This window comes from Haliotis rubra, unplaced genomic scaffold (genome assembly GCF_003918875.1).
Source record: "Haliotis rubra isolate DU_JTF1 unplaced genomic scaffold, ASM391887v1 Scf541, whole genome shotgun sequence".
NCBI lineage: Eukaryota > Metazoa > Mollusca > Gastropoda > Lepetellida > Haliotidae > Haliotis > Haliotis rubra.
This window is the reverse complement of record NW_025767237.1, coordinates 117,914-406,271: the sequence shown is the minus strand read 5'-3', so window position 1 is coordinate 406,271 and position 288,358 is coordinate 117,914. Positions and strand designations below refer to the sequence as shown.

General features: G+C 40.2%; 13 protein-coding genes and 1 pseudogene across 24 annotated transcripts in view; 8 read left to right on the top strand and 6 right to left on the bottom strand.

Annotated features, from left to right (window-relative positions):
- Positions 1-93,605, top strand: part of LOC124253472 (integrin alpha pat-2-like) — a 111,405-nt gene extending 17,800 nt beyond the window's left edge. Inside the window, exons 4-31 of the mRNA XM_046687257.1 lie at positions 30,430-30,550; positions 43,690-43,754; positions 55,284-55,332; positions 61,616-61,744; positions 62,221-62,264; positions 62,641-62,694; positions 69,603-69,655; positions 70,058-70,157; positions 70,951-71,059; positions 71,901-71,998; positions 72,566-72,656; positions 73,066-73,111; positions 73,747-73,851; positions 74,977-75,032; positions 75,244-75,404; positions 76,081-76,224; positions 76,888-76,955; positions 80,705-80,861; positions 81,755-81,844; positions 82,035-82,114; positions 82,381-82,470; positions 83,285-83,378; positions 83,605-83,769; positions 84,261-84,362; positions 84,968-85,063; positions 85,940-86,050; positions 87,091-87,216; positions 87,504-93,605. Coding sequence (XP_046543213.1) covers positions 30,430-30,550; positions 43,690-43,754; positions 55,284-55,332; positions 61,616-61,744; positions 62,221-62,264; positions 62,641-62,694; positions 69,603-69,655; positions 70,058-70,157; positions 70,951-71,059; positions 71,901-71,998; positions 72,566-72,656; positions 73,066-73,111; positions 73,747-73,851; positions 74,977-75,032; positions 75,244-75,404; positions 76,081-76,224; positions 76,888-76,955; positions 80,705-80,861; positions 81,755-81,844; positions 82,035-82,114; positions 82,381-82,470; positions 83,285-83,378; positions 83,605-83,769; positions 84,261-84,362; positions 84,968-85,063; positions 85,940-86,050; positions 87,091-87,216; positions 87,504-87,596 — 2,697 coding nt within the window. The 3' untranslated portion in view covers positions 87,597-93,605. The remainder of the gene's footprint in view (positions 1-30,429; positions 30,551-43,689; positions 43,755-55,283; positions 55,333-61,615; positions 61,745-62,220; positions 62,265-62,640; positions 62,695-69,602; positions 69,656-70,057; positions 70,158-70,950; positions 71,060-71,900; positions 71,999-72,565; positions 72,657-73,065; positions 73,112-73,746; positions 73,852-74,976; positions 75,033-75,243; positions 75,405-76,080; positions 76,225-76,887; positions 76,956-80,704; positions 80,862-81,754; positions 81,845-82,034; positions 82,115-82,380; positions 82,471-83,284; positions 83,379-83,604; positions 83,770-84,260; positions 84,363-84,967; positions 85,064-85,939; positions 86,051-87,090; positions 87,217-87,503) is intronic.
- A 6,580-nt stretch (positions 93,606-100,185) lies between these two features.
- On the top strand, positions 100,186-105,624 carry LOC124253480 (ATP synthase subunit beta, mitochondrial-like). The gene is given in 11 exon segments (XM_046687271.1): positions 100,186-100,340; positions 101,333-101,518; positions 101,654-101,828; positions 102,168-102,289; positions 102,506-102,690; positions 102,814-102,972; positions 103,259-103,381; positions 104,032-104,244; positions 104,601-104,740; positions 104,742-104,800; positions 105,322-105,624. Coding segments are annotated over 11 exon segments (1,575 nt in total). The 5' UTR covers positions 100,186-100,225; the 3' UTR covers positions 105,420-105,624.
- A 3,315-nt stretch (positions 105,625-108,939) lies between these two features.
- On the bottom strand, positions 108,940-116,131 carry LOC124253483 (coiled-coil domain-containing protein 89-like). Its single transcript, XM_046687276.1, has 7 exons — positions 115,963-116,131; positions 114,786-115,258; positions 113,626-113,756; positions 113,136-113,272; positions 111,929-112,011; positions 111,711-111,804; positions 108,940-109,554 (listed from the first exon to the last, which is right to left on the bottom strand). The coding sequence occupies exons 1-7, from the start codon at positions 116,023-116,025 to the stop codon at positions 109,468-109,470; spliced, it is 1,068 nt and encodes a 355-aa protein (XP_046543232.1). The 5' UTR covers positions 116,026-116,131; the 3' UTR covers positions 108,940-109,467.
- A 52-nt stretch (positions 116,132-116,183) lies between these two features.
- On the top strand, positions 116,184-146,080 carry LOC124253486 (GATOR complex protein MIOS-like). The gene is given in 30 exon segments (XM_046687280.1): positions 116,184-116,271; positions 117,351-117,482; positions 117,690-117,757; positions 118,166-118,245; positions 118,848-118,888; positions 119,062-119,126; positions 119,417-119,663; positions 119,840-119,947; positions 120,568-120,662; positions 121,497-121,538; positions 121,921-121,976; positions 122,670-122,743; positions 123,388-123,432; positions 124,062-124,180; positions 124,387-124,530; positions 124,968-125,043; positions 125,479-125,599; positions 125,601-125,663; positions 127,363-127,437; positions 128,717-128,823; positions 128,948-129,117; positions 129,398-129,439; positions 129,441-129,460; positions 130,072-130,145; positions 137,713-137,851; positions 138,758-138,799; positions 139,348-139,519; positions 140,207-140,315; positions 142,803-142,896; positions 145,738-146,080. Coding segments are annotated over 29 exon segments (2,724 nt in total). The 5' UTR covers positions 116,184-116,271; positions 117,351-117,361; the 3' UTR covers positions 145,853-146,080.
- Positions 146,081-150,075: 3,995 nt separating this feature from the next.
- Positions 150,076-152,379, bottom strand: LOC124253485 (replication protein A 14 kDa subunit-like). Its single transcript, XM_046687278.1, has 4 exons — positions 152,222-152,379; positions 151,317-151,391; positions 150,924-151,038; positions 150,076-150,572 (listed from the first exon to the last, which is right to left on the bottom strand). Exons 1-4 carry the CDS (start codon positions 152,312-152,314, stop codon positions 150,496-150,498), a joined length of 360 nt encoding a protein of 119 aa, XP_046543234.1. The 5' UTR covers positions 152,315-152,379; the 3' UTR covers positions 150,076-150,495.
- A 225-nt stretch (positions 152,380-152,604) lies between these two features.
- Positions 152,605-156,627, top strand: LOC124253484. The gene is made up of 3 exons (XM_046687277.1): positions 152,605-152,776; positions 155,190-155,428; positions 155,973-156,627. The coding sequence occupies exons 2-3, from the start codon at positions 155,216-155,218 to the stop codon at positions 156,234-156,236; spliced, it is 477 nt and encodes a 158-aa protein (XP_046543233.1). The 5' UTR covers positions 152,605-152,776; positions 155,190-155,215; the 3' UTR covers positions 156,237-156,627.
- Positions 156,628-164,088: 7,461 nt separating this feature from the next.
- Positions 164,089-178,750, top strand: LOC124253481 (protein FAM117B-like). Of its 4 annotated transcripts, none has more exons than XM_046687275.1 (8): positions 164,089-164,489; positions 168,708-168,859; positions 169,632-169,727; positions 170,253-170,468; positions 171,032-171,100; positions 171,693-171,933; positions 173,106-173,232; positions 174,373-178,750. In XM_046687275.1, the coding sequence occupies exons 1-8, from the start codon at positions 164,273-164,275 to the stop codon at positions 174,557-174,559; spliced, it is 1,305 nt and encodes a 434-aa protein (XP_046543231.1). In that variant the 5' UTR covers positions 164,089-164,272; the 3' UTR covers positions 174,560-178,750. The 4 variants fall into 4 exon arrangements, with proteins under 4 accessions (XP_046543231.1, XP_046543229.1, XP_046543230.1 ...); XM_046687273.1 differs by having other exon boundaries at positions 173,103-173,232; XM_046687274.1 differs by having other exon boundaries at positions 169,632-169,730.
- Positions 178,751-181,166: 2,416 nt separating this feature from the next.
- Positions 181,167-189,940, bottom strand: LOC124253498. 2 transcript variants are annotated; one of them, XM_046687297.1, is made up of 7 exons: positions 189,802-189,940; positions 186,840-187,681; positions 185,869-186,056; positions 184,661-184,855; positions 183,764-183,877; positions 182,046-182,184; positions 181,167-181,576 (listed from the first exon to the last, which is right to left on the bottom strand). In XM_046687297.1, the coding sequence occupies exons 2-7, from the start codon at positions 187,658-187,660 to the stop codon at positions 181,393-181,395; spliced, it is 1,641 nt and encodes a 546-aa protein (XP_046543253.1). In that variant the 5' UTR covers positions 187,661-187,681; positions 189,802-189,940; the 3' UTR covers positions 181,167-181,392. The 2 variants fall into 2 exon arrangements, with proteins under 2 accessions (XP_046543253.1, XP_046543252.1); XM_046687296.1 differs by lacking the exon at positions 189,802-189,940 and adding an exon at positions 187,852-187,999.
- Positions 189,941-190,574: 634 nt separating this feature from the next.
- LOC124253471 (ankyrin and armadillo repeat-containing protein-like) lies at positions 190,575-217,910 on the top strand. The gene is given in 22 exon segments (XM_046687256.1): positions 190,575-190,708; positions 191,779-192,434; positions 193,090-193,524; positions 193,941-193,973; positions 193,976-194,044; positions 197,205-197,376; positions 198,209-198,392; positions 198,524-198,743; positions 199,908-200,107; positions 205,302-205,516; positions 206,056-206,264; positions 207,724-207,828; positions 208,528-208,941; positions 209,275-209,368; positions 210,285-210,351; positions 210,353-210,436; positions 211,245-211,398; positions 212,566-212,727; positions 214,778-215,007; positions 215,409-215,567; positions 215,856-216,280; positions 216,815-217,910. Coding segments are annotated over 21 exon segments (4,524 nt in total). The 5' UTR covers positions 190,575-190,708; positions 191,779-191,821; the 3' UTR covers positions 217,095-217,910.
- On the bottom strand, positions 197,351-197,487 carry LOC124253499 (annotated as a pseudogene).
- A 6,324-nt stretch (positions 217,911-224,234) lies between the features above and the next one.
- On the bottom strand, positions 224,235-238,581 carry LOC124253474 (glycine--tRNA ligase-like). The gene is made up of 17 exons (XM_046687259.1): positions 238,282-238,581; positions 234,891-234,992; positions 234,079-234,178; positions 233,464-233,605; positions 231,327-231,415; positions 230,940-231,016; positions 230,424-230,569; positions 229,802-229,951; positions 229,196-229,358; positions 228,604-228,768; positions 228,150-228,257; positions 227,685-227,830; positions 227,056-227,141; positions 226,687-226,796; positions 226,424-226,517; positions 225,643-225,830; positions 224,235-225,052 (listed from the first exon to the last, which is right to left on the bottom strand). The coding sequence occupies exons 1-17, from the start codon at positions 238,525-238,527 to the stop codon at positions 224,942-224,944; spliced, it is 2,223 nt and encodes a 740-aa protein (XP_046543215.1). The 5' UTR covers positions 238,528-238,581; the 3' UTR covers positions 224,235-224,941.
- A 40-nt stretch (positions 238,582-238,621) lies between these two features.
- On the top strand, positions 238,622-255,519 carry LOC124253477 (probable tRNA N6-adenosine threonylcarbamoyltransferase, mitochondrial). Of its 2 annotated transcripts, none has more exons than XM_046687264.1 (11): positions 238,622-238,986; positions 239,710-239,811; positions 240,517-240,611; positions 241,370-241,432; positions 241,891-242,020; positions 242,998-243,202; positions 244,315-244,460; positions 246,485-246,615; positions 247,897-247,971; positions 248,492-248,614; positions 254,815-255,519. In XM_046687264.1, exons 1-10 carry the CDS (start codon positions 238,870-238,872, stop codon positions 248,565-248,567), a joined length of 1,140 nt encoding a protein of 379 aa, XP_046543220.1. In that variant the 5' UTR covers positions 238,622-238,869; the 3' UTR covers positions 248,568-248,614; positions 254,815-255,519. The 2 variants fall into 2 exon arrangements, with proteins under 2 accessions (XP_046543220.1, XP_046543221.1); XM_046687265.1 differs by having other exon boundaries at positions 238,629-239,035.
- LOC124253475 (sodium-dependent glucose transporter 1A-like) lies at positions 252,001-265,905 on the bottom strand. 4 transcript variants are annotated; one of them, XM_046687263.1, is made up of 4 exons: positions 265,824-265,905; positions 261,608-261,811; positions 260,145-260,430; positions 252,001-255,782 (listed from the first exon to the last, which is right to left on the bottom strand). In XM_046687263.1, exons 2-4 carry the CDS (start codon positions 261,773-261,775, stop codon positions 254,728-254,730), a joined length of 1,509 nt encoding a protein of 502 aa, XP_046543219.1. In that variant the 5' UTR covers positions 261,776-261,811; positions 265,824-265,905; the 3' UTR covers positions 252,001-254,727. The 4 variants fall into 4 exon arrangements, with proteins under 4 accessions (XP_046543219.1, XP_046543216.1, XP_046543218.1 ...); XM_046687260.1 differs by lacking the exon at positions 265,824-265,905 and adding an exon at positions 263,947-264,074; XM_046687262.1 differs by lacking the exon at positions 265,824-265,905 and adding an exon at positions 263,952-264,074.
- Positions 263,714-269,685, top strand: LOC124253478 (tRNA N(3)-methylcytidine methyltransferase METTL6-like). 4 transcript variants are annotated; one of them, XM_046687270.1, is made up of 6 exons: positions 263,714-263,732; positions 266,071-266,410; positions 266,773-266,904; positions 267,560-267,730; positions 268,208-268,349; positions 269,342-269,685. In XM_046687270.1, the coding sequence occupies exons 2-6, from the start codon at positions 266,144-266,146 to the stop codon at positions 269,641-269,643; spliced, it is 1,014 nt and encodes a 337-aa protein (XP_046543226.1). In that variant the 5' UTR covers positions 263,714-263,732; positions 266,071-266,143; the 3' UTR covers positions 269,644-269,685. The 4 variants fall into 4 exon arrangements, with proteins under 4 accessions (XP_046543226.1, XP_046543225.1, XP_046543223.1 ...); XM_046687269.1 differs by lacking the exon at positions 263,714-263,732 and adding an exon at positions 265,836-265,926; XM_046687267.1 differs by lacking the exon at positions 263,714-263,732 and adding an exon at positions 265,845-265,940.
- The last annotated feature ends 18,673 nt before the right edge of the window (positions 269,686-288,358 follow it).

The following is a 288,358-nucleotide window of genomic DNA, read 5'->3' as shown; positions in this document are numbered from 1 at the left end:
TGACGAGACAACCCATGGTTGACTTTGATCTGTGTTATATGACGAGACAACCCATGGTTGACTTTTGATCTGTGTTATATGACAACCCATGGTTGACTTTGATCTGTGTTATATGACGAGACAACCCATGGTTGACTTTGATCTGTGTTATATGACGAGACAACCCATGGTTGACTTTGATCTGTGTTATATGACGAGACAACCCATGGTTGACTTTGATCTGTGTTATATGACGAGACAACCCATGGTTGACTTTGATCTGTGTTATATGGTTGACTTTGAGACAACAACCCATGGTTGACTTTGATCTGTGTGTTATATGACGACACAACCCATGGTTGACTTTGATCTGTGTAATATATGACGAGACAACCCATGGTTGAGACAACCCAACCCATGGTTGACTTTGATCTGTGTTATATGACGGTTGACAACCCATGGTTGACTTTGATCTGTGTTATATGACTAGACAACCCATGGTTGACTTTGATCTGTGTTATATGACGAGACAACCCATGGTTGACTTTGATCTGTGTTATATGACGAGACAACCCATGGTTGACTTTGATCTGTGTAATATGTGAGACAACCCATGGTTGACTTTGATCTGTGTAATATGACCAACCCACGGTTGACTTTGATCTGTGTTATCTGTGTTATATGACGAGACAACCCATGGTTGACTTTGATCTGTGTAATATATGACGAGACAACCCATGGTTGACTTTGATCTGTGTAATATGATGAGACAACCCATGGTTGACTTTGATCTGTGTAATATGACGAGACAACCCATGGTTGACTTTGATCTGTGTAAGTCACTGAAGTGTTTACTGTAGTATTGTGACTGTACTATTGATAAAAGCAGTCCCGTTTTCTTCAGCTGATAAACCCGGCTAGTGACTATGTCTCTTCAACTAATTCGTCCACATAACTGACCCGTGTTGTCAACAACCGGACCTTTTTCTACACTCAATTGATTTCTTGTGATCACTGGACTTATTTTAGAGACTTGGTCAGATTGATAAAATATGCAAAAGTATTCATAAAGTTAACAATATTTATTTTTGATAACACCTTACAATGTTGATTGTTTTGTTGGGTGGAAAATTGGAAGTTGAGTATTTTTCACAGAGGGAAAGAATCCAGATTTATGTATTAAAGTTGACATTATTTAGAAGATATACGGTACACTGTCATCCTCTAGGGCGTCTTCTATTTCTGTAGCCAGGGTGGGGTTCTACAACTTCCCGATTTTACTTCTGGTTTAAACGTGGTTGTGAAAACTGGTTGAGCACTGACTCCAGTTACATCTGTGTGTAGTTGTCCCTATGAGGAATCTCCGATTGCAGGTCCGCTGGGCTGCCATGTGTCTTTAGCCTCAAAAACAAGGGCCAAATCACGGCCAGTGTCATAACTGTTGTAGAAAATTCAGCAAATGTAAAATATCTGAGTGTAAGAATCCAGTCCAGTTACATCGTGTGGAGTGTTGGGATCACAATAGCCTTGCTCCAAGGCTGTACTGAGGGCTAAGCCCATGGATGTATACTAATTCTGTCCTTGAAAGAGTGAGTGAGTGAGTGAATATTTAATGTCACATCAGCAATATTTCAGCCATATCGTGATGAGAACATTTGATATTGAAATGAATTATATGTATGTTATAAAAAACTGCCGACGAAGGACAGTAAAACAACTAGAATATCACAGATATAAATGTAAAACTAGTAACTGAATCTAGAACATTTTAACTATAGGGGACAACACAATATAAAAATGGGCTATAGATCGCCAACAACTGAAGGTAGATCACCATTCTAGGAGCCATGGACGGGGGTGAAGAGCCATTGGCGTCACCCAGCACCCACCACGAGGAGGTTGCTCTTCAAGGGTGCCTGTCCTGGAAAGAGGCAAGTCTAGATAAGCAGACAGGGTGACAGTCTGTTAGAGGAATATTTATATTTTATAGAAATTATTTTTTTAAACTATTAATTATTACCATAAAGACTTGTGCAAGTCTAGGATCAGAACGATGTAATCATGTTGTTGTTTCATCAGTTTGTTGTACTTTGTATTCCCGGAGATCAGATTGTAGTAAAACACTGATCTGATTACACATTGTTACCCTCCATTGCTACTGTGTCATACCGTTAGTAATATGTATAGTGGCCCCAATACATTGTATACCTGTGTTTGAGAGAGCATATATAACAATAGATGAGAAATAATGTAAGATACTGTGAACCAGTAGATATCACATTGTGTTACAGTGTATTAGATAAGCATGATGTAACATTCTATGACAGAGTATATATAGAACAGGTTATATACATGTGACACATTTCACCAGACTTTCACCAAATATTTGGTGTAACACTGTGTAATATGGTTGACTGTGATCAGCACTGTCAGCACTGCTCATCCACTGGACCCAAGTTCTGCTTGAAGCTCTTATATGACTTCATCGGTATATTAGACACTCATGGTATGACACTATCACAGTATAAGACCTGTGGTATAACACTGTATCGCAGTATAAGACCTGTGGTATAACACTGTATCGCAGTATAAGACCTGTGGTATAACACTGTATCACAGTATAAGAGACACAAGGTATAACACTGTATCGCAGTATAAGAGACACAAGGTATACCACTGTATATCAGTATATATAGACACAAGGTATACCACTGTATATCAGTATATATATGACATAAGGTATATATAGGTATATGACACATATAAGTATACCACTATACCGTATATCAGTACCACATGGTATATATCAGTATATATATGACACAAGGTATACCACTGTATATCAGTATATATATGACACAAAGGTATATATCAGTATATATAGTATATATATGACACACACTGTATATCAGTATATATACCACATACTGTATACCACTGTATAGGACACAAGGTATACCACTGTATATATCAGTATATATATGACACATGGTATATATCCACACAAGGTATATCAGTATATATACACACAAGGTATACCACCACACAGGTATATGTATATCAGTATATATACCACATACACTGTATCAGTATATATACCACAGTATATCAGTATATATACCTAAGGTATACCACTGTATATCAGACACATACCACTGTATATCAGTATATATATGACACAAGATATCACACAAGGTATACCACTGTATATCAGTATATATACCACACAAGGTATACCACTGTATATCAGTATATATACCACACAAGGTATACCACTGTATATCAGTATATATATGACACATGGTATACCACTGTATATCAGTATATATATGACACAAGGTATACCACTGTATATCAGTATATATACATGGTACACAAGGTATACCACTGTATATCAGTATATATATGACACATGGTATACCACTGTATATCAGTATATATACCACAATGTATATCAGTATATATACCACTGTATACCACTGTATATCAGTATATATATGACACAAGGTATACCACTGTATATCATATGACACATAGCTTATACCACTGTATATCAGTATATATATATATCAGACACATATGTATACCACTGTATATCAGTATATATATGACACAAGGTATACCACTGTATATCAGTATATATATGACACAAGGTATACCACTGTATATCAGTATATATATGACACAAGGTATACCACTGTATATCAGTATATATATGACACACCACTGTATCAGGTATACCACTGTATATCAGTATATCAGTATATATGACACATGGTATACCACTGTATATCAGTATATATATGACACAAGGTATACCACTGTATATCAGTATATATATATATACGACACATGGCACGACATGTGAAGCAGTGTGTTAATGCTTTCCCCACAAGCAACTGTATGTAATAATGTGTCCCCCGTCTGGGTGCTGTTATGATACGGCTGTTATCACGCCCCGATGGCCTATTACCTTCCCTGTGTATGTACCTTTGACATATACACCACGCTCATGGCAGATCACCTCAACTGCATGCAGCATTTAGAGAGTCACTTTCAAACTTTGACATTTCAAGTATTTTTTTATTTCTTAAATATGTTGAACAAATATGTGTATTTTTTTTAAAACATCAAAGATCAATTTTGAAATATGATAAATGTTCTTTACTTCCTATATATTTATTTTGTTCATTTTGTTTGTTTAGAAGTGAGTTGCAGTTCTAGCAAGTTTGTGTTCACTGTGTGTTGTAACACAAACAAAGTCAGCAATATTCCAGGTATATATGTGTAGAGCAAGTAGGAATCTCAGCCAGTTGGTGCACAGAGCAAATAGTCATCTCTGGTTTCTAATACAAGGAAAGAGGTGGAGGGGGAAAACAAGGTCAACATGGACAACTTGCAGATATGTTTTACACCAGATCTTTTTGCACTTATAGTTGCGCTGTTTCCTTCATAGTTGGGTTTTATGTAACAGGAAGAGATATATATGTCAAGTTAATTGTGTGGTAGGTAGGTATGTAAGTGATTAGGTATCTCTCTCTCTCTCTCTCTCTCTCTCTCTCTCTCTCTCTCTCTCTCTCTCTCTCTCTCTCTCTCTCTCCTTCCTCTCTCTCTCTCTCCTCTCTCTCTCTCCCTCCCTCCTCCCCTCCCTCCTCTCCTCTCCTCCTCTCTCTCTCTCTCTCTCTCTCTCTCTCTCTCTCTCTCTCTCTCTCTCTCTCTCTCTCTCTCTCTCTCTCTCTCTCTCTCTCTCTCTCTCTCTCTCTCTCTCTCTCTCTCTCTCTCTCTCTCTCTCTCTCTCTTTGAGTGCATGTTGTGGGTGTAAGGTTTCTGAATGTAAAGAGAGACTATATGCATGTTTGCCTGTGTTGCTTCTATCTGTAACTTTAAAATTGTGGCAGAGGTGTTATATGACCATGAGAGGAAGATGGCTCCGACTACTATTCCTAGACCAGGTATCAGATATCGTTACACCCTGCTGATGGCAGAGGAACTCAAGTCCGAGGGGAACCAGAACTGGTAACCATGGTGATATGTAGCCCTCTCTTTAGTGCATTCTTGACAAGTAGGTAATGTCAAATAAAACCCAGTTGTTGTAAACAACACAGAAAGGTCAGTTCTTAGAACTGCAGTGTGTAATCACGACCACTGGGTCTTCGGAATGCAGTTGAACCAGATCCGACTTAATCAAGGTCAGACCGATTCATGGATATTACTGCAGCACCAGGGGGCTCTGTTTCACAGAAAACAATACATAATTATCATACATACATTAGGCAATCGGAATGTTACATAATATGAAGTCAGATGTTAATAAAAGGAAGATTTCTTTCTGAAACAGTTTCAGCATTCCTACAAACTTTAGTTTGTAATATTTGTTGTGTAAAATGTTGGAAGAACTTGCTTAAGTATTGGATCTTTAACACTGACTGGTGAACTTGTAAATAACCTGTAGTGGAAAGGTGTTAGAGACTGTGAGGGCATATGTTGGTGGTACAAGCACATGGCTTCAGTCGTGTAAGCATCGACCTGAGTCAGGGGGAAGTGTGGCTATATTTGTAGCTAAATACTTGACAGCATGTGGCAGCCCACAGGAAGGGGGAAGGGGGAGGGGGGACGAGTGCACCATGGAAGCCAGGATATAACACACATATGTCAGAGCCAGATAATAAACTGTATATACTACTGGTCAGGATATATATCCTGTGTGGAATATACTGTATATCCCTGGATATATGTCCTGGTCAGAGTATATCCTGTATATCCCTGGATATATGTCCTGTGTGGAATATACTGTATATCCCTGGATATATGTCCTGTGTGGAATATACTGTATATCCCTGGATATATGTTGGTTCAGAGTATATCCTGGGTGTAACTAGATAGGTGTCTGTCCATGTGTAACCCAGGTGTAGCTAGATAGGTGTCCATTTGTAACCTGGGTGTAGCTAGACAGGTGTCCATGTGTAACCTGGGTGTAGCTAGACAGGTGTCCATCTGTAACCTGGATGTAGCTAGATAGGTGTCCATGTGTAACCTGGGTGTAGCTAGACAGGTGTCCATGTGTAAACTGGGTGTAGCTAGACAGGTGTCCATATGTAACCTGGGTGTAGCTAGATAGGTGTCCATCTGTAACCTTGGTGTAGCTAGATAGGTGTCCGTGTGTAACATGGTTGTAGCTAGATAGGTGTCCATGTGTAACCTGGGTATAGCTAGATAGGTGTCCATGTGTGACCTGGGTGTAGCTAGACAGGTGTCCATATGTAACCTGAGTGTAGCTAGATAGGTGTCCATGTGTGACCTGGGTGTAGCTAGACAGGTGTCCATATGTGTAACCTGAACCTGAGTGTAGCTAGACAGGTGTCCATGTGTAACCTGGGTGTAGCTAGACAGGTGTCCATATGTAACCTGAGTGTAGCTAGATAGGTGTCCATGTGTAACCTTGGTGTAGCTAGATAGGTGTCCATAGGTGTCCATGTGTAACCTGGGTGTAGCTAGATAGGTGTCCATGTGTAACCTGTCCAGCTAGATAGGTGTCCATGTGTAACCTTGGTGTAGCTAGATAGGTGTCCATCTGTAAGATAGGTGTCCTTGGGTGTAGCTAGATAGGTGTCCATGTGTAAGCTAGACAGGTGTCCATGTGTAACCTTGGTGTAGCTAGATAGGTGTCCATGTGTAACCTGGGTGTGGGTGTAGCTAGATAGGTGTCCATGTGTAACCTGGGTGTAGCTAGATAGGTGTCCATGTGTGACCTTGGTGTAGCTAGATAGGTGTCCATGTGTAACCTGGGTGTAGCTAGATAGGTGTCCATGTGTAACCTGGGTGTAGCTAGATAGGTGTCCATGTGTAACCTTGGTGTAGCTAGATAGGTGTCCATGTGTGACCTTGGTGTAGCTAGATAGGTGTGTGTAACCTGGGTGTAGCTAGATAGGTGTCCATGTGTAACCTGGTGTCCATGTGTGACCTGGGTGTAGCTAGATAGGTGTCCATGTGTGACCTGGGTGTAGCTAGATAGGTGTCCATGTGTGACCTTGGTGTAGCTAGATAGGTGTCCATGTGTGACCTTGGTGTAGCTAGATAGGTGTCCATGTGTGACCTTGGTGTAGCTAGATAGGTGTCCATGTGTGACCTGGGTGTAGCTAGATAGGTGTGTGACCATGTGTGTGACCTGGGTGTAGCCTGTCCATGTGGTGTAGCTAGATAGGTGTCCATGTGTGACCTGGGTGTAGCTAGATAGGTGTCCATGTGTGACCTTGGTGTAGCTAGATAGGTGTCCGTGTGTGACCTTGGTGTAGCTAGATAGGTGTCCATGTGTGACCTTGGTGTAGCTAGATTGGTGTCCTGGGTTTTATCCCATGTGTATTTTCAGGTTATTTCTGAGTAAGTGTCCTTGGCATTGATTCAGACTAGTTTCAGTTCCATTATCTCAGTGTTGACATCCAGAAAATCATCTGAAGGATATGTCAGAGTTATCTGGTTCTGTGTATCACCAGCCACAGCGCTGGCACTTCCTGTATTCAGCCATGGCTTGGGTCTGGCTGTGTAACATATTCACCTGCTGAGACTAGAAATGTCATGATATGAAGAATATCTGTAATATTGTGTCATAAACATGTAAATGAAGTTTAATGGTAGTTACATCACCTACTGAGAAAACCTCTTTTACAGCACAAGTGAGGTGATATGAGGTATAACGTCACATAGAGATTATTGACTTATATAGCGGGGCACATAAACACGAACATGGCTGCTTAGTGGGGACTTCGGCTGGCTTATAGTGCTAGTCTACTGACACACCATACCACAGTTTAACAAGCCCACTCTCCCACTCTAAGACGATACTGACTCGGAGGCAACCAATCCTTGTCTTATTTCCTTAATGCCAAGCACCAGGAGGGTTACAACCAGTTCCTTCTTGTGTATATGTTGGTACAACACAGACTGCACTGACCTGCACGCAGGGCAGATCTCAGTATGTTTTCACCCCAAAATATATTTGGTGAAGTCTTGTATCTACCCTAATGAAAGGATGTATACAGTTAAAAAAGTTAACTAACAGATTTTGTTCTTATCACTGTTCAAGGTAGTATATAATTATTTGAGGCGAGGTGAGGTGAAACTGGGTTTAACGTCGTGCTTGAGAATATTTCGCTCATATGACGACGTGCATGCGTGTGTATGTGTATGTGCAGCTGCTTGTACTAGCCCAGACTTAAGCTGGTTTTATAGTGCTAGCCCACTGAGATACCATGCCGCAGTGAAGCATGAATACCCCACTCAGACACATTATACTGGCTCCGAGCCGACCAGTCCTTGTTGTACCCATTAATGCTGAGCACCAGGCAGGGACCAACAAGTACCATATTTTAACATCTTTTTGGTATTACGCAGTCAGGGATCAAACCTGTGACCTTCCGCTCTCCGGGCGGGTGCTCTAACCACTACACCACGGAGGCCGTCATATAATAATTTGATTCATTAAGAAGTTTCCATGAATATTTTGTGAAAATATTTACCTGTCAACATGTTATATTGGGACTGGGATAGAACATTTGTCAGAAAATCGCCATCGAGATTTTGTCCCAGTGATAAAATGATAAATCAGAAAAATGAAATTTGAATAAACAGTGTGTATTGGTAAACATGGTATATCTACAGAAGTGTTTCGAATTGTTACCTTGTATCATCAGCCTTTATGCCATGACTGGGACTGTAATTAGAGGAAGATATTGTCATTTCATTGATATTTTACATTCTAGGCTGATCATGTAATCTGCTGAATTGCAGTTTTACTGTTCTGTTTAATCTCTTAACGAGTAACACATGGGTCATCGGTAATCTGGTTTGGGATCCCTGTGTGGAGCGCGCCATGGTAGGGGTCGGTGGTAGGGGTCAGTCGAGGGGCTCAATCAGTTAATGTGATCCCCTTTTTCTGGCTGTAAAGTGATCACTGCAAATCAAGGTCAACAATCAAGGTCAACATGGAGTCATTGGGAAATGGTTAGAGCAGCCGCTATCTTGATCTTGAATTACCTCCCTTGGGACCTTGTATACACCATCACAGCATTTCCAGGGGTCAATAGAGGGGTAGGAAGGGGCACCTGGTGGCTTATTGGGGAGGGATTGATTGCAGGGCCAGAACTTTTGGTTTGGAGGGTCTCTCAAGTCTGTCATACAGACCCTGAAGCAATTATATCCAAGAAAGCCCATGCAAGTCTAGAAAATGTGGCAAGTCTAAATGAAGAAAGTCTCTGGACTCATTTTTATTGTATTTATGATTTTAATGTAAAAACTTTTATTTTCTGTAAAAAATGTTCATTTCAGTGACTAGCTGTTAGTCTAAGGGTCTCTCATGTGAAGGTGCGAGCGTTGGGGGGTGGGGGTGGAGGTTGTGTTGTAAGTGGGAGGAGCACAGGGAGTTCTGTGGGGAGGGGAGGTGAGGGTGGGGTTTTAGAGGTGGATCATAGTAGGTAGTAGTATGTTTGGTCGGTGGTTGGGATGGGTGGTTGGGATGGTTGGGGGTAAATTGAGATGTGTGGTAGAGAAATCTGGATCTGAACGAGAGGGCATGGGACTTAGGGAGGGGGCAGTAGAGGAATATTCTGGTAGTGGCAGTGGTGGACATTCGGTTGGCCACATTTAGGACTTTAGCATTGCAGGGAGGGCTTGGCAGTAGGGAAAATAATGTCGGTCAGGGACTGTGAGAAAGACTGTTCTTTCTTAAACAGGGCAATATGATTGTAGTAACTCAGTTACTTTCACACAGACTATGCTAAGCCTGGACTAACATAAAGTCACTGAAATGTATTTTAAGTTAAATAAATGTCATTCTACAACTGAACCCTCAGGTGTGTGAGGAATCTACAAGCCTCTATATTTAAATCTAAATAGAGGGAGAGGTTGCTAGAGTTGAGGAGGGGATGAGAATAGGTTGCTAGAGTTGAGGATCGGATGAGAATAGGCGGCTAGATTAGATTCAAATACACGACAACAAAATCAACTGGCAGCATCAAGGAACTGATCTGTCCCCGCTATGCAACATGCAATAACATTATACTAGAATATACAAGGATTTCAAAGAGTTAGAAGAGGAAGATTCTTTTGTAGGATTCATTTTTGTTGCCGTGCAACAGGCAGTAATGTTACAAGACAACTGTAGACTGAAGCTGAAAGGGATTAGTACCGGTCAAGAAGGCAGCCCTTTTATCATTAGGCTGTCCAGACAATGATGGACAGATGGCCTGCTGCTGGTGAACACTGTACGGCTGTGAGGTAGTCTAGCGGCAACTTCAGAGACGACAGTTATCTTCACAGCCAGGTGGTCATTGAGGCAGCTGATTGGTCAGATCGGGTTCAGTGTTGGGGTAGATTGGTTGGTCAGTTTCCTGGTTTGATGGTGTTTCCATATATAGAGATAGTTGTAGGAAGAAAGTACAACTAGAGGTCGCAATAGGGTGAGATACTGTGTCACTGCAGGTATACCTGGAATACTGGTCAAAGTGGTTTCTAAACCCAAGTCCCTCACTAACAGTATGGTCTGCTGGTTGTCAAACAAGAATGTTTGGTTTCTGAAATGATATTTTCGCTACCCAAAATTCAACAAATGTAGAATAGAATTACAATATTTTAGCAGTCTTTTTCTCTTCTTACCATGTCAGTGTTGCTTCTGTTTTTAAAAAAGTGGTATTTGACAATCTGCACAAGTCATCACAACCTTCCCTTTGGTTTTTAGAATCAAATATCTGAAACACAGCTAATCTTTGACTTCTTGTTAATAAAACACACAGTTTCGTTAATTATCTCCTACTGATGATTCCTTAAACAAATCATTTGCAAATCTTGTTTAGTGACAAGAAGGGTTTGGAAAAGAAAATCTTTTTAACAAGCAAAACTGACCTAGAGGCCAGATGTACCAATTACAGCCCAGAGATGAAGGCTCATGTTAGGACAACTCAGCCTAATGAATAGAATATGGTGGATAATAATGAAGATTTATTATCTTTGAGATGGTCCCTGAAATCTGTTTGTGAGGAGCACCTGCAAACGTTCCTGCTAGAAGACCAGAACCGTATCTGCAGGATGCCTGCATTGTCACTGCAACTCATGAACAGAAGTGCCACATTTCCTGCATTTAGTCAAGTAGAATCTAAAATATCTCAGCTTGGTTACAAGAATACCTTCAGACAATTTGTTTAATATAGAATATAATTATACTCTAATATATTTATTGTTACAATCAGTAATGCATAATGATCGTGTGAAAACATTATTTGAATGTTAAGTCAGTTTAAGTGATGGATGTAACAATTTGTGAAAGTGCTTTGTCTCTTGTTCCTCGACCAGTGTACTGAGATACATATTTCATTGTGACCAGTGTACCGAGATACATATTTCATTGTGACCAGTGTACCGAGATACATATTTCATTGTGACCAGTGTACCGAGATACATATTTCATTGTGACCAGTGTACTGAGATACATATTTCATTGTGACCAGTGTACCGAGATACATATTTCATTGTGACCAGTGTACCGAGATACATATTTCATTGTGACCAGTGTACCGAGATACATATTTCATTGTGACCAGTGTACCGAGATACATATTTCATTGTGACCAGTGTACCGAGATACATATTTCATTGTGACCAGTGTACCGAGATACATATTTCATTGTGACCAGTGTACCGAGATACATATTTCATTGTGACCAGTGTACTGAGATACATATTTCATTGTGACCAGTGTACCGAGATACATGTGCATCAAATCCTGAATGGTATATCGAGAAATAGAGATATCTATCATTTCAAAGACACTCAGTGCATGAATGAACACAGGAGTGAGTGAGTGAGTTTAGTTTTACGCCACACTCAGCAATATTCCAGCTATATGACGGCAGTCTGTAAATAATCGAGTCTGGACCAGACAATCCAGTATCAACAGCATGAGCAATTGGGAACCGATGACATGTGTCAACCAAGTCAGCGAGCCTGACCACCCGATCCCGTTAGTCGCCTCAAGCATGGGTTACTGAAGATCAATATTCTAACCCGGACCTTCACTGGTATGGAGCACAGGAGTGAGTGAGTGAGTGAGTGAGTGAGTGAGTGAGTGAAATAATGAAGTGTATGTTTTGTGGTACTTTACAACAGAACAGACTCTGATAAGTACTATACTTGCACATTTCATGAGAAACTGTTGTTTGGCTTTTGTCTAGTAAGCCTTGTACCATTTTCCATCCCTCACCATCAATAACACTGTTGTCTTTCTTTCCTGAAGATATATATGTGTGTGACAAATTGCTTGTTTATAAATTTTGTGTTATGATTATTTAATTGTGAATAAATACTGTAATGAAGAAATATCTATTTTAGGAAACTCCTTCAAACTGTGTTATTAAAATGGACTTGTGTATGTGCCCAGACTTGGTGACATCGCTGTGAGCTGAAATAATGCTGATGTGACGTAAAACACTCACTCGCTCAGCGACACTCTTCTTTCATGAAGAAAAATACTCCTTTACTCAGCTCTCACATTGGGAATGTACCACCCATGTCAATACCAGACCAACTGGGACATGTTTTCCATATCAGGTTCTTATTTGTTGTCTGACATGTTGATCACGTGTATGACATGTTGATCACGTGATACACTGTTAAGGCTGCACATGCTGAAGGCAGATAAATGTGCCTAATGACCAAACAAGATGTTTAGAATGTCTTATAAATGATATATTTCCGTGATTGTCGTGAACTTCAGCACAGTTTTACCAGACTGAACACACCGGTTTAACATTAAGTGATGATTCAATTTTCCTTACGACAAATATTTCGTTGTGATGGAAACTTAGATTTCCTATTGATGTTGATTTTACCATGGATGGTTCCCAGCGTGAGTAAGATAAGAAGTAGTTAAATTCCACAAACGCTTGAAGCTATTTTTGGTCATGAACGTTATCAAAAGAACACATTTAACTTTTCATATTCTGAACTATTACACTGTGTAAAGTTGAAGTTTTAAAGGTTTAAATTACTCCATCAGATGACGTGATTTCCAAGTGAAATTGAAACTTGAGATCACATACTGGTTTGATTGTAAGATTGACTAATGGGCTTTGAAATGTATTTCAATTTGATTTTTTATTTATTTCAGCATTATGACATTTTGGATGTGAAATAGCAAGAATTCTTCATTGGAAACTAGATACAAGGCACATGAAACAATTAGTTTGCTTCATAGTATTGTTTCATGATAATAGTTGATATTGTGTCAGTGTAATATGTTATAGCATTGTTTTATAATCATATATTATGGTACTGATTCATAAGCATATGTTGTTTCACATTAATATTCAGCAGTATTCTGTCATAAACATTTTTCACAATATTGTGCCAAAATAATATTTTATGCTATGGCGTCAAAAATATTTGTCAGTACTGTTGCATAACATCTCTCAATATAGTTTCATAATATTAGAATACATCCTTATATGGTCTGTGAATGATACTACACATAAAGGCATGTTACATTAAGATCTGTGATCCCCTAGTGGGTCTGTCACCCATTCTCTTGGCTGTACACGTATCTTGTTTATGGATTCCACCTGCTGTGACAGACACATTAATTACCTGAGTTAATTAGCATCTGTGGGCTTGGAGACAATTAATGCTTGTTAGGGGACTGAAATGTACAGCTTCAGAGAGCAGCGACAAACAGGGGACATAACTCTCACAATGGACAGATGAATCTTCAAAGGGTTTTAGCTGCATCTGCAGGGAGTTGACATTTCTCCCAACTGTCAGACGATATAAACGACTGTTAATGTTTGAAATGAACCAACAGGAACTCTATGTAATGTTGTATAATTTGTATCTGGAACCTACCGAAACATAATGAAATATGCAAACACTGATTACCTTGGTGCCAGTGTTCCAACTTCTGATCTCTTCTACCTTCATCGTGATCAGCCAATATGGACAGGCACTGTAAACCCCACTATAAAGTTCTGATCACTTCTACCTTCATCTTGATCAGCCAATATGGACAGGCGCTGTAAACCCCACTATAAAGTTCTGATCACTTCTAAAGTTCATGATCAGCCAATATGGACAGGCTACCTTAAAGTTCATCTTTCTACCTTCATCTTGATCAGCCAATATGGACAGGCGCTGTAAACCCCACTATAAAGTTCTGATCACTTCTACCTTCATCTTGATCAGCCAATATGGACAGGCACTGTAAACCCCACTATAAAGTTCTGATCACTTCTACCTTCATCTTGATCAGCCAATATGGACAGGCGCTGTAAACCCCACTATAAAGTTCTGATCACTTCTACCTTCATCTTGATCAGCCAATATGGACAGGCGCTGTAAACCCCACTATAAAGTTCTGATCACTTCTACCTTCATCTTGATCAGCCAATATGGACAGGCGCTGTAAACCCCACTATAAAGTTCTGATCACTTCTACCTTCATCTTGATCAGCCAATATGGACAGGCACTGTAAACCCCACTATAAAGTTCCACCAAAGTTCTCTGTTGTAGACATTCATTGTAGACATAACAAGAATTATTATCACTTACGATCTCCCAATGAAATTACCACTGCTGACTTTTGGCCATTTGAAGACAATAACTGAAAACCTTTACCACAACAATCCAAAATGTTAAATTTAGTTTAGTTGCCATGACATCCATTAACATGCCAAACGAAGACCGCCAGTGGCCAGTAAATGCATGTACAAACAAATGTCTGACGAAGCTGTGGCCAGGAGTAATTAAGTTAAGACAGTTTGAAGAGGTGGAGTCTGGTGTTAATCAGCCACTGCCCCTGTACAATCAGGGTTATGCCCAACTGCATGTCCACAAGGGGCTCTGATGTTGTTCTGTCTAATTAGCAGTTGTTTGGTTAGTAGTGTTTGATAAGGTTCCCATATCGCTGGTATCTGATAAAGCTTGTATCATACCCCTGATATATTTAGTGGTTGAATCATAACATTGTTGCCATGTTGGAGAATTTGTTGAGGATGACACAAGAAAGAGATACACTTCATCTGATGGACGCTGTGGTTAGGAGAGGGCATACTGTCTGCTTAGTCCTTGGATGTTGGACTGCATTTACTACAGTCTCTATTACTGGGGCAAGGTGACCCAGATGGTCCAGTACTGATTACCAGAATCCTGTGATCATGGGTTCGAATCCCATGCTCACTCCGGTTATGGTATGTCTGCACCATACCTATGCTTGTTGGCATCACTGAAGTAGTGGACATCAAACACCTGTAAAATAATCAAAAGATTGAAACGATCGTATATATAGCACCCACTATCATATATATAGTTCTTGAAAGGCTTTTAGAAGTTGGGTGTTTTATGGATAATAAGTTTTTGTATTCTTTATACGACGTTTCAGAGCTAATTCTTGCTGTTCATCAGGTAATCATATAATAGTATATACAATAAATGGATTGTAGAAAATAATAGGTATGATAATAGATCATACATACATACATATATACTACTCACACTTTGCTAAGGATCACAAAAATTTGCAACGTTACTTAACCGTAGATTTATAATTTGAAATTGTATCCATTTAAAACAGGATAAATAACCAACCATTTTGCAAATCATGGCACGGGTCATTGACAAGTACACCTGTCAATAGCAGGGAGGGGATCCACCAGATGAAATGACTTACTGAAAACTTGGATCCAAGCTTACAATAGGCTTAGATATTTAAACCAAATTTGACCCCACATCATAGTTTTCTGTTGAATCAATGATTTGATCCTTAACAAAGTGTGAATAGTATATATAGAAACTGCACACTACAGAAAATGCTGGGAGCACTCACAGCAACGTCAGTCATACAATGTATCATCCGTTTTGATTTCCGTCCACACTGCCAATACTGAGAGATGTGAGCTGACGTTACTGGAGTTGTACAAGTTTGTGATATTATTGCATTAAGATGCTGGCACATGTGTCTCGTAATAGGCTAGATCTTCTCGCTTTCACTGCCTAATGAATCGGATCAACCTTTCCTTTCATTCTGCTCAACGTTTTGTTTGGATTATTCAAGTTTTCTACCCAGACAGACAAGTTCTTGGTGTATTTCTGACTTAATTTCATTTTTGAATTACATAAACGTTTTGTCGCTTTATCCTCAGTGGAGAAATTATTGATTCCACGACAACGAGATCAATACAGATATGTGTAATGGTGCCGGACTTTCGCCATTTACAAATTATCTCTGTTGAAATTGTCCTAGGGAATTAAGGATATATTCCAGGCATCATGTAAGGAGAGTCTCTGCACAACGTCGTGGCTTGGCATCGGTATAGTTTTTTAATTGGGTATATGTTGCGAGTGTGATGTTTTGAAATATTTGAGTAAAACTGCCCGTTTTGTCATGGTACTTGTAACATATGTTATATTTGAGATTACGCTTTCTCAGTAAAGTGCAGATTCTAGTACTTTTATTGGGTTGAGTCCTATCCAAGATTCGAACCCACACTCTCAGAGTCAGGCACCAAATCGCCAACACACAAAGTCAGACGCCTAACCCGCTCAGCCACAGTGGCTTCCACAAAAATGGAAGTCGGACAATTGATAGTCTAATTCAGAAACTTCGGAAATATATGCTAAAACACCAAATTTAACTGGCAAGGTTTCAGAGACAGAAATGTAGACAAAGTTAGTCTTTGAATATTTATAATTTTGTTATAATAATTCCATTAAATTAAGTAGGAGACCTATGTGAGTCAGGAGGTTCTAAATCTGAGGATATCTAGACTTGCTTTATTACAGGGAGTCTGGGTGGAAGGGAAATAATGTGGTTCAGGAATTGTAAAACAAACTAACAGAAATGGTGTGTTTGAACTGGGAGAAAGGCCTGGAACACTCATTGGGCTCCGCTAGCAGTCCATGCCTTCACCATGATTGTCAGCACAGTACGTGAGTGAGTGGGTATGGTGTTACACTGCTTTTAGCAATATTCCAGCAATATTCCAGCAATATCACGGCAAGGGACACCAGAAATGCTCTTTACTCATTGCAACCATGTGGGAATCAAACCTGGGTCTTCAGCGTGACGAGGGAACACTTTATCCACAAGGCTACCCCATCGCCTCTTAGCTCAGTTTGTGAATACCTTGAATACTTCTGTAGAGGTTTGTCTGCCAGTTGGCAAACACTTAAAGGATGCAAGAAACAAATATACTTTCAGTTAGATAGTAAAGCAGTAAAGACTATCTTTATTAATTAAAACACTTTTGATCTATGAATGTGCTATTAAGTGAACATTTTTATTTCTTATACGAAAAACTTAATGGCTTTATAATTAGATTTCTCAGTAGATAGATTCCAAAGTCTATATTTGAAAAAGATCAATCAAAGCTTTCTTTGATGTGAATTAGCTGTCTCTGAGCTCATCTTATTGGCCTTAATGTCTTTCAACAAGTTTAGATATCAGCTTTTCTGTTAATGGACTCTACACCTGGGAATACGAAACAATATTCCCCAGCAAGAGATACGTCTTGGAACTGTTGCCACATGGTGATGATACTGTGTGATGATTGGTTGTGTGGCAGTAGGTCTCCTGGCACAACTTGTTTGACCAGTCTATGAATATGTTAGAAAAGTAACTACATAGATAGATCATCAGTCAATGGCAATATGTTGATGATGATTTGTTTAGTCTTGACACCACATATGTTCTAAACAAAAGCCTTGTTCCACTTATGAACCTTCCAGAAAATTAATTTAAGATTCAGGAAGATATTGAAATCTTTGAGTTTGCAGTTTCTTGGTATTACTCAAATCATCTTCGTAGACACATCAACCTCACATCAACGCAGACAGCAGAAATTGGAATTTCCATTCTGTTGATCATGAAACCCTGTATAGCAAGACAGAGAACTGTTCTGGTGGCACCATTGAGAATGTCCACATGTATAAACTGGAAGGTGAACTAGAATAAGGAATATCATGGACACATCTATTCTTTAAATCTTAGATTAATTTTGTTTTGATCAAGTTATCATGCTACAGGAATCAGAGTCGGCCATTGTCTACACTCCATGCTGTCTGCATTCCTGGTTGTGTTGTCTGCTCTCCCCATGTGTCGTCTGCTTCTCTGACTGCTGTTCAGACATTTATAGCCAGGTCCCCGGGATGACATGTTCCCAGCTTTGATCTTCCCGTTCTGTAGCTGGTTCTTGGTACACACAAGGGGAAGTGTTCAGTCAACTGGTTTCACATGTTTAGTCAGTCTCGTTATGACATGGAAGAGGGAAGGGGGGATGTGTTTGTGATTTGAGACATTTTGGGGGGATACTTTTTAATGCATCATTATCTACTGCATCTTTCTCCATTGATGATATGAAAATATCTTCTTTTGCTGTCAATTTATATTTCTAATCTTAATATTTTCATAAAATATTTGGGTCTTTTTAGTAGTACAATTCTGCAAAAAAATATGTCAGTTCTATATCAGTTATACCATGTCATTTATACCATGTTAATTATACCACGTTAGTTATACCATGTCAGATATACCACATTAGTTATACCACGTTAGTTATACCATGGTAGTGATACCATGGCAGATATACCACATTAGTTATACCACGTTAGTAATGGCATGGAGGTAATATCATGTTGGTGCTGCCAAAGCTGTTGAATGAAAACAGACAAGGTGGAAATTGAGTTTTATCATGACATATTGTTGTTCTGAAGCGATAGAAAGTTCAAGGACACTTTCAACAATGATTAAAACCTATTGATTACCATTTTGACTCCCTTTCATGAAATTGTTTTTTATATTTCTGTGTGATAACTCCTCTTCATCGGGATCAAATCATTCTCATAAAATTGATGAAACGATGAACACGCATGTAATGAAGTAAACTCAAAGTTGGCGTCTGCTCCAAACTTTCCACATAAATTGTATCAGGGTAGGGTCTGTTATATGTCAAATTGTACAGCAGTCAACAATGTTCTAACTCTGTGCATGTTTTCACTTACAGAATCTCTAGTTTTGTTAGACCACAAAAGCAGTAGGTTTTCTGTTCATGATAACAAGATTTCAGTATCGTCAAGCATCCATGAATCCTCCAACCAGACACACTCAGTAAGCAAATGCTGCAGTGGCAGATGTGAATGCCTCCTATCTTCCTGGATCATCCCAGCAATAATCTGCCAGGCCTGGAAGCTGCCAGTGTGATGGTTTATGGGTTTTTCTATATCTCAGATAGCAGGATTAATTTATCCATGTCTGGTCCAGGGTTTATCAGATATAGTTCATCTAGCCACAAGTATTTCCTTCATATTCGTCTGCTCTGCGGTTATGGGACTTCTTCACCGAGCAGTCTAAATGCCACCATAACTATGTGACTCCCATGCTTCAACGTAGACTTGTTTATGATCATTGGGTGCCTGGGTAACATGGCAGGACAGGTTTGGGAACTCTGGACCAAGGTATCTAACATAACTACAAACTTTAATGTAGCAGGACATTTACTAGTATTGAATACTGCTAAAGACATCATGAATCTATACTGTCTCACTCACTCTATGCCAGTCATTGTGAGTTGAATAAAATTCTTGTTTCATGTCCAGATAAGTTGTATACAGTTGTCCTCACAACTGGTTATGGTTCTAATCACAGTCAACTGCTAATGAAGGGCCTACTGATATTAGTCTGCAGTATTAAGTTCATTAAGACATTTTGACAAATATGTACAGTAGCAAGCTGTGTGTCCATCAGTTTGTTTTTATCGTTATAAACATAGTTTATTGTACAGACATATCAAGATGATCTAAATAATACATTTGCTGTTTTGCTATTCAAGCAATGGACTGCATTACAGATATGGCTGAATAGTAAAAAGTTAAGTATTTGTGGTGTATGGTTGCTCATGTCTGGCTAATCACTATTTTTATTCTTCCCAATACCCATAGGCGAGAGGTTATTTCTTTCATCTAGTGCCGATATGGCTGAAATATTGCTGATGTGACTTAAAATCTTAACTCACTCACTCACTCACTCACTTTCATCATTTTCTTGAATGACCTTTAAATTCTGAATTCTGTTCTCAAATGCTGAAGTTTCAAAAAGTGGTGAAAAGTTTATACAGTATGTGTTAGATGTTAACTAGGTATAAATGAAGTTTGTGAGCAGTCTACAATTAGATTATTGCAAGCCACAGAATCCATCAGTTTGAAGAAGTGATTGATTTTGACCATTAAATACTTTCTCCTTATCTTCTGGTACATTTGCAGAAACATTTGATGTGATTATATGTATGAAATATTTCTGGAGTGAGTCCAGTCAGCAAGATGTGCTTTTGTCCAATCCAGACGAAATGTTAATAAGATATGTTTTAAAGCAATATAAATAATAGCAAAGAAAAAAAGACAAGAAGATAATTTCCTCTGATTTTACTTGATGCCGTACACTGTACATGTACAGCTACCAAACAACCATGCTAGATGTGAATCCATCTAGTAACTGTAAGTGTTCACAGATACTTGAAGTAGATAACTGCAGGGAATAAATGATAACATTTTTAATAGAAATGAATGAAAATCTTTTAATGAATTTATTACGGCCTAACTGTAGAATTCCTGTGAGTTTATGTACCTTTTCCATGATATAGTCAATACTACAGCAACATGTTGTCGCTACAGTGAACTATGGCGGCAGTAAATGCCGATTGATGGAATGTGTTTGAAATAGCGGGTATCTGTTGATGGACGTTCACAGAAGATGAGACGACCAGTGACTGGTGTAGTGTTCAGGACTGACCCAGTAAGTACTGCACAAATCAGGCATACAAGCTCCGCTACTGAAAACTCTGTGGTTATTGATTCACCACTGATTGTAATTGACACCAATTGAGGTTCAATAACCTTTTTTTAAAATGAGATAATTACATTTTGTGTTTGATTCACTGCTAATGAAAACTGACGCCAATTGAGATTGACCAGTTTGTTTCACTTGTTAGAAAATACTGGTTTTTCTGTTTCCTTTGGGTGAAATGTCTGTTTATTATAGCAGTTAATTTGTTATTCAGAACTGTGTGTGGATTTCATGTGGTAAGATATGATAAAGCAGCATGTTATATTTGGGATTATAACAGATTCCAGGTTGTACTTTTACGTTAAGTGCTGGCAGTTAGGTGTCTGACTTGAGATTCTGGGTTTGAATCTCAGATGGGATGCAACCTAATAAAAGTATTTAATTTCATGTGATAAGATTTGATAAATAAGTTAGGAAGTCAGTTCAGCAGAGAGCAGCTGTCCAACTGACGGACACAATCATCATCAGAGGTGGTACTGCAGCTATGTGTGGGATTCTGACAACTATGTTGTCAACATACTCCTTCAATGACTAAAGTCGAATGAGACGTTAGCTCTGAGTATTGGTCACGTCATGTAACCTAAGCGTTTTATTATATTTTGCGGGTCTCCATCACTCTCTGTGATGGTTTTCTCGTATCGGTATTTAGGTACCCATTGTGCGGACATCTACACAGCAGTACAATCTGCCTTCAGCTCAGCTGTTTCATTTTTGGGTTGCTTCTTGATATCTAGCTTTACTGCTGCAGCCCATCCGATGGTTAGGATGGTACATATTTACTTATACCACTTAGGAGCACTGCAGCCCATCCGATGGTTAGGATGGTATATATTTACTTATACCACTTAGGAGCACTGTATCCATTGGTTTGTTGGGTTGGTATCTTTGTTGTTACCCTGGAGAACAATGTGCAGGTGGAAGTTGCGGTGGCTGAGTGGGTTAGATGGCTGACTTTGTGTGCTGGCGATTAGGTGCCTGACTCTGAATTGTGGGTTCGAATCCCGGATGGGACTCAATCCAAAAAGTACTAGAATTTGTACTTTACTAAGAAAGTGAAATCCCAAATATAGCATATTTTACATTTGACCATTTTCTAAATGGCACCATGTAATCAATATGCTGCAGGACAGAGACAGGAAAGCCTTGGTCCTCGGTTTTGGATTGTCTTGTAACGTGCAGTGATGGCCAACGTGTAATCAGTCATGGGCTCCCTCTCCCGGGCACTATGGACTAACGTTCTCACCTGGAGTGTTTAAGTCTGTATCGCCCTGGATGAGGGTGATAACTGTTTTATTACATGTGTGTTCTTCCCATGCTGTCATCAGACTTTCAGTCCGCCACAGATCTCAGGATTAACCACAGTCTTCACCCTTGGCGAGTTACATATTTCTGTGACCATCTTCTATTCACATTGTTTAATTGTCAGGTAGGCATCACTGATGCATGATGGGAGGCAGAGAATCACACATGGTTGCCATGTGTCAGCTGGGGGTCACATGTCTTCCAGCTGCTCTGGGGCAGATGGCAAACAGCTGGTCATGTGGTAAACGACTTTAACGTTCCCAAATATGCCCTTTTAAAAATTTTTTTATTTTGCTAAAATTTAAAACATATGTTTTATTCACTTGAGTAACTTGATGTGTTTTTTAATCAGCATGGTTGTGGCTGCTATTATATAATGGTTACCACCTCACCTGTCCTGCCGACTCACAAGTTGGGATCATCACTTTGAAAGTGATGACATCCAGATTTCTTCTTTTTATTTTTATTAGTGCAAACAATCCTTCTGTTGGCCCTCCTCACTCTTAAACTATTACATCATCACAACAACCAGATTCCAAAATATTGTGATGCTTGTAGTGTTTATGTTTAGAGATTATGTTTGTAATGCAGTTTGAAGGGAGATAACTTAGGGTCTTGCAGCAGGATGTTTAAATGTCACTATCTTTTTATCACCCCAAAAATCAGGCATTATAACATTTTATACCCAGTCATTGCCAGTCTCTTTTGTTTGTATTGCAGAGTTTGACATATATTTGTATACTGACCATGTGACTTTCAGCATCATCAGTTTACACTGAGGAAGGTCAAGGTCTCTTCTAGACAGCAAAGTAGAATTATTAGCATCATTTATACAGGTCACATGTTTAGTTTTGGAGACATAGTAATCACTGTGGCCATTATGCTTGGATCTTTCTAAACACGAAAACCCAACCTCATGTTAAAAGGTTAAGTTTGGAACAAACTGCTTTGTTTTCATTTCTTTGAAATAATGTTTGACAGTCATTTAGGAAGGATTGCCTGTATGAAATATGAGACAAGAACCCTGTGTTCTGTCCCGGCTGTGCGTGTTCTAATTACTGTAGCATGTGCAAGTGGAGGGCTCTGAGCCTCCTTCAGGAAACTGATTCAGATGGCATTGAACTCTGGGTACAGCCAGTTGCAATATTGATCATAGTGCATGCATTCCCAGACATAAAGACATTCAGCCCAATGTTGGGCCTCATTTTGACAGGTTTCAAAACACATCTTCCCTGACTTGATGAAGAGTGGGTGAGTGAGTGGGTATTGGGTGGATGGGTGAGTTAGTGAGCGGGTGGGTGAATGAGTGAGTGAGTGAACGAGCGAGTAGGTTTTGTGTGGGTGGGTGAGTTAGTGTGTGAGTGAGTGGGTTTTGGGTGGGTGAGTGAGTGAGTGAGCGAGTGAGTGGGTTTTTGGTCGGTGGGTGAGTTAGTGAGTTGGAAAGCTCCTATACTATAGCAGCATCACTCAATGATATATCACCCCAACCCAGAGCTATGAGTGTGGCTAAAAGTCTCCAGCAGTTCTAATAATAGCATTCAGTTGAATTTCCGCATTCAACACTTTCATAAATATGTGGTCACATATATTTCTCTAGAAATCTGGTCATAGTCAGGTCAATATTCTTATGTTTCTGTAAAATCAACAAACCTGGACATCCTCCTCGGTACAAGGAACAGATGACAAATTTCATCCTTCTATGTATATATACATCAGCTGACATTCCCGGAATATCCTGGAGTTTATCTTTAGTCATCGTTGGCTTGCATGTTCTGTATTATTTCAGGAAATCTTGAATAGATGTTAAATTTATCTGGGAAGTACAGGACAAGTCGTGTTGTCTGTTGTCATTTACTGGCAAAAATAGATGGATGGGGGAGGATTTTAAAGATTACTCATTTGATTATGTGAGATGTGAACATGAGATAAAAAACGCGGTACCCCAACACCTGACACAGGAAGTAGACAGCCACAGAGTATTGTGAACGGGTCGTCTGTGCTGCATGTGTACATCAGTCTGGTCATGGAGAATAAATGTTTTGTTCACCTATTCTTATCCCTTGCAATAATCTGAATTTATCACTACAAACTCAAACTTGATGCTTGTTAAGGTATGCCATGTGACCAAGGATTGGTTTCACAAAGTGATCTTAGCACTAAGATGGTGGACGCCTGCGTTGAAATAGGACACTAATGATAGACCTTATGTTAGCACTATGATTTCTGTATGGAACTAAACCATGGCTGCCTGTGTCATCATGACCTGCTGCTGTTGATTGGTGCTCACACTATCAACCGAGATGGTGGGGTAGCATAGTGGTTAAAGCGTTCGCTCATCACTCCAAAGACCCCGGGTTCGATTTCCCACATGGACACAATGTGTGAAGATCATCTGTGGTGTCTCGTGATGATATTGCTGGAATATTGCTAAAAAGTAGAGTAAAATTTAACTCACTCATTCATTCATACCATCAACCATTAGTTTGTCTGGGCCAGAGTCAGACTGTGATGTTACTGGCTCCCTGCTACTTGTTGTATGACTGGTGCTGATTGTAATGCATTCTGCAGCAAACATTTGGTGGTAAGAAATCTAACACGGTAATATGATAGCAAAACAGGAAGAGATACTTGCAACAGGACAATGACACAAATATGAGGAAATAAGAGTGTTTAAAGTGTTGTCACGACCATTATCATGTCACCATTACTCTAGATGTGTTCAAGTAGTCTGTGGAATGGAGGCATAGGACACAGGTCATCTGAAGTACCACAATTTGTTGTATAGAGTTGAGTTACTTAGCCAGAATCCGACCTGTGAAGATTTGGGTTAGAATTGGTTCAGCAACTCATGCTTGTTGTAAAAGGTGGCTAACGGGATTGGGTTGTCAGGCTCACTGACTTGGTCGACACATGTCATCGTATCCCAATCGCAAAGATCAATGCTCATGCTGTTGATCACTGGATTATCTGGTCCAGACTCAATTATTTACAGACCAGAGCCATAAAACTGGAATATTGCTGAGTGTGGCGTAAAACTAAACTCTGTCACACAAACACGCGCGTGCGCACACACACACACACACACAGTTCAGCCCCGAGAGACAGTGAGGTAGCCTTGTGGGTAAAGCGTTCACTCGTCAAGCCGAAAACCTTGGTCACTGGATTATCTGGTCGAGACTGGATTATTTACAGACCATGGACATGAAACTGGTATATTGCTGAGTGTAGCTTTAAACAACAAACCAACCAATGCCAGAATCCTGTGATAGTTGCTGGAGACCTGGTTAGGCTGTCTCACAATCCCTGAACCACATTATTTCCCCTACCACCTAGCACTCCCTGCAAGGATAACGCCTTAAATGAAGCAAGTGTAGATTTCCTCAGGTTCAGGTTTGTTTGTTACTATTAAAATTATATATATTCAGAGACTAAGCATTTGTCTAGAGACCTGGTATGATTTGGTTTCTGGTTTTGTCAAATCTTGACACATGCTCATGGGTTTTTCCACAGTGGTAACCTTCCTGGACCTGCACCACGTGAGACTATTGTTGTATACCGATAACTGAAATACTCCCACATCAAGCTGACACACCAGGATATAACTGAAATACTGCTACATCAAGCTGACACACTGTGATTTAACATAAAAACTGCTCAATGTGTCACTGCGATGTATGTTTTAAGCTTGAAATGGCGTTTAAAGAGAAGCATTTGTAATCCTCTAAGGCATTCCATGAAAACTGTTTTGTCCTCTTCTTGGAATATCCTATCCAGACACTACAAAGGGAGATAAACCATTCAAAACTCCATCACTGCTTCAACATTGAAGTTTTAATTTGGGTCACAGTTGGCAACACCCCTATTTTCTCAGTGGACTGATCCACAAATGAAGTGCACCTCCTTCAAGGTTCTCTCTATACTTCCGGGGCATTTGTGAATGGCAGGTCTAAGGGTTGCCTATGATGGTTGAAAAGTATGTGTGGTTATAAGATTTATACCATATTTGTGTGATTTATTACATGCCCTTTACTGCGGTCTGATATTATTCCCAAATGCCTGCACCTGTGCTTCTGGATGGAAACATGGAATGTCTTCGTTATTTTTCCTTTCATTCATCCGACAACCTAAAAGCATTTTCATTTATGTTGAAGACATTTTCATTAAAACTATTTACCATCACACGACACATTTCAAAGACTTTTAAAGAATGCTTTACCAGGCTGTTGACCAATTACATAGCTTTTTACATTCAGATTTCAAAGAATTTTCTTTTAATGTTTCAATAACTGGGAGTAAATGATGATGGCTTCTGCAAAAGGTAGTTAATTTGGTCAGGTCTGTGTGTTTGATGCTGGTGAAAGCTTCTCCCTTGTTACCAGGTTATCTCTCTCATCAACAACACCAGACTGCTGCGAGCAGTGGGGAGTGGCCAATATGGCCGATGTGATGAGTTTTTATTACAAGATTCTCCCACGTCGTTACTGCTAGTTATTACCTAATATTTTATATTCTGCAGCTAACACCAAAGTTTGAGTGACAATGGAGCCTACATATGCCAGCCTGGCTATGGTGGGCAAATATCAGGAAAGAATTTCTCTCAATTAGAAATAATGACCTGTCTGTTTCTCTCTCTGTTGGGTTTAAGGTTGAAGAATCTCTGTAGGATTAAACCTTCTTCCTCCAAGGTTTCAGGATAGACACTAAGTAATGCAATATTCCATAGAATCATCACTAGGATTAATGATAGAATCTTTCACTAAGGATTTAGAACAGACACTCTGTAATACTATATGCCACAGAATCTATCTAAGATGATGACAGAATCTTCTCTAAACTTTGAAAACACACCCTTGAAGGCCGAGATTCTCCATTGGATTAGACTAAAGCTTAGTCTCTGAATATGTATAATATTGATAGTAAAAAATAAACCCATCTAAATTGAAAAGGAGCCCCAGTCAGATGGGAAATTACGATGTAAACTGGACTTAGTTCATTTAGGGCGTTAGTATTACAGGGAGAGCTAGGCAGTAGAGAAAAGAATGTGGTTCTGGGACTGTGAGACAGACTACCATTGGGTTTGAAGATGAGTCTATTTCAACAGTTCTAGGACAGACACTCGGTAAGGCTATCGACTTGAGAATCTCTTCAGGATTAAACACAATATCTTGAAGATTCTGCAGTGCAAAAGGATGGAGTCTGATCAAGCTTCTCACTGCCATGAAAGGCTTGAGGTCATTCTGCTTGAAGCTCCTTCCAACATGAGTTGCAAGTAAATAAATAGAGCCCTGATTATGAATAATACACCCCTTTCATGTCCAGTTGTGACCCAGGCTTAGACCAGACTTCAACCAGAGTCAGATGTGCCAAGGTAGGGGAGGGTTCAGCACCAGATACGAGGGACTTTCTCAACAGTTTTGGAGTGTCTTTATTTCCGGAGTCAGTTCCATGTGAACTAGTCCAGTCATCAGTATCATCATGACAGGTGGTTGTTGTCAGGACGTGTCACTTATAGATCTCTGTCTTTTCAAGGAATCCATATCTGAAGATGAAGCTGAGAACTGTGTCATCACAAACAGGGAATCTGGGATACAAAACACTTGAAGCACTATCACTCCTGCCAATATATGTATATCTTCAAGTGCAGATCTAGTCACTTATGATAGTCATCATGCTTTCAGTAATGTACAGCTGTTTGGACATTGTGACTGGGTTGTGATCGGCTTGTGTTATCAACACTCACTCACTCACTCACTCACAGTACAGTGATATCTTATGGTCATTGAACATTTGTGCAGTGCTTAAGTAACATTATAAAATGGGAAAGAAGTGAGTTTGAAGTTTGCTTTGGTATATGTTTTGAGGAGTAATTTGTTTTCTGATGAAAATATCGCCCAGTCTTTTATTCAATTATTGGCTCATTAAGAATACCACATTAGCCATGCTATACTGTAGAGTAGTGTCAGACAAAATACCATTCTTGTTTTCATTGGAGATTTTCAAATGAAACCCATGAGTTTATTCAGCAAACTCCCAGCCAGTTACAGATGCACTAAATTGGATTACAGCCCAAGTAAACACTTCTCCTGCATGGCAGGTGCTTGGGCCATACTCATTCCTACAGAGGGGTGCAGGGTGGCCAGCTGAACCTTAGTGCCTTCTAGATAACCAAAATCCAGGTGAAATATGTTAGTGGTTCAGTCCTGACTCAAAAACATTTCTTGTATGTAACAAGAAATCACACCATAATTTGGGCAAGTAAAACTCAGAACTATTTGTGTTTGAGTCTCGCCACCAAATATAGATATGTATGTATGTTTGCCCTTGCTGTAGGTCACAGGGACCCAGTGAGTATTTGTTGACGTAATTCCATAGCTGTAAAGCTACATAATATACAGAGAGTCTAGGATTGCTGAAGTAATCCTCTGTAATGATATAATTTACATTCTCCCTAAACCAATATTATACTGAGGAATGAGTGCATGAGTTTGGTTCAATGCGGCGTGGAACAGTACTCCAGTTATACCACAACGTGTCTGTTTATTGGGGGAGCAACACCCAAAGTAACGCAGTTCTCTGATGTTTATCACTTTGGTAAAAGCCACCAACAGAGATATGGTGCTGACAAACATAGAGACATAATAGGGGAAAGTCTGGATTGAAAACTACCCCAGGGATCCTTCTATGTACAACAAGCTGCAGTATCTTCGAATCATCACCCACAAGTCACAATAGTGCATTCATTGCATGTACTAGTTTGAAGAAAATATGTTCTGAAATTAAGTGAGTCAGGATTTATTGTACCGTTCCGGTAACATTTTGGGGTATACAAAGAATAGAACCTGCATGTTGGGCTACATCTGCTGGGCCACCTAACCAGCCTTAATACTGTAGTATAGTATGACCAGAAATTATTGAGAATTTTAGGAATATGTTTAATTGGATTTCTAGTATAAACAACCTTGACCAGCTATCAAGTGCTTGGTTTCATTCAAGAGAGACAACTGCGTTAATCCTTTTCATTAGTTTGTGAAGAGTTATCCCCCTTTGTTTACTTTGACATTTTCAGTGATCCTCAGTATGGATGATTTAGAGAAGAGGAAGTTGATTTTAGAGTATTATAACAAGGACATCAGATCAGCTAAAGTGATTTCAAGTAGAACAGGCATCTTTTTGTCCACTGTTTATCGTGTTTTGAAAAATATTGCAAATGGATATGGCATTGAGCACCAGATGGCGCAGGTAGGCCCAGAAAATTGACTGTAGGTGACAGGAGGCGGCTTGGTATTTTTGTTTCTAAAAACAAACAAAGGAGTTTAGAAAACTTAAGGCTGGATATGATTGAAAGAGGAACTGTGGCTGTCTGTAAGGAGACAATTAGAACTGAGCTGCATGCAATGGGTTGGCAGAAAAGTCGAGGAATTCCATCCCCGATCATGAAACCTGAACAAAAGGAGCAAAGGTTGAACTGGTGCTTACAGCATAGAAATTTTAACTGGGACAATGTGATTTTCTCAGATGAAAGTTCTGTGTGGCTGTTTCCTAATACACTGAAATTCTGGACCAAACAAACTGAAAAACCTTTGTATCAGCACCCAAGGTACAGTCCGAAATTTAACGTGTGGGGTGGCATATCTGTGTTAGGGGCAACGCCCCTCTGTGTATTTGAAGGGAATATGAACAGTGAGCGCTACACAGATATTCTCGAGGGACATTTACTTCCATCTGCTCACGTGTTCTATGGACATTTTTGGATTTTCCAGCAGGACACGACCCAAAACATTGTCCAAAGCATTCACAGGCCTGGTTTCGGACCCAAAATATGACATTATTAGATTGGCCAAGCTATTGCCCTGACCTAAATCCAATAGAAAATGTTTGGGGACTTATGAAGGAAAGTGTCAATAAGAAAAATCTGACAAATATTGCTGAAATGAAAGAAGAGGTGGTCCGATATTGGGACAGCATGGACCACGACTTTCTAACTTCTTTGATCAGTAGTATGCCCCGCCTCATTGCAGCCTGCATTGCTGCCTATGGTGACTTGACAAAATACTAACTGTTCACCTTGAATCTGGAGTTATGTTCTGCTAATATTCACATTTAATACGTGAGTAATGAGTGAAATTTTTTAAAGATATTACAATCTTTAAATTCTCAATAATTTCTGGTTGTACTGTATATATGTACCATATATTATATGTGAGATAACACACGTATCTTCCATTCCAGGTGACATTATGTGCCAAATTTTCTCAGACTATTTCTCTCTATGTTTCAGGCCTGTGCCCCAAGATATGTTTATCTTTCGAAAGATTATAACAAGAGGGAGCCTGTTGGAACATGTTACATTTCAAAACCCTCCACAACACGAACAGAGGAGTTCTCACCATGCAGAAGAGGTAATATGCATAGTTATAACCAACGTGGAATATGACTGGTTATAAACTACATGTGTGCTACAAGTATTTATAACCTAAATTTATGTTGGGAAAGGGTTTGTCTCAAACACTGAACATGTGTTTTTGAACATAGATCAGCCATTGTGAAACTTTTTTCCATAATGTTCCCCAGTATGTCATGCTGAATTCATTAAATGTAAAATACTGCTTTGATTTTAAATACAAAATAGTTTTGAGACAATCCCTGCTCATATGTGGCTGCATTATCAAAGAAGTGATGACAGCGTATAGCAATTTCAGATATTTCTGTAAAAAATATTTTTCAAATTTAGTGAAACTCCCAGTTAGGCAGTGGTGGGGTTTTCTCTTCTATAATTCACATGTTTTCTGTTTATTCCTGACTCTGTCACCCGAGTGCCATCACTTGCTTGTTACTGCTTACATAATTATTACATGCATATAATATATTGATAATGTGTATTTTATTGAATAATGTGTCATTTTTGGCAAGTTTTGTTACTATAGAAATTCACATTTCTCTTTAATTGATCATATTCTAATTGTTAAAATAAAAGTCTTTTGAAACATAAAATGGTGCAATTAGATTGATTTATGTCTCAATATCGTACAAATTGTACAGGTTAACAATTAGAATATGACAGTATTGGGACATAATTATAATATCACATGGTTTCATGAGGTTTATATATTTGGAAGCAAGAACTAGAAAACTTTATTAAATGTTTCAAAATATTTCTTGACATTGATCTCAAGGTTATGATTGTTGTTCAGATGTAGTAGTCAATCATGAACAGTGTGATATTGTAGTTGGTCTACTATCATTGTGAGGCAAGAACCATTGTCTTACATAAGAATCACATTTTCATGGTTCTGCATTGTTTCATAGCATTCCATAACCAAGGATGTTTATTTTAGGAAATCTTTTTTCCATATTATCATAAATTCTTGCTTTTGTGTATACTGGCAGGAAGTCATGTGATCCTACATGTGACAGTATGTTACCCTGTATGTTACTCTGTCTTATAATGAGGCATTCGTCCCCCAGGACTGGGAAGGGTGACTGGACTTAGAATACAGACATGGCAATGTCAGAACTAACATCCACAAAGATTCAAGTGCACGTGTTCTGTTCTATTTGAGGGAAATATTCAGTAGGTCTGGGATGAAATGACTAGAGTAGGCAAAAGTAAATTGCTAGTAAAATTTATGATGTCAAATATCACTTTTTTGGCCTGAGTGTCATTTCACAATGGACGTTAGTTGTTAATGGCCACTTTTAAAGTGATGTTTGTATGGCAATTTTTACTACATTTTAGAACTAGGTTGCATAATTATGTCAAGTTTAACCTTTTGTCTCTTATAGACCATACATTGATTCAAATTTCCAAATCTCATCCCAGTGGAATTTCTGGAGATGAAGGGCTGTAATGATTGACAAACATGTAGTATGATTCCGGCTCAATGAGATTCCGGATCAGAACATTACCCCAGCAAGCAATACTTGACCATGACCTGAATAGATTGGAAGGTCAGGGTCAGTGACTTTGTTGAGGTCACTGATGTTGCTCATTATATCAATCACTGGATTGTGTGGTCCAGAATTGCCTGTTTACATGCCACCATCATAGAGCAGGGGTACTGCTCAGTCTGGCATGAAACTAGAAACAAAGGCCTGAAATGTTATCTGCCATTTCTGAATACCCAGTGAACAGAACACTTGCACTTTAATCATGGTGTAAAGTAATTAGAAGATAAACATGTGGGTCCCCTGCCCGGTTCCGCCTGTGTATCCTGGTGGTCAGCCATTACACATCTTCTGCAGCCAGCAACACCAGCAACCCATGCACACATTATACAGTAGAAGGGTTTTCTGGTATATATGAGGGTTGGGTTTTTTCCTAGATGTTTTCTTTACTACTATATTCCCCTTTCAGTTTTAAAATTCCCCATGGTTTGTAGAAAGTGTCTGAAATTCCTTGTTTTAAGTTTCTGTCGTCAATTGGAATTTGGATATTTTAGGAACTTTGGATGACAAATGTCACTCTGATGGACTTCTAGAACATGGAAAATGTTCATTTGAATTGATTGGCTGAAATTGAGTTTTAACATTGATTATCTTTCCTTGGCTGAACAAGGAGTACTGAAATTTTTCTGCTGGGATTTCAGACACATCAGTTAAATTCCGTTTGATAATTTTTCATAACTTTGTTGGCTTATATTTCCTTTAATTTTAACCACTCACCAAAATTTGGCCAAGTGTTTATTTGGCATGTTTGAAGTAATATTAAGTTTTACTAGAATTATAGAACTTCCCTCAATGTAGATTAGTAATTGCTTTTTATAATTGTTAATATAACATTAAAGATGCTAATTTTTTATCAGTAAGTACTGTCTAGTGGAATGAAACAAAAATATTTTATTAATTAATGTAACTTTTATCAACATTTTGCCTAGTAATACAAGTATCCAAAATGAAAGTATAACTGTAGTGTTAAAGTAAAGAACATCTGGCTTGTCCAGCTGGGTTTGGGCTTACAACAATGGCAGTTCAAAATGGTTCAAACAGATGACAGTGACCAGGCTGTGCCACCATACCCAGACAATGTGGATGGTGTTGCTGTCACCCACCTGTTGAGATCCAAACCCTGACCTGCCATGTGGTTGTAGTGTTGCTGTGTAGGGCAGTACCCGCACACCTACTTGTAGCCTTCTTGGCATCTGCTGGGATGTGGCCGTTCTTGTTCTTCTTTGCCATCTTCATGTATAAGCACAGTTTTACTTAATAGTGTTATATAATCATGTCCTATATTTGTGGAAGGATGCTGCCTCTCAACAAGTACAAGTGCTAAACATTTAAAATTACTAACTTTTTCTGATTGCACTCTTGTATTTAAAAGTACTTAAAAAAGCCAGCTAATCTCTCAAGTTAAGTGAGTTGCCAAGTCATACAGTCCAGGGCCTAGAGTTTTGAAGCTCTCTTAGCACTAAGATAGTCATAAGTTAATGTTCATGAATGGTACTTATGACTATCTTAGCGATAAGAGAGCTTCGAAAATCTAGGCCTGGATATTGTGGGTTGCTGTGGAACAACATGATGCAATCTTTGTAGTTGTTATTATATCAATTAATTTCATATTTCAAAACATAATATGTTGCAATACACAGTCAGATTCAGACATGAGGTTAAACTATGCTGAGAATAAAAGTAACCATTCTTGTTTTAAGTTGTTTTCACCATCTTTCTCGACAGTAATTCTTCTTTTCAACTCTTCTCTCAACTGGGTTTTTAGTAGTTTAATGGTATATACATTTTAGTATTCATATATTATGCAATATTCACATTCAGATTCACGAGGAGTGAATGGACCCCCTTTTTAGAAACTTTCTAAATATTTTTTCTTGTTGAAAGTGCTTAATTGATTGGTTATAGTAAGATTACAACAGTAAAACTTGCTTAACTGGCAATATTTCCTCACACAGAGAACCTGGCTAAAGTGATTTTTGATATTAAATATATCAACACAAGCTGATAATAATATAAAACTCAAAGACTTGACAAGGAACTTATAACATTTATCGACCCGTGAAGATCCGGGGTAGAATAGGTCTTCAGCAACCCATGTGCTTGCCATAAAAAGGCAACTATCTTGTCGTAAGAGGCGACTAACGGGATCGGGTGGTCAGTTTCGCTGACTTGGTTGACACATGTCATCGGTTCCCAATTGCGCAGATCGATGCTCATGCTGTTGATCACTGGATTGTCTGGTCCAGACTCGATTATTTACAGACCGCCGCCATATAGCTGGAATATTGCTGAGTGCGGCGTAAAACTAAACTCACTCACACTATAACATTTATCGATGGTTTTTATTTCAAAACACAAGGTTAAATTCTGTTTATCATTAAATATCAGGCCTTCTACTTTGAAGCTATTTATGTTACCAAGGTGCAGATGATAAAGATGAAAATAGATTTTGAATGACTTGATATTTTGATTAAATAAGTATGATATTAGATCTTCTAAATCTCTTCTTACAATCTGTTTCTTAAGTCTGTTTTATGTTCTGTATCTTTGATCAGTAACTAACGTCTGTTAAGGTCAGTAACCCCCAACTGAGATTCCCTCCTATATCATCACAGGAAATTGATGGCACTATAAGAACTCAAAATATCTGGTACTTTTTACATGTCTTTATGAAACTTGTCCACATTTAGCCTAATTCTGTTTAAAGTTCCAATGTTACCACCGAACCAACATCAACATCAAGAGTTGAACATGGAGCGAGGATGTTATTTCCTGAAAGTGAGCAGAAAATTAATACCAGCTCATTATTGGCTGCAGATTTGCTTTCATTCCTCACGTCGGTGGTGGATGTAAGCCATTGATCAGCACTGATCTGCGTTGAGGAGGACGTTGGCATCGCCTCTCACATAGCTGGGGGCAGACTTTCCCTTAAGAGTGACTCGAGACTTTAACTATCAAATCTGAAACTGTCAGTTTGTTGACAGAAATCTCATAAATGTATGGCAAAGAAATCTATATCTGATAGCTGTTGGAAGTCGTTAAGTGAGAAATATTGGAATGAGACATTGTAATAAAGTGTCAGTCAATTGGATTCTTGGCTGACAGACTTTATTCATTGTGAGACGATTCTGTGTAAATGTTTACAGCAATTAATTAACCTAATGAAAATATGGATTTATATTTAATCATTGAAATTGTTAGCCATGAAATAATTATTCTTAGTAAACTGTTTCTCCCTTAGAGTAATAATTATATATATTTATTCATTAACATGAAATATAACATTTATTAGTGAATAAAGTATATATTAGATACATGTATTTAAGACTAAATCAGGAAATAATTTCACTTTGAAATAACCTATCTTTTAATAGTTGAATCTTGTGGTGTTTTAATTCCTAAGTAATTTCTAAGAATGTTATCTGTTTTTTGTGTTATGTCTTGGCTAATATACCAAAAGACAGTGGCTAAATGTATATATGAATAATATAAGCACTGAGTATAGATTAATTTCCCATAGATTAATAAAATCTTAAAATAACACACAAAAATTATAAAGAACATTCTTTAGATACATGTTTTTAATATGTTAAAAAAGTTTCTTATTTTGTCAAATATATAACATGTAATTTGTTTGCTAAAAAGATCTTGCAGGATGACATTTTTATTATTTTGTTACCAGCACTGTAATAGCAGAGGCAGCAACCTTCCACCCCTCTCTGTGACTGACATGAGAATGGGATCCGCCGTTTCACTGCTTCACAGCTGACAAACTTGGAAACTCTTCGCAATGTGTTATGTAAACATGCAAACAACATGAATTACAATACAATCATGTGGCAGAAAAATGATGAGTTTTAAGGATAACAGCACATGATGCTTTTCGTGTAATTCAACTTGGGAGAGGGTAGGAACTGTTTTGTGACATTGCCAGTTTTACTTACATACTTATGTAGTTATTTCCAACATATTTCTTATTAACAGACAGGACTATGAAAAGTACAAAAATATCCTGTACACCAAAAGTAGTTGTTACCAAGCCAAGCTATGTTATGTTTGGGGGTGAACTGCGACCGTGACGTCATGTGAAGAGTTTCCAAGTGTGTCGTGTTTACTTTGCCTTTTTGTCGTGTGCTGCACTAACAACTCAATGATCACATGGTTTTTGCATGGGGTTTTTCTAGAGGTAGACCGGAGGTACGTAGCTGACCAATACCACAAGCAAGGATACTGCCAGTCAGGCTTCTCAGCCACCATAACTTCAGTAAGTCACTCCTGTTTCCATGGTGATGCCTCTCTCAGGTTACCATGACAACAGTTTCAACTTTTTGACTATAAATGAGAAAGGCAGGAGTTAGATTCGCCAGAAGGTGAAGTATAGGGATGCAGATGCACAATCCAGTTTCACAAACAAACTCAAACTTCATCATCAGAACATATATTTCCAATTTAGCAACTTTTGACAATGCAACAAAAACAATGCAACACAGTTAGGTTGTTGGTGACTGTTGAGCTGATTCTGGTTCCACCACAGTTCCGTGCTGTGTCATAGGGTGGGGCATGAGGCTGTTATGACATGAAATATTTATCATCTATACACTGTAGACAATATCTGTCGTATATCCCTTTATGAGATATAGATCGTATCTATCCTTGCACAGTTTGAATATGAGCTGTCAATCTGTTCCTGCTTACAACATCCACCAATTATATCCTTCATCAACCACATGTATAGTACAATGCACAATCCTCTCATAACATCAATCATCATCATCATCATCATCATCATCATCATCATCATTGTTGACATTGTCATCATCATCAGGTTTTGGGGTTGTGGAAACTGGCTTGTGCATGTATTTTCAAAGGAGTTATCGCCCCTTTAATACCTTTTTCCCTCCTCCTCTGCCGTCAGCGGTGGATCGACTTCCTGTCTCCGACCAGTTTCACAAACACGGCTATTGCCAGGCGGGACTTTCCGCCTCGCTATCAGAAGTAAGTGACAGGAAACCTGCTTTATCACAGTCTCTCCTTTTCTGTACTTTTTGTTTCTTGTCTTCATGGTATTAATACCTTCTCTTTTATTTTGTGTTGTTATTGAGACGTATCCGTCGGTAGAACTGATTTAGGTAAGCGCTTTTCTGAGTTCATACTGTGTTTGACTTTTGCTGCGTCTATCTATCATTAAGACTTCACAGCTGTAGCTTGGTAGAACCTGGTAGAAACTGCAAAGTTTTTTTCTGCTTTCACCAACTCTAGATTTGTAGGTGAATATATAGAAAATGAAGTAATCGATAAGTTGGAAAACACGAAATGACTTAATTGTGTGTAACAATGTGGCAAGAAATTACCAAGAAACATGTCTTTAAGACAATGGGTTCAGGTTGATAGATGTAGACGGGGCACAGCTGTCACAGTCAACTGAGGACTGAGGCACTGCAGTTTGCTGTGCAGAGTTACTTCCCTTGGGCATGCCAGAATCCAGTGACCATGTATTTGAATACCTGTTAGCCCCCTGTGTTTCAAGGTTTGTCGGCATTGTTTCTCATAGGTTTCCTCTTGGTGGTATATTCAGACACCTGCATCAGGTCAGTTGTTCTTCCACATCATGCTGCCACTGAGAGATACAACTGATATACTATCCTGGGTGGCGTTAAACCCAACTCACTCACTCACTCACTCACTGTTGTATCTATGTACCAAGTGATGTGGCTGACAGACAGGGTAAGGGTTAAGTTTGTTCCCTGTACAATGGGTGAAGGTTATTTCCTGTCAGGTGAAAGAGCAGAATAAAACCTCTATCACTCACTTACAATGTGATAAGTTTCAAGTGGGTACAAATTACTGAGGCCGGAAGTGTTGATTCCAGTTACTTAATGACGGGACACTGCTGCTGCAGATCGCCTTTCATGTTCCAGTTTTTGAGGAACAAACAGACATACTGGAGAATCAGGCTGCCAACTGTTTCTGGTCGTGTAGCAGCAATTGGTCTCTTAGTGGCTGCTAAACAAGCAGAATGATGTACTTTCACTAGATAACCTTTGACACCAAATTATCTCCCCCTGTCAACAAACAATAGCCTGGTCAGGCCTATCTTGTCAGTCAGTCCCTGGTCCAATCAGCAGGTTGATAAGATGTCTTTGGAATGAATGGTTGGATTTATCCAATAGGCATTGTGTACCTTGTGGTGGTGGTGTATCAATGGTATATAATGAGTTGTATACAACACAGGTGGTTAAGACAGTTTATTGTTCAATAGTAAAGTTTTGTGTATTGGTTTAGTAGGGAGTTATGCAAGAAAGACGTTTGCTTAAACTAAAACTTCTCATTAGAAGTCGTCACGCTGAAGACCTGGGTTGATTCCTCACATGGGTACAATGTGTGAAGCCCATTTTTGGTGTCCCTTGCCATGATATTGCTAGAATATATTTAAAAGGGGCGTAAAACTAAACTCACTCACTCTGATCAGTAGCTGAAGTAGTAAAACAGTTATTTATGAAGGCTACCTGGCCACAAGACACCTGTCAAACTACATGCCTGTAATGAATAGTGCATCATCCAAATCTAATACATCAGTCATAGTGCAAACTCCATCTTCCAGTGAAGCTGACTCGGACAACTAGCTTGAACGATATATCAGTTATATCCCGGTGTGTCAGCTTGATGTTGGAGCAAAGTATCAAGTCACACAGGTCATCGACTTCTGGATCATACTGAGACACATAAGCACAAATTTTATGTGACATCAAAGGATCTTATTGGGGCAAATGTAGGATTAAAACCCATGACAAGCATATCCTTGCATAGCTAAGGGAGGTAACCCTGAGCAATAAATTGATTCACCTTAGACATTTGTGCCCTTCATCCTTCAGTCAGACATTATTTACACGACATTCATCGCATTCATCATCTTGATACATTCTGTGTTGTGGTACACTGTTGTTGTGGCCTCGTCACTGGTGCCACTCCGCCGACTTTGTTTACAGTCATTACTGCTGTTGTAGGCAGGCTTATCTCAACGGGGAGTTCAGCTGTTTACCTGGGTCATTAAGCGTCTCTCTCAATTGGTAGACATTCTTCCTGTCCGTTTTCTGTGTACCTCATATAGATATCTTCGTTTGAGGAGGCAACTAAAAAGGTGTGAGATAATCTGATAAATATTCTTACTGGAATGTAACTGCTATTTTGATACACAGGCTAAAACAATACCACCTGTACTTCTCACTACATGACAAGCTCATCATTTTGTATTTCATCTGTTCTGTATCATTAAGTTTACTGTTTCTAAGATATGTAGTTTAAGAACTGGTATATTTTTCACAGTTTAGGTATGTGGTTTCACAGGTTATTTAATGAATTACCTTCAGAAAAGATATTCTTTTGTTACACCGGGAACTACAATGCATTAGGACAAAGCAGATAATGAGGCTATGGTTGTTTGCACTACAGGAAACATAAATTATTGGTTGAGTGCTGCACATATGTTGAATGAAGTCGGTGCATGGCTCCGTAATGTTACCCAGCTCCTGTCCCACATCACAGAGCTGTACCTATTGTCCTCATATGAACCATAAAAATACCTCCCGTCATCGAGTTTCAAAACTGATCTTAGCCAGAGATTGTGCCAATCAGATGATGTTTTAATCTCCGCTAATTACAGACATTTTGCTGATCACATTTCTATCAAGCCTATGATTAGACATGCTGGCTTGTCAGTGCATAAAAAAGTTGCAAATTACAAAAACTGTTCAACCCCGTCATTGGCTCATACCGTAAATCACAGAGAGCATCAATCTGGGGTTTTGTATGGAAGCAGCTGACAGGTTTACCTGGGATAGGGAGCCGTACACTGAAGGGTTACTTTGTTCAGTATCAGGCTGCTATGTTAGGTGCTGTCTTCCCACAACCTGCAGGTCTTGATGAGGCCGAACAGGACCAGCAACTGTTATCTGTTTCACGAATATTGAAACATGCCCGATATTTTACTATACAGATTCTAAAGATACTTTATCATCTAAGTGCTCCCACAAAAGGCTCTTTGCTTTGTTTTTCCTTTGAATTTTTTTGGAAAGTGAATCTAGATTGTGTGTTTTCATTGAAAAACATATTGATCATATGTCTTGATTTCAAGATGATAAATATTGCGTTGGCATTGTAATTTTTAATTGGAAATATTGTGGACAAGTTGAAGGTCTGTCTTGCACTGTGTCAATTCATCAGCGGAAGTCATATTCACCTGGGTATTGTAAGAAGGAAAAGACAAAAGTGAATTTTTGTGTTATGAAGAGGAAAGAATCATTTGTGAGACCTAGCCATTATTTTTGTTTAAGATGTGATCTACATTTTGTATATAAAATAATGTTTGTAAATTTTTGTTTGTGTAAATTTTCTTTTGAACATTTTTGGGGTTTCTTGTTTATTCATGGTGAGAGGTTTTTCACCAAATATATAATAGTAAGTAGTAATTGTATTCAAATAACCCTTGAATGTATCATGTTCACCACCTTACACCTGGCATGTGGACCACAGAACCTACACAAGGAAATACATCAGCCTGGCCTCAGCATGGAAGAAAAGGGTGAAATAGATAAGAAAATTGAAAGAAAAAGGCAGGGGGAATAAAACAGAAGTGTTTTGTGAGGAAAGTTGTAAGGAGAGACAATTCTGATTGAGTTGTGTGAGTGGTGGTGTATACGTGCCGTATATCCCACTCTTGATCCATGAGAAACAAAGGGCTTGCAGTGACAGTGCTGGTTAATTGGCCATGTGTCAGGGAGTAATCCAATACAGACAGTATATCTATCTGGTGTCCACTGGTGTATAAAGAAGCTTACTGTATCTCATTGGTTGAGACACATGCTGATAGCTGCGTCATATCACACAATGTACTACCTCGTGCTGGCCGATAACGTATCTATATTGCCCCTGCACCAACATGGCGCTGTTGGAATGGACCTCCTTCCAGCCATGAAGAATATTGAACCAGGGATGAAAAGTACTGGAAGTAGACCTGTAGGAAACATTTCAGATGAAGTTTTGGAAAATGGTTATTCCTTTGGTCTTTCAGAAAATCTCAGGAAGCACCTGACGTTGAATTGTAAGTTTGGAGGATGTGGAACCACCCAGAAACAACTGCTGACATAGAGGAATAAAATTCCTCTTAATAATGATAACATACTACTATATCAGCTAAATTTAGATAGAAAAATAATTTTTTAAAATATTTCTTTTCATTTGAAAAGAAGTTCAATTGAGATTGGAGTTTCGGAACCTTTTGAAAATGTAGACTTGCTTCATTTAGAGCTATAGGATGACAGGGTGGTTGGAAAGGAATATAATATGGTTCATGGACTGTAGACAGACTTGATGTTGACTGTACAGGGATGATGGCTAAAGAACACATGGTGGGATTGTGCCGCAGTTCCTCCCAATATTTCCTTCCATTAATTTACAGCCAATCAGGCCTTGGAGGAGGAAACAGGTGTGTCTGGGGGGCGCAGTACATCCTATACTGCAAATACTGCCCTCTGGTGGCAGATGAGGGGAAGATAATAGGGTTGTTGAAATTGGTAGAGAAGATTGTATCTATAGACTCTGGCAGACAGGAAACTGTATAGTTCTAACTGTTGTCTTTGGTCTTGATCATCATGGAGTGTGGTCAAGCACCAGGAATGTTTGTGTTGCTTGTTGGATCCTTGTTTTGATGGAAGTTAAACTACCTTTGCTGTCATTACATCATCATTTTACATCATGAATTTATTAAGAAAGCTTCAACTCATTAATGCTAAATACGTCTCTTACATGTAAATATATTCTCTGTAGTACATGTAGTCGTTCTTACATGTAGTCGTTAAAGGGATTGTTCTGGTGTGTTGTTGGAGGGATTGTATTACATTCCTATACTTCTGTTGGAATCTAGACAATAGTGTGGTTAGAATGAGAAACAGGTTGTGATCAGGTCTGTTGATGACATTACATGATGTTCTTGCTATCAAGCACTGGTTTGTCAGGAATGTGATTATTTAAGGGCTGCTGTGATCTAGCTGGACTATTACTGACTGTGCTGTCTCTCATGCTCATTTTCCGATACAACGATCTATACGATCTTTCCTCACATCTTATACAACATACAGTTGATAATATGTATATGGTTCACACTTGTAACTAATATGTACCTTACTGCACACTGATCAAGCTGTGAAAAGAGTCCTACATGGTTTACAATGTTGCACAATTCTTGCCCATGTCATGTCTGTATGCATTGTCTTCATGTGCAATGTTTCACATTGTGTAAGTGTTGTTCTGTCTGCCAATGGGTGAGAGATTACGTGCAGTGTTGCACATTGTGTAAGTGTTGTTCTTCCACCCTTGTCTGCCAATGGGTGAGAGATTACGTGCAGTGTTGCACATTGTGTAAGTGTTGTTCTGCCACCCTTGTCTGCCAATGGGTGAGAGATTACGTGCAGTGTTGCACATTGTGTAAGTGTTGTGTCTGTACACCTGTCTGCAAACTGAGAATGTTGCACAATGTCTGACGATGTAAGTGTTGTCACTATGTGATAAGTATTGTATTCCAGTGCATTTGACAGAAACTAAAACTAATTAGATTTTTACTTTCAGGTGTCCTTTGCATTTTCTCAGAATGACTTGATGTTGTACTGGACTATCAGCAGATTACTTCTCTTATTTTTATTTTGTGCACAAAATTGTTTATTTGGTTTTATTTTGATATTGTATTCCTTTACAGTTTCCATAGATCATCTTTCTTCCTTTAGTTTCAGTTAGTTTACTTTCTGCATGACTAGGTTCACAGTGAAGAGTTAGCATTTGATGTTTTAGGCCAGACCAAAATATGTCCTTGTTTTTCACTGATTATATTACTACTTATGCTAAAAGTATTTTGAATTAGTTTTAACAAGTATAGTATCACAAATATGTTTTCAAGAACATAATTTCATTAAAGAAGAACTTCTTTTGTTTTTAAAAATACTTAAAATAATTGAAACAAGGCAACTGGTCTGGTCTGGATTTAGGCCAAATCAATTTTCTACATGTCTGCTAGACACAGGCATGTGATCTGCTGTAGTCGATGAGCGGATAAAAGGAATGGTAAGTGATGGTAGAGATAGACAGGACATCTACAACCTGGTCATGACACTGTATCCAAATACAGGAATCTCAAAATCACAATTCCCCAACCTAATCCCCATCTCTACCATAGACTCTTCCACCCTAAACCCCATATCTACCATAGACTCTTCCACCCTAATCCCCATCTCTCCATAGACTCTTCCATCCTAATCCCCATCTCTCCATAGACTCTTCCACCCTAATCCCCATCTCTAAGTAGACTCTTCAACTCAAAACGACCCTCACCCACCATCACATCAGCTAGATCTGTCCACTTCCCATTTCTCTTATTTTGAAAATGAAAGTGAGATAAAATTCTATTTAGTTTCTATGAGTATGTCAAATGAAAAGTTTTAGGTTTGTGAAAGTTTAAGTTTGTATTGGTCCCAGTGTCATGACGGGTGTCGCTGTGAGCGCCCTCTGTAGGTGAATGTACTTCACGTGTGTCTCTCTCTAACGACAGATGGGACGTGGGGCTTCCACAAACAAGGCTTCTGTCAGTCAGGCTTGAGCGTTGCCCTGTCGCAAGTGAGTCCGTTGGACATGCGCGTGTCATGCTGTGAACATGCATGACGTTTTCGCACTAACCAAAAGAATCCATACCAACCCTGAACATAATATTGAAAATGGTGTTGTGAATTTCAGTTTTTGTTGTGCCTTTAGATCTGTTGTGTTGACCAGTCTTTCCTGGTCACGCCAGTGTTTGCAGTGTTTGCATGTTGGACATTTGTGTGGGCGTGCATTTGGAATGATGTTTGAATAATGTTTCAAAGGCTTCTGGGAAATGCTGTTGTTGTGTTGTTTTATGTATCTATGCCTGTATTGTTGTGCTGTGCTGTGTAATGATTTCTATCCTGTCTTCTATGATGACTTCTACAGTGCAGAAATGTAAGTAATCAAAGTTGTGACAAATCACATCGTTATTTATGATTTCTGTTGGTTTGTAATTGGTCTTGATGAGGGAGCTGCTGGATGAAGCAGTGGACATATCCATGGTCAAGAACAGCAGAATATTACAAGTTAGAGGTGAAATGGGGTTGAATGTTGCATTCAGAATGATTGCAGTTATAAAGCAGTGTGCATACATGTGTGTATCAAAGCTTGTACTAATTGAGACTAACGTCGGCTTACCATGGAAGCCCTCTCAGACACAATACACCGATTCCCAGACAGACCCTGTTGTATTCGTTGTGAATACACAATGCCATTTAGAAAGTGGTCAAATGGAACATATGTTGTATTTACTTACTTAGTAAAGTACAAATTCTCGTACTTTTGTTGGGTTGTGTCCCATCCGGGATTCATACCCGCACCCTCAGAGTCAGTGTTCTATTCCCTAAATGCCAAGCACCAGGAAGGGAAACATCAAGTATCTTGTAACATCTTTCAGTATCATGTGACTAGGATATTAAGCCACTAACCGTAATTTCACTGGGCATATGTTCTATCCACCACATCAACTATCTTCTATGACATATTCACATTTGTATACTCACTGAACTCCCTTACAAATCTTATTTAAACATACCATGACTAGTTCTTTCTTTTAATTTAAAATAATTAATTTGACATCCGAACATTGAAGGTTGTTGCCATTGCAGCAAGTTAGTCACTTTATGTCTATTTCATGTTAGGGAATTGTATAGAGTCACATGATATGTTAGGTCTGGAAGCCCATCAGTACACCTTGATGATGACCTTCTGTGGCAGCAGGCTACTGACAAGTGGCATATCGTCTTGCTGACTGAGTATTACCCACCTGTGAGTTCAGGTGTTTGGTGTTACAGGGTAATTAACACACGACGTGATCAGTTGGATCATCTCCTTGCAGATAACACTGTGGAGACAAGAGTAATTTGTTGCCATCACTGAATGAGATGGGAGGTCTAAAGATTTCTACCTGATGTAGGTTTGATTTCAGATTAGTTCCTTGGAAACTTTTTGTAATTGAAATTTCAAGAAAAATAAGTAATAAGAATCTTTAAAAAAGCACTTTTTCAGTCAAATATATAATTTACATCTTTCCACAAAAAAATTCACATTTGTAATATGCATTATATAATAAATACTAGTATAGTGTGCGTAAAAATTCCCATGAAGGGTTGTCATAGATACTGTATATTTTATATTTAACTGGTAATCAGGTTGCCATAATTGGTGGAATGAGAACAAAGGCAAACATTATGACCCCTCTAATCTTTTTGTAAAGTTTAAAGTGTCTGGTTTTGTGATTAAATTTGGGCCCTTTACTGGGTTTGAACAAGACTATATCATCTAAACAACACTGGTAAAAACTGTTATACAGTGAGGCAAATAAGTGAAAATTTGAGTGTAATTCAACCATCAAAAACATTACTGGAAGTGAATCACTGGGCTGCATTGTAGTATAAACTCTAATTAGACGACCCATCAGTTAGCCTGTGTCGACCACACTGAAAACATTCAGAGATTTAAGTGTCAAGAATATTTGTCAATTTGGCAATAACAGGACAAAAAGATGATCACAAATCCATATTTCCTGGATATTTTGACAAGTAATAATTTTCAAGTAGCAATTTGGGCTGCTGCCACAAATCATCTGCAGCGTGCTGACGCATTGATTCAGATCACAAGATCCATTGAAATATTTCAATCATAATTCTAATAATTCATAAATCTTTGAAGTATAACGGTTGTGATTGATGTTGATTATAGACAATTCAGAGGGTTACATTGATATCCCCATAGGATATCATGATATCTGATGGTATGATTACTGGCTTCGTGAAGTGGCCCCTCTGTCATCAGCTCCATCACAATAATAAGATGGGGAAGCTCTGGGTGGCCGTCTGGTTAAAGCATTTGCTTATCATGTCTGTGACCTGGGTTTGATCCCTATCATTGAAGTGGTAGCCAACTCTTGGTGAGTTATTCTGAGCATTCGCCGGGGAAACTCTGTAGCAGTGTAACAATGAGACAGTAAACAAACTGAAAGCTAATTTGTAACATAAATAAACTGAATTAAAAATTGTAAAATACAATTTAAAAAGTGTGGAACTGAAATGCAGGTATAAGAAACTGAAAAATGGCAGCATTAGACAAAGTGATTAAACTGCGTGGAAGCCAGATAGAGCAGTGTTGACCTGAATGTCAGTAGGGAAATTAAATAGAAATTGAACATGATGACACTTACATGCAATATTATAAAACACACTGTGAGGCTGATGTGCAGTATTATGCTGGAGCAGTGCTCTGTTGCCACTCAGTAGGAGAGAGTCCTCAATCACTGGAGATGACCTTTACGGAATATCAATGTTTCATGGCCAAACTCAATTTTCCAAACTGAAATCTGAAAATGAGGGAGGGATACTGACATGTACAGTAGGGTTTGGTGTAGACATGAATGTAGCACTGTTGAGGTGAACTCTTGGCCCAATGTCTCTGACAGAAATCAAAAGCCAAAGACCCAGTTCCAGAAACAACCATGGGTGTCTGATTGGCTCAGAAGGTATTATCTTCCAGAGACCAAAGGTCTATAATGGATTATACAAGCCAGGTATATGACCCGGTACAATAACACCTATATCTCCACCACAGGTATATACAGTGTAGGTATTGCTCTTATGTCCATGCATGGGGGTCAGTCTCACACCTTGTAATGGAAGAATGTGACACCGTCAATGAGATCCTTCTGTCTGTCTACACACATGTTGCAGGCTTGTTCCGATATCTGTACCAATGCTTTCCACACTTCTCTGATCTTCCTGGCACAGTATTCTCATCGTCCTTATGTATGGTTCAGACCATGTCATGAAATACACCAGAGTTTTCAACACATTTCACAAACTGCATTAGAATGTTGCCTTGTTTTCATCCCCAAGGCAGTTACTTGGATAAAACAGCCAAACTTCCTCTTTCACTTCTTCTGTGCTGTATGCTGCACTTAAAGAAAACTGAAATGATGAATTTAGAATTTGTTTTTGTGTGCTTTTGGTGTTGATGGTTTGACCATATTGTTTATGGGTGTTTGATGTTGTGTTTCGCCTAACTGCATGGTGTTAAATATTTGAGTGATGTTTGAACTTGATTGTCATGGCAACAAGCGAATTGCTGACCAGTCAGGCATGCATGAACAGTTTCCACTTGTAACAGCTTTGTCAGAAAATGGCTGCTCCTTGAGTGAGTTAGTGAGTTAGATTTAGTGCCTCTTCAGCATTAGTTCAGCGCTGTCAACAGGGAAGGAGATCACAGACATTTGCAAGGTGATGAAGTCCACTGGCACAGGTAATGACAACCACAGATAGACCCATACTTGATGTAGGAGCAAACTTAGGATCAACATTGAAGACAACATCTGCAGAACTCTGCATATCTACTTTGGCAGCTCATTCTCTTCCCACAGAGGTTACTTGTCATATCTTCCTACGAACCTCTGTTCTAACACGGCCATATTTCCCGGTTCTCGTAAAATCAAGACATTTAATGTCAAGCTTGTCAGTTGTCAACGAGGGCGATGGTGACGCCATTGATCCGCCATTACATGACTGAGTTCTGTCTAGAAGTAAACGTTTGCGTATCGCGCAGGGGAAGAGGTTCCAGTTTTTCCGAAGCATTCAGAAATTACCGAGTCCTTGCGAATGATCACTTTTGAAACAATGTCGCTGATTGCACAACTAAATCTGATTGCAACCAATCAGGAATTCTGAACACTTGCACCATGAAAGGGCCATATTAGAACAGATGTTCGTAGGAAGATATGACAAGTAACCTCTGTGGGAAGAGAATGTTGGCAGCTATGATCACTGAGCCTCCTTGTCCCTAACAGCGGATTTAATGGTTGCAAATGATGAAAATCCTTTTACCCCTGACCGTCATTGGAAGAACAATATTTTCATTTTAGATGTTGTAGAGATAGGTTCTCTTTTAGGGAAAGCTACGTGTATACTTCATATTGCAGGCATGGAACATCAATGTTGTATATAGTCCAATCCAAATGTGTGCTGTGTAGGTCATAGTTAAATGTTGTACACATATACAGTCAAACCTTGTTAATGCAGACTCTTGCCTATTCCCAAATACTGACTAGTTTCCAGATAACGGTGTCCCCTGCTGCTGGCGGTAAGTGAACGTCCCTGTGGGGATGTGAGAACCAGATTTACAGATACAGGAGTCTTCTATGTTGTGTATGTTTCATTTCACATAAATATCATCACGTTCTGTGTATGTGGGATCACGATAACCCGGGTTACACTGTAACTAAACATTGGACTTAAAAACTGGAGATCCAATCAACATTGCGATAGGGTAAGAGCAGATAAGGTCATCGCTCCCACAGCATCTACACAGCATCTGCTTATCTGAACCTCAGCTTACCATGTGTCTTCTTAATGCTTGGTTTAGGAAATGTGAAAAAAAGCATCAGGACTATTTGTTTAACTTATTTGATTGGCATTCTAGAAGTTGAGGAAATGAAGAAAGAGGACTTCTATATTCTGTATAGGCGATGTTTTGATATAGATTCTATTGACTGAACGACATCAGATTCTATGTCAAAATGTCGCCTATACAGAATATAGAAGTACGTTGTATGTCCATAGAATTGTTCTCATTCTTCACTGTTTAATGTGTGAAGCCCATTTCTGGTGTCCCCCGCCGTGATATTGCTGGAATATTGCTAAAAGCGGCGTAAAACTAAACACACTCACTCACTATTTGTTTGTGTCACCAATCTGTTGACATATATAATTTTAATGTTCTCTACACTGTAGGTTTTCTGTTTATTTACTAAATTTATTGAACTGTGTTCTTAAATTAAACAGAATTAATGTTTTTTTCTTTTTTTATATCTGTGATCAAAGTTAGGTTTACAAATTACTTCTGAGTATTGTAATATATACTGCCTAACTTTTGGCAGGTATCCCCACATGTGACATTCTATTCATATATACTGACATATGAGAATCAATGTTGTGTATCATAGAAAGATAATATCCCCCTCAAAAGTTGAGCAGTATATATGGGAAGTGAATTATGTTTTGGTCTTCAAATAAAATTTCCAAATATTGTTTTAATGGAGCATCTGTTTTTGCTGAAATATATTATCTCTAAAGTGCTTTTAATGTAAATGTTTGGGTTATTTACAATTACAGACCCTGTATGTTTCTGAATAATATTTGTAGAAGAAGTATTTTAAACACGGAGGTCTAACAAGCACCTGTACAGGTGAATCCCACAATAAACAACAATCCAGACGTTGTTGAGTGTTGTTCGGTTTCTATGAACAGCTGTTTTAGGACTTGTTCGCAAACTGAGAATAACTAAAAACAATGGGTAATGCTCGGAGTGAAATCCATTTGATGAAACTCCACTGCATCACATTTTGGCAGACATAATTTTGTTTTAAATATTTTGTTAAAGATATGGTAATTCCTGTGACAGACAGGATACCTCAGCTGTTGGAATGTGTGTATTATATATCAGTACACCAGACACCTCAAGAGAGGTGTGTTATTCTGAATCAAATACCTTTTGAGAGTGGAAGACTGGTTGAAAGACTTCAGAATAGATATGTTACATGTAACATATGTTTATACAGATGAGAAAAGTGTTACCACCAGACATGTAAATATTGGTGTGAGTTACAACACGTATACCACACTGGGGGGCCATCTCAAAATCTACAAAAACATCACACTACATTAACAGTACATCACGCTGGCTGTACTCCCTGAGTGATGAGTTTGTGTTAGATATAGCTATGAATAGATACCAGGTCTATACTTGTGTTGGATAGCCACGTTAACTTTGTACATGAACACTTTTGAGATGCTCTAGGATGCCACCGATATGTTGTAGCTTAAGGAACCGGGACATGAAGACAGGTCATCTAAGAAGAACAACTGTGATCTTCATGTACTTGGTTCGGATTCATCGTATTGATTGGTTGAGCTGCGTGCCACTTAGGGTATTGGGTTTATGTGATTAACGAAAATCAGAGTGTTTAAGTTACAAGGGGTCTATTCCAGAGCAATGAGTGTTTTGTGGTATTTGATATATTGATCATATCTTGTTCTGTTCTCTTTCTGCAAAAACTAGGTCAGATGCTAATTTTGTTCTCTGACTGGAGACCCAACAGTCTTGATCACTCTACACATTGTAACTGATTCGGTTACTGAATTGATGACTTGTTTCCTTGTCTTGCATAATCTCCTTGTACCATTTAAAAATTCCTTTGTTATTTTTAATTTTATAAAATATTTTGGCTTCATTGTAGCTTGAATGTGTTTTGGTAACTTTTAGAATAAGTTCTTTGAGATTTTATCCTGAAATTATTTTGAGAAGTTCCTCTGTCTTCAGTTTATTGTTGCCAAGAGAATGGTTGTGTTCAAGTACCTGTCCAGGGCTCACATGCACAAAGCGATCTTAGCGCAACAATGATTGTAACTCCCATTCTCCAACATAAGCTAAGATAGTCGTAGCACTTAGATCGCTTTGTGCAAGTGGGCCCAGGTTTCAAGCAAAGGTCCCCAACTACCTACAGTTGTCATAAGAGCTCACAATGTGAATCAGGTGGTCAGACTCGGTGATTTGCCTAACTGTCTGACGTCATATCACAAATGTATGGATGCTCATGTGGTTGGTCACTGGGTGATCTGTCCCAGACTTCATTATTTACATGCCACGTTCATGCATCTGGACTTTTACTGGAGTTCACTGCTCAGATTTCTGGGTTCAGCTGAGTAAGAGTGCTATATGTGAAGATCAATCTTTATGTCCCTTTCTGTTACATAACTAGATGTACTTATAATTAATTTTGAAAATTAATTAACATTTCCACATGTTCTGATCTCAGGGAAATCATTTCCATCACTATGACCACAATGATTGGTAACTTAATCCAAAGTTTGTAATGGAAGTCTTCGTCTCATGTTTCAAGTTTGTGGGCGTTTAACCAGAATTCAGCTCCCACTAATTTCATTTACTTTTGCTTTTATTCATCAGTCATTGAGAATGAGGAAATGGGCAAGTGGATGGCAGCATTCGTATGATACGCAGAAACATTTCTTTCACAAGATATTTCAAATTGGAAATCCCCATGCTATATTTTTATCTGTTATGGTCGCATCTTCAGTCAGAAATATAACCTCAGTTTTGAATAATCATATCGCAGACAATTCATCACAGGAAAGTGCAAGTTTTTGATATGGGGTTCCCTTGATAGGCCATCCCAGCAGACTGGAGCGATATTGATCAGGATGCTCTGTTGCCTTAGTCCGCCTTTTGTGCCATGCACAATGATTCTAGACTGGGCCTCGTCTGTTGAAGGATATTACATGGCCTCTTGCTCAAAGATTAAGTCTTCTCTTGAGGTAATGCCTCTCGTCATCTTGAATATTATGTCATCGCCCTAGGTAGTTGATCACATGTCCGCAGACTAAGTCTTCTCTTGAGGTAAATGATCCCTTGTTCAAAGACTAAGTGTTCTCTGGAGGTAGTGCCTGTTATTTAAATATTAAGTAATCTCTTCAGGTAGATGATCACTTGTCCAAAGATTAAGATAAAGCCTTCTTTGAGGTAGTGCCCCCTGTCCTAAGATTAAGTTTCCTTGTGAAGTATTTTGCCACGTATTTGAAGATTATGGATTATATTTTATACTCATGGAACACATGAATGCGTATAGATATTACAATGTGAAGACATCTGTTGTGTTGGTGTGTTTCCACAGAGTCTATCTAGCCAGTCTACCATCAGACCGAGTCCACTAGTCCAAGTCTGGAGACAAACTGAATCAATAACTGTGGAAATCAACACAGCAAACGTTTTTTGATAAACTTTCCATTTAATAGAATCAATATCTAGAAACTGCAGTTCCAGGAATTTGGAATATCTTGTTCATGTTTGAATGGAGTCATCCGAGTGTTTTGATGCCCAATTTAGCCACTCCAATCAGGTTCATTGAGCACATATCTCTGGCGTTGTATACAATCATTTATACCCCAAGCTGGAAGTATCACCCCAGCTAATAACAGGCCTTCCTGATTATATTAGTGATAATACCCTACAAATGTTACTAAATTTTGTGTATGGTGCTCTAATCAGGTCATCCCAGATTGGCAAATTATCACATTTCTTTGATCAAGGACAATTAGTTCTGTTTATAAGTATTGATACCCTGGAGAAACGGATTCTTATACAGAGAGTATTTTTTGAGAGAGAATATATTCTCAAAAATAGCTTTATATCTGTTCACATTAAGAGATTGTTATTGTGAGATAGTATTCTCGCAGGAAGTTTGTGAATGGACATAGACAGTAGCTATAAAAACGTAAAGCTGCACATGTTTCTTTGTATGAGGTGTAGTGGTGTGGCCTTATGGTTAAAGTCTTCACCAGGTTTTAATACCCACATGTGTTCTGGCCCACTCTGGAGCCCCATGCCATTATACTGCTGGGACGTTGCTAAAAGTACTCACTCACTTGCTCATATGCATTAAAGTATTCTATAAATTGACATTTTCTTGAAGCAATCTCTTCAGATTCAATGAATGATATATTGGAGCTCAGATGCGGTGGAATTGCTTGAATATTGCTAAAAGCTGGGTAAAACCACCCACTTCTTTTCAAAGAACATTATTCCTTGAATAAAGATGCTTTCAGGAAATTTAAATATTTATGTCTTTGAAATAAACAATGTCTTCCCAAATTGCTGGTGTGATTGCAGCTTATTGTGGAGTATTGGAGCCGATGGAACAGCTTCCAGATGGGATCTCTCTCCATCACTAACAAATCTGCCATGTTTATCATATCTCAGACAGGGAGACATATTGACACAGGGATTATTATGACAGCGGTAGTTGATTATCAGAAGATGAGAAGTTTATTTAACAAAGATGTTCCAGTTAAAAATGTTGAAGGATTTATTTGTTTCTCCCATGAAGTGTTTAGGAAAGAGATGGTCTGTTTTAGTTGGTTCTGTCATGGCAATATCCACTGCTATTTCCTGTTGGTAAAGACAAATGGGAGGATGGCTTATGGCTACTGGGGAAATATGAGTGATATCAGCATGATCAGTGACTAATGGTGATATATTTACCTTATCTGTGTCATTTTTTTAAGGGAGGAGCACTGAAATGAATGAATATTGTTTTATGCCTCAGCAGCAGATTTCTCCATGTGTTATTTTGTACAGCCACAAAAAGCTGTTATGAGATTATCACATTTTTAAAGATACGTGAGTTGCACTCTGGTAAACACCCTGTCCACTGGGTCACAGAGTAGGCAGTTCAACTCCAATGATCTGTTTACACAAAGAGTAAAGAATGAAACAAGTTGGAGAAAAAGGCATTCTGTTTATATTTATCTATCTGATATTTAAGACTGAACACCTGTACTATTTTGGACATTTTATATATAAAGGAATGCTGATTCTTTTGTGGTGCTATAGTTAATGCTAGTCATGATGTAGTATGGCAAATATATCATGTCTTCCTTAACATCCTTTGAACAGTATATAAAAATTCCTATAGTATATTTGCAGCTTGGGTAGAGGAAAACATAGCATACTCATGATTTTCTTCATCCTTTCTTCTGGATGGAAATATGTATGGTAAGGCAGGGTGTTAGGTACTGATTAGTCTGTCGTACAGACCCTGAAATAAATATACCCAAGAAAGCCCACGCAAATCTAGAAAATGTGGCAAGTCTAGATTTCCTCAAGAAAGTCTCAGGGCTCCTTTTCATTATATTTCTTTTTTTTTTACTATGAACTTTTTTTCAGTAAAATATGTTCATTTCAGTGACTAGTTGTTAGTCTAGGTACTGATGTACATGGTGGTCTAATTATTTCAAGTATTACATTGCACTTCATGTTTGTTTGGGTTCTATTCTCCTTTTCTTGTCATGTTCACCATTTTGATTATGTGGTATTTTAACAAAACTGACTTTTTGTCATACTGTAAACACATATTGACATCCAATAATGGATTATTCAGATTTTTTTTTTTAAAACAACTAAAGCATAACTACTTGTATTTCAGTATTTACTCAAATAAAACAGAAGATTGCCTGTTGTATTGTTTAACAGTTGGAGACGGTAAAACATTATGGGATGTAGAGACTGTTATAGAAATCAGATGTCTAATGCTGAGTTTCACAGTTAGTGCTTGAGAGTTTTATACCGTAAGCCAAGGCGTGTCTGTTTATCCCCAATCTGGGGTTACTTTGGATGTTTGGGGGGCACTGTTCAAGAAGTCAACTCTGAGAATGTAAGAAACAACTACAAGTCTTCCAGTGTGTTTTGAAGTGTATATATTGGAGAACAGCCTCTAGTCTAGAAGCCCACATGTGGAACTGCCTACCTAAGTTTGGAATTTCTTTCTGCTGGAGAACCAATCTGTCAACAAATCTTCAAAAGTGTATTTATAGGATTATTGGAACTGTGACGTTTCTATGATGTGTTGAAGCAATTTATTTCAGTGTATCGTGTTTCATTTTAGTCTGCACTGATTGAGTACTGTGTGCTGTGTTGTGGCTGTCAACTCGGAGCTTGAGACTCGAAACTTCAAAGCTTCGTTTTATTCTCATGGGCAGTTTGTTCATGCAAAATGGGAATGTCCTTACTCTAGCTTTCACCTCATAGAGGGCTGCATTTATTTTCAGGAAAAATAGTTAATGTAGCGTTTACAACTTTACAACATAACTTATGAAAATATTGAAAGTTTGAGTCGTTCTTTCCTTTAGTTTTCACCTCATAGAGGGCTGCATTTATTTTCAGGCAAAAATAGTTAATGTAACGTTTACAACTTTACAACATAACTTATGAAAAAGTTGAAAGTTTGAGTCGTTCTGCCGGAGTACCTAATATTAAATGTCTCGATTATCTTTTTGTCTGTTCATATGTTTATATACATATCCATTTTGTCATTAATGCTTGACCTGAAAGTTAAACATTCACAAGGAATATAATAATAGTATTTCAATTTCCACAAGTCTATAACCACATTTTGCTGTAAGGTGTTTTGTGTAAGCTTGTACTGTTTTACTATGTGACCAGGATCATGGGGATGTGTCTGTGTTGCAGGATGGACAGAAGATGATGGTAGCAGCCGTGGGAAGCTGGTACTGGCAAGGTGAGTGGTGGACAACATCTATTGGCATTATTTTCACATTACACACGACGCTGGCACAATAACATTTGTATTACACACTACCCTGGCACAATATAACATGTATTACACAGTAAAGCACACCACTGGCACAGTATGACATGTATTACACAGTAAAGCACACCACTGGCACAGTATGACATGTATTACACAGTAAAGCACACCACTGGCACAGTATGACATGTATTACACAGTAAAGCACATCACTGGCACAATATGACATGTATTACACAGTAAAGCACACCACTGGCACAGTATGACATGTATTACACAGTAAAGCACACCACTGGCACACTATGACATGTATTACACAGTAAAGTGCATAACTGGCACAGTATGACATGTATTACACAGTAAAGTGCATCCACTGGCACAGTATGACATGTATTACACAGTAAAGTGCATAACTGGCACAGTATGACATGTATTACACAGTAAAGTGCATAACTGGCACAGTATGACATGTATTACACAGTAAAGTGCATAACTGGCACAGTATGACATGTATTACACAGTAAAGCACACCACTGGCACAGTATGACATGTATTACATTAAAGTGCACAACTGGCACAGTGCATGTATTACACTGTAAAGCACACCACTGGCATGTATTGTATTACACAGTAAAGTGCATAACTGGCACACTATGACATGTACACAGTGACATGTACTGGCACACTATGACATGTATTACACAGTAAAGTGCATAACTGGCACAGTATGACATGTATTACACAGTAAAGCACACCACTGGCACAGTATGACATGTATTACACAGTAAAGTGCATCACTGGCACACTATGACATGTATTACACAGTAAAGCACACCACTGGCACACTATGACATGTATTACACAGTAAAGTGCATCACTGGCACAATATGACATGTATTACAGTAAAGTAATAACTGGCATCAGTATGACATGGCACAGTATGACATGTATTACACACAGTAAAGTGCATAACTGGCACAATATGACATGTATTACACAGTAAAGTGCATCACTGGCACAGTATGACATGTATTACACAGTAAAGTGCATAACTGGCACAGTAGCATGTATTACACACTAAAGCACACCACTATGACATGTATTACACAGTAAAGCACACCACTGGCACAGTATGACATGTATTACACAGTAAAGCACACCACTGGCACACTATGACATGTATTACACAGTAAAGTGCATCACTGGCACAATATGACATGTATTACACAGTAAAGTGCATCACTGGCACAGTATGACATGTATTACACAGTAAAGCACACCACTGGCACACTATGACATGTATTACACAGTAAAGTGCATCACTGGCACAATATGACATGTATTACACAGTAAAGTGCATCACTGGCACAGTATGACATGTATTACACAGTAAAGCACACCACTGGCACAGTATGACATGTATTACACAGTAAAGCACACCACTGGCACACTATGACATGTATTACACAGTAAAGTGCATCACTGGCACAATATGACATGTATTACACAGTAAAGTGCATAACTGGCACAATATGACATGTATTACACAGTAAAGTGCATCGACTGGCACACTATGACATGTATTACACAGTAAAGCACACCACTGGCACAGTATGACATGTATTACACAGTAAAGTGCATCACTGGCACAATATGACATGTATTACACAGTAAAGCGCACCACTGGCACAGTATGACACAGTAAAGCACACCACTGTATGACATGTATTACACAGTAAAGCACACCACTGGCACACTATGACATGTATTACACAGTAAAGTGCATCACACCACTGGCACACTATGACATGTATTACACAGTAAAGTGCATCACTGGCACAGTATGACATGTATTACACAGTAAAGCGCACATGGCACTGGCACAATATGACATGTATTACACAGTAAAGTGCATCACTGGCACAATATGACATGTATTACACAGTAAAGTGCATAACTGGCACAATATGACATGTATTACACAGTAAAGTGCATCACTGGCACAGTATGACATGTATTACACAGTAAAGCACACCACTGGCACACTATGACATGTATTACACAGTAAAGTGCATCACTGGCACAATATGACATGTATTACACAGTAAAGTGCATCCACTGGCACACTATGACATGTATTACACAGTAAAGCACACCACTGGCACACTATGACATGTATTACACAGTAAAGCACACCACTGGCACACTATGACATGTATTACACAGTAAAGTGCATCACTGGCACAATATGACATGTATTACACAGTAAAGTGCATCACTGGCACACTATGACATGTATTACACAGTAAAGTGCACCACTGGCACACTATGACATGTATTACACAGTAAAGTGCATCCACTGGCACAATATGACATGTATTACACAGTAAAGTGCATCACTGGCACACTATGACATGTATTACACAGTAAAGTGCATCACTGGCACAGTATGACATGTATTACACAGTAAAGTGCATCACTGGCACACTATGACATGTATTACACAGTAAAGCACACCACTGGCACACTATGACATGTATTACACAGTACAGTAAAGCACACCACTGGCACACTATGACATGTATTACACAGTAAAGTGCATCACTGGCACACTATGACATGTATTACACAGTAAAGTGCATCACTGGCACACTATGACATGTATTACACAGTAAAGTGCATCACTGGCACAGTATGACATGTATTACACAGTAAAGTGCATAACTGGCACACTATGACATGTATTACACAGTAAAGTGCATCACTGGCACAATATGACATGTATTACACAGTAAAGTGCATCACTGGCACACTATGACATGTATTACACAGTAAAGTGCATAACTGGCACACTATGACATGTATTACACAGTAAAGTGCATCACTGGCACAATATGACATGTATTACACAGTAAAGCACACATAACTGGCACACTATGACATGTATTACACAGTAAAGTGCATCACTGGCACAATATGACATGTATTACACAGTAAAGCACATCACTGGCACAATATGACATGTATTACACAGTAAAGTGCATAACTGGCACACTATGACATGTATTACACAGTAAAGTGCATAACTGGCACACTATGACATGTATTACACAGTAAAGCACATCACTGGCACAGTATGACATGTATTACACAGTAAAGTGCATCACTGGCACAATATGACATGTATTACACAGTAAAGTGCATAACTGGCACACTATGACATGTATTACACAGTAAAGTGCATCACTGGCACAGTATGACATGTATTACACAGTAAAGTGCATCACTGGCACAATATGACATGTATTACACAGTAAAGTGCATCACTGGCACAATATGACATGTATTACACAGTAAAGTGCATAACTGGCACACTATGACATGTATTACACAGTAAAGTGCATCACTGGCACAATATGACATGTATTACACAGTAAAGTGCATCACTGGCACAATATGACATGTATTACACAGTAAAGTGCATAACTGGCACACTATGACATGTATTACACAGTAAAGTGCACCACTGGCACAGTATGACATGTATTACACAGTAAAGTGCATCACTGGCACAATATGACATGTATTACACAGTAAAGCACACAACTGGCACACTATGACATGTATTACACAGTAAAGTGCATACTGGCACACTATGACATGTATTACACAGTAAAGTGCATAACTGGCACAGTATGACATGTATTACACAGTAAAGTGCATCACTGGCACAATATGACATGTATTACACAGTAAAGTGCATAACTGGCACACTATGACATGTATTACACAGTAAAGCACACCACTGGCACAGTATGACATGTATTACACAGTAAAGCACCCACTGGCACAATATGACATGTATTACACAGTAAAGCACACCACTGGCACACTATGACATGTATTACACAGTAAAGTGCATCACTGGCACAATATGACATGTATTACACAGTAAAGTGCATCACTGGCACAATATGACATGTATTACACAGTAAAGCACACCACTGGCACAATATGACATGTATTACACAGTAAAGTGCATCGCTGGCACAATATGACATGTATTACACAGTAAAGTGCATCACTGGCACAATATGACATGTATTACACAGTAAAGTGCATCACTGGCACAGTATGACATGTATTGCACAGTAAAGTGCATCACTGGCACAATATGACATGTATTACACAGTAAAGTGCATCACTGGCATAATATGACATGTATTACACAGTAAAGTGCATCACTGGCATGATACATTATGTAAGAAACTTGCACTTGGCCACCTGAAGTAGAAGGTTCATATTTAGTGCCAGCTTCAGCACCAGTGATCAGTGCTATGCATTCAGGGCTAAATATACCAATATTGTGTGTGAGTGAGCTTTGTCGGCATCACAGGGGCATGGAGGTATTTATGGAGCCACTGCTTTTGTCTCAGAATAGAAGCTATGCAGGAGGAGTGTAACATGATGCCAGAAAAAGGTTGCAGGTCACATGGTTTGTTCTATTTATAGAGCCAATGGGGGAAAGGATGTAGCATATTTGTACATCTGGTAATGTTTTGTGTTTTAGCTCACATGATTGGTATTCCATGACGCAGTCCATCTTGTTCAACATTTTCACATATTTCTGATAATATTTTTGTAAAATATTGTGAATTGTTTTTAAATTGCTTTATGATTCCTGAATACACTAAAGTAAAAATATAATTATAAGTAAATAAAGATGAAGCTCATCTAACAATGTGATTTTTTAAGAATGGTAAAGTTTTAAGAATGAAACAGATAGTACACGGATAGTACAATACAACCGAGTTGTAGCGAGTGAGCTCTAACAACCTGTCTAACCCAGTGTAAATGGGTATTACCTTCACTTGAAGCCATATGTGTCAGTAAGATCGGCACCCAACCTAAATGTTAGCTTTACATTCACGCTGGGAAGGTTAAAGGTTGCACATGGGTGGGGCAAAGGTCAAGACCAACTTGGACTCTTGAGCATGTTTATTCACACTGGAGCTCTCACCTGTATCATCTGCCCAAACATGGGAGGTTTCTCAGGTACTCGAAAAAATCTTGTCACACTTTGAGGGTTGCCTAAAAATTTGCATACATACAGGAGCATTCTCCTGGTGCTGGGCGCTAAGAGCAGTTGTGTGTGGCGCTTGAAACAAGAAACGTTTATATCACAAGGTGGGTGTTTAAGGCAGGTAACTCTAGTGCACCTTTAGTGTAGAAGATGTTCATACAGATCCTTAAACATGACATATGCACCTATGTTCATACACCTGTCAGTACATTTACTTCAGACAATGATATTTACATTTCAACTAGCATTGATCTCCTCTCTCCAAAAACAGGACATCAATTACAAAAGAAAACTACTATTAAAAAAGCACCAGTTTTGTTTTGGGATGGCCCCTCCTGTTGACAGTGGACTGTTAGGGCTACTATGTATACACTGCTGTCACACAGTCACACATTCAGCCATACACTCACACCAACTGTTGATAGCAGTGTATTGACCATAGACTACATCATGTCTGTATGATCGGTCTGTAGGTGTGTTACGGGTCGTATCACCATGGGCTTTTGAACCTTTCAAATGAGAGATGAATAGTGTTTGGTTGTAGGTATAACGTTGTTACATTGTGTCCTGGCGGAGGTCAGAGTGGCTGAGAGTGTAAGTGTTGAGTTCCTGCAGGAAGGTTGTAATGTACACCACAGAGAGGAAGTATTGGCCGTATCATTTATGTCATACCAGCCGAGCTATATCCAGGTTGATATGCACTCAGTAGGTAACAAACAAAACTGTTTAAAGAATACCAAGAGAGGTCTATTCAGGAAAAACTTTTCCTCAGAGTAAACTGCGTGAATGACGTTTCAAACAGTTTTACATAGACAATAGCTCCCACTTAGGTTATTCTGACTTGTAGGTGGAGGATTGTCCAATGAGTTATATCTAGGTATAACAGGGGATGTCATGATAGAATAGGTCCCCAGCTGCCAGTGCTGGTTGTAAGAGTCGGCCAAATGTATTAGGTGGTCAGATGATTTAAATGTCACCAAACCCAGACAGCATGGATTAGTGTTCACAATATCAATCACTGGATTGGCAGGTCCACTTTGCTGATTTACAGGCCAGTGTCGAGGCTTTAAACAACTAACAAACAACACAGTTAAGAGTGACCTTGTGCGTATCTCCCGGTACCCTGTGTATGTGACAGTGTTTGATTGCTCTGTTCCTCCTGCCCCACAGGTCAGCTGTACAACTACGAAGTGAAGAACAAGGAGTATGTGTCGACACGGGAGGGGCCACCAGAGGATGATGACAGCTACATGGGATACGCCAGTGCCGTTGGGGACTTTGACGGTGATAACATGGAAGGTATGAACCATGATGGTTGACATCATAAAGAATGAGAGAGAGTTTGTAAGTTTAGCTTGGGCAATTTTTACAGTCATTGCGGTTGACACAAACCATTATGACCCGTGTGGAAAATCAAACCTAGGAATTCAGAGTAACAAGCAAATGCTTTAACCCTTTCAGCTACCCCACTGCCCTTCTCATGGCTCTCATGGAAGTGGTAGTCAGACTCGATGTCACCGCACAGGTGGTTCTAATATCAACGACTGGTTTATCGGGTCCTGAATGCAGCCACTCAGCAAAGATTGTTCATTCCATTTCGCGCCAATCACACATACAAAAACCTTCTTGAAAGTGATAGTAATTTAATCCTTTTAAAGATTTATATCAAACACACATTTCACAGCATTGATAAAGTGTCAAGAGTTTTCTACAGATATACATGAAGGTATCATATCAGAGATTCTTGCCAATGACTATTTATGTAATTGTTACAGATTACGTGGTCAGCGTTCCCAAAGGTGACCTTCACCTTGGCAGGGTAAGTTGACATGTTGTGTACAGATGGATATCATCCCGACCTGCATCTTGGTGACATCCTACAAGTGGTAGATTAAAGCAGATGTTGAGAGTAGCTTGTTTTGACTGAGGCTGTGTTTTGTCAGTGAGCAGGTTCCTGTATGTAGGTAAAAACACAGAAACATAATGTGAGCGTGTTGGTATTACAAAAATGAAGGTATTCAAAGAAAATTATTCAAATATTTTGAAAATATTGACAGACCTTATCTGTATCAAAACTTTGCATCAAAGAAATAAAACATGTTTTTAATCCATAAGGTTTTTCAATGTTGTACTTGCCAACTTCTAAAATGCTGACCAAAGAAGTTATTTTTGAATATTTCTGACTTTGCTTGTAGGTTGCGATGTTCACACAGAACCTGACGAACATCCAGAACATCACAGGAGAACAGGTAGGTGGCACCACTGTCAGGTAATACCAACACAAAGACTAGTGCCATGTACATGGTTCATACTGGCTTGGGAACACTTTGATCTTGGCTAACTTATGTTTAAAATGTAGAGCTGTGATGGCTCTCAGTTGTATTTGAAAATCAGCCAAGCAGAAAAGTTACATCAAAATATTTGCAGCAAATTGCAAACGTTTCTCAAAAACAAAACTTAAATGTGTTCTGTTTAGCCTTGTAAACATTTATTTTGACTGTGTGATTGAATTAAATTATGTTTTACATGAGCTGGTATTAACCCCATATTTCATTATGAACCATATCTATACATTATGTTTCATTATGAACCATATCTATACATTATATTATTATCTATACATTATGTTTCAGTATGAGCCATGTATTAACCCCATCAGTAGGAACAATGTTTTAACCCTTCTTAAGTAAGAACTGTTATGAAGCCCATGATAATGTATAAACTATGATCATATATTTTAACCTAATTTGGGGTTTGAACCATGAATGATGTTGGCATAACATCCTCTGAATTTCATGAGAGAAATGCAATGATATACAACGTTTGTTACATTTAAAAGAAATAACTTCAAATTCCATAGTGCTATTGCCCAGTGTTATGTGTGATACTATATTTGAGGGGTAGAGGCATGATGTAGACTCATTAATGACTGTCTTATTATGCCAGTACACCAAATTGTGCTTATTACCCAGTGGAAAAGTAACCCTTCATGTTGATAGTATAGAAATTGTCCCTTATTGCTGTGTGCTGGAGGAGACAAGTGGAGCATCCATCATGCTGTCCGAGGCGTTATATACCATCGTATTGACCGGCATTAACGGGAAATATTGCCCCTCTTCACATCAGAAGTGCAAAATGTGTTGTATTTGCAGCTATCTTGAATCTCGTCTGTATTGATTCAGCACAAAGCTGAATTTTTGTGAATCATTTCTTAAACATGAAATCATCACTATCAGGCTTGAATCTAGAATTTGACAACATTTGACAAATGTGGCATTGATGGAATAGAGAGTCTTTCTCTTCTCCCAGACACTTTTTGATGAAATTAACATTGATGGGTGGGTTTGAATTTAGTACTATTGTCAAACAGAGGCTCTGGAATCAAAGCCAAAATGTAATCTCAGAGATCTGGAATCCTTAACATACTCTAATCAATGTAGTTATTACCATTGCCTTGAAGGTGAGTCAGGAATTAAAGAGTTCACATTTTTATACATCTCTAAAGATGGGGATCTTACTTCCATTTCACTTGTTTGTTAATCACTCAAACAAACTCAAATGAAACAGGTACTTTGTCTGTGACTCACGGAAGTGACACGTAACTCAAATATACTGTGTAGCCAATATGTAACTCACACATATCATGCAACTGACATTCATGTGTATCTCACACGTAACTCAAACATGCTGTGGGTCTGATATGTAACTCACACATATCATGCAACTGACATTCATGTGTATCTCACACGTAACTCAAACATGCTGTGGGTCTGATATGTAACTCACACATATCATGCAACTGACAGTCATGTATCTCTCACAACTCAAACATGCTGTGGGTCTGATATGTAACTCACACATATGATACAACTGACAGTCATGTGTATCTCATGAGTATCTCACGTAACTCAAACATGCATATGTAACTCACACATATGATACAACTGACAGTCATGAGTATCTCACACGTAACTCAAACATGCTGTGGGTCTGATATGTAACTCACACATATGATACAACTGACAGTCATGTGTATCTCACACGTAACTCAAACATGCTGTGGGTCTGATATGTAACTCACACATATGATACAACTGACAGTCATGTGTATCTCACACGTAACTCAAACATGCTGTTGGTCAAACTCATGCTGTGTCATGCCTATCTCACACTGCTGTGGGTCTGATATGTAACTCACACATATGATACAACTGACAGTCATGAGTATCTCTACACACTTAACTCAAACATGCTGTGGGTCTGATATGTAACTCAACTGACATCACACGTAACTCACACATATGATACAACCACATGTCAACACGCAACTGACAGTCATGAGTATCTCACACGTACTCACACTGATGTAATGTTCAAGTAACTCACACACTTCTCATGTAACTGACTTGTAACTCACACAATCGTGAGTAAACGAGAATCAGATAACATCTGATGAGAGAATGTAAACATGGCTGTCTCCACAGTGACAGGTGTCTGTTGTTTACAACACAGAGTACAATATGAGGAGGTTGAAATTCCTCCTTGCACGATGTGTGAGAGGTATTATATCCTCAACATGGAGCAGTCGGAGTTTAACCAGACAGGGTGCATTCCTATTAAGTTCACTTCACATACAGAATGTCTTGGCTTCTTGAGACAACTGATGTAATGCATCCTGTTAATAGTTATGTGTCTCAGCCAATCAGAGGGCCAGATTGTTGTGTCAAGCTCAGCCGTTTTGCTCCTCCATCTGGGAGAGTTTATCTTTATTGTACTCATGATGCAGTGTCACTCTGGAAATGTATCTTGTAACTAGATGTTGGAATAAGCTGCAAATGTAATAAAAGCTATTATTGTTCAGGGATGAAATTACGTGAGATTGAATTACAACTGAAAGATGGCAGTGTGAATTTTTTCATCTGTGTGGGCGCTGGGACACTGTGATGCATGGGAACATGCACTAGAATACTGGATCTTTTGTCGGGATTGTCAGTATAAATTTAAAATTTCATGTCCCATCGCATTATTTCTGCTGTGTAATGAATCATCATTATGAAACTCAGATATTTGATCATAGTTAGCATGTCAGTGTGGCAATATATGTCTAGTTGCATGTGTTTCTATCACCCAAAGGAAATATAGTGATGATGATGATGATGATGATGGTGATGATGGTGATGATGATGATGATGATGATGATGATTGAGCAATAAAAAGCTTCAACATCAACAACAAAAACAATAATAACATAATAGCAATAATGATACAAAATTTGTAATGCAAAATCAATATTTATCAGATTGTGTACTGTAAACATCAATACAAAATTTGTGTTTATTGTATATATCATTTTAAGAAAAGTCACATTTTCACAGACAAGAAAACCATGTTTCACATAAAGTCAGTTGTTCAGTTTTCTTGTCTCTTCATAAGTTTGTTGAGTGAGTGAGTGAGTTTAATTTATGCCACTGTTAGCGATATTTAGCAATATCACGACGGGGGACACCAGAAATGGGCTTCACACATTGTGCCCATGTGGGGATCGAACCTGGGTCTTCAGCATGACGAGCTAACACTTTAACCACTAGGCTACCCCACCACCCCCATCAGTTTGTTGATATCATAGTGGCCATGTCTTCCATCTCAGACAAGTACACAGCCAATAGATGATAATACTATAATAATAATTCCCTCATATAGCGCCTAGTATCCATCTGACTAGTAGCTCACTGGACGCTGTAATCAGAATCTGATTATTATTACCCCGGATAACCCAAGCTGCCTGTGAGGCGCTAGAAGGTTATAGTCACATGACTTTATCCAACCGGGTACCCATTTTCTGCTGGATGAACAGAGGCAATTTTGAACAAACTCACTTGCCTAAGGTGAGACCACATGTATCACATGTGCTTCGATGTAGGGCAGGACCGAAGTCCTAGAAACTCTCAGGAGTCAAGCTGCCAAACACGGTCACCCATCCAAGGACTGTCCGAGCTCGACGTTGCTTAACTTCAACTGATTCGTGACCTGAGCTCTACACACAGGACCACAAACCACCATAAATACTCAACTAATGTAATCCACTGGCAGTCAGCCACTAACACGGTACTTACTCTGACAGCAAGATTCGGTAATCAGAACAACCATCATTCAATAATTGACCCTTGATTGACCTATTGTGATTTAATCCAATCAGTTGGCTCTAATGAGTCAGTACCATCACACAGCAGAGATCCTGCTACAGATGGCCCCAGTTCCTCCTCAATGATTGGTTGGTAGGCGCTGGTGTGATATACAGTAATATTCCTGCCTGTACTGTATACAATAGTCAGTACCATCACACAGCAGAGATCCTGCTACAGATGGCCCCAGTTCTTCCTCAATGATTGTCTGGTAGGCGCTGGTGTGATATACAGTAATATTCCCTGCCTGTACTGTATACAATAGTCAGTACCATCACACAGCAGAGATCCTGCTACAGATGGCCCCAGTTCTTTCTCAATGATTGTCTGGTAGGTCACTGGTGTGATATTGTCTGGTACAGTAATATTCCCTGCCTGTACTGTATACAATAGTCAGTACCATCACACAGCAGAGATCCTGCTACAGATGGCCCCAGTTCCCAGTTCTTCCTCAATGATTGTCTGGTAGGCTGGTGTGATATACAGTAATATTCCCTGCCTGTACTGTATACAATAGTCAGTACCATCACACAGCAGAGATCCTGCTACAGATGGCCCCAGTTCTTCCTCAATGATTGTCTGGTAGGCTGGTGTGATATACAGTAATATTCCCTGCCTGTACTGTATACAATAGTCAGTACCATCACACAGCAGAGATCCTGCTACAGATGGCCCCAGTTCTTCCTCAATGATTGTCTGGTAGGCGCTGGTGTGATATACAGTAATATTCCCTGCCTGTACTGTATACAATAGTCAGTACCATCACACAGCAGAGATCCTGCTACAGATGGCCCCAGTTCTTCCTCAATGATTGTCTGGTAGGCGCTGGTGTGATATACAGTAATATTCCCTGCCTGTACTGTATACAATAGTCAGTACCATCACACAGCAGAGATCCTGCTACAGATGGCCCCAGTTCTTCCTCAATGATTGTCTGGTAGGCTGGTGTGATATACAGTAATATTCCCTGCCTGTACTGTATACATCACACAGCAGAGATCCTGTCAGTACCATCACACAGCAGAGATCCTGCTACAGATGGCCCCAGTTCTTCCTCAATGATTGTCTGGTAGGCTGGTGTGATATACAGTAATATTCCCTGCCTGTACTGTATACAATAGTCAGTACCATCACACAGCAGAGATCCTGCTACAGATGGCCCCAGTTCTTCCTCAATGATTGTCTGGTAGGCGCTGGTGTGATATACAGTAATATTCCCTGCCTGTACTGTATACAATAGTCAGTACCATCACACAGCAGAGATCCTGCTACAGATGGCCCCAGTTCTTCCTCAATGATTGTCTGGTAGGTGCTGGTGTGATATACAGTAATATTCCCTGCCTGTACTGTATACAATAGTCAGTACCATCACACAGCAGAGATCCTGCTACAGATGGCCCCAGTTCTTCCTCAATGATTGTCTGGTAGGCGCTGGTGTGATATACAGTAATATTCCCTGCCTGTACTGTATACAATAGTCAGTACCATCACACAGCAGAGATCCTGCTACAGATGGCCCCAGTTCTTCCTCAATGATTGTCTGGTAGGCGCTGGTGTGATATACAGTAATATTCCCTGCCTGTACTGTATATAATAGTCAGCACCATCACAGAGCAGAGATAACATTATATTGGCGACTACTTGTTAGTCTAGCAGTTGAGGAATCACTAAAACAGTCTTGTAATTTCTATTCTGTGCCCTTTATATCTTACATTGGTAGACACCTACCTGACCCAGTCAGTGGTGCATGTAATAAAGAATCCTGTATTACGCAATATTGCATGAGGAACAGTGGTTTGTTTGATCATCATGCCAAAGGTCCAGGTTTGACTCCCCACATGGGTACAATATATGAAGCCTATTTATGGTTACCCCCACATTGTATTGCTGGAATCTTGCTGAAAGTGGCCTTAAACCAAACTCACTCACTCACTCAACATTGCATAAAACCAGAGTAGGAGACTAGTACCCAGCGTGTGATATGTCTCTGGTCAGTCAGCCTGTTCAATGTTGTTTACCATAACCCTCCACTAGATTAAGTGGCCGTCTACATGTGATGATGGGGTGGAGATATGTGGAGCAGGGTTCCACATTTACAGGCACCTTAATTTCCCTGATAATCTCCGCAGGTTCTGACCTCACGCCCCATTTAATACCTTAATATCGTCCGACAATAACTTGATATTCATATATTCCTACTCTGAGTCTCATTATTAGACTATATGGATAAATATGTCATCGTATTCCCTCTCAATCATGATTTTTCCATTTGTGATCATACGATATGAGATCGTATTTGCCAACCAGGACAAAACAATCATCATTTATGGAATAATTGGTCGACCCTGTGTACACTCCAGATTCCAGGCTGCCTGGAAATGTCATGTTAATTAAGAGAGAAATTATTTTGATTATTTGTGTAAACTTCATCTACTTACATGTTGCTATTATCAGCAATTGATAATGTTGAATACTGTATTTTTTTATTGTTGCTGAATTTTGCAATCACCAACAGGCAAAGAAAGTAATTTACAAGAGCTGGAGTTAGAGTTGGGAACCAGTGTTATGATTCCACTTTATGTATCATACTCACAATCTGCTTGATCTTAAACAGTTGGTTGTTAAAGTCCTGAATGAAATAGTGTTTCAACCATGAGGTAGCTGAGATCTGACAAACCATCTTGTAATGGTAGACATAAATTAAATCAGTTGGTCAGATTAACATGAACAAATATATCCTACATTATAATATCTTTTAAAATGTCCCATTACTGTTATCTGATGACATAAGTGTGAGGTAATAAGACAGGTATCTGTAGTCTGTTTTGTGTAGCACTACTGTGAAAGTATTACAGGTAACCCATCACCTGTCTGCTTGATGGTCTAAGTTGACGAACCAATCTGTCCCTAGTTTACTTTTGAAGTCTCTGACTGCACTGACCTATTGTATGAACAATGTGCTGTCTTGTTCACAGGTTGGTGCCTATTTTGGATACTCCCTGGCAGTGACAGACTTGGATGGAGATGAGTGAGTCTAGTTATAATATTCTTCTTTATGTTTGGTGGTTAAATTTATCTTCTACAAATTTGTGATATACATGTTTATCTCCTAGGCTAGTGTGATATTATCCTGCAGATGCTGCAGATTTATGTTTTACATACATTTATTGTGTAAGAGTAGTATATATGTACATGTATATAGTATATAGAGCTTGCACTATAATGGTATTATGTTGTTGTCAATTATTCATTATGAATAGTCCATTGCTGCAACCAAATTTATGTTGATAATATTGTCTAATCATTGAATAAAAGATCTTCATTATATTTTTCTCTCGACTACATGTTTTGAAGATAAGTGTAAAGGACTTGTCAAGGATGTTGTTTAAGCAACTTGAACCATTAGAAATAATTGTATGATATGTTTCAGATTGGATGATATCATAGTTGGAGCACCGTTCTATGCAGTGTTGAAGACCTCCAAAACCTATGAGACAGGAAGAGTCTACATATTCTACCAGACTGAGAAGGTGAGCTACAGTAGAAAGTGAAAAACGCATAAGTCCAGTGTTTTTACTGTTATAATGCAGATTGCTAGTGCTCACCCACAGTTCAGTTGTGGTCAATCTTTGTGAAGACATTATGACGCTGACATATTGCCTGTGTAACCTTCAGAGGTGAAAACAATATGTAAGAGCGTGACATTGTATGCATGAATTGTCAGGAAACATCAATCTTTATATTAATATCAAAGACATTGACCAGTTTTATGTGACATCACCCTTAAACTCCATGAGCTGATATCCCAACTGCATGGAAATTACAAAATCCCATTTACTTGGGACAGATAATCCATTATTCTGTGTGGTTTAATCTCTAAGTGTGATTTGGTCTAGTGTGTGTTAAATCAGAATTGGAGAACATTCAAGCTCCAAATGTGGATGGTAGTGTTGGTAGGTAGCAGGTTTAACCCTTACAGGTGTAAGGCAGTCACAGTTCACCCTTAGTAACTCAGCTCGAGATAAAGTTTCATCCAATTTAGTAAATTCAGCTGGAGTAATCATAATATTTTGAACCAAATGTCAGCTAAGCAATTATATGTAACTTTTTTTTTTAAATAACCTCCCAGTATTTTGGATGATAAGTTGCCGTGCTAAAGGTGATTGGTTAATATAATGCCTGTGGTTTATCATGTTGATTATGATTATCATTGTTTTTACAAATATATTTGAGACCCTAATTATCCCATATATTCCTGATGGCCTCGAGTGTTGGTGTGGCTGTTCCGTGACCTGTAATCCCCTTATTTGTCTCTTGTCACAGCACAAGTTCAAACCCAGCAAGAAAGATATCCTGGATGGCAAGGAGAGCATGTCGAGATTCGGACACGCCCTCACCAGACTTGGCGACATCAACTATGACGGATACAATGGTGAGCTGGCCTGCTGGAGTTATCTACCTTCGTTGAAATGGTTACATTGTAGTGTATTACACAATCTATAAAAGAAACTTTAATTTATCCCTCCATATAATTTGTTGCTTTTTTTGCATTCAGTATGTTTTGACTTTAGAGGTTACAGATTTAGGACAATTACTATCCTCCTTAAGTTACAATTTCTATCTCTGTAGACCGCCTCCATGGTGTAGTGGTTAGAGCATCCGCCCGGAGAGCGGAAGGGCGCGGGTTCGATCCCCGACCGCGTCATACCAAAAGACGTTAAAATATGGTACTTGTTGGTCCCTGCCTGGCGCTCGGCATTAATGGGTACAACAAGGACTGGTCGGCTCGGAGTCAGTATAATGTGTCTGAATAGGGTATTCATGCTTCACTGCGGCATGGTATCTCAGTGGGCTATCACTATAAAACCAGCTTCAGTCTGGGCTAGTACAAGCAGCCGCACATACACATACACACGCATGCACGTCGTCATATGAGCGAAATATTCTCAAGCACAACGTTAAACCCAATTTCACCTCACCTCACTATCTCTGTAGTCTTGGTGAAATCTATTATCAATATGTGGTTGGTTAAGCTGAAGACAGCAATATTCCACCTCTATCACTCTCACTTGTAAATATTCAGATCTGGGTCAGACAAACCAGTGATTGATATTTTGAACAACACTGGGATACAATATGCAGTCAGTCAGGTCTCCGAGCTGACCACTGGATCAATTGAGGCCCCTCATGAAACAGGCGACCTGGAAGGTATTTGAACCCAGGGTAGGTCTGGTATCACCGGATAACTGAAACAACTTTGCCTGTGTCCCCAGATCTGGCTGTCGGAGCTCCATATGCAGGGGAGGATCACAAGGGGGCTGTCTACATCTACCACGGCTCCAAGAAGGGCATCATCACTCAGGTATCTCAGGTAGGCAGTCTCGTTTCATGAATCTGACACTTGAGAATTAGATTGTATAAATCTTCTTCATTCTGTTGAGATAAAGGAACAACTTTGATTTCTTTATTGTATGTGTGAATTTCACAAATAAACGTTACTTGACTTACCTGCTGGATTATATTTCAGCCTTTTAGTACAGTGATGAACATATTCACTGTGCAGAGATCATATTTGCTGTGTGGAGTTGTGGCCCTTTGCTGGGCCAGATCATGGGTTGATTTGTCCTGATTTTGACCCTTGATTTGTGAAGCTTATTCATGAATTTTACCCTCATGATCCTCTTTGGGATGTCCTCCATGTTAATCCCAAGTCCCACTACCAAAGTACAGTCTAACTATGGTCTTTAATCAGATACTGTTGATAATTGAGATGGATTACTTACTCACTAGTATCATTTGTTGCCTTAATGTTGGATCATTTGATGGAACTGATATTCTGTTCAAAGAAACTCTAAACTCAGCCACCTCACTCGTTCACTCCTGACTTGTGGACCTTTAACTTCAAAGAGGAGAGTTTAGTATTAGAGTTGTGTTTCAGATCATCTATCCCAAGGACCTTGACCCAGGACTGACAACGTTCGGCTACTCCCTCTCAGGAGGCATTGACCAGGATGGCAATACATACCCAGGTCAGTTATCTCCCTTGTACACCCCCTGTCAGGTACCTTCTGTGCATGCCACAGTCAGTGATCTCCCTTGTGTATGTTACTCGTTGTTTCCTTGAACTATCACTGGAGTAGGAGACCAGGAGGTTAGAGAGGTGCACATAATACTCAGGTCACGACTTTGCTGAAGGTGCAGTGATCAATTAAGTCCTCTGTGAAAGTGGAAATTGCAACCCCACCTAGATCCCCCAGTGCAGGATGATCAAATATATATATATATATATCAAAGATAAGAGTAAGAAGTACGGCCAATATCCCCACTCAGTAGGTATAACAGTCTACAAAGCTTAGGTAAATGGGATCTGTTTGCCTACCTGGCAAAATGAATTTTCGTGAGTTCACATTTTGTTATGAAAGCTTTGATTGTTTCCAGATCTCCTGGTTGGCGCCTACGGTGCTGACAAAGCTGTTTTCCTGAGGTAATATGTCAACTCATTTCACTATATTTTCAGCTGCGAGGCATAACATTTTTCTCTGAGTTGAAATATTTGAGGTTTAAAATATTAAAGCTGGATTGTTGAATGCGATTGAGGCAGAAGTATGTGTGTTTGTTTGTTGTTTGTTCAACACAGCACCCAGCAATATTACAGCTATATAATGGCAGCTTAAAAACATTTCAGTCTGGATCAGACAATCCAGTGATTGACATCATGAGCATCAAACCATGGAATAAAGTGGAACACTTTTATGGGTAGACAACTTCTTCGTTGCAGTAGTAGTTGTGACGTTTTGGTGTAGATCCTAACACCGTTATCAAGCCAATGATCATTGTGTTAGGATCTACACTGGAACATCGCAGCTACTACTGCAACAAAGAAGTTGTCTATCCATAAAAGTGCTCCACTTCATCATACCAGCTTCTAAATGCCACTTAAGGAAGAAATCCATGGAATATGGAAACAATGACATGCATCAGCGAGTCTGACTACACGGTGCCGTTAGTCAACTTTTACAACAAGCATAGACTGCTGAAGGTCAGTTCTAACTCGAATCCTCCCAGATTGACAAGAGTATGTAATGTACAGACGGGCTTATATTGCTTGGTATTTTACAGAACCCGTCCAGTGGTGCGTGTTTACGCCAGTCTCAAGATCGATCCTGTCATCATCAACCTGGACCATCAGAGCTGCTCTCTCATTAATGACAAGAGAGTCACATGGTAAGATGACACCCCTTACCAGTGGCGGATCCAGAGGGGGGTTTCAGGGGGTTCGAAACCACCACCAGAGTTCCACTGACATTTAAACCTCTTGTCAGCAGATCCTCTGGTCTCTAACCTAGACCCCAGAGAAAAGTTAAAAAATAATCTAACCCAAGTCTAGAATGATTTCTCAAGTCTGTATTTTTTTAATGTAACTTTTTTTCTGGGACTACAGAGCTACAGATAACTTTTTGGGTCATTGAGTTATGTACTCCCTTGTGTTCATCTCAATTGGGTATCCTAATTTTCCTTTGAGTAACCAAATATATTGCACCCACCTCAATCAAACTCATTTGGGTATTTTGCCATTTTCCATTAATTTTAAAAATATAATATAGCTTAAATAATAGTGTTTGTGATTTACCTTTGATATCTAATATGAGAAACGATAAGAAAGACTGCAATATGTCAAGCTCATGTCCTAAAATAGAGCCTCTCAATATGCCAGCTATTTTATCTATCCACCGGTACGCAAGCTACGACTTGACATTTTTGTGTGTACGCATGTAAGATCACATTTATTGAGTATTTACAAAACTTCAAGCGTACTTGTACGCAATAGACTTAATGGGAATTGGGTTTTCACATAAATGTTTGCGTAATTTACGCAGATACACAGCTTATCTGTACCTCTGGACTAAATGTTGGTCCATGGATCCTCACACTGTCAAATGTTGGTCCATGGATCCTCACACTGTCAAATGTTGGTCCATGGATCCTCACACTGTCAAATGTTGGTCCATGGATCCTCACACTGTCAAATGTTGGTCCATGGATCCTCACACTGTCAAATGTTGGTCCATGGATCCTCACACTGTCAAATGTTGGGGGAACTGGTGTGGAGGAGGCAGCGACGGGAGATAGTGTACAGAAAATAGTTTTGGTTCACGTTACATTATTGCAACAATGTTTGAGACCTTTGACCCTGTTCATCCAGGTTTTGTGTCTGGAGTTGATATACCAAAAACAATTACCGCATCACAGCTTAAATGTATTTTGTTTCATTTTGGGTGAGTGACTTGTCACCCTCTTCAACCTTCTCTGATGGGTTCCCTGTGTCATATTTGAATCTTCGTGTTTCAGTCTGACGGTGTACACGTGTCTGGAGTACACAGGCCAGGGCGTGGCAGAGGAGCTGTGTGAGTACCCTATGTCCGAGTCGTTAGTCACCAATAGGGCTCTGTTAGTTGTTCTGTACAGTTATTATACTTTGTTTAAAGTTTTGAAACAACTTGTATAGTTGTGAGACACTGTGTACAGCTGTATTACATTGTGTAATGTGATGATATAATGTAAGTTTACATACTTGTGACACATTGTACAGCAATAATATGTGATACACTGTTGTAGTCTTTGACTTGACCTGGGAGCTGGACACACTGCAGCGGAATCGGTCAAGGGAGGAGCAGCGAACCTACTATCTGACCACCGAGAAGGACGTCGTAGAGAAGAACACAGTAAAACTGACCAAGAAGGCCACGTGGTGCACCTCCTCCTTCGCATATGTCCTGGTACGTTGCTCTGATTTCAACATTGGTTTATAGTTGTATGAATAAACTGCAAGTCATTACATGGTGTTTAAATAGCCAACTGAGCATATTTTCCTATCATAAATAAATAGATAATAAGGAACTAAAGGCAGTGTCCACAAATGGACTAATGTTGTCTGATTGGCTGATAATAAACTCATCAGGACTTTAGTTCTGCTATTGTGCTGAATTTAGTCCCTCATTTCCTATTGTTGTCTACAGTATTTAATTAATGGGTGAAAAAGCAGTCTTATTTTTTATGTATTTCTTTACAGAATTTACCTCAATGTTTTTATGAATATGTTTTTACTCTAAATGTAATAACGATGCCCTTTTGTGTAAATGTTCTTCAGTGTTTAGTAAAAGCCTGTTAGGCCAGTAACCCTGCATCCAGGTACAACACAAGATCTCGATGATCCTGAAACATTGTATATGTTCTGCAGTTATATTATATATATTGGATTATTATTATTCTTAATAATGTCTTGATGTGTCCTGCAGCAGCGATAAATACAGTGAATATCTATAAACAAAGTAACTTTTATTTTAGAAAATTTGTGGATTGGGGCAACCATACAGGTGAAGTTTGTTGTTTAAAGTAGAAATGTTCAGCTGTCAATGTGCAGTTGTTTGTAACTGTCATTGGTCAACTTCGCAGGCTGACATCTCAGACAAGCTGACGCCAATCGCTGTTGACTTCAAGTTTGCACTGAGAACGTTGAAGTCCGGAAGCAACAGTCGAAAGAGGAGGTCGCTGGAACCCATCCTTGATCAGTACATCAGGACATCGGTTCGGACAGAGGTACACACACTCGTATATCCCATCCAGATGATAATGACAATGATAATATAAACAATAACTAGGATTAACTCCCGTTTACACGTCCTGTGAGCAGTAGGTGGATTTGTCATACTACTACAAATGTCTTTTGACCCGTGAAGATCCGGGGTAGAATAGGTCTTCAGCAACCCATGTGCTTGCCATATTATCTTGTCGTGAAGAGGCTGTTTTCGTTCTTCCCTGTTCTAAATATTGCTGGTCCAGACTTCGATTATTTACAGACAGACATATAACTGAGTCGCGGCGTACTCAACTCACTCACTCACTGTCTTTTAGTTGTTCTTCCCTGAACAATATTGCTAAAACAGACATAAAACTCCACTCACTCACTCACTCTTAGCATTCTTCTTCTTTATGTTATAAATAATCCCCATATAATTATGATACAAGCAACAGAGATTATGTGTGTAATGGAAAAATAACATCAATAAGTGAATTGGGTTTTTCAAGCAATATTACGGCGGGGGACACCAGAAATGGTCACCACATAATGTACCCATGTGAGGAATCGAACCCAGGTCTTCTGCATGACGAGTGAACTCTGTAACCACTAGGCCACCCCACCGCCCCTAGCACATCTGAAATAATGTCAGTTCTTAATATTATACTATTGTCTCTTTACAGGCTCAGATCTTGAAGAACTGTGGCCGCGATAATGTGTGTTACCCAGACCTCCGGGTGCACTCCATCCGGTGAGTTGAGCTCATCAGGAACACCATGGATATGTGTACTGAACAATTTCCTATGACTAAACTGAGCTGTTGTTGTAACTTTTGTCCCTATCTTAACTGGATGTATGTAGCAACTTTTCAGAAACATCTGTTGCCATGATATTGAAAGTGTTGGTTGTTTGTAAGAGTTATTTGTAAGACAAAATGGTGAACAATTCGATCCAGTTTTTTTTTATTCTGATAGGGTGAGAGAGTACATGTCACTTGTAATAAATGAAAACTGAAAGCTCAAAGAGCAAAAAAATTCTTCTATCATGATTACCTAGAGTTTCCAACGCTTTAGGGGCCACAAATGGGTACAATTATGCCCCTTAGTCAGGGGCAGGATTCTCTGGACACAAGTTTGAATTTGAGCCTCTCTTTAACTATTGGTTTGTCACCAACATACAAATGTTTGTGTTTGTCATAAAAGCGGGTAAAATCAAACTTTCTACCCATAGAAAAAAATAAGGTGACATTAATGGCAACTCTCATGTTGTTTACACAGTGTGTCCCGCTCTCGTGACATTAATGGCAACTCTCATGTTGTTTACACAGTGTGTCCCGCGCTCGTGACATTAATGGCAACTCTCATGTTGTTTACACAGTGTGTCCCGCGCTCACGTCATTAATGGCAACTCTCATGTTGTTTACACAGTGTGTCCCGCGCTCACGTCATTAATGGCAACTCTCATGTTGTTTACACAGTGTGTCCCGCCATTAATGGCAACTCTCATGTTGTTTACACAGTGTGTCCCGCTACCACGCCATTAATGGCAACTCTCATGTTGTTTACACAGTGTTGTTTTACAACAGTGTCCCGCTCAGCAATGGCCATTAATGGCAACTCTCATGTTGTTTATTACAGTGTGTCCCGCTACCACGACATTAATGGCAACTCTCATGTTGTTTACAGTGTGTCCAGCTACTGCCATTAATGGCAACTCTCATGTTGTTTACACAGTGTGTCCCGCGCTCACGACATTAATGGCAACTCTCATGTTGTTTACACAGTGTGTCCCGCGCTCACGTCATTAATGGCAACTCTCATGTTGTTTACACAGTGTGTCCCGCGCTCACGTCATTAATGGCAACTCTCATGTTGTTTACACAGTGTGTCCCGCGCTCACGTCATTAATGGCAACTCTCATGTTGTTTACACAGTGTGTCCCGCGCTCACGTCATTAATGGCAACTCTCATGTTGTTTACACAGTGTCCCGTCACTCGCTACATTAATGGCAACTCTCATGTTGTTTACACAGTGTGTCCCGCTACGTGACATTAATGGCAACTCTCATGTTGTTTACACAGTGTGTCCCGCTACCACGCCATTAATGGCAACTCTCATGTTGTTTACACAGTGTGTCCGCCGGCAACTCCGCCATTAATGGCAACTCTCATGTTGTTTACACAGTGTGTCCCGGCTACCATTGTCATTAATGGCAACTCTCATGTTGTTTACACAGTGTGTCCCGCGCTCTTAATGGCAACTCTCATGTTGTTTACACAGTGTGTCCCGCTCCGCCATTAATGGCAACTCTCATGTTGTTTACACAGTGTGTCCCGCTCCACGCCATTAATGGCAACTCTCATGTTGTTTACACAGTGTGTCCCGCTACCACGCCATTAATGGCATGTTGTTTACAGTCAGCAACGTGTCCCAAGCTCTCACGCCATTAATGGCAACTCTCATGTTGTTTACACAGTGTGTCCCGCGCTCGCGTCATTAATGGCAACTCTCATGTTGTTTACACAGTGTGTCCCGCGCTCGTGACATTAATGGCAACTCTCATGTTGTTTACACAGTGTGTCCCGCGCTCACGTCATTAATGGCAACTCTCATGTTGTTTACACAGTGTGTCCCGCGCTCGTGACATTAATGGCAACTCTCATGTTGTTTACACAGTGTGTCCCGCTCTCGTGACATTAATGGCAACTCTCATGTTGTTTACACAGTGTGTCCCGCGCCGTCGACATTAATGGCAACTCTCATGTTGTTTACACAGTGTGTCCCACGCTCACGTCATTAATGGCAACTCTCATGTTGTTTACACAGTGTGTCCCGCGCTCACGTCATTAATGGCAACTCTCATGTTGTTTACACAGTGTGTCCCGCGCTCACGTCATTAATGGCAACTCTCATGTTGTTTACACAGTGTGTCCCGCGCTCACGTCATTAATGGCAACTCTCATGTTGTTTACACAGTGTGTCCCACGCTCGTGACATTAATGGCAACTCTCATGTTGTTTACACAGTGTGTCCCGCGCTCGTGACATTAATGGCAACTCTCATGTTGTTTACACAGTGTGTCCCGCGCTCACGACATTAATGGCAACTCTCATGTTGTTTACACAGTGTGTCCCGCTCCACGTCATTAATGGCAACTCTCATGTTGTTTACACAGTGTGTTTACACAGTGTGCGGCTCAGCGCCATTAATGGCAACTCTCATGTTGTTTACACAGTGTAATGGCAACTCTCATGTTGTTTACACAGTGTGTCCCGCTCTCATTAATGGCAACTCTCATGTTGTTTACACAGTCCGCGTCACGCCATTGTGGCAACTCTCACAGTGTGTCCCATGTTTACACAGTGTGTCCCGCTCCGCTCTCATGTCATTAATGGCAACTCTCATGTTGTTTACACAGTGTGTCCAGCTGCGTGACATTAATGGCAACTCTCATGTTGTTTACACAGTGTGTCCCATTAATAGCTCCGTCATTAATGGCAACTCTCATGTTGTTGTTTACACAGTGTGTCCCGCTCCGCGCCATTAATGGCAACTCTCATGTTGTTTACACAGTGTGTCCCGCTCACGTCATTAATGGCAACTCTCATTTGTTTACACAGTGTGTCAACCGTCATTAATGGCAACTCTCATGTTGTTTTACACATTAATTAATGGCAACTCTCATGTTGTTTTATACACTCTCATGTTGTTTACAATGTGTCCCGCCTCACTTCGTGACATTAATGGCAACTCTCATGTTGTTTACACAGTGTGTCCCTACTGACGCCATTAATGGCAACTCTCATGTTGTTTACACAGTGTGTGTCCCGCTCACGCCATTAATGGCAACTCTCATGTTGTTTACACAGTGTGTCCAGCTCCCGCTACCACGCCATTAATGGCAACTCTCATGTTGTTTACACAGTGTGTCCCAAGTTAATGGCAGCTACATGTTGTTTGTTAATGTCTCATGTTGTTTACACAGTGTTCCACGCTCATTTAATGGCAACTCATATTTGTTTACACAGTGTGTCAGCAGCTTCGTCCATTAATGGCAACTCTCATGTTGTTTACACAGTGTCCAGGCAACTCTCATGTTGTTTACACAGTCCGCTCACATTAATGGCAACTCTCATGTTGTTTACACAGTGTGTCCAGCTCCACGACATTAATGGCAACTCTCATGTTGTTTACACAGTGTGTCCAGCTCCGTGACATTAATGGCAACTCTCATGTTGTTTACACAGTGTGTCCCACGCTCACGTCATTAATGGCAACTCTCATGTTGTTTACACAGTGTGTCCCGCGCTCGTGACATTAATGTCAACTGTCATGTTGTTTACACAGTGTGTCCCGCGCTCGTGACATTAATGTCAACTCTCATGTTGTTTACACAGTGTGTCCCACGCGCTCGTGACATTAATGTCAACTCTCATGTTGTTTACACAGTGTGTCCCGCGCCACGTGACATTAATGTCAACTGTCATGTTGTTTACACAGTGTGTCCCGCGCTCACGTCATTGGCACGACGACCGAGCTGGAGATCCTCATCATGGTGGAGAACCGCGGGGAAGATGCCTTCAACACCCAGCTGTTCATCAACCTCCCACAAGGAGTTTCCATCAAGGGCATCCAGGGCGTGCAGAGTGTGCAGGGGGTCAGTCAGTCATTGTCTGTCTGGAGAATCTCACTCTAGGGTGGCATGATAGCAAACATATTAACATGGTAGAAACCTGGCCAAGGAGTCTTATGTTGACACATATTGATGTATTTAATATCAAGAGACATTAGAGTGAGATTCTGTTTTTGATCTGATATTAGTTTGTAATCAGTAATAACCAGTGTTATCAGTGTAGACAGTACAGCATACCAGCTCCAGTGGCAATAAGGCTAGTGATGTCATTTGATTGTGGCATCATGGTAACCCATGACATCACAATGGGGTGCCAAGTATTGTGATGTAATTCATGTTAAGTGATATCTCCTGGTGAAGACAGTATACAATTATAGACTCTTGTAGAGGTCGATATCGGTTTTTATTGACCTGAGTAAAACAATATCGATATTGTTTTTCTCAGGTCAATAAAAACCGATATCGACCTCTACAAGAGTCTATAATTGTTTTATTATATAATGAAAGAGAAACGGGTTTTAACATAAACTTTTAATGCACACACTGTGCCATCTATCCGAGTGATCTGATTGGCTGAAAAGCGGGGAAGCCCCTTCGTACGGGATTCCTTGTCTATTTTTAGTAACCCAAGTCAATATCGTAATTTATCAGAAAACTCAAGTCAATATCGTGTTTTGTAGTCAATCATGTGATGATCTTTTGACCAATCGTGGTACAAGAAAAATGCTACCTATATAATAATCTGGGATAGATCTGATAGTGCTGGGATATATGCAGGCCTGTCTTGTGGCACGTCTGCTCTCACGCCACTGGTGCATCAAGTGACAGTTCTCTTCTGATTCCTAAAGTTTGGACGTTATTTGTTTATACATTTGTATTGGTTTACATGTTTGTCATGGTGTGAATATATTTCCCAGGTGGCGCCAGTGAGCTGTGACCGAAAGAGAATAAACAACGAGGACGTGGTTAACTGTGACCTTGGAAACCCCCTTCCAGCACAAGCTAAGGTGAGATTATAGACGAAGCATTATCACTGGGAGGATTTTCAAATACTGTATAACACATATACCGTACATGGGTAAATATTGAAAACATTCAAAAAGAGAACATAGAAGGTTTGTACCTGTACTGAACATTACAAATATTCTGTTCTCCTCAATATCAAGTTTGCTAATAACTAATAATGTTTGTTTCCAGACAAACTTCACCCTCAAAGCCTCGCCAAAAGATTTCAATGAAACCAAAGACCTGTTGGTGTTTGCACTTGAGGTCAACAGGTGAGATGCACTGGAGTACTACAAAATCAAATCATGGTATCAAGCACAGTTTGTCACTTGTATCTGCCTATTTTGAATTTAAATACTTGATCATTGCTGATGACTTCTGCTACATGGAGAATAGAACTATAGCAAACTCTCTACTCAGTCGTGAAGGAAAGAGCAATACAGTATTATCTTGATTGAAACCGAGAGGTGATTCAAGACGATGTCATCACCGTGGTTACCGTGGTTATATGTACATCATGTCTTGTTATTTGTTCCAGTTCCAACCCCGAGAACCTGACCGACACCGTCAACAACTACGCCAGTGTGTCCATCCCCGTCACTGCCTCTGCTGAAATCCTCATCAATGGGTAGGTTAAGGGACTGTGTCTGCTGTTTGTTAAAGGGACTTTGTTTGTAGATTGTTAAAGGGACTCTGTCTGTAGATTGTTAAGGGGAACGTATCAAAATATTTGTTTGCAATCCTTTGGCCTGTGTACAGCCTCATGAACTGAAATAAATCCTGCAGGTTTAAAGACACTGTTTCTGCAATCTGTTAATAGGACTTTGTCTGCAGATTGTCAAAGGACTTTGTAGATTGTTAAAGGACTTTGTCTGCAGATTGTCAAAGGACTTTGTAGATTGTTAAAGGACTTTGTCTGCAGATTGTCAAAGGACTTTGTAGATTGTTAAAGGACTTTGTCTGCAGATTGTCAAAGGACTTTGTAGATTGTTAAAGGACTTTGTCTGCAGATTGTCAAAGGACTTTGTAGATTGTTAAAGGACTTTGTCTGCAGATTGTTAAAGGACTTTGTAGATTGTTAAAGGACTTTGTCTGCAGATTGTCAAAGGACTTTGTAGATTGTTAAAGGACTTTGTCTGCAGATTGTTAAAGGACTTTGTAGATTGTTAAAGGAACTGTATCAAAATATTTGTTTGTTGGAAATCCTTCAGTGTATGTACAGCCTCTTGAACTGAAATAAGTCCAGCAGGTTTATTAAGGAACTTCAGTTTAGATCATTAAGTGACCTATATTTATTGTTAGACTTTATAAACTCTTACATTTCAAAAACTCTGTGACATTGATTTAGAGTCTGTGTTTCTTTGAGCATATATACATATCTATTTAATATCTGTTTACTTCTATGTTCCGTTGTATAAAACTGATCTTTGTGTTGATTGCAGAAAATCTACTCCAGAACAGATTATTGTAAACACAACTAGAGTGCGACTGAATGGCGACAGATTCCGAACAAGACCAGTTGAACATCTTTATCAGGTGAGCTACAGCATGTGTTCTGGACAGGTGACACATGATACCTGTATTCCAACTACAAGTGTCGGGAACTTTGATGCTGCATTTTTCGGTTTCAGTTCTCAACTTTGGAAATTCTGTTTTGTTTTGTTGTGGTTACTTATATGTGGCCTTACTTGTATGTATGTAAATAACACTCTAGTCTCGTCACTTTTGTCAGCTGTATGAACCTTACATTTGGTAATTTCAGGTACAAAATCTTGGACCAAGTTCGACTGAGACGATAGATCTACAGATATATTGGCCAAGCCATGACAACGATGGGGAGCCGATTTTACCCCTCTCTGCAGCCCCTGAGATTACCAAGGGCAACGGCCAGTGTCAGATAATATTCGTAACACCTGCTAATAGTTCAGTGAGTACCTCATGCAGAAAATGAAGAGAGTGGAGATAAGTGTTCAATACACAGTGTTACATACTTATTCTTTAGAAAATTGGGATGGCCACTTGTTACACTATGTGTTATTTAGTTAACCTATAGGGAATCAAGATTGGCACTCGATACACAGTGTGTTATGTACTTATTCGCTAGTTAGATATATCGCTAGTTAGATATATCGCTAGTTATGTCGCTATTATTTACAGAATTGTGGAATACAGATTGTGTGTGTCCATGTCTCAGGGTGTATCTGTTGCATGTGTTATGCACTTATTCGCTAGTTAGATATATCGCTAGTTAGATATATCGCTAGTTAGATATATCGCTAGTTATGTAGCTATTATTTACAGAATTGTGGAATACAGATTGTGTGTGTCCATGTCACAGGGTGTATCTGTTGCATGTGTTATGTATGTGCAGCTTCTCAAAAAGCACCATGTGAATATCTTATTACTGACTGGTTCCAGGATATTCTGAGATACAGTCTGACGGACCCGAACGATGTTGTCGTGGTACTCCAGGAGCAGAGATCTGGAGATAGACCTAAAAGGGCAAACAAAGGCCGAGTGGTGGGTACAACTGCATAGATTGGACATATACATGTTGGTTGTATCGTCCAGGCTCAAGTGCAGGATTTCTGGTGTCCTCGCCCGTGATTTTGCTGGAATATTGCTTAAAGCATGATAACTCACTCACTAACTCACTCAAGTGCAAGCATTGGCTCCCATCATGCATCAATTGGTGACAATAAATGTTTATCAAAGATGTGAAGGAGGATGTGTCTTGTGTCAGAGATGTCTTGTGTTAGAGTGAGGATGTGTCTTGTCTTAGAGGTGTCTTCAGGTGCAAACTTTAGGTTGGTTTGTTTGTTGTTTAATGTTGCATTCAGCCAGTTTTCCAGCTGGTCTGTTAAAACACAGAATCCGGACCAGACAATCAAGTGATTGACATCATGAGCATTGATGTACACAATTGGGATACAATTATATGTATCAACCAAGTCAGCAATCCCCTTGGTCACCTGTTATGACAAGCAGTGGTTCCTGAAGAGCAATTTTAACCCAGATCATCACAGTTTTACAATTTTAGAATCAATTTACTAATTAATCTTACATTGCAGTGATGTTTGGGTGAAGTAAAATGCTAAACGTTCATTGACCACTTCCTGTTTCAGACTTGCACAGATTGGTGCACAGTCATCAAGTGCACTGTGGGATACCTGAAGCCAGAAGACAACTTCCTGCTCAAGATTAAAGCCAACCTGATGGTTGGATGAATTTATACGGGTAAGAAGTCAGCCAATGAAGTAATTCTTTTCTGGTTTTCCTGTCATTTGATGGTGTATGTGTGTGTTGTTGTGTCTGAAAATGTGAATACAATAGACAGAGTGTTCTGTAGAGATCCGTCAACTGGTGCTATATTGTCTGGACGAGTACAGAAACACACCACACACATGCACACCCCAAACCAGGGCTTGCATTCAATATAAATCATAAAGATCTATAATCGTAATGAAAATATCGATTGATTGTTGATAAATGTTGGAGGAGTATCTTTGAGCAAAAATGCCCCAAAAGTCAACATATTTAACATTGTGTTGTGAGACATTTATGCAAAGAATACCTACTAAAACAGCATTCTCACCTTTTTCTAAAAGCGGCCCATGAGTAAAGACCTAACTTTGTTTATTGTGTGAGTAGATTAAAACTTTATTCATCACAAAAGTTTATGTACGATATTATCGATGATACAGTTTTCATATCAATAATGATATGTAATAGTTATGATCAATCTTTTTAGCTAGCCCTACACCACACACAATCAGAAGTTTCAAATCACAGTAATGACATCGGATTGAAACAGTTGATTTGACAACTGTGTTACTGCAAAAAAATAACTGTACCTTGAAAAGGGACATTGGGGTAGCCTGGTGGTTGAAGTGTTTGCTTGCCACACCGAGGGCCCAGTTTCACTTCCCCACATGGGTGCAATGTGTGATACCCATTTCCGCCCCCTGCCGTGATATTGCTGGAATATTGCTAAAAGCGGCGTAAAACCATATTCACTCTACTTTGAACAACATATCCCTCTAGTGGCTTACTACGCTAGTGAACTACACAGTATATAACGTCTGATACTTCCCCAGAACCAGATGCCACATGCACTCCTGACGTCAACAGCGTTTGCTCGTGTTGTCTCCATGCCATACAAACTCAAGGCTGTGGACCCAACACTATTTGCTACAGCCAAGCAGTCTGTGAGTACTTCCTGTCATCTCAGCTGATGCCAATATGTCTCCATGTTGTCAGCAAATATTAAATCTTTTCTGTATTAAGCACCCAATAAATGTCTGTCAACAACGTACTGACGAGTCTGTAAGTGCTCCTACGTAAACTAGGTATTTACACAAAAGTCTGTAAGTAATCTTTACTAGTGCTCCTACGTAAACTAGGTATTTACACAAAAATCTGTAAGTAATCTTTACTAGTGCTCCTACGTTAACTAGGTATTTACACAAAAGTCTATTTCCTTCTTTGTATTACACATGTAGTTGCCCAGTAGCAATTATTAAAAAAACGTTTGGTCACATGCATTGATGTTAGAACACATGTTTGTAATCACACAAAAATGTTGAAGTGAGGCATTTATGATGATATGAACTGTTGTAGAAATAAAAATAAAATTTGAATATTTTTGTATCATGGAACATGCAAATGAAAATGCCACACAAAAGGATCTGCCATCTATGGGGAGAGACACCAAACGATGGCAATTACCAGGGGCGGATCCAGAAGGGGGGGGGCGGGGGTGAGCACACACGCCCTCCCCTGAAAATATTTTCCCTGACGAGCATTTTCCCCCTAAGCTTTGGACTTCGTGGTTTATGTTTATGTGCACACCCACCCCCACACACACCCTTCTCCAAAATCCTGGATCTGCTCCTGACTTACTCAGGCAAGGCCATTATGTGTTTGCAGCCTGATAACAAGATTTATGCCCTCTATATCAAATGTGATAATGAAACATTGTACCTACCATGTGTTTAGCTATTTTACTGAAGATGTCATATGACTAGTTTGTAATTAGTTTTTAAATAAATAATTGATTGATTGATTCATTCATTCACTAGTTTGTAATTAATTGCAGAAAGTTAAATGCCAAATGTAACATATGATGTATTCATGATTGAGTATTTTGTTATGTATATTATCAGAGACGATATGATATCTATTATATGGTCTCTGGTATTATGTATCAGGGTAATAACAACCCTAACCTGTGACCTCTCGCACCCAGATTGTGACAGACGTGAACATTGACAAACCAGACATTGGTGGCCGGCCCATCGAGATCTGGATCATAGCCGTGGCAGTGTCGGCAGGGCTGCTGGTTCTGCTCTTGATCATTATTCTTCTGTGGTGGGTGAGTATCTGAACAACAGACTTGGGTTGATTCCCGGCCCCACCAATCCAAAAGACTTGTTAAAGACTGTTCAGCTGAAACTCAGTTTGGGGGATCCGAGTTATGCTGAGACCAGGTATCTCACAGCGCTAGAACTGTAAACCCAGCATAGGTCCAGACAACTGCAGACAGCCACACACTTGTGCATGCTTAACAATATGAGTGCAATAATCTTAGCCCAGCTGGTTTTGCTAGGTACTGAACTACATATCCCATCATTCTGAAATATCTCCCTCTCTCTGTTCCAGTGTGGATTCTTCAAGAGGAGGAAGCCCGAAGATGATGGATACCTGGTTGCCAATGGCAACCCACGAAACATTGAGGACAAAACATTTGAATGAGGAAAAGTTCACATACAAACAAGTTTGGGAAGAAGTGGTAAACTCTATGTGGCATCAAGGGTGATTTCCAGCAACCCTGAACTAGGCACTTAACTATCAACATCGGATGTTGGGATTCCAGAGTCAATTGTAAAGTCCAAGCTGCAGTGTGATAAAATGTTGACATCACGAAACTCTACATGTGATATCCACAATATCAACTCCCTATGTGATATCTATGATATCAACATATGGTTGATAACAATCTTGATGCCTATTTCACAGTATGCCACCACCGGTGCCTTATTTCAGGGAATAAGAGATAGTAACACACCAGAAATTGTGATTCTGAAACAATGTTTCCAACAGAAGAGGAACAAGCATGTGATTAGTTACCATGGAGACAGTATGACATTGGAGTCATTCCATCACACTGCCGATCACATGATCAGTTGAAATCCAGGCTTCCATTGTCTAAGAATTCATTGCCTTATATGGTCATCTGAAGATGAACACCAGCAGAAAGTAACAATAATAGCAGAAGGTTGGTAATGAGGTTCATGGTAGTGTGAATATGTGAAAAACCTTTATTGTACCTCAATAATATCCTTTCAGTCCAAGTTCTGTAATGATGAAATACTGGTATAACGCCAGTAATGACCTATCAATGGAAGACGTCTGATCTAAGTATCAGAAATCTTTCAATGATTCCAAATCATAATTCACACCAAGTTAAATATGCTTTTGACATAATAGTGCAATATATATATATATAATAGTGAACATGACTAACCATGGATGGACTGATTGGTTGAACTACAGTGAAATATACAGTCATAGATATCATGTATGCATTCATTCACATATTCACATATGTTATAAAGATATATTCAATGTGCCATAATAGTCAACAATACTGGGTGCTTGTGTACCCATGGTGCTATCAACAAATACCGCTTTCAGTACAACTATTCAAAAGACCATTGAGCAGTGTGTATCCTAATCGTAGGACAACTAGTTATTGTTTCATTGTGAGTGGCGCCAAAGATTTGAGTGAGATTATTGTGATGTGTTCAGCTGGCCAGAGGAAAGGGGGAATAACTAGGATACCGTCTCTTGTAATGAAAAGTTCCAAACAGCTAGAATCCATAGTATCTTCCTGACGACAAGCGGTGAGGAAAAGTGACAGTGTTGTTAGTATTTATTTAAGGTTAATGTTTAAATCAAATCTTGGAAGTAGAAATTTGAACAGAAGAGGCATCGACATATTTTTAAAACAAAGATATTTTGAATATGATTTTGTATTAGCTAAATTAAGGGTAGGTTATTCCACAAATAAAGTAAAAATAAGTTAGACAGAATTAGCATCTTTATGATGGCCATATATTTTTCCTCTGAGGAATTCCGCATTTTGTGTTTATTTCAAGAAAAACTGCACTCTTGTGAAGCTGAGAATACAAGAGTGTTCCAGTTGCTTTCTTTTCATAAAAGTACTTTATTTGATTTTGATAATAAGTTTCAAATCTTATCTCCCTTTCTTCTGTCCTCTCGATGAATCTGTGATTGTTTTCCACAATCATTGTCTTAGGTTTCAAAGAAGATTCCGTTATGAATATTTTGTTTTCTGTGTAAAGAGTTAAGGTTTAATTTGGTTAGTTTTTGTATTTAGAGAGCGTTTGAATCTTAATTTATATCTGCATGCATGGTTAGAGGCACGCCTGTATATTTGTAACTTCAATTGTATTATATCAGTTTTAAACAAGCAGCACTGTTTTATCTTGGTGAGTAGACTGTTGTTTTACATCATGTTCAGGAATAGTGAGTCACGGTGAATGTTATCCATGACAGAGGCATTTCTCATTTCATTGGTCTATGTTTTGCCTTACTTTGAAATGTTCGCCATAAGCCATGTGTACGTGTTTTCATACAGGAAGTCCAGTGAACCACTGACAACCAACCATACCATAGATAGTTTGTGTTGAGTAGGGTGAAGAGTCCTCTGCTGGATTCCATTTTCAAATATGAGTATTGTAGTTTAGGTTGTCAGTGACTTAATTTCAGATAAAACCTGATAATGTTAATCTGGAATTAACAGTTCATTTTGACACACATTGGCCCATTTATATTGTCCCATTTGGAAAATTGTTAAGAAATGGATAAGAAATGTTTTCTTAATCAGTCTCTGTATAAATTATCCTATCATTATAATTGTTTTTGTTAATAATTTTTGCATTTGTTTCTGTAACAAATGATAAGTTAACTTTATTTTCCAGTATCCATGATACTCAAAATGTTCTGCTTTCTCTAAAATGATGCCAAATTAAAAATATCATAATTTTAGTTATCTGGTGATTAACAACTCATGCTTTCTTCATTGTTTCACCCTAACTGTTAAGTGTATTTCAAAAGGACGTCAACGAATCATTCTTTATAATGGTTCCTCTCCCTTTGGTTGTCATATGAAATGTTCTGAGGCCAAGTTGTGGTCTACTGTTCATGCCGTCCATTCATGCCTTCTGAGTAGTCTCCCCTTGTTAGCAGAGTAGTCTCCCCTGTTGGGTAATCGACATTCCATCATTATGGAAACACTTCCTGTCGTAGTTTGGGGATATAAGCTGAAATTGATATTAAGGAAATAAGTCTTCTTGTGCCTGTATCATGTGTAGGGAACAAACTGAATTGCTTAGTGTTGTATTTGGTTTGTTTAACGCTTCGAAAGAAATGTCACTGGTCTCAGCTTTTACTCAGACTGATATTAAATGGCAACATTAATACTTCTGGAATGTTTTACAAATTTAAGTCCTGTGAAGTATGTTGCATTCTCCTCAAAACTGAACGTTTCTCGACAGAATTAATTTAATTGTAACATGAACACATGAATATGGGTGCAGTAGCCTGTCAAAATACTTATGGATGGAACCGCAGCCATATTAAGAAATGTTTTGGCGTTGAGAAAGATCCTATATCAACTGCCTAGCTTCCACTGACGGCCTGGTATAGTTGATGTGTTTTGTATTAAGATATTTTATTTTATTTATTTAAATGTCTATAGTTGTCAGATGGTGTTTTTGTATATATCGGGTATGTTTCATTGTAGAAATATTTCATTCTATAATAAGAAGGTGTTATTATGTATGCTTGTGTTTTAATCTGTTAAATATTGCATCTCCAAAATATAATGCTTCTATTAATAAAGTAAGTTCTATTTAACCTTCATGTTTTCTCAATTTAACACAAGTATTTATAATATACTATTCAAAGCAAGTCACAGGACACCCAGGTCTTTCCTATTTTATTGTTTATCTTTCATGATATGACATGTAGGTGAACTGTAGTAATACGAAAGAATCTGGTGTTCTTCTGAGCAGAGTATGTGGAAATATTAACTTGGTTTGAACTGGAAATCAGGAAGTGTATGTATATGAACTACTAGCATAATACTCTCCATGGCTACCTCATGCTAGAGGCCACGTGCCATGACACGTATCATCACTTTGATTATCTCCAGTGGCAAGGAAACTAGTATGTTGGACAACGATCATTTGAATTGAAGAGATAATACTTTGCGTTATTTTTTCTGCCAGTATAGTGTTTAATCAGATGTTAGTTTGAAATAAACTTATTTGATAAACACAAATACACAGGTTTTCTTAGATTTGATCTGAAAATAATTGTGACAGTGGCATAAATATAAGCAAATTAACAATTTCCTCTTTTATTTTTAACTTGTTTGAAATGTCTCAGAGAACATCGGACCCGAAATAATCCAAAGGCCATGAATATATGAGGTCATAATTCATAATGCATAACTCACTGTCTACTCAACAAAAGCTGGTTTGTCTACAAAGGGAGGTCACCCATAACATTCAGTTTCCTGCCGCTGGAGTAGTCTCCCTTCCCTACTACAGCCTGCCTGCATATATGAACTACAGTGGTGCTTTGACAAGTGAACACAGAAGTGTATATACATGTAGAGCTGTGTTGTCATCATGGCAGTTGTATAATGTAGAGCTACTTGAACAAGTTGTGTTTGGATGTTTTATATTGTTGAAAGTTATCATGTTATATATATTGTATTATATACATCATGTCTTTGTGAATGTTGGCCTCCGAACTACTAAACAGTGTTTACTTATAAAGTAGATCAGCATATTTACATTAACTGAACTTTCGTACAAGATCGTCACTTAAAATATGATTCACATTCTAGTATAAATAATTCTTTGCATATTTTTTTATCTATTAATTTTGTTATCTTACTGAATTCTAGTGAGGAAAAAAGCAATAATATGTTTGTGTATGTGTAAAATAAATGTTGAAGTGGTCTTTCTGTTCTTTTGTTTTGATTTTAAATATTTTAGAAGTTGTCAAGTAGTAACCTTTCTGGAAGTAAATTTATGCTGTGAAATATTATTTCAAGAAGAAACAAATACTTCATTGTGAAAATTTTAATTTAATGTATTTGTGAAAAACATCTTTTACTCCTTCAGTGAAATACATGTGTGTGTGGATGTGTGTACCAGGATGCCAGTTTCCCTGTTGTACAGAGAGTTGGTCTGTTGTTGTTTAAATGATTACTTCAAACACGGCATTGCCTTGTGCATGTTTTCTTGCCACACATTTCAAGGGCTCTTCAGCTGGTATCGTTTCTGGAATTTATTCGGGAACCAAACAAATATTTACTTAAATCCATACAAGCTCAACCCCTTCACATCCCACCTCAACTCAATCCTAGCTTAGCATAACCTAACTCTACCCAGTTAAACCTTAACCCAATCCCATCTTACCATAGCCTAAACCTCAACCCAATCTAAACCTGTTCTGCAGCACTGCAACACACTGCAAACCACAACCCAATCCTGTAATGCCCCCACCGCAACCCCACTCCACACAACCCCATCCTGTAATGCCCCCATCACAACCCCACTACACACAACCCCATCCTGTAATGCCCCCATTGCAACCCCACTCCACACAACCCCATCCTGTAATGCCCCCATTGCAACCCCACTCCACACAACCCCATCCTGTAATGCCCCCATCACAACCCCACTCCACACAACCCCATCCTGTACTACCCCACCCTACCTTTTCACATCTAACTCCTCCAAGCTCCGCCCCGGGCAGTGGGGTAGCCTATTGATTAAAGCGTTCGCTCATCATGCTGAAAACCCGGGTTCGATTCCCTACATGGGTACAATGTGTGAAACCCATTTCTTGTGTCCCCCACAGTGATATTGTGCTAAAAGCAGCGTAAAAACTAACTCACTCACCCAAGCTCAGCCCAACCCTACCTTGACCTAGTTCAACCCCACTTAAGCTCAACACCACCCTTTCTTGCCACATGTCAACCCCACCTTTGCTCCACTCTACTTGACCCCACCCATTACTCATGTCAACCCCACCTTTACTCCACCCAACTTGACCCCACCCTTTACTCATGTCAACCCCACCTTTACTCCACCCTACTTGACCCCACCCTTGACTCATGTCAACCCCACCTTTACTCCACTCTACTTGACCCCACCCTTTACTCATGTCAACCCCACCTTTGCTCCACCCTACTTAACCGCACAGGGGAGACAGTGAATGTTAACATGTTCAATATAATGAGTGTATCTCTGATGGTTTGTGGAACGTACCATGTGATAATACTTTACCTGAAAAAAGACATCATTAAACTCATTCAATGATTAGTTAATTACACTCTGGAGCATGTCATTCACTCTATTGAGCTTGATCCCTAGTTTATATACCCTGTATTACAATTACATCCTGCTATTTCCTCAATGCTCTTATATAAAGTTAAACATAATTGCTAAATCCTCCACATACTCTCTGTCCCAGCTGTCATCCAGGGTATATAGATATATGGTATAACTACCAGTGGACTATAAGCCAGTTAGCCCATATCTGTCACTGATCTATATATGGTAATGCTTCTGCACCCCAGGACTATCTCAAGTAGAGATCTCACTGCGAATGTTGTGATGTACTTAGATATTTTGTAATAAAACATGATTCACCATTTGACATTGTCTTTCTGATTTTATGTAGGTGAATGAACAGAAAGAGAACCTGCAAAATACCATCTCTGTGGATGTATGTATTGAGTGGGTGGTAACAGCCACTTACATATGTTAATGATGTTTTTGGGTTGTTTAAGGCTACACTCATCAGTATTAAAGCTGAAAAGAGTGGTCTGTAAATAATCAGGTCTGGACCACACAGTCCAGTGATTGACATCATGAGCATCAATCGTCACATTTGGGATACAGTGACATCCAGCTTCCATGTTAGCGAATCCCATAACAGGTTCCTGTGTATGTATGAAACATACCATTTTGACACTGATTTAAGGGTCAAGTTAGGGTGTTGGATTATCTACAGTAATATAGAAAAAGATTTCTTCCCAATTTGACAAGGATGTCTTCCCATTCTGTATGGGAAGTTAAAGAAGATGTCTGCCTTAGCCATGTAGTATTCATATACACAGGGCGGAAGTGTGGCCTTGTGGTTAAGCATTTGCTGCCATTCTAAAGCCTGGCTATGATTTCCTTCCTATAGCTACAATGACTGGGGTTCATTCATGGTATGTCCCAGAGTGAGTGAGTGAGTTTAGTTTTACCCCGCACTCAGCAATATTCCAGCTATATGGTGGTGGTCTGTAAATAATCTAGTCTGGACCAAACAATCCAGTGATCAACAGCATGAGCATCGATCTGCGCAGTTGGGAACCGATGACATGTGTCAACCAAGCCAGCGAGCCTGACCACCCGATCCCGTTAGTCGCCTCGTATGACAAGCATGGGATACTGAAGATCAATATTCTAACCCGGATCTTCAGGGGTTGAGACAAGCTTGGGTTACTGAAGATCAATATTCTAACCCGGACCTTCACGGGCCATGGTATGTCCCTGAGTGACATGAGCATCTTATAACCTCACTCACACCACACACACACAGTCCTCCTACAAACAAATTCTATATATAACTTTTATAATTATTGTCCTAAACGTTCCCTCATAGTTATCTTTAGTGGTATACTCTGCACACATAAAATAGGATCAATAATATTTTTTACATATTTTGTTACGAGGATCGAGCACACAATTTCTTAAATATATCTGAAAAAAAACGCATTCATAGTCTTTTTTTAGTTCAGCACATGTTCAGTGTTTCAGCATGGCTGTACACTCCAACTAAAGCCGATTTCTGGTGTCTCCCGCCGTGACTTGGAATATTGATAACAGCTGCGTAAAACCATACTCACTCACTCACCCACACTTTCGACAGTCCCTCAGTCGAGATATTGCACGTTTTGATTTGTCGGGCGATTTGGAACACACGCATGCACGTACGCACTCACGAACACACTACCACACACACACCCTTCTCTGAAATACCGTCTTCTGGACATATTTAAATGCGTACTTAGTTCAGCTTTATCTGTGACTGGAGGTCCCCTACTCCCCTACCGGCTCACGCTTCTGTGGCCAGGAACTGTTAATGTATGATGTATACCATGTGTTTACCAATGTAACTCCACTCTCGTAACACAGTACCAAGCAATAACTCAGGTATATGGCCACGGCAGACAAACCACTGGCTGATATGTACGACCAATGTTCCGTGCCGACGGACAAAAACGATCTGATATCCAGTCACGTCACCGAGCCGGACCACCCGACCTTACAACAAGCATAAGTTGCTAGGATCAGTTCATGGTATAAAACCATACTCACTCACTCGTGGTATACAGTACACTGGATAAACGAGGGTGATACGGCAATTTAACTGTTTACCCTGCTAACGCAGACATTTCGGTGCCACGCAAGCCTAGATATTGGTCAGTCGTCTATTTGTTTGTGGTATAGCGCTTTAGTCAGCAATATCCCAGCCAGCTATAGGACATCAAGTCTGGACCAGATAATCCAGTGGCTGATGTGATGACAGTGATGCACGATCTCAGAATTACGATGATGACTTGCTCGAAATAGTACCGTCTGGCACACTGGCACCCACAAACCTATTTCCCGGGCCCTGTACACGCTGGTCCAACGGACCACTCACCCACAAACCTAGTCCAGGGCCCTGTACACGCTGGTCCAGCGGTCCACTCACCCAAACACGCTGGTCCACCTCCACTCTCTCCCACAAACCTAGGGACCCTGTACACGCTGCGGTCCACTCACCCACAAACCTCCACCCTGTACACGCTGGTCCACGGTCCACCCACACAACCCTAGCCCCGGGCCGCTGTACACGCTGGTCCACCGGTCCACTCCACCCCCACAAACCTAGCCCCGGACCCTGTACACGCTGGTCCACTCGCCCCGGCCACTCTCCCACCCACAAACCTAGCCCCGCTGGGCCACTGTACAAACCTAGCTGGCTGGTCCACCGGTCCACTCACCCACAAACCTAGCCCCGGGACCCTGTACACGCTGGAGTCCACCAGTCCACCCAGTACCACCCCATATATGGCACCACCTGCTGCTTCAGAACACTGGTCTCTGCGCATCCAAAGAGGAGCTGAACATATTTTTAAAGTTCCCAGTTGTCCCAACAACTCTACCGACCCGTGAAGGTCCGGGTTGGAATGTAGATCTCCAGTAACCCATGCTTGTCGTAAGAGGCGACCAACGGGATCGGGTGGTCAGGCTCGCTGACTTGATTGCCACATGTCATCGGTTCCCAATTGCGCAGATCGATGCTCATGTTGTTCATCACTGGATTGTTTGGTCCAGACTCGATTATTTACAGACCGCCGCCACATAGCTGGAATATTGTTGAGTGCGGCGCAAAACTAAACTCACTCACTCACTCACAACTCTGCCCTCTCAAATGAGAATCTAACAAGTAAAATCACTGTTACTTTTCTATGTGAAATGACTTAGAGTCCAGCAATATTAAACCAAATATTATAATATTTAAATATGTTTCATGTGTTATTCATTTTTGTAAGGAAGAATCTATATTTTATGAATGCTTCGCTCATTTCTGCATTTTCTTCACAAGTCGAGGTTGTTTTTCACTGGTCAGACTCTGTCGTGCATCTTCGACATATTCAAACGAGTACACAAAAGCAGCGACCACTTAAGCATTGGCATTGTCATATCGCAGCTCAAAATGCCCTCCGATAATTCGAAAGAATGGACCAGTGACATTTCCGTCAACACATCCCTGGCCAGCAAAACGTCCACTCACAAATGTTAGTTCACCTGGCATGTGATATCAGTCCACACCATGACAATCTCTGACGCCGATGGTAAGCTGTTGGGATCACACCCTTCACAGGACGCCATGCTTTTTAACAGTGCAAAACTGACGATGAAATTCACCTTTACAGAATTCTCTGTCCATAACAGCAGATTGGAATTTAATGCGTATTGCAATTATGTGACTGGAGACGATCTTGTTTAGGTGTTGTGTTTTCAAGCCTGCCACTCCCAGGTAGCCTAGTGGTTAAAGCGTTCGCTCGTCACGCCGAAGACCCGGGTTCGATTCCCCCACAATATGTGATGCTAATTTCTGGTGTCTCCCGCCGTGACCTTGCTGGAATATTGATAACAGCTGCGTAAAACCACACTCACTCACTCACCCACACTTTCGACAGTCCCTCAGTCGAGATATTACACGTTTTGATTTGTCGGGCGATTTGGAACACACGCATGCACGCACTCACGAATGCTCTAAACACACACCCTTCTCTGAAACACTGTCTTCTCGACATATTTAAATGTGTACTTAGTTCAGCTGCATCTCTGACTGGAGGTCCCCTACTCCCCTACAGGCTCGCGCCATTTGGCTTCTGTGGCAATGGACTGTTCATGTACGATGAGAAAGCTGTTTGTGATAAGATGCTGCGTTCAGATGCAACGTCCCCTTATTGTCAAGATACACCTCAACGATAGCTACACACATATGATACTAATACATAATTTAGGCATATAAATACATAGTAGGGATAAATGATCAAGGGGAACCTTGGGAATAGGAGTTCTCTGTGTGTTGTCCCAACCAGTCACCTTTGCCTTTAATGCATCGTCATGCATAAAGAACGGGACCTCTTGATGATTGAGGTCAAGGTTTTCAAGAAAGTTGTCTCCTGCCATAAGATCAGACTACGCTTAGTCTCTGAATATATATATTTAGATTTGATGAAAAGAACTACCTCCATTTAAATTGAAAAGGAGACCCAGTTAGATGGAATTTTCAGAATATAACATCTGCATTGATATTTAATGGCCTCTTTCTCCATGGGGTCTGTCCATGGTGCCGTTGTCTTCAGGTGGCCGAGTCCAGCGCTCCCGTTCCCTAATAGCATATACTACCCCACAAAAGAAACGCATAGGCGTTTTGTATTTTAAAAAATCTATTAATTACCTATTGTGTTCAAACAATCGTCAAAATATGTAACAAAAGTGTTGATAACATGATTTTACACAATTGCACAGGAAAAAATCGACTTTTCCTGAAAATGTTGATTTTTGATGAGATTTCTTACAAGGATTAAAAAGGCATCACCTCAACGCTACAGAAATCACCTTCCAGTTGAAATTGTGCAGCAAAGAGCATGCACTGTCTGGCTATAATAATCCACACTACTTTCGGAAATCGGCATTCGTCTTGAAGCAGTTTCAAGGACATCAGATCAGCTAAAGTGATTTCAAGTAGAACAGGCATCCCTTTGTCCACTGTTTATCGTGTTTTGAAAAATATTGCAAATGGATATGGCATTGAGCACCAGGGAGGCGCAGGTAGGCCCAGAAAATTGACTCTCGGTGACAGGAGGCGGCTTGGTATTCTTGTTTCTAAAAACAAACGAAGGAGTTTAGAAAACTTAAGGCTGGATATGATTGATAGAGGAACTGTGGCTGTCTGTAAGGAGACAATTAGAACTGAGCTGCATGCAATGGGTTGGCAGAAAAGTCGAGGAATTCCATCACCGATCATGAAACCTGAACAAAAGGAGCGAAGGTTGAACTGGTGCTTATAGCATAGAAACTTTAACTGGGACAATGTGATTTTCTCAGATGAAAGTTCTGTGTGGCTGTTTCCTAATACACTGAAATTCTAGACCAAACAAACTGAAAAACCTTTGTATCAGCGCCCAAAGTACAGTCCGAAATTTGACGTGTAGGGTGGCATATCTGTGTTAGGGGCAACGCCCCTCTGTGTATTTGAAGGGAATATGAACAGTGAGCGGTACACAGATATTCTCGAGGGACAGTTACTTCCATCTGCTCATGTGTTCTATGGAAATGTTTTGATTTTCCAGCCAAAACATCGTTCAAAGCATTCACAGGCCTGGTTTCGGACCAAAAAATATGACATTATTAGATTGGCCAAGCTATAGCCCTAACCTAAATCCAATAGAAAATGTTTGGGGACTTATGAAGGAAAGTGTCAATAAGAAAAATCTGACAAATATTGCTGAACTGAAAGAAGAGGTGGTCCGATATTGGGACAGCATAGACCACGACTTTCTAACTTCTTTGATCAATAGTATGCCCCGCCGCATTGCAGCCTGCATTGCTACCCATGGTGACTTGACAAAATACTAACTGTTCACCTGTCTTTGAATGTGGAGTTATGTTCTGCTAATATTCACATTTAATACGTGAGTAATGAGTGAAACAAAATAAAAAAATACAATCTTTAAATTCTCAATAATTTCTGGTTGTACGGAACAAGCATGGGTTGCTGAAGTCCAATTCTAATCAGGATCTTCACAGGACTTCCAGTAGGTTTTGTTCTTTCTCTTCATATTCACTCTATACATTGAGCCTTGAGAGATTGAATAACTAACAAAATTGAAGAAAAGACAAATGATCGACAAATCAGGATTGTGTATTGACTGTTAATTCAGAAAAAAATGAAGAAAAATCAAAACGAAACTGAAGTAGTAGTGTGTAGAGAAATTATATGAAGAGATGCCCGCATAAAAGTTCTGCGTGGCTGCATCGATTAGCGCCATTAAGCTTGGGTGCTTTTAATCTGCCTGGGCACCGATACTCAGTGTGTTAATGCGTTTGTTTACGGTTCGACTCTACCTACTATTGAATGGGAAGCCTAGTGGTTGAAGCGTTCGCTCGTCACGCCGAAGACCCGGGTTCGATTCCCCACATGGGTACAATGGGTGAAACCCATTTCTGGTGTCCTCCACAACGAAAAAAATAGCTTAAAGCCTAATTAACTCATTCATATAAAATATATCTTCATATCGGGCCACATTTCTATAACAGTTCGACATTACCTAAAGTTTGTTTGTCTTCACAGATCTAATCTATATGGCCACACGTCTATAAACACCTCCAGAGCTATCGGGAGTTGTCTCCTTGTGTCGTTCTCTGAACGTTATTCAACATGCTGGATGCCAATATGTTTAACCAGAACTGCGAAAAACATTTGCCGCTCCGTTTAGATTTTAGAAGTCAGTAACAGCTGGTCGGTCGGAAGGGGAAATAATATGGTTCGAGGCAGTCGAGGCATCAACATTCTCTCAAAACTTTTCTTCCATGCCACCGTCTCCAGGCACACTCACATTCCGGTTGTTTGAAACCGGTTTGATGTAAGAATACGTCACTACGTTACCCATAACTCCTTGGTCGTCACGTGACCGGTTCCTCACAAGTGTCGCCATCATGCAAGCAGCAAGGCGAGCGTGTTCGGGGCTGCTGAGGGCCACAAAATGTGCTCTTGCATCCCCGGTCGTCCCTCAGACAGCCACAAGAACATTACCAGCATACTTCTGCTCACGTATGTTCCAATAAGTTCTAAATATGCATGTCTGATACATAACAAACACGTTTTAAATGAACATGTCTTTGCCGGCTCACAATCGCCGGCAAAGGACGCACAAGGACTTTTCGTGGAAGTGTTGGCATGACTTTAGATCAGATCTGTTTGGAAGAACGGGCTATAAACATGGATAGTACAATGTTCCCAAATTGCTTTTGATAATTAGCACCGAATTATGGAACCAGAGGGACTTTAGATCCGAGGTGTTGCAGCCTCGTTTTCAAGTTCAACATGCATGTCTGGGTGATTTGGAGGTCAACAAAAACTATGTGCAGAAAACAGTGTTTAGCACCGAATATAGCAAATGTGGTTTCATTTAGATTTGAACGGCATGCTAGAGTACATAATGTGTGTTGATTATTCAAGTTGTCAAAAGCAAAATGATCTTTTTAAATAAATGACATTGACTTGTCAGGTGAAATGTCAGGATTTCTTACGTTATCTGCCATCACAGCTCACTCGAAAAACCCTGTTAAACTTATTTCTGGAAAGTCAACGCTTATTGTTATCACAAATAAAGCTTGAGTTTCCTATGCCAAGACTTGACCCCCAAGTTTTCAGATTTACCCTTGAATTAGGTATAGTTGCATAGTTGGCCAGCTCCTATCTTGATATGTTACTGTCATTTCTTGTGCCTAGTCTTATTTGCATGGTTGCAGGTCATGTTAGCATTAAACATAAGCAGAAATACGAGCAATACCAATAATACATACATGGATACATAGATAAGATTTTAACACTAAAATTGAATCAAATTTTCATACGTTATGTAACTGTTGGTTTAAAGCTATCAAACATGGATACTTTGTAAGTAATCCAGACATTTTAGATGAAACTGCTGGGGTATGAATTGATATGGAACCGTTGAGACACTGCATATGTTGGAACATCAGAAATATTCTATCCGGTAGGATGTCTTACATTACACAATACCTATTGATATTTTGCAGGTAGAGGATATGCTGGGGAAGCAGCAAAACCAGCTGCCAAGGGCAAGAGTGCGTCCGGCAGGGTCGTGGCAGTCATTGGGGCCGTTGTTGATGTTCAGTTCGACGATGACCTCCCACCCATTCTCAACGCCTTAGAAGTACAAAATAGATCACCAAGATTAGTTCTAGAAATTGCACAACATTTAGGTTTGTAAAGTTATTTCACTCAAGTATTTTATAACCAATGAGTTTCCTATTTTATCCTTGATACACAGCCAAATTTCATGGACAAGTCAAATGATCGTATGTTTCATATGTTAACATACTGAATTTGTCCTCAAGGTGAAAACACAGTAAGAACCATTGCCATGGACGGCACAGAGGGTCTCATCAGAGGTCAGGAGTGTGTGGACACTGGCACCCCCATCAGAATCCCAGTAGGACCAAAAACATTAGGCAGAATCATCAATGTCATCGGTGAGCCTATTGATGAACGTGGCCCAGTACAAACTGAAAAGTAAGTGGTTATAAATGCAAGGATGTATTTTGAAGTTATGATGAAATTTGTTTTAATGCATTGACATTTTTAGGTGTAAACTAGTGTTATGGATGAATCCTGCAGCCTTAGGCTATCGGTGCAGAGGGATGTTTGGCTTGATATAACATATATCCTCATGGCTACAGCAGAGGAGAGATTACATATCAACAAATTCAGTTTCCTTAAAAAATATTAAAAGTCTAACCTGCAGAAAGTTTTGGTGGCAATGGTTTTCTGAAGCATTGCAAACTTTTTTTAAATCTCCTGTCTTTATTGTGTTTAGTAGTTTGGGAGTAATGTTACTGATTAATTTTTCAGTTACGCTGCCATCCATCAGGAAGCCCCCGAGTTCGTAGACATGAACGTGCAGCAGGAGATCTTGGAAACTGGCATCAAGGTGGTGGATCTTCTCGCTCCTTATGCTAAGGGTGGTAAAATTGGTGAGTGAATACAAATCTTGAAAGCAAACTACAAAGATGTGGGAACTAATTTTTGAATGAGGAATTTGGGGATAGCTTGCAAAATGATTTGGGGGATATTAATGTTGATCAGGATATTTGGGATTACCTACAAATACACTTGCTACTTTCTGTTGTAGCATGTCTGTAGGATTTTATATTTCTTTAATTTGAATTACATGATTACATTTGTTCCAGGTCTTTTCGGTGGAGCTGGTGTGGGTAAGACTGTACTTATCATGGAACTTATCAACAACGTGGCCAAGGCTCATGGTGGTTACTCTGTATTTGCTGGTGTTGGAGAGAGAACACGTGAGGGCAATGACTTGTACCACGAGATGATCACATCCAAAGTTATCAGTCTCACAGATGATACCTCCAAGGTTAGCACAGTGTTTTGTTTCTTGATTCACACACTAGTACACAACTATGAATAATGGATAATACATACCTGCTTTTTCTAAGAAAATGAAGAGCATTAACATGATTAACATGGTCCTTTTCAGGTATCTCTGGTATACGGTCAGATGAATGAGCCCCCAGGAGCCCGTGCCCGTGTTGCCTTGACTGGTTTGACTGTCGCCGAGTATTTCCGTGACATGGAGGGACAGGATGTGCTGCTCTTTATTGACAATATCTTCAGATTCACACAGGCTGGTTCAGAGGTAAAGCTGCTCATTGATGAAGTCTTTGTGGCATATTTTAATACAGCTCCGAAAATTGCTGGTATATGTTTGGTAAATTTGTTGAAAGGGCTTCGATTCAAGTACAGTTTCAATCAGCTTTTTATTCTCTTGGTTTTGTTTGTGAAATAACCCTTTGTGTAATGTTCAAACTGATTAGTTGAAACCTGTCTTGATTCAGGTTTATTTCTTGAATAATGCCAATCTGCTGATTTAAAGGTTGAGGTCTGCTATTCGAAGTCATTAAGTTGCTTCTATTTGTTTCTAGGTGTCTGCCTTGTTGGGTCGTATCCCCTCAGCTGTAGGCTACCAGCCCACCCTGGCCACAGACATGGGTACCATGCAGGAGAGAATTACAACAACCAAGAAGGGATCCATCACATCAGTACAGGTGGGTTGTGTTTGGTGCAGTCTTGTTAAACCTCTCTCAATGAAAGTCATTCAACATCTCTACAGGACCAAACTTTGACCACCCAGTGTAAAAGAACCATACATACATTCTTGGACTAATTGGATGTCAGTTTTCTAAAACTATTCAGCTTAATTTCCGTTCCAATTTGGACCCGTGAAGAGTCTGGTCCAGACTCGATTATTTACAGACCACCGCCATATAGCTGGAATGTTGCTGAGTGTGGCGTAAAACTAAACTCACTCACTCACTCAGTTCCAATTTATCCTTGATTTGGAAGCTACCACAAGGTCACAAATACCAGATCTTTTGATGTAATAGCTCTACAAAAATCGCTTTTGTTATTTCCAAATTATATTCATGTTAGATACAAAAGATTATTTGAATGCATTGCTCAGTTTTACCAAGAATTTAGGAACATTGATGCTACTTGACTGGTTGAAGTCTGATTGACCTGAATCAAACTATGGATCTGTTGTAAGGGCTTCTTGCACAGAGGTATCATGTTGGACTAAGCCATCTGATTTTCATGACAGGTTTAAGTTTGCCTTTGTTGCCTTGTTGCATAACAAACATTTCAGGGAGGATCTTATTCGAATGACCATTAAAATTGTTTGTAAATTGTGTTTAAGGCCATCTATGTGCCAGCTGATGACTTGACAGATCCTGCTCCTGCCACCACTTTCGCTCATTTGGACGCCACCACTGTGTTGTCCAGAGGTATTGCTGAGCTGGGTATCTACCCTGCTGTAGATCCCCTTGATTCCACATCTCGTATCCTTGACCCCAATGTTGTGGGAGATGAGCACTATGGCATTGCTCGTGGTGTACAGAAAATCCTCCAGGTAAGTAAGAAGGTTTACGCACGTCTGTGTTTTCCACTGCTAAGTAGCTGTGATAATCATGCACCTTTCTCGTATACATGGAGAGCCATTTTTTGTTCCCTTGCTGAATTTGAAAAGATCATCACTTTAAAGTTTTCCAAAATACATTAAGAATCATTCTTGTACAGTTGGTATATTCTGCCTATACATTTATGGTATATGAAACGGTGCTGAAAACCTGCAGATGCAACATTGTCCAATAGAAGTCTGAAATCATACTTGATAGATCATGTTCCCCGTCTTGTATGTTCGTCTGTAGTGGTGTTCCCTCCGGACTAATTCTCTGCCTTGGTTAATGATGGTAAAATCTGTTGTAGGACTACAAGTCCCTACAGGACATCATCGCTATCCTGGGTATGGATGAGTTGTCAGAGGAAGATAAGATGACAGTTGCCCGTGCCAGGAAGATCCAACGTTTCCTGTCACAGCCCTTCCAGGTGGCCGAGGTTTTCACCGGCCGAGGGAAAATATGTTGCTCTCAAGGATACCATCAGAGGATTCCAGCAGATTCTTAAGGGTAGGCTGAATTGTCTGCTTTATCATGTACTATCTGATTATTGACATTAATGCATATAATGAATCACAAGTTATCTGCCGTTTCAGAAAAATGTTCTTTGTCATGTGTTTTGATACAAGGCAATGCTTTAATAATAGAATATAATCAAAGTGACAAGACTCTTTTAAAGACAATAGTGATACAAGGGAATTTCATATGACTTTAAAATGTTTCCAGTGTTAAATTGTCATTGGGGGTCACAACAAATTTGTTGTAGATTCAAAATATTTATAAGGACCAAAGCCAGGCAAAGATTTTCTGTGACCTGGTGAAAGAAATTGAATTTTGCAATGATTAAACACGTACAGTGCATATAGTTTTTTCAATGTTAAAATTAAGGTTTTCACTCTTAGAATATGTAAACCCCAAACGAAGAGTAGCACAAGATCAATTATTAGTGTCCGCCTTTTTCAGTGTCCTTGTAAACCTGAGTAAGATATGAGGCTATATGTATCTTTCAATGAGTGATTATCTTGTTTCAGGTGAGTTGGACCACCTTCCCGAAATTGCCTTCTACATGGTGGGAGGAGTCGAGGAAGTTGTCCAGAAGGCCGAGAAACTAGCAGAGGAACAGAGTTGAACTAATTCATTGTAGTTTTAGGAAAAATCTCTGCAAGAAGGCATTGTAAATTATTCGCGATGTGCTACTACTGTTTGAGAGGAAGTGTTGACAAGTTATTTTGTAGATATTACAATGATTACTATTGTTTGTCAAAAACCAAAACTGTAAGCAAGAAACAGTGACTGTGCTATCATTGTGGATAAATAAACCTTGTCCACAAAAATTGTTGCTTGTGGTCTTTGTACGGGATTAGTTACCTTGGCGACTGGAGTTTTCTGAAAATGTCTGGTTCATGAACCTCCTTGAGGAGCAGTGGGCCATGAACAGTGTCGCAGTTGTCAACAAGTTCTTTCCAAGATCGATCATATGATGCAGCTTTACTTTCTTGGTTCCTGCTCACAACGGTGAATGTGTTCAAATCACTGCTCAAATCAAATGTCTAGGTCAGAAATAGTTTTGGGTACTTTACATATGTTGTGAATTGTTCATCAGTCGTTAACTATTGTACATGTACTAGTATTTGAAAGAGGTGTATTTATTACTACCGGTACTTGAATGTACATGACTCTCACTAACCACAACACTCATCTTTGCAACTGACTTTTACTTTCATATTGACATAATGTATCATCTTGGAAACTGCTGGACTGATGAAGCTGATATTTGGCATGCATTTTCCACTTTTTAAAGACGTTTTGTGTTTATTGTTGAAAAGATATTGCCGATGTGACGTTAAATATTAACTCACTCACTATTTTTGAAAAATTTAAACAAATCCAATTTGCACAAAGTTGTAAAAAATCTGAACATAAGATGATCCAAGTCATCACAATTGACTCTGTCCCCAAAAGGTTAGTTCCTGTATGTGGTGATGCCCAGAAAGGTTGCCTGAAGACGGGAATATATGCAAAACCATTTTGAACCTACGAACATGAAATGGGGTCTCGGTATTATAGTGGGATATGTAAAATGAGCTGATAAAACTTGGATATTTTACCAGACTAGCATTGGCTAGTAGTATGGCAATTGTGGGATTTGTCCATGCCATGTACATTGAGGGAGTGAATATTTTCAGCAGTGTACAATCTGAGATTGAGGGAAGGAATCGGTCTCCCGTAACCTATTCATTGTGAAAGTTGACAACTATACATTGGGTGGTTTTGGCTGATCGATCGAGTTTCACTTTGATCCTGTGGAATCTTGCTGCTTCCTCAGACATAATCACAGGCCACTGTTAAGCGGTGATACCATTGTGATAGCAGGATACAACATTCACAAATGCACCATTGTACATCCGATGATCCTGGAGGGTCAACTTTCTCAGCGGGAAAGTCAAGAGGTCATTGTATCTGTAATGACCATGGGCTTCCAAGATTGAGGGACTTGGTAGCCAACCTTATTGAACTTAACTGGATCACACAAATAGTGACAAGCACAAAAATCTGTATATGTCAGCGTTTGTATCCTTTCACTGTTGTAAACATGCAAGCAATATTAACATCAGTTTGTAAACCGGAACAATCAGGACAAAATGGGTAATATTGCTTTAATTCACTGTAATGGGGACAAATATGTAGAATTTGAAAATAAACTACTTTAAGTTAGCTATACCAGCATAACCTTGATAGAGTTGTAATATAGACATGATTCTCTCCACTTACACACATTAACTGTTCAAGTCAATGACATACAAACATTTCTTAATGGTAGAAACATGCTTTGGCAAGAAGACAACAGAGACAACCTTGGTTTTATCCAATGCTGAAGAAAGTTTGCATACTGATGTTCCATGAGCAAAACATTCAATACGTATTTGGAAATGCTGATCATTGGTCTGAATACATATCATGCCTGTTTGTATTTGACAATGACTGACAACTGTTTGGCATCAGTTGGGAAGACTAAACCATGGACGGATTCATTTGGTAAACTAAGATTGGTAAAATACAAGCACATAAATAAACAAAAGGCCATATGGTCTCTGATAAAACAATTATCACAGCAATGCCACCTGCCAAGAGAGCAGGCACTGGTTTATGGCTGGAATGAGTTGAAAACAACCTGGTCCCTGTATGACTTCAGTGGGTTTCTTATTGGGGTGGAAGCAACAAGGCTTCATATTATCTGATGAAAAAAGTAATAAACAACAATGATAATCTCTAACTTTGACTTCTAAATAATGGATGGAACCAATGTAAAACTGTAATAACTGTTCTGATATATCAGTTTCTGCAGTCTTTCAGGGAATGTTACAGTATGACCAGAAATTATTGAGAATTTTAGGAATATGTTTAATTGGATTTCTAGTAAAACAACCTTGACCAGCTATCAAGTGCTTGGTTTCATTCAAGAGAGACAACTCTGTTAATCCTTTTTCATTAGTTTGTGAAGAGTTATCCCCCTTTGTTTACTTGCTAGCAGACGACATTTTCAGTGATCCTCAGTATGGATGATTTAGAGAAGAGGGAGTTGATTATTGAGTATTATAACAAGGACATCAGATCAGCTAAAGTGATTTCAAGTAGAACAGGCATCCCTTTGTCCACTGTTTATCGTGTTTTGAAAAATATTGCAAATGGATATGGCATTGAGCACCAGGGAGGCGCAGGTAGGCCCAGAAAATTGACTGTCGGTGACAGGAGGCGGTTTGGTATTCTTGTTTCTAAAACAAACAAAAGGAGTTTAGAAAACTTAAGGCTGGATATGATTGATAGAGGAACTGGGCTGTCTGTAAGGAGACAATTAGAACTGAGCTGCATGCAATGGGTTGGCAGAAAAGTCGAGGAATTCCATCACCGATCATGAAACCTGAACAAAAGGAGCGAAGGTTGAACTGGTGCTTACAGCATAGAAATTTTAACTGGGACAATGTGATTTTCTCAGATGAAAGTTCTGTGTGGCTGTTTCCTAATGCATTGAAATTCTGGACCAAACAAACTGAAAAACCTTTGTATCAGCTTCAAAGTACAGTCTGAAATTTAACGTGTGGGGTTGGCATATCTGTGTTAGGGGCAACGCCCCTCTGTATTTGAAGTGAATAAGAACAGTGAGAGGTACACAGATATTCTTGAGGGACATTTACTTCCATCTGCTCACGTGTTCTATGGAAATTTTTGGATTTTCCAGCAGGACAACGACCCAAAACATCGCTCAAAGCATTCACAGGCCTGGTTTCGACCCAAAATATGACATTTTTAGATTGGCCAAGCTATAGCCCTGACCTAAATCCAGAAAATGTTTGGGGACTTATGAAGGAAAATGTCAATAAGAAAAATCTGACAAATATTGCTGAAATGAAAGAAGAGGTGGTCCGAATATTCCAGCAACATCACGGACACCATGGACTTCACAAAATGTACCCATGTTTCTAACTTCTTTGACAAGCCAACAGTATAACCACTATACCCCGCCCATGAAATGAAAGAAGAGGTGGTCCGAATTGCAGCTGGACCACGATTTCTAACTTCTTTGATCAGTAGTATGCCCATTGAAGGCTGATTGCTTGGTGACATGACAAAATACTAACTGTTCACCTGTCTTGAATCTGGAGTTATGTTCTGCTAATATTCACATTCAATATGTGAGTAATGAATGAAAAATTATAAAAATTTACAATCTTTAAATTCTCAATAATTTCTGGTTGTACCAATGACAGACCTATGAGGGTCATATTTATACAACATGTATGATCAATACTGTATGTGGAGTAACTAACTACATTTCACATACAGGTAATGCTAAGATAATCAAAACTCTCCTATTTAGCAGACTTAAAGGAGCTGTTGCAATAAGTATGCCTTGTCAAGATATTTTGGCTACCATCCTCTGTTACACAGATCTTGTCTCTATGTAATCAGGGTAATTATTAACAGCATATTAACATGATGAACCACAAATACCCAGGAACTGATGATGCTGAGGGTAGAATTTCTCTGAATAAATACTGAGAGTAGCATTGACATCCTTAGTGCTCTTGTTCTAGACTCATACTGTTGACCTCAGAAGATTCACCCAATGAGATATAATCAGTCTTTTTCTGAAGTGGCCAATCACTGACAGCGTAACTTCAGCCAACCAGATGTCTCAATCTTTCATTGAGCTCTCGTTCTTTCTGCAGCAGATTGTTGGAGTGTTTCTTGAAAGCATCAAATTCCTGCACAGAAAGAGGAACAAATTTAACATTCAATTCAATTAATAGTTAAGTAGGCTATTATTTATTGTTTTGTTTATGTCCAACAGCTAAAACATTACAATGTTTTTCAAAATTAGTTTTGCTACTGATAATCAAATAGTTTCTACTTTCAACCATAGTGGCTGGAGAGTGTCACGGCAGAAGCCAGTAATATCACAGCACTGGCAGCCAGCATGTAATGAATTCTGAAACTGATAAATCTGTTGGTCATAAATAGACAAAAGTTCCATGCAAAGTGGGCACAAGCTTAGCTAATTATCACATTTGATATGTATATTCCAATATGAATTTACTCTTGAACCAAGAATGAAATGTTCAGGACCTATTCTGTCACATGGAAATTAAGAATCACAACAGATCACAAAATTCTACTAGAAAATTGAAGACATGCACCTTGATCCCGTTCATAAGGCTGCTTATGTGAGAGAGAGAGCCTAAGTGACAGTGACGCAGGTCAACGTTTAGCTTGGTGAAACAGAAGTGAAAGGATAGGGTGCTGATGGATTAAGGATAAAAACTGTAGCGTATCTCGGGTTTTGTTCCAAGAAACAACTGCTCAGCAAGAGTGAGTGAGTTTGGATTTTTGCTACTTTTAGCAATATTCCAGCAATATCACGCCTGGGGACACCAGAAATGGGCTTTACACATTGTACCCACTAGGGGAATCGAACCTGGGTCTTTGGCATAATGAACGAACGCTTTAACCACTAGGCTACCCCACTGGCAATACATCACCTATACCCCTCCAGTCAGCACATAAGACTACCGACTGCCTCCGTGGTGTAGTGGTTAGAGCGTCCGCCCTGAGAGCAGAAGGTCGCGGGTTCGATCCCCGACCGCGTCATACCAAAAGAGGTTAAAATATGGTACTTGTTGGTCCCTGTCTGGCGCTCGGCATTAATGGGTACAACAAGGACTGGTCGGCTCGGAGTCAGTATAATGTGTCTGAGTGGGGTATTCATGCTTCACTGCGGCATGGTATCTCAGTGGGCACTATAAAACCAGCTTCAGTCCAGGCTAGTACATGCAGCCGCACATACACATACACACGCATGCACGTCGTCATATGAGCGAAATTCTCAAGCACGACGTTAAACCCAATTTCACCTCATCTCATAAGACTACCATACATCAATACAGTAAAGCAAATCTTGGAATGATCTAGTGCTTTTAGAAACTATAAATCTCTCCATAATTTCACATTAGATAGAAATAAATCTCAAACATATAGAGTGTGAAAGTGAACAATGAACATTCATAGGGGGCACTATTCCATGCATAGTGTATGGTGAGAGAGAATATAGTTTTATGCTTCTTAAATCATCACTATTGGCACAATTCTATATCAAGAATGGGGTTGACATTAAACATTTATGTCTAGTCCAACCAGTATCTGTGGTACCAACAAACAAGTGCATTATCCACTGTGCTACCCTGCACCCTTGTGTGAATGGTGACAAGAGCTATGTCGTGAGTTGTTACACCAAGTTCTACCAGTCATACCTCCATCTGGTTCCGCAGGAAGAACAGAGAATATCATACATGAAGAGAAACACAAGTATTTCACCATCTAAACATGCTAACGGTATCAATGTAAAGATTTGCATGCAGGTGTGAGACAGGGTATCTTTAACTTCATACACAACAGGACATCAACAAATGTAGGTTTTGAGTCTGAGAATGATCTGATGCTGAAAACTGCCATCCTAACAATTCTACTGTTCTCAAAAGATTGAGTGCACACATATCAACAGTCATTCACTCTTTGCCTAGTTACTCCTGACAGTCTTGTAACTTCCCACAGCTTTTGACAAGCACTGTCGTAAGAAGCCTCAACATCGAATATAGATAAATGATAAACTATAAGGAAGAAGAAAACTTTGATTCATTATTGTTAAGCAAGATGGAGGTGGTGAGGTCTATTGTGAAGCTAAGCTTTGACAGTAAGTACGTCCCAGGTATTCAGAACCATAGAAAGGTTTTATAGTAGACAGGGCCATGAAGGTGTGAGACAAAGGGTAGCAAGTACGTCCCAGGTATTAAGCACCATAGAAAGAATTCATAGTAGACAGGGCCATGAAGGTGTGAGACAAGGGGTTATCTGTACACAATGTCACCTTGAGCACTTCCTTTTGTCGTATGTTGGCCTCTGACAAGTCATCTCGTAACCTCCGCACTTGGAGGTTGGCATTGACCGATGATGCTTCAGATCTGAAAATGGACAACAGTGATAATTAATAAAATTTTGACACTTACAAGTTGTTCATAGTGATTATTTATTTCAACACCACTGAAGACTGTGAATGAGTTTTGTGTGTTTGACTAGTGAACCTACTGAAATTTCTCCTCCATCTTTCGGACAGCTTTCTCCATCTCTTCCACTTTCCTCTGCAGAATCTTGTTGTCCGTCTGCTCCTTCTACAACAGAAACCCCCCAGATTTTAGGTTAGAATCATCCTGTAACTTGTGTCTCTTGGGGATAGTAACCCTGGTTTGTCGGGTCACGACTGGAATAAGTACAGGTCACTGTCAGTTGGTTTGATACCCTTTATTCCTGCAAAATCAGGGACCAACTCATCCTCGATAATCTCCAGGGTATACATTAGGATAACTCTCCACTATACCCTGGATGCATCCACGGCTTGGGCGATGATTTTATTACCTCCCTTGGCTGGCTCCGCATTCTCACAGTAGCCAATCAGCTAAGCCGCCATTACATCCGAGCTTGCCAGTGTCAACAAGGATAGCAGGCGCAGTTCGCGAAGGTTTGTTCGCAGTACCACTCAGATTTTTTGGGAAATAATAAAGACAAATTGACAGACCTGAAACTTAAAAAAAATATATGACAGAACTCCGTCTACTTCTTTCAGAGTACCTTTGCATCAATTGTGTTGCCAAGTTTAAGCGAAAGTGAGTTGTGAATGGTACGCTCAACTTCCCAGCGTAGGCACCTGATTGGATAAAAAGCCAGCCAAGGGAGGTAATAAAATCATCGCCCCAAGCCATGGATGCATCCAGGGCATAGTGCAGAGTTATCGTAACGTATACCCTGCAGACTATCGAGGATGGGACCAACTGACCATGGAATTAATGTACAAAATGAGGGCTTGCATCAACAAAGTGATTCACTTTTATCTGGCCATTGCTGGAGCAACTGCCAGGTTCTCTGCACGTGTGTAGGATCATACAAAGGCTCACAATAAATAATGTAACTAAGCTATACTTCCCACCAAGTTCATTGTCAAATGTTAACAGTTCATTTACAGAAGTTGAAGCTCTTACAACAGTTGGCAATGTTGTATGATTGCATTTTTCACTAAGTACAGTTGGAAGGTAAACTTGAAGTGAGTATACTTGTCTGTAGTTAAATCTTTTGCAGCAAGCAAGTATGAAATTCTACCAAAACATTTTTTAGGCCTCAAGTAGTATATGCATGAAGGTAAATTTGATATGTCTGTAAACATCTCGGTCTGACCTATCTTTGTCAGCTGGTGTCTCCAACTTGCTCTATTGACCATTTAGATTCTAATGATGGTATTTACCGTGACGAGCTTCCCTCTCTGCATGGCAAGGTCGAGGAGTTCATCCTTCTCTCGGGTCAGCTGAGCGATCTTACTGCTGGCCTCAAAGCTGGCCGACTGCTTATTGTCAATCTGCATTTGGAGCTTGTGTGTAGCTCCTGAAACAAGACACCATGTTGAGATTGGTGACTGTACAGGTGTAGCGGATACACTGAAGCTGATGTTTGTTGGCACCACAAACAGGAGGCTACAGCAGGAATCAGTACAGGAAAAGAAAAGAGATCTCATGAGAGAACCAGAAGCATTTCTGGAAAGGGAGATGACACTAATGATTAAGAGGTAAAAATGATGAATCTTGTAATAATGACAAATGCCATTGGAATAACTGACAAGCTTTCTCATGCTAAAAGATGAATCAAAATAAATACTTCCTTGAAACCAGAATGGAGATGTGATACGTTACTGCTGCTGCTGCTACAACAGCATCAACAACAATAGGCTCCGTTCCTACCTTTCAACCTCTCCTCCATATCCTGCAGTTTGTGTTGTAGGGCAGACATCTCACTGCGGTGTGTATCTTGTAGATTCAGATTCTCGGACTTGTAGGTTTCTTCTTTCTGCTTAAATTCCAACTGCATTTGCCTGAAATGTTAATAAGACAATCAGAAAAATATACATAATTATAAATATAAATAGTACACTTTTATCTGTATGCCGGACTCCACCAAAAAGTTCTTTAAGAAACATCATCAACATGATAGAGGTGATAAAATCTGATGTTAGTTTGTTTTCGGGGATGACAAGTGGTGCCACAGTTGCATGTTGTAAGCCATCCCGAGACCAGTTGGCTACCTTGTTGAGAAGTATCTGTTTTCCTTAACCAAACCCTCTACATCACGTAATCTAAAAGTTGTGTTTGATCTGGCAACATCTCCTTTGACAATACTTAGTTAGGTCAAGAAGGTAACTTCAACTAAGTAACAAAAGACTAAGCATGATTGGTGTGTGTGAACTTTGCCCTGCAAGTATTGACCAGGGAGTAATTATCCTCCTTTCCCTAGAGTATAGTTTCTATAGTGCATCGAAGTCCATCATGTGTGGACTGGTCCAGCCTGTCCAGGATGCCTTCCTATCATGATGTGTACAGATTCTATGTGCTATCTGTTTTAATGAGTCTTGTTGTGTGGATTGCCTTTAGTTAATTACCTAGTGCCTTCACTTGCAGCTGATGTACATAGTCATATTCTGGACTACACTTTAACCATACATTTTGTCAAATAGAAACTGAAAAACAAAACTAGAAATGTGATTTGCTGCTGTAAAATGTGACTTATGGACATTGTTTTGTACATGGTTTTGGAATGTGACCAGCACACAATGGCTGTCTAGCTTTCAGGTGATCATTAAAACACTTTTGTGTAACTGTAAATAATGCATACATAATGCCAGATCTCACTGAAAATCAACCTCTCCGTGCTGTGGTTATGCTGCAAACAGGAATGGCACAAAACAAAGTTGTCAGATGTTTAGTGATCATGGAAACACAATATCATCTCTTTGAAGAGGCAACTTTAGACGATTGACCTTTGTAAACTATGTGTACTCACTGTGCTTTCCACCCTGTAGTAGTATCAAGGATACATGTCAGCGCCATGCACAATGTGGACTTACCTGCATCTCTGTTCTATGATGTTGTATTGTGACTTCAGCTCGGAACACTTCTTATCCAGCTCATGTATCTTTTGATCTCGCTCCACTATCGCTTGAGAAAACAGTTTAGCATTGTCTTCTCTCAATTTGGCGTTTTCAGCTCTCAGTTCTTGATTGACTCTCTTGTACTCATCTTTGTACTTGATCATTTCTTCATGATTTGAAGCCAAGTCATTAAACCTGGAATCTAATATATTGAACTTCCGTATCTCATGCTGCAACTGCTCATTGGCATTGTCTCGAAATTCCATCAATTCTTTATTTATAGCATCAAGAGTTTGAGTTCGAATTACAGCTTCATCAGCCCGCTGTTTGAGAATCATAATAAGTTGTGACTGTTCATCAATGCGAGATCTCAGCATCCCAGCTTCTGTCTTATCATCTTCTGACAGTGCACGGAGCTTAGATAAAGTCTGCTCCATATCAGTCATGTCCTGAAATTACAAAACTCTCAACATTACTTTGAATAAGCCTCATCTTTTCACTTCTTGGTTTACTATTAAATGTCTGAAAAATCCTTGTCAGTAGTGGACCCCACTAAACTATACAAAAATAAATCAATGTCCAACATATGGTAGTCTAGATCACATACTTTGACATGGTGTATCTATAGCTCTCTGCCATGGGAACTGTGTCAATTTACTTTTGTTACATACATCAAAGTATGTGATCTGGACCACTTAATACCAACCATAACATTTGCTACATTTGAACACTTTCTAAATTACACAGTGTTTCCACAAGAACACATAATCAACAATATCTCAACCATAGTGTTTCAAGTTCTGATAATATTAATAAATATAATGGCATATTTCCTTTACAGGTACTTTTTCTGACAGACACATAATCTTATGATGGTTGCATGCTATTATAATATAAACACTGGATTTCAAGAGGAAATTTTGGGATATCCAAAGGTGAACCAGGTTGACTACATTATATTTGGTTTATCCAAATGTCCTTCATACATTTTGCCAACTTTGTAAAAAAATGCAATATGACAAAAATAAAAATAAATATGATAACTCTGAAATCACATTTAGTTTTTACACTTATATACTGCTCATAGCAGAGACCATATGTGTCTCTGCTCATAGTGATCCGACGAAAATGAACAAGCCAATAATATATCGACCATTTTGCTATCCCTGACGACTTGATGCACATTTCGGGGTGTTTGTTGATTGACGGACGACATCGTTAACCGGGTCTTGCTTCCTACCCTGACTGGAAGTGATGTGTTTCAAAGATAAGTATTAGTGATGTTGAAACATTCTCAAACGCTCTGTTGCGAACCAAAACAATTTAGCCGGAAGCGGAAGCAAAATACATGAGACACAAGAGTCATCTCCCCTTTGTAGGAGAAGCTTGTAGTTGCTGATATACCTAAACACGATGTTTGTGACGTTTATATCAATGCTCTCAGCCGGAAAGTAATTGGCAGGTGCGTTTCTTTCCAAATGATTGTGTAGTTATTCGTAAAACAATTGCTGCTGACTCATGTTTCCGAAAAAGTTCAGTGTTAGTCTGTCTGCTGAATATGTTTATATTGTTGAATGGTGTCAAAAGAAAACAACGGAAACTTTTTTGTGGCCTAATAATATTTCATGGCCTTATGATATTTTTGGTTTTATGTCCACTAACTATTTGCTAAATTTCGATTGGCGAATATGTCCAATAACTTGTATCATGTAGATCTAGTTTTTGCAACCCTTAGTCTTAAACTAGGTACGTGTTGATGGAAGAATAACATAGCATCCATTAGTGAACCCATATACTACACCATGCTCTGTATAATCACAACATGTATATGTCATAAAAGTATGGCCGTGACAGGTACTCAACCACTCGCCCATGTTTACACACACATCGAGCAGTACCCAAATGGGAGAATTCAGATTCTAGACAATCTGTACCTTCAGATTCTTACCCAATGCACACCTAGAACGGGAACTTCAGTTGCATGCGCCTGGGAAAACAAATAGGTAATATGATTATTACAGTAGAAATTGGCCTATGACACTAGGCACTTGTGTCCATTGTTTTAAGCCCATCAGAGCTCTCTACTTTCAGAGTTGACACATGAGCATGAAGAGGAGAGACATAGTAAATGAATGTGTTGTGCACTTCTATTTCCATTAACCTAAAACAAGAATGCATCTACTGGTAGACTACTGTTTCTTGATTATCCAATAACAACTGGGCGGGGCATGTTGCATTTTTTGTCAATGATGATGTCAGTGATTCTATATTGCTGCCAGCAGGTGCTTGTTTTATTTGTCATATAAGCTTATATATTTAGGTGAAGTTATTATCATTGACTTACTTACTAGAATGAATAGACTTTATTTATTTCTGAGTTTTTAGAATACATACATATGGAGCAATGGAACTATTTTTGTAATTGTCCGGAGTTCCAGTAGGTTAATCATTACTTCTGAATATCAACCAGATAAACTAAACTGACATGGCAGTTTGGTAAGTTTCTCATTTTCTCATGTTCCGATATTTCTTCTGTTTCAGTCAAAGCAGACATGAGCAGCACCAAATTTGATGTCCTGTGGTCTCCAAGTGCCGCAGACCAGTTCATAAAGTATGGAACTTCCCTTGATCTGTACCAGGTGGAGAAGCGACGCCTAGGACAGACCTACAGAGGTGGGGAACATTTATGTCAGCATACTGTCTGGGGTACATCTGATGAAATTGCATCTCTGTATCTCAAAACACAAACACAGATTTCCCAAACTTATTTTTATTCCATTCTTGTGAAGGTGTGGTTGATGATCAGTTACAGTGACTGATAAATGACAAGTGTTGTTTTGTGTTTATGTGTTGTGGGTCAAACAATGTTTGTTTTCACAGGTACAGCAATCTCTGACGACTTCTGTGCTGTCCACGTGGCCACCAACTCAGAAATCAACCTCATCAAGGTGAGATATTGTACATTTCTACAATGTTAGATATGTGTCTTTAAACTTCTATAGTGTAGGATATGCGTGTACACTTCTAAAGTGTAAGAGACATGTATATGTACGTCTATAAGAGTAGGGCGGTAGGGTAGCTGAGTAGTAGACCCAGGTTCTATTCCCCATTTGGGTACAATGTGTGAAGCCCATTCTGGTGTCTCTTGCTGTGACATTGCTGGAATATTGCTAAAAGTGGTGTAAAACCCAAATCACAACAGGACTGAACCCAGCTGGTCCATAACTCACCAATACTGGGTTATATCCCAGATTTTGACAATCCCTTTAGTTGGAGTTTTACATGCATGTTATAATCAGAAGTTAACAGACTTCTCTTGATTTGTTGCCACAAAATATTCATTTTATTTTGACCAGTGTGTAGCCTGGTACCCTCGCCCAGAGCCACGGAACCTTCTGGCTGTGGGCCACACTAACGGCAAAGTCGTACTGACAAGGTAGGGACTTTCCTCACAACATTTGTATATATTTTGTATTGCATTATAAATGAGGAAAAAATCCAGAAATGAGAACATGAAAGTAAACTTATTGTCTGTCCCTTTATATTCAGTGATTTTATTTTGTAATCGAGTACAAGCTGAGCCTGTGGTGATGAGGGTTAGAATTGGTTTTCAGCAACCCATGCTTGTCATAAGAGGCAACTAATGGGATTGGGTGTCCAAGCACTCTGACTTGGTTGACACATGTCATTGAATCCAAATTGCATAAATCAACGCTCATGATGTCATTGGATTGTCTGGTCCAGACCACCTTGGTGTATAAGAAAAGTGATGTCAACTTCTTAATTGTGAATAACACGATGTTTCGGAGTTTATGCTTATCCCTTCATCTCACCTGATGAAGGAACAAGCATTAACACCGAAATGTCATATTATTCACAATAAAGAAGTAAATCTTGCTTTTCTTATGCATTCCCCTTGTAAATGCCATTCAAAGATTTTCACCTTCATGTAGCTTGAATGTTGCTGAGTGCAGCATAAAACAAACAAACAAAGAAACAAACCAAAACCTGACATCTTGAACCCCTCTGTATTTTCAGCTTTGGAAACAATGAAGATGAACTTATTGGAAAAGAGTTTTGTAAGTACAATGTATGTTCTGTTAATAAGCCAGACAGGTGTTGGTGAACAATTTACTTACACAATGTTTGTTGAGTGAACTGAATATCAATGAAAGCTCAATAGTATGTTGCCTTATGATATGTGCACTCTCACTGATGAGTATTTTATACGTGTCTGTTGTTCTTTTTGCAGTACACAATGCCAAGCACAGTCGACAGTGCAGCTACTTAGCATGGAATCCCGAGGAAACACATCTTGTAGGTTGCCTTGGTTACTAAGTCGTATTTGTTGTATACAGACAAATAGAGATGAAATATATGTTGAAAAGTATTATTTATTTTCAACATGATATATAATGTTAAAGAGCTGTCATAAACATAGATACCCGATATATGTTTTCCAATTTTTATCAACAAAGAGAAAATACAAATAATATTATGTATGAATTTGTTTATTTGCTTCTATATGTCAACGAAATGATTCTCTTATGCCATACTGATAGTAGATCCTGAGTATAGTCAGGTTTATAGAATCAATATACTTCCAGCTGGCTGAAGGATTCAGTGAGCGCTACCGCAATGACCCCTGTATTGTCATCTGGGATGTGTTTGCATCAGCTGGAACAGACATGTCAACTTCCACGAGAGGTCTCGTATCAGCACCAACAGCGAGTGGGGGGTCGTATCAAAACCTCTGTTTGAAGTAGGTAGGTATCTGTTTTTGTGGCTATACTGGTGTATCATGTCAGCACAAACAGCAAGTGGGGGTCGTATCAAAACCTCTGTTTGAAGTAGGTAGGTGTCTGTTTTTGTGGCTGTACTGGTGTATCATGTCAGCACCAAATAGCAGCAAGTGGGGGTCGTATCAAGTGGGGGGTCGTATCAAAACCTCTATTTGAGGTAGCCATGTATCATATCTTCTCACTTGTATATTTAAGAGCTTGAACATACTCCTGTTTTGTTCTGTACAGGGTCTGGGAGTGGTGATACGAGCACATCCTTCTGCTGGTTTGTCAGTGAATCAAAGACCTTCGTGACTGGCGTCAACAACAGACACATGCGGGTCTACGACCTCAGAGGTGGGTATCTCCTCCATGTTGTGCTTGTATGTCAGATTTATGGCAGTTCATAGCAGGATCACCTTGATTCAGGTGTTTTTATACCTTCTGTTTCCATTTACAGTTAATTTCCACTTACAGAAAATAGTGTAACAATAAGTTTGTTTACAATGTGTTCTTCTAAACCATAGGGTGGAGGGGTAGCCTAGTGGTTAAAGTGTTCCCTCGTCACGCCAAAAACCCAGGTTCGATTCCCCACATGGGTTCAACGTGTGAAGCCCATTTCCGGGGTCCCCCGCTGTGATATTGCTGGAATATTGACAAAAGCGGTGTAAAACCAAACTCACTCACTCACTCTAAACCATATGATATAATAACCATTATCCCAGTATGTGGCCTGAAACCTGAGCCTAGTCAAGTTCTGTTGTCTTGTAAGTTCGGCTCAGAACAGTCCACATAATCACTAACCTTGGCTGATGATGATGCTCATAACCATGTGTTTCTGCTAGTTGGTTCAACAGTTCTTGGCTAAAACTGTTCTCCATGTACGCCATTCCAGTTGTGATTAACACTATCTTACAATGGACCAACAGGTAATAACTTAATGAATGCTGACTAAGCGTCCATTTGTTGACTTTCAGATTTAACGAGACCTCACCTTCAGAATCAACACAAGGGCGTCCTAGGTCTTTGTGTCGACCCGCTGTCCGATAAACAGTTGGCATCATTTGGAGAAGTAAGTCAACACTAGGTTTATTTATTTACAAGGTCAGTTTATGTTGTTCACCCTATGGTGATGCTACCTCCCTCAAGACCAGAGTCATGGCAAGAGGGTCAGCACTCAGACTGACCTGTTGTCACCCTATGGTGATGCTACCTCCCTCGAGACCAGAGTCATGGCAAGAGGGTCAGCATTCAGACTGACCTGTTGTCACCCTATGGTGATGCTACCTCCCTCGAAGACCAGAGTCATGGCAAGAGGGTCAGCATTCAGACTGACCTGTTGTCACCCTATGGTGATGCTACCTCCCTCGAGACCAGCCTGTCATGGCAAGAGGGTCAGCACTCAGACTGACCTGTTGTCACCCTATGGTGATGCTACCTCCCTCGAGACCAGAGTCATGGCAAGAGGGTCAGCACTCAGACTGACCTGTTGTCACCCTATGGTGATGCTACCTCCCTCGAGACCAGCGTCATGGCAAGAGGGTCAGCACTCAGACTGACCTGTTGTCACCCTATGGTGATGCTACCTCCCTCGAGACCAGAGTCATGGCAAGAGGGTCAGCACTCAGACTGACCAGTTGTCCGGGTCTTGAGCTGGTTTCTTGTTTCTTTTTAAGAAAAAGGTGACTTCATGTATTCAGTATGCTTACTTTTTCAGTGAAACATTTTACTTGCTTTATAAAGGAAATATATTTGAAATATTGTGTTTAAATTGTGTGATATGAGCTTGTGGTGCACATGATGCATACTATTTTCAACTAACATGGAAACTATAAAGGGTAATAATTTGACATAATTTCAGTCTAATATACATAGTATAAAATTACTTTTGCCTTCTTGCTTCCAGAATCAAGTTTCTGTATGGGATCTCAGAAGCTTTGAAAAACCTGTATCCTTTTTCATGGATTAATTTCTTGCACTCTGTCTGAGACTCTGACACACACTCACAAACACACACACACTCACACACACACACGCGACGCGCGCGCGCGTAACATATATATCACACACACACACACATCACACACAGACACACATAGAGATGCATAGAGGTACAGTCACAGTGATGCACCCCCACAGACACAGACAGACACAGACAGACAGACAGACAGACAGACATAGACAGACAGACATACACACACAGACAGACAGACACAGACAAACACAGAAGATACAACTGCAATAGTTATGTTCCAGGAATAACTAAAAGTAAAATATTTGGATATACTGTATCGATGTTACCTTGTAATAGTGCTCCTTAACAGCTGAAGGTTTTGACTCTCCCAGAAAACAAGTCGGTCATCAAGATCAGCTGGTGCCCCACTAGGTGAGTATGTTAGAGGCTACCAGGACGAGATCTACATCAGTATGTTAGAGGCTACCAGGACGAGATCTACATCAGTATGTTAGAGACTACCAGGACGAGATCTACATCAGTATGTTAGAGGCTACCAGGATGAGATCTACATCAGTATGTTAGAGGCTACCAGGACGAGATCTACATCAGTATGTGATAAATAATGCTTTTTCTGTAATTTAGAATCATGGCTCGTAAAGACGGGCATAAGGTTTCTTATGGACTGTGGTACTATTTGTTAGAAATATGTGACTTAAGGGCTCCTTAATACTCTGCAATCTGCATAGAATTATCTGATGTAACCTGATGCCCTGCTGTATTCTGGGGAGTGTATTCAGTCAAACCTATTGTAAGAGATACAATGGTGGGAGGGTTGGTCGTGTGTGATGGAGAGATATTGTTGTAGGTGATACAATGGTGGAAGGGTTGGTCGTGTGTGATGGAGAGATATTGTTGTAGGTGATACATTTAGTCCACACTATGCATTCGGGAGACTGTTTTAGCGTATACCAAGCCATCTGGAGAGAGATGGGTTGTGGGAGACTGTTTTAGCGTATACCAAGCCATGTGGAGAGAGATGGGTTGTGGGAGACTGTTTTAGCGTATACCAAGCCATCTGGAGAGAGATGGGTTGTCGTGTGTAATGGTGGGACACTGTTACAGGTCTGGGATGCTGTCTGTGCTGTGTAAGGACAACAACGTGGTCAAGCTGTATGACATCAGACACTCGGTGTTCGGTTGGTAAGTAACCGAGATGAGAGTTACAGGTCTGGGATGTGTCTGTGCTGTGTAAGGACAACAAGCATGACATCAGACAGGTGAAATGAATCTTAACTTTGTGTTTAAGATTATAGCCCAGAAATAGTGATCTGCATGTGGGGTGCTTGTACTAGTCCAGACCCATGTGGGTGTCACAGTTTAGCTCACTGAGATACAATGTCACAGTTTACAGAATTCCGGATAGCATGCTTGCTGCAAGCCACCCCGTCCTTGTTTTATCCCAATGCGAGCACCAGGCAGGGGAACAACACGTACCATCAGTTACTACATGTTGTGGATCTGGCCACCATGCTAAATATATGCAATGACTTCGAATGTGACATTAAACGCCTGACCCATATATATACTGGGGGCGGTTGCACATGACAGTCTCAAGTCTATGTTACAGTACAGGGCCTAGATTTTCGAAGCTCTCTTAACGCTAAGATAGTCGTAAGTGCCATACCCTAACATTAACTTACGACTATCTTAGTGCTAAGAGAGCTTCGAAAATCTAGGCCCAAGATCCCATTACCCTGTACACATCAGGGTGGCAGGAAGTCAGGTTGAGTTGCTTGTGTTGCTTTAGATCAGACTTTCATGTGATAATTCCTTGATTCAGGCGCTGATGTTATGGAGCCTGCTCTTGTGGAAAGAAACATCCAACGTAAGTAGCTTCCTTTGGGAATACTCTTCCATATTGTTTGCATGTAACTGAGGTAATAACCTATGTGCACACAAGTGTCGAAATCCCAAAATACAAAAGTAGGTTTTGGCATATACGCTCAAAAAGAAATGGTTCAGGCCACATTAGAGAGTCTGGCTGTTGGGTTGTCAAAGCCGCTTTTCATTTAGTGGGACACTTACAAGGAAGCTTAAACTGTCCATGGATGAAGTTTGTTTTGTGTGCCAAACAAACAAATCAGATCCCATTCTGCCTTATTTCAAGGGAGTCATCAAGCTGGATGCATCTTGAAGTTTGTGTGTTGCCAAGAGTAAGGTGATGGTGCGTGTTTTCTGCAGCCTGTAAAGATTCTGTGATATGTTGTGTGTTTTCCGCAGCCTGTAAAGATTCTGTGATATGTTGTGTGTTTTCTGCAGCCTGTAAAGATTCTGTGATATGTTGTGTGTTTTCTGCAGCCTGTAAAGATTCTGTGATATGTTGTGTGTTTTCCGCAGCCTGTAAAGATTCTGTGATATGTTGTGTGTTTTCTGCAGCCTGTAAAGATTCTGTGATATGTTGTGTGTTTTCCTCAGCCTGTAAAGATTCTGTGATATGTTGTGTGTTTTCCGCAGCCTGTAAAGATTCTGTGATATCGTCCTTTGCCTGGCACCCAACTCACGAGAACCGCCTCCTGTCCGTTACTTCATCTGGTGAAGTGCGGGACACTGTCATCTTTGAGAGAATTCCTATGGTGAGTGACTCTGTCATCTTGGGTTCAATACTGTATTTAGTATTTCACATATACAACAATGTGGGAACTTAAAAGGGGTAAAAGCCCAAAGCTGGTTGTAAACTGTAAACTGACGTATGTGGAGTAAACAGACCATGGCTGATCTATTCATCACTATTGATTACTGAATGAGATCGGCCAACAGTGGTATGATGTTGGTTTTGTAGAAGTGGTCACCGTCCTTCCACCTGACGTGGGCGTGTGGGAAGAAGACGGTTGACTGTATCCAGACTGACCTGTCCAGACAGCATGTGGACATCTCCACCAGGATGTACAACAGGGTCAAGATGGGGTATGGACTGGACTCCGAGGTAACTTGTCAAACCACTTAAAATGTTTCAGAAAAATGTATTCAAATACTAAAACTTGTAAGTGTATCAGAGGTGACAGGACAGGCTTGTAAGGTGTGAATGTTGGATGCTGTTTTCAGGAAAAGCCTTAAAGTATTTGATAGAACCACTAGTGTGGGAAATGTCTTGCATCACCTACTTAAAGTCACTTGATGGTAATGGAGCCAGTGATTTTATAGGAAATGTAATGAACTTTAGCTCAATTTTGATAAAAAATACTGTGGGATTGATGAAAAAATACTGAGTAGAAGATTGTTCAATGGTTGATTGTCAGACATGTTTGATGATTGACATGAATTATCACTTGACCATGAATGGTCAATGGCCAATTATTGACTGGTAATGACTTGTTATAAATTATTGACTGTTATCATAATGAGTGTTCTACGGTGTTCCAGATGTCCAGTCTGGACAGCGTGGGGCCTGCTATAGACTATGAGTCTCACCTGCACGGACTGTGGAAGTGGCTGTTCTGTATCCTGGCAAAAACAATACAAAATGTTCCAGGGCATTTTCACCTGAAAGACCTTTGAGCTTGTAGTAATCCCGAAACCTTTCACATTTTGCTTTGATTAATGTCTTGATTAAGGAAAGTTAAAACACATTGACTTCATGACATGTACTCAATAATTATAGGCAGAGTATAGAACGTTTGGCTTAACGGAACTGTAATGAAAACAGCAAATACTATGCGAGCATAACCCATGAGCTAAGGATTTATGGTTCATCAGTTTTCAGTGAATAAAAGGTGTTGTAAGGGACTTACAGGACTTACATCAGTTGAGAATCAATGATATATGCAACACAAATGTCAAAGTTATTTCACGTTATCAACCTACTCTTGAGGGAAATATTGCATATTTATTCCCTATTATAATGTGGGAGACTTTAGACCTTAACCTGCACCAGCAATAAAGGATTACATGAACGAGAGTGAGCCGACTTCCATTCTGAAGAATTCTGGTATTGGCATCAGGGGTATACTCCAAGTTGATGACAGCCGAGGCCAGCAAGAACGTGTACAAGTCCTGGATTGGCGTGGATGGCATGCTGAACCAGGGCAGGATCGTCAACCAGTATGTCAGTCGAGAGAGGTGAGGCCGAGAAATGAGTACACATCTTGGTTTTCCGTGTGCAGAAGAACTGTGATTTGGATGGTTGCGACATGTGTTTCATAGCTTGTCAAGTGTGGTTGTTACTGAGATTGGTGGTTGTTCTGGAGATTGGTGGTTGTTCTGGAGATTGGTGGTTGTTACAGATTGGTGGTTGTTACTGAGATTGGTGGTTGTTCTGGAGATTGGTGGTTGTTCTGGAGATTGGTGGTTGTTATGGATTGGTGGTTGTTACGGAGATTGGTGGTTGTAATGGAGATTGGTGGTTGTTATGGAGATTGGTGGTTGTTACTGGGATATTGGTGGTTGTTCTGGAGATTGGTGGTTGTTACTGATATTGAGCTATTATGGAGGTTGGTGGTTGTTCTGGAGATTGGTAGGTTCTGTTGGGATAGCTGTTTGTTCTGGAGATTGGTGGTTGTTACAGATATTGATATTGGTGGTTGTTACGGAGATTGGTTACTGATATTGGTGGTTGTTATTGAGATTGGTGGTTGTAATGCTATCAATACATATTGGTGGTTGTTACTGGAGATTGGCATATTGGTGAACTCACTTGTTGTATACTAATATGATACATGCAATATTGCTGACTCGGTGTGTATACTAATATATATACATGCAATATTGCTGACCTCGTGTGTATACTAATATGATACATGCAATATTGCTGACCTCGTGTGTATACTAATATATACATGCAATATTGCTGACTCGTTATGTGTATACTAATATGATACATGCAATATTGCTGACTCCGTGTGTATACTAATATGATACATGCAATATTGCTGACTCCGGTGTGTATACTAATATAATACATGCAATATTGCTGACTCCGGTGTGTATACTAATATAATACATGCAATATTGCTGACTCCGGTGTGTATACTAATATAATACATGCAATATTGCTGACTCCGGTGTGTATACTAATATGATACATGCAATATTGCTGACTCCGGTGTGTATACTAATATGATACATGCAATATTGCTGACTCCGGTGTGTATACTAATATAATACATGCAATATTGCTGACTCCGGTGTGTATACTAATATAATACATGCAATATTGGTGACTCCGGTGTGTATACTAATATAATACATGCAATATTGCTGACTCCGGTGTAACAATGTTTGCGTCATGTGGTCATCAATAATCATGATAAATACACACAAGTTTTCGCAACATATTGGTTGATATGTTCTGGGTTTTTTTCACTCCCAAGTGAGGTGAGAGTGACATACAACTCTGATCATTTCCTGGACATTTAGTGAGTGAGTGAGCTTAGTTTTACGCCGCTTTTAGCAATATTCCAGCAATATCATGGCGGGGAAACCAGAAATGGGTTTCACACATTATACCCATGTGGGGAATCGAACCCGGGTCTTTGGCAAATGCTTTAACCAGTAGACTACCCCACCACCTCCCTGGACAAATGTTATTGCCCTTGGAATATTCCTGTCATGTGGAGTGGGCAATATATTCATATGTTGTAGTATTTATAATGTTTTGTGTTTGTATGAATTATGGATCATGATTGATTATTTTCTTTTTTTGGCATGATTCCAAGGGAGCTGAGAATGGAAAAAAGTCACTAACCTTTTAATGGGTATTTGATAAATGGTTGTTGAATGTCATGTGGAGTAGTTCATGTATGGACACCTTTGTGTTCAGGTCGGTGGTGCTGCAGCTGTGTGGCTGGGGAAGAGAAGATGACAAGTTTGGATCTCTCAAGTCCCTACTTGAAAAGTAAGATATACCGTTTTTTACCTACGAGGGCAAAAATATCAGGGTTCATATTTTTCATACGATGCCTCTATGGCAAAATATCACTTTGTCATGGTGACGTGACGTGAACAATGCTATGACGTCACGTTTCTTCTGTGACGTTGCATTTTACATGCAGCGGCGGTGAGTAGACAGCCTATGTTTGTAAGTAGATTTCGGTTTATTTTCCTCAATTTGACGACTTCGGTAATAAACATAATATCATATTCGTGCCCATATCATACTATGTTTACGACACCCATGCCTAAATATCAGTATATCCCTCACTCTCACTTGGGAAATACCAACATTTAAGCACTTGTGTTGTAAACATAGTATGATATGGGCACTCATATAATATCCTCTATACATGGGAATCTTATTCACAACAATTGAGTGACAACAGCTTGGATTGTTGCTGATAATATCAATCACTGGATTGTCTGGTCTGGTCTGGATCAGTTACAGGCTTCTATCATGTAGCTGCAATATTGTTGGGTGTGGACTGGATCAGTTACAGGCTTCTATCATATAGCTGCAATATTGTGGGGTGTGGACTGGATCAGTTACAGGCTTCTATCATATAGCTGCAATATTGTGGGGTGTGGACTGGATCAGTGACAGGCTTCTATCATATAGCTGCAATATTGTGGAGTGTGGACTGGATCAGTTACAGGCTTCTATCATGTAGCTGCAATATTGTGGGGTGTGGACTGGATCAGTTACAGGCTTCTATCATATAGCTGCAATATTGTGGGGTGTGGACTGGATCAGTTACAGGCTTCTATCATATAGCTGCAATATTGTGGGTGTGGACTGGATCAGTTACAGGCTTCATCATGTAGCTGCAATATTGTGTGGGACTGGATCAGTTACAGGCTTCTATCATATAGCTGCAATATTGTGGGGTGTGGACTGGATCAGTGACAGGCTTCTATCATATAGCTGCAATATTGTGGAGTGTGGACTGGATCAGTTACAGGCTTCTATCATATAGCTGCAATATTGTGGGGTGTGGACTGGATCAGTTACAGGCTTCTATCATATAGCTGCAATATTGTGGGGTGTGGACTGGATCAGTGACAGGCTTCTATCATATAGCTGCAATATTGTTGGGTGTGGACTGGATCAGTTACAGGCTTCTATCATATAGCTGCAATATTGTGGAGTGTGGCATGGTAATTTTATCTGTAGTTGATACACTATTATTAATTATCAGTATCTCAAGGTATTCTATATTCCTCCTGTTTCTGTATTACAGTTTGCAGGAGAAAGGATTCTTTGAGAAGGCAGCCGCTCTTGCTCTATTCAACCTCCGTCTGAAGGAATCACTGGAAATACTGAGTCAAGGTGCTAGCCGGTCGCCAGGTAACTGTTACCTAGTAACACCATACAGTCATCAGTCCAAGAATTATACTTTGTTACCTATAACAGAATAGTCATTTTTTTTGGATATTGTACTGACCAAGATCTGTATCTCTTCTTGTGTCAGATCACGGGAACCTGAATGCTGTTGCCATGGCGCTGGCGGGCTACTCAGATCAGAAGTCGACTCTGTGGCAGAAGACGTGCAACAGTCTGCGGAACCAGTTAGAGGACCCGTACCTCCGTGCCATGTTCGCCTTCCTCACCGGTGACCGACAGAACTACAAGGATGTGTTGGTCAGTGCCTGGTGGGCCAGTGTGTGAAGTGTTCACTTACAAGACACCCAGGCTTAAGTGTATGGAGGGATGAGATAATGCTGTACATCGTTTTGTTCATCAAGGGAGATAAGCATGTTGTGTCTTGTGAGGTAGCCATTTCAAGTATTGTTAATCAGGGGAGATAACCATTTCAAGTAATGTTAATCAGGGGAGATAACCATTTCAAGTATTGTTAATCAGGGGAGATAACCATTTCAAGTATTGTTAATCAGGTCGAGATAACCACATTGATTTTCAGGATTCAGACATGGCTGTTGAAGACAAGGTGGCCTTTGCCTGCATCTACCTTCCGGACCCCAGGGTGAGTGCATAGTATACAGTGATCACCTTCTTAGCAGTGTTATAGCAGAGTTTACATAGTCAATCCAGGTCAATAACATGTGAGATCTGACGATTGAGTACTGGGTGTGAATCTGGTTAATTTGTTTCAACGCACACCGGTGGTATAAATTTCAATAACTATCAGTTCAGTCAATGACACTCGCTTCCTCCCAATCTCTCTCTCTCTCACACACGCGCACGCACGCACATCACACCTCAGTCAACTCACTCACTCACTCACTCACTCACTCCTCACTCACTCACTCTCACTCACTCACTCACTCACTCACTCACTCACTCACTCACTCACTCACTCACTCACTCACTCACTCACTCACTCACTCACTCACTCACTCACTCACTCACTCCTCACTCCTCACTCACTCACTCACTCACTCACTCACTCACTCACTCACTCACTCACTCACTCACTCACTCACTCACTCACTCACTCACTCACTCACTCACTCACTCACTCACTCACTCACTCACTCACTCACTCACTCACTCACTCACTCACTCACTCACTCACTCACTCACTCACTCACTCACTCACTCTATTCTCATCTCATTGTTACTTTATCTCCACAGCTTGTCCACTTCATTCGACAAACTGACCAATGATCTCATCTCTGCTGGGAACCTGGATGGCATCATGCTCACTGGTAAGTTGTCAAGTTCTGGCTGGCATCAGCATCAGCGTTGATTGCAGCATCAGCATTGGAAGCAGCGTTGGATGATGACATCCATTTGTTTCTCCAAAATTTATGTGCAGTCTTTAGTTTGTTTGAAAAATAATGATTGTACGGTAACACATGTTGTATTTGGGATTCCACTTTCTCCGTAAAGTACAGATTCTAGTACTTTTGTTGGGTTTTCTGGGATTAATCCAACAAAACTATTAGAATCTGTAATTTTCCTTATCCTGACTCATGCTAAATGCTTGTCTCCTCCTTCTTGCGAATGATAGTGGAACACTTGAAATCCCTTGAAGTTTCCTTCTAAAAAGCGGACGTAAAATCATCACTCACCCACGAGTAGTCTCCCTTGCCTCCTTATGCGCTCTTTTGTATCACATGACCAGCCATGCTTGTCACTCTCTCCTTCTTCGCCCTTGAGGACGGTTGTGAGAGCACCTGGGTCCCTATACGGCACATATCCTTTTCTCTTTTGGACCTTTACATCAAAATTATTGCTGTATACGGCTTTTAGGATTGTATTCTACTATATGGTTTGGAATTTGATCTGAATTATCTGTTGTTGACATGTTTTTTCATCGTGTTTACATTTGATGAAAACTTGTGTTCGTTGTAGGTACCGACTGTCTGCGGCTGACCCACATGTATTATGTCCTGATTGCACTACTTCATGTTCTTCCAGCTCTCACTGTAAACATTTAACCACTTTTGAATTTAATAACTACCTTTATTCCATTCATAGACGTGCAAAGGACTGGATAAGAACGTATTCACAAGTCATGTCTAAATCTAGTGATTGCGCTGATAACCGTGTGTTAAAGGTCACATAAACCCTAGGGGGTACAAATACATAAATCACTAACTGGCATCGTTATAAATGAACCCCCGTCATTAAAACTACTCATTTCGACCTTTAATTGACTTAAATCGACCTTTTTGACAACAGTGCACAATTCTCACGAACGAAATTTCAACCAATCAGAGCGGCGCGTCTCTGTGACGTCATATGAGGAATAGCTTTGAGGGCCGATGCAGAATTCATCTACATTTTAGGGGGTAAATTATCTTGTTTACAGGCTTGTATAAACCTGAAATCGTGACAATTGTTGTGGAAAATGAAAGCTATATGTTCTCACAATCTACTGTCATTTAATTTTGTCTCCTGCTTTGCCTAGTTTCCGAGTTACAACTTGTTTTCATAGACGATTCTGTGAAAATCGATTGGTTTCGTTAGGCCCTATTTGTATAATGACTGATCCAAATTGATCCCATTTCTGTGTTTTTTTTACCTCGATATTTAATCATGTCATGTAAAAATCTGTTTGTATTCTCAAAACAGTGTCGGCCCATAAGTTTTCACATGCAATACAGCAATTAATACGCCCTTGTTGTAACCCGTGTTAGGTGGTATAAACCTACACATGTTATTTGTCATCATTCACTTGATGGTCAGTTAATGAATTTATAACAGGTATAATTAGTGGTAACACCCTTAGATTACCCGACAAAGGTTCCCATTTGGCATTTCTTGTGTCTGGAGTAAATATTCAACATTATAGACATCGATCAAAGGATTAACCGATAACACGCTGATTGACTAATTACTTTTATCTTATACAGTGGAATTGTCAAAAGGTAGTGTTTATGTATGTAGATTTACTAATCTATACTGAATACACTCTGTCGTGTCGGTGTCTGCGTAAAAACAACGTCCTTCTTTCAAAGGATTAACCGGCAATACATTGATTGATTGCCCATTATTGGCTAACTAATTTACTGTTTTTAAAGAAAGGCGGACATTATGCAATTAGTTGCCAGGTGTGCTATCTTGGGTGACCAATGAGACTATACACCAATACCTGAAAAGATTTATCACTTTTTCGTATATCAAACTGTTAAAAGACACATCATTTGGAACAGTTTTGTGAATATTGATGGATACATTCTTCGAACAAGGTAATGGCCTGATATTGTTCTTATAACTTTAATCTGTTTTAATTTTGATATTTGCATGTTGTTTTTATTCATTTGTCGTAGCATTCAACAGAATCATTGTTTTCGCCGTGAAGTATAATGAGACAGACAACATACACTAGGGTGTGTGTGCGAATTATGATTCACATTGGCAAACTATAAAATGTCTAGATATTACAGTTCTGTTATAAATTCACTATACGTATCAGCAGATCGTCTGCTTTTTATTTAGTTTCAAAATGCATACAAGTATGATAATAAACTAATTAGGATTATAAGACCAAATATAAAGACGCACATTGACTAGTATCTACAAACTGGTGAGCGGACATTAACCATGTGAATGTAGCAAGAAATTTATCGCGCAGTATTGTGACTTCGACCCCCACCTCGCTTCCGTGGAAGAAATCGTTATGTTATAAGTTGTGTCATGCAAAATCCGTTTGGTTATGATTCCAATACATATTTAACTTCTGAGTAGAAAGTAGTTTTGATTTTCTAACTTGATGAAAACAAACTATAATCTCATTAATTCTAACAGACTTTACGATTTTCAAAAATGGCGGCGCCCTGTTGGGAACATCCGCCAGTCTAAGGATAAATGCTATTTAGGTTTGTTTTCACCGAGTTACAAAATCAAAACTACTTTCTACTGGTGGTGAAATATGTATTTTATTGATGGCCAACAGGATTTTGCATGACATAGCGTATAACATAACAATTTCTCTCCTGGCAGCGAGGTGGGTGTCAATATAATACTACTTACAATATTATTGTTACTTCGACCACAACCTCACTTCCGAGGAAGAAATCGTTATGTCACAAGTTGTGTCATGGAAAATCTTTATGGTCATCAATCATATACATATTTTACTACAACTAGGAAGTAGTTTTGATTCTTTAACTTCCGTGAAGCGATCTGAACACAAGTAAGATATGGTTTCAGGCTTCCACAACGCTCTACGCACTCACAAACATAACCCATTTAGCACGAACTGCGGGGTCCTGTGGAAATCTGTGCATGGTGACACCATCTCCCGACCCCAAGGAGCAATTGACGACAAAGCAACGATTCGGCATGTCATCGTTGATGTCGAGAAATCATCAAAATGATGAGCGTGCTACACACTTTCTATACAACTAACTGAAAATCGTTCCTCATATGACGTCACTGCAGTGCTCTGGCGACAGAGTTACGTAACCTGTCTGTGGTTTCGTTGGCGGGCGAGAGGGAAGCAGGCGACTTTTTGGCCACTTTTAATCACTCGGTATTAATTAACCACAAGTTTTTAAAGAATAAATTTGGTGTTCCGCATAAGACTAACCACAAATCTTTCATATGTAATGGTTAAAGAGTAACAAAAAACAAAGTTTATTGGTTCTTTAACTACTGCTGCCGATGTTCATAATTTTAATTGCCGAGCGTTTTACGGTGGCAGGTCACTGTTACAGTGATGAACTCTGGAGCCAATAAGAGATCGGCGTCAACGGTTGACCTCTTCGCAGACGAAGAAGACTAGATTGTCTTCAACGCAGAAGAAGAAGGCTACTACCCCTAAGACTTTGTCGAAGTCTCTACACAGCTCTACGCAGAAGACGAGATCCTTCTCTGCCGAGATTGTACCTCTGGAAGAAGCAGATGTGTATGATGATCGCCCCATCCTCATACCTGAAGTCACAGTCGTCAGCAAGAAGACGAAGCCTGCTTCTACAGCTACATCGGCAACTTTATCAGCGCAGACATTGACAGAAGACCTTCTATCAACGCAGACATCGGGTACTAGAGACAGCAACAGCATCAACTCTTCACAAGTGCAGTGTGCCTTAGAAGACTCCTCATCGTTGTCAGAAGCATCATCATCCCTGCAGCAGTCTCTTCAGACATCGCAGAACTTCAACCCGGGACTGTTCATGCAACAATTTACAGACCAGATGATGTCGATGATGGAACGTCGCTTCGCGCAGGAGAAAGCTGCTACGAAGACCACTACGATGACTACTAGCCTGCGTGAAGATTCAACAGTCTCTCAACTTGGAAGAAGAGGGAAGCCTGCGTGAAGGCTCACGCACCCGACGATCTTCCCCAATCTGAAGTTAGGAGCCTGGACAACGATACCAATGTCAGCTCAGCCTTAGACGTCCCTGAAGGAGCCGCTAAGAATTCTCCACGCAGAAGCAGAACGAAGCGTTCTCCCGAACCCTACAGATGTCGTAGATACGGGTCGTCATCACCATCGGACTCATACGCACATTGGGAATCTGCACGCAGGCACTCAATCTCTTACAGAGGGGAAACTACGTCTAAGAATCAACCTTCACGAAGGCCTAGAGAAACATCTCAAGACTCCAGGAAGGATACACGATCACATCGGGATCGTTCACCTGCGCGCAGTTTGACATACAGACCTTCATACGGAGACTCACGTCGTCATGGATCGTCAGATCGAGAGATGTCTAAATCTGATGAAGAAGGAGAAGTCATATTCTCCGATACGGAAGTAACCTCACGGATTGCTAATGGCCTGGACCTAGCATCACCTTCCAAGGACACAAACAAAGCGTGGATGTCCAACGATGACTTCGACACACTCACCTTTCCACCTATCGGCCCGATCTCCCAAGTACCGGACAGTCTCAGCTCAGCCTTTGATAAGGCTACCAAGTTCCAGAATCAGCATATCCCGATGTTCCACGCCAGGAATTTCCCCTTACATCACATGGAACCCTTCCTGAAGGCACCAGAGATTGATGAGGACTACAAGATCATCAACGACTCCCGCTATAGAACTTACAAGATAGAGGACAACAAGATAGCGCAACTGGATACGACTACTAGACGTACCTACTTTGGACTGGCCAGGTCTGGGGCTATCAACGAAGCATTCATCTCGGAGTTCAAGAACTCCATCGCCAAAGATGACCGGATGATATATTCTGCTCTACTGACTCAGAAAAAGGACCACCAGTTTATGTCGGAGCATCTTGCATCCACATCAGCGGGCCTGACTCTCCTGAGGAGGCAAGGATTATTGTCATCGTGCACCTGGAGTGAGCGGTTCACCAAGTCCTTATACAGAGCCAGAAGCTTTCCGGTTCGTCATAGGATCTCCACTGATAGACCTGTTTGCAACAAAGTTCAACAAGCAACTACCAACATTCGTCTTACCGATTCCAGATCCTCAGGCATGGGCAACAGATGCTTTAAGCATCTGATGAGAAGGACTAAACGCTTATGCGTTTCCACTTCCAGCACTATTACCACAAGTAATACAGAAAATCAAGCAGACGACAATGCTGCAACTGATTCTGGTCGCACCCTATTGGCCAGTGAGGGTATGGTTTCCCGTCCTTGTACAAGAACTTGGAAGTCCAACCCTAAAAAATTACCAGAGTGATCGAACCTGCTCGTCCATCCACACACCAAGCAAGCTCAAGGGAATCCGGCATTGTTCCAGCTACAGGCGTGGAGCGTATCAATACTTGCCTGAAGACTAGAGGGTACTCCGCCAGAGCAGCGAAAGCAGTGACATTAGCTCCAGCAGATCAACTCGTAACTTGTACGACGACAAGTGGCAGAGATCTGAACAGTATGCAACGAGGAAAGGCTTTACAGCGGTGAAAGCAACCCATCCTCAAGTGGTGGAATACTTGTGTCATCTACGACAGACGGGACACATAAAAAGTTCAACACTCTCTACATACCTGGCTGCTCTCAGTACAGTTATCACTATGAAGACGGGTGTCAAGCTGACCAAAGTACCAGAGATACTGGAACTACTACGCTCGTTCAAGTTGGAAGATCAACAAAAGAAATTCAAGGCTCCTGCCTGGGATCTCAACGTGGTTCTACAACATCTCACCAGTGATGCCTACGAGCCTCTAGAACGGACATCCTTTGAACTACTGACACAGAAAACACTGTTCCTGATCGCCCTAGCAACAGCAGCACGGATGTCAGCCTGACAGACAGTTCCACATCCCAGCACTCTACAGTCCTTGGGCCACAGGATACACAGGATCTATCCTTATGCCCTGTAAGAGCACTAAAGTCTACCTACAAAGGATAAAAACAAGGAGACGAAAATTCAAGCGCCTATTCATCCCCTTATCCACTGAGACGCCCACGGAAGTCTCATGTACAACGATATCAATATGGATGAGAGACGTTATACTAAGGGCCTATAAAGCAGCAGGACTTTAGCCTCCACGAGCCTCCAATCCCCACGAAGTCAGAGCCCTGGCGTCTACACTTACTCTGCATGGAAACTGCTCGATTAAAACAATTATGGAGTGCTGCTTTTGGAAATCAGACACAGTGTTTGCCAACCACTACCTCAGAGACATTGCCACCGAAGACGTCTCAGGCATTCAACACTTTGGGCCACTTGTTGTAGCACAACAACTAATGGTTCCACAAAGGCGCTGAGAAAAATCTCACCCTTTTATCACGTGACTTTTGAAAACCAACGCTCTGGAGAGCAAATGGTTAAAGTCCATGCACACGTCTAGGACAGGCTAGCTTGAGTGATAGACCCTGTACTTGTATAGGACATACTCGTACATGAAGAAGGGTCACATCTCCACTTCATGCGAGCATCAATAGATGGAGTTGCAATAGATAACTAATGGGACATTAGTATATCTAAAAATCCACACGAAAATGTCAGGAGAAGTTTCGCAAGAAATCTGACTAGTTGTGGAAATTGAAAGAACAGAATCATCAGCAGTGCCGTCATAACTTCCCATGGGGGGTAATGCAGGACGTAAATCAACAACCAGTGAATCCAGGAAGTGGCCTGACCCACCACCGATTCCGACGGATTCTGCAAGCATTAGCATGAGTCAGGATAAGGAAAAATATCAATTTTAGTCAGAAAATTACATCTTTACTTTACTTTAAGTCTAATCTCAAATATAACATCTGTTACATTTGATCACTTTCTAAATGGCATTGTGTATTCTTGATGATCGTAGTACTACTTAGCACGGGGGTGGTAGGGTAGCCTAGTGGTTCAAGAAGGAATATATTTTTAAACTTATCCTATCTCAGGATTTGCACTTCTCTCTCTTGCTTTGACGCTGAGTGGAACGAATGAGAACTTTTCCTGTAGGCCTCTCTTGTCCATACGACTGTGTTCCCCAGGCTGCTATCCTTATAGGACAGGTCCCTAGTTCCCGGCTAAGCGTGCAGCACGTTCCCCTGTCTACCTCAGAGTGATCATTCTCTTCCTGGAGCCAATGACAGTTATACGTAACCATCATAATCTGAGTAGAGGGGAGGCTGGGTGGGCAGTGTCTGTGGTGGTTGTTTCGAAGCAGGGGCTGGCCCGATACTAGTCATTAGACTTTTATTATGGGGGTACCTTGGAAATCGTGGTAATGCGACTGATTACCCTCGCTAAATATACAATTTATATTAAAATTTTCAAGTTGTTATATTATCATATGATAATATTTATGCCACAGTATGAGGCAGGCCCAGAGGAGTATCTGATGTTTCTGTCCTCCGAATGCTTTCATGATGTTTGGAATCTGAGTTTCTGTTCCTGTCCTATGTCAGGCATGACCGCAGAGGGCCTTGACCTTCTGGAGAACTACATTGATGCAACCAGCGACGTCCAGACAGCCGCCCTGGCTCTCGTGTGCTCCTTCCCCCATGCCATCGCTCAGGACGAGCGGATACACACCTGGATAGAAAGGTGGGTTTGTCCCATGGAGGTTCTCAGGCTGGATGGGTTCCACAGACACATGTTTGTATGAACTGATGTGGATTGGATGGACAGCAGATGATGTGGTACATCACTGGCTGCCTCCTTCGGGCCTCCTGCAACTCTCTCTCACTCACTCGCTCACTCACTCTAATTCTTTTTAAACCGGGGCGGTGGGGTAGTCTAGTGGTTGAAGCGTTGGCTCGTCACGCCGAAGACCCAGGTTCGAATCCCCACATGGGTACAATAAGTGAAGCCCATTTCTGGTGTCCCCTGCCGTGATATTGCTGGAATATTGCTCAAAGCGGCGTAAACCAAACTCAGTTAGTCAGTCAGTCTTTCTAAACCGACATATCCACTAACCCCAAATAACCCGACCATCCATTTACACTCTCATACTCCCGCCTCCCTCACAAACAGACACTAAAACCCCACCCACCCACTCCACTCACTCCTAATTTCGGGGCGGTGGGGTAGCCTGGTGGTTAATGTGTCAGCTCGTCACGCCAAAGACCCGGGTTCGAATCCCTACATGGGCACAATGTGTGAAGCCCATTTCTGGTGTTCCTCGTCGTGATATAGCTAGAATAATGCTAAAAGTGGCGTAAAACCATACGCACTCACTCACTCCTGATTACAATAAATCGCAAGCACCTGTGACTTGTCTGATTGTATGTCCGTGTTGCTGAACGACTGTCATACATTTGTATGTGCACAGGCTACTACAGCATCAATAACGTGTTGGCCCATGCCCCTGCCCATACCCCCTGCCCCCACACACCTCTGATATGTACTACATTTACACAGCTGACATCCTTTGGTGTCAATCGTAGCCTAAACACAACAGAAGGTAATAAGTTCTAGCTACAGCTAATGGTTCTTCTTTCTTTGTTTCAGTTACCGCAAACTTCTGGATAGATGGAGACTATGGCATCACAGGTAATTAACCGCCTATTTATCCCTTCTGTCATTCATTCAACTATGGAGAGAGCTGCTTCTCTTAAGTTCCACATTTAACAGGACAATGAACCTGGATATATTTGCAGTATACTTATGTAATTGGGGAGATGGGGTAGCCTAGTGGTTAAAGCATTCGCTTGTCACACAAGATCCGGGTTTCATTCGCAACATGGGTACAATGGGTGAATCCCAATTTTGGTGTCCCCCTGCCAAGATATTGCTGGAATATTGCCAAATGCAGCGTAAAAAGCCAAACTCTCTCACTCACTTATGTGAATGGGTTTCACTACAGTTCTACATGTTCATCTGCATCACTTCAGGCTATACTCCCACATGGCCCACCCAGATATACCTGAAATACTTCTCAAACTCAACTTACTCCACCGCCCACTAGTTTGTGAGGATATTTATTTGCAAAAGTAGGTGCTGTATGTTTGTCTGAAGAAACAACCGATCATTAGATGACAGGTTCCACACAAGTTTGTAATCCCCATCAATACAATGCTACACTGTCTGTTTCCACCCAGGGCCAAGTTTGACATCCTGTACCACAAGAGTGACCCAGGCCAGCGCATCCCCAGCCAGGTGTTTGTTGGCTGCAACTTCTGCGGGAAGTCCATCACTAGCACGTCCACCATGATCGCCCGCTCCACAGGTTACCGCACACATGTCGGCAGAGCCGCGGCTTACAAACCACGGGTAGAAAACTGGTTATCATATCTGTCAAAATAACTGTAGACAGTTTAGTTGTGCTTTCTCTTGGGCTTCCATACTGTACATGACCCTGTTGGGCTTCCATACTGTACATGATCCTGTTGGGCTTCTATACTGTACATGACCCTGTTGGGCTTCCATACTGTACATGATCCTGTTGTGCTTCCATACTGTACATGACCCTGGGGCTTCCATACTGTACATGTCCCTGTTGGACTTCCATACTGTACGTGACCCTGTTGGACTTTCATACTGTACATGATCCTGTTGGGCTTCCATACTGTACATGACCCTGTTGGGCTTCCATACTGTACATGACCCTGTTGGACTTCCATACTGTACATGACCCTGTTGGCTCCATACTGTACATGACCCTGTTGGACTTCCATACTGTACATGACCCTGTTGGGCTTCCATACTGTACATGACCCTGTTGGACTTCCATACTGTACATGACCCTGTTAGGCGTCATACTGTACATGACCCTGTTGGACTTCCATACTGTACATGACCCTGGGGCTTTCATACTGTACATGACCCTGGGGCTTCCATACTGTACATGACCCTGTTGGACTTCCATACTGTACATGACATATCCACTCACATGTACAACAGGCATTATAATTATTGCTTGGACTGGCCATCATAGCACAACTTTATTTCACTGTTCAGGTAACCTGCTGTCCTAGTTGTCGCAAGTCTCTCCCTCGCTGCACGCTCTGTCTCACAAATCTGGGCACTGCCTCAGGGACAGGTGTCGGCGAACTCAAGGGACACCCAAGTAAGTAACCAGGATACTGCCGACAGGTGTCAGGGAACCAGGGTACTGGGGACAGGTGTTGGGGAACCAGGGTAATTGGGACAGGTGTGAGGGAACCAGGGTACTGGGGACAGGTGTGAGGGAACCAGTGTACTGGGGACAGGTGTGAGGGAACCAGGGTACTGGGGACAGGTGTGAGGGAACCAGTGTACTGGGGACAGGTGTGAGGGAACCAGGGTACTGGGGACAGGTGTAGGGAACCAGGGTACTGGGGATAGGTGTTGGGGAACCAGGGTACTGGGGACAGGTGTAGGGGAACCAGGGTACCGGGGACAGGTGTGAGGGAACCAGGATACTGGGGACAGGTGTAGGGAACCAGGGTACTGGGGACAGGTGTTGGGGAACCAGGGTACTGGGGACAGGTGTGAGGGAACCAGGATACTGGGGATAGGTGTAGGGGAACCAGGGTACTGGGGACAGGTGTAGGGGAACCAGGATACTGGGGACAGGTGTGAGGAACCAGGGTACTGGGGACAGGTGTGAGGGAACCAGGGTACTGGGGACAGGTGTTGGGGAACCAGGGTACTGGGGACAGGTGTTGGGGAACCAGGGTACTGGGGACAGGTGTAGGGGAACCAGGGTACTGGGGACAGGTGTTGGGGAACCAGGGTACTGGGGACAGGTGTGAGGGAACCAGGATACTGGGGATAGGTGTAGGGGAACCAGGGTACTGGGGACAGGTGTTGGGGAACCAGAATACTGGGGATAGGTGTAGGGGAACCAGGGTACTGGGGACAGGTGTAGGGGAACCAGGATACTGGGGACAGGGGACAGTGTGAGGGAACCATGGTACTGGGGACAGGTGTTGGGGAACCAGGGTACTGGGGACAGGTGTAGGGGAACCAGGGTACTGGGGATAGGTGTTGGGGAACCAGGATACTGGGGACAGGTGTGAGGGAACCAGGGTACTGGGGACAGGTGTGAGGGAACAGGGTACTGGGGACAGGTGTAGAGGGAACCAGGGTACTGGGGGACAGGTGTTGGGGAACCAGGGTACTGGGGACAGGTGTTGGGGAACCAGGGTACTGGGGACAGGTGTTGGGGAACCAGGGTACTGGGGACAGGTGTGGGGAACCAGGATACAGGGGACAGGTGTGAGGGGAACCAGGGTACTGGGGACAGGTGTAGGGGAACCAGGGTGTACTGGGGACAGGTGTAGGGGAACCAGGATACTGGGGATAGGTGTTGGGGAACCAGGATACTGGGGACAGGTGTGAGGGAACCAGGGTACTGGGGACAGGTGTAGGGGAACCAGGGTACTGGGGACAGGTGTTGGGGAACCAGGATACTGGGGACAGGTGTGAGGGAACCAGGGTGCTGGGACAGGTGTGAGGGAACCAGGGTACTGGGGACAGGTGTTGGGGAACCAGGGTACTGGGGACAGGTGTTGGGGAACCAGGGTACTTGGGACAGGTGTAAGGGAACCAGGATACTGGGGACAGGTGTGACGGAACCAGGGTACTGGGGACAGGTGTGACGGGGAACCAGGGTACTGGGGACAGGTGTAGGGGAACCAGGGTACTGGGGACAGGTGTGAGGGAACCAGGGTACTGGGGACAGGTGTGAGGGAACCAGGATACTGCCGACAGGTGTGAGGGAACCAGGGTACTGGGGACAGGTGTGAGGGAACCAGGATACTGGGGACAGGTGTAGGGGAACCAGGATACTGGGGACAGGTGTCAGGGAACCAGGGTACTGGGGACAGGTGTGAGGGAACCAGGGTGCTGGGGACAGGTGTAGGGAACCAGGGTACTGGGGACAGGTGTTGGGGAACCAGGGTACTGGGGACAGGTGTTGGGGAACCAGGGTACTGGGGACAGGTGTTGGGGAACCAGGGTACTGGGGACAGGTGTGAGGGAACCAGGGTACTGGGGACAGGTGTTGGGGAACCAGGGTACTTGGGACAGGTGTTGGGGAACCATGGTACTTGGGACAGGTGTGAGGGAACCAGGGTACTGGGGACAGGTGTGAGGGAACGAGGATACTGGGGACAGGTGTTGGGGAACCAGGGTACTGGGGACAGGTGTGAGGGAACCAGTGTACTGGGGACAGGTGTGAGGGAACCAGGGTACTGGGGACAGGTGTGAGGGAACTAGGATACTGGGGACAGGTGTGAGGGAACCAGGATACTGGGGATAGGTGTTGGGGAACCAGGGTACTGGGGACAGGTGTAGGGGAACCAGGGAACTGGGGACAGGTGTTGGGGAACCAGGGTACTGGGGACAGGTATTTTGTAATGTTATTATTTTTTAGTATTGCAAAACATTGTCACATGATCATTGCAGCTGAGAATAGAGGACAAATTTCCACAAACTCATGTCAGTAGTTACTTAGCAATATCTGAAATATATAAATATCCCAGTCATTAGTCCAAAAGTGTCCTACCATTACATGTTTCAAACAGACACTAAGGTTCTGACAGCAGGCTAAATGTGAGACTGTTTCCAGGCACCGTGAAGATGTCGATGTTTGATGACTGGTTCACATGGTGTCAGTCCTGTCGCCATGGTGGCCATTCCTCTCATATACAGAATTGGTTCAGGTGAGTACAGTGTTGGACTTTCAGCTCATCCAAACTCAAAGCATTGTCTCTTCATGAAGCTGTATGTTTTCCATTACCTTGCAATTTCTGCATGTATATCTGTCAAATTTGATATTATATAGTGAGACTGTCCCCAGGTGAATGATATGATGATTCTGGGATATGATACATGTCCCTACAATAGCGATGCGATAAAATAGATATCAATATAATAATGGTGCGATATGATACATGTCCCTACAATAGCGGTGCGATATAATAGATATCAATATAATAATGGTGAGATATGATACATGTCCCTACAATAGCGGTGCGATATAATAGATATCAATATAATAATGGTGCGATATGATACATAACCCTATGATAATGGTGAGATATGATACATGACCCTATAATAATGGTGAGATATGATACATATCCCTATAATAATGGTGAGATATGATACATATCCCTATAATAATGTTGAGATATGATACATATCCCTATAATAATGGTGAGATATGATACATATCCCTATAATAATGTTGAGATATGATACATATCCCTATAATAATGTTGAGATATGATACATATCCCTATAATAATGGTGAGATATGATACATATCCCTATAATAATGGTGAGATATGATACATATCCCTATAATAATGGTGAGATATGATACATATCCCTATAATAATGGTGAGATATGATACATATCCCTATGATAATGGTGCGATATATAATAGATATCCATATAATAATGGCGAGATATGATACATGTCCCTATAATAATGGTGAGATATGATACATATCCCTATAATAATGTTGAGATATGATACATGTCCCTATAATAATGGTGAGATACGATACATATCACTATAATAATGTTGAGATATGATACATATCCCTATAATAATGTTGAGATATGATACATATCCCTATAATAATGTTGAGATATGATACATATCCCTATAATAATGGTGAGATATGATACATATCCCTATGATAATGGTGAGATATGATACATATCCCTATAATAATGGTGCGATATGATACATATCCCTATGATAATGGTGAGATATGATACATAACCCTATGATAATGGTGATATATGATACATATCCCTATAATAATGTTGAGATATGATACATATCCCTATAATAATGTTGAGATATGATACATATCCCTATAATCATGGTGAGATATGATACATATCCCTATAATAATGGTGAGATATGATACATAACCCTATGATAATGTTGAGATATGATACATATCCCTATAATAATGGTTAGATATGATACATATCCCTATAATAATGGTGAGATATGATACATATCCCTATGATAATGGTGAGATATGATACATATCCCTATGATAATGGTGAGATATGATACATATCCCTATAATAATGGTGAGATATGATACATATCCCTATGATGAGATATGATACATATCCCTATAATAATGGTGAGATATGATACATATCCCTATAATAATGGTGAGATATGATACATATCCCTATAATAATGTTGAGATATGATACATATCCCTATAATAATGTTGAGATATGATACATATCCCTCTAATCATGGTGAGATATGATACATATCCCTATAATAATGGTGAGATATGATACATAACCCTATGATAATGTTGAGATATGATACATATCCCTATAATAATGGTTAGATATGATACATATCCCTATAATAATGGTGAGATATGATACATATCCCTATAATAATGTTGAGATATGATACATATCCCTATAATAATGGTGAGATATGATACATATCCCTATGATAATGGTGAGATATGATACATATCCCTATGATAATGGTGAGATATGATACATATCCCTATAATAATGGCACGATATGATACATATCCCTATGATAATGGTGAGATATGATTCATATCCCTATAATAATGGTGCGATATGATACATATCCCTATAATAATGGTGAGAAATGATACATATCCCTATAATAATGGTGAGATATACATGTCCCTATAATAATGATGCAATATGATACTTATTTCATAAGTTCATATTCTCTCCCGTTTTCAAGTGAGTCATAGCTGTAAATCAATTATTTTATATTTTGTAGACAAGGAAGGTAGGATATTGTAGGGGAGACAGACATAAGCTGGGTACCGGGAAGTACGAGAGAATCTGCATAAAATCCTTATTGTACAGTCTCTGTTATTATTCCCATGTTTTACATTAACAGAAGTTGTACTATGTAGTTCCATACAGGGTTGTATATTGGGGTTTAGTATCATGAGCCTTGTACCATGATACGATGCTGTATTTCCTATATCACTACTCGACTGGTGAAGCTGTTATCAATTCTCTTTGGTTTACATATTTAAGCAAGTGTTGGAGAAGGTGTGTTTTGTTGTATGAACTTGTTGAAAGTTAAATAAAATGAAGCCTAGTAAATTGAAACATGATTAATTTGCACTTTATGTCACATGAAATAACTTGAAATATGTTCTTGAGTTTTAACTCCAAAAGTGAGGTTTATTTTACGGTATGCAATCTGGCATAGTGTTGTGTCAACACAAACTGGCTGTGCTGGAGTTACACATGTGACAAATCAGAGGAAAGCATGTAGATGGTTATTACCTGTATGGATTATCTAGACTGGTGATATGCTTCAGATTTGTGCAGAAATCTAAAGTTCTGACTCCATTATTATATTTTATGGATTCTTCACTGTCTATGACCAGTTTCAACCACTTACCCTGATATTTAGACCATCATTGAACATTTGCAATTATTACTGAAATAATGTGTGCTACAGATGTGTGTAGGTTTGGTTTCAGCCATGTTCACTGTGTTGTTTCAGCGAGCACACGGATTGTCCCGTGACAGACTGTAGCTGCAAGTGTATGAAGATCGACTCACTGGGCCGCGTCATGGGCAGCGAGAGTATAGCAATGCCTGTTGTTGCAGCCACGTGACATGAAATGATATTATTGCAGAAAACTTCATAACTCCCAGTTAAAATAAGAAGATTTATTCTTTTTATTTATTTAAACTACTTGATACTTTATCTGAAACTTTTGAAATGTTAATTGTGATTTACAGAAAAGGAATCATTCATATATACTGAAATTTAAAGGTCACATGGAACCAAAAAATCAAACATAATTAAAACACAATTATCACTTATTCATGACCTAAAATATGCATTGCTGATTATGAAAAAAACAAATAAACAAAATTATAAGCGTACAATTGCAAATCAAAAGTGCAATATTTTGTACTTGGGTTTACTTTCCTCGAAGACCGCCTCCTTGGTGTAGTGGTTAGAGCGTCCGCCTGGAGTGTGGAAGGTTGCGGGTTCGATCACCGACCGCGTCATACCAAAAGATCTTAAAATATGGTACTTGTTGGTCCCTGCCTGGCGCTCGGCATTAATGGGTACAACAAGGACTGGTCGGCTCGAGTCAGTATAATGTGTCTGAGTGGGGTATTCATGCTTCACTGCGGCATGGTATCTCAGTGGGCTAGCACTATTAAAAACCAGCTTCAGTCTTGGCTAGTACAAGCAACCGCACATACACACGCATGCACGTCGTCATATGAGCGAAATATTCTCCAGCACGACGTTAAACCCAATTCCACCACCACCACCACCACTTCCCTCGAAACTAAGCACCCGGGATACCGAACCCAGTCAAAGCAGGTGGGTGTGCACTCAAGTGTAACGAAGGCTTTCATTGGCCGGTTCATTTGCCGATGCCCTCACGGCTCATTGTGTGTGTGTATAATGTTGGGTTTTGTAAATACATGCTCATTTTTTTGTGTTTAACATTTTGCAATCAACAGACATCATAACATGTCATGTGTACAAGTATCACACCTGCCTGCCTGTCTGTGTAATTACATAATGTGACAGAGACCGAACTCGGCCATAAATCAATGCATTTTGTTTATGGTGTATAGCCTGATAGGTGTTAAGTTCAAATTGCATGTGGTCGGTGATCGAAGTTGTGTATTGAATAATGTCATTAGCAGACAGGCAGTCAGACACATAGGTGTCAACAAAACAGACATTGAGTTTTGTCTGTGACAATGACATATCTATGTCACAGTTAGAAATTCTGTCAACACTAAATAATGTCATTACTTTTAAGTATCGAACTGAGAAAGTGACCCGGTAAGAAGACAATGTGGTGAAATAGACAAATGAAATCATATAAACAGTTAAATCGGTAATCTACTGTCATAACATATAAAAAGCTCATGCTTGTGAAATATCAACAAAACATTAGAAAAATAGGTCACATCAAAGCCTTCACCGAGTATTCACCGCCAGCGAAGGTTTTCCGTCTTGAAATGTCGAACGCCTCACTGGTTGACACATAGCTGAGTAGATCTAGATCCTAACAAGGTTCTTTTATGTGATGAGTAGATTATTTACTATTTTGTTTTGATTAGACTACTCCTGCTCTCGACCTTATAATCCGGACATCCCACTTCCAAGCTGCGCGAACCTATTTCACTGCACATGCGCTATGAGCGCAGCCCAGCACAGCTGTTGAAGCCACTTTTCACCCCAAGCGCTGGGGTGAATTTAGTGAGTCGTTTGAACTCTGATTTCGCAGAGGTTTTCCATCGCGTTATTTTTCAACTTCATAAGTTGAATTTGCATTTTTGATGATTTGTATCTAAGTCCATACCGAGAGGTATCAGAATCTGCAAAGTTGTGTTTTACGTTGCATGTGACCTTTAACATTTCATCATCGATGAGAGACTTAAACTAATTGTTTTGTTTTGATTATGGCTATCAATAACCATAAACATAATAAAGTTGAACTAGTTATTTTCTGAAAATAATGTCTTATGTGAGGAATAATATAATCCATAATGACTAAATATAGAGAAAAGACCCTCCCCTATTGATGGAGGTATTCTCTGGGAGTTCTCTCCCTTTGGCTGCACGTTTGAATATTGAAATATGTTTGAGGATTTGATAATACTTTATTGTACCAAAGGCAATTTGTCTTACATCATGAGAGAGACATTCATAAATGTATCATGTAACATGGAATACAGACATCACTAAAATATATCCACAAACAGATAACAACAAATTACCATGACAATACAACTGATTTTTGTGAGCAATTGGTTTGAGATACTTCTTCATTATAAATGAAATTATTATGCTGAAGGAATCAGCCAGCTTCTTTCTAGTTTGGACAAGACCCCATGGTCATCTTCCTGTGACTAAATGTGTGTTCGAAGTTCTGTCAGACTTGGAGCTGTGTACAGGAATGTATATCACTTCAAAATGCCATTTGAGGATGTCTTCTTCTTTTTTAAACTACGTTTCAAGCAGTTCAGTTGTTGACATTAGGGATATATCGTCATTGTCCTCCAGGAAGTGTCAATGGCCAGTATGACAATACATGTCATATCAGAACAGCATCCTCCAGGAAGTGTCAATAGCCAGTATGACAATACGTGTCATATGCCTTCACAGGTCATGTCAGAACAGCATCCTCCAGGAAGTGTCAATAGCCAGTATGACAATACGTGTCATATGCCTTCACAGGTAATGTCAGAACAGCATCCTCCAGGAAGTGTCAATAGCCAGTATGACAATACGTGTCATATGCCTTCACAGGTCATGTCAGAACAGCCTTCCATCCAGCCAATCAGAGCTTTGCTTAACTTATCAGGAACATGGAAGCAGATTTGTTTTATTTTGATACAACCTTGAAAAGGGGTATTCCAGACAACAGTGATGGGCGATATAGCTGATTCTCACATAATCATCATCTGTGTCTCACTTCAGGGAACGTTTAAAATGTAGGAAACTTTCTACAGCATTTGGAAAGTTCTGCCATCTTTTACACATTCTAGATATTTCTATTACTCTGTTTTCAATTTATTAACCAGGAACTGTCCAAATACTTTCAAAGTGCATTCTGGAATAAAGTTGCTCTAAAAAGCTGCTTTATGATGGTTAGGATTGACCATTAGTTAGTAATGTTGGTTTGTTAAGGTTGTTATGACATGACCTGTAGTGAGATGTCCTCAGGTCTGTAGGATCAAGTAACATTGGAGTTCAGTGAGATTACAAACATCAAATGTTCCACGTACCAGTGTTAAACTGACCTGGGTCAACAAGCAATACGTGTTCTCACTTATTGATTACATCAGTTAGATTTGAGAAGGGAAACCGTATAAATATAACATAAGAGTTCCACTTTACTTGAATATGTGGTTGCTTGTTGTTAGGGGTGACTAATGGAATCGGGTGGTCAGGTTTGCTGATGTGTGATGATTTTGTATCTCAGTTTCATGCTCATGTCAATCACTGGATTTTCTGGTCCTAACTCCATTATTGACCGACCAATGTCATACAGCTGAAATATTGCTGGGTGCAGTCTTAAACAACTAACAATTGTCAAGTTGATTACAAAGTTACCAATGCTTGGTACAAATGTTGTTCAGTATCTCACAGCAACAACCAATGATATATGGTTTTCCACTGGGCCATTACTCCATGTCTTGAGGATCACAGCTTCAAACCACTGGCTGCACAGACTAAGTCTATATTACTCCCGAAATTGCTGAGCAGAGTTGCGTTCTTTACTCGCGACAGGATCGACAACTCATACATTTAAATCCATGTATCGTTTCAATAATTTGTGTGATTGTCTAACCAATGAGGTTGAAAGGGGTATCGAACCCCACTCACTCTATACTGCCTCTCATCTTCCATATATGATTGTTATGGATGAGTGTTTGTGTGCATCTAGACAGTGCAATTATTGTGAATATATGAAACCCAAAGCTTGTTATGTATAATGTATATAATAAACGGTCTAGTGTATCCCTGTGGGTTGTGTTCTTGTTGCAGTGGGATGTGGATCTACAGTATCGGGTGATGCATACGATAAAGATATGTCTCACAGCTGAGGTGTGTCGCACTACAGTAGAATACACATGATGTGCCTCTCTAAAGGACTGTTCTCTCTAGTAACAGCTGAGATATAAAGCAAGAATAATTCACACCACACTAGTGTATCTAATCACCTGGTCGTTGACTTAATGGAATAATGATGGAGAGTTTATCAATGCAGTCCACATATTTTCAAAGGGAACTTCCAACAACATTGTCTTGCAAACATTGCTTATTGTCAAAATGACCCCACAAGAACACAAATGATATTGCATATACATTTTAATCATTGTTCACGTTATCTACATCGCTTTGACAATTCATCCGATTACTCTGGTTTTGAAAATATTGGAAAGAAACAACTGCCAGCCACAGATGGTTTGCACACACATTCCTTGGTCAGATAATAAAAATGTATCAGACTGGATCTAAACTGAAAAGAAATTATAACATCGTATCTGGGGCTGAGTCTGATACTGGTGTTTACCGGCATACGATAATCAACTCAAACACCGTCCAGTAACGATACACATCAGCAGCATACCCTTAACTCGACGACCTGAGATGCCCGTATGCGTGTCCTCTCTCCTAGGAACATGTCAGGATTGGGTCAGCGAGCGCTTGACACTCCATACAAACACATTTGTCCATATCTACACAACACAGCCTCTGCTCCTGCGTCCATCACTGCTTGACCCCAACCTGATAGTGGTCAGGGAGACGGGTCATCAGCTCCACTGCCTGGTTGTACATCTGCATATCTAGTTGGGAAGGAAATAAAGTGGTCAGATGTCAAATCTGGGATTAACAGGGGGACAGAAGTCTGCATAGTGTAATGTTCAGCCTACAGAATATATGACAACACTGCGTCAACTTCTGGTTAAACAAAAGATGCTAGGCTTCTTGAATGCCAGCTATGTTCATCCTTTTTGTTTGTATTTGCCTTTTGCTATTTGATTAATGAGCATTTTCCACAGTAAATATATTCTTATATGAACCAATCCAATTTTGTTTGAATTGCAACCAACATTCTGATTGCAACATACATATTGTGCATTTCACACTAGGGGTGTATATGAGTGTAAGTTAGGTTAAGACAGTAGCTGACTTACCAAAAGTATTTGATGCTTGTTCAGGAAACAGGACATAGTGGTCACACACGATACCAGCACCTCGGTCGTCAACTCTGCCATGGATTTCTGTCAAACCTGCCACATACTCAGTCAGCTGAAACACGAACATTTGCCAAAGTCAGCATGGGCAAATGTTGCTGAGTGAGTGAATGACCAGTGCTACAATTACATCACAGCATGTCAAATTTTTCAATGTTCAAGATAACCAAAGACTATAATCTGGAATTTGAACCCAGGATTCTGCCATACCTATGGGCCACAACAATGCACAGCAATTTGTGGCACCATAGACTACTTGGCTGCCTCGTTAAACAAATAGTTTTAATTTAGCTGATGTAGGCACCCAGATCACTAGAGTTCATGTGGACTTACTGGTTCCTGCATGGTGACTTTCATTTCTTTTCCATCTCCAGTAGCCAGTGTCAGGGCAAGGCCGTTGCTGTCAACCTGCAACATTGGAACAAACTGTGATTATCAAGTGTGAATATGAGTCACATTTAACATGGAATAACTATGCATTCAGTGCCAGTGGTGCCATAAGATAGGTAGAGGTGAGGTGAGGCGATATTGGGTTTAACGTCGTGCTTGAGAATATTTCGCTCATATGACGACGCGCATGCGTGTGTATGTGCAGCTGCTTGTACTAGCCCAGACTTAAGCTGGTTTTATAGTGCTAGCCCACTGAGATACCACGCCGCAGTGAAGCATGAATACTCCACTCAAACACATTATACTGACTCCCGAGCCGACCAGTCCTTGTTGTACCCATTAATGCCGAACGCCAGGCAGGGACCAACAAGTACCATATTTTAACGTCTTTTGGTATGACGCGGTTGGGGAGAGATAGGTAGAGGGGTGTGGGATCCGAATGGGCTACATCACCATAATGAGCGTAAAGTGTTTCTTGACTGTAAATGGGATCCAAAAGATCTGATTTGACTGGAATGAAATTTAAGTGGGGATATGGATGGAAGTCATTCCGATCAGTAAAGGGAGCTACAGTCGGCAGAGTGAACCTGTTACTATCAACGCAATTAGGTGCTCACGGTAAACTGTTGAACGCTTATTGAGGTAAAATGAGAGCGCAATACACATGTACCATTTACCTAGATCCACAGTCATCCTCGACCTGATAATGATAATGGTGCTGATAAATAATAGAACCAAAGACATATATACGTCTTTGATACAACACTTCACTGGCGACTGCCAAAGGCCAATGCTGACTAAACATTTTCATCCACAACTTGTTATTCAATATATTGCAGGCTACTTACATTTTTTGCCATTCCTAAGGCGCACACCTGTCTTCCTTTAAAAGACGACAAGATAGATGAATTCACTCTTGGGCGAGAAAAATCGTTGTCCATGTTTGATCTCTCTATCAGCACTATCTGCAAACTTCGCGGGAATTTCTTCAGCGGAAGCTGACTTCACTTCCGGCTCCAGCATAACATATTCCAAAAACAATGTCTCATGATTCTTTTCATATATAAATAAATGTTTGCCAATGAATTTCGTTCTTCGTTACTCGGTAAAAAGGAAACAGATTGATACATATCCATTATATTTTTTGTAACATACACCGTTATATAATGAATGTTCAGTTAAACGGATATGTATTCGAAATTAGTGTCGAATCTGTTTCATGGATACTAGTATATACAAGTACCTGTCATCGCCCTTGTGTTGTGGATTTCCAGTCATCAGGCATACGGAATGATTCAGGTTCTTATTCTGACCGACAGTTTTCAAACACTTAGCAGCTGTTTAAGACATATTTGCAGGAAGACCATATCTGCGTTGTCAGCCCATCTACTTTGAAACAGAATGTAAGTTTGAATGTAATGTAAATTGTAATGTCAGACTTAGAAACGAAACTATATTTCACATTTATAAACATTGTAACACGTAACACACACAGAACACTGCCAGCAATTCATGTTATAATAATAAACGGTGTTGATTTTTGCCATGTTTGACTATACAGAATTCTTTTCTTTTCATATCAATCATTAACAGGGAAGAGAGAGCTTCTGTCTTTTTAGCATTTCCAGTAAAGGAACTTGATAAATGGTGATCTGAATACAATGAAGATGTTATGCACTGAATAATATAGGGTGCATAAGAAGCCACATACCAGTAAGGGTACAATAATATAGGGTGCATAAGAAGCCACATACAGTAAGGGTACAATAATATAGGGTGCGTAAAGCCACATACAGTAAGGGTACAATAATATAGGGTGCATAAGAAGCCACAGTAAGGGTACAATAATCAAAGATAACACATACTGTTGTAGGTTTGGATCCACAATTTGTTGTGATGATGCTTCTGTCTATGACATGCGTCACTTCTGGCTTCTTCCCAGATCAGTTTTACTTAAAATCAATTGAAGTTCACTTTTCTGAAGAAGCAAATGATACATCTGATTATTGTTCACATCAAAATGGGGGCAGTGGGGTAGCCTAGTGGTTAAAGCGGTTGCTCGTCTCACTGAAGAGTATCCGGGTTCGATTCCCCACATGGACACAATGTGTAAAGCCCATTTCTGGTGGCCCCCACCGGGATATTGCTGGAATATTGCTAAAAGCGGCGTAAAACCATGCTCACTCATCTCAACGAAATGACTATCAGGAAGTCAGTATTATCAATTATTATCAATATGCATTTGGAAAGTAGCTGTAACAGCGGTGTCACGTCAAGATTGAACACAGACAAATACTTGTAAAGGGTTCAGGAATTTATTGTCTTGGATGATGGATCAGGTGATAAAAACCTTGAAACAAAACATAAACATCTCAAATTACTGGTATACAGCAACAAGTACATAGTTGAAACAAAACATAAACATCTCAAATTACTGGTATACAGCAGTCATGCAGATGAAAATCTGATACATAGTTAACATAAAATGACATTTAATATTTTCTGTACACCACAAGGGTTACTCAATCTAAGTATAAATATAAGCCTATCTTACAAATTACAGTCATACAGATGAAAATCTGATATGTAACATAACATTAAGAATATAACTCATGCAATTCCTTGACACATCAATGTAACATAAAGAACCTAACTCATCTCCTTGGGCACAAATACTAACCTAATCCAGTCCACAGTCTGACTCTAAACCACCAGTGGCAAATGAGTGCTTCCAAGACCTAATAATAAAATAACACAATTAAATACAATCCACACACACATGCACGCACGCACGCACGCACATGCACTCTTTCTCATGTCATCCATAATATGTACCTAATCTACAATGTATACACTATAGTCTACATTAACCAAACGTGTAATAATCATAATACATAACAGTGTCATGATATTAAACATATTAAATATCTACATCATATCATCATGTAGATGATATTACAACACATAATATATTTCAGACATATGATTAAAATGATGAAACTAACTAGACTAAAACCATCATATCCTATCATATCCGTGGCTGGACCAGGAGTCTGAAGAAAAATAGAACCCCATGCAGGCTTACATAACAACCTAGGGATTAGTAGAGTGCTGTAATAATTTAAAGGGTTGTTGTTATATTGCTTAACTAAATTATATACCTTAGGCTTAAAATACACAATATTTGCATTCTGCTACATAGCTTTCTCAAATTTTACTATAGTAGTTGATAGATATAGGCCAGGAAATTATGGCCTGGACTGACAATTTTGAGGGTTAAGGGTCTCTGTGTCCATCGGATCTATCCTCTGTAAATATGAAAGATCTTGTTTTTAGATTTCTGTTTTAATTTATGTAATTTTCATATGCTTCCAGTCCACATGACCCCCAGATAAAAATGTCATGAGAAGCATTGTGTCAGTACTTCCCACAGGCTATAGAAAGTTTTTAACATTTCCATAGTGTATCCACTTCAAGTGACAGGGAGACAATGCATTTGATGGAATAAGTTGTACAATGCCAAACTGTCTTTTGGAATATCCTGTGTTGAAGTGTTACAAGGGTGTGTGATAAGAAAAAACATTCTGGCTGTCAACTTCCTGATCTGGCAAGCGATGATGTGATTGGTCAGATGTAAGGTTGTTCGGACATGACCTGCTGTGGGATGTTCTCAGATCTTTGTTTAACAGTACTCGGGTAGCAAGAACTAATATGTCATTTTAGTGAGATTGACGTGACCCACCTGGCATGGTGTGGTATAACTGAAATGTTGCTACTCAGTGACACCCCTAACAGTAAATTCTGCTCATGCTACAGATACGTGGAGCTAGATGTGAGCAGAGATGTCGATGTTGCATTCAGTGTTCGGCAGATTGAAGCTGCTACCCGAACGCCAAGCTAAGGATGTTACCTGTCATCCCCCTGTTGGTAACCATGACGATCGTGAAGAAGATGGGTTCCTGCTGATTGGTGAAACTGCTAGTGATCGTACAACAGTCACACATCAACAGTATGTTGATCAGCATAGAATACATTCCCCTCCAAACTACTCACAGGTAGGACGTTGTTACAGGCTCCATCTGGTTGAGAAATAAATATGACAGAAATTTCCTCTTGGTGTAAAACATACTGGATATTTTTAAAACCATTTCTTTGAAAGAATTATAGAATGTAAGGAATTTTGTTTCATTATGAACTCTAAACCATTTATTTATATACATAGTACCTGTATGTGATTGATTAATCGTTTACAATTATGTATATGAGAAATGAGAACAATTACATTTTGCTTTCAAAGTTACTGATAATATTTCATGTGTGTTCAGCAAATGTTCATTTTAAAAAAAGATAGAACAACATGCACTGCAACAACATAAGCACTGTGCAGTTCAACATGTTTTTGTTGTAAACAAGAAAGTTTGTCAGCAAGAAGTTCTTGTCATATTAACCCTTGCAATAAAATCATTAGACTATGTTGTACCCTGATAAGAAATTTGAAATGCATTCCTTATCTTGTCATGCTTTCATTTTTATATTATTAATGTATAGTCTTATTGCTGAGGATTTATGTTCTGTTGAAAATGTCTTCTCTTTTTACAGACACAAATTCAGCAACCCCCTGGCTACGATGTTGCTATGACAACAGGTGCAGGAATGAACATGCAGTTGTCTCCCCTAGCTATGTCTTCCAACAACAACCATATGTTGCCTCTAGCAGACATTCCCTTCATACTGGCTCCTCACCTTTCATTACTACAGAGACTGGACTCGCTTGACAAGCAGCTCGGGACGGCCACAATAGATTGGTCAAAATATGATTATGACTTTAGCCTTGAGATAAATTACTTGCGGGATTTGGGGTAGAGTAATTGGTTCAGTGAAAGCAAAGAAAACCACTCTGAGATTACTGTGACAATGTTGAGAGATGCTCCCCATTGATCAATGACTTATATGCAGAGGAGCATGTGACAGGTTTGATTCAACTGCTAATTGTTGCAAGTCACGTACTGTAGTGCAATATTTGAAGGGAGATAGGTGTTTGACAGTACAATCTGGGTGAATACATAGACCCAATGGTTAGGTATGTACAGAATACTAAATATAAACTAATGTTAAGCTCGAGATTACTTGGATGGTTTGGTATAGTTGGTTGTATATGGTGCTACAGCAGTGTTTAAAACTCCCAATATCCCAAGCTATACAGCCAGACTGGTAACATTAAAAAATTACCAGTCCGGATGTAAAAAATCGGGTTTCTGAATACTTTACTCTTTGTAGGCATCGCAATGAACTACATAGCACTAACAGGCAATGCACCGAGTTTAGGCAAACTGAAAGTACATGTGTTATGATTGGTTATTATAAAATGAACTGTCCAATCGTAAATAGTTTAACATAATTAAACACCTCAAACTGACGACATGAGAACCTGTCTGATATTATAATATATTTACTCTTAGGGGTAAAAACATCTACCAAACCAACGGACAGGCTACTTTTGAAATTTGACAGTCTGAGATGAAAATAGACCGTTCCAGATGGTTGGGCAGGCAGGAATTTTAAACGCTGGCTACAGCCTGCTGTGATCATGGGCTCAAATCCTAGATTGAAGCTGATAATGGTTGTGTTCATTCGCTCTTAGAATATTTTATTACCATTGCTGTCATTGTCTTTGTTGAAATAATTTTTACTGTTGAAATTATGTCAAGGTGAGCTTCAGTGCCTGTCCTGAAATATACTCATTACAGCTATACATTATCATGGACCCTCTCATTAGCATTGTATCCACACAAAGGCTACACTACAGTCTTGACCATTGCACGGCAGGTAGTACCTTGTGTGAAAGTAAGACATTGTTTCTGTGGAGTGAGAGTACCTATTCAGTATCAAACATCATGAAGCTTAAAGGAAACCGTTGGGTGATACCGATAGACTGGACATATTCTGACCTTTGGAATTCCTGTTCTACTCTAGCCAAAAGTATAGAAACTTCTGTTTTAGAAGTATGAATAGAAATATGCAAGAAAACAATCATGTAAACCTTGTGACAGCACATGGAATGAGTGCTTGACAACTGCCTTTAATTTAGTAGAGTAAGCCATGTGTGTTACGAAAGGTTTGATTGGCCTAACTAGACAATAGACAGGTGAATTGAAACGTCCACTGCTTCGCTACATTGCAATATGTTTCAGTACTAACAGGAAACATTTTGTACATAAAACATCTGTTCCTGTTTATTAAATGCTTTCTGTTGTAATGGCAGCTAGGAGTTGGTGAGAATCCTGGATTTGCCCCAGGTTTCACCAAAGTGGTCGGTTTCTCTGACTATGCCACTCTAGTGCCTCCGCACACGGCACCATTATGTTACTGAAATACTGTTGAAGGTGGCATCTTATTCAGTCACAAACAACATGTCCAACTGTTAGTTAAGTAGTCTTCAGGAGCCACTTACACAAAGTGATCTTAGCGCTACGTTGATCATACTCTGCAGACTTAAGATGGTTGTAGTGGTAAGATCACTTCGTGCATGTGGGCCCAGGTTTAAAGGGCAGCACATCAAATAACTTCATTCATCAGAACAGTGTTATTGTCCTGCACTCATCATAAAGGTTTGTCCTCTGATCAGACATCTGTGTGTGACATTCTAATAACCCCTCTGTGAGCTTAAGTTAACTTTGAAAGTCCAGTCTTAAAATGATTAAAAAGCCCAGATATATACGTTCTGATCACTTCATGCACAGTTTATATGCCTTGTAGCTGATTCACCAGTTGGAAACTTTGACCTGAGGGGTGCCAGAGTTTCATGCGGCGAAGTATTGTTGTTGTTTGAGTTTGCTTAAGGTTTTAGCTTGAGTATATATACATGTCATATAACCATACCTGAATGAAGTTGAATAATGTGCTACAAAGATTGTGCAAGTCTCCAAAATGATGCCTTGTTTTGAATCTTTTAAACAGCCCTTTTGTTGTGTTGCGCCATTCATTTATATAGTGTTTTAATGTGGGTTGTGATCTGCTACATACATGCGTTGTTTTTATACACATATTAAAGTTCAAATAAGACTGTTTCATCTTTTTTTTTAGATTGAGTACATTTTCTGAAATGGTGGACTAGCTAAGTACCTGCCTTTTCAATATTCTGAGTTATACTGGATAGTCTAAGTGTACAAGTGGTCACTTGTGTGCCTAACGTCATGGTTTGTATCCCCCTCTTACCTCCATTGATCTCACCCCACAATCTGGTACACATCCATCTCACCCCCCAGTCAGATACACATCCACCTCACCCTACAATCTGGTACACACCCACCTCACCCCAAAGTCTGGTACACATCCGCCTCACCCCACAGTCTGGTACACATCCATCTCACCCCACAGTCTGGTACACATCCATCTCACCCCACAGTCTGGTACACATCCACCTCACCCCACAGTCTGGTACACATCCACCTCACCCACAGTCTGGTACACATCCACCTCACCCCACAGTCAGGTACACATCCACCTCACCCCACAGTCTGGTACACATCCACCTCACCCCACAGTCAGGTGCACATCCACCTCACCCCACAGTCTGGTACACATCCACCTCACCCCACAGTCAGGTACACATCCACCTCACCCCACAGTCTGGTACATGCCACCTCACCCCACAGTCAGGTACACATCCACCTCACCCCACAGTCAGTCACACATCCACCTCACCCCACAGTCTGGTACACATCCACCTCACCCCACAGTCTGGTACACATCCACCTCACCCCACAGTCAGGTACACACCACCACCCACACCCTACAGTCTGGTACATATCCACCTCACCCCACAGTCTGGTACACATCCACCTCACCCCACAGTCAGGTACACATCCATCTCACCCCACAGTCTGGTACACATCCACCTCATCCCACAGTCAGGTACACACCCACCTCACCCTACAGTCAGGTACACATCCACCTCACCCCACAGTCTGGTACACATCCACCTCACCCCACAGTCAGGTACACATCCACCTCACCCCACAGTCAGGTACACATCCATCTCACCCCACAGTCTGGTACACATCCACCTCATCCCACAGTCAGGTACACATCCACCTCACCCCACAGTCTGGTACACATCCACCTCACCCCACAGTCTGGTACACATCCACCTCACCCCACAGTCTGGTACACGTCCACCTCACCCCACAGTCAGGTACACATCCACCTCACCCCACTCAGGTACACACAGTCAGGTACAGTCTGGTACATCCACCTCACCCCACAGTCAGGTACACATCCATCTCACCCCACAGTCTGGTACACGTCCACCTCACCCCACAGTCTGGTACACATCCACCTCACCCCACAGTCTGGTACACATCCACCTCACCCCACAGTCAGGTACACATCCACCTCACCCTACAGTCAGGTACACGTCCACCTCACCCCACAGTCTGGTACACATCCACCTCATCCACCGTCCACACCCCTCAGTCAGGTACACATCCACCTCACCCCACAGTCAGGTACACGTCCACCTCACCCCACTGTCTGGTACACATCCACTTGACCCCACAGTCAGGTACACATCCATCTCACCCCACAGTCTGGTACACGTCCGCCTCACCCCAGAGTCAGGTACACACCCATCTCATCCCACAGTCAGGTACACATCCACCTCAACCTACAGTCTGGTACACGTCCACCTCACCCCACAGTCAGGTACACGTCCATCTCACCCCACAGTCTGGTACACGTCCACCTCACCCCACAGTCAGGTACACGTCCACCTCACACCCACAGTCTGGTACACGTCCACCTCACCCCACAGTCAGGTACACATCCACCTCACCCCACAGTCAGGTACACATCCACCTCACCCCACAGTCAGGTACACGTCCATCTCACCCCAAAGTCTGGTACACGTCCACCTCACTCCACAGTCAGGTACACATCCCCCTCACTCCACAGTCTGGTACACATCCCCCTCACTCCACAGTCTGGTACACATCCATCTCACCCCATAGGTCTGGTACATGTCCACCTCACCCCACAGTCAGGTACACATCCATCTCACCCCACAGTCTGGTACACATCCATCTCACCCCACATTCAGGTACACATCAATCTCACCCAACAGTCTGGTACACTTCCACCTCACTCCACAGTCTGGTACACATCCACCTCACCCCACAGTCTGGTACACGTCCATCTCACCCCCAGTCTAGTACACAACCACCTAACCCGTGTGGTACACATTCATCTCACCTCGGGGGCGGTAGGGGTAGCCTTGTGGTTAAAGCGTTCGCTAGTCACACCAAAGACCCGGGTTCGATTACAATGTGTGAAGCCCATTTCTTGTGTTCCCCGGCGTGATATTGCTGGAATATTGCTAAAAGTGGCGTAAAACCATATTCAGTCTGTGCACCTCACCTCCACGTGGTAGGCAGATATTGCGAAAGACGCCGTGGGAGGGAAGGAGACAAGTTGACAATGACTGATTCCATCCAGAATACCTTTGAACTTTGATTCTGTAGGCAAGCCATGGTGATCTTTGAAGCCAGTGAATCTCCCACTCTCCCACCCCCACAAGTTTATTACGTTCTGAGACTGCAATTTCAGACCGTCTCCGTGGCGAACTGGATAAAGTGGAATGTCGGTGAATCGACCACCGTGCAAACTGCGTCTTGCCAAAAGCTGCTCCATTGTGGTCCTTGATACTATGTGTTCTTTATGGAAAAAATACGGCTCGTAATCAATGTCATGTGTCAGGGTGGCGTATCCATTTTAAAAATTACGGCAATATAAGACGAAAACTAGCACTATAAAACAGATCAGTCCTTAATGCATTGGCGGATCCAAACCCCAACCCCCCACCCCCCTTGAAAATGACTTAAGACCGCATTGAAGATGTTTTTGGCGTTGGCAGAGCCAAAAATTCCTAGATCCGCCCATGGTAATGGTGCAAGTATCTACATCGTACACCCCCCTGTGTATGTGCAATAATCGTCGGTTGTTCCATTGGCTATAAGACTGTGTATGCGTTATACTACACTTTATCGACCGTGTGGTATGTTGAAGATCCGTTTACTACACATGTAAATGTATACTGAACAACATTAGAAACGTACCACCCATATAATACGAAATATCCCCATCAGACTGAAATGTACCCATGATATCTGAGCATCGTCGGTGCAGTTTAGTGTGGTGCGTTTCTAATGTTGGTATATGGTTGGTATAACATGGATAAACACATACACTCTATGCTGCGTGGTGTCAAAACAAGGTGCTCGTTCCAAGTGTGACACTCGCCATGTCGGAAAGCGCGCGTAAAATCTCCAAATCATCATCCTCGAACTGCAGTGTGACATTATTTTAACACTTGACAACACGGGATCATACGGGAAATCAAATCTGTAATCACTTTGTTGATTTACCTTCAATTTCTCAAAGATGTGTCATATACTGGCCACATAAAGAAGCTGTGCACACACAAAATATAAAGATAGGCAGACAGCGTCTTTATGCATAAATAAAGGTGTGAACATAGCAAGTATTGGAGACAATCAAACGCTCATGCAGGTGCCAGGCGACGTGACGTCATTGATGGTGGCCTATGGACTTGCAATGTGTTACTGCACGTGCAGCCTGTGCAGCTGCACACAACATGTGAAACTCAGAAATTGATGTCACTGCTTGATCTTTGGTCATTCAAACGTTCACAAATTCACATGAAAAGTCACATGCACGTCATGCCAAGATTAACATGTGCTCAACGTCATGAAGCCATTGGAATGGTTCGAGCAGGCATGAGCCAACAACAGGTGGCAGCGCATTTCCAATGCCACCGTAACACGATATCTGCATTGGTCAGGCGTTATGGAAACAGTAATGACGTCACCGACCCCCCACGTTCAGGGCGTCCCCGAGTAACGACGCCAAGACAGGACAGATGGATTCGGGTGACTCATATCAGACACAGGTTCCAGACGGCAGTGACCACGTCCCAAACCATTCCCCAGGCCTTCATTTGGAAAATTTGGTAGCCTCTATGCGTCGTCGATACACTGCTGTGCTTCACGCGCATGATGGTCATACCCGTTATTGACTTTGTGACTTCGACGTGTGACCCCTGACTCAATTTTGAACTTCTGACGTCATCGTTACGGGTATTGTTCATGTTCTTTTGACATGTTGTTGAGGCCCGATACTTCAGCTTATAAAGTGTCTACATCATGTCGTCTTTACTGTGTTGTATTCCAATTCTGAAGGAATTTTCTGTGTGCACAGTTTCTTTATGTGGCTAGTATATATGTTTTACGTTTAACCGGAGACAGTATTTAAAATATATTATATATTCCCTGGTTTAATATCTAAAACCTCTAAATTGGGCGGCGGGAGTAAAGCGTTCACTCGTCACGCGGTAGGCCTGGGTTCGATTCCCTACATGGGTACAACGTGTGAAGCCCATTTGTGGTGTCCCCCGCCGTGATATTGCTGGAGTATTGCTACAAGCGGCGTAAAACTAAACTCACTCACTCACTAAAACCTCTAAATGGGGATTCATGGTGAGATAAGGCTCCCAGCAACCGATGCTTGTATGATCTCACAAAGTAGATTGGGCGTCAGTTGGTTGGTGTACTGTGTGGTGTAGGTGTGGGACTCTGCTAATAATGGTTTGGTTGGTCCAAATTCGACTATGTGCATGATGCTAAAAAAGTGTGAATATTGCTGACACAGGCATACAAATGCATAACAGATCACTGAAACACACAACCTGTGTACTTTCAAAAATTGTCTATGTCTGTGTCAAAAAAACATAGTTTAGTTTATGTCAAAGGTACTGGCGTACATTTTAAATGGCACTAATGTGTTATTAAAGTGCATGTAAATATTCCTTTTCTCGTTATTAACGTGTATTTGAATAAATGGATTCGTTCCCAAAATATTCCACAAGTTTGTTACATCAACAGGGAGAAGTCGTTTTAATTCCAAATGTCGTCACATTTCTGGATTTTTTCTTTGTGAGGACGGTTCGACAATAACTGCTCCCTTCCGTTGCTAAGGAAGCATGGCAGCTGACTTTTGGCGAATTGCCAAACCGGAAACAACATAATATTTTTACACATATCACACAATCAGTCCATAAACGTTTGATGCTAACATCCTATATGCTCACTAAATATCAATTTTATCAATGTGTGAACTCCTATAACTCATGAAGCATTCACATAATAGTGTTTCACTCAACATATACAGAAAGAAATGAATATCAAAATTGCAGTTCTAGGTCAGCTCAATTTAAAGAGCTATATATGACATACACGACAAATACTCGTGTAGTTTCAATCAAATATGGAAAAGATTAGTTCTGTCACAGATTAAGTTTTACAAGTGGACTTTAGAACCCGTTATATCTTTGTTAACACCACTTGTCATTCCATTGTTTACATGAACGACTGGTTGTCAAGCACCTGCAAGGGAGATAATCGACCGTGTACGGGGACTCATGGGGGATATTCTTGATTTGACGCAAGAAAGATCAAATGAAGCGAAAAGCGGTTCAAGAATCGAGAAATTCTCAGGCAGTTATGACTGTTGAAGTTTCTTGCGATGATGCATTACCATCAATAAATTGACAAATACCTTTCGCTATCAAGAGAAAGGGATTTTCTGGGTGAGAAATATGGCGGAAATCTGACCAATCAGACAGCCAGATTGTAGTCACGTGCCACCGTTGTGTGAAATTTTTTTGAGAGAGTTCTGGGTTGGAGAAAATTGACACAGTGCCAGGGATGAAAATCTAAGTTTTTTCGATAGTCTGCCTTGATAGGCCGAGAACAACTTTTTCTACATAAAGGTGGAAGACTAAGGAAGGGTCTTCAAACAAATTTCACGAAGAGAGTGTGAAAGAAATGTCAGGACAGCCGCCTCAACGAGTTCGTCGTAATGTGTCCCCGGCATCAACAAAGCAAGGACCGATAAAAGCTGTTAAGACATTCACTCTGAAACAAAAAAGTCCAACACGCAGCTTAAATGCATCTCCTACACCAAGCAGTCACAAAATATGGAGTCGAAAATCCCCAGACCATCGAGCGTCTCCAGAGCGAAAAAGTCCAAGCTCGCCCAGAGGTAAGATCTGACAGACGAATACAGCTGCCCATTATGCACCGCCATATTTTTCAAGAAGTCACAAATCATAGACATCATACATCAATAAATTACGCTCTGTTTATGATTCTGTTTTGTCATTAACTGTTTATATTCGTTATCAGTCTGTGTGTGTATTCAAGTTAGTAGTTATCTGAATTTTACTGTGACATTTGCATCCATTTCTGACTTGTGAGTAGGGAGGCTCAAATGGACTCCTCAGTGCCGGTTTGAAACCAAAGTTTATATTGTGATTCTAACATAAGATAGATTTACCACAAACTGTGGTATGGCTTAGTGGTCTGTTTATTTAATGTGTATTTGAAGAAGCCTATTTCCCAAACATATGGTTAATGAGTGCTGACCTATTGAACAGCAATGCTATACATGTCAAAATATATCCAGGCCCTGTGCAGCACTGGTTATTTGTTTGTACCAGCTGTCAAAATGGGCATCAGACAATGTGACATGCCAGATTTTGTGTTATATGTTCTAAATCACTTTTATTGACATTTGATATGTTTGGATGTATGTACAGAGAACCTTTGGGAAAGACTTCTGCCAGTGTCTCCCCTTAAATTTCATTCTAGTCAAATAATATCACCTAAATATTTATTCTTCATCTAATAAGGATGAATTTGAATATGTTTCTCAAATTGTATCTGAACATACTGAAACACATACTCAACTTCAAAAAGTGCCACTCAAAGAAATTTTTTTATCGATAAAATCTAGGGGGGTGTGTGTGTGGGGATACGGGCAGAAGTCTTGCCTCGTATCATGAATATTGGGTAACGAATACACTATGTGGCGAATATGATACATATCATGAATATTGGTTAACGAATACACTATGTGGCGAATATGATATGTATCATGAATATTGGGTAACGAATACACTATGTGGCGAATATGATACGTATCATGAATATTGGGTAACGAATACACTATGTGGCGAATATGATGCGTATCATGAATATTGGGTAACGAATACACTATGTGGCAAATATGATGCATATCATTAATATTGGGTAACTAATACACTATGTGGCCGAATATGATATCATGAATATTGGGTAACTATAATACACTATGTTGCTATGAATATGACTATGTGGCTAATACACTATGTGGCCGGAATATGATATGAATATTGGAATATTGTTAACGTGGCAAATATGATGCGATCATGAATATTGGGTAACGAATACACTATGTGGCTTAATATGATGCGTATCATGAATATTGATAACAATACAATATTGGGTAACGAATACACTATGTGGCAAATATGATACATGATCATTAATATTGGATAACTAATACACTATGTGGCTTAATATGATACATATCATGAATATTGGTTAACGAATACACTATGTTGCTTAATATGATACATATCATGAATATTGGGCAAAATAATGCGTATCATGAATACACTATACACTATGTGAATATGATACGTGTCATGAATATTGGGTAACGAATACACTATGTGGCGAAGATGATACGTATCATGAATATTGGGTAACGAATACGAATAATTATTCACGAATACAATATTGTAGTTAAGTGATTGATGTACAATATGGAATGCCCATGTTGACAGTTTTGATTTGTCACAGCAATAGCCAGTGATCTCATGACATTCAAATTTGGTATGTAATAGTTATAGATGACAGTACCATGTGCAGTCTTGGCAAACTAACATGACTTGCACTACTGCAATGCTAGTACATGTGCCATATCTCAGTTTGGAAAAGGACATAAGGGTTCAAGTAAAACATGCTCCCTTACAAAAATCGTAAATCTTTGTTAATATTCGGTTCTGGTGACCACGAAAAACGAATTGAATTCATGAAGGGTTCCGGTTCGATTCACTGAATCTGCGAGTGAATCGTAACAGCCTTAGTCTGCATGTATCAGTAATTATTCTTTCATCCTCAACAATAGAAGAAATTGGATACCAATTCAGTACAACGTGACATGCCCGAGACCAGTCTGCCACATTGTCTATTAGACCACTAGCTTGAATGTAGTAAACCTTGTGTTGGTGAGATAAGCTCAACTGTTACTGTTGGTGGTGTGTGTGAACATGGACATGTACTGATGTCAAGAGTCATGTTGCCGAGTCGGCTACTGTGCTGCCATGTTTCTATGTTAACATGATGAGTAGTGTGGGAATGATACTGTCATATATCCCAATATGAGACTGACAATACAACACACATGTTTACAGTGCTAAATGAAACTATTCAACAACCAGCTGGTACATATTGTGTAGTGTTCTCAGTGGGGTTTGAATAATATAACTGCCATAGTGCCCTCAAGCCTATATGTTTTGCCCTGAAATATCTCATCCATTTAGTTTTTAGATGTAAAACCAAACTATTCAGAAAGGGTGAAAATTCTTGGATGTCAACTTCTGTAATAATTAATATGGATGAGGGACACATCATTACAAAGTATATTCTTGCGCCTTCATCTTATTGGTGAAACTATCACGGAAGTCCCCTAACAACGCCAAAACTTACTCATAAAGAGAAACATGCCATGCCTTACTTCATAAAGAGTCACTACATGGCTGAAATATTGCTGATGTGACTTCAAATACTCACTCACTCACTCATGACTTCATAAAGACAACACAACATCACAGAAGCTGACAGAGCCAAAGCAGCTGTGGTCACAAACATCCCAGGCTTCTTCCAACTTGTTGAGTGATGATGGGGTAGCCTAGGGGTTATAGCGTCTGCTTGTCATGCTGAAGACCAGGGTTCCATTCCCCACATGGGTACATTGTGTGACGCCTATTTCTGGTGTCCCTGCCATGTTATTTCTGGAATGTTGCTAAAAGCGACATAAAACCATGGACACTCTCTCCAACTTTCCAACAAGACTACCTACCTAAACATAGGGAAAACACACACTACTAAACGAGACCATCAACACAAGTAGACCCTGAAAGACCTCCACCAAAGAAGGGAAATAAATGACCATCTTCATCCAGCTGAACCCCATCAATTCACAAGCCCCATGGGGCTACTCCTTCATCACTGATTAAGGAGTAGTAATATACTCTGTAATGTAGTGTCCCTCATTTTACATAACTTGACATCCACAGATTTTCAGCCTTCATGTGTATCACTCCTAAAATGACCTTAAATGACTGAAACTTGTGATTCCCATGCAAATAGAAACTTATTTTGTACAGTATCATGATACGATTCACTTTGCACCCATATAGTATTGGAATACAAATCATGTTGCACCCATGGTAGAGAATACAACTCGTATATCACTCTAGTATGGGATACATATCATAACCCACAGTATTGTTACACCTTTGTTACACCTCTACACGCCAGATGCTGCTTTCACCTCTTATTCATTGCATGACTGGATTGACAGGATGTTTTATTTAGCATGTAAGGAATAATTTAACAGAAAAATGTTCAAGAAATCTTCACGTACATTTAATTTTGTTAAACTTTACCATGAATGATAGAGTGAAGTCCAATTTCCACCAAAAACATGAAAGCTCCAATCAGTGTTTGACTTTAAGCCTGAAAACCAAAGAGTCCTGTCCTCATCCTTAATGCTGAATGTTGAGATCAAATGGGCGTCTAGACTAAAATATTCTGCAGGTCTGGAACAACTGCAGATTAGGGGTGCAGTGTCAAATCATGAGAGACATTTGACGGATTTGGGACGTGTGTACTATTGAAAATATATTAATTTTCATCTTATTACAATGCATGAAAATCAACAATACAGTATTTGGGATATGTATTGGGATACATACACAATGGACAGGTTGATCTGCTTATTATACCACATTTGCTGTGTGAGCAAACCTTCCAAGATCTTCTTAACCCTGAATATGGAAACCTGACATTGCTGGCTTTTGTGACCAGCTCAACCCACCTTCTTATACTTACTGTAATTTCTTAAAAATCATAAGGAGGTTGACGTCATACATCACTTACTACTTTTATCCTTGAGACTGGAATGCTTCTGGCACTGGATGAGATCTTGAGCATTAGTTTTCTAAGGCCTTTTCCCACTTGTATTTCATAGACACTTCTGATGATTTCTTGTGTGTCTTTGGCTGACAGATGATGTGAGCAAGTATTGATTGTGGTGTTTTTCCTGAGAGGATATTTGGTTATCATTAACTGTGAAATGTTTATGTTTCAGAAAAGTCAAAATCACATCGTCAGAGCCCTGTGCCCAGCTTGTGGCGAGCCAGTTCCCTGGACACGATCTACCTTGCTGGCCAGTGGCCCAAAGATCCACATTCCTACAGCTCTCACAATCTGGGGGTGCTCACATGTGACAAATTTACACAGGTGTGTTGAAAGTGATCATCAGTAAGGCACTGTGTCTGATAATGCAGGTGACCGCCATGACCATCAGACCTAATGTGTTGTTTACATTAAATGTCCTGGCAAATTGACTTCTTAATGTATGATATTTCTATTTTCATTTTTAAATTGTCAATCACTGACACTGATCAATTTTGAAATTTATGGCAATTTCAGACACTTGCTAATTAATAAATTGTTTGAAGTGAAGATCGTGAAAAGGAACATTATTCCTGTCGGGCTGTGTTTGTATCACCATTGTTATTGTGCCAGCTCATGAAAGGTTATTGTTCGTCTATGGAGATGGATCATGTATCATGTCAATTCGAAATGTTCATCATTCTACCATTACTGTTGTGTAACCTTTTTGTGCATCTCTTGGAGATAGTACTCAGACTATTTTGTACAGGACATGAAGGGAAAGACATGATGAGAGAATATTTGATAAGCCACAAGAGCATATTGTTTCTTGTTGGCAATTTAGTAAAGTGTTCATAATGCTCACTAATAGCAGTGCTCACTATTTCATTGAAGTAGTTGCCCGTCTTTCATGTAAATCATATTATGAGTCATATAAATTCTAGTCTATTGTGGGGCGGTAGCCTCGTGGTTAAAGTGTTCGCTCGTCATGCTGAAGACCCAGATTCGATTCCACATATGGGTACAATGTGTGAAGCCCATTTCTGGTGTCCTATGCCATGATAATGCTAATAGCAGCGTAAAACCATACTGACACATGCCTCATTCTATTGCTCAGACTCCTGATGAGTGGGAGTCGGTCAGCAGCCTTGACAGGAAGAAGGATAAGGGGCACAAGAGATCAGCATCATTTGGTCAGGGAGACCAACTTAAGGTGGTAAGAGATCGCTGTCATTGGAGATAAACATGCTTTCTATTTGGAATTGGCTCCCAGTCATCATGTGAATCATTTCTTTCCTGATCCACATTGTAACGAATAACTGTAGCCATTAATTCACATTTTGGTGAATATCAATAAGAGTGCCATATGTTATCTGAGATAAAACCTAACCTATAATTTGATTTTGAAAAAATTAAACCGTAGTGTATTTTTGGCCCCCAAACTATGGTCAATTGAACCGTGAGGTACATGTCTGGACATTTCAAGGTCCTTTATCATTGTTAATGATGAATGTTACATGACATACACAGTCTAGCTCTTGCTTCATTGAGTTAGGTTTGTCCTGGTGGTTTTGACAAAGTATTTTTCTACATTTCTGCTTCAGTCAATCAGCAATAGTTTATTTTATGGTTAGATGGTTAGTTATGGGCACAGTACTCAACCTTTCATCTGACAAACACGACAGTTGGTTTGACTAATGATGATAGGTTGATTGATATGTGGTGATTGTGTTACCAGCTGATAAAACAGCGACTACAGCGAACGAAAGAAGGCAGCAAGGAGAAGGAATGGAGCAAACAGCGCCAGAGTCCAGTGCAAGGCAAACACTCTGCCCTCTCCCTCACGGCACCACCCACTGTCTTCAGCCAGTCAAAAGCTATTGGCATACCCACTAACATTCCTAAAACAAACATGTCGAAGTACCAACGCAACAGTGTAGAAGGACTAAATACAGTAAGTCGGCCCCTTTACAGGCAATAGATTTATTTTGGGGGACTTAATATTTGAAGACTCCATGTTTGCTTGGCTATTGTTATAAATTTAAAATATTTTACTGAACCTGATACTTTTCATATGACAATAATTCATCAGTCTTGGCCAAACATTTCTTTCTGTGAACATATTAACTGCAAGCCTGACATGTCTGAACGAAGTCAATTGTTATTATAAGGACCTTTGGAAATCTCATCTAAATTTAGCAACAGTATCTGAATTTGCCTTATTTCTGACCTTGTACATTTGTATGTGTTGTGATTTTACTCAGCTAATGCATTTGACTGTACTGCTTTCCATAAACCTTTTAATTAAGAAATTCATATGTCTAAGCCATTTTCAAGGTTAATAGAAATTATATTCACTTATAACTATCAATGTTGGAAACAAAGAAAGTCCTTGTCTGTAACTTAATGTTAGAAGGTTCAACCTTAGGGGCCTCAAGTTTAAAGTATGATTTGAACAAACATCCTGAACCCCAGGAAAATTGATTTCTTATTGATTTGGTTTGTTATCTGTTGCAGGAAATTGAAAAACTTGTTCTGAACAACCCAGCCGCCATCGAACCTGAAGAATCAGAACTAAAAGTACATGTATGTGTTTCTTTTGTTGTATGTTTGGGATAAATCACCTTGAACGTGGAAACTATTTGTAGGTTTACAAGAGGGCAAATACATTAGGTTAAATCTTTCTCTGGAGATGCAGCATCACTTCCGACTTCCTTTCCATAAGTGACATGTTAAGATTTTCCGAAATATTGTCAAAGCTAGGGTAACTCATTTAACCTTTAACTGTTGTGTATGGTGAGGGTAATATTATCTAGTGCAATAGCCTACTCATATGAAGCTAGCAGGTAGTATGCATACATCAAATAATCCAATACCCCATGCCTTAGCTCTTCCATAGAATTGGTTTGTACTCTTTACACCTGTGGCTTGTCGCTGTCTACTGGCAGCTGGTAGATGCTGTAGCAATCTTTGTGAGCAAACTCTGTCCCTTTATGCTTGTTGGGCACCAGATTTCTTTGTGGATATGATCTGATACTGCCGTGTGGCAAGCTTGAAAGTGGATAAGGAACTCTGATGTTCACATCTTACTGGCTTAGTCTAATTGCAAAATCAGATCTTTCTTGACATGGTCCTGCTCTGATAAACAAATATACAACTGACACTTTTTCACTTGCAGTCTCATCCCGAGATCCCTGATGGTCACAGAGCTCCGATTCCTGACATTATCCGAATTGGCTCAACACGTTCAGTGAACACACAGACACCATCAGGACAGGTGGACGAGCCGTACACCACCACCAGCAGTGGGAGTCGTGCCGACTCCATCAGTCCTGCCATACCAATCATTCCTGGTCACATGGACACCTCCCGGCCCTCCAGTCGGTCCGAGTCAACAGACAGCAAGTCTTCCGACAAAGGTGATTATAATGTTGCCATGACAAGCAGCAAGTCTTCCGACATAGGTGATTGTCGTATTGTCATGACAAGCAGCAAGTCTTCCCAGAAAGGTGATTGTAGTATTGTCAGGATAAGCAGCAAGTCTTCCGACATAGGTGATTGTAGCATTGTAATGACAAGCAGCAAGTCTTCTGACAAAGGTGATTGTAGTATTGTCAGGATAAGCAGCAAGTCTTCCGACATAGGTGATTGTAGAATTGTCAGGACAAGCAGCAAGTCTTCCGACAAAGGTGATTGTAGTATTGTCAGGACAAGCAGCAAGTCTTCCGACATAGGTGATTGTAGTATTGTCAGGACAAGCAGCAAGTCTTCCGACATAGGTGATTGTAGTATTGTCAGGACAAGCAGCAAGTCTTCTGACAATGGTGATTGTAGTATTGTCAGGACAAGCAGCAAGTCTTCTGACAATGGTGATTGTAGTATTGTCAGGATAAGCAGCAAGTCTTCCGACAAAGGTGATTGTAGTATTGTCAGGATAAGCAGTAAGTCTTCCGACATAGGTGATTGTAGTATTGTCAGGATAAGCAGCAAGTCTTCCAGGACAAGCAGCAAGTCTTCCGACAATGGTGATTGTAGTATTGTCAGGACAAGCAGCAAGTCTTCCGACAAAGGTGATTGTAGTATTGTCAGGATAAGCAGCAAGTCTTCCGACATAGGTGATTGTAGTATTGTCAGGATAAGCAGCAAGTCTTCCGACAATGGTGATCGTAGTATTGTTGTCATGACGGACAGCAAGTTCCAAAGTGTTGTAGCTATGTCAGCAAGTCCGACATAGGTGATTGTAGTATTGTCAGGATAAGCAGCAAGTCTTCCGACAATGGTGATTGTAGTATTGTTGTCATGACGGACAGCAAGTTCCAAAGTGTTGTAGCTATGTCAGCAAGTCTTCCGACAAAAGTGATTGTAGTGTTGTAGATATGTCAATGTCAGACAGCAAGTCTTCCGACAATGGTGATTGTAGTATTGTGTACTTTTGACATGCCCATTAGTCTAAGGAAGTTGCTAAACCATAACAAACTCTGTTACTTTTGTTGTGATATAAGTCTGTGGTTCTTCTGAGACCTGTTTCTGATTATTTGAAATGTCCGTGCTTATTTGACCTGTTGATGTTTATTTGACGTGTGTGCAACAGGTGAAGCTGAAGACTCCCCAGAACCCTCAATCACAAAATTTGTTTCAAGCCCCAAAGCAGAGAAATGCGACTTTGTCCGAGAGCCTCCAGATGGGTGTGAGAAGGTGCGAGTCATTGAGGAATCCAGGTAAATAGAGAGCCCTGAATCTTGATGCACTGACAGATGATTACTAGATGTTGTTTGCCTATGTTGAACCTGTTTCCTATGTTGATTTATCCCAATATCTGTGTGCTTGCCGGAATTATGGAATACTGCTACAAGCAGGTAATAGTTGTACTCCTATACTCACATAGTCAGGTCTGTAGAGATTCCAGGTTATGTGGGATCCCTAGCAGCCTGTGATAGTAGCAAGAGGCAGTGACTGGATTGGGGGTTTGGCTCGGTGACTTCGTTCATTGCATGGTATTGTGTAGATTGTTGTTCATAATATCCATCACTTGATCATCACTTCCAGGGATCATTGTTTACAGACATGATCATCTCAACAGCAGGACCTAGGGAAAGTAGCGCATTTACTTTCCTGACAGACCCGTGAAGGTCTGGGCTAGAATCTTCAGTAACCCATGCTTGTCGTAAGAGGCGACTAACGGGATCAGGTGGTCAGGTTCGCTGATTTGGTTGACACATTTCATCGGTTCCCAGTTGCGCAGATTGATGCTCATGCTGTTGATCACTGGATTGTCTCATCCAGACTCAATTATTTACAGACCGCCACCATATAGCTGGAATATTGCTGAGTGTGGCGTAAAACTAAACTCACTCACTCACTCTCTCATGACAACAACATACACAGATTAGCATGTGACCTCCTGGCAACTGCCTGTGCCTTGTGTTATGACGGAGTTGTTTATCGACCTCCGTCATATAGCTGGAATGTTGCTGAGTGAGGTGCAACAAACAAACAAACACAATTCTGACGAGAGAGTGGTCAGGGCAGGTTAGGTGTTTTGTAGGGGTTAAGATAGGGTTGGGTTTACCATAGTGACAACTGTACAGGCTTTGAGATTGGGTTGGAGGTTGTCATGAGATCCACTGTGCAGGGATTCATACGGGTTCCTATTCTAGACTGATTTCAAATCAAAATGTCCTGAAGAATCTTGTCTCCAAAGTCACAGTTTGCGTGATGAATCTTTACCAACACAGATGGTTGATTATGTGTTTCAAGTTCATATGATAATGGCCTGAAGATGCCAGAAGTTCCTTATTGCTTTCAGGGAGGTGTTGTTCGAGAACCTGGTATTTAATGTTTTACAATTTATCTTTCAGAAAACCTAGCATCAAAGAGTCTCTATTCTGTCCAGTAAAGCCAAATCAGTTCATTTTCAAGCAGAGTCAGAGCTCTGCTTTCTGCCCCCTGATCAGAAGTTACTGCAGTCCCACACAGGACATAGGCCTCAACACCGTTCCACCAGTAGCTCCACCACCAACGCCCCCTACAATAGAAGGGCAGTAAACAGGGGGGATAATCTCATTTCACTGTGCCATTACCAGACTACCTGGAAATAAGTCATGTCACCCAAGGAGTGTTCCTATATTTAAATATGACCACTGTTTGTTTTTCCTTTGTTACTTCTTATTTCGCATACATATATATTTTGATTGACAATGAGTTGCAAAACATCACAAAGAAAAGAGTCACAATTATGTTTATTGTTGGTATACAAATCTATATGCCTGGATTGTGGCATGATATAATTATTATATGCTCTCTTCACAGAGCTTGATATGTATTCTTGTATTATACTGACTGTCTCATTTCATTCTATGTGTATTGATTGAGAAAACTTGCATTGGGATCATCAGCTGAATTATGCACGTCCACGTATCTTGCTAAATGTTTGATGAGATAAATGTTCATTCCATTTTGTAGAGTTTCACAAAAAATGGCTCAGACTATGGTATACTCTCTCCAAAAAGTAGAAAATGTAAACATAAGGAAAGTGATTCGTTCACATGTGGCCACTTATGATCGCAGTCTAACCACACCTGTGGGTGTCCTGGTGGCCAAACGTGTGATGCATGTGCATTTAATACGCTGTTGTTAGTGAGTTAAAATTGTGTTGCATAAGCATTATTTCCGCCATATAGCAATTTAATAAACTGTGACATGCGTATGATCAGTAAGATTGCACTTTTGCATATTCTTTCACCTTTGCAATTTTAGACTGAAGCAATATGTTTCTTCATTTTAGATGAGCAAGTCTACTGAAATGCTTTGTGTGTATTTTAAGTTGAAATAATAGTATGTTTTCAGTGTGAATGAAATTCAGTATCCTTAATACTTTGTTATATTTCTTGTTAAAATTGTATATGTATATACATAATTATATATCCTTGTATCTGTGTGGCTCTCATAATGTTATTTTGATCTGCAGCGTTTTTGTTTTTAGAGACTGTTTAGTGGTTATTGGAATCTAACTGGTTATTGGAACTGGCAATTTTAATGAGTCACTTGGCCTTATGATTAGACACTTTTCCCTGGATTTGAGGTAATCGTTGATGATGGAATCCTGAATGCCTAAGTTACCATTAATACTGACTGAGTAATTGGACAAATCTGATGGAAGTCGTTCATATATTATATCAGCACTGCTTTCATTAATTTGAAGTCTAAAAATGTTCAAAATTATGCACCTGATATGACAGATCCCAGGGTACCTAAGCAGTTAATCAAACAGTCTAGTGGCAGTTTGTCCCCTTTCTAATGAGGGTTTAAACTTGAGGTAAACATTCACTGTTCGTTTTCAATTAAAATATTTTCTAAAACTATGCGTATGTGCCAATGTTGATAAGATACAAGTTTGTTCACACTGGTATGATATATGAATTACCTTACTGGTTGTCACTGATAATCATGTTATCATTGTTTTACTATGTTTTGATGAAGAATACAAAAAACTGTTATTCTTTTGCTGAAACGCCTAGGTTATTGGTCACAATGTTACCATTTAGGGCTTTTTTTGTGTGCTCCTTGTTCCCAAGTATTATCATTCATAATGGCATTCACCTAAGTCATTTGTATCTGTTCTATAATCAAACTGGTATTTGAAATGTGTAATCCACTTTTGAAATTAGTCTACAAGAATATTTGCTTTGTGGACCAAATTGATTAAGTTTGTTGACACATATTAACATTTTGTTTGTGGTGGCTGACTTTTACACTGATATTTGGCTGTCTCTCCTCATGGTGGCAAAGTACAATACACAGAGGTCAACCTATTTCCTAGTTGTGGAGCTTTGTCAAAGAATTACTCAAACTATGAGTCAGTGTGAACCTCCTGGTATTTGGGTTTAAAGACAAAAAGTCAATATTCTTCTAGATCTATATTGTCACAACTAATGTTTGTTCCACTGACTCAGGTTGGAGCTTCCATTATGTCTGCACTCAAATAACAGTGAATATTTCCAGTTTAACCTTCAATTCATTGGAACAGATCTGAACTGAAGTTGACTTTACACATTCCTACATAGTTTTATTTGGAGATTATGATTCCATTGAATGATCAAGGCCTGTAATTTACCTGCAGTGAGGGAATTGCTTTGTTGAAAAGTGTCCAACAACAGGGTCAAATAGAACAATGTTAAGGTCATTCACTGAGTTTCTTGCTATAGGTCAGATGATTGTGAACTTTTGATGGGTCCAATTGTCTCTTTACCTGTATCGAAAGCCCTTTAACAATAGTAAAAACTTCGTCAGCGTCCAATCTTGTTCAAGCCGCCGACCTGGTGACACATTGTTTGTAGAGGAGTCCAGCAGACTTCTGGGTTTTCCCCTCAACATTCCATGATGCTCTTTTGCAGTTGTTACGCATCCACCCAAAGGAGGAGAGAAAAATGTGTTCTCTTGCTGTGTTTTCGCTGTTTGGTGTACGGGAACAAATATTTTCGCCGAAACATGTTCTTGCCTATCCTGGAAAAGGCAGCTAAACATTGCACGATAAGGATCCATCCTGAGTAAAGCAATGATTATCAGCGTCCTACAAGCCTGTAGGAACAATCGCACAATGACAAAGCTTGCGTATGTGTAAATACAGAAAGCTAAACCTGAAAAAAAATTTGCAAAATCAAATTGTAACGGATGATGCACGGTTTATTGTGCAATGTATAAGTTTTTCTGTAGACACCACTATTAGATGTTGGCAGTGCAGAACTGGACTGGTTTTTAACGAATCTCAGACATGCATTTAAATGGACTGACCCTTGTGGCAGTCACATGTATCAGTTTTCCTTCCATGAGGTTTTGACATTTCTGTCAGTTTTGTATATAGACAGTAGGTGAGCAACGAGAGGCCTCTCTGCTTTCTGAATGTCGTTGCCAGCCATGCTAGTTGTTGGAGCATGGCTGAGGTAGCTCTTGTGCCCAGCGCATTTAGAATCCGAAAATCTTTCGTTATGAAATTTATAGGAGAAATCCTACAAAAAGTGTTCAGCATTTGTTGGGACTGAAAAACTTGATATATCCATTATGTGATGGACCTGATGCATTTTATGCAACAAAGGGAGTCGACTTTGTCTTTCTGATTTTCATGCTTAACATGAAGTTAGTGTTAATCACAATTTAGAGTTTTTTATTAGCATGTTGCTAATAACACAAGACAATGTAAATTGTTAACAAGTCCAATTTGAAATACCAAAGCAATATTTGTGAACGCATGTATAGTTAGTGCTATTTATTGGCTTGTAATAAGTGGAGCCCAAATATTGAATGACCCACTTGCATCTGCATACATGTTAGCTAATCTTTGGTCACCAACAGTAAACAGACACACTATTTAGTATGATTTTGATGAAATAATATTGATTTGTTCATTGGCTGTAATATTATCAAGACCTGTTTGAAGTAAAAGCAAATGGTTGTTAATATTTCCACATGAGCATATTTGGTTCCTGTTTCAAGTCAAATATCAGACTTTCATCCCTGAGAGCCTCCTTTTAATCCTCATACATCAGTTTAGAGCCACGCTCTGTTTTGATAAGCCAAACATAAACGTCAAAATCGTTTTGTAGGTAATCTAAAATTGGAAGAAAATCTAGTGTTATATTTAAGCAGATAACTAATGACTGAAATGGGATATTCGGCATACTGAAATAATTGGACTTGCTTGAAGAATCAGAAAAGTACATGAAAATGATATTGCACCAGTAAACCGTTTAATTGTAAATTGTAAACAATAATCAAAATAACTTTCTCAGACTGTTGGAGACCACGGAACTGACTCTGTATGCAAAATGTACAAAGTTTGTAGTTAATGAAAGACTTGTATACCTTGTGTAAGTTATTTCAATTAATATTGACTGGTAGATGTAATTTATTATCTCTATTTTCACACTTTGAATGGTACATTTAACTGTGGTTGTCCCTCCGCCTATATGCAGGCTATGTCCATACCGGCACGTCCATCTTGGATATCATTAAGTGCTATTCTTGGAACATATCAGTCATGAAGGAAGAAATGTCTATTTTAGTGATACATAGTCAGTCAATTTGATACAAATCAAACTGTAAAATGGCAGATATGTAATTATTTTGGTGTATTTTCCTCCGAGGTGTTTCAGAGCTGCAGGCTCCCACGTACTTAGAGTTCTGTCCTTTAAACCTAGAGTATGTTTCATTTAGAAATAAAAGTTTATCTTTTGTACAACACTTACATTGTTTGTTCTTCTTGATCGGATCTCTATGGATTCCAATTAATATTTTGTGACACAAATTGGGAAACATGAATGTAGAATTCTGTTTGCACAGCATTTACTGTAAATTGATGCAGAAGAGTTGAACAGCAACAGCTACAGCTACCGCCACAATCCTACACCAGTAAAAATAATTTACCATTAAGTTTGCGTTGCCTAAAACAACTAAGTTGAAGAACAGAATATCTTCATATAATGTCAAAGCATAGGCGGATCCAGGAATGTTCAAAGGGGGTGGGGTGCGGGGTGGTTTGGCCCCCCTCCCCTATTCTCCCCTCCTCTCTCTCAAATTTCCTTGACACAAAACACTATCCAATTTCTACTACACACTAGAGGTTTATCTTTCATCATGAAACTAATACAACTTTTAGCTGATCCCAAATTTCCTTGACACAAATCACTAAACAACAGATTAATCCCTCCCTTGATCCCATCTGTATACTCTATGCACTAATCCCTCCCTTGATCACATCTGTATACTCTATGCACTAATCCCTCCCTTGATCTCATCTGTATACTCTATGCACTAATCTCTCCCTTGATCTCATCTGTATACTCTATGCACTAATCCCTCCCTTGATCTCATCTGTATACTCTATGCACTAATCCCTCCCTTGATCTCATCTGTATACTCTATGCACTAATCTCTCCCTTGATCTCATCTGTATACTCTATGCACTAATCCCTCCCTTGATCTCATCTGTATACTCTATGCACTAATCCCTCCCTTGATCTCATCTGTATACTCTATGCACTAACCCTCCCTTGATCTCATCTGTATACTCTATGCACTAATCTCTCTTCGGGTCAGTCCATTATGCCAGACAGGTAAATGCCCTGTGTTGTTTTAACTAATTGTAGGGTACTGGGGTGTAGGAGTAGGGGTAGTGGCATTTAGGGTACTGGGGTGTAGGGGTATTGGCATGGGGTCCAACCATATGTAGAAGTCCTCACAGCGGGGATAAGGAGGAAACCAGATAACGAGGGTCTGGGCCAGATACGAAGAGGCAGATCCAGACAGACAGCGGAAAGTGAGGCACAGAAGCCTGAACTGAATCCTGTAGTGAATGGGCGGCCAGTGTAAAGATTGAAGGAGTTTCAGAGTGTCATCAGATTTACGTGACTAGGTCACTACACGTGCAGCAGCGTTTTGCACACGCTGAAGTTTCCTTATCTGTGTCTTAGTGGCACCAGCGAGAAGAGAGTTACAGTCATCAATCCTGCTCATAACTAGAGACAGGACAAGAGTGGTGGCAGATTCGGTGGTGAGATATGGTCAGATATGTCCAATAGTGCGCAGATGAGCAAAGCAGCTCTAAACTAGATGGGAAACATGATCATCCAGTGACACATCTGAGTCGATAACCACACCAAGGTCTTTGACCGTGACAGCAATTTGGATGTTTTAAAGTTCGCTGTATGCAAGTTTGGTCTGTGCTTTATTACTGCTGTATCACCATTTCCTTTACATAATGAATATTTGGGAAACTGAGATATCAATGTTTATAAATGTGACTAGTTCCTACTGGGATAAGGTAACTTTCAACGAAGTCTAACCGCGCCATCCAATCAAGTCGCATTAGGGTAGCCTAGTGGCTAAAGCGTTGTTCGCTCCTCACGCTGAAGGCCCGGGTTCGATTCCCCACGTGGGTACATTCTTTGTGTCCCCTTACGTGATATTGCTGGAATATCACTGAAAGCGACCTAAAAGCCAAGTCACTCACTCAAGTCGCTTTGCTAAAAGAAATACTGAGGTTCCTTAACCAGGATGTTCGAGTGATATGAGAGGCTCTTCGTGAAACATGTGGCCGTTATGAGTGTCAGCCATCATGGGTCATTTGGCCGATCATTGAAAGTATATTATACAGATATTTCGTTTGGTTTACTAATTATGTACAGGGTGCCTTTTATCGGTTGAATATGCCAAACATTTGGAGCTCTGTATTCAGCCTTTATCAGCAGCATATAACATGGTTAAAGGTGTAATAATAAACTATACTGTCATGTGATCGGGGAGATTCTTGTGATTTTATTTGTTGTGATTTTCAGTGGCATTAAATGACTGGAACGTTCGTGTGATGGATACTGCTTTAGGAGCCATTTAGAATTACCTCCCTTGGTTGTTGACAAACTCCAAGGGCAGCTGGCTCGCCTGAGACGTGTTGTAATGTGATAGTTCTGCGAAGATTTGCTATACCAATGCTGCACCTTCGAGGGCGATTCGAGGGTATGTAAGGACTGACCTGGGTCTTATTCAAATGCCAAGTGAGGACAGGGTGCCAATTTACTTTGAAAACACCCAATATATGTCGGATATGGACACCTACCGTCGGACATCCCAGCCTTGTTTACTAGAGAACAATTTGTCATTCTTCCCATCTATTAAAATACATTTATTCTCCAAAGACCAATACAGAAATCTCACATGAACGACGTTGAATATAACAGATATGATTTGATCAATGAAATATTCTTTGTGATAACTGCGCCCCTGATTGGTTGATGGCGTGTTTAATATCGTACTACAAGGTAGCGGGAAAGCGATGACCAGTGATCGCATATCGAACAGCCAAGGCCAGCTGATCAAGGGATGATGGTTCATATTAGAGTCATCTTCTGGCGTTCATAATCCAGCAAGTGCTCGTAGCTCCACTCGTCATACCACCGACAGCTGCCGTACTCAAACTCGTCACATGACACCCGCGGCTGGCCCGTCTCTCTCGCGGGTAGCGGTGGTTCTGGGGGACGCTTGCCCAGTGAAAAGAAACTCTTGTAGTAGTACCTGTTAACACATATGGTAATTTGTTATGATGATGGTAGACTATTGAAACACGCCATATTGCATATTGACGTAAACTCCAACCCAAACCGCCATGAATTTGACGTTCCTCCCCTCCCCTTTCCCTGGCAGCCCTACTATTTAGACTTCCACTCCACTCCAGCCAACCACGTTGCTACTATTGATGTAATCTCCAGCCATCTCCTGTTCAAAGTGTCCGTAACCCAACTCATTCACTTCATGTAACATCGTAGACTGTATAACGATCCTGGTGAAACACACGTGGAAAGATATGTGCAAGCAGACCAAACATCATACAGGGCGACCATTGGATTTGATCAACGATTGTGGGACCCTACACAGCTAAGGGACATAACTCCGGGAACTGGTGTGGTACACGAACGTGATGGACTTTTCACAAAGACCATAAATGCAGGCGCTCTTTACACTGCTGTCACAATGTGAGCCTTACCATCGTATCAGTATGTATTTGTTGCCCTTGTCGACTTTGGAAGCCGTGTGGAGAGAGTGGCGCTCACAGTCGCCATCAGGGCTCATGTTGTTCCATACCAACGCCCGACCTTTCCTTGGCTTTACCCATATACCCAGCTCTGTGAAGACAAGATTTAGTTGATGTGAAACTATATAAATTCTTGCAGTGGAGGTATTAATCGTGACGTCGTATATAACCCATGCTTAGCCCCTAGAAATCCCAAATCATTTGAGTATTGATTAAACTGACGTTCATATATAGATATAAATATACATTGTATATTGAAAGTTTGATAAGTTTGAAGTGTTGACATCCGGATGCCCTGTTAGTGATTTAAGATCGAATGGTTTGGTTTGTTGTTTAACACCGCACTCCGCAATATTCCAGCTGTATGGCGGCGGTCTGTAAATAATCGAGTCTGGACCAGACAATCCAGTGATTAACAGCACGAGCATCGATCTACACAACTGTGATACGATGACATGTGTGAGCCAAGTCAGCGAACCTGACCATCCGTTCCTGTTAGTCGCCTCTTACGACAAGCGAAGATTGAATGGAGAAACGGGGTTTTCTAAAGGTTCTGTAAGCTGATGAATGCCATGTTTTTTGGCGTAAGATAGTTCACCAGCTTTAACTCTTTCAACAACCCAAAAGTTGTTTTTTTACAGAATATTAAGTAATCTGCCATCCTTATGCATCAGATCATTCACAAACACAAGACGCCAACTGTTCTACGCCAACTTTAAGAAATATCAATTTATTGTCTATTGTTTAATTGTCATTGTTCCAGGCTGGCTAAGCACATTCAGACTGACTGACTGAGTTTGGTTTTACGCCGCTTTTAGCAATATTCCAGCAATATCACGGCGGGGGACACCAGAAATAGGCTTAACACATTGTGCCCATGTGGGGAATCGAACCCGGGGCTTCGGCGTGACGAGCCAACGCTTTAACCACTAGGCTACCCCACCGCCCCTAGCACATTCAGAAAAGATAGTTTGCATTTTATAGGAACATTTGCCCATGTGAACCGGCCATCTTTCCAGACGTTATTTGTCATTCTTGAGATATGTTTTTGTTTAACACCGTTTGGATCTTCAAGCATATCAGATTCTGTCTCGTGACCTCATATTTGGCTCCATGTATAACTACCATTAATTAGTGCACCTATCTACATCTCAGGTTTTGTGGTACAGTTTACATTTGCTACTCTAATTCCACCAGGGGCGGTGGGGTAGCCTAGTGGTTAAGGCGCTCGCTCGTCACGCCGAAGACCCGAGTTCGATTCCCCACATGAGCACATTGTGTGAAGCCCATTTCTGGTGTCCTCCACCGTGATATTTCTGGAATATTGCTAAAAGCGGCGTGAAACTAAACTCTTCCATTTCCGGTCAACATTATACCTGTTAGGTTGTGCTGGATTGCCAAAGTTACCTGGTGACGTCATTAGTTATAAATGTATATATACCTATGAAACTATTATACAACCATTTATAACACCTGCATGTTTTCAGTTTTGTACCCACTGCTTTTAACGCCTGTATATTAGAAATATGGAAAATAAAACACGTTATTACATATGTCTGGACCAGATAATCCAGTGATTGCCATCCTGGGCATGGTCAAGTCAACTGGGATACCATGCCATGCAAACTACCATGTCAACGTGTCTGGCCTCCCCTACCAGCGACACCTACCGGGAAAACGTGTTTCGCCGCCTTCCTCGACGTCCTGAAGATACACCAGCACCGTGGCCACTCTGTCCCTCTTGTCCTCGCCCCCTTCCACGCAGTCCGTGTGAGACTTGTACGCTGCAACGTCATCGACGTCATTACTAACTGTGCAGAACTGGGCAGCGTTTTGTGCAAAGTAACTGATCATGTTTGTACTTGAGTCTCTTAACTTAAAACTCTCTTTCTTAACAACAACTCAACAACTCTACATGGTACTTGACTCGAGTGAAGGTAAATGTTTATACTTTCCATATTGTTTTAAATGAATTGCAACATAAATAATCAATCCGTAAATCCGACACAATGTACCCATGCTACTAAGGCTGAGAATAATGGGTTGTTTTTACAAGTGTCTGTTGTGTCATATATCAAATATGGTCGAATGCCCCATTGCAACTACAGAATCTTAGACATTTGAAAATGTCTACGGTCACGCCACATAATTATCCAAAGAATCAAAGCGCTTCAGAAATAGGCCATTTCGTTATTCCACGGTACAAAAATAGAACATAGAACTAAATTATTTAAAGTACAATATTTTAGTATAAATAGTGAATTGTAATATATACATCATGTTGCATGTGCAGAGATTCGTGAACTGTGCTGGGTGAACTGACCGGGAGGCAAGGTCATACGCATCACATGTCGCCCATTGTATAACTGCGCCCCTTGGCTGTGTCCGGATCCTATGATCGTGGATTCGAACCCCGAACCGTGCTAGTAACTTTCACCAACAGTGTTAATCGTCATATACCTGTATCGCTATCAGCAAAAGCTGAACTGTCATACCCGTGTCATACCATCGTTAGAACCAGGGAGACTATATAAGATTGTAGAGTATCCCTGTTAGAACAGACTTACCTTTTCCTTTCGGATATGACGTCAGCTGAAATTTCCCGCCATTTTCCTGATCAAGACCCATAGCGGCCTTCACTCTGTTGGCAAAGATGGACGAGAACTTGCTTTCTCCTGGGTAGAATGCCGTGCTGTAGCTCCAGTTCCGGTGAATCAAGTCGCCAATTTGGCGTGAAAATGTGGCATTCAAGCATTTTGTTCCTGGCAATTATCAGGAAATCATTGTTATAGTCTATTATCACAATGATGACCAAGCAATTCAATAAAAAGATTAACATAACAGCGAGTGAGAGACTTTTTAACGCCAGTGTCAGCAATACTCCAGCTGTATCACGCCGGGCTGTATATAATCAGGTCTCATCAGTCATAACTACACAATCGGAATATGGTCGAACGCATTCGTGGCCCACTCGTTTTATTCCGGGACAAATCGAGGTTACGGAAACTGGCGGCTGGTGACGAATGGGTGGTTGCCTCTTCTGGCAAGTGAGTGAGTGAGGTTAGTTTTACGCCACACTCAGCAATATTCCAGCGATATGGTCTGTAAACAATCGAGTCTGGACCATACAATCCAGTGATCAACAGCACGAGCATCGATCTACGCAATTTGGATACCATGACACGTCTCAACCAAGTCAGCCAGCCTGACCACCCGATCCCGTGAGTGGCCCCTTACGACAAGCACGGGTTACTGAAGATCAATTCTAACCCGGATCTTCACGGGTCCTTTTGGCAAGTAGTGAGTAGTGAAGGGTCAACCCGGATCCTATGCGCGGGGTTCATATTATTAAATTTGATTGACAATATATCCATGGCAATGACAGTTCAGAAAATGGGGTGCGCACTTTTTTCACCCGTTTTCACGGGAGTTTTGAATGGTCATTTAATAAACTTAAACTTAACTTGACAATAGGGGTGCGTACCCCTGCACCCCCCGTCTGGATCGCCTGTGAGTATTTTAATGTAATACTTTTTGTTTTCTTAGCTTTATCCATTACTGTATAGCATGATATATAATACTTGTATGCATATATACCGGAATTATATTGGCCAGTGACGTATAGATACCACTTCATGTACCCCACTACAGCTGGGTATAACTCGCCGAATGTACGCTGTCTCCTTGACAACAGACATTTAGCGTCCACTGCAGTTCAAGCCCATAACACCTTAAAGTGACCTGAGGTGCAGAACTTATAATACACATATATTACCTTCTGTAAACACGTTAGGTGTGACACGTATTTTCTTTTTAGCTTCTTCTAAGTGTTTCTTCAGTGTGCCAATGCTGTCAAAGCACATGATGGGGTCCTGCTTGCCGGCATCCTGCACGTGCTTGTCGTGCGCCTTCATCAAACCGTCACACTCCAGCGTCGATAAGAACTCGTCGAACAGGAACACCCTGGTGATGACAGTAAGGTAGGGGGAGTGAGTGGATAAGGTTTTAGGCCGCTTGCGTCAGTAGCCGATATTACTTTCAGAGACATCTTCCGCGATTCCAGCGGGCCTCTGCTAACGTTAACCCTACTGCACTACACTTTACTCCGTCATATAGTAACAGTCGGGATGATCAGGGGATGAAGGCTGGGGTGGATGTGAGTGAGGTTGTAGGTGAGGATTTGGGTGGGTTTGTGTGTGGGTGTGGGGTGGGGGTATGTACTAGTATGTGGGTTTGGGCGAGTGTGTGTGTGTAGGTGGGTTTTGTGTGTGTGTGTGTGTGTGTGTGTGTGTAGGTGGGTTTTTGTGTGTGTGTGTGTGTGTGTGTGTGAGAGAGAGTGTGTGTGTAGGTGGGTGAGGGTGTGTGTGTGTAGGTGAGATTGTGGGCGAGGGTCTTGGTGTGGGGTGTGTGTGTGTGCTAAACTCGAGTTTATCTGTTTAGGATTTATAGAACATAACGTAAGTATTTCTCGAGTATAAATCATAAGTGTAAATATTCATTTGTCAGGTATAAACGCCACTTTTACAGGGAAGGATTTGTGGTGCAGGCCATCTTAATTAGGCTATTGGTATTCTTGTTTATAACTTTTGTTTAGGTAATACTGGAAAACACAATTTATCGTGATGTTATAATAGACACGACAAGATCATGTTCGCTTGACATGCTTGATTTCTGAAAATTAAATCCCAGTTGTTCCTCTCCTTTTGGAGAAAGATGTGACCAAAAACATTCGGTATTGGAACTTACCTGACGCTGCTGTTGGTTGGCTTCTGAGGCAGCAGTTCCACGGGCGGGATACGTCGACCATCGGCAAATATCTTCTTAGCTGTAACGGTGCTCAGAATCCTTGGTTTGAAGTCACGAACCTCTTTGGGAAGATCCTTGTCATCTTCATTGGACGTCTCCTCCTTTTGTTTTTTCTTGGGTTTAGCTTCTTTTGGCTTCTTTTTGACAGGCTCTTTCGTCATATCCTCCATCTTAATGTCAACACTTTTAACATTGGCTTCGTCTTTCGTAAATTTAAGAAATTTCTTTTCATCCTGTGGGGCTGTTTTACTTGATGTGTCTCTTTCAGACATTTTCTCAGGTTCAGTTCTCTTCACTTCATCTTTCGGCGGTCTTTCGGGTTCTCGTTTAAGCTCAGGATTGCTTTTGAGCGGTTCTTCCTCTAATGCACCCCTTTGGTCATATTCTACTGTTTCCTCATCATGATCTTCCACTTCTACCTCCATATCCCCTTCCTCCGTCATCATAAGATCTTCGTGTTGTCCGTCATTGAAGGTTTCCTCTTCGTCGGAGAGGAACTGTTGATCACTTCTGTGCTGGTCGTCAGGCAGTCCTCTTTGTTCCTTTGCAGTCTGACCTGCATCTCCTTGGAGACTGCTAACCAACCGCGTTATATCGGGGTAAAATAAGAAAGCACAAATTCCCAGACCAATCAGAACAAGTAGTATGACTCTAATTGATGAGGTCACTGGGGCTGGAATTGAGTCACTTCCGGTATCAGTATGGACGGGTACACGCGGATGACCGCCTGCTGGCCTCTTAGAAATTCTCTTTCTTGCCATTTCAAGATGTTATGTACGTATCTGAAAATAACATGAGACGTGTTATAGGACGAGACCCGTGTACGAGACTTGTACCTTTGAGCTATGCAGGTGATATATATATATATAGGTATTATCACCGATCTTTTTGCATATTTAGTGAATGCCAAGGCTCACTCGGAACTGATATTTGCGTCTCTTGTGGTACATACCGTCATAACAGGCAATAAAAGTGTGGTATATATCCCCGTCCTTCTATGCAATACGGCGGTGTCGGCGATGTTACTAAACGATTGAGCATATCACGTGCTAAAGGTTACAGATAACGGTACAACTGTGTACTATCGGCGTGTAATACAAGTATGGATACCGAGAGATAGCACGTACCGTAAATCCTTCAAAACACACATGCCTCGATTGCACGCCGGAGATGGAATGTCTTCCGATTACTGAAACGCAGCATTTATTCCAGGATTTACGGTATTGTGTGTGAGAAAGATTGTACGATACTCTGCTCTATAGATCGTACAATGACGTATTTAGAAACAACGCAGCGTTGATTGGGCCATTCATTCCTGACCTTGACCTTGGTGGTAATGCACTACAACTGCACCAGTTCCCACTGTGCAAAACTGGAATTGTGGGCTATTAATGTGATAAGACATGTATGGTCGACTAATATAACTGTATGAAAATCGTAATTACGCAAGTTTGATAAAGATAACATGTCATTTTGGTTTTCTGCTAACAGTGAAATCCCGTAAGTACGGATAGTTCTATTCCCGATATAATCAAGATTAACAAATGTCCGGTCCTGTCGTAACTACATTCGGGTGTCAGTAGACCCTCTTACCTACAAATTATGGCCGTTCCACATTGTCAGGGGAGATGTAAGCCCAGGCTCCCCTCTTGGATGTCCAAGGATGCTAAGTGCGGGAGTGAGGGGTCGGACGACCGTGACTCCTAACTAACCACATTACGTTTGTGTACTGGCTACTGGCACACATTCACTCAGAGATCAACTCAACACCAGGCTCTATACTCACATATGTTTGTCTCAATCCATCTCTCTTACTACTCTCTGACGTGGATTGCTTCCGTCAATTGAAAAGCGCGCACCACTCTATTCGTCTTAAAGGTATCTTTTAGAAGGGGCCCGGAGAGCGGAAGGTCGCGGGTTCGATCCCCGACCGCGTCATACCAAAATACGTTAAAATATGGTACTTGTTGGTCCCTGCCTTGCGCTGGCATTAATGGGTACAACAAGGACTGGTCGGCTCGGAGTCAGTATAGTGTGTCTGAGTGGGGTATTCATGCTTCACTGCGGCATGGTATCTCAGTGGGCTAGCACTATAAAACCAGCTCAAGTCTGGGCTAGTACAAGCAGCCGCACATACACATACACACGCATGCACGTCGTCATATGAGCGAAATATTCTCAAGCACGACGTTAAACCCAATTTCACCTCACCTCACCTCACCTTTTAGAAGGGTTCGAGTCTGAACTGATCTTGATCACTTGTTCAAATATATCGTTTTGATTCGATAACAACTACATCTGACCTTGAACTCATGTGTTTTGTAGTTAGAAAAATATCGAACATTATTGATCGGTAGTACATCTGACAACCTTGTCGTGCCCTTACATCGTGTAACCTATAGCAAAAACACATCTCCATATTGATATTTTGTAACTCGCGCCCATCCGTCACCATCACTTGTATTTTTTATTGAACTTTTTCTAATCGCTCTATCGATCTCCCTGTAACATTTTCGAATGGTTTAGGGGAGCATTTTCACCTTATAACAATTCGCAGGGAATGGTTTAAGAAATGAAAGAAAATAATAATAATAGAGCCGTTATGATTTCATATATGTTTATGAAGTAGACAAAGACATTCATTCCAATACCTATATATTTTGATTTGTTGCAACATTAAATATGAAGGTTAAACCAACATGTTTTTGGGTAGTTTTAGAGTTTTTGTGGACAGAATTCTTCTTATATTTGAATAAGACTGGTTTTCTCAGTAGATATATTTGAAGTTTTGAACTCCGAACCTTCTTCCCTTTTCAATCAGTTTACCTATATACACGTATCTAGTCACAGGTAAAATAATCGTAATGTTTAGAAAAGAAAAGAGGCCGCTAAAAGATCTTACCGCGTTCAATTTGGGAAAATGTCCGGATGAACAGGTTTCCGTATTCAAGAAACACATGTATGAGTACGTTGGAGTTATCTCATCAAGTCGAGGGAACTCGCCCAAACGTATCGTAGCTTTGTGTGACTACATCCAGAGATCGAGTCAGTCTGCCCTAGACAGCTGTTATGCACAAGAGATAAAAAGGAGATTTTTTTCATGTTACTGTATGGTTGTAAATAACATGGTGTTTGGTGATAACTATTAGGTGAAATATAGTCTGCAGATACTATGTGAGATAGGTTCATTGTTGATGAATTCATAATACACTAAGTGGATTAATGGTTCGAGAAGCAACTATTGACATTTATTTCTGCCGTTGAAATATTTCTAGCATGTGATTCGGGAAAGCAGAACTTATAGTAAGTACTTGTAGCGTATGGAAATGAAAGGAAAAAACGAAATGAACATAACAAGGTTGTCTAGTGATTCAAAATCTTAAGAGGAAATGACTTCTTAGAAAGTCAGTGACTGGAATCCTGTCTACAGAGGTGATATTAACGCGTGCGCATTCTAACATTGTAGTCAGTTTGATTCAGAGCCGATGATTCATTATTTTCGTATTAAGAATAGAGTTTGTCAAGATGATGCTAATCGACTGTATAAAGAAGAAACACAACCCATCAATCTTCAAAAGGGTATTTCTGAACCGCAAAGTATATCTTTTAGTTGTTAAAGTACAATTGGAATTCGAAACCGCGGCAAGCACTTGTCCGCTTTGCCAATATGGCGTCGCTTCATAGTTGCGGTTGGATACGGAAGACGCTACTCTCTGTGCGAACTATTGTCATTAACGTCACATCTCTGTGTCTCAAAGATGAGTGGAATTAAGCAAGAGTTGTATCTAGACAACCGTTCGAGATTTCAGGTATGTGAATACAAGACTTAGCGGCATTACAGCAATATCGTAGTTACAATGGGTTTGTTTTCATTGGCAACCTAGGTTTTTTCTCAAGGGAATTCGTAATTGACTGTGGCAGTGAGGCTGTATCATCATGTTGATGCCACACTCCATACCATTATTTGGAAAATGCTCAGACTGAGAGTAGAGATATGTCTTTCTTGGCTGCCAGTGCTGTTACAGTGACCAATACCTTTTGTGACCAGGAGACTGTACACACTGAATGTTGAGAGCAACACATGCAATGTGCCTGATATGTGTCAGTCATGTTTGTTTCACGCTAGTGTACACGCTTGTGAGGGTGTTCCAATTTGAACATATATATCTGGAAAAAGCTCACGATTTCCACAAATGAATAAAATGCAATTGAGCTTGTTTGGGTAAATCTGATATAAAATAGTACTTATAAAAATAATACAACATATGTTATATTTATTATTTGGGATTACACTTTCTTAGTAATGTACAAATTCTAGTATTTTTTGGGTTGAGTCCCATCCGGGATTCGAACCCACATCCTCAGAGTCAGGCACCTAATCGCCAGCACACAAAGTCAGACGCCTAGTCAGGCGTCAGACGACTAGACCTCTAAGCCACCGGTGGCTTAGTGGTCTAGGCATCTGACTTTGTGTGCTGGCAATTAGGTGCCTGACTCTGAGGATGTGGGTTCGAATCCTGGATGGGACTCAACCCAAAAAAGTACTAGAATCTGTACTTACTACAAAAGTGTAATCCCAAATATAACATACTTATGTTACATTTGACCACTTTCTAAAATGGCAGTGTGTATTTCATAACAATAATACAATTTATAGAAATAATCTTACTAAAAGCTAAATACTTTTAATATGGACCAGAAGAAAGCAAGTAATTATTTGTTAACCAAAGATGTGTATTTTGATTAGTTTTAAAAGTAGAAATACCAAAAAATAGAGAAAAAGAAAAATCAGAAACTTTACAAATATTGCTTAAAGGTTCCATTCCATCGTTTGTTATATCTACTTATATCATGCTAATATCTGCATTTGCTGTTGCAGGAATTTGTTCTTTTTGGACTGAAGACTGCTTTTGGCATCTAATATGTCAATGAGTAAAAGTGCAATGTCTAATCCCAAGAACGATCAGGGTCCCTCTGAGGAGGATATCCTTGCACAACAAAGTGCGAGTCAAGCTTCAAACTATTTTGAGAAATTTGACCGCTATGACTGCCAGGAACTGTTGGCTCACTCGTCCACACACTGGATGTTGTCCAATGAGGACTTCCGGCTGCCAACAGACCCTCCCGTTGGACTCATCACAAGTATCAACCCTACAGGTTCAAATCACAGTGTGATTCTCTTCCCAGAAGATGCAGACGTTGCTGAGAATCAGCCTCTTGACTACCGGGAGCTGCACCAGATTGTAAAAGAACTGACCTATGGGATATTTGTTATGCACCAGACTCCGCTCATAGCTTTGGAGGCAAACTACGACAAAAGTACATCTTGCCAGCTTCCTCCAGCCTATCTGGACACTAAGGTGGGGCAGGTGCTGGTCAGTGTGGACTACATGTTGAAAGCGCTATGGCATGGTGCTTACATACCCAAAGATAAACGGATAAAGTTTTCTGAGCGATGGCGATCTAATTTGGATATTGATCCTAATGGGAACCCTGAAACAAAGAAGCCACTTCTGACAGAGTTTACTAGTGCTGGTAAGTATCCCTCACTTACGACTTGCCAGCCTTCACATGGGTAAGGACCTCTCACGACATACTTCATGAGGGGTGGTAAGTCAGTCTCATTGTGGTATGTGTTTATAATTATAAATATTTCTGAAGCAGGTTTGTTTTATGAAATCTGTGGAACATAACAAAGAAAAGTGGAAAACCACCTCTGAGAAGTTTTTTTTCACTCCATTATCAAATCCGTGGGTGATGGGACAGTAGTATCAGAAACATTGCAATTGCCTTGAAAACCCAACCTACTAGAATTCAAATTGATACTAATGTCAGTGCCATACTAGCCGAAAAACTAAAACAAACAGTTCCTGCATTGGTAGGTGGAAGAGTTGGTAAAACAACTTGTTTGAACAACTTATGGTGAACATGTCTTGCTTGCCATCCATTGTGGGTCCCTTACAACCATGAAAACAAATACGATTTGCAGCATAGTTTGCACTTTAACAGTCTGAGTTGTCTCCCCTTGATTGTTAGATGACAGGCATTGCTACAGATGCCAGGGCTTAATGAAAATATACGAATGTTTGTTTCTTACGTTTTAATTATGTCTAATCCCGATTATTGATGTTATGTTCAGAGTGTCCTCCAGCACCGTTGAATCCAATAATGAAATAGGTACCTCTTCCAGGTTTGATGGACATTACGAAAGATCCGGACTATTCCACAGCCTACGACAACCTTCCTGTAGAACAACCTGGCGACACAGACATGATTCAGGAGGGACGCTTCTTCATGAGTCATGTTGACGAGCTCACTATGAGAATGACATTTTCCCAGAATGCAGTCTCCCACCACAAGGACATGTTCATCGTGGATGCTGACTGGGCAGTGTCGAGTATTGTTAAACTGTTAGATGATCGCATTGATCACACGGGCTACGAGAGGATTAAAACACGACTTCAGCTTCATGAAGAAATGATCAAAACTGCATTGCCAAACAAACTTGAGATTAAACGACAAATTGAACTCCTAAAGTTTATTAGTTTCATGACTCCATTCCTGATTGGCCTGAAGAAGAGGATGCGGATACCCAACATCAACAGGTTGCTGCCTTCCATGGCAGGTGAGTTGCAGTAGAGTAGGACCAATGGTTTTGTTCACGGAGAAAATAATATGGACAAGAATATTGGTACTATTTCTGTTCAGTAGTTCTCACTGAATATTGTAAATCTTGCTTCTTCCTGATTGTCAGCTTTGTATCAATTGTTTGATTGTCTTCATTGTTTTGATTGTTTGAGATGTGACAGTGTCATCATTCCTTGTTCTAGATGTCACAGACATGTTTCAACAATACATTGCCAGAGATGATGTCTCTACTTGTAATCGAAAACCCATATTTACCTACGTTTCCCAGACTAAGATGTGTCATGGCTGATTAACTATGGTTGTATGAGAGAACTATTTCATGAACTGCAGCAGTAGATATCATAGTGTTGACTTCTGATCAAAATGAGTTCTCCTAAACCCTAAATGTTACAGGGGATGAGTGCCGCACGGAGAGAGACTTACCTCCCTGATCCTTGGTCAAGATTTCAAATGCAAAAACTTCTCATTTGGAAACCATTATTTTCATCTTCATGGAGGTGAGTGTTGAGAGATAAACGTTTTGAATATACATGGACCTACATTCCCTTTTTATGTGATATAACAGTAATAATGGTACAAGTGGCGTTAAACACAAAAGCCATGCACTTACCCATTCACTCACCCACTCACCTAGAACCACTAAGGCTGAATGGTGATTCTAGTGCAGGGCTCGACTTAAGAGATGTTAACATACTTGCACCAGGTGCAACCTAAGATAAAAAACGTAGTTGCACCAGCCAAATTCCAGTTGCAACGTAGTGTGTTTAAAACGTCAGAAGTTTCGGTGCACATACAAATATTTCTGTGATGTAGTACCCATGAAACCATAGCAACACGGAGACACAGCTGATATCTGTTTACAAAAGCTGTCATAGCCAAGTCGTGTCTATGGAATAGCAATGTTTCGGTGCCATAGCTATTCAAAGTTTAGAAGAAAAATGAGCTGACATATTTATGCTTATAATGTTAGATTGATCGTTGATTTATTTCTCAAAAATTGACTTGCACCTTGTGCAAGTTAGACTCATGACTATAGTTTGGCATGAAATGCATGTGGACCCGGTTTTTTTGTAAATATCTCTTCATCCAATGACCCGATCGATCTCAAACTGTGCAAGAGGATGTTTTGTCAGACAACCTAATCACATTGTAAATCACCGATTTTATGCATTTGTATTAAAGAATCTGTCTATGTAACTGTCAACAAAATAAACAGCAGAACGCAGAAGGCTTGCAGAGGGAGGGAGCCAATAACCTGTAACAGCGGTAGTGTTGGGTCATAAAGGTAAATGCACGTGCAGTTCATGATAGTTACCTGTGCACTGCACAGTGATAGACCATTTGGATCATTCACATTGACTTCTTCTAGCTGTCATCATGAAAGCTTATTCAGATGATGCTAAAAGTTTAATTAGCAATGTGTTTAATTTTTTTTAAAAAGAGAGCAAACGTAGCAAACCAATTTATAAGGTGTCGGATTACATGAAATGTATAACTTTTGCTCCTGGCATGAAAGAGAACATAGTGCTAAGAATTGTGAAAAATAAACCAACAACCAATAAACAAAACCTTGTACAAAAAGGCAGGCATACAAAGTTAGATTCTTTTGACATCAGGGTCATCAGCATAGCTGACCTACATTGACGAACGTTGACCTTTATGACCCAACACTGCCGCTGTTACAGGTCATTGGCTCCCTCCCTCTGCAAGCCTTCTGCGTTCTGCTGTTTATGTTGTTGACAGTTACATAGACAGATTCTTTAATACAAATGCATACGATCGGTGATTTACAATGTGATTAGGTTGTCTGACAAAACATCCACTTGCACAGTTTGAGATCGATTGGGTCATTGGATGAAGAGATATTTACAAAAAACCGGGTCCACATGCATTTCATGCCAAACTATAGGTTGCACTTTGTAATACTGGGTTGCACTTGTGCAAGTAACAAAGCACTAAATCGAGCCCTGCAATGTCAGCTTGCAGCTTGTCTAAAATAGTAATAAATGTAATGATTCAAACAGTCATTTCTTTGGTAATCTGATAAATATCACCTGGTTAGAAGTTTTGGATATCTACAGATATTCTCAGTTTGTATGCCTGTATGTCAAGGTCCTAATCTGTCTCATCTTGTACAAATTGATCTCAGAGATGAGTCAACCAAGTATTCCAGCTCCTGATCACTCATCCCAGTAGTCGCCTCTTTCACGACAAGCATTGTCGCTTAGTTAAGCCTCTTGCTTAGGACAAGCATGGGTTGCTGAAGACCTATTCTACCCCCGGATCTTCACGGGTCTGATCTTCAGTAACCCATGCTTGTCGTAAGAGGTGACTAACAGGATAGGGTGGTCAGGCTTGCTGACTTGGTTGACACATGTCATCGTATCCCAATTGTGTGGAAAGATGCTCATTATGTTGATCACTGGATTGTCTGGTGAAGACTCGATTATTTACAGACTGCCACCATATAGCTGGAATATTGCTGAGACTGGTGTAAAACTAAACTCACTCACTCACTACAGTTGAGTTGAGTTGGGCTTTACCTCACATCAGCATTATTCCAGCTCACTACAACCCGGCATCGTAGATTTATTTTGATTTGAATGACACAATGACACAATGTTTATACTAAGTAATCCCATATAGAGTTCTTCTTCTATGAAGTGATTGACTTCCCACTAGCTATGGCAGTGAATGGGTCCAGCATATTTATCACAATATCATGGAGATGTAATACTTGACAGGTGAAGTTTTTTATTGTGTTTTTAATATTGTAAATTGTAAATTGACAGAAATTCTGCAAAAATGAAGACTTGATGAATGTATCCAGACTTGATCACTGAAATGTATGGCCCAGACTTGATCACTGGATGGTATTGTCCGGACTGGATTATTGGATTGTATGGTCCAGACTGGATCATTGGATTGTATGGTCCAGACTTGATCATTGGATTGTATGGTATACACTTGATCATTGGATTGTATGGTCCAGACTTGATCACTGGATTGTATGGTCCTGACTTGATCACTGAATTGTATGGTCCAGACTGGATCACTGTATTGTATGGTCCAGATTTGATCATTGGATTGTATGGGCCAGACTTAATCACTGAATTGTATGGTCCAGACTTGATCACTGAAGTGAATGGGCCAGACTTGATCATTGGATTGTATGGTCCAGACTTGATCACTGAATTGTATGGTCCAGACTTGATCATTGGATTGTATGGTCCAGACTTAATCACTGAATTGTATGGTCCAGACTTGGTGACTGAATTGTATGGTCCAGACTTGATGACTGAATTGTATGGTCCAGACTTGATGACTGAATTGTATGGTCCAGACTTGATGACTGAATTGTATGGTCCAGACTTGATCACTGAATTGTATGGTCCTGACTTGATCATTGACTTTTATGGTCCAGACTAGATCACTGAATTGTATGGTCCAGGCTAGATTATTTACAAAGCCTGTCCTGAAGGTTTGATACTGCTGACGTTTAACAAATGTGTCGTTAAGCAAAACACAAACATGAGTGAGTGGGTTGGTGTGATGTCACTATCAGGAGTGTTTCTTACACCATGGTGTGTCTGCGTGAAACACAAAAAAACAGAGGTGATGTATGAGTTTACCACCAGAGACTGGTGTTGGTTTCAGGTATTCTGTTTGACCTTGAGACCTCCCCGATGGAGGAAGCTGGGAGGGAGTTCTCCATGTGCTATGATGCTGCCAGGTCAGAGGCCTTGACGCATCTCACCAAACTCCTGGAGCCAGACCATGTGTACCCAGAGCACACTGCCACCACCATGGCTGAGATCAATGGTAACAGGTAAGTTGTTGTATTGTACAGTTTCTTGTCCTCATGGTTTGGTAGACTGCCAGTTTTACCTGAAGTCATGGTGATGTGTTCTATAGAAATGATCCCTAGAAGTATGACTACGATTGCACAGATTTGTGCTTTGATTTGATTTTCTAATAATACTGACTTCAGTTTGCACTATGTTTCCATGCAGGTGTTAACTTGGTTTTACTTAATCATGGCACATATAAGATATTGAGATACATGTTGTATTGTGAGTCATGTATCAGGAAATAATCATAATATCAAGTCTTTTATATAATCTCTTAGAATTTTATAAGAACCTGTTTATGGATCTCAACTTCTATATTCTTTGTAAGATCATTTCAGGGCTACCTCTTGTCCATTCATCAGATGAACTCTGGCAAACAGGACAGTTATGAGAAAGCAATATCAATTTACCTTATGCTTTCCCAAACTTGTTTGAAATTTTACATTTTTTGACAAATCAAGTAAAAATGAATATTTGCTGCATCCATGGTACATGACCTGTCGGCATGTGGTGTGTTTGTACCAAGTATCACTGACAGACTAGTGAAACATTACATTCCTACACTGTTACACATGGTGTTTAACACATGTTAGTCAAGGTTTAAGGTGTCCAAGCCTACAGGAGCAGACATACCTCCAGGTCCAGAGGAACCTCCTGATGTCACACACTGGACATCTATTTGACCTGATAGTAACACACCATTGTATAACTTAAATATCATTTATTGTAGTGCTAACCCGACTGTGGATGAAACATGGATGTGTTGGGTAGTTACAACATCTTACATTATGATCAATGATGGTTGCTTAGATACCACGTGGTGGCGATCGAGCTGGAGACGTACTATGGACAGAACCCACACAAGCCCCTGTGGGTTCGCTCCTACTCGGAAGCCATTAGTGGACTGAAACCGAAGAAACTTCCCATCAATGACATCAACCTCCATGAACAGTTCAAGAAGTACTTTGGCTACAAGAAGGCCATTAAGTATAAGGTATGTCTGCCCACAGTACCTCATATGCTTTATATATATATCTTTGTTTTAAAGATGGGGTTTAATCGTTAGTGTGAAAGTATGTCATTGCTCCACGACTTCACCCACTCACTCACTACATGTCCCTCTAGTCACCAGTGTCGGGACTGAAGACAGCCGCCCAGCGTGGCCTTGTCGCCATGTTCATGACACTGTGTCGCAAGATGCCAGCATCCCGCCTGGGGAAGCAGGACGAGCATGGTTTGTCTCTCCTCCATCACGCTGCGCTGAACAACCGACCCCAGGTCATTGCCATCCTCCTCCTTCAGTCCATGGACGTCAATGTCCGCCGGAACAACATCCTGTCTACAGGTGAGTGCCTTGTGTCTATGCACACAAGTATGACTGTTAATCAGAATTATAGTATACATCAGTGTATGAAATAAGCCAAAAACCCAGCCAGACATCTGGGCTGGTAACTTCATAAACTTACCAGCCCAGAAGAGATTTAACCAGTCCTTCTTAAATCCTAAATAGGCAGTGCCAGTGGACATGTTATCTGAATATTTTTTTTTCAACCGTCTATCGGGCTGGCTAGCTGTAAAATTAGACTGTCTGGCAGAAATCTAGCCCGTCTCGGGCGGTCTGACGGGCCTTATTTCATACACTGTATACATGCTGAATATATATGCTGAATGCAATTATTCATCAACATTTAATGAGACATTCTTCTGTATCATTGCCAAATTTGAATTTGAATATAATGTTTATGAGTTTATTTAGACTGTAACCAGTCATTGTCCCAGATTAATCCTGGTTTAAGTGACAACCTTGTGAATATGGACACTGTTTAACTGGACATTTACTATTTGGTTGATTACTGATGTCGTGATGACTTGTTAACAGAGAGACATGCTTCAAAGTCCAGACTGGTAATTCTGGATGATGTTCATGAAAATGTTGCTGGATAAACAGGGGTTCACTGTACTCACATTGATTGGATTGTCTCAGAACATCTGTTCAGTTTACTCCTTTCTTTATTGCAACATAAGATGTGAACAGTCCAGAACACACAGGGCTCCAGGACCAGTAGTTCACCAGTAGTTCACCTTATATTGGGGGCATCTTCATGAAATATATTTAGTGTCATGTGTAAATGTTTCCAAAATCTACATGGTAATGCAGGATATATACCAGTAAAGAAGTTGTGGTGCTTAACAATTTTTCATGTGTATAAATGATGTAATACATGAACGTGTGGTGCCAAAATATAGAAGCGGGATTCTGCCCTCAAATGTTGTAGCTGGGGATTTAATTACAAGTTTTCTTCACATTTTTGCAATTATTTTTGAATTAATTCATTTGAGATCTCTTAATATACATAAGCAAATTTTGGATGAAATGAACAGAGCTTGATTCATCCAGATATGACTGTTGTACTGTGCCATCAGTTTGGATGGGTGTGTCCGACACAGCAATGTGTGTACATGGAATCTATATGCTATATCCCATTGTGTTTGTTGCCATGCCAACCAGGAGAGACCGAAAGTGAAGGTAACCATGGTGATGCTGTTAGTCAGCAAGGGGTCAACGCTGATCACCGCAACTATCCACAATCACTGCTGCTAAACATGTGTAATTATCACCGTGTGGATACACCCAAATGTTGCTGTCTCTACCTCGGCCCGCCCCTACTCCCCCTGCCTCTCCCTTCCATCCTCATCCACCCCAATCTACAATCCCCTTTTTCCCCTCCCATCTACTAAGCCTCCTACCCATCCACCTTTCCTTCCCAAACCGCCTTTAACTCTCACCACATTCCTTCTCCTCTCCCACCATCTCTGCCCCTTCTCTTGCCGTCAATTCTCCCATCTCCATCCCTCCCCTTTCTGTATTTGTACCGTATATTACTGTAGATAAGCTGACCCCCTAACTTGACCCTTAAAATCAGTGTCAAAATGGCATGTTACGTACATGAGCCGACCCCCTAGAATGGGGTCCTAATCGCGGCAAACTGGTAGTTACTGATAATTACAACTTCGGTCAGCATTATTCAGAGAATTCACAATCACATTGTGTCTACTCACGCCTAGAAATGAATTGTAGTTGACAGAAAATGGATAGTATATTTTGTTTCGCTTATTGTAGGTGGACGATCACATATCAACAAACTGGCTTGCTATTTTACCCCATTCCATGTGTGTACAACTTCCGCTTACCATGTTTGTGAGAGTACGTTTTTTGCTCCATCTGCAGTGGCACCAATTTCACATATTATCAACAATCATGAACTGATTACCGCTTCATTATCCATGGACCGTTAGTTTACAGTAACATTGGTGAAAACATGTGCAAATATAAACGGCATGTTTATTTCACCTCATGCCTGTCTTCATGCCATCTCTTCGTCCCCTACCATCCCTTTCCCTCCCCCTACCATCCCTTCCCCTACCACCTTCTTCCCTCTCCTTCCACCCCCATCCCTTCCTGTCCTCCATCCATTCCCTCTCTCCCCTCCTCCATCTCCATCCCTTCCTGTCCCCCATCCATTTCTTCACTGCCCTCCCCCCATCTCTTTCCCCTCCATCTCCCTCCCCGCCATCTCTTCCCTCCATCTCCCCCTTTCTTCTCCCATTCCCCTTCCCCATGCCATTTCTTCACTGCCCTAACCCCCAAATTCCTTTCTACCCTCCATCCGTTCCCCTTCCCCACCATCTCTTCCTCTCCTGAAGAAAATTCTTCTCAGTCATAGGATAATTTTTGCCAGGGGAATGACATTAACATGATTTAATTTTTCTGTATTTCATGTAAAGCCTTTGAAGACTAGAGTACATATTTACATATATAGGTCAATATTGATGCAACCTCCTGTCGTAATGACTTATTAATGTAGGACAAAACTCAGGTAGCTCTTAATGGTTTAATCACATTATATTGCATCTTTCTGCATGTATATATACGCTATGATCCAGTTGGCAACCACATACTTCACTATGACAAGTATGTAACGATAGTGTTCTAGGCTTCTTGTAGCTAGGAGTGACGGAATAGAAGCAGACATCACAGACCCCTTGAAGAGAGGGTCATAGGGCATGGTATAGTTTGCCAGTGTAGATTTGAGGGATGTAAGTATGGCATGTGTAATATTCCCCAGACTGGTGAGGATGAACCACCATATTTCACCTTGCCCTTCCCCACCGTAGATGAACAGAATGACCTTGACCTCACTCCCTGGCTTCACCGCATGTCGGTGTCACAGCTTTCGATGTCGTTGTGCTGCTGTTGCTGTTGTGTTGTATGGTGGAATTGGGGACGTTTCTCACAGATTGTCTTTTATTAAACAGTTTCTGATTTTCAGATCTTCCATCTTCTTAAGACAATTTCTTCCTTTTTTTCTGTATTTTTTTTAGAATTCAATGTACTTGCCAATGTTCAACAGTTCAGTTACAGTCCTATGGCATCATCGTATCTGCTGGTATTGTTATTAGGCAAATGATATTTGCTAACACAGTATGTATACAACTCTAAAGTTATCAAACAACACCTGATGTTTCACATGATTTTCCAGATAAACAATAATGGGTAAGAAGTACTAACTAGATGTATATATAAAATTGTGTGACCTATTCAAACTTTGACCATCCATTGAGATGACTAACAGGAAGGTGACTTCAGTCAGTCAGAAAGCAGCTTCCATGAGTTATATGAGTTCCATTAAACATTAGGCTTTAAAAATATTTTTTCTAAATTTGAAAACTGATGGGAAAAAAAATAAATAATTCTGGAATGACTAATATATGGCCGTGTTTGTATTTCCAGGCTGTGGAATGTCTGTTCCATGTCAAATGTTTATCCCACTGAAGCGAGACGTAGACTTTGATGCTTAACTTGTACAGCCTATAATAATCAGTCAGAATTTCTTGTGTCAACATTTCGAGGTTGCATGATTGTATGCAGTATCTGACTGTCACATTCCTGGACTGGTAAGCAATTCACTGACTAGTTGGATGAAAGGTTGTTCTGATACGACCAGTAGTGTGATGTCATTTTGTTTTGTGGTAGCAGGCCAGGAGATCTGATTTTAATGGTTGACGGTATCAGGTTGTGTGAATGTGACTTGCAACTACCAAGCTTTATATGGGAGTACTTCAAAAGTTTGTTGTTAGAAAACAATCCTATTATAAATACCTTAGGCATGGGGGTGGGAGTTTACTGGGTCTTTCAAGATTTGCAATGACAAATTAGAAGATAAAGCTACTCTGTTTTCAATTTTGCGGTCCTTTATCGTTGATTTAAGACCGCTAAATGTCATTTAAAAACCGAACGAGTTAGCGATGTTAACCTTTTTAACAGCTGTATGCAGTACAGATGTTTAAACACATGTGATAGTCTGTATAGCAACACTGATACAGGTCAACTAACTGTGAGAGCCAGATAAACTTACAGGTAAATGACTGGTTCCAAGCTTATTAATGCTAAACACTCATCAAGTGGCTGCTTACATCAGACAGTAGCAGGACGTGGGCCAGGTTTTAGGTGCTATAATCAGTGTATGAAATAAGCCCCAAACCCAGCCAGCCATCAGGGCGGGTTACCAGCCCAATATGGATTTAACCAGACCAGACACCAAGATATTGTGAATTTATATGAAAGATCTAATATTTTTACCAGATCATCAGACTTGCTAGCTGTAAATTTAGACCGTCCGTCGGAAATCTAGCCCGTCTCGGGCGGTCGGACGGCCTTATTTCATACATTGCTATAATTCATAAGTTGTATGGAGTTACATCCCTTGAATGGGCCAGGATCCTAAGTTGGCCTGATATACTACAGTATACTAGTATCAGATATATGTGGAAACTGACTGGTCCTTACCATGACATATTCCTGGGAACTACTCTATACCAGATATATTGGGAAACTGGCCTTTTATGTATTGTATTTCATCTTCAAGGAATAAGATCATGGTGGCCTATTTCACAGTGTTTTGATGTGTGAAGAGTTCTCAGAAGGAGCCATAACTCCCATTGCGATGTATTTATGACAGCTGAGAGTCTACTCTAGTCCGGTACACACAGTAATCCAACATAATACTCATGGAATGTTTACCACTTCTCAGCTCATTCCCTAAACATTAAACTTATATTTGCCCAATAAAGGTCACTAAACGTACACTTATTCAGTTCTGTATGAAAAGACATTTGACAGTTTAAAGGAGACTTAAGTCCACCAACAGTGACAGATATTGGGTACTTTTGAGCTCAACATCTTACATCTCCCGTTTGCTCACCTAGATGTTTTACATGTTTTACAATGTGCCTCACAATACACAGTTATGAGCCCTTACAGCGCAGTATACCTGTCAGATAGGATAGCCTATATATCATGTGAAGAGTCTAGAGACTTGGGAGAATATTTCAATATACTTCAAATATTGGGGAGGACGGAGCCTCAGGTAATTCACAAGGCCACCATGAACAACCCAGCTGCAGTATATTTCACAGGTAAAATGTATTTTACTGGAATGATTTAAAGAATATATAGGATGAGGCCTTGCAGACATTGGTAATGTTTGTTATAAATACATGTATTGCAATATTGAGGGTGACTGACACCTGTGTTTCAATATAGTTTCATATACACAGCGACGAGGTAAGACACATATATGTTGATTTTGAGTATGTGGAACCAAGGGGGACAGGAACATATTATAAAACTTTAAACCAATATTCCTTTTATTTTGTCAAATGGCTGTACAAAATTTACAAAGAAAATGGTTTAAGTGGGAACAACAAGAAACTGGGTGGAAAACTTTATTCTCACAATTTTGATTGAGAGATTAATTATGTTTTCAACAACGCCATTTTGTAATAATAGAGGTATTTTGTTCACTGTTGAAAATGATAATAGGAATTGTGATATCTTCCATTTGGTTCCACATTTCTATGTTTAATATTTTTTCAGCTAACAATTATGTAACTGTTTCACTTAATGTAATACAATATATATGTTATTTCAAGTTTATATTTCAATAACTGTTTTGAAACACTTACCTAAACATTGTGATACTGTGATAGCATGTGTACCTGTAACAAGGATCTGAGGACAGCACAATCACTGCATGGAAGGGGGCACTCTCCGATAATGTCTTGCACTGGGGAATGAAGGGCACCTGCGCCTTGTGACGAGGGACTGCAATGCACACATGCACAACACTGCACTGCATTAGTATATAACACATTCATTTCAATTTGATTTTGTCTTACTGATTGTAAATAGAATGACTTTATGTAACATTAAAAATAGTAATAGGACACTGACGTTATGTTCATATTTAATGAGGAACAATGTTGACATGAGAAGTAAAAATTCTATGGACCTAATGTTAGTAATATTAGTAGGTATCACAGAATACTGAATATGCTGGTAGTACAACATGTCAGTTATCTCCCCTTCCTTCTGTTGCCATGGAAATCTATGCATATCTGTTACAATATGTAACAGACAAGACGAAGGTGTTCATTCCATCTGCATCAAAGATTTTTCATTTTCATGTTTTAGTGCAATATGTCTGTAGATTGTTCTACAGTGCAGCCAAACCTGGATGTCCTTTCACCATGTTTTAACTCGAGTCACTAACCACAAAATCATATCATCTACATTAACCCACTTTGTGTGCTCATGTTTAACCAGTAATCCATTCAGGCAATCCAGAAGTGTTTGCAGAAACACAGGAAATACTAAAACTATATGAATTAACATAAACATTGATATGGGTAATAAAATTTGGAATTAATGTTTAATCCTGTTGATGTTAGCTAGTTAATTAGAACTACGTTTTGAAAAACAGAGTTAAACCACATTTCAGGTGATCACAATCAGTGATGTAAGCTTTTTCTGATGTGTATATGAACTGTTGTATGTAGCTAGCATCTTTACACAGGTCCGACAGCTCTGCATGTGGCTGCCCGGTGTGGGGCCCTTGACGCTGTATCATGTCTTCTGTCCAACTATGCCAATATCCTGGCGACTGACCAAGATGGCTGGGCCCCCATTCATCATGCTGCCTTCTTTGACCATGAATCCATCATCAAACTGATGATACGCAAAAACACTGGGCTCCTCGAACTGACCACCAAGAATGAGTAAGTTGATCCGTGTTAAAACTTTGATGGCAATCAGGCCCTTAGACCTGGTGGTGATATGACGTGTTATACAATGTTCGTTTGTGATTTTGCAAAATAGCTTAAGGCCAGACCAATTTTATTTCCTGTTTTACGGATTTTTGTCAGGAGGGAAAAAAATATTCCTTTTGCATACTAAAAGTATTTTATTTTTGGCAAGTTATGAAGTGTATATGGGGCAAAAAATAATCAACAATTTTTGGGGGGTAAGTTTACATTCTTTGCCAATAAAAACATGAGGATTTTATTTTTGGAGTGGGGAAAATTCATTTGTATGTTTTTCTTATTCTTGAAAAAAATACGACCAGCGGATCCGTAAAACAAGAAATAAAATTGGTCTGGCCTAATGAGGTGATAACCCAATATAAGGGTTTGATCTAACACAATATTATGGGTTAATCTGGATTAATAGATTGCATTTTGGCAATTAGCAGGGATTAAAGGTTTTGGTTATAAGGGTAGAATAAGCAATGTCACAAGTCAGTTGACATTGGTTCCAGGATGCGGTCATCCCCTCTTCTGCTGGCGGCAAGTTCTGGCGCCCTGTCAGCAGTGCAGTGTCTCATCCTGCTCGGCTCTGACATTACCAAGACGGACGGGGACAACAATGGCATGGTGAACCTGGCAGCACTGCGGTTCCACACCAACATCCTGGAGTACCTGATCGAGTGGAGCCACCCTGACGTCCCTGTGTGGGAGATCCTTGTGGGTAGGTGGCCAACAGAGGTCATGTCGTCAATCAGTCACACACCCATCTACTTATCCTTGTTGGTAGGTGTCCAACAGAGGTCATGTCGTCAATCAGTCACACACCCATCTACTTATCCTTGTTGGTAGGTGTCCAACAGAGGTCATGTCGTCAATCAGTCACACACCCATCTACTTATCCTTGTTGGTAGGTGTCCAACAGAGGTCATGTCGTCAATCAGTCACACACCCATCTACTTATCCTTGTTGGTAGGTGGCCAACAGAGGTCATGTCGTCAATCAGTCACACACCCATCTACTTATCCTTGTGGGTAGGTGTCCAACAGAGGTCATGTCGTCAATCAGTCACACATCCATCTACTTATCCTTGTGGGTAGGTGTCCAACAGAGGTCATGTCGTCAATCAGTCACACACCCATCTACTTATCCTTGTGGGTAGGTGTCCAACAGAGGTCATGTCGTCAATCAGTCACACACCCATCTACTTATCCTTGTGGGTAGGTGGCCAACAGAGGTCATGTCGTCAATCAGTCACACACCCATCTACTTATCCTTGTGGGTAGGTAGAGTGGCCAACAGAATCAGTCATGTCTACTTATCCTTGTCAATCAGTCACACATCCATCTACTTATCCTTGTGGGTAGGTGGCCAACAGAGGTCATGTCGTCAATCAGTCACACACCCATCTACTTATCCTTGTGGGTAGGTGGCCAACAGAGGTCATGTCGTCAATCAGTCACACACCCATCTACTTATCCTTGTGGGTAGGTGGCCAACAGAGGTCATGTCGTCAACTTGAATCAGTCACACACCCATCTACTTATCCTTGTGGGTAGGTGGCCAACAGAGGTCATGTCGTCAACTTGAATCAGTCACACACCCATCTACTTGGGTTACGAGGTGACACGCAGAGGCTGACCAAGAGTGAAGTAGCAGAAGAAACTGGACTGTAACATTTATATGGACCTAGAATGATATATGGCCTATTAATCTACATTCTTGAATCCACAATAGTGTTGGAAGCAGGGTTTGAGCCAAATAGGTATGAAAACTGGGGCATGTCATAATATTGCACAAAAGTCAGCAGGGAAAGGCTTCATCCCTCTTATAAAGATACAGCCAGGCTTTGAGAAACTGCACCATCCAGAAATTTTTGAAATGACTGAGCTTGCCATTGTCATGTACCCAACAGGGGGAGATAACCCTAGTTATAGTTCAAATCTTAGCACTTCATATTTTACTATTGCTTTGATTACTATTGCTTCAATCTTTTGCTGTTGCTCACAATTACTGCAAATATATTTACAACAATGTCTACTAGAATTACTGTGAGATAATTGCCAGGCATTCATCATTCATTATTACAAATATATTCCAACTAATCCAATATATCAGCCATGTCACATGTACGATTCATATCTTATGTTCATTCCCTTCATAATCTTTTTCCTATGTGTCAGCCATGTTGAACTCGGAGTCCTTGATGAAGAAGGACAGTGCTGTGAAGTGTCTGGAGGTTCTGTCTACATCCAAGGAGGATCACTGGAAGGCCATCTTGAATGCAGGTCAGTTTAGACGGGTACCATTTATCTAGGATCTGAAATGCTATATATATGCCCTAAAGCAGGCAATGGTGCTGCACAATAATTCTTGCTGGCTTGTATCTTCAATTCAGGTTCTATTAATAATTTCTGAGGTGTTTTTATCTGATGTTTGCTTTAACCTAACCATGTTTCACGGCTCGCAAGAAGTTTTAAAGGGATTAAAATAACACTGGCAATTAACAGATTCGTTTTTGAAAGCATGAAATGACGTGATTGGTTTGTTGTTTTCTTATGTAGATGGCCTGAATCAACCGACATTTAAGTTTCTCCCTTAGGCCAGACAAATTTTATTTCTTGTTTTACGGATCCGCCGGTCGTATTTTTTCAAGAATAAGAACAAAAAATAGAAGTTAATTTACCCTGCTCAAAAAATAAACTCCTAATGTTTATATTGACCAAAAATGTAAACTTACAAGAAAAAATGTTTTGATTGTTTTTTGCCCCATATACATATATTCATAAATTGCCAAAAGTAAAATACTTTTAATATTCAGAAGGAATATTACTTTGAATGGTGATTTTATTTTTTATTTTTTTCCCTCCTGCCTTTAGGTTTTCTGAGGACAAAAAATCTGTAAAACAAGAAATATAATTGGTCTGGCCTTATTATAATTCTATCTGTCTTTTCACTGCAACATGACTATGAAATCCTGTCTGTAGGAGGCGTTCTGGCCCTAGTGAACTTGTTGAACCTGAATAACGAGGAGGTTCAGTCGGTCGCTGCATCAGTGCTGTGTAACATCTCCGAACAAGATGACATCAGGCTGGCTCTCACCACTTCAAATGCTGGACCAATCCTCATTCAGCTTCTCAGTTCCCCAGTGGACGATATCCAATCACGAGCTGCCATAATTCTCTCTGACCTGGCATGTGTCCAAGGCAACCAGGAAGTCATTGCAGAGAATGATGGAATTCCCCCTCTGGTGAATCTCTTGGACTCGGAGTTGGAAGATGTGCTGGTGAATGCTGTGAACGCAATCCGGGTGTTGTGTGTTCGGAACCCGCCCAACCAGACAGCTGTGGCAGAGTGTGGGGGCATCGAGCCTCTCATTGAGTTCCTGTCTGTTGACTCAGGTGAGGAGCTGGGCATACCTGGGCTTTGTTCTAACATTACAGTTCATCCATGCTCACTGTTAAACAGTTGCTCAGGTGGGTGAGTTTTGTGTCAGTATGACCTGTTACAACATGGTTAAAGGGGAAAGGTAGCATAGTGTATAAAGCATGGACACATCTCGCCGATAATCTGGGTCTGATGCCCAATATGTGTGAAACAACTATGATGTAATTCTCCACCCAATCACTTCTTGAATGTACATGTACAATGTCAGGAAACAGTCTGTACAATCTGGCTCAGTATGACCCTCACTGGAGAAGGTTAACATGGTTCACTTTGTCTTTGTCTTGTAGAGACTCTACAAGCAGCTACTGCTGCAGCCATTGCTGCCATGACAACGGGTCATCAGGAGAACCAGGATGCCATCATGGCCGAAAGAGCAGCTAAGTAAGTCTGTTGTTGATGTTATGAGCTGTTTAGTCTATTGGTCCTCCATGTCAGAGTATATTGTCAGAATACCTACCATTAGAGTTTCCAGGTTACAATAGGTCCCCCACAATGTATCCTTGCTGTAACCTGCAACAAGATGGTTGTGGAGACTAGGTGACTGGGTTCCTTGCCTGTCATTGTACCCAGATGATGTCCCTGAATGGCCTGGAATACAGCTGTACAATTGCTGAGTGAGGCACAGTTAAAACAACAAACATGCATGATATCAGCTGACCATTACCAGCAAGGACAAGAAGGATCTGGTGTAATTGTGTCAAAGTTGGCTGTGTTTGAAGTTGCAACCATGACCAGATAGCAATACAACATGACTGATAAACAGCTAATCTGTACTTTACTGTTCTTATTACTTCAACAAAATTTGCTTTGAAGTAATAATTAGTTGAAGCTTGATGCTCAGCTGACCTGGGTGCTCTGAAGTATTCTGGCCATGCTGAATATACCACCCGAACCTGCCCTCCTCTAGTTCTGATGTTTCTGCTATCACATGACACGGACTGCCACAAAGTGAGAGGGAACATGGTGGCCTAGTATACCAGGAACATCTTGATTACGTGTTGTCACTATTGGTTTATTCAGTGACATGTGCACGGGAATAAAGCCCAATCTCATCAATGGCAACATGACTGACAGATTGTTGGCCATATATGAAGTTTGTTACAATTGACAATTGTGATAGAAATATGTCACAGTTCTTGCGAGGGTTTAAGTACTAGTATAGTGTAGCAGATGCAGAAAGATGTAGGTATGTACAGTGGGTATCTCCAAATAATGATAAATATATTGTACCATGGAACAAAGAAGTCTTACCTGAGACAGCAGTGATGGATTCAGTATGAGATGACTGTTTGTGCAGGCCGCTGGTGGAACTGATCAAGCTGAACCGGAACGTGACAGTCCAGGTGAAGGCTGCGAGTGCGCTAGGAGGCTCTGGCCGACAATAACTCCGAGAGTCAGGCCGAGTTCCTAGCACTAGATGCTCCTAAGGCACTGCTCCGGTTGCTGAAGGTGAGCAGCTAATATCTTCTTTTCTGATGCTTTTCTGATATTCCTAGTATGATATGAGTGAGTGAGTTTGGTTTGGTAGGCAATAGTCGAGTTGAGATATTGCAGTGTTGACCAAGAAAACACAAATAAACAACTTCTACAGTGAATTAAACAATATTGATGCTCATTGCCATCTTCCATAATAAATACTTACCTTGGAAGAAATCTGGACATCTTAACATTATACATAGATAGCCATCTTCCATAATAAATACTTACCTTGGAAGAAATCTGGTCATCTTAACATTATACATACATAGCCATCTTCCATAATAAATACTTACCTTGGAAGAAATCTGGACATCTTAACATTATACATAGATAGCCATCTTCCATAATAAATACTTACCTTGGAAGAAATCTGGTCATCTTAACATTATACATACATAGCCATCTTCCATAATAAATACTTACCTTGGAAGAAATCTGGACATCTTAACATTATACATACATAGCCATCTCCCTTAATAAATACTTACCTTGGAAGAAATCTGGACATCTTAACATTATACATAGATAGCCATCTTCCATAATAAATACTTACCTTGGAAGAAATCTGGACATCTTAACATTATACATACATAGCCATCTTCCATAATAAATACTTACCTTGGAAGACCTGGACATCTTAACATTATATACAGCTCACTATTCATAGTGATGAGACAGGTTTTTAATCATCCAAACTTGCTGATGCTAGTGTCTTTACAGTGAACCAATTCTAATCATTTTAGTCTGTGATCACATATTGTCATACTGTATGTTACAGAATATCAACATAGAAGTTCGAGAGCAGGGAGCCTGTGCCTTGTGGGCGTTGGCCGGACATACCAAGACTCAACAGAAGAACATTGCACAGCGGATCGGCATACCACACATCATCCAGATGCTCCTGGAGCCCACGGAGAAACTACTCTATGTCGGTAGGTACAGATAGTCAACTATCACTGCTCTATGTTGGTAGGTGCAGATAGTCAACTATCACTGCTCTATGTCGGTAGGTACAGATAGTCAACTATCACTGCTCTATGTTGGTAGGTGCAGATAGTCAACTATCACTGCTCTATGTTGGTAGGTGCAGATAGTCAACTATCACTGCTCTATGTCGGTAGGTACAGATAGTCAACTATCACTGCTCTATGTCGGTAGGTACAGATAGTCAACTATCACTGCTCTATGTTGGTAGGTGCAGATAGTCAACTATCACTGCTCTATGTTGGTAGGTGCAGATAGTCAACTATCACTGCTCTATGTTGGTAGGTGCAGATAGTCAACTATCACTGCTCTATAGGTCGGTAGGTACAGATAGTCAACTATCACTGCTCTATCTTGGTCGTAGGGCTACAACGGATAGTCAACTATCACATGCTCTATGTTTGGTGGATTGTCTGGTCCAGATAGTCAACTATCACTGCTCTATGTTGGTAGGTGCAGATAGTCAACTATCACTGCTCTATGTTGGTAGGTGCAGATAGTCAACTATCACTGCTCTATGTTGGTAGGTACAGATAGTCAACTATCACTGCTCTATGTTGGTAGGTGCAGATAGTCAACTATCACTGCTCTATGTTGGTAGGTGCAGATAGTCAACTATCACTGCTCTATGTCGGTAGGTACAGATAGTCAACTATCACTGCTCTATGTTGGTAGGTGCAGATAGTCAACTATCACTGCTCTATGTTGGTAGGTGCAGATAGTCAACTATCACTGCTCTATGTTGGTAGGTGCAGATAGTCAACTATCACTACTCTATGTTGGTAGGTGCAGATAGTCAACTATCACTGCTCTATGTTGGTAGGTGCAGATAGTCAACTATCACTGCTCTATGTTGGTAGGTGCAGATAGTCAACTATCACTGCTCTATGTTGGTAGGTGCAGATAGTCAACTATCACTGCTCTATGTTGGTAGGTGCAGATAGTCAACTATCACTACTCTATGTCGGTAGGTGCAGATAGTCAACTATCACTGCTCTATGTTGGTAGGTGCAGATAGTCAACTGTCACTGATCTATGATAAATTCCCCCAAAGGTTGTATGACATAGTGTTCCCTGTTGGTCAGCGTTGCAGTGTAACAATCTATTGCCCACAGGATGTATGACATCTATTGCCTTGGGGAGAGAGAGTATGGAGAATCAGAATGCCCTGGCTAAAGCTGATGCATTCCAGCAACTTGTCCGTCTGCTGCGCTCCAACAAGACGTCTGACCGGGTGCTGCTCATGGTGATCAAGGTGCTGGGAACACTCTGTGTCGGTGAGAATACCATGTTTGTTTATTTATTTGAAAGATGGTGTAGGCTTGGGCAGATATTGATCCTAAAAGTTGTTAAAAATCAGTTCACTCATCTGACTGACATTTAGACATTTTAAATGTAATGTCCCAGACATTCTTGGAGAGCTGGTTTGTACATCTTGATGATAGTACCGAGACACTGGTATATATTATGATCATCATCTTAATACAGATTGTGTATTTGGCAGCTGTAGGAATAGGAAATTGAACTAACAATTGACTTTCCAGAGAAAATGTTCCTTAGCTTAGGGTCCGAGAGCTGTGGTGTCATCACAGTCTTGAGATTACCCTACATCATGGTTTGATTGTAGGATACTCTGGGCATTGAGTAACAGGGCTAAACTGATCCTGGCAAACACATACAGTTGAGCTGACCTGCTCACCCTAACTTTCTCCATCTCGGGTGTCCACCTGTAGTTTTCTGATGAGAATAAGGTGTAATCTACTTTAAAAGGTGGAAGGTTGACTTGTGAAATTATTCTGATACCTGACACTCAAAACATCTCTTTTGTATGATTCAGTATCTGAGTAAAATGTGAAAATATTAGCCACTAATTGAAGTTTTTCTTGAGCCATGACACTGTGTTAAGTAAATTGCTTTGTCTCTTCCATGAACAAAAACATGTAGATCTTTAGACAATTCTGTGTGATACTCAAGAACTCAGATCATATTTGTTAATATTCTATTTCTCACATATTGAGATGGATGTGTCCAGCTGGCTTGCTGGAGTCCCAGTCACTGTCCCCCCCTGGATTGTTGCTGCGTACACCATCCTGACTCACTCACTCGCTCTCAGTTCCATGGTGTGAGGACTATTATCATGTAAACTGATTTCATGCAAGGAAGGCATCTTCAATAAACACCATGTGTGATAATTTTTTTCAGTGGATTCTCCGGAAATTTGGGGTAGAGGTTAATTTTTGTCATGCTATGACAAGTGTAAATAATTAGCCCTAAATATAGCTGATTTTTGTTTATCCTCAAAGGCATGACCCTTGTCTATTATTCAAGTTTTAGTGAATAACTCATGCATCGTACATCAATTGGTTTAGCCTGGAATGAGTCACAGTACAGTATTCTGTCTTGCACATACAGCACACTTTACTGAAATGAATGTCAGTACTGTTCAAGTTTGTCCAAGTTGCAACTTGGAAATCACCATATCATATTCTTCGTAGTATTTCCTTACCATAAATAGTAGGTTACTGCACACCTATATTCTTTTAGCGCTTAAGCATTAAACAAATGTAGGGGAGACATTTCTTGGCAAATGCTGGTTTGACCCTCAGGGGAGACCACTCTCTCTATTTTTGCAGAGTTCCATTTAGTACCATTGTCAAGGCTGTTGAGGCAGGTGTAGGTGACCGAGTAGTGCACAATTGTATGGTTGTTCTCCTTATCAGGAAGTTTGTGGTAAACAGAGCATGTTCTATATGTGTTATATCGCTATATCACTATAGCTGGAATATTGCTGACTATGGTATTTTTCCATATACTTACAGTTACCATAGAAACTCACTAATTTGTGCAGGAATGTGAGCTCTGCGCAGTGTTGGTCTCAAGCCAGTTAGGGTAGCTTGCTGCAGACCTTCAGATGCACTGTGTTGACGATATGGAATAGGTTTTTGTGCCTGCCGCTCTAACTTTATGCACTCTACTCCTGTCAGTCAGCATGTCGTGCATGTTCAGCATAATGAAACTCTAAATGTTATAAATGAGTTGATGCAAATTCATCATCATGTTAGTTTGAAAGAGTATAAATATTTTAAATCCAGTAAGAATTTGGTGGATCTTGTGTTACAGCTAATGTTGATTTTATGTATGACTTAATGCAGATGACTTTATAACTGTTAGCAGCAGAAGACATTTCAGAGTTAGAGGTTCAGCTAGATTATTTATGGCATTAGATAAGGAGTAAGTTTAGGAAACAAAACTTTCACCCATGTATATATTGTCTCCTTTTAACTGAACATTGTTGACATAGATTGAGCTGACTGTTATGTCTCCCAGGTGTGGCCAATCGCAATAATAAGCTGACACAGCGAAAAATCGCAGAGGAAGGAGGGATCCCCATCTTGGTCCAGATCTTGCTGTCTCCTCCCACTGAAGAGATCCAGGTGGAGGTTGCCCACTCACTGGCTTGTGTGGTGCTCAGTAACCATGACAACCAGGAGAAGCTACAAGATGAGCAAGGCTTCAAGTTTGACATCCTCCTTGATTTGCTGAAGTCCAGCTCAGAGGTGAGTCAGTCGATGAATATCATAGTTTCTTGTATGCTCTAATTGCAGTCAGAAAAGTGTATTTTAAAGGGATGTTCATCTCATTTTGTACAGATTTGGTTTGGTTGTTAATTATTTATTCATTGTCCAAGGTACTGACTTGGCACCATATGGACTTCTCTTGGTTTGTAAGAATTTCACTTTTGTTAGTTTACTCTCAAGCCTCGTACAGATGGGGATTTGAAGAAAGTCAGTTATTGACATTCAGAGTGGTTTTTTTCACCATAATAGAAATGTCAGCTACGTTTTATAGGTGTCTACGGTTTGTTTATGTATAGGACAAACTATTTTGCATCTTGTAAAACTTTGACCGAATCCTAGGCTAGAGAAGGGGAGCTAATTCAGTTTGGTCCATGTTTTAGGAGATTCGCCTCAAGGCAGGCATGGCTCTCACAACATTTGCCTTCAACAACACGCCGCAGCAGTTTGCCATCCGGGAGGCAGGAGGCATCAAGTTCTCTGTGTTCGAACCTTTCATCAAGTCAGAGGATGAGTATTACCAGTGTTCAGCAGCATTCCAGGTAACCATGACAACCATTCTGTTCTTGTTATTCTTCATTATTCTTCCCAAAGATACTTAGATTACACTACTTGTTAAACAATCTCAGTATCTGTATGGATATTCCATAGTTCTTCAAGACCTAATTATTGTCTCTTCTTGGGGCCTTGTCGGCAGAATATGTTGTCAGTACCTCATGGTTGACTCCAGAGATCACTACTGTTAGGGGAGTATCTATTTTACATGATTTTTTACCAATTTTTAAAATCTCTCTGTCTTTGTCATTCCACTGCATCACTTCTTCATGCAGATCGTGGTTCTGGCTCGTGTCATTGTCGATCAAGACCAAGTCCTCCTCACAGCAAGAGGGATAACTCAGTTGGTGAAGAAACTGACATCAGAGGATGATAACACTGTTGTCATAGCAGCCAGTCTGCTGTCCAGCCTTGCACACACACGCGCAGGCATTCCTGACGCCATGATAACCACCGGTGCCATAGAACTCCTTGTGGAACGTCTGTGGTCCAAGAATGACCTTGTCCGCAATGCAGTGGCTGTGGCCTTAGGGTACTTGACGTACAACAAGACGGCTGCCCGGGACCTCCTGTCCAAGTGTCGGCGAGAAGGGATCTTGTACAAACAGCTCATGGCTAATATTGGCAATGATCCTCGCATTAGCCAGGAATTTGTAGACGACTTCAGACGGGCCAAGATTGTTGGGCTTCCCAGTCAATGGTGAGTTTGTTGGAGAGGTGTAAGAATGTATATCACCCTTTGGAGCATTTGTAGAACAATCTGCAGCTTTAGTACTATTGTTACAATTACTCTGCCTGGATACACAGGCTTTGCACAAATTGGCCAAAATGACATTGCATCAGGATCAAATCTTCCTTATCAAATGAGGATACACAGATGGCTTAGTTGTTTAATGTATGTCAGTTCTATGTGCTGAGTTGCATCTTCAAGGCATTCCAAATATATATGATCGTTTGTCTTCCAACAAGGCAACACTCTGTGACACTGTCAATCTGTGACACTGTCTATCACGACTCTCTGTAAAGCTGTCTACAAACAACATTAGTCTACAAACAACATTCTGTAACACTGTCTACAAATTGTAGGGTATAAGCATCAGGTATCAGTATGGTGACATTTATTTTAGTTCATGTTTTTCCATAATAAAGTTCCTACGCTCTACAGAGCCCATATCAATGTAATGATACGAAGCACAGCGGTACCAAGTAATGATCAATATGTCTGTTTGTGCAGCCTGGAGATATCCAGCATGGGCCTCCATTCCCGAGCGTCCTCGCGGCCACGGACCACTCAGTCTGGCGGGCGGCTCAACTCACAAGGTGGCTACAACCGCATCAAGTCAGCTCCTCCGTATGTACATCAGAGGAAGTCTGTGACCAGCGGTGCTGCTAAACCTGCAGACGAATCTGGACGCAAATCAACACTCTCAACACGTCCATCAACCAGCTCTACTCGAATCACCGAGAACAGTGGTAGTTTCAAAACACAACTTAAGTCATGGAAAAAGAACTAGAATCTACTCAGTCTTTGAAATGCAACTTCAAAGTATCGGAACTATACCCTACTCTCCTGTCAACTAGCTTTACTCGTTGTACTCAAAGAGTGATACCATCAAGACACAACCTGAAGATATTGTAAGTAAGTTCCACGTGATGTATACTAGTGTGATAATGATGGCCAGTCTAGAGCGTCGTAAGCTATCTTCCCGGGGCAGATGTGACTCTGCCTATTGAGTTGAAAGATGACTGTAGGCTAATACTGTCAGTACTGGTTTGCCACTTTGTTCTGTGATACTGAGGACATTCTGAGGAACATATCGTGTCCTGTGAGACGTATGTTGAAGTAATCTTGCCATATGGACCCCCAGTACTGTTCACCATGGTGACATCTCAATAGGTAAACAAAGCGCACCTGCCTACATTACGAGCTGACTACTGACTCGGGACAGGTGTGGAGGTGGATTACAGCGTCCCGAGCTGGATAGGCCATGTCTTGTGTCATGTGACTAGCAACAGTTACAAACATGATGAACTTGTAGACTGGAGTATGGATTGTTCCTCCCCACAATCAGCCAGCTGGGAGATGCAGCAGGGTACAGCGATGGTGTCATGGTGGAGGGCGTGACAATCATTGTGGATGGTGTCATGGTGGAGGGCGTGACATTCATTGTGGATGGCATCATGGTGGAGGGCATGACATTCATTGTGGATGGTGTCATGGTGGAGGGCGTGACATTCATTGTGGATGGCGTCATGGTGGAGGGCGTGACATTCATTGTGGATGGCGTCATGGTGGAGGGCGTGACATTCATTGTGGATGGTGTCATGGTGGAGGGCGTGACATTCATTGTGGATGGTGTCATGGTGGAGGGCGTGACATTCATTGTGTCGGGACATACTGACAGACAAGCAACTGTGATTATAAAACATTGTAACAGCAGAAAGAAGATATTTTTCAGAAGACATGATGGTCTGTCAGTCTACTGTGTGCCCAATTGACCGACTCTCCTGCATCAATCCAGGCTGTGTATATTAGAGTTCACTGCTTCACTCCTCAAACTTTCAAGTTGCCTTTGTGCCCAACTCAGTGTTGGGTTCATAGCAAGCTACACTTGGTTCCGAGGAACCCTTGCCAACACTGAAACAGCTATAACATATAACCAATCATGTCACTTGGTTGTGAATGTCACCAGTAAAACACTTATTGCCTACAACTTATTGGAGCTGATGTTGAATAAACTCATTGATAAATGTTATTCAGTGACCAATGTGGAGACTGTTCAAGTCTTCTGTTGATTGTTGGTCCTGGAACAGTAGGACTTTAGATTGTTAGATGACAAGAATATTTATTCTCCTGATAGCAAGAGTACAACTGTTTTAGAAACTAGTCAAGAGATGTTGATCTGGTCTTACATTGTTTTTGTGTAGTTTCTCAAATTTATGAGCAAAAGTTTATGTTTGTACTCAGCAGGTCTTAGAATGTATTTAGGATCTTTAACTTTTGAGCCTGGGTAAAGATTTTATTGGTATCCTATGTCTGTGATATGTAATCAGTATGTAGCAGGATCTGAAGCTGTTATTAGTGACAGTAGGCCTGATGCTTTAAGGTGTTGCTTCATCACTTGGATCTCAAGTACCGTAATCCCTCTAGTATACACCCCATGTGGGATCAAGAAGATCTCTCTGTCAACAGCATTCCTGTTTTAGTCTTGGTAGTGCTATCTAAGAGTTTTATCTTTTTCTGTTTAAACAATTCAAGAATGCTGACTATATATAGAGGCTTTGAAATATTTTTATTCTCCTTTTAATCTTTGAGAACTTTGACACACATCGATCTTTGATGAAATTTGTATTGTTGTTTAAGATCACCATGGTATATAATATTCTCAATATTATGAAGAATATTACACAGCATGGGGATTAGTATCACTTTCACTGAATTCATCACAGGTAGTCATCGAGAGCTCGTGCCAAATGTTTCAGTCTGAAATTATATCTTTATGTCAATACATTTTAGTTTCTACATCAAAGTCATCACTGGTAGGTCTAACTCATGTTGGGAACGGGATTCCCTTGTAACAAATTTAAGTCATGCATCACATGAGGTCTGCAAACCTTCAGGTATTGCTTGATGACTTCCTGTAATGATTTAGGGTATGTGTGGGCAAAGGCAGTGCAATATTCCTGCAGAGTTGTGTGCCCTATCTGGCAAGTTCGAATCTGATTCACCTGATTAGGAGCCTTGGTTTGTCAACGACATATTGTTGTGTGTCGGTGTGTAACAAACCAGTAATCATATCGGGTCAGTGTGACCCGGGCTTACCTTCCGCACTAAACTCAAATGCCATACTATGACTGAGTGAGTATTGCTTAATGCCGCATCAGCAATTTTACAGCTATTGGTGGCGAGACTATGACTGAAATGTAGTGTAAAGTAGCAGTTAATCCTCTAGACTGCAGTCCAGCAGCAGGTGGGCTTTTTTAACCATGCCTGCTTCTGTATACACAGCACATGTTAGACATGAGAATCATATTTTGATGTTTGTTAAATAGTTGATTCTCTTATTTATGCTATAGGTTGTAAATTATGTATATTCATGTACATTAATCTATCCATAGGAACAGACGATGAGTGTAGACTGTTGACTTATGGTAGGTCATGTGTTTTCTCATGGCGTCCAGTTGAAGACATTTGTTGATGGAGGAGAGATCTGATCATTACAAGATCTGAGTCGTAGTATTGTACAGTCTGAAGACATACCCCTGTGTCAACCAAGATGGCACTATTCCATCCATGTTGTCAGTTTGTGTTTATGAAGAAGATCCACACAGTGCAGCAAGGCCAAACTGTCAGCTTGTGTGTCAGGTAGTCTGATGAACCCATTGTTTCTTATCAATCTAATGTTACAGCAGCGCAGCCAGCAAATCTTGCACTGGGGAAGAAATTCAGTTGTTTTGGTTGTGGCCTGATTAAGTCGACCAGAAAAGCTGTTCATAATGAGTGAGTGAGTTTGATTTTACGAAGCTTTTAGCAATATTCCAGCAATATCACGGTGGCGGACACCAGAAATGCCCCTGCTTCATACATTGTACCCAAGTGGGGAATCGAACCCGGGTCTTCGGTGTGACGAGCGAACGCTTTAACCACAAGGCTACCCCACTGTTCATAAACAGGGATATGACCATTCATAGAGTGAGTGAGTTTAGTTTTACGCTGTACTCAGCAATATTCCAGCTATATGGCGGCACCAGTCATACAGGGGATGTGGGGTAGCCCAGTGGTTAAAGCTTCACTCTTCACACCGAAGAACTGAGTTCAATTCTTCACATGGTACAATGTTTCTGGAATATTGGTAAAAATAGTGTATAACCATAGTCACTCATTATCCCCAGTCAATGAGTGAAAAAATGAATTAATGCTTGTAAATAGTTGTGACCCTACGAGTTGAGAATCTCCAATTCCAAGACGTATCTGCTGGGAATGTACATAAATACTTTTGTCGATATAAGCATCCTGGGATAGAAGTTACTTAATGTGAAGGATGTGAACCAGTTGTAGAGGTTATTCAAATATTGTGTCCACAGCCGCTGTACTTACAGGTGTATAGTTAGCTTGACCCAAGTATGAAGTGCTGAGGTTCCAGTTTGACAAGGTCTCAGTGTATTTCTTTCACAACTAGAACGCTGTAACCATAGTTATCAGCTTGATGCCATGTGTTATTACAGAGTAATTTAAGTAGCAGTATGTTTGTATTGTGTTAAATTATATCTTGCAATATAGTCACACATATCTGATCTCATAGAATTATATATATTATATGGTGTGCTGCCATGGTAATTCACTATTGTGAACCAACCATAGAATCATCTCAGCTCAAGTCTGGCAATACTGGTGTTGTCCAGGGTTACAAAATGCCATTATTGGCACCATAACTGTCCCTGTAGTGGAGTTATGATAATCTTAGCGCTGAGACTTGTGGAACTTGGTCAAAGGCTCTACTCCACATAATCTTAACGCTAAGACTGTTTGTGGAACTACATCAAAGGCTTTACTCCACAAAGAGATCTTAGCGCTAAGACTGTTTGTGGAACTTGGTCAAAGGCATCAAAATGCTGATTACTTTGACATGTTGTCATGCAAATAGTATTCAATAGTACCATTAAATTGAACACCTTTTCACCTTCATTTCAAATTCAAATGAACATGGTCGCCATCATAACAGAATCAGCTTTACATTCCCTTTCAAACTGTCTGATAGGAAATGCTCATTGGGACACTATCAAGTGTGAACTATCGCTGGAAGTGAATTTGGTGCTTTTAGTGTAGCTAGGAATTCAGTGTGTCAGGTCTTTCTGTATATTGTGTTTTATATTTTATATGAGATTTTCATCCCTGATGTTTATGTGATGTAAGTAAAGTTGTCTGGTGAACAGTTTATGTACATGCAGGTAAGTCTAAAACTGTAAAGTCTTGTTAAATCAAACAGGAAATACACACTTCCAACATGTCTCAAACTATATATTTAAATATAAAATCATTTCCTGTATTTGTTTCTGACAAAACACATTTGTATATGTTTACACAGCAACATCCTGTCATGGGAATACTGAAAGTATACAGCAGATGTGGTTTCTGCATTTCAGTGTGACAGCAACACTACGTAGAGTGAGTGAGTGAGTTTTAGAACATGCTTTCAAACTTGCCATTTTCTTACTTACTATGCTATGGCTATGTACTTGTAGAGTTAATTGTTGGTGTAAATATTGTAATTATGTTTTTGGAATTATGGTACATTCTCTTAGAGGTGTGTCTCAATATCAAACTCCTCCAGTCTCCCCACCCCCAGAGAAACACTGATTCACTCTTGTATTCGTGCTGAACTGTTTCAATGATCCATATTTGTTAAAGTCTTCAGTCCAGTATTGTGGTGTTGAGTCCGCCACCTTGTATCAGTATTGTCAACATACCGGGTATTGAGAGCAGTGCCAGTGTAGGTCTTCCCCACTCCATACCAGGAGTACACTGGCTCACAGTGCTTCATGGGATAGAGGGTGGCCAGGTGGGAAAGGGGTGGCCTCATCCAGCACAAGGACTGGGTTTGTGACCACCCACTGGTTTGTCTGCTCCAGACCACTGTTATAGAGCACACATCATGCACTCACTCCATGTGACTTCAACTGTGATGTCTCAAGCACAAGGTCTGTGTTTGATTCTGCATTATTAATCAGCACTACCACTAGGGGTGTCGCGATACACGAATGTATCGATGCATCGATACATTTTTACTGGACACTTGATACGATCGATGCATGATACATGCTGATGCTTGCGCGTATCGATTCCTATTTTAAAACTTTATCGATTCAAATTTTTATGCTATATCCATCTCCTTCAAAGTCTTGATAGTAAAATTATACGAGATCGCTCCGATAAATAGATGTAGCTATCTTTACTTAAAAAATAGGTTGGAAACTAACAGCTTTTGTGATTGGCTAGACTATTTTGATGGACCAGTCAGCGAACGCGTATGTTGCCGGTAAGGTAATGCTATGAAAAGGTGCGAAAATTATGTATCGCGATACGTATCGTATCGTGACCTTAAAATCGTGATACGTATCGTATCGTGAGACCCCTAACTACCACCCACCGATTTGTCTGCTCCAGATCACTGTTGACTTGTAAGGAATGGCAGAAAACCTTGAATACCCTTGTGATGCATCTGCTATACAACCTGAACATTTCAAGCTCAATTTATGTGTCAATTTCTACAATTTTACAAACTTTATGACTTTCACCTCTACAGTATACAGTATATTCTGTTCTGCTCACTTGTTTGATGTGACCATCACCGGTCAGTATGTTGACCACAGTCCTCCTGTCCCTCATCCAGTATTATAACGAGCTTTATCACTAGCGGAATAAACTGTTCCTTGCAGCATCTGCCTCTGTTGTCATTTGTGTGTTTGTGTAACAATGCAGTCAGCAATGGACCAGCATTGTTTTATTCAAATCTACACTACAGGAACTCAAAGCAGAGGACCACCATGAAGTGCTGACTTAACATGTGCAGTAGTCATCCACTGACTGCATCCTCCCTCTTGAATATCTGAAGACCAATTCTAACTTGGATCTTCATGGGTTGTGTTTAGAAGCAGACATGCAGTAGATAACATATGCGTGATTCTTGTTTCTATGTTCGTCAGCACCATGTTCTGGGGTTGTCAAGAACCTACAGTGGTGTTAAACTCACCAATTCTTGCAATTCTTTTGTGGCAGACATGGAAGTGATGGAGTCAGTTGAGGTCAGTGCTGCTTGGAGTACTGCTTCAGTCATACCGTAGTGTCAGCCTAATTGTTGGAAAATATACTCAAGTGATGCAGGTTGGAGATCTACCGCTTCAGAGAAAACCTGGAGATCAGGGTTAGGACAATTATGAAGACATTTTGAATCAGCTGATGAGGCAACTAATAGGACTAATAGGATTTATCCCAAGCAATTGCATGGAATGATTATGAAGACAAAACTAGGATAAGCCGATTGGTGACTGAGGTATGGATGGATAAACCAACACCTCTGGCAGACCTGTCCAGAGACACATCCTCCTTCAACAAGGAGTCAGTCACCCACTGCTAGTTTCAAGTTAGAACTGTATCACCATCTCAATGTTAAGATCGGATGGTAGCTCCGTAGGAAATTGTTTACGATATATTTTTTAATCACAGTGGTAATCGTTGTACTGAGCGAGTGAATCTTTCAGATATAATTGATTCCTGTATCCTGACGACCGACAAAGTCAGGAAGTTCTCAATGTGAAAGACAACACCAGTTATACGCCCTGATGTTTCCGGCTGGATTGTATCTGCATCAAATGGCTGTAGTACTTAGGTGGTGTTTGTATTATCTAGTGGTTTACTTCTGAAGAAAACATTTCATAATCAAAGCAGTAAAGTAAACCCAAAACTATTTCACAAAGCTGGCCTCTGATTGGCTCCCCACACATCATACATGTTTGGCTGTGCGGTTGACCGATGGTGAACGTGACAAGACCTAGATCTTCACAGAGTGAGGCAACATATCTGAGTGAAGTACCTGATTTGAATGATACCGACGCTCACTGCAGCTGAAAACAATTTCAGAACACAGGCACATCAGTTGAAATGGAGTGGTTTATTACATACAAATGTAACAGAACATACCTTAAAACCCTTCACATAAAGAATGCTATAAATCTGGAAAATAGTTTCGGTAAACATTGCACATGCTCATAAAGTTTCAGTGTGTGTAAATTTGCGTTAAAGTACAAAAGAGCCATGGAAGTGTTGTGAATGGCGTCCATCATGTCGTGTAGGAATGATGGATATCTGAGGTCGTTGAGCACCTTTGTCTTGTTCAGCTTTACTGAGTATTCCTCAATATTCTCACCTTCTTATGACAGACAACCATTTCTAGTCACCATGGCAACAGCTTCCAGACTTTGCCATGGTAGTTGATGTCAGACAGCCATATAAGTTGCCATGGTAATGATGTCAAAAGATCATTTATAGTTTCCATGGTAATGTTGCCAGGTAACAAGTACTGGTTGTTATGGTACCTCTGACATCAATTTAAGTCTCACGTTGCCAGGCAACCATTTCCAGTTACCATGGTAACTGCTGTAGTTGCTGCACACCTCTGTCAGTTGTGCTGTGGCTCCCACATGCTGTGTGACGTACATAAACAGAAAAGTATGTTCCCTTCCTCCATTCTTCTCAATGTATCACAGCTTCCCAAGAAGCGGGTGCCAAACAGCATTTGGCACTTCAGAATTCTTCATGAACTTTCACTGCCACGTATTGTCCTTTGGGGGGGGACATTATTGTTCACTTGGAACTGGCCTCCTGCTGCTCAAACAGGGGGTAATTGTTCAGCACGTTCTCCCACGTCCGCCGCCCAACAGCCAGGTCACGCACTATCTCAGGAAGCTCTTCAATCTGGAGATAGGGACAACACGTAACTCATTAACAGGAGTGAGGGAGTATGGTTCTACTCTGCTTTTAGCAATATTCCAGCAATATCACGGCTGGGTACACCAGAAATGGGCTTCACACATTGAACCCACGTGGGGAACTGAACCCAGGTCTTCATTAACAGGAAGATTTTATATTCAACATGACAAAGGTACCTGGAAGTAGATTTGAGATGGAACCCTAAAAGTGCAGTTAACCCCCAAACCAGAGATCATACCAGTAGGATTCAAACTCTCTCCATTAAGTGGATCCTATAGCTAAGGGAGGTAACTTTGCAAAATATGTATGATATCCTTATACCACTCTGAACTTATTTAGTACTCAACTTTATACAAGGACATTTCTGCTATTTCTTATATATCCCTATAAACTGTTGAGCAGTATACACGTAGACACAATTCTAAAACAGGACCCTCAATGCCCCCCTTGTATCATACTTCTAACAATTACTTTCATTATCAAACTACTGATTTGTTGTCTTGAGTTGACTAAAGGTCCACAAACAATATTTTAAAACATTACGCCTTCACCAGTATGTAGCCATGGTAACGTACCGGTGCCCTGACTTGCTTCAGTGTGTCCCTCTCTCTGAGTGTGGCGGTGTGAGGCGTCTTCAGGCTGTCGAAGTCGATGGTGATGCCGTAGGGGATGGCAATCTGGTCGGTACGTGCGTACCGGCGTCCGATGGAGCCACCACTGTCGTCCACTTTGTGTGACACGTCTAACTCAGTCAGCTGTTGGGCTAAACATAACACACAAGTGAGTGAGAGAGTTTACAAGATGTCAGCCAACAATATGAACATGAACGAGCAAGCATCAAGTGTAACAAGTTCGTCTGTTAATCAGAGCTGTTTTTTAAAACTACTCCAGCAACATCACACCAGACATGGATGTCCCACCAGTCACCCATGCTGGGAATCACAACTGATTTCACCACTGAAACACTTAAACCACTAGCCTTCTACATAGTTGTTATTGAAAGGAAATAATGTTGATAGAGAGAAGTACAAGTTACTGATATCTGAGTGAGATGTCAAAGACTCCAATTTCTACCACATGTTATCATCCATGAGTATCATGTTTCATGGTTCGGATAAATCTATTGGTACAATATGTATGAAACATTTTACAGCTTCATTGTATTATTGTTTACTGATTTGCTTTTCATAAAATCAGGAGATTGATGAAAACCACCCACATACACTACCGTTTTTGTCGTACTGCCTTGTAATTATATTTATACCATGTAACAGATAAAAAATCAGAAAGCAACTTCCTGTGTGATACAGAAGTATAATGCCCGGCCTACATGTGTATATCACCCCATATACTCACACAGCTGCTTGATGAAGGAGGCAAAGTCGGGGTTGTTACTGAGAGGCAGTAGCGAACACTTGTACGGGGCGATGATTGGCGGCAGCGTCAGGTACTGGACAAATACAATGTTGTCATACAACCAGTGCCATATTACTGAGTACCATGTCAAACACTGTTATCAAATACTCTTCCACCAATGTTACATACTTATTAATACATGTTACCAAAATGTAACAATTATGTTTATGACAAACAAGCAAGAAAAAACACATAATACTCACTGTTCTCTGCTCATCGCCTTCCCGAACTTTAAAGTTGTGTTCAAAGACAGAATACATGATTCTGCCAATACCAAATGAAGGCTCTATCACGGATGGGACGATCTCCTCCACTGAAATGTACAGCTGGCATATATTTCACATGAAGAGGGAACCTTTGCTTACATCACATGAGCCACAGCAACACTTTCATATATCTTCATCAAAGTGACCCTCAAACCACAAAATATTATGATTAAAAGGCCAGTACATCAACCTTTATAAAATCATGTATGAAGTAAAAGTGTAACGACTCATGATGTTTTCCATGGTTTATAAACACCCAGAAGCTTTGTCTTACTGTTCTAGTATCAGGCTACGGGAAAGACTTACCGTGAATGGTTTTGTCATATTTCTTGAAAGAGACCATTTCCTTTTTCACAGTAAACTTCTGGCCATCCACCTGAATCTCAGCTTCTCTGAAAAATGAATTGTGTTGCTTGCTGAGTGACGGACACCAACATGTACACAGAACCTACAGTCTATCACGTAGAACATTCTGTCATATACAGTCTTTCTGTAGAAGAATAAAAACAGGATAAATGCATGTTCATAATGTGCAGTGTTCATATGTCTTGGCTGACACACAGAGATTTTGTTGCCCAAGGGAAACAACTCTGTAGTAGCCAAGATGCCCAGGGGACACAACTCTGTAGCAGCCAAGATGCCCAGGGGACACAACTCTGTAGTAGCCAAGATGCCCAAGGGATACAACTCTGTAGTAGCCAAGATGCCCAGGGGACACAACTCTGTAGTAGCCAAGATGCCCAAGGGATACAACTTTGTACTACTCAAGATGCTCAGGGGACACAACTCTGCACTACCCAAGATGCCCAGGGGACACAACTCTGCACTACGCAAGATGACCAGGGGACACAACTCTGCACTACCCAAGATGACCAGGGGACACAACTCCATACTACTCAAGGCACACACTTTAAAATATGCTTTTATCAGCTTACCCTTTATCCTGCAGTGTCTGTTCAAGGGTAGACAACTCGTCCCCACTTAAACCAGTCAGATGAGCAGTCACCGCCTTGGCGTCTTTCTTGAAAGCCTTGCCGAGACCACCCTTCTCTGGCACACACTCATACACACTGATCGTCTTGTGGGATAGTTAGGGAATCATATATATGTAACCATGGTAACAGGGTGCATGCTTGAAACATATTAAAACAAATCAACTCTGACACAAAATCTACATTTACAGAATGTACAATGTATAGTTCCCTTGTTTCATTTAAAAAAGGCAGTTGTAAGAGTGGTCACTCGTCATGTCAAAAACCAGGCTTCAATTCCATTTCTGGTGTTCTGGTGTTCTCTGCAGTGATACTGAGAGAATATTTCTACAAGCGGTGTAAAACCACACTCACTCATATAAAAATGTGTAAAGCTGTAAAGCACAATAAACATCTAGAAAAGGATATTGGTTCGGGGAGTTTTCTCTCTGCAGCCAGCTTGACGCTTGTTGCCTTGGTGTGTTGGGTCAAGTCATAGCAGGACCGGTCAGCACACCCCACGCACTCGATCCAACCCTGAAACAACAATATAGTAACCATGGTAACAATAATTAAATATTGCTCATAGCATGTGAGACAACCCTGTCAGTTTCCATCACTATTGAGGATTTAAGAACAGAGACAAGGAGTTGTGAGTACACTGGTGTACATTATCATTAAGAACAGGGCTGTTACATATCGTTACTATCACATATTGGACCAACTGTATTCCTCGCGAGATTGTAGACCTAACACTGTGTTTCAATATAATTTGTTGATAAATTCACTGGTTACTGACTTCATGATTTGGTTAAATGTGAACCGATTTCTGTATTAAGCCTTGTGTTTACAGAATCCCCTCATAACAATGATATCAACATACATAGGACGTCTTCATCTCCGCGTCCCAACAGTCACAAGCATAGTGAGCCATCTCGTTGGACAAGTGCTGTCGGAAGCGGAACCGCTTGGAGTCAACGCCAACTTTGGTCAGAAAGAGGTAAATCCTTGCCATGAAGTAGCCTAGGGTTTCGTTGGCCACCAGTTTCTGGAAACACAGAGTGGTGAGCACATAAGCCCCGATTGTCCGACGACATGGATTAAATGTCACACAGATATTGGAGTCAGACCTGTTACGAATCAGGAAAATTATCAGAAAACTGAAAGGTTTCAAACATGTTCAAACTGAAATTTGTAAATAAGATCTGGAAACAATCTCTATAACGGCTGCAAAGATCCCTGAATGGTTCTAGTACAGAAGTCAATGTCGCAGTGCAACAAAAAGATGGAATTTTCCTGATAGGTTTGATTTATTAAAATACCACCAAAATCAAAACAAAAAGTGACGTATTGCATAATTATTGAGCTGATAACATAGGCAACAGACATTCTAGCCTATAACCCACAACAAGATCTGAGAGCTTGACAGTCATTACTCCAGGAGTGTGCTGGGTGTCTCTACGTTTGATACATACTGTTTTCACTGCATCCCCAATCTTGATGAGCTCCGGGGGTTTGCCGTCCATTTGGTTGCAGGCTGAGTACAGCGGGAACTCGAGGAGAGCGATGTCTGCAAACTTGGGGTGGTCTTTGTGGTCAGGGTCACAGAAATGCTCGATCTCCGCCATCGTAAACTCCCTACAACAGGAGAATGTACCATCTAGCATCCCTTGGTGATTATACATGGACAGATTCACCATACATCACCACGTATATACCCTGTCTGTAACAGCATCACAGCATCCTTACATTTGTAATAAAAACTGTGTCGCCATTTTCTGTCTTGACAACATCAGTGGCCATCGGACACCAGTTGACAGAGCCAGCCAAACCAAGAAATGTGAGATCTTCTCCCCCATGCATAAGGTGATGGCCTTTCAAATTCTAGGTATGAAAACCTTGCCTTATACACAACGTTATACAGTGTTTCAGAGTCAGATATTTCCACGGGGAACTTGACAGGGTGTCAATTAAACAGTTGTGAAACAGTGGTTGAAATCTGCCCAAACATCTGAGACAACCTGTTTTTATCTAGGATGATCCTTAATGAAATGTAAAATGAAAAACAAACAAACATCTACCTGACTCGGATGAGACCTGATCGGGGGGAGATCTCATTCCTGAAGGAGTTGCCAATCTGAGCACCGGCAAATGGCAGCTTCCCAGCATTAAATTCCAACAACCTCTTGAAGTTGACAAATATACCCTGGGCTGTCTCTGGTCTCAAAAAACTGTAACACACGGGAAACGTAGGAGAGTGAGTAAATATTGCTTTACCCCCAGATCGCAGAATTAATTTGAAGAATGTCCTCAAGAAAGAATGCAGTGGGCATAAACTAGTATCAACTGTTTTCAACAGTACTGATACATACATTTGAACATTACAAATGTCTATAGGTAATGCAATATCATCGTAAATCAATGTAGTCCACAAATTAACTCAACATTCAACATTAACCCACACCACAGCCCCAGAGACTGTGTTCAGTCTTCTAGATCCGTATCTGAACATTACAAATCCTCTTGAATATAATGCAAGAAAATCAGAAACACCACAGTCCACAAAATAACCTTTCAATTGGTTTAAAACGTTTTACTGGTTCTAGTTTGGATTTAAACTTTTAATGACCAATATTGGTTCTTCCTGTATGATGACAATTTGTGTTTCTGTCTTTGTCTGAAAACAACATCTGGTGAACCTACCCCTTGAGCTGGCCAGTCGGGCCGATAGACGTGGCAAACATCAGATTGAACTCCATTGGGTCGGAGAGATCATTGCCGGTGACGGGAGACTTCATGTTGTACTTGCGGAGACATTCCCCCATGTCGTCCTTGCTCATACCGTCAATCTACAACAAACAAGGACATCTGTATGTATGGTTCAACAGTTCAAGATACCCGATACAATCAGGGATGCCTGACCTTGCATACAATACTTGAGCTAAAAAGTGACCTGTCCAAGGCTACATGCAATGTGGCTGAGCAAAAGCAAGTGGGAAAGTGTCCCCCACAGGATCTGCCTATAACTTGTAATAATGATTTGACAAGCTGTAAAACACAGGATGTTGCTTTTGCAGATGTATTGTTTAACTACATCACAGGCCATTATTGTTTCATCACTAGAAGACACTTTCAGTTTAGTACTACATGATGAAACATAATTTATATGACCTGAATAACATTTCTTGTGCTCAACAAAACACAACAACAAATACTCACCATTGGCAAGATCTGCCTGATGGCTTCCTTCACCTCATCGGACGACTTCTTGTCAACCAACAACTTCTCCAGGTGAGCTACAATTAAATCCACGATACAGATATAACGGTTACCATGGTTACTGGATACATCACAATGACACCATGATTGATAGTGACTGTGGATTCAGAGACAAATTCTTGTTTGTATTTACATTTTCAATAAACCTATAAGAACTGACTCACTGAGTTTGGTTTTACGCCGCTTTTAGCAATATTCCAGCAACATCACGGCGGAAACCTATAAGAAACTTAGATGTAAAATGAACAAACGAAAGAATGATGACAGTCAGCAAAATATTCATGACATACATTTCTGTGAAGTGGTAAAGCAGATACAACTTCTCACCTTCAATGAGATGATCAGCCCTAAAACATTCGCCGTTCTTTAAATCCTTCACCATGTAGTCTTGGAAACGGTCAACATGACCTGACGCTCTGAAACACATAGGCATGTACTGGTTAAAGAGAATCCTGTGGATTATTTACGTGCACAGGATGCAATATTCCGTGTCCAGTAAAACCCTGACACTATCATGACCTTGGTAGTCAGCATGCTATTGTTAAGGTAGGGAACTAATCATTTGAGGACAATGTTTGGCCTTGTGAACAAAGGGAAACAACTCACTTGAGGATAATGTTTGGCCTTGTGAACAAAGGGAAACAACTCACTTGAGTATAATGTTTGGCCTTGTGAACAAAGGGAAACAACTCACTTGAGGATAATAATGTCACTTGAGGATAATGTTTGGCCTTGTGAACAAAGGGAAACAACTCACTTGAGGACAATGTTTGGCCTTGTGAACAAAGGGAAACAACTCACTTGAGGATAATGTTTGGCCTTGTGAACAAAGGGAAACAACTCACTTGAGGGCCTTGTGAACAAAGGGAAACAACTCACTTGAGGGCAATGTTTGGCCTTGTGAACAAAGGGAAACAACTCACTTGAGGATAATGTTTGGCCTTGTGAACAAAGGGAAATAACTCACTTGAACTCAAAGGAAACAACTTGAGGACAATGTTTGGCCTTGTGAACAAAGGGAAACAACTCACTTGAGGACAATGTTTGGCCTTGTGAACAAAGGGAAACAACTCACTTGAGAACAATGTTTGGCCTTGTGAACAAAGGGAAACAACTCACTTGAGGACAATGTTTGGCCTTGTGAACAAAGGGAAACAACTCACTTGAGGATAATGTTTGGCCTTGTGAACAAAGGGAAACAACTCACTTGAGGATAATGTTTGGCCTTGTGAACAAAGGGAAACAACTCACTTGAGGATAATGTTTGGCCTTGTGAACAAAGGGAAACAACTCACTTGAGAACAATGTTTGGCCTTGTGAACAAAGAACACAACTCACTTGAGGATAATGTTTGGCCTTGTGAAACAACTCACTTGAGGACAATGTTTGGCCTTGTGAACAAAGGGAAACAACTCACTTGAGGAACAATGTTTGGCCTTGTGAACAAAGGGAAACAACTCACTTGAGAACAATGTTTGGCCTTGTGAACAAAGGGAAACAACTCACTTGAGAACAATGTTTGGCCTTGTGAACAAAGGGAAACAACTCACTTGAGGATAATGTTTGGCCTTGTGAACAAAGGGAAACAACTCACTTGAGGAAAAGGGGTTTGGCCTTGTGAAAAAGGGAAACAACTCACTTGAGGATAATGTTTGGCCTTGTGAACAAGGGAAACAACTCACTTGAGGATAATGTTTGGCCTTGTGAACAAAGGGAAACAACTCACTTGAGGATAATGTTTGGCCTTGTGAACAAAGGGAAACAACTCACTTGAGGATAATGTTTGGCCTTGTGAACAAAGGGAAACAACTCACTTGAGGATAATGTTTGGCCTTGTGAACAAAGGGAAACAACTCACTTGAGGATAATGTTTGTGAAGAAAGGGAAACAACACTTGAGCCTTGTGAACAAGGGAAACAACTCACTTGAGTATAATGTTTGGCCTTGTGAACAAAGGGAAACAACTCACTTGAGGATAATGTTTGGCCTTGTGAACAAAGGGAAACAACTCACTTGAGGGCAATGTTTGGCCTTGTGAACAAAGGGAAACAACTCACTTGAGTATAATGTTTGGCCTTGTGAACAAAGGGAAACAACTCACTTGAGGACAATGTTTGGCCTTGTGAACAAAGGGAAACAACTCACTTGAGGATAATGTTTGGCCTTTGTGAACAAAGGGAAACAAATCATTTGAGGATAATGTTTGGCCTTGTGAACAAAGGGAAACAACTCACTTGAGGGCAATGTTTGGCCTTGTGAACAAGGATGACATTTGGGAGGCAAAACAGCAGTGGGAATATAGGGGGATAACTCACTTGAAACCATTTGAGAGACAACATAGTGGGAAGACATATGATTCACCTAAGCCATTTGGAAGACATGTCATTGGGAATAAAAGGGGACAACTCACTTGAAACAATTTGGGGAGACAACCCATGTCTGTGAAAGAAGGGAGACAACTCACTTTAGGACCACCTCTGGGGTCAACATGGCAGTGTCCACTTCCAGCATCTGTTCCTCCAGAATGAAGAACTTCCTCCATGTCTGCAGCAGGTTGGCCTTGACGGCACACCCCATGGGGCCGAAGTCATACAGACCATTCACACCTATAATACACACACAGATACTACAGTCAATATTCTCAAACAAAACAGATGTTAGTATAGCTACATACACTCAAACCCATCATGATAGATTGGTTTAGTGGTGTATAGAAGATTAATTCATCTCTTGGCATACACTTAAACATGTGTGCAAGGGTGACTAATACTCCAGACTATGACTCCCAACTTCACCTGATCAAGTTTTCCAAATTTTAATACTTTTCAAGTATTTGGTTGAACAAATGTTTCTAAATTCAAATAAGTAAACTGTGGTATTTGATTTCCCTAAAAATTGAAACATCATGATCACAATTTGCACTGCACCTCTCCTTCAAGCAAAGAATGTGATCAATCTTACCATTAACTCTACAATCAGTGAGGATTTCTTCAGGATTTCTAAAGTGTCATATACACATATTCAAGCTCGGTCATCTTTCTTATGTGAAACAAATACTTTGTAAGTAGTCATCACTCACCTCCATATATGGCAAATGACTGGTCATAGAAGAACCGTTGTTTCAACAAATCCTCCATTTTCCCACGGTCAAAGTCATCCTTTGGGGTCAGGGCCAGCTCCTGTAGCATACAAAGGGAGGTAAGAGAGTGGGGTAGGTTGAAAGGCACTGTTTAGTTGTGAAAGCATTTCAGAGTTAGTGAATGAATATAGTTTAATGCTGCCTTTAGCAATATTCCAGCAATATCATGGCAGGGGACACCAGAAATGGGCTTAACACATTGTATCCATGTGGGGAGTCGAACCTGGGTCTTCGGCACTTCGAACGAACACTTTAACCATTAGGCTACCCCACCGCCCCAAGTATTTCAAAACCCACGACAACAGGTGTTGTGCTGACAAGCAAGAGAGTGTGAGTTAACACCATGTTAGTGCTAAGACTGATGTAAGTCTCTGTAAGATAGTTTTAAGAAAGTTTCAGCTGTTCAAGTCCTAAGAGCTCTCTGCACAGGTAGACTTGCCGCCTCCTTTTACAAACAACTGTAGTACTCTGTCATAAGTCCCTGATAAAGTATGGACATGATGATTATCGTAGCTTCAAGATCATTTGGCCTATTTCCCACAGTGACCACACAAAGTGAGTGAGTGAGTGAGTGAGTGAGTGAGTGAGTGAGTGAGTGAGTGAGTTTTTACACCGCTTTAAGCAATATTCGGGGGACACCAGAAATGGGCTTCACGCATTGTACGCCTTCTGCAACCATGATATAGCTGTGATAGTACAGATATCCGTGCAGGACCATGTGTAACACATCAGTCAGTAGAGATCCTCCTCACCTTCTCTTCCAGCGCCCTCTTGCGATGTTTAAGCTCTGCTACAGCTCTCTGTAAATCAATGTCCGGAGCTTTCTCTGACTTCAGCTTCCGAACTAGATCACCCTGGAACAACAAACAACCTCTACCTCACTGGCTTTGCTAAAGTGATTGCTAATGTTAGTTTGTCTTTCTTGCATTCCTGTTAATATCAATGTTGCAAAGCTACTTACATATACTTCAGGGATAGAAATGCAATTTTATTCATGGCGCCAACTGCCATAGGGCACCAGACAGATAGTTTAGGTGTGCCCATACCCTTTGATGATTCAGTTGAACTTAAAATATCACAACAATTATGTTATTTCAATCTATTGTTAATAAATCATGTAAATAGAGATTATTAACGAGTGTGTTTCCATATCATTAATATCATATATTAGGAATAAAACTTGTATTATGTGAGCCTTTTATTCCTAATATATGATATTAATGATACAGAAACACACGAGGTTAATAATCTCTTTATCATATAATGTCATTCTTAAAATTACTCTTAAAAAAGTAGCAATTCGTACTTGAATTTATATGAAGACAATCGAGCATTCGCGTAAGAATATTTAGTGGTACACCAAGTTGAAGGTCGTTCATGGCTGCAGCATATGGTTGTGACTAGTTGTTAATACAGTGCAAACATAACTCATGCTTAAAAAAAGATCTTTCTGTCTAAAAAGAACAACAAAATCGGGCAGGGTTTTCCTGGCAGTGTTTTTATTTTCATTGCGGGTAATCACCTCATCAATATCAGTTTGTGATACCTGACGGAATCGACCCAAGAACCTCTGTCATCATTTCTTACTGAATCACCAATTTTGAGAATGGGGGCAGCCATGTTTGTTTACAAACAATGTAAACTTGCGACGACGTCATCAATGAAATGTTAATGTTTTAGGATTCGCATGGCGTGTATGGAGTTTTGTGAAAGTAGTTAGTGGATTGATGTAATTTGCATAGTTATCAGATTTGGATACCAAGTTTATCAGATTGCATTATTGCACCGATTACACCCTCCATTAGATGATAAACTTCTAAACTAGTCTGTCGCACAATCCCAGAAACATGTATTTTCCATTATACCCAGCCCTCCCAGCAATGGTAAAGTCCATTATACCCAGCCCCCCCAGCAATGCTAAAGTCCATTATGCCCAGCCCTCCCAGCAATGCTAAAGCCCATTATGCCCCCCCCAAGCAGTGCTAAGGTCCATCATGCCCAGCCCTCCCAGTAATGCTAAAGTCCATTATACCCAGCCCTCCCAGCAATGCTAAAGTCCATTATGCCCAGCCCTCCCAGCAATGCTAAAGCCCATTATGCCCAGCCCTCCCAGCAATGCTAAAGTCCATTATGCCCAGCCCTCCCAGCAATGCTAAAGTCCATTATGCCCAGCCCTCCCAGCAATGCTAAAGTCCATCATGCCCAGCCCTCCCAGCAATGCTAAAGTCCATTATGCCCAGCCCTCCCAGCAATGCTAAAGTCCATTATGCCCAGCCCTCCCAGCAATGCTAAAGTGCCCAGCCCTCCCAGCAATGCTAAAGCCAATGCTAAGCAATGCTAAAGTCCATTATGCTCAGCCCTGCCAGCAATGCTAAAGTCCATTATGCCCAGCCCTCCCAGCAATGCTAAAGCCCATTATGCCCAGCCCTCCCAGCAATGCTAAAGTCCATTATGCCCAGCCCTGCCAGCAATGCTAAAGTCCATTATGCCCAGCCCTCCCAGCAATGCTAAAGCCCATTATGCCCAGCCCTCCCAGCAATGCTAAAGTCCATTATGCCCAGCCCTGCCAGCAATGCTAAAGTCCATTATGCCCAGCCCTCCCAGCAATGCTAAAGCCCATTATTTCTGTGGAAGTAATTATCAGGTAAGTGAATAATGCGATGGAATTGGCTTATGGGCTGATTGATTATGGATTACAATCAGCTGATGAGTGAAGACTATCCTTGACTAGTTACATCAAGTGAACTTGTCTTCCAACAATGAAAATCTTTAGAACTTTTTAAAATCATGATCTCTTAACAAGTCAAGAGTGATCATCCACAGTGTTTAACAGTACTGGAAAGAACCATCAGGTGAAAAATGAAACCCCCAAAACATAGTGAACATTTTCTTTCAACTTCCATGATTAACTTGTCTTCCAACATTGAACTTCTGAATTTCTACCACCACAAAATGAGTGAAAAGAGGAGCTTCTCTTAAAAATTCATTTTATTTGTCATTTGTGAAATTCAGGGTCAGCATGGCAAGCAGACAAACCAAATAGTGAAATATGACATGTCTCATCCGCTGACCACACAGGATTTATTATACAGGAAGTGATTTAGATGCGGTCCCGTCCCCCAGGCAGATTCATAGTGTCATCAATCAAACTAAATCAAATATATAATTTAACACAAAATGTTTTCGAAGGAAAATACAAACTGAACTAAAAACAACAAGTTGAACAACCCCATAATCTACATTGTAAACATGGTGAACACTCAATCACTATTCATTTCTTAAACAAACATTTGAAACAAGTCATGGTCAGTAACTTTTCTCTTGCTCCTTGTTCATATGACATAAGTGACTCTTATCATCCTTTAACTTCCTAATCTTCCAAACACCTTAATCAGCATGTAAAATCATATGTTACAATTTACCTACACTTCCTCATCTTCTACTTTCAGGAAGCTTCTCTTTCTAGAGAACTTCTCATTCTTTATTTTGTTCTCAGTAAACCAAAAATATGCAGAAATTACATGCATAACTGTTGCAAATCTATTTCTATTTCCCAATTTCTATTTCTATTATTGAATGCTTAATGATTTCATTGAATTCCCAAACACATAAAACATGTTAAATACTGACATGTGATAACTAAAATCGTCGGCCTATACATGCAAATACCCTACCTAGTTGATGACAGTATTTGATACCCAGTGGTAGATCATATTTCTCTTGTATGAACATATCCTACAGAACTACCTTATGATTGACACCTGGACTGAGCTCCACCAGTTTCATGGGAATTATTTATAAAAATAAACAAAATGTGAGTAGTAATCAAGTCAAGTAATTATTAAATAAATCAGCTACACATAAATCACCCATTATCAAGAAGCCAAGAAACCTCATTTGATTAAAGATTTGATAGAGATGTTAATTGACTGAAAAGTTTGACAATTTCTCACCACGTCATGAGTATAATTCATTTTAACGCAAAAAAATGTAGCTCTTCGTGGGCATCATTGGATTGGTTATCCTGTTAATTTTGTACATTAAAGTATTCTATAACTATCATCAAATATAGATGTAGTATGTTTCCTTGCAAACAATTAACCAGCTGGAGTAAAGTATACCGTGCAATATGCCACTCATTACCTGTTCTTTGACGGATGCTCGGAAAGGGGCTAACTCTGCTTCTATCTGTGGATCCATTTTAGAAAGGTTTCGCAATATCGAGCTTCTCTTCTCCTTCTGCTGTTTTGATCCCCACTCAGGATCTCTAGCCTTTATATACTGCTGACTCGTGGACGATATGCATGCGCTAATCCGGTGTAATCCCGTCAAGGGAGCTAAGTGACTATGCCTCACCCACTGGCCAAGAATGTGAAAACAGTGTTTCATCAGAAACTGACAATTGCCACGCTCAAGCTCTCCCTCACCGAGGTTTAAAGGACTTCCGGGTCATTGCTTCCAAATACGTTTCTTTTAAGTGTAACAACAACAAAATATAATGGTTTATGAAACCTACAAATGATACTACATACAAATTGTATTCGTCTCGGAAATTATTACTAAATATATTGACCAGAAAACGAGAGTGTAAACGTGATTATTTTGTCTATTTTCTCCTGTCGGTTCTCGACGGGATGCATTGTGGGAAAACAAAGATGTCTGCGCCCATGAGGCATGTCAGCCGATGTTGTCAACGACGCATCTCAAGTTGTCTAAGATTGACAGGGAATAATGAATCAAATACACACAATCTCTCAGCTTTTTCGACATATTTTACTTCAAAGAAAACTGTCCTTGGCATCGAAACAAGCTGCGATGACACCGGTGCAGCTGTCGTTGATAACAGAGGTCGTGTTCTTGGGGAGGCCTTAAATTCCCAAATCAAAATACATGTGGAGTACGGAATAATTTGAAAAAAAATGAATTGTACATAATTACAGCATTAATTTTTTAAAATTGTTATTGATATTAAAGTAGATAGAATGTCAATTTATGTTTCTGTTTAAGTGTTTATTATTATCAGAGAACTTCATAATTGTGTATTCATACCAATGTTAAAGGGCAACTACAGGCTATAAGTCAGTGTGATAATACTAGTGTGATAAGTCCATTTTGTATTTTTTTTCTGGGTGTGAATTGTATTTAGTTTTTAGTTTTTTCATTTATCATATAGTGTCTCTTAAACACTTGTACAGAGCAGGGGTGGAAATAACCCATTGCCTGACGTCCGAGTCCGGTGTTTTTTACTGTCGGGCAAGCAAATTTGTATATCACACTGTACTGGTGTCCAGTTGACTTTCCAATGTTAATTATGTTGTTTATTTAAAAATTCAGCAAGAAAACGGTCAGTATAGTGGAAAAATTGTCAGGGCAAGTGACTTTACATGTGCCACTGTACCGGAGTACACTATCAATTGTAAAGTTATTTCCACCCCTGCAGAGTTTATTAATTGTATATGTAGCTATAAGGTATTTATTGCATTACTGGAACATAGTGACTGGTGCTTAAAAGAATAGTCCATAGTAGACTGTCATACATGTATATGTTTAACCACTTTTAAACACTTGTAGAGCTGGTGGTATTCTTCCTCCTGTGGCTCGGGGAACCTTCATGTAGAGAGCATTAGTGGAGTTGTACAGGAAGCTTTGGGCCGAGCCAGTATGACAGTGCATGTGAGTGGTGTTTCATTTTGATCCTAAAATTCAGTTGATGAACTTGTCAAACATATGAAACAAAAATGTTCATTTTGTCATTTTCAATCGCTTCATCACGATACATATTAGAGAAATATTTCTTGCAATCATATTTGTTTGGAACAGTTTCTTCAGAGCTGTTCTATTCAAACAAGTCACATTTATTCAGATAAATTAAATTTCTAATAGGTTTTAAAATATGAAAAAAAAACATATGCGTAATGTGTAATTAATATTATTGATTTTCACTGTAATTTCAGTAAGGTTTACAGTATCTAATGGTTTCACTGTAGTTATAAAAAGATGCTGACCACAAACTGCAAGTCTATCAATGATGTAATCTACCTGTAATCTTGTCCCTGTCCCATTAGTCAGTACTGGACTGTAGATGTTGTGAATATTTTGATGTCATTGACAATACATGTGTATTAATGAAATAGTTTCAGCAAGATAAAACCAGTTAAAATGTTTTCAAACCATACAGTCCCTAGTTCATTATGTTCAGTTCATTTTTGTGTGTCATTTTCTAGGTATATATTCACTGATCAGATATTACATTCTGTGGAACACTTCCTGAACATTACTTTGAATACTGTGTGAAGTATCTTGACCATGTAGCAGATGGGAATCATTGGGTATTTAGCAACCAACTGTAATGATTTCTCTCCTTTGACACCTGTCTAGGATGTGGACGCTGTTGCTGTGACGGTGGAACCGGGGCTGGCACTATGTCTGAAGGTCGGGTTGGACCATGCCAAATCTCTAGTCAGGCTGTCAGGGTAGATCTACATTTATTATATGATTCATGTTTGAAAATGTTAGATTTGATTTATGATCAGGTGATACTGTATATATGTTTTAAACTGATCTGTGGTTTTCATGAAAATGTTGGATGCATATAATGCATTTTAGCGCTTTGAGCACCCACTTAGTGGTTGGATTTAGCGCTGTATAAAATTTGTCAGTATTATTATTATATAATCAGTACACCTAATCGGCTTCAGTGGCAGGGAGGCATGTGATGTCATTTGATTGTGATGTCATTGCAATGGATGACATCACAGTGGTCTGCAGTACTCCCCTGAGTGATATCTCCTAAGATAGCCTGTCTTAGATGATAAATATGTAGATGTTATGTAAATGTGTATGCTATACTGATTTCTTGAAATGAATGTCAGAATATTGATAGTATATAGAACTGTAGTTTACAATGCTGTGATTGTATTACAATCTTTCTGATGACATTCAGCTGTGGGCAGAGGTACAAGTTGCAATATTTAGATGTCTTTGGGGTGAAGGGTGGTCTGGAATAGGAGACTATTCTGTCACAGAACCAAAATGTCTGGAAGCATCTTAACATTTGTGAAGTTCACACAATACATGGCTTTTCAATTAGATGAGAGATGAGTCACATGACAAGTAATTGTTAAAATATTCAAATATGTTTTGAGGAATGACAGGCCAAACTATAATTCCATATTTGTGATATTTTGGAAATCAGAGAACACTGTTAGAGGCAACCATCATTTTGTTCCAGGAAACCGTTGATACCGATCCATCATATGCAGGCACATGCTCTCACAGCCAGAATGACCGACAGGTAACTCGACAATCTCTTGGAATGATCTTTTGGCCCTATGCCAAACCTGTAAATACTATCTATTTATGTTTGTATATGTGAACATCTATTCATAATTATAATGTCATGTAAGCATGTACTGGGAAATAAAAACGTTAAAATAAAAAAAATTAAAAATCTCTTGGAATGAAATCTATGCATGTAGCAGGTATACTGTCATTCACTTTGCCGGTCATATCTTGAAGAAACAGAAATGTCCATTCACAAATGTTTGTAAGTTAATAAAAATTGCTGGTGATTTTATGATATTTGATTGGAAATTGAAGTTTTTGCATTTGTTTCCAAAACGGCAGATAATTGCACCATGCCTGATTATCTGTTCTTCAATAAAGAAGTTATATGTTGGCGAAAAGTTTACAAACATAGGGGTTTTACTCTGACCTCAGTTGACCTCGGTTGACCTCAGTGTTCCATTACAGAGTGGACTTCCCCTTCCTAGTGTTGCTGATCAGTGGCGGACACTGCCTCCTCACAGTGGCGAGGGATGTTGCAGACTTCGTGTTGCTGGGAGAGAGTCTGGACGATGCTCCAGGGGAGGCCTTTGACAAGGTGGGCGTCGCTCACGATGGGATGGTCAACCTCTCTGGTTAATGCATCCATTGTATCCCTGTCCTGGAGATCTGTGGGCAAATGTCAATCATTGGATTGTCAGGTCCTGACTGAAGTATTTATGGAGTGCTGCGTGCAGTGTTAAACAACAAAACATACAACGATGGAAGACGTGTTTGATTGTTCTAATCCCAACAGCAGGGGAGGTTCCCGTTTGTCTGATGCAGTTATTTACAGGATGTTGTGAAATATGCTGAAATATAGCAGGAAACAAAGAAACATCAAGACATCCGCCAATGTAATGGTGGACATTGCTCCAGCTGAGTGACAACACAGAGCTCTCTTCCAATGAATGATCTTAGTGTTACAGCTGTCTTATGTTTTAGCATAGAACCGAGATGGATCAAATAGGATTCATGTCATGATTTCTAAATCTGAGTGGATGATAGTGAGTTTGTATTTATGTCTCTGTTAGCAGACTAATACTGTAATCCAGCAATATGGTGGTGGTGGAATTCAGAAATGGGCTGCACATGGACTTGAATCTGGACCTTTGGCGTGACAAGCGAACGCATTAACCACTAGGCTACACCACCATCCTTCTAAATCTCATTTCTGTGTTATTAATGATATTTGTGCTGGAACACTACCTGTGTTTGAATATTTCATAAAAGTGGTAAATATAAACTGAATCACTTTGTGATTTCTCCAGAATTCTGCTAATGTAACGGTTCAAAATGTTAACTGACCTCAGAGATCAGATCTAGTTTTGAATTTCAAGATTTTGTTAGACCAAAGACCTGCCGAACATAATATTTGGAGGTAAAACATTCCCAGATTTTGATTACCGATAACGTTGGAGTACTTGTTACTTTACAGAAACATACACTCAATCTGTCATGTATTTTCGGTCAGGGATGCAGATGCAGTAATCTGCCAGAGCAGTTTGAGTGAAACTATCACCTTTTTAATTACAGATTGCTCGTCAACTAAACCTGAAAAACCTTCCACAATTCACCAGTGTAAGCGGTGGTGTTGCCATAGAAACCATGGCTAGTCAAGGTGACCCCAAATCCTTTGACCTGCCTCTGATGTTGACACAGGTTCGGACCTGCGACTTCTCTTTTTCTGGTCTGAAATCTCAGGCAAAGAGGATCATAGCACATGAAGAGAAGAGGCAAGGTGAGCCATTCTGGTTCTCCCAGGGAAACACCCTGGACTCAGTCTTGCTAAACATTGGTATCAGTTTAAACCATTCTGTTATGACTGAAACAAGGAACTGTATCTTCGAACTAGAATAGGCTTTTAGAATAGGAAGATACAGGTTAGAATTGGTCTTCAGCAACCCATGCTTGTCGTAAAAGCCGACTGACAGGATTGGGTGGTCAGGTTCGCTGACTTGGTTGACACATGTCATCGTATCCCAATTGTGTAGACTGATGCTCATGATGTTGATCACTGGATTGTCTGGTCCAGACTCGATTATTTACAAACTGTCGCCATATAGCTGTAATATTGCTGAGTGTGGCATTCAACAACAAACGAGCAAAGATTAGGCTTTTGCATGCCTTTATATACACAACCAGAATATCTTGAAGTAGTAAGATTTACCTCCCCTGGCATCTTGTCATACTGATGCTTAATATACAACAGACGTCCGATTCAGTCGTATTGCGGGTTTGATGAGTATAGCTCTATGCTGAGCCAGCATTCAGTGAGGTGCATTGATTGGTCATTGAGTACGAGAAAATAATTAGGCAAAAAATAATTTGTGAGAGCTTCTTGTATATTGAACACAAGAGAAAGTGTATCCAATGGAACCATGTAGCTGGAATTTGCAACAATATCCATGAGGAAAGAAACACTTGTAGCTGTGGTTGAAATCGACTTTGCAGGTCTGAAAATAATTTCATAGCTGTTTTATCAGTTCTATTTTAACATTGCATTTAATAGTGTGAAATTATTTATTTCTTCCTTTTGAGTGTTTATCTTATCAGTGATGTTGTGCCACCTTCAGCAAGTATCACACTGTCAACTCCAATTTCGGAACATTTTCTTGAGATATCAGCCTTTGGTCAGGTCAAATAGATCCCTGACATTTTTATCTCCAACAACACATCAGTTTGGAGACCATGACTGTTGTGTTTGAGACCTTTGGGACGCCTGTATTCTATACACTGACGAACTAGTGACGTGTTTGTTTAGGTGTGTCCCGAGATGATATTTTACCCAACGCAGCAGACATCTGACGCCTGTATTCTATACACTGACGAACTAGTGACGTGTTTGTTTAGGTGTGTCCAGAGATGATATTTTACCCAACGCAGCAGACATCTGTGCCTCTTTCCAGTATGGAGTCTTGAAGCACTTGGCACGGCGGGTTCAGAGGTCACTGTTGTTCTGTGAGTTGAGTGGCCTGCTGCCGAAACACAAGACCCTGGTAAGGATATATAAAACTGTACCCCAAGGTGTATTGTGAAGTTCTAGATCTGATGTATCTTACAATAGTTTGTAGCGGTTAACTGTGGATGCTGTGAAATTGTTTGTGATAATGTTTGTGATTCTTTTGAGCTTTGATGGTTTTCCTTCACTTTCTCTCATGGACTCAACAGGTCCTTGAAAGAAAAGCCTGATTAATATATTAACGGCATGCATGTAGTAGTTACGCTGTCTAAAAACGAGAGGTTTGTCCAGATAGACGATGGGCGAGCCAGTGTTCATTGACAGCTGAACATGTCAAGGGCGTAGCCCGAGACACAATATTCAGCTGTCAATCAACACCGGCTCGCCCATCGTCTATGTGGACAAACCTCGAGTGATTGGATAGCGTAACTGCTTTGTACCATGCCCACATTGTGTGTTTTCAAAATCTGTGCGGGATGTTTGAATTTGAAATCATTCTGTGTCACAACCAGCGATGTCAAGTCATGAGTGCTATAGACCTTACATGGTCACAAAAAAATTGACGAAGTTGACAATAATAGACTGGAATGGGATGATACAATCGAAGACACATTTTTTTTCGCAAGCTGCTGAGGTTATGAAAACTCAATCGGCCGTGTTAGATGGGTTGACGAGGGGCCTATACAGCTTTTTGAGACGGGGTGCACATTATTGAGAAAAGGAGGGGTGCACACTTCATTTTGACCTGAGTTTCAATGGTCATTTAACAAACTTTCAGCACAGCACAAAAGTGTGTGTGTGTGTGTGTGCGCAGGTATCGCGTCGTCCCTCCGGATCCGCCTATGTTGACTCAGTTGTCAGTATCTAACACAGACGAAAGTGCAACGTTTCCTGAACTTTACAACTAAACACTTTACTCAGGTCATAATAAATTATGATGTACACACGAGCTCTCGTTTTAGATTGAAGTAACTACTACAAGGGGTTTACATTGAGACTGTTTTATGTGTGGGAACAGTAGGCGTGGTCTGCTAACCTGTAGTGGGCCAATCAGATAGCAGCGGTCAAAGGGAGACTGTTTTATGTGTGGGAACAGTAGGCATGGCTTGCTAACCTGTAGTGAGCCAATCAGATAGCCGCGGTCAAAGGTTACTTCAAGTCGTGGTCAAAGGTTACTTCAAATCGTGGTCAAAGGTCACTTCAAGCCGTGGTGTAACTATTAGATAGACCACGGGTAAGATCAAAGGGACCGCCACCAGGGCATGGTACAAATTGATATTGTGGTGCCTCCTGGAGAACTGTGGCAATATATATATATAGATGGCTAGATGGCAGGTGAAACATGACTTAATGTCACATTCAAGATGATTGAACTTCTACAGCGACATGCGTGCTCCCAGCCACTGTTTCATGGCCAGCACACAACAATACAGCTTTAATGTTTACTTTTGTGTCATAAAAACATACTAGTATATTCTCAAATGAAATAAATCACTTCAGTATTTGGCACAATCACATACTCAAAGTAGCATTCATGTTTGTCTCATGCTTAAATTTCTGAGTGCTGTGCTGGTATTTGAACCACAGACCTTCAGGTCTGAAGTCAGACGCCTTGTCCACATGACCAAAGAGGTTAACTCTTGTCTATGGATGTCATCTATGGGATTACTTCACGCCCTGCTACATACTCCCCTGTCAACAGGCTCCTCCCGAGCTGCAGAGCAGGGTACTGAGACGTATTTTGCTCAAATATAATATGAATGCGTTTAGCCCACGTTGAGCGCCAGTGTAGCAAACATAAGATTTCTGAGTCCCATGCTTGGATTCGAACCACGGACCTTCTGATCCAAAGTCGGATGCCTTGTCCACATGGCCAAGGAGGTTAACCCCATCAGCAAGCTGACAAGGTAAGGATGTCATCTGTGGGATGACTCCATGCCCTGCAACAATAACCTGATGGTGTGATGCTCACTCTATCAACCACAAACCTGGACCTGAACTCGGAGCTATTCCCTCAACCCTGGAGTTGAGTCGTTGTCATGTACAATTGCTATGTTGTAGGTTGTGTCTGGAGGGGTGGGAAGCAATCAGTTCATCAGATCGGGGCTCCAGAAGGTGTGTGACATGTACTCCACACAGCTCATCTGTCCACCGCCTCGTCTGTGTACTGACAATGGTGTAATGATTGCCTGGTAGGTGGCACTAGAGCTCCTCACAGCTCATCTACCTCAACAGTGGTGGAATGATTACCTAGAACTCAATACAGCTCTTCTGCCTTTTATGTGTACAAACAATGGTGTAATGGTGTGATGGAGTTATGTGGAGGTATTGTGGAGGTATTGTGACACCTTCACAGAAAGTATATGACCGCCTATAACTGCTTTAGATTTCTTTTAGAACAATAGTGTCATTGGTCAAAATAGTAAAGAAATGGATGAAAACTATCTTATTAGAGAAATGGGATCAAATCATGTCTTATTGTGGTTCCTTAGGATATATGATTTCTTAGAGTTTAGTCCAAAGTTTTGAAAGATAGAGGCTGGGTGATAAACCAAAGTATGAAAACACTTGATCAGAATATGTAGCACTTGATCAGAATGTGTAGCACTTGATCAGAATGTGTAGCACTTGATCAGAATGTGTAGCACTTGATCAGAATATGTGTAGCACTTGATCAGAATATGTATCAGTTGATTAGAATATGTAGCACTTGTTCAGAATATGTGTAGCACTTGATCAGAATATGTATCAGTTGATTAGAATATGTAGCACTTGTTCAGAATGTGTTTAGCACTTGATCAGAATTAGTATGTAGCACTTGATCAGAATATGTGTAGCACTTGTTCAGAATATGTATCAGAATGTAGCTTGTTCAGAATATGTGTAGCACTTGATCAGAATATGTATCAGTTGATTAGAATGTGTAGCACTTGTTCAGAATATGTGTAGCACTTGATCAGAATGTGTATCAGAATATGTATCAGTTGATTAGAATATGTAGCACTTGATCAGAATATGTAGCATTTGTTCAGAATGTGTAGCATTTGATCAGAATATGTAGCACTTGATCAGAATATGTAGCATTTGATCAGAATATGTAGCACTTGTTCAGAATATGTAGCATTTGATTAGAATATGTAGCACTTGTTCAGAATATGTAGCATTTGATTAGAATATGTAGCACTTGATCAGAATATGTAGCACTTGATCAGAATGTGTAGCACTTGATCAGAATATGTAGCATTTGATCAAGAATATGTAGCACTTGATCAGAATGTGTAGCACTTGATCAGAATGTGTAGCACTTGATCAAAATGTGTAGCACTTGATCAGAATGTGTAACACCTGATCAGCATATGCCTACTATTTCTGTACACTGATGCTGTAAAGCCAGTTTGTGTAACACCTGATCAGCATATTCCTACTATTTCTGTACACTGATGCTGTAAAGCCAGGTTTCTGTGTATTGTTAGGAATGGCATGGAGAAACTACTTTGTGGAAAGAATTTCTCAGCAGCCGATCCTGAAGCTGTCGACTTCCAGCCCAAGTAAGGTGACTTCTGTAGCAGTACAAATATACCGAGGGACAAAATAAGGGATCACATGAGAGCACAAGTGTTCCTTTATTTTGTCCAGGTTTCTTCATAAGCTATCCGATACAAAGCTTGTGAAGAAACCTTGGAAAAATTAAAGGAACACTTGTGCTTTCATGTGATCCCTATTTTTCCCTCAGTATATGTTAGTACATGGATGTGGAGGCACTGTGCTTTAGAGTTACTTCCCTTAACCATTTCAGGATCTGTTGATTTGGTCCTTGATGTGCCATTACCACACTCACGGGTGTGACTAACAATACCTTTAACATTGTGAACTTTCAGGCATTCTGTTCATCATTTGAAAGAAATACAAAATAGTTCACTTCTTATCCAGCGAAAGCGATAATCTAAAAAATATGTTATACTGTTGAAACAGATTGTTCCAATTTTTCACTTGAAAAACGACTGAATTGTTCATGTCCCCTATTAACCAGTGGTTGACCTGCTTGTCAGTATACATTCTGCTCTACAGGTCCCCAATTGGTGAGGACATATCCAGTTCTGTGAGGGATGCTGCCATCAAGCTGTCGCCGCTCAAACTGTTATAGTGGATTATCTACAACAGACCATTTTACTGTTATAACCTGGCAGTGATGTAAGTATAATACCCCTTTATACTGTTATACTTGACATGGGTGTGACTATAATATACCATTATACTGTTATACCTGGCAGTGATGTAACTATAATATACCATTATACTGTTATACTTGACATGGGTGTGACTATAATATACCATTATACTGTTATACTTGACATGGATGTGACTATAATATACCATTATACTGTTATACTTGACATGGGTGTGACTATAATATACCATTATACTGTTATACTTGACATGGATGTGACTATAATATACCATTATACTGTTATACTTGACATGGATGTGACTATAATACCATTATACCATTATATATATACTATAATATACCATTATACTGTTATGTGACTATAATATACCATTATACTACTACTTGACATGGGTGTGACTATAATATACCATTATACATGGGTGTTAATACCATGATATGGACATGGGTGTGACTATAATATACCATTATACTGTTATACTTGACATGGGTGTGACTATAATATACCATTATACTGTTATACTTGACATGGGTGTGACTATAATATACCATTATACTGTTATACTTGACATGGGTGTGACTATAATATACCATTATACCATTACTATAATATACCATTATACTGTTATACTTGACATGGGTGTGACTATAATATACCATTATACTGTTATACTTGATGACTATAATATACCATTATACTTGTTATACCTGATACTATAATATACCATTATACTGTTATACTTGACATGGGTGTGACTATAATATACCATTATACTGTTATACTTGACATGGATGTGACTATAATATACCATTATACTGTTATACCTGACATGGATGTGACTATAATATACCATTATACTGTTATACCTGACATGGATGTGACTATAATATACCATTATACTGTTATACCTGACATGGATGTGACTATAATATACCATTATACTGTTATACCTGACATGGATGTGACTATAATATACCATTATACTGTTATACTTGTGACATGGACTGTGACTATAATATACCATTATACTGTTATACCTTGACATGGATGTGACTATAATATACCATTATACTGTTTATACTTGACATGGATGTGACTTATAATATAATATACTGTTATACTGGATGTGACTAAATATACCATTATACTGTTATACCTGACACGGATGTGACTAAATATACCATTATACTGTTATACCTGACACGGATGTGACTATAATATACCATTATACTGTTATACCTGACATGGATGTGACTATAATATACCATTATACTGTTATACTTGACATGGGTGTGACACCATATATACCATGGATGTGACTATAATATACCATTATACTGTTGTGATACCATTATACTGTTATACATGGATGTGACTATAATATACCATTATACTGGATGTGACTATAATATGGATTATACTGTTATACCTGACATGGATGTGACTATAATATACCATTATACTTGACACGGATGTGACTATAATATACCATTATACTTGACACGGATGTGACTATAATATACCATTATACTGTTATACTTGACACGGATGTGACTATAATATACCATTATACTTGACACGGATGTGACTATAATATACCATTATACTTGACACAGATGTGACTATAATATACCATTATACTGTTATACTATAATATACCATTATACTTGATGTGTGACTATAATATACCATTATACTGTTATACTTGACACGGATGTGACTATAATATACCATTATACTGTTATACTTGACACGGATGTGACTATAACATACCATTATACTTGACACGGATGTGACTATAATATACCATTATACTGTTATACCTGACTGTTATACCTGACACGGATGTGACTATAATATACCATTATAATGTTATAACCTTTTAATGATGTAAGTACAATAACCATTATACTGTTATAACCTTTTAATGATGTAAGTACAATAACCATTATACAGTTATAACCTGTCGCTGGCATGTGACGTTGCTGAAATATCATTGCAAATGATACCATAACCCAGCTAGCAGCAAACTCAGTGATAACTTATTGTTACTTGATTGGAATTTTTACAAAAGTATTTGGACTTTTCTGCGTTCCCATGGATGCGCTTATAAATTTTGTTGCGTCCATTGTCAATTTTTATGTGTATAGGACGCAGGAATTTGCGTCCCGTAAATCCCTGCAATGTCATCTTGTACCAGGTCATAAAGTTATTAATGATTAGAGTAAATGGAGACAAACATTCAATATTTTATTGATCTAAAAATATTCCAATGCAAAAAGACACACTGCAGACACAAAGCAAGATGTACATTCTCAACATTTGTATCCTCAGTGAATCACTGTGGGATATGGTCAACCATTCATTCTTAGGACAGAAAATTACAACCTCTGATAGGACTCCATGTAAGGAGGCAGACATTTCATGTTTTATGTATTGAAAAAGGTTTCACATAGCACTTGGCTGTGTGATTCATCAGTCCATTAAGAACCCACAATGCACCTCTTCATTCATTCTTATGGAAAATGTTGGATGAACGTAGATGTAACAATTGTTTCAAAACTCACAAACATAGGAAAGGACTAAGTCACATGACAGTGTGAAGGGAGACAGTGCAATAGTCTTGTTTTTCTGTCTGTCTTTGGCACCTATGTTCTGGTTGTGCATCATCTATATTCCTTTTAGGGTGCCATGTCTGAAATTTATCTTTTGGAGTTGTTCATCATAAACCTTGAGCGAGCAGACTTCAGTGTGATTACAACTTTAACCAGAACAACTGGAAGTCACGTGTTCCTCTCCAGTGCATGTTCTGAAGGAAGTTCTGGGTTATCATCCTCGATAATCTCCAGGGTATACGTTACGATCACTCTCCACTATACCCTTGATGCATCCACGGCTTGGCCCGATGATTCTATTACCTCCCTTGGTTGGCTTTTTAACCAATCAGGTGTCTACGCTGGGAAGTTGAGCGTACCAATCACAACTCACTTTTGCCCGATTATTATATTACCTCCCTTTGCTGGCGCGCTGCATTCTCACAGTAGCCAATCAGCTAAGCCGCCGTTACATCCGAGCTTGCCTATCAACAAAGATAGCGGTCGCAGCTGCGAAGGTTTGTTCGGGGAAATTTTTGGGGAAATCATGCAGACAAATTGACAAGTTTAAACGGTTAAATAATTTAAGAAGCAAAAGTGAGTTGTGATTGGTACGCTCAACTTCCCAGCGTAGACACCTGATTGGATAGAAAGCCAACCAAGGGAGGTAATAAAATCATCGGGCCAAGCCGTGGATGCATCCAGGGTGGATGCGTGATCGTAACGTATACCCTGGAGATTATCGAGGATGCTGGGTTATGTGCGTGCTTGAATCTACTCAGTGTAGTGTTTGGGAATGTCATTTTGAATATAGCCCTTTCTTGCCATGGAGTATTCTTAAGACAATTATCAGAATACTTGGATATGTATATGCATATATGTACTTGTTGAAAATGTAAACTACTCAAATTAAGTTAAAGAACAATAACTATTAACCATGTACCCTGCTGAAATGAGTTGAAATGAATCAATGTTTATCCGAATACGTAAAGTAAAGGGAGGGTCTGTTGCTCTGTTGTTTGCTCGGAGTTTTGCCAACTCAGCAAATCTGTAGACATATATTCAGGACCTGCAAGTAAGAGAAATGGGCACTGTAGCTCACTCGTTGGTGTTTGGTGGTGATTGGGGTTTTGTTCAGTACAAAGTGGAATTCTTTTGATCTTACACAATTTACAGATTGGTTCATAGGTCAAGAGTCTATTTTGGTTTGCTCTGAAAAAACACAATAAATATCAGTTGGTAACTGGTAAATAATCTCGTCAGAAGAGTGTGACAAATCTTGACTAGATAGTAGTATTTGCTATCAGATATGATCAACAGTACTGCGTACATACTAAAAACAAAATTACTTAGTATCATTTATACATAACACCCCACCAAGTGTGGGGTACAATGTTGCCAGTGTATAAACATGGCAACAACAACCAGAAATGCATACAATAAAACCATGCAGCAATTAAATTGTGAACCAAATGTTTTAAAGCAACAGTATCGTTCGGTAAGAGATTTTCTATGACTCGATTGACAAATACATCCATTCCAAAAGAAATCAAATGTGAAAAATGTGAAAACTGAAAAGCACTTTACTTCCAATCAGCTAAAACTTGAAGTCAAGGAAAAAGATTGTTCATATATGAGTTACAGGTTAAACTCCATTCCCCTCTAGTTTGATCTTTATGTGATAAACAAAGAAATCAAAACTTTTCTAAAAGTTGGTATTTCTGTTAACATTTGTGATCTTTTGGAAGGAAGATGATAAAATCAACGAAAGGCCAAGTTTGATTTCAATAGAACCAGACATAAAAATATTGCATGTAAAATATGTTAAAGCTGACAATTTTATGGATTAAATTTCACCGAGATTACCAAACACATTTGGCAAAAACGTATTTCCTTCCGGGCTGGCACTGCAGTAAACCTTCACTAACCCTTGGATCCATTCCTCTATGGTTCTCATACTCTCAAATTACCTGCCCTTGATTTCAGCTGCAATTTGATTGGCTACGATGCTATGTTGAATGTACCATGCAGACTGCAAGTTACAAACCTGCCTCAGTGTTGAGTGAGGCAATATCAACACCATGGTGGCCAGTCTCATGGAGTATTATCGAGATGTATGATCGAGATGTTCAACATTGAAAAACTGACAGACTCTTAAACAAAAGCCTTCTAAAACCTTTTGATGGGAAGGATGTTTTCATGTCGATTAAAACTGGTGGTTGCTTTGAATATCAGTTATCTCCCCTTTCCCTTATGTCAATGTTGGCTCGATGATTATAATGTTGATATGGTCAAGGATCCAAGGTTGACTGAAGTGCTAGACCTGGAGACTCAACTAGGCGATATAGTGGTAAATCATCTGTCTCATAGACATTCAAACACAACACTTAAAAATAGTTTCCATGGAAACCTAACCCTTGGAACAAAATATTTCCTTCTTCAACAAATAAAATATAAATCAACAAAAACAAAAGCCACATCGATATTTGATATTCCAAATAACAGAATTCATGTAAATGAATCAATGTTAACAAAGTTATCAAGGAAATAGCGTGCCTCCATATGTATTCTGAACTGTGTTCAGGAATATAGTATGTAACAAATCACATCTTCAGAGAAACAGTATGTAACGAAACACATCTTCAGGGAAACAGTATGTAACAAAACACATCTTCAGGGAAACAGTATGTAACAAAACACATCTTCAGGGAAACAGTATGTAACAAAACACATCTTCAGGGAAACAGTATGTAACAAAACACATCTTCAGGGAAACAGTATGTAACAAAACACATAGTCAGGCTTGTAACACTGGGCTTGTAGGTGCTGAACATAGTAATAAATAACCCGGACAGTGTCGATTCATTACAACAATTCAAATTGAACATCTTGGTTATTATAACTCGTTATTCATTGCGTTGACTGTGAAGAAAACAGTTCTACAGAGTGGGGTATTGATTAACACCATGACCAAATATGGAACATTCTCACTGAATATTGATTATTGCACATTTGTTTTTTCACGCTGAAATTTACAAATGAAAATGGACCTTGTGATACCTAAGATACAATGTATTACAAATGCATCCCTAATGCCTATAACTCTGGCAAAGATGACCTTGACCTCCCTTATAAGTACATGTCTGATATATTCAATATACCCTGTTTCCTGTATTAAGCACTCTGCTACAATAGGTGACCCCTCACCAACTTCTAAACCAATGTAAGTATTTTATGTAAGCAAGCTCCTGTAAGTTCAACATATACATACAATCAAATTTTCTTGTGTCTGTTACTCATGATTTTACTGTGCAGAATGGTTAAAAAACCTTTTTACTGCTTGATCACTGAAAATGTTCTATTTGTCTCTGTTTCTTAGAACAACCCCCACCTTTCTGAGCTGACAAAATGCATATTAAGGCAGATACTGATAAGAGGAAGAGCAACAGTGGCAAAGCTTCAGTCTTGTGTATAGCCTCGGATTTAGACATTTCATAAACAGGTTCACATTTTGATATGCTTACAGAAATTTTTCTTCAACCTGAGATGACGGACCATTGGCTTTTAGTTCTATTGTTATTACAGCACTTTGTTTCCTCTTTTTCAGGAACGTGCGAGCGTAGATGAGAAGGATGATGAACATGAGGAGACATGCAATACTTTCGACCGTGAGGAGATATGCATACCACATGAGACTGTGCTCATTCATCAGATATCCCAGTATTATGGGGTTAGCCATCGTTCCCGAAGATGAAGCTATCAAAATGGCAGATGCAACTCTCCCCGACATATTTAACAGCTCTTCCTCTGTCCACGTCAACCCTGTCGGGAAGAATACAGACATTGAGAGTCCTGTTGTGACCGAGCTGATCCAAATGCCTATTGTGATATCGTACTGTGCACAAAACAGAAAAGCCACAAGTGATGCTATTAGAGAAAAACAGCATATAAATAGCAACTTGACGGGAGTGATAAATTTTACGAAAAAGATGCCGAGGAATCGCCCGCCAGCAAATGATGCCCAATATGCTGATGTTAATTCTGTTCCTCTAGACTTGCTCCAACGTAGATGCTTCACAACAAAGGTCACCAAGTATGCTGCGAAACTGTCCTCAACTGCACAGTACAGCATGTATGTCACACAGATCATTGCGATCGTGAAGACGAACACAGGACGTGATATACTTTGGGGCTCGGAAGTATCCTCCCCTGCTGTTCGCTTCTTTGTTTGAGATTTTTCACGACAATATGATATTAAAAATGGAAAAGCAAAGAATGTAGTCAATACAGCAGAAATTATATAAGCGTAAAATACTATTGTTGTTTGTTTCTCCTCAGTCGGGGCCAATGTTGAATTTGAAGATATATTATATGCTGAGGTGACTGTGATATTCATCCCACTAAGCCCAACACCAGGTGGAGCTGTTGTAGCGTTGGTCTCATCTCGTAATGGTGACAGGAAGGGCTGGGTCATAAGAGGGGAGATAACTCCACCAAACGCAAATGCAAAATGAGTTGTTTGCATTGCTGAACGTCCATTGCTCCCCCATGTTCGAACAAGCTCTGCATTCCCACCTGAAACAGGTCAGAGTTGTTGGTGATTGGCAATCAATGATAAAAACTATGGTTAACATGGTATGGATATATTGTTCAAATTCGACACAAAGGCTGTTTAACTGCAGCTCTGTTAAAGGGGCACTGACTGACTGACTGAGTTTAGTTTTACACCGCTTTTAGCAATATTCCAGCAATAAAAGGGGCACTGATCCAGTGCGATTAATGTTTCCAGTCAACAGTCTAATTATGAAACCTAGCTGCAAACTGGTCAGCCCCTGCTCCTACGGCCGTGACGGACACAGGGGCTGGGCTACTGTCCACCTTGGCAGAATTTCTTCAACCTAATCAGTCGGAAATTAGGAAGGGTGCATGCCCATCAGATGCCGTTATTTAAAAATATCCCCGGTAGTTCTTGTCTGGTTTTAATAAAGTATCCCAGCAGTGTAGGCTTTTTCATATTTTCAAATGCTAAGATGGTGTAGTGACTGATCCAATTGGATCCTATTTCTGTGTTTTTAACCTTGATATTTAATCATGTGAAAAAATGATGTCTATTACCTATGTTATATCAAAAACACATATTTGATGTATTTGAATCCGTAAACTAAACAGCCCCACTTTGCCATTGCTAAAAAAATCTGAAATTTTACTAAGGTACATAGGTATATACAGTTTTTAACTAAGTACACAGCAAATGCTTAAATGACCAATGGGACTATACACCAATGTGAAAACTCTGAAACAATAGATCACTTTTTCGCATATTAGACTGTTACAAGACACATGACATAGAACAGGATTCTTTGTCAGCTGCAGATGAATGGCATCTCATTCCTTTATGTGGATATTGATGGATACATGCCCCGAACAAGGTAATAGCTTGATATTGTTGCTATAACTTTAGTCTGTTTTAAGTTTAATATCTGGATTTTGTTTTTATTCATTTGTTATAGCATTCAACAGAATCATTTTTTTGCCGTGAAGTGTGATGAGACAGACAACATACACCAGGTCGCACTTAGGGTCATGAATTCTGGGATATCATCCGGGTACTCACGGGAGAAAAACAATAACAAAAGCAACAACCAGTCCACGGAAATTGCTCTGGATCAGTGCCCCTTTAAATATTGTTAAACCAAGGAAAATATTTGACCCTTTTGCTTTCAAAACCTGTATGCCAAGAGGAATCTGTTTCTGAGGATATTTGAGACTAGGTATTCTTTTGAACTGCCATGTGATAGTTTGTTCTCAGGAAGATCCCTCTGTTTCTTTTAATCAACTCTTAAATTGATCTACTGGTAACACTAATAAAAGACTTTCTTCACCATTAACGTTTCTGAACTAAATATTTTCTGAAACAATATCATGGATATGAGAAGCAAATAAAACTTTGCTTGGCATTCAACAGCATTCATGTTCACTTATGATCATGTTTCTTTTTAAGTTTGTAAACAAGATTTTAGACACAAAATATTTGAAAAAATAACCAAGTCATAAAACAAAGAGTGAGTGAGAGGGGTTCAAACGTCTGTCAGCTGAATTTGGGGGAAAGTGATACAAGTTTCACACCTATTTGTTTACCACTTTGGTGAACCCCACAAGGACGGGGGGGGGTTGTACAACCCCAATATGTAAAATCAAGACAATATGTAAAAACTAACGCAACATGCAACAACTTAACGCAATATGTAAACACCTAACGCAAAATGTAAAAACAATTTTTAACGCAATTTGTAAAAGATTAACGGAATCTGTAAATACAGCTTTATTGTTGTTTATTGTTTTGGCAACTGAAATTTATTTTTTTAGAAACTTTACTTTATTGTGTTTAAAAATACCTAAGCTATTGCAATATTTCTGACAAAATTAACCTCATTTCTGACTTAATTGATATCTGATCTTTTGTGTCGTTTAACACCAAAGTAAAGCCGATAATTGTGTAATCTACATGTATAGCGATAATTGATATCATAATCTATATTCGAAAGTATCCAAGGAAATCATTTTATTCTTCATAGTATTTTTACATAAATGGTCATATGTGGGGGGTTTTATCCCACAACGCGCATGTAGCGCAAAGTTGGGGACATAAAATTATCCTCCGCATTGGGTACGGTAACCAAGGTGCAACTTGGAATTCTGCAGATATAAGTTTTTGTATTTTCTTCTTTTTCTTTTCATTGTTTTTGCTGAGAGACAGTTTTGTTTTCAAATTTGTCCTATTAGTGGTGAATTAATAGCAAAACATTTTCCTTTATGGAATTAATGTATTAGTTATTTTCCTGGCAGTGTTTTTTTTAATCTCACCTCAAAATACACAAATGAAATGCAACAAATCCTGATAAAAAGCTTGAGCCATCCTATAGAAATTACGAGAGACTTGGGAATTTGTTTCAGAAACACTTTTAATGAATTTTAGAGAAAATATCATATTTATGATGATGTATTTACAAATATTATATTTAAGTATAAATGTGTCGCTGGACACATTATATTATATTTAAGTATAAATGTGTCGCTGGACACAAGTATCTTTGATTCAGAAATGGTAAATCCATCTTGCAGTTTTAGGTATAATGGACATGCAAGATGCATCGCAGTGATTCGAGTATTTGCATTCCAATCACATCTGATTTCCTTCAATCAAGTCACAGGTAATATTGCTGCCAATGAATCAAGTAATACCAGAGACATTTGAGATTGGATCCCGATGTTGATCGCTCAAATTTAATGAAATAAAGTTATTGTATTTGATGCAATTTAAGTAATATGGAATATTGATGTAAATGGGTAACATGACTTGTTGTTTTAGGTTTCAGGAAACTGAATCCATCAAACATGCCAAAGCCAAGATCAATGATACATGTATAGAATTGCAAAATCACAAACCAATCCTAAGAAATTATTATCGTAATTCACCATTTAATCACATAGATTGCCATTCGCTGTGTATTTTGTGACATCCCTGTGATTATTTGACGTAGTATCAAACATTAGTACAAATGGAACCAGCTATTCTATTGTTTATCTCCGTGTCATTAACGTCATCAATATCTGAAAATATGCTGAAGGGGTGTTTAACCTTATAAACTCACTCACTCACTCACTCACGAGAGAGAGCGAGAGAAAAAAAAATATATAGCTTCTTTCATATTCTCAGTTAGTTTACTTGAAGCTATGGCGGTTCAAGATGCACGCTTCTGGGAACTATTCCAGTATTCCCTTAAACCGCCCATCGTTGTTTCATGTACACAGTCAAATCATAACTATTGGCGCTCACTCCTAGATCAGTTGCTTGGCCGAAGTCCAATGGTCAGAGCTACCATCTCGATGCCAAGTACCAATTGCAATTAATTCGAACCCCCATACACAATGAATTAAAATTGGAAACATTGCTACAACATGCATGTTATTTCAAACCAAATTAAGAAGGATCAATAAGTGGTTTTCTTTAAAAACCCAATTCGGTAATCACAGATTATCAACAACGGAATGTACAGTTTGAAGGAAAGGTCAAACCTTCTTGAATAAGACAATGAATATAACCCAAAATACCATTTATGAAAACAAGTTTGAAGAATAAAATTATTCCTTAAAACTTTCGAAAATAGACTATAAGATCGATTAAAATATCTCTGTATACAAGGAAATTATATGTTTATCGACTCTGCTTACATGTATACTGAACGAGGTAAAATTTTGTAAAAAAATGTAATGTGAAGTTTATTTTGTAAGAAACATTGCGATATCTTGGTTTTAGTAAATAAAGTCAATTTTTGCCAAATTTGTGAGAAAAATGGATTTCGATCGCCACCCCTAATATTCAAACCTAAAAGTGGATTTTACATATTGCGTTAATTTTTGACATATTACGTTAAAAATTGTTTTTACATTTTGCGTTAGGTGTTGTACTTTTTGCGTTAAAGACATCTTTTACATATTGCTTTAATATTTTACATATTGCGTTATTTTTACGTTTTGCGTTATTTTTTACGTTTTGCGTTAAGTTGTTACATATTACGTTAGTTTTTACATATTGTCTTGATTTTACATATTGGGGTTGTACAGGGGTTTGGTGCTGACAAACCACAGCAAACTTGGATTGAAACCCACAGAGATCTTAGAAACATAACTGCAGCTGACTGGGATTCAAACCCAAATATGTCTGTGTGGCATGTCCAAGGGAAACAACTCTGCACAGCCAATTGCTGTGCCCAATACAACCGGGCCACCTTACCAAATAAATGAAGTATATCATGTTTGAATTGTTTGTGTAGCTGTCTGTCTGAACATGTTATCAGCCTGCTGGACCCTAATTCTTATAAGTTAATGTTTCTATCACTATGACAACCAAAGATGACCTTTAGGATCTAAACTCACATGTGTCGACTCCGCCCATGAACGCCCCTGTGACGAGATGGATGGCCACCATCAAGCCATAGAGTGAACAGAATGGCAGTATCCCGGTACTGACACCCATGCAGAGAGTCAGGAGGAACATTGTGAGGATCTTGTTGAACTTGTCGTACACAATGCCGCAGATGAGAGACCCGACCAGGTAGCCGTCGGAACCTGCTGTGAAGAATGCTGATCCCCTTTCTACGTCTGTGTCGGTGATTATCTGGAGGTCCAGGAAGGAAGGTCCTCTCTGACCAATACACACACCCTGGAGGCAGGAAAACATAACTGTACTTGACAATAAAATAGTTTAAAGGTTGGTGGTGTTTGATGAACTGACTGTAGAACATACATCCGTATTACACAGAGAAATATACAAGACGTTGACGCTCCTGCAGTGAACATCTAGGATGATGGGGGACATTTGGGCCACTGTGTGAAAAAATCAGTGGACCTTCATCAAACATCGGACACAAAACTAAGACATGTTTTCTGTTTTAACACTGCACTGCCAAAAAATAAAAAACAAACAAATACTGTCATAAAGGGGAGGTGGCCCTTCAGGTGTTTTCAACAATGAACTGTCACACTAACTATCAGCTGGAAGTGATAGTGTAAGACAGCAAGGGGAAGCATCACAGAAACACATTAACAGTCAAAACATTTGAGCAATGAGTATACAATGCCGTCCAGTAATTCCTCGCACCTAAGCACATCGATCGCAACACGGCAACTAATGTCTCTTATTTTTTGTGGTTTACGTGACTAACATGCTGGTATGCATCATATTTTCCTAGAAATATAAGTTTTATTGACGCCTATAAGATTCTAACGTTGCATTATGCCATACGGTTGACCTCACTGGCGTTCTGACGACATCGCTTGCTGTCCGGTAATTCTGCGCAGCAACTGATGCGCATAACATCCAGCTGGAGATCCGAAGTATGCAAGCGTATTAGGGCCAGATTATTTTCAAAAATCACTTCATCGATGTAAGGAAGTGTGTTTCATATTAAATCCAATTATGAATAATGAAGAAAAAGGTTTGTAAAGTCTGAAGAAAACGAATTTTCATAAAACTGTCAATTTATCTGTCAATTACTGTTATTTACTTAACTTAAGTGATTAAAAGCCAGTCCCTTGTAGAAATGTCCCGATTTCAAGCGTAAATGTGGTAGCAGACAATGTTTACGTTCGATACGGAAGTACACTATTGCAGCTGCTCAGAATTACTGGACGCATGGAATTACCGGACTCGCTTGTATATTGTTTGGATTGATATGGGATCCATGGCAGTGAGAGTTACAGAAGTTTTAGATTTCTGTGGGCCATTGCTGCAAGTGCATGCTCTATATCGATCACTGCTGCTGTCATCTTTTGAAGCATTTTTGGATAGTTCTAGATTCTCAGTGCCAGTAGATAAGTTAAACAGACCAAGTACTCACCAACATGGAGAAGGCTATTGCCAGGAAGACGGTGTAGATGAACTTCTCCATGTAGCGCCTGTCTCTCCAGCTGGTACATATAGTTTCTCCCTGCTCGTCTTCTTCCTTTGCACTCTGCTGGGCAACATCCTCTGCTGTCTCAATCACTGATATCTGTTCCGGGGCCATTTTGTTGAAATATGTCTGACCTTTTACTGCTGACTACTGAAATAATACGCCCACAATACAACAGTGTCCTACACTATCAGAAATACCACAACTTATTACATCAGCCAGTCATAATATGCATGGTCACTGTCAGACCAAATGCATCAATTGTTCTCAGCACTACCCCTGCCATTAGTACATATGATGACCTCAATCCACATCTTAGTTGACCAGAAAGGAGCAGTCAGTGCATTTACATGCTGCACCAAAGTTGAAACAATACGTTAACCGGAAAACAACAAACAACGAAATGTTATCTGATTAACAACTGTATTCTAAAAGTACCAATACAAATCTCTATAAAGGAATCACAATGGCTGTACAAAATGGCAGTACAAATACAGTGATAAAATAGTGAATATAATATAGACACAGATCATACTAGTCCCCTCACTGCGAAAGTGATCAAACTTCCAAAACTGGCCACAGTTGAAAATCCAGGGTGAAAGTGATCTTCACTGAACTGCTTGTCTTGTAATATGTAATGTATTGTAAGAAGACTGAGGCCAAAGCGTGCCCTTATATATAGTATAGCTGTTCTGGAACTCTACATAATAGTCTGGGTTATGCTGGAAAGGCTCATACAGTTGTACTTCGAGGTACCTTCCAGAACTCTCAGTCTAAGTATAGCTTGGCAATATTGCACATCACTGGCCCAAAGAAACAATGTAATACACTTCCAACACAGTTAGGGACCGTTCATAATTTATGGTGTGTGTGTGTGTGTGATATGATGATTTTTATGGAGATTCATGTACAATGTGAATGACTGACCGACTGACTGACTGAGTTTGGTTTACGCCGCTTTTAGCAATATTCAAGCAACATCACGGCGGGGGACACCAGAAAAGGGCTTCACACATTGTACCCATGTGGGGATTCGAACCCGGGTCTTCGGCATGACGAACCAACGCTCTAACCACTACGCTACCCCACCGCCCCAATGTGAATAACCCCCTAAGATTTATGTACAAAGTAAGTGACCGGGCCCCTGGCGTGTCATGTACAAAATCAATGACTACCCCCACTTCCCATAATTTTTAAGCATAATGTTTTTAATATTTTCATGTACAAAATTGCAGACCCCCACCCTCAAAACGTGTGCACAAAATTGATGACCCCTCCTATCTTCCCAGAACAAAATGGGTGACCCCCCCTTAAAAATCATCATCACACACACCCCACCACCACACACACAACATACACACACCAGATAAAAGTGTCACACTTTCCACATGATGATGTGTGTGTTCATGGAGTAATGTCTTAAATTGAAATCGTCTAAAGCAAGAATAAAATCATCAATGTCCTTCAAAAATAATACTGGTCACTTACTTAAACAGGTAAAAACAGCAATATTATTCTCCATCAGTCTTATGGGCCACTTTTAGCTCATATTTTATATATACCTATTGTTTATTATGTGCTGTATCTTTAACAACCTGTAAACAAAAAAATTAAATATTCCCTGGTATATCATTTCACATTAAAAAACAATGAAAATTTAGAAAAATATTATATTGATCAAAAGATCAGTTCAATTTAACCCGCACACTTTTCTAGCCTGACACTGTGACAGTTCCTGTATATAAGTATACCTGTATCAGAGGAGTTTCAGCGTTGATCACTTTCTTACCTGTTAACAATATCTGAGCAGGAAGTCTTGAACATGAGACTTACACAAGTCTACACTCAGTGCATATTTACACATAATCACTCCTCTAGTTCACTAATGAAAAGTTCGATTGTGTAAACCTTATTTCGACTTTTAAAGAAACCGAGATTAAACACTGGCTTTCCAATCATTACTTCCTTTTCTAAAGCTCGGAACATACCCTGATCCTATCTGTTTGTGGGTACACGGATCGGGTACGGTCACAAAGATCAAGATCGTCTTGGTATATCTGGGTTACATCAGGTACACTTCGTACATTTCGTGACTCGTGTGCCGGAGACTGGGAACCGTATTCTCTATATGAAGGTTTTCTGTGATGTTGGGAGCACGCGCAATTAGTAACTAAGATGTAGTCATTTCTAAGATAAGCGCCCAAGGTAACGTGTCCTTCTATATGAAGAACATGGAAACATATGCCACATCACGAAACGTTTGCACAAATTTACGAAATACCAACCTCACCTCGATTTTGGGGTCTCGCATAGATTCAGGAGCGTTCGTCAGTTCAAACTGAATCACTGCTGCACGTTTTTCGTGATCATACGTTTTCTCAAAAAGAAGGATTACGCTAACATGTAAAGCGAAATCTCCAGAATAATAATAAAAAAAAAAACTTCACGGGGAAACATATATTGAAGGGGGGGAGCGGTTTGATTGAGTTATTTAATGAGCTAATGATTGCGGAATGTATAGTGACGTGGCACAGATTACCGACATTTGTGCACTACGAATGACATATTTGATAATTTGTTTTTCGGATGCTTTCCAAATATATTGGTTTCGGACACTGAAGCATATTCTTTTCTCATTCAAACGCTATATATCCGTATATCCTGTAATATATTGTATATGTATGTTGACCTGATTAACTGATAACTGTAACGACTTTGACCTTATGCATATAGTAATCACTAGACTTCTCTGAAATTAAACTTTTCTGGTTTTCCCCGTCGTGATATTGCTGGAATATTGCTAAAAGCGGCGTAAATCCAAACTCACTCACTCACTGAAATGAAACAAACAATATTAGATATATGGATAGGCCATACTGGCTGCCGATGTATGTATGTATGTATGTATGTGTGTGTGTATGTGTGTGTGTGTGTGTGTATGTCTGTGTCTGTCTGTCTTTAGTTTTGTCTCTCTCTCTAGGGGCTATATGACAATCTAAGTAATGATAACCTGTCTTTACGTCTTTTAGTTACTGTCATGGCAGAAGCACGTGGCATCGTTTGTGTTATATAACACATTAATGTCTACTTCAGTCGTGGTGCATATGTCGCGGGGATAACTTTAAGGAAAGAGAAATTTGCATTCATTTCCATTCATGATATGATTTTGACAGAAAAATATGTCACCATAAAAATAAAAGGCCTTACAATATGCCCTAACATATGGCTCGTCTCCAGAACGAGGGACAGCTGACAGCTTTTCAGCCAAATATCGTATAGCTTTTACGCCGTACATACTGCAGCTATGCATGAATAAAGCTTTGTAGGCTGTCCCGTATTGGTCTGTAATGTGCGCATTAACAGCTGTCTCCAATGGAAATTAAACATTTCCATTGATTAAATTTCTTGACAGCCATCAGACAAAATGTTCTCATTCGTAAAATCTTGTAAACACTGGCTGGTACAGCAAACTGAGATCAATTATAGGTTGTAATTCCATTTAACAGATGCCCCGTGTATCAAACTGTGTTTGTCACGGCTCAGTGAAATCAGCCAAATAATTGTTTGATATATTTGTGTGCTTAATGTATTGAGTAATAAGATATTTCATCAACTACACACGTCTGAGTTACATTTGTTCAAGGGTGTGCTTTGAAAAGGGAGATAAAATATAAGCTGTAACTTGTTCAAACTTGAAATACAAACACATCATCAGAGAATATATTTCTTTGCAATTTTGTGAAAATACCAAACGGTGTATTCTATATGACCCGTCTGGAAGCTGTTGTATTCTGCGACAAAATATATTTCTGGGAGCTGTTTCGGTTTCAAATTAGTCTCCATTCATTCTCTAAAAAAACTGTGAAGACTATAAACTGTATGTCATGACAGGTGAAAGCAGATTTCGGTCTGGTTCGGTTTATGCAGTGGAGATGCCCCTGCTTTTAAGATTGGGGATACATCATTTATAAATATCATTGTGTTTTTTAAAACTGTATTACGCTCTTATGTAGCCGTATCGGAAGTACAATCATTGTCACATAAGCATAATATTTACATAGAAGTATAAATATCTTGTCTATGCTTCTATCATTTCACTATGACAATTTGTCTGTCCATGTTAACATTATACAAAATGACTTGGTATTGTTTAAAGAGTTACCTCCCTTTATATATTGGCGCACGACACGCTGTCTGCTAATATTGTCAGTTACCATTTGCACTGATCAGCGTCTGTTCCAGAGTAAAACGAATCATCATCAGTGGTATCCTCAATTTGGTCTCTGACAAGCTGTTTGTATTATCTAGCTGATATATGTGATATGTGATATATATATATACTAACCGCCAAGTCCTAGCCGAACGAGGTCGATTTCACAAGTTAGGGAAATTCAAATTGCATGTTTCAGTGATGTCATATAAAACAAACTTGAGGAAGTAAAGGCCAGTGACTACCAATCAGATAGACCACAAGACAAAGGCATGGCAGCAGAAAATTTCACTAAATCTGATGGTGATTCTCAAAGTGGACTTGAACTAATGATTGGTCACCAAGCAAGAACTCTCACACCTGAAGAGACAGCAAAGCTTGATAAAGACCAGACCCTTGTTTCTGAATTTAAGCAGAGGAAGTTTGAACTTGATGCACAAAAGAATTGGGATTTGTTTTATAAACGGAATACAACCAAATTCTTCAAGGACAGACACTGGACAAAAAGAGAGTTTTCAGAACTGATCAGTGAGAAACAGGTTGGATTACAAACAGTTTTGTGAACAAAGTATTATGTTAAAAGCAAATGAGATTTGTAACATTGTTTTCAGTTCTTGTAGATTTGTGAAATATACTTAATCTTCGTATGTTGTGTTGCCCATCTCTGTGAATTAGGCCTTGATCATGGCAAGTCACATCACTTGAGGCCATCTTAATTGTGCAGTTATGGCAGCATAACTCCTATAAACATCTTAATTCACCTGAACAGTAAAAGAGTTTTTGTCCTGTTATCAGGGAGGTGACAGTCACTATTCCTCGACTTGAATTTGGAAATCTTTCTTTGAAATGGAAAACTTCGACCAGCACATGATCTGCATCATATTAGTGATCTATGTTTCAGGACTACTGTGTGAAGACTGTACTGGAAGTTGGTTGTGGTGTTGGCAACTTCATTTTCCCCCTCCTGGAGGAGGACAAAAATTTGTACTTTCATGCCTGTGATTTCTCCAAGAGAGCCGTGGAATTTGTCAAGGTATGTTCCATGATTAAACTCCTGTCTTTTCAACTCAAATCATGAAAAAAAAACAGAATGTCAGACACTTACAATGCGTGAATTTTGTCAAGGTAACTCTTATTGATTGTAATGAGTTATATAATCAGTATCAATGGGAGGTTAAGTCACCCACTCACTCTCCAGTTAAACAGAGCAGAGGGCCAATGCTACACCAAGTCACTGATCCTGGATATGATTATTTTAAGCAATTTAGTTCTAAATCAGTGATATTCATATGATAAAGGGATTTCACTGGACATAAGCTGGTACCTGCAGGGGCAAAATTCAGAAATTAATATATATGAAGCAGGTGAACTGAGAAAGCTGACAGGTTTGCAGGATTGTTATCAATGCCTGCTAGTTTCCTTGTAAGTGTTACTCACAACCAAGGAGATATCCTCCTACCCAGAGGCCCTCCTCACACCTTTGTGTACTTCAACTAAGCGTATTTACTGGATATTTGGATGTTAAAGTGTTTGCTTATCATGTCCGATGCCTGGGTGCGATTTCAACAAGGGTATACATGTGAAGCAGATTTCTTGTTTTTCTCCATTATATTGCTGTAAAACTGCAAAAAAGCTACTACACAATGAAGTCACTCTGTATGTTTCAAGTGAACATCATCTTCTTACAGTCTCATCCCCAATATGATGCTGCTCGCTGCAATGCCTTCCAGTGTGACCTGACTGCCGATGACCTCCGTGACAACGTGCCGCCGGACACGGTAGATGCTGTGTCCATGATCTTTGTGTTGTCAGCCATACACCCAGACAAGATGCTTGCAGCTCTCCACAATGTCTTCCAGGTGATATGGAGGGCTGTTACAATAATGTCATCAAGTAAACTGTGTGTATCCAGACCTTTGTCTGTTACAGAATCTGGCACTGTTTTGTCTCAATATTCCCATTTTACATAGAAACTGTGTGCCCATTATTAAACATTCACACAATAATACTCAGTTAATTAGGTGTACAGTGAGAAACATGGATTAGCAGTGACTGTGTGTACCTCTTTGCTGACACTTTTCACCGAAAGCATAATATTTATATTGATGTTATGCCAGTCAACAATCAACATTCTGTGAAAACACAGGCATTTTGTTCCAACACCATGTTATATTGTTATGAGTTCATTGTATACAATATTTGTAGTTAGTAGCTATGTATCAATTATTTTTGATTCCAGACAAAGGAAATATTGTAGATATGTGTATCAAACATAACCTGCGAATTTTTGTTTACAGTTTTAGGATGTAAAATGTGTTTTATCACCATGGCAACAGGTGACCCGGCCTGGGGGGTGCATCTTGTTCCGAGACTATGGATTGTACGACTATGCAATGCTGAGATTTGCCCCAGGACATAAACTGTCAGACCACTTCTACGTGAGGCAAGATGGCACGCGGGCATATTACTTCTCTTTAGGTGAGATTGTTAGTTGACGACATCATTCAAGGGGTCACTTCTTCGTGATAACACCAGTGTATCACTTTTCTGTCTATAAAGATAGGAAACATTCATGGTAATTAGGACAAAAAGAGATATATGTTTTTCTCACCCGATCTGGTCTGTATCAACAAAATTAAATGTCTGAAACCTCACATGATCGAAACATTTGCATGAAAGTCTGACAATGATTTTATTGTCCTCTCATCTGCTTAGTCAGTGACATTGGCTTTATAAATGAGCTGGTCGTTGGTTGGAACTCACATGCTTCACATGTTGATTATACGAGGAGAAGGAACATTTTACAACACATATGATTAGTATATGTGAATGAAGCATACCCCTCTGTTGTTTTCATGTTGTATGTGGCCAGAATCAGCTTGCTGTCAGTTTCAGTCCTAGTATGGTCTGTATTCACCATGGTCACCACCATGAACTAGTAGATGATGTTTTAATATTGCTTATCTAATTAGCTACTTACTATCATCAGAAGTAATTTCAAAGTACATTGCCACAACTCCCTCTCTTGCTGTGATATGACTGAACTACTTGTCATTGTGGAGCTGACCCCATGGCCTTCCTGGCTCAAGAGGAAACAATGGTGTAGCGAACAAACATGTTGCTTCTTTTTGATGATTTATAGACTGAAAGTATATAAGCTACTCTAGGCAATATTCCGTCCCAAGATAAAGTTGGGGGCAGAATGTAGACAATACAAGCCAGCAATAAATATTATAAGCTACATCAACAAGATGGCTTGCCCATCCATTTTACATGCACCTCAGACTGGGGACCAGTTCTAACTCTGAATGATGAAAGGGACATATATAGATGTCAGGATATCTGGGAACACTGATTGGGTTCAATATTTGTGATGATACCTGGACTACTAGTCCGTGTTTTAGTGCATACTTGAATAGAAACATAGAATCTCGGCCTTGATTTTAAACTTCCTCTTTAACTATTTCCAGAAAAGCTTGAGGGTATGATGACGTCTGCAGGTTTTACTGTCAGCAGGAACGAGTATGTCAAGCGAGAGACTGTCAACAAGAAAGAGGGAATATGTGTTCCACGGATATTTGTTCAGGGAAAATTTGTGAAACCGATAGCTACATCTGTGGATACTGACAAACAATCTTTGATCACCTCCACAAACTCTGACAATACTCCAACATTGTGTGAAGCTACATTCACCTCCACAAACTCTCAGGATACTCTGCCAGATTGTGATATTAGCGACTCGTCAGACAAATCCAGTGAACACATCACCTAACGTTTGTTTTGTACCATAGAATAAATGTGTTTGTAATTGTCATTGTTGTCTGTATTTCAGTCCCGTTCAGAACAGATGTAAAGTTTTCTAGAGAAGATGTAAAGTCTTCTTGTAGAGAGGATGTAAAGTCCTGTTCAAAATAGGAGTATGTTCATGTTCAGAACAGATGTAAAGTCCTGTAGAGAGGATGTAAATTCATGTTCAGAACAAGTGTAAAGTCTTATAGAGAGGATGTGAATTACGCATCAGTAACTTCTTTGAGTGGCATTGTTAGACTTGCTTGACAACGGTACAAGAACCTGTATCGAAACGTCAATCTACCGAATAAAGAAGTTGTTTATCCATAAAGTTTGTCTGTATACATACCAGTATATAAATGGAAGAGCCCCAGAGTACTTGTGTGATCTCATCAACTTGTACAAACACGTTCTTTCCAATCAGACACGACCGCCTCCGTGGTGTAGTGGTTAGGGCGTCCGCCTGGAGAGCGGAAGGTCGCGGGTTCGATCCCCGACCGCGTCATACCAAAAAGACGTTAAAATATGGTACTTGTTGGTCCCTGTCTGGCGCTCGGCATTAATGGGTACAACAAGGACTGGTCCGCTCGGAGTCAGTATAATGTGTCTGAGTGGGGTATTCATGCTTCACTGCGGCATGGTATCTCAGTGGGCTAGCACTATAAAACCAGCTTCAGTCTGGGCTAGTACAAGCAGCAGCACATACACATACACACGCATGCACGTCGTCATATGAGCGAAATATTCTCAAGCACGACGTTAAACCCAATTTCACCTCACCTCATTTCCAATCAGACACAAAGAATCTTCTCCAGACACCGAGATGGAATCTCTATGTTTTCGGACTATGTTCACAGTTCTTTCAAAAATTCTGCCACTACTTCCTGGAATGCGCTGCCTATTGACATGAGAACTTGCCCAACCTTGGAGAGTTTCAAAGCCCATTTGAAGACACATCTCTTCATAAACCAAAACATTTTATCCAGATTGACATTTCATCTTTCCCATGTACAGCACTTTGAGCATATGACTTATTTATAAGGTGCTATAGAAATGCTCATTTATTATCGTTATGTAAATTCATGTTCAGAACAGATTTAAAGTCTTGTAGAGAGGATGTAAATTCATTTTCAGAACAAGTGTAAAGTCTTATAGAGAGGATGTAAAGTCCTGTTCAGAATAGGTGTAAATTCTTGTAGAGAAGATGTAAACTTTAAGAGGATGTAAATTCCCATTGGGATGATGGAAAAAGTTCAGAATGTGCAGTGATCACCAATACTAGTGCAACATTGTTTAATCCACGAAATGTGAACCTTTAAGACGACAGCGTCCTGGAAGATTTGTGCAACACCAGGTATAGTGATCTAGAGAATCTACGGTATGGCGACGACAGTCCGGCAGCCACTGAGGGTCATATTTGCCGGCTCATTTCCCTAGAGAGAATAATTCCATTGTCACATTAAAGCAGTGAAGAAAGGATCACTTCGTTGGGTTCCAAAGCTTTTGACATCTAATAGAAAACACACCAGGCACTACATGTCTTGTGTTGATAGAGCTCTGTTAGAAGATTAAAAAAAACAGTTCTTGCAACGAGGTTAGGTAATGGATGAAACACGGGTTTAAAACATGAGTCTAAAATGATCAAAATGGGTGGAAACATTTGAAATCACCACCTTCTAAGAGAATCAGGAAAGGTTATATCTTTTATGTTCTGGGATGCCGAGATTTCATCATTGAGGTAATTACGCGACGAGACTGCGAGACGTCTAAAGCTGAAATGCAAAAATTCGGAAGTGTTGAAATCAGGAATGATGGTTATAATCCTTCAGCATCCACCTTATTCTCATCCGTCTCCGTTCAGATCTCCGTTCACAAACCTGAAGAAAGCTGTATATATATTATATACCGTGTTTGCGGCCAGGTTTTCATGTCTTGCATGTCTGTTTTCTTGTATAAACTTTCCAACTGTTTGCAGACACATGCGTTCACCATTAAAAACCCTGCTCATGTAGACAGCAACCCAGTTAACGCTAAGCCACAGGAAACCAGTTTACACTCAACGTGGGTCAGTAAGCTGGTTCCCGGCTCCCTTTGCGCGCGTCAATTTGCGATATGTGAGACGGGGCCCAGCTTAGGTAGACCAATAGATGACGTCCCCATTATTGTGACGTCATAATGACATGACGTCACATACAAACCCGTCTTACCAACACTCAGAAGCTAGTTTCCAGTAAGTCGTGTATGCCAGACAGTATCTGCTAATGTTATCACAGACGCCGATGGTGACTGGCGAGTACGTCTATGCCGTGTTCAAGCTGCACTGTGCCCCTGACAGAGTTCAAGAGGGAATAGGGGGTATACACTTCTCCCATGTCTGCATCTTGGGTTCCCTTCCACAGCTGGGAAGCTGGGATCTGAAAAACAGCGTGAATGCAGTACCGTCGGAAAATTACTCCAAGTGGGAGGTTCGTGTGTTGATTCCTGCTGGGTCAACCTTTGAATGGAACTGGATCATCACCAACAACAAGAAGACCGAGGCCCTTCTCTGGGATCCCTGCAGAAGGAGCGGCACCCTCGGCAACATTGGAGGGACCATCCACACGGCATGGGGACGCCCCGCCCAGCCCTTCCGGTCGGACACGTGTGACGTCACTGTGTCTGTAAACTACCACTGTCATCCCGGTCAACAGTTGGTTGTGACGGGCGCGGCACCCTCCCTGGGGAACTGGAACCCACAGAAGGGCGTGGTGGCGCGTGAGGAGTTCCCTCCGGGGTCGGGAAGATGGACGGCCAACCTGATACTGGAGAAGATTCACGGCTACGAGTGGAAATGGGTCGTCACTGACGCCGGTTCGGGAAGGGTGAGGCAATAATGACTGTCGGACGAACTATTCCTTATCTGTTCACAAAGGTGTTCTACTCTAAACCGTTTTATATGGTTACACAATTTAATATATCAAATCTGTTTTAGCTGTGAATGACAACAGGCCCTGTGCCAATTTCAAATAAGTTTAACCACGATGCTTGTCTCTGACCAAAAAAGGATAGTACAGGCGATAAGGAAGTGACTATATTAAAGGTCCTTCTGTAATGATTCAGCGTACAAGTATACCCTTATATTCCTCTCTGAACTATATCAACACAAGTTGACTAAGGCAGCGAGAGGGAACGTGTTCCACTGTGAGAACCAATATTGATAAAAGGTCACGAATGGTAGCTCCTGACCTGACAATCCCTTTGAGGCAAAATATAGGAACAGAGGTACGAACTTTGTTTGTGACTAAAAGAAACAACTCACACGTATCACTGTAGAATTATGTAAATTGAATTAGATTTCATTGGTTAGAACACCCATTTCATCCCCTTTGAAACATCACTGTTTCCCAGGGGGTTGACATCGAGATTCCAAAAAACTGTCTACTGACCTTATGCTATGAATTGTTCAGTAGCCACAAGTCAAAAGATACCGAGACGACTGAGAACAGCGAGTAGAACGAGTCACTGTCACTGCACACGTATAGGATACACTGAGGCTGATAAAACAGATGGTATTAAAGATTTGATTTTCAAAGTTGCGTGAGCTCGCTGAAGTACAGACCTTCATAGGGCGAGGGCCAAACATCTGAGCCTGCGACAACGGCCATGAGCGGCACAGTAGTATGAGGCGGCTCAAAGTCGTTTATCAGATTTGGTGTTAAAATACGAATGTATTAGCTCATCAGTTTGAGCTTCTTAGTTTGTACATAAGACGTCAATAAATTGTTTTTTTGGTTTGAATGTTTAAGGTACATTTATACGTCTACGTCTACGTTTATCATACGTCCGCAAAAGAAGTATGCTTGCATAAGTTGGAGTGGGTGGATCCGGAAGGGTACTTGAGGCGTTGCTAGAGGAACAAACGGCGTCCCCTTTCTGAATAATTTACCACAGTTCACTGTCGATAACATAACGAAGGATATGTAGAAACTATTGTCTTGCAATCTATTCCATGATGTGTTGTCACCATCTTCGAGTATCCAGGGCATTGTATCGTCTTTCTGATGGATATCTTGGACCATCTCGTTACCACCGTTTAAATGTCACGATACTAGTTACAGCCGTCCAATCAAATCCTCTCATGAGCGAGAGAAATTCTGTGCATAGTGAAAGATTGGAATCGTATCATTTCTGATACGATGGTATATCCTGACAGTATGTCGATATGTTTGAATGTTCTCTGAGCCGGGACATTTCTATGGAATCAGATCTGTAACGGAACTATCGATATCCTGGCAATTAACCCCAATGTGATTTTAACAGGCACTCCGATGGGAGAACGGCCGCAACCGCCACCTCTATGTCGATCATGAAGACGATGGACTCCACCTAGAGGCACCCTGGGAAGCTTCGTCTTTTCGGCACTCACAGGACGTCCGCTTTCCACCGGAAGTAGGGAAGGTTGATATGCATATCCTCTCTGTCGTGGACAATGCTCGTGCCACGGATGAGAACCAGGGTCGTCTGCTGTTGGAGATGCATGGTGCCCGGAGACGTGACTCGGGAGATATGAGGAAAGAGGGAACCAAGTCGGACAGCAACAAGCGGAAGCTGAAGAAAGCAATTGGTACCGCGACTCATTTTATTTGTGATGATTTGTGCTTTAAAACAGTGTGTGATCACTATGGTGGAAGCTGTAGGGTATAGTGATGGCAAACTTAGAAACATAATGAAGTCTAATCTGGGTGTAGACGTGCAGTAATATCCTGTATGAATGATATTAAACTATACCATTTGGTTCAGCACATGCAAGGCGCAGCGTCATCGATTCAAACTTACTTTAACTGTTCCTGGTCTGTTGTCCATCATTTGATCCGGTCAGGACACTGTCATTTAACTGGACATCTTCCGAGGCAATGCAGCGAACTGTTTGTTTTGTTTGTTTGTTTGTTTGTTACGCCACACTCAGCAATATTCCAGCTACATGGCGGCGGTCTGTAAATATTCGAGTTTGAACCAGACAATCTCGTGATGAACATCATAAGACTATATAATTCCAGTTTCCAGCCTTGTTCGACAAGGTTTGGTAGGTCTATGGTAGAGTCACAAGTGGTTATATCAAGTTATGTCCCTTTAGTCTCGGTAAGATGCGTAATTAAATTCCTTTGTGAAACTTAATATATTGCCTCTATTTATTTATCTATCTATCATTGCTAACTTAATTATTGAAGTTTAAAAAGCCAACAAAGAAGGTGTTGTTTGAGTACTCTGAATCAAGTAGCACTGCCAGTAAGCTCAGTCTACTCACCCCATTCCATTGTTAATAATACACCAACTACAATTGGTATTTTATATTGGCAGCAAACTCGAAGAAAACCCAGTCATCCCAGGACATTACCAAGACAACCAATGTGCGGGACTCCATCAAGAAGGGGTTCTCCATTTTCCGCTGCATTAGCGGGGTCGTCTCGTCTCTCCTCGACCTTCTGGAGTAATGGGGTGTCATGGCGGCCAGACTGACCAGAACATCCGGGTCACGAGCCAGCCAACACGTCACGAGATAACGGCTATGATCATGGTTGCTGACAATGATTGTGAGATTCCGAACTGATTGAAACATAATGGGTTAATTGAATCATGTTGTGCTAATTGATTGTGACCTGTATTTTATGTAGCAGATAATGAATTCACATTGATTCCAGTTACTGTGGTATTGAATTATGGGTAGGATGTGTAATGTGAGCATATAAACTTACTATACATTGACCACAAACACCTCTACTTGCACCCGTGAAGATCCGAAATTGGTCTTCAGGAACCCATGCTTGTCGTAAGAGGCGACTAACGGGATCGGGTGGGCAGGCTCGCTGACTTGCTTGCACATGTCATTGTATCCTAACTGCGTAGATCGATGCTCATGCTGTTGATCACTGGATTGTCTGGTCCGATCTTGATTATTTCCAGACCGCCGCCATACAGCTGGAATATTGCTGAGTGCGGCGTAAAACAACAAGCAAACCAACCAACCAAAGGAAACCACTACTTGCTTGAAAATAAACTAAAGAGAAGTGGGATTTTACATGCATACACTCCAGCCTATTTTTGGTTTATTATATTATTATTTACATGTATTTTATCTATATATACTAACCAACACAATTAAGGGAACATATATAACAGAATTCAGTGTAAACAGACATTTTTGCCATATTTCGTAGAAGTACATGGAATATATATTGTTCAAATGAAAAATGTGCCTTTTCCGGACTGTATGTTTTGTTTATTTGTCCAGAGAGAAGTTTTTGAAAGCCAGATAAACCTCAAACGTTGGTTTCAGCATTGTCAGCCATCAGCGTTATTTGTAAAGAAGCAAAATGTAAACAAAAAACAAATCAAAACAAAAATATATAGAAATAGTAGTTTTTCATTATATTAATTGATAACTGTTTGCTTATGTGTGATATATCCATGTGTTCCTCTGAGATATAAATCTCCCCTCTCTGTAATACTTTGTTTACATGTACAAGCTAATATGTGCTTTAATAGTTATACCGTAATATATGTATACATATAGATTAGGGCAGAACTATTTTCTTAACGCCCAATGAAAAATACGAATGGTTAAATAAGTCTAAAAGTATGTAAGAAAAAATATCTATGAGCAAATCCAAAAACATATACATATATATTACAACCTTATATACAACCTATTTTCTTATTATGTATTTATGATATCTGTTTACAGAAATAAAAATGTATTTATTGTCGAACTATGTTTATTTGTTTACATTAGATTCACCTTTGAAATCATGCCTCTTATTTATCACTGTTTTCTCCACGATACATCACCTGGTGTCACAAAGAGGTTATTAGGAAGAGATGTAAACATTGCGTATTACATGATAATGATAACATCATTCTGGTAGTGAAATGAGACATATACATATTCATGAAGACAGCTGCTCGAATTACAGTGGCGATACATGTGTTGTACGTGCATGTTAATGGACAGTTCATATCTGGATGTGTGCGTGCTTGGTGGGAGGATGATATAACACATGTCATCGTATCCCAGCTGCGTAGATCGATGCTCGTGATGCTGATCACTTGATTGTGTGGCGTTTAATTACAAACAAACAAACAAACAGACAGAGACAAACCCCACGGAAAGTTCCTGGGTTGAGACCTGTCAGTGGCAGAACAGTACACGACCGGTTGAATAGCACAACATCCTGCCCGATGTCCAGCCGTATGTACAATTCTGCTTTGATGTTACCCTCACGCCAAGAACCGTATAGACAGCATCTGAGGTTCAGAATACAAAGCTGGTTCAATACTGGGGGGATAATGTCCTCCCCCATGTTGCACGTGTTGTGCCTGACGTAATGAGGCATCATGACATGGCTGCCCTGCCGTGCCGACTGTTCTGAACAAGTCTAGGGGGAGGTGGGAAACCGCCTACGAGAAGACCACAACCAACCAATAACGCTGACTCAATTGGCGCAACCTTTGCGTGACATTTGAAACATTTTCTGGTGGCTGATGAAAGTAAATGTGAGTCACAGCTCATATTTATGGCACGTTTATGCAGTACAGTTACTGTTCCAATGTTATAAGTAGCTGCAGTAACTGTGTGATGTGGAGGCCAGGTCCTGTAACGCCCACTAGTGTGTAGGGTGTACATATCTGTCGTATCCTTTCCGACAACGACCTCCTCACTCACTCGCGAGCTATTTTTAGTTGGGTGGCGGGTAGCCTAAAGGTTTGAGTGTTGGTAAGTAATGCCGGCAACTGGGGTTCGATTTCCTGCATAAGTACCATGTGATTTCCACAATGTATCCTGTAATGTCGCAGTGTTATACATTGTGAAGGAGTATTACATTGTTCCTGTTGAGATACAGTAGAGAACAGTGCCGTGGTACTAAATACACCGAAGATCACTTTTCACACAGGATTCTCAGTCCAGACCTATTGTGGCAGCTTAAACGCCGTTGCAGATTATATTATTACAGTGAACTATATTGCATTGTGTATCACCATCCATATATTGAAGTCAATCAATCAATCAATCTTTATTTAGAACTGGAGGCCACAGGCCCATAGTACAGGTATACACAGAGAGTGGACTTCCCTTCAAAATAGCATGATAGATAAAGAAAGCAATATTTTCAATAAATATACGGTTAGAAGTTAACAATGGTTGGCTACATTTATCTTTTGACGGTTGTTTCGTAAAACAACTGGGTATATATTTGCTACTAATGTTTCTATAATAATCACACATTAGCAGAACATGGTATTAATCTTCCAGGACATTCAATTTACAGTATCTGCACACAGTAGATTTCTTATGAAATTTTCCCTTATAACACCTTAAATCATAGTAAACGGAACGAAACTGTGATAAGGCTATTCTTACTTTCTTAATATTGATATAACGTACATATGGTTCACACATGATATCTTCTTTAAACAGGGAATAAGTAAATGTACAGGGACCGTTTTGGAGTTTTGCATGCCACTCCTGTATAAAGCAATCTTTGCTTCTTCTTACAAGTAAATTTAAGAATTGATGTTTATTTCCAACTCCCAGTCATATCCACGCACAGCCAGGTCCAAATCTAAATAGAACTGTCTTTACATGTGTAGCCCAATTAAACCTATTACGCTCGGCGCTTGCGTTTAGATCAAGATTACGTAACATTTTGTAAGCTTTAGATCTGTAGCGTGAGCAGGGCATGGAGAGGAGCTTTAACCAGTAAGCAATACAGCATTTCAGAGTGTACACATAGATAGGATATCTAGAATAATATAGGTAGTATCTTACAGTCGAAAATTTTGAAGTAGATATCATATGATAAGTCTTTAAGGCTACAAAGGCATTTTGTAATGACACTAAAACTTTCTTTGCCTTAATTGAAATATTTTCGGCAGAGAGGGACCAATTTAGAGTTCTATTACATGATACGCCAAGATACTGGTAGGAAGTAACAACTTCAAGCGTAGTTGATCTATATGTCCACTTTTCTGATTTTGACAGTTCAGTTCCTTATTGAAAATCATAGTTTTAGTTTTATCAAGGTTAACATTTAAGGCCCATTTATTACAGTAGCTTTCTAAAGCATTAAATTGCCTCTGTAGACTAATTGAAGGACGTATCACTTCGTTGGGTTCCAAAGCTTTTGGCATCTGATAGAAAACATACCCGACACAACATGTTTTGTGTTGATAGAGCTCTGTTAGAAGATCCAAAAACAGTTCTTGCAACGAGATTAGGTAAGGGATGAAACACGGGTTTAAAACATGAGCCTAAAACGATCAAAACGGTGGAAGCATTTAAATCACCACCTTCTAAGAGAATCAGGAAAGGTTATGTCTTTTATGTTCTGAGATGCCGAGATTTCATCATTGAGGTAATTACGCGAAGAGACTGCCAGACGTCGAAAGCTGAAATGCAAAAATTCTGAAGTGATGAAATCAGGAATGATGGTTATAATCCTTTAGCATCCACCTTATTCTCATCTGTCTCCGTTGGACTTCCATTTGTTCGCAAACCTGAAGAAAGCTGTATATATATATATTATATACCGTGTTTGCGGCCAGGTTTTCATGTCTTGTATGTCTATTTTCTTGTATAAAGGATCCCACTGTTCGCAAACCTGAAGAAAGCTGTATATATATATATTATATACCGTGTTTGCGGCCAGGTTTTCGTCTTGTATGTCATTCTTGAAACCCACTGTTTGCAGACAGACGCGTTCACCATAGAAACCCTGCTCATGTAGACAGCAACCCAGTTACCGCTAAGCCACAGGAAACCAGTTTACACTCAACGTGGGTCAGTAAGTGGTTCCCGGCTCCCTTTGCGCGCGTCAACTTGCGATATGCGAGACGGGGCCCAGCTTAGGTCGGCCAATACATGACGTCCCCATTATTGTGACGTCATAATGACATGACGTCACAGACAAACCCGTCTTAAAACACTCAGAAGCTAGTTTCCAGTAAGTCGTGTATGCCAAATAGTATCTGCTAATGTTGTCACAGACGCCGACGATGACTGGCGAGTACGTCTACGTCGTGTTCAAGCTGCACTGTGCCCCTGACAGAGTTCAAGAGGGAATAGGGGGTATTCACTTCTCCCATGTCTGCATCTTGGGTTCCCTTCCACAGCTGGGAAGCTGGGATCTGAAAAAAAGCGTGAATGCAGTACCGTCGGAAAATTACTCCAAGTGGGAGGTTCGTGTGTTGATTCCTGCTGGGTCAACCTTTGAATGGAACTGGATGATCACCAACAACAAGAAGACCGAGGCCCTTCTCTGGGATCCCTGCAGAAGGATCAGCACCCTCAGCAACATTGGAGGGACCATCCACACGGCATGGGGACGCCCCGCCCAGGCCTTCCGGTCGGACACGTGTGACGTCACTGTGTCTGTAAACTACCACTGTCATCCCGGTCAACAGTTGGTTGTGACGGGCGCGGCACCCTCCCTGGGGAACTGGAACCCACAGAAGGGCGTGGTGGCACGTGAGGAGTTCCCCCCGGGGTCGGGAAGATGGACGGCCAACCTGATACTGGAGAAGATTCACGGCTATGAATGGAAATGGGTCGTCACTGACGCCGGTTCGGGAAGGGTGAGGCAATAAAGACTCTCGGACAAACTGTTGTATTCCTTATCTGTTTACAAAGGTGTTCTACTCTAAACCGTTTTATATGGTAACATAATTTAATGTATCAAAACTGTTTTAGCTGTGAATCACAACAGGCCCTGTACCAATTTCAAAAAAGTTTAACCACGATGTCGCTTGTCTCTGACCAAAAAAGGATAGTACGGGCGATCAGGAAGTGACTATATTAAAGGTCCTTCAGTAACAATTCAGCGTACAAGTATACCCTAATATTCCTCTCTGAACTATATCAACACAAGTTGAGTAAGGCAGCGAGAGGGAACGTGTTCCATTGTGAGAACCAATATTGATAAAAGGTCACGAATGGTAGCTCCTTAGTCTGGCAATGACCTGACAATCCCTTTGAGGTAAAATAAAGGAACCGAGGTCCGAATTTTGATTGTGACTAAGGAAACAACTCTCACGTATCATTGTAGAATTATGTTAATTGAATTATATTCATCGTTTCCTTTGACCCCGTCTCGTTTCATTGTCTATGACCGGAGACCCTTGTTCCATACCAAACATGGGTGTGTCCCGGAATTGTGGAAACTGTAGCTTTAATCCTCACTATGAACCTGTTTCATTATGCCCAGTTTTGTACTAAGTTATATCATTTTATCACTGCACATGCAATAAATGAAAGAAATATCACTGTTTCCCATGGGGTTGATGTCGAGATTCCAAAAAACTGTGTACTGAACTTAAGCTATAAATTGTTCAGTAGCCACAAGTCAAAAGATACCGAGACGACTGAGAACAGCGAGTAGAACGAGTCACTGTCACCGCACACGTATAGGATACACTGAGACTAATAAAACAGATATCATTAAAAATTTGATTTTCAAAGTTGCGTGAGCTCACTGAAGTATAGACCTTTATAGGGCGAGGGCCAAACATCTGAACCTACGACAACAGCCATGAGCGGCACAGTAGTATGAGGCGGCTCAAATTCGTTTATCAGATTTGGTGTTAAAATACGAATGTGTTAGCTCATCAGTTTGAGCTTCTTAGTTTGTACATAAGACGTCAATAAATTGTTCTTTTTGTTTGAATGTTTACGGTACATGTTTATCATACGTCAGCAAAAGAAGTATGCTTGCTTACGGTAGGCTGGGTGGATCCGGAAGGGTACTTGAGGCGTTGCTAGAGGAACAAATGGCGTCCCCTTTCTGAATAATTTACCACAGTTCACTGTCGAGAACATAACGAAGGATATGTAGAAACTATTGTCTTGCAATCTATTCCATGATATGTTGTCACCATCTTCGAGTATCCAGGGAATTGTATCGTCTTTCTGATGGATATCTTGGACCATGTGGTTACTACCGTTTAAATGTCACGATGCTAGTTACAGCCGTCCAATCAAATCCTCTCATGAGCGGGAGAAATTCTGTGCATAGTGAAAGATTGGAATCGTATCATTTCTGATACGATGGTATATCCTGACAGTATATCGATATGTTTGAATGTTCTCCGAGCCGAGGCATTTCTATGGAATGAGATCTGTAACGGAACTATCGATATCCTGGCAATTAACCCAAATGTGATTTCAACAGGCACTCCGATGGGAGAACGGCCGCAACCGCTACCTCTATGTCGATCATGAAGACGATGGACTCCACCTAGAGGCACCCTGGGAAGCTTCGTCTTTTCGGCACTCACAGGACGTCCGCTTTCCACCGGAAGTAGGGAAGGATGAAGTGCATATCCTCTCTGTCGTGGACAATGCTCGTGCCACGGATGAGAACCAGGGTCGTCTGCTGTTGGAGATGCATGGTGCCCGGAGACGTGACTCGGGAGATATGAGGAAAGAGGGAACCAAGTCGGACAGCAACAAGCGGAAGCTGAAGAAAGCAATTGGTACCGCGACTCATTTTATTTGTGATGATTTGTGCTTTAAAACAGTGTGTGATCACTATGGTGGGAGCTGTAGGGTATAGTGATGGCAAACTTAGAAACATAATCAAGTCCAATCTGGGTGTAGACGTGCAGTAATATCCTGTATGAATGATATTAAACTATACCATTTGGTTCAGCACATGCAAGGCGCAGCGTCATCGATTCAAACTTACTTTAACTGTTCCTGGTCTGTTGTCCAATATTTGATCCGGTCAGGACACTGTCATTTAACTGGACATCTTCCGAGGCAATGCAGCGAACTGTTTGTTTTGTTTGTTTGTTTGTTTGTTTGTTTGTTTGTTTGTTACGCCACACTCAGCAATATTCCAGCTACATGGCGGCGGTCTGTAAATATTCGAGTTTGAACCAGACAATCTCGTGATGAACATCATAAGACTATATAATTCCAGTTTCCAGCCTTGTTCGACAAGGTTTGGTAGGTCTTTGGTAGAGTCACAAGTGGTTATATCAAGTTATGTCCCTTTAGTCTCGGTAAGATGTGTCATTAAATTCCTTTGTGAAACTTAATATATTGCCTCTGTTTATTTATTTATCTATCACTGCTAACTTAATTATTGAAGTTTAAAAAGCCAACAAAGAAGGTGTTGTTTGAGTTCTCTGAATCAAATAGCACTGCCAGTAAGCTCAGTCTACTCACCCCATTCCATTGTTAATAATACACCAACTACAATTGGTATTTTATATTGGCAGCAAACTCGAAGAAAACCCAGTCATCCCAGGACATTACCAAGACAACCAATGTGCGGGACTCCATCAAGAAGGGGTTCTCCATTTTCCGCTGCATTAGCGGGGTCGTCTCGTCTCTCCTCGACCTTCTGGAGTAATGGGGTGTCATGGTGGCCAGACTGACCAGAACATCCGGGTCACGAGCCAGCCAACACGTCACGAGATAACGGCTATGATCATGGTTGCTGACAATGATTGTGAGATTCCGAACTGATTGAAACATAATGGGTTAATTGAATCATGTTGTGCTAATTGATTGTGACCTGTATTTTATGTAGCAGATAATGAATTCACATTGATTCCAGTTACTGTGGTATTGAACTATGGGTAGGATGTGTAATGTAAGCATATACACTTACTATACATTGACCACAAACACCTCTACTTGCACCCGTGAAGATCCGAAATTGGTCTTCAGGAACCCATGCTTGTCGTAAGAGGCGACTAACGGGATCGGGTGGTCAGGCTCGCTGACTTTGCTTGCACATGTCATCGTATCTTTACTGTGTAGATCGATGCTCATGCTATTGATCACTGGATTGTCTGGTCCGATATTGATTATGTCCAGACCGCCGCCATATAGCTGGAATAATGCTGAGTGCGGCGTAAAACAACTAGCAAACGAACCAAACGAAACCACTACTTGAAAATAAACTAAAGAGAAGTAAGATTTTGCGTATGGAGTATATATTGTTCAAATGATGAATGTGCCTTTTTTCCAACTGTATGTTTTGTTTCTTTTGTCCAAACAATTCATTAAAAGAGAGATAAACCACAAATGTTGGTTTCAGCATTGTCAGCCATCAGCATTATTTGTATGCAAGCAAAATGTAAACAAAAATCACAACCAAAATACATAGAAAAAGTTGTTTTTTATTACATTAATTGATAAATGTTTGTTTATGTGTGATATATCTATGCGTTCTCTCTGTACATAGTTTGTTTGCATGTGCAAGCTTATATGTGTGCATATAGTTATACAGTAATATATGTATACATATATATCGGGGCAGAACTATTTTCTAAACGCCCAATAAAAATACGAATGGTTAAATAAGTCTAAAAATTTGAAAGAAAAAATATCTATGAGCAAATCCCAAAACATATACATATATATTACAACCTTATATACAACCTATTTTCTTATTATGTATTTATGATATCTGTTTACAGAAATAAAAATGTATTTATTGTCGAACTATGTTTATTTGTTTACATTAAATTCACCTTTGAAATCACGCATTTTATATATCACTGTTTCTACCACGATAAATCACCTGGTGCCACAAAGAGGTTATTAGGAAGAGTTCTAAACATTGCGTATTACATGATAATGATAACATCATTCTGGTAGTAAAATGAGACATATACATATTCATGAAGACAGCTGCTCGAATTACAGTGGCGATACATGATTTGTACGTGCATGTTAATGGACAGTTCATATCTGGATGTGTGCGTGCTTGGTGGGAGGATGATATAACACATGTCATCGTATCCCAGCTGCGTAGATCGATGCTCGTGATGCTGATCACTTGATTGTCTGATCGAGACTCGATTATTACCAGACCGCCGCCTGTAGACGGAATATTGCAGAGTGTGGCGTTAAACTACAAACAAACAAACAAAGACAAACACCACGGAAAGTTCCTGGTTTGAGACCTGTCAGTGGCACAACAGTACGCGACCGGTGGAATAGCACAACATGTCCTGATGTCCAGCCATATGCACAATTCTGCTTTGACGTTAGCCTCAGTGGCGCCTTGAACAGTATAGACGGCATCTGAGGTTCAGAATACAAAGCTGGTGCAATACTGGGGGGATAATGTCCTCCCCCATGTTGCACTTGTTGTGCCTGACGTAATGAGGCATCATGACATGGCTGCCCTGACGTGACCGACTGTTCTGAACAAGTCTGGGGGGAGGTGGGAAACCGCCTACGAGAAGACCACAACCAACCAATAACGCTGACTCAATTGGCGCAACCTTTGCGTGACATTTGAAACATTTTCTGGTGGCTGATGAAAGTAAATGTGAGTCCCAGCCGATATTTATGCCAAGTGTATGCAGTACAGTTACTGTTCCAATGGTATAAGTAGCTGCAGTAACTGTGTGATGTGGAGGCCAGGTCCTGTAACGCCCACTAGGTGGCGTGGTTGTTCTCTGATGCTACTGTAGCGACAGTCTTTAAATCAAAGTCACTCACTCACACTGAAGAGGTCGTTGTGTGCACAGGTACTGCAGATTTCTGTATACAGAAATGTACCTTAAACAGAAACCAAAATACAGAAACGTACCCGGTACCCTAAACTGGGGACGAGTCCATATTCCTCAATCTAACTGACTGACTGTGTTTGGTTTTACACCGCTTTTAGCAATAGTCCAGCAACATCACGGCGGGGAACACCAATTTGGGCTTCACACATTGTACCCATGTGGGGTCCTCAATCTGAAACGAAAACGCATGTTGTTGTTGTTCCCGTTCGCTTATCGCGAGAGGTATCCCGAAATATTCGTTACTGTGTATGCTCGTTTCTTATATAGCAGTCAAATGCATCTAGTACAACATAATGGCAGTTCCCATTAAGACAACGGCACAATGCAGAATGGACTCGTCTTTGGGCACGTTTCTCTATTCTGATTTTGGCTTGGGTACGTTTCTGCATATATATATGTAGCACCCGTTCCGACAACGACCTCTTCACTCACTCACTCTCATGTTTGAGGCGAGCTATTTTTAGTTGGGTGGCGGGTAGCCTAAAGGTTTGAGTGTTGGTAAGTAATGCCGGCAACTGGGGTTCGATTTCCTGCATAAGTACCATGTGATTTCCACGATATATCCTGTAATGTCGCAGTGTTATAAATTGTGAATGAGTATTACATTGTTCCTGTTGAGATACAGTAGAGAACAGTGTCGTGGTACTAAATACACCGAAGATCACTTTTCACACAGGATTCTCAGCCCAGACCTATTGTTGCAGATTATATTATTACAGTGAACTATGTGGCATTTTGTATCACCATCCATATATTGAACTACCACTGTGATAACTTTTCACTTATATGTATTGATTTGTAAACTTATATAATTATATAATATTGTTCATTTGTTGTTCGTTGGTTTCAGACATATGTCTTTTGCCTGCAAGATTTCGAGTTAACTTTTTGTTTCAACTAGGAAATCGACAGGTGATCCTACATATATGAGTTATATTCCTGGGATACGTGAAATTGCCGCACATCATTCTCGTCACGTGTGGATGTGCTATATCTATGCTATAACACGTGTTCATTACACCCCCTAGGTAGGACTGTCTGCTAGTTAGGGGCAACTCTTCACGATAACTAGCCCCCATTGAGCATGATGTTCATCAAATTTGACTTTGTGAGATTACTCGAGACAAGAGGGTAGACAGGTACGTTCTTTTCATAAAACAACCCCGTTTATGGATTAGAGAAGTATAATAATCATAATCAAAAAATATTCTTTTCCTCCGGATATATCATTCACCAACTGCTAAGTCGGCTACGTCAAAGATATGGTAAGATTTTAGTCAATAACATTTTCCCTGTGTCAGAATATAGGCATATATAGTTGTAGCACTCTGTGGTATCGGCCTAAATATTGCACATATTTACATATAGCACCACCCTCCAACCCCCCAACGAAACGTTTGATTTAGTATTATATATTTCGTAACTGTCCTTTTACCACACTCACTCACACTTCTGTGTGATATATTTGATAACCGTTGTGTACATTCTGTAATTCAATGTGGTGTATATTGGACAACAGTTGTACAGTCAGAGTGATATATACTGAACCGCAAAAAAAACCGCCACACCAGTAGAGGTTTCTTAAAGCAGATACTTAAATTCGCTCTAATTAACAATCAAAACGGAGGATTGAGTTCAAACTTCACAATTATGGTTAACACACTTTCGGGAATCACATTTAGAGTTCAAACAAACAAAATCACCAAAAATGGTACCATCATTATACCTCAAAGTCAGTATCATGTGTGGCCTCCATGGGCATCGATGACGGCGTTGCATTGTCTGTTAGCCGGTTGATGAAGGCCATAGGCACTTGGGTCCATTCTCTGTGAAATGCCTGATCGAATCGAGTCCAGCCGCAGTTGCCGGCCATGGTTTGACGTCATTCAGTCTTCTTTGAATCTCGTCGTAAAGGTGTTCTATTGGACCTAAATCCGGACTGAGTGCAGGCTATTGTAGGGTTTGGATGGCATGTTGTCTAAGGAAGTCCAGTGTTGCTCTGGCAGTGTGGGCACGAGCGTTGTCTTGCTGGAAGATGTGATTTCTGTGACGTCCAAAATGTGGTACAACGTGGTGTCTTATGACTTGGTCAGTATTGCAAGCAGCTGTCACGCCATTTCCTCGTCCTGGACCGAGAATCTGGAAAACCACGGGATCAACTCTTTGGTTCAGACCGATTGCACCAAACATATAATGCTTGGACCACCCCATGAGTCTCTGTCAACAATACACGCATTGGAAAACCGTTCCCCACGCCTTCGCCATACTCTTACGCTGCCCGGCTGTCGAAACACAATATCGGCTTCCATCAGAAAAAAGAGCAACTCTCCATTGTCGGTAACGTCAATTGCGATGCTGAGTTGTCCATTGCAGTCGGTTTGGGCGGTGACGAGCGGCGAGGACAGGACCTCGATATTGTCTGTGACAGCAGAGGTTTCTTTCGTCGATGCACTGTATCGGCACTAATGGGTCTGTTGTCCCTAAAACCCTGTGAGTCCCTATTGTCTGGCGTGCTGTTTCCGTCGCCCCGGGAAAGCGATCCTGCAGATGGTTGCACACAATCTGTCTTACACACACTTGACGTTGTGATGTTACTACTGATGTTACTGTTATGTCCACTGCGTGGACGGTCTTGACGTTGTGATGTTACTGTTATGTCGTGGTATGGCGAATGTGTCAACACAAGAATGATTTCAGGCGAGTTTGGGACTCGCTTTCATTGGTAGGGTTGTCAGGATATGCAAGTGCAGTTTCATTTTCAGGAATGTCATACGGAACCTTTTACCACGTTTCCTTTAAAGGCGCGTTTGGTCGATATGTTTTTTTTCGTCAGAAAACACACTGATAACGGTAACCTTCTAAGAACAAAATTTTGCATTTGGTTTTGAAAAGTGTCATTTCTTTTGCGGTTCGGTATATTTCATATCCGTTGTGCATGTTTTACGTCAGTGTGATGTATAGGATAACCGTTGTATAACCTAACACCTGGTGTGATATCATCATTACCACCACCACCACCACCATCACCACCACCATCACCACCATCATCATCATCATCATCATCATCATCATCATCATCATCATCACCACCACCACCACCACCATCATCATCACCACCACCACCACCACCA

Bases quoted from the DNA above. Each gene is read 5' to 3' on its own strand.
- LOC124253483 (XM_046687276.1), bottom strand. From the start codon at position 116,025: ATGTCGTCCGTCAATCAACAAACACCCCGAAATGTGCATCAAGTCGTC. The intron at 113,273-113,625 runs GTAGGAACGGAG...GTCTTGTTTCAG, and splicing joins TATGGAGGAGAGGTTGAAAG to GAGCTACACACAAGCTCCAA. The intron at 109,555-111,710 runs GTGACATTGTGT...CTTTCTGTGCAG, and splicing joins GACAAAAGGAAGTGCTCAAG to GAATTTGATGCTTTCAAGAA.
- LOC124253485 (XM_046687278.1), bottom strand. From the start codon at position 152,314: ATGGACAACGATTTTTCTCGCCCAAGAGTGAATTCATCTATCTTGTCG. The intron at 151,392-152,221 runs GTAAGTAGCCTG...CCAATGTTGCAG, and splicing joins CCTTAGGAATGGCAAAAAAT to GTTGACAGCAACGGCCTTGC. The intron at 150,573-150,923 runs GTAAGTCAGCTA...CTTCCCAACTAG, and splicing joins ACAAGCATCAAATACTTTTG to ATATGCAGATGTACAACCAG.
- LOC124253484 (XM_046687277.1), top strand. From the start codon at position 155,216: ATGTCGATGTTGCATTCAGTGTTCGGCAGATTGAAGCTGCTACCCGAA. The intron at 155,429-155,972 runs GTAGGACGTTGT...CTCTTTTTACAG, and splicing joins CCCCTCCAAACTACTCACAG to ACACAAATTCAGCAACCCCC.
- LOC124253481 (XM_046687272.1), top strand. From the start codon at position 164,273: ATGTCAGGACAGCCGCCTCAACGAGTTCGTCGTAATGTGTCCCCGGCA. The intron at 169,731-170,252 runs GTAAGAGATCGC...TTGTGTTACCAG, and splicing joins AGGGAGACCAACTTAAGGTG to CTGATAAAACAGCGACTACA. The intron at 171,101-171,692 runs GTATGTGTTTCT...TTTCACTTGCAG, and splicing joins AATCAGAACTAAAAGTACAT to TCTCATCCCGAGATCCCTGA.
- LOC124253498 (XM_046687297.1), bottom strand. From the start codon at position 187,660: ATGGCAAGAAAGAGAATTTCTAAGAGGCCAGCAGGCGGTCATCCGCGT. The intron at 184,856-185,868 runs GTAATATATGTG...GATAATTGCCAG, and splicing joins ACCTAACGTGTTTACAGAAG to GAACAAAATGCTTGAATGCC. The intron at 181,577-182,045 runs GTAAGGCTCACA...ATGTGTTAACAG, and splicing joins AAATACATACTGATACGATG to GTACTACTACAAGAGTTTCT.
- LOC124253474 (XM_046687259.1), bottom strand. From the start codon at position 238,527: ATGAAACACTGTTTTCACATTCTTGGCCAGTGGGTGAGGCATAGTCAC. The intron at 231,416-233,463 runs GTGAGTTGTCTC...TATGTGTTTCAG, and splicing joins ACCCCAGAGGTGGTCCTAAA to AGCGTCAGGTCATGTTGACC. The intron at 228,769-229,195 runs GTATGTATCAAA...CTGTGTTTCCAG, and splicing joins TTGGGGATGCAGTGAAAACA to AAACTGGTGGCCAACGAAAC.
- LOC124253477 (XM_046687264.1), top strand. From the start codon at position 238,870: ATGAATCAAATACACACAATCTCTCAGCTTTTTCGACATATTTTACTT. The intron at 240,612-241,369 runs GTAGATCTACAT...ATTTTGTTCCAG, and splicing joins TCTCTAGTCAGGCTGTCAGG to GAAACCGTTGATACCGATCC. The intron at 243,203-244,314 runs GTGAGCCATTCT...GTGTTTGTTTAG, and splicing joins ACATGAAGAGAAGAGGCAAG to GTGTGTCCAGAGATGATATT.
- LOC124253475 (XM_046687263.1), bottom strand. From the start codon at position 261,775: ATGGCCCCGGAACAGATATCAGTGATTGAGACAGCAGAGGATGTTGCC. The intron at 260,431-261,607 runs GTGAGTACTTGG...TCCTGCCTCCAG, and splicing joins CAATAGCCTTCTCCATGTTG to GGTGTGTGTATTGGTCAGAG. The intron at 255,783-260,144 runs GTGAGTTTAGAT...GACCTGTTTCAG, and splicing joins CATGGGCGGAGTCGACACAT to GTGGGAATGCAGAGCTTGTT.
- LOC124253478 (XM_046687270.1), top strand. From the start codon at position 266,144: ATGGCAGCAGAAAATTTCACTAAATCTGATGGTGATTCTCAAAGTGGA. The intron at 267,731-268,207 runs GTGATATGGAGG...CCATGGCAACAG, and splicing joins CTCTCCACAATGTCTTCCAG to GTGACCCGGCCTGGGGGGTG. The intron at 268,350-269,341 runs GTGAGATTGTTA...AACTATTTCCAG, and splicing joins GGCATATTACTTCTCTTTAG to AAAAGCTTGAGGGTATGATG.